General features: G+C 38.5%; 4 protein-coding genes and 1 long non-coding RNA gene across 17 annotated transcripts; 3 read left to right on the plus strand and 2 right to left on the minus strand.

Moving 5' to 3' along the window:
* Positions 1-10,023: 10,023 nt before the first annotated feature.
* On the minus strand, positions 10,024-11,918 carry LOC133266380 (uncharacterized). Its single transcript, XR_009742353.1, has 2 exons — positions 11,860-11,918; positions 10,024-10,277 (listed from the first exon to the last, which is right to left on the minus strand). It is a non-coding gene; the product is annotated as an uncharacterized LOC133266380 (long non-coding RNA).
* A 99-nt stretch (positions 11,919-12,017) lies between these two features.
* ZNF236 (zinc finger protein 236) lies at positions 12,018-86,135 on the plus strand. 11 transcript variants are annotated; one of them, XM_061448931.1, is made up of 33 exons: positions 12,018-12,038; positions 24,413-24,555; positions 25,820-25,984; positions 30,221-30,399; positions 34,024-34,148; positions 37,482-37,654; positions 39,910-40,056; positions 42,580-42,651; positions 46,275-46,478; positions 47,718-47,946; positions 49,659-49,931; positions 51,915-52,118; positions 55,317-55,461; positions 56,586-56,846; positions 57,087-57,337; positions 57,798-57,899; positions 62,935-63,086; positions 64,184-64,290; positions 64,385-64,536; positions 64,646-64,858; positions 65,359-65,635; positions 66,083-66,186; positions 68,419-68,784; positions 69,322-69,467; positions 70,408-70,651; positions 70,957-71,136; positions 72,382-72,534; positions 73,817-74,007; positions 75,653-75,784; positions 78,309-78,506; positions 81,537-81,666; positions 83,727-83,903; positions 84,341-86,135. In XM_061448931.1, exons 2-33 carry the CDS (start codon positions 24,529-24,531, stop codon positions 84,466-84,468), a joined length of 5,607 nt encoding a protein of 1,868 aa, XP_061304915.1. In that variant the 5' UTR covers positions 12,018-12,038; positions 24,413-24,528; the 3' UTR covers positions 84,469-86,135. The 11 variants fall into 11 exon arrangements, 10 of the variants coding, with proteins under 10 accessions (XP_061304915.1, XP_061304909.1, XP_061304908.1 ...); XM_061448925.1 differs by lacking the exon at positions 12,018-12,038 and adding an exon at positions 12,076-12,256 and having other exon boundaries at positions 56,586-56,850; positions 57,091-57,337; XM_061448924.1 differs by lacking the exon at positions 12,018-12,038 and adding an exon at positions 12,076-12,256.
* Positions 86,136-88,043: 1,908 nt separating this feature from the next.
* On the minus strand, positions 88,044-198,935 carry MBP (myelin basic protein). Of its 2 annotated transcripts, XM_061448934.1 has the most exons (9): positions 198,723-198,876; positions 171,479-171,553; positions 142,484-142,574; positions 106,551-106,981; positions 93,359-93,466; positions 92,830-92,865; positions 92,225-92,257; positions 91,123-91,248; positions 88,044-89,819 (listed from the first exon to the last, which is right to left on the minus strand). In XM_061448934.1, exons 2-9 carry the CDS (start codon positions 171,527-171,529, stop codon positions 89,763-89,765), a joined length of 933 nt encoding a protein of 310 aa, XP_061304918.1. In that variant the 5' UTR covers positions 171,530-171,553; positions 198,723-198,876; the 3' UTR covers positions 88,044-89,762. The 2 variants fall into 2 exon arrangements, with proteins under 2 accessions (XP_061304918.1, XP_061304919.1); XM_061448935.1 differs by lacking the exon at positions 92,225-92,257 and having other exon boundaries at positions 198,723-198,935.
* LOC133266675 (basic proline-rich protein-like) lies at positions 198,122-198,706 on the plus strand. Its single transcript, XM_061448139.1, has one exon. The coding sequence runs from the start codon at positions 198,122-198,124 to the stop codon at positions 198,704-198,706; it is 585 nt and encodes a 194-aa protein (XP_061304123.1).
* A 54,267-nt stretch (positions 198,936-253,202) lies between the features above and the next one.
* On the plus strand, positions 253,203-266,813 carry GALR1 (galanin receptor 1). Of its 2 annotated transcripts, XM_061448936.1 has the most exons (3): positions 253,203-254,114; positions 260,647-260,712; positions 264,844-266,813. In XM_061448936.1, exons 1-3 carry the CDS (start codon positions 253,413-253,415, stop codon positions 265,159-265,161), a joined length of 1,086 nt encoding a protein of 361 aa, XP_061304920.1. In that variant the 5' UTR covers positions 253,203-253,412; the 3' UTR covers positions 265,162-266,813. The 2 variants fall into 2 exon arrangements, with proteins under 2 accessions (XP_061304920.1, XP_061304921.1); XM_061448937.1 differs by lacking the exon at positions 260,647-260,712.
* The last annotated feature ends 21,545 nt before the right edge of the window (positions 266,814-288,358 follow it).

Raw genomic sequence — 288,358 nt, forward strand, 5'->3', positions numbered from 1 at the left:
TAAAACTCTTTTTCTGCTAGTTAATCTATTTCTCAAGATACTCAACAACTCTTTCTGCTAGTTAATCTGTTTATCAAGATACTCAACAACTCTTTCTGCTAGTTAATCTGTTTATCAAGATACTCAACAACTCTTTCTGCTAGTTAATCTGTTTATCAAGATACTCAACAACTCTTTTTCTGCTAGTTAATCTGTGTGGTACAGATGTCATGCTTAAAAGCTTTGTAGTTACCCAGGTCTCTTCTCAAAACTTTTCAAAATAAAAATTGCCTCAGATTTTCAACTGTCCTTGGGTACCAAGGCAGCTTAGTGCAAGAAGTTACCACTGTCATCTTTGAGGAGCCATTCAGCTATCTTAGACTTGAATTCCTTTTGAACTCTGGCATCCACCACCCTGTCCTGGCTTTGAGCTTTCTGTTTGCTCCATGTGTTGGTTCTGTAATCACTAATCTCTGTGCAGGTCCTCTGAAGAGTCTCACAAAGAAGACTTTAGATCAGAAACTGCCCTGTTTCTTGAGCAGCAAGCACTGGTACAAGTAACTGATTTAGCTCTTCTGCAATGACCTAAGCCTCTCTTGAGTGCTCTCTTTATACTGTGATTATCATCATGGCCCTTCACAGTCTGGTTTACTTCCTGCTTTAGATATATACGAAGAAAGTTTGTAACTTGTGAATCCTTCTTCTAGATGCCCCTCTAAATTCTTGTTTTGTCTAAATGTGCTTTTACATGTTACCTGCCAGAATTTATGCTTTCTTTTTTAATATAGACATGTTTTTTTGAGGAGTGACTCCTTGCTTTCATGATGCTTGTCACCTGCTCCTTAGCTATGTGTGCTTTCCTTTGCCTTTTCCCTCTCACTTCTTCATCCACAGGGTGTGTTGGCCCTGTGCTTCTAACGTGTTGGTGACCTAAATAAATTCTAGGTGAACTAAGGTGATTCCATTCTTTTGGCTGACCTTTTCAGACAAGGTGCTTCTTTTACACAGTTGCCCTTTTTTGAGAGAACCCAACTGCTGAAGCCGAGCGTGCTACAGCAGCCATGGCAGAGCAAACCTTCAACTGTGCAGCTCTGAGGCAGCCCCTGGGTGCTGCCCTGAACTACCTCACATGCTGCAAACCCTCCTGGGCTCTCCCCAACTAGCCACCCCATGACACAGCTACTCATGGGGATCTCTGTGTTGGTTTAATATAGTATTTGCTCTAGCAGCCACCAAATATTTCACAATGTGCAGCTACATCCCTGGAAGCACTCCGCATATAGTAATGCTCCTTCACACGGATTAACACTCCAGAACCACAAAACAAGTTCTTACATGGCATTGTTTGCTATTACTCAAGTTTTCAAAGTTACTAGACTATGAACATGAATATTCAGATATTTACACTGACCTAGAAAAGGTCAAGCTTAAGTTTAAAACAGAAATATTTTTATCAGAGTTTTCCAAAAAATGAAATGCTTTTCTGCTGGTCAAGGAAGCATAATTGCTTCCTTCCTTACTCTCACCTTCCCTGCAAGCACATACTCACTTCTTTTTGTGCTTTCTCACTGTGGTGTCATTTATATGACTAAATACCTGTGTGTGTGATACAGTATGAAAGACTCCCATCAATGAGAAGGAAAAATACATGCTTGTGAAATTAAAAAAAATCGTTTAGCTATCTATTTAAATAAAATATAGACGAGCACAGGCTATAGTAGCTAAGATATCCCCCCCCCCCTTCCTGATTGAAGATGGAAAACTTTGTATTTTCTACCTCAGGATCAAAGTAAAGTACTTAGTGTAAATTCCTATCTCAGGGTAACTCCTATGAATAGCCTGGCTCTAAATTCTGTAAGCCTGTTTCCATTAAACATTTTTTGGGAAAAAAGAATTCCTGTGCACTTGAGTTGTCAAGCCTCTATGGTCTATGCAGCATCCAGATATCAAGCTTCAGCAATGTGTCCAAATACAAGCAAATGCAATACATTCAAATACAACAAATACAAGTAGTGTTCCAAGTATAAGGATGTATTTTCTTTTTCTACTACATGGTCTCTTCCTTCACATGAAAAGACCAATTTTCCAAATGTAGTCTTCATAGTGAAAAAAAAAATAGGTAAAGTGTCATTTCTATGAACAGAAAACCTTTCTGATCTTCAGGAAAGATCTTTATATGCAGAGGGCAGAACGAAGTCCTGAGCCTGTACTCCTTCTTTCAGTATTTGAAACATGCTTGTCTTCAATACACGTGAAATCACAAACTCACTGTGATATATAGTAACTGGGTATTCTTTACAACAAAATGGATGTAGGAACACATTTGAAATGGCATATCTTGGTCATTACTTGTAAAGACTACTATATATTCCAACAGCATCTGAATACACCAAGAGAAGACCAGAAAAGTTCACGCTTCAAGGATTTTACATTTTCTCAAGAATTAATGAAAGGGTTTTATTTAAAAAACAACTGTGGTCAAGAATGTGGGGAAGCAACAGACCAGTACATTTCTGAATTATGTATGATAGCTGAATTCTCCAAATGTCAGATAAAATTCTTCATAAATTAAAACCAGAAATGCAGCTTCAGAAGATTGTATGAAAAGGGAGGTGTGCTGCCTACCGGGGGCACGGATCAGGGATGTGGCAGAGAGGCTGCCTGCTCTAGTAAGTCCCACGGATTATTACCCACTCCTGGTGATACATGTGGGTGCTAGGGACATAGACAGTAGTAGCCTGGGGAACATAAAGACGGACTACAGAGCCCTGGGGGAGGTGGTTAGGGGCTCTGGAGCTCAGATTGTCTTTTCATCAATTCTCCAGGGTACAGGGGAGGACCTTAAAAAAGCTAGGAGGATTAGCCAGGTTAATAACTGGTTAAAAGGGTGGTGTCATAGTCAGGGGTTTGGGTGTCTTGAACACGGGACCCAAGCTTGTAGGCCAGGTCTAGTGGGGGCTGGTGGAGCTGGTCTGATAGGGAAAGAACAGTTTTGATAGGAGGCTTGCCAGACTGGTCAAGGAGGCTTTAAACTAGATGTGTTGGGGGAGGGGGGCATCATTCCATTCCAACACACCCAGTCAGTTGCCAGAACCTATAATAAATGCTTGGAGCACTGTAGAGATATCCCAGCCGCTCCAGCCAATGAGCCGGCTTCAGTTGGAGCTCGGCTCAGATGCCTCTATACAAATGCCCGTAGCATGGGGAACAAACAAGAGGAATTAGAGATGTGTGCACGTCTATGGGGGTATGATATAATAGGCATCACAGAAACATGGTGGGATGGCTTCTATGACTGGAGTGTTGGAATGGAAGGTTACAGGCTCTTAAGGAAAGACAGGCCTGGCAGGCGGGGAGGGGGAGTTGCCCTTTATGTTAAGGATAGGCTGGAGAGTATGGAACTCTGCCTGGGGACAGGTGAGCAGTCCACAGAGAGTCTGTGGGTCAGGGTTAAAGGGAATATAGCTATGGGAGACATTACTGTGGGGATCTGTTACAGACCGCCTGAGCAAGGAGAACCTGTGGATGAAGCACTCCATAGACAGATAGGAAAAGCCTCACACTCGCAGGCCCTTGTTCTCATGGGTGACTTCAATCACCCTGACATCTGTTGGAAGGACGGTACGGCCCGGCACAAGCAATCCAGGAGGTTCCTCGATTGTGTACAAGACAACTTCCTTCTGCAAGTAATAGAGGAGCCGACAAGGAGAGGTGCCATGCTTGACCTTGTGCTCACCAACCGGGAAGGGCTCATTGGAGATGTGACTCTCCAGGGCAGCCTTGGATGCAGCGATCCTGAGATGCTCGAATTTGAGATCCTCAGGACAGTGAGAAGAGCCTGCAGCAAGCTCACTGCCCTGGACTTCAAAAGAGCAGACTTTGGCCTCTTCAGGAACCCGCTTAGGAAGGTTCCATGGGATACAGCCCTAGAGGGCAGAGGGGCCCAAGACTGTTGGTTGATATTCAAGGATCACCTGCTGCAAGCTCAGGAGTGTTGCATCCCAACCAGAAGGAAGTGCAGCAGGAGGGCCAGGAGACTTCCTTGGATGGATAAGGAGCACCTGAGGAAAATTCAATTGAAAAAAGAGGCTTATAATAAGCGGAAGCAAGGACAGGTGGCATGGGAAGAATACAGGGATGTTGCCCGAGAAGCTAGGGACCAGGTTAGGAAAGCTAAGGCTCAGTTAGAATTAAACTTAGCTAGAGGTATTAAAGATAACAGGAAGGGATTCTACAGGTACATAGCAAATAAAAAACAGACTAGGGAAAATGTAGGCCCCCTCAGGAAGCTCTCGGGAGAACTAGCTACACAGGATTTGGAGAAGGTTGAGGTTCTGAATGACTTCTTTGCTTCGGTCTTCACTGGCAAAGGTTCTGGCCAAACCACCCAAGTCTTGGAAGGCAGATGCAGGGACTGTGAGAATGAAGACCTTGCGCCCACTGTAGGAGAGGATCTGGTTCGAGACCATCTTAAAAATTGGAACATGCACAAGTCCATGGGACCTGATGAGATCCATACATGGGTCCTGAAGGAGCTGGCGAATGAAGTTGTGAAGCCGCTGGCCATCATATTTGAGAAATCATGGCAGTCAGGTGAAGTTCCCAATGACTGGAAAAAGGGAAATATAACCCCCATTTTCAAGAAGGGGAAAACAGATGACCCAGGGAATTACAGACCAGTCAGTGTCACCTCTGTGCCTGGCAAAATCTTGGAGCAGATTCTCCTGGAAGGCATGCTAAGGCACATGAAAATCAACAAGGTGCTTGGTGACAGCCAGCATGGCTTCACTAAAGGGAAATCCTGCCTGACCACCTTGGTGGCCTTCTATGATGGGGCTACAGAACTGGTGGACAGGGGTAGAGCAATTGATGTCATCTACCTGGACTTGTGCAAAGCGTTTGACACTGTCCCACACGACATCCTTGTCTCTAAATTGGAGAGACATCAATTTGATGGATGGACCACTCAGTAGAGAAAGAACTGGCTGGATGGCTGCACACGCAGAGTTGTGGTCAATGGCTCAATGTCCGGCTGGAGACCAGTAACGAGTGGGGTCCCTCAGGGATCGGTGTTGGGACCAGGCTTGTTTAACATCTTCGCCGCTGACATGGACAGTGGGATTGAGTGCGCCCTCAGCAAGTTTGCCGATGACACCAAGCTGTGTGGTTCAGTTGATACGCTGGAGAGAAGGAATGCCATCCAGAGGGACCTTGACATGCTTGTGAGGTGGGCTGATGCCAACCTTATGAGGTTTAACCATGACAAGTGCAAGGTAGGAGCATCTGGGTAGGAGCAATTCCAGCCACAGCTACAGGTTGGGCAGAGAAGAGATTCAGAGCAGCCCTGCGGAGAAAGACTTGGGGGTGTAGGTTGATGAGAAAATGAACATGAGCCAGCAGTGTGCGCTTGCAGCCCAGAAAGCCAACCGTATCCTGGGCTGCATCAAAAGGAGTGTGACCAGCAGGTTGAAGGAGGTGATCCTGCCCCTCTACTCTGCTCTCGTGAGACCTCACCTGGAGTACTGTGTGCAGTTCTGGTGTCCTCAACATAAAAAGGACATGGAACTGTTGGAACAAGTCCAGAGAAGGGCCACGAGGATGATCAGGGGACTGGAGGACCTCCCGTATGAAGACAGGCTGAGAAAGTTGGAGCTGTTGAGCCTGGAGAGAAGGCTGCGTGGAGACCTCATAGCAGCCTTCCAGTATCTGAAGGGGGGCTATAGGGATGCTGGGAAGGGACTCTTCATTAGGGACGGTAGTGATAGGACAAGGGGTAACAGGTTAAAACTTAAACAGGGGAAGTTTAGGTTGGATATAAGGAGGAAGTTCTTTCCTGTTAGGGTGGTGAGGCACTGGAATAGGTTGCCCAGGGAGGTTGTGAATGCTCCATCCCTGGCAGTGTTCAAGGCCAGGCTGGACGAGGCCTTGGGTGATATGATTTAACGTAAGGTGTCCCTGCCCACGGCAGGGGGGTTGGAACTAGATGATCTTAATGTCCTTTCCAACCCTAACGATTCTATGATTCTATGATTCTAAAATATGCAAAAGCTCCACGTTAACATTATGAAGAGATACAGAAAAGTGCAATATGGACAGCAACTCCTCAACAGAGTGGTCTCAGATACAATTTGCATGTAATATAAGAAAAGAACAGAAACAGAAAGAAAAGTCTGCCCAAGAACCCACCCCAACATTAGAAAACATCAAAAAGCAATACAGAGCAGAGAAGACAAGCAAATTACAGTATCACGTAAGACTGCTCATAGTGTACTATGACGAAAAACAGCATGATGTACAGACCTTCTGTTTGGGCTCATACACTTGTAGCAGAAAAAAATTATCATGCCAAAACTTGTAGACAAGGGAAAACGAAAAAGGAGAAGGAAGAGAAGAGGAAGGGAATAAAAAGGCAACATAAAACAGAAAACATAAACCTCAGTCTATCATAAGATATCAAGACGAGGCAGCATACAAACAGGAAATTAAGTGCCAAGTACACAGTAAGGCATCAGTGAAAATAATAGATTATGAAGACTCCTATATTATTCCTTGAGACTAAAGAGCAAAATTTGAACCACAAATAGACAGATTAAAATTATGCAATGCATGATCATAAACCCACAACAATCATGTAATTACCCCAAAGAAGGGACACACAAAGAAAACATACAGAGAAAGCTTAGAGGATGCAATTTCAGACAGTACAGACAACACATGAAGGTCAGCTGGTGGAGCACCTGCACCACAGGGTATACATTACATAAATAGAAGAAAATGGGGGAATGAAATGCAACAGAAAAGACACAGCTCTAGTCACACGGCCTCACAGTGATCATTGTGATAGTAATAACTGTACATTTAGGAAAGCTGCACTAGAAAATTGTGATGCCTGTGGTCAGTTTTCAATGTAGAATGAGCCTTTAAATCCTAGTGCATGAGCCAACCTAGATAACACGGTTTTGTAGGAAACCACAGCAGTCCAATTAGAACTCCAACACCAATAACAAAATTTCTATCCTTCAGAAGATCAGTCTGAGTTAGTGCCGAGGTGGCAGCAGGTGAAAGTCACACAGATGTGAGATATCTAAATTCAGCAGCATGTATTAAAAGAAGCTGTTAAGTCTCAGTATTGTTCTTATTGGATTAGCGGTCATGGTGTCAAGATACGTTGATTTCACCTTTAACACAGCTGCACTATCTCAATATACTACTCACTATGCTGAACCTTCTCTTCAAATACTGAACTGTATATGCAGCCTTATGGCTGCCAATGAGAATTTTATGGATACTATTCAAGTGGCTAACAGTGTATTCATTTACCTTTTCAGTCTTCATTAACCGTTTTTTTTTTTTGTAGTAAGTCTAGATATTAGATTTTTACAAAATATTAGTTTTTCATCAAAATACTATTTTCCACTGGTAGAGCACTTTAAGAAGCAAGTTAGTTGACTGTGATGGAAACCCAAGTCCTTCAGCCACACAAAAGCAAATGAAGAAAGAGTAGGAAGCACCCTTTCTTTAATAAATGAAAAAACCAACAGGGCAAAACAGAAAATATTTTTATTTCCTTGGAAATTAATATGTTAACATTGGAAATCCTTTAGCGAAATCCTTCATGCAAAATGTATACTGCAGTTCCTCCGGTGTATAATTTTAACAATTACTTACATGCTAAATACACACCAAATCTATTTTAGCTTTTGTTCTTACAGTAATATGAGACATGACTGCTGCTTTTATTGACATTTCCACATTACTGCAGGTTCTAGTTCACATTATGTCCTATAAGCATGCAGTTGCTCTTCCTGGTAAAGCTTGTTTCTGTTTGGTAACACGTGTAAATCAGTCCTAAGTGTATTTACTGGTTTGGGTCTACAATAGGCAAATGTGCTGGTATAGCTACTTGAAACACCCTTCTACAGAGGCCCAGCTATACTGTGTACTTCAGCTATTGCGATGGCCTTTATTTCTCACACCTCTGGCTCAACATGTAACTACTTCAGTGTATCACAATTTCCATCATGCTGAGAAAATTGTGATTTTTTTTCTTAAAATGTCATTGCCTAAAGTCAAACCACAACACAAAATTACGCTCATTAGAAGCACGTTTCTTTCAAGTTCACAAGCACTCAGACATGCAAAAGCTAAAGCATGAGAATTCAAAAGGTGCTGTACTTAAATGTCGCAATTTTAAGCAAATTGTGGGGGGATTTATCTAACCTGAAGTACTACACACCTACAGCTTTAAGTGAGGGAAAGCAACATCCTGCCCCAGCTTGGAAAAAATGGACAAAGAGCTGTTACATGACCCAGTTCCTTAAAATAAAAAAAATTAAAACATATATAAAAAGGATAAATTTGAATCATTATTGGAGAGAGAGTAATGGACTCACATTGACTTATATTTCATGCTAGCATCAAAATTTTCAATCACTAGTCTCACTGGTGAGTGCAGTAAATAATTTTATATGCCCCTTTAAAAGGAAAAATAACCCAGGTTGAAGCAGATGCAGTCTGCTCAAATCAAGCAAACCTAAACTGAAGTTAGACAGCTGGCATGGGAACTTTAGTCCGAACAGTTTAAGCGTGGCAAAGCCATAAGTAACTGAAAATAGTTAATCTTACAACGCTAAGGGTCTGACAACTGTAACAGTAAATAGTACCCTACTTAGTAAGCAGCTCTTCTGAAATGGTTCACTGGATTTCATTAGTTTGCCTTAATATTTAGTAGCAGATCTAGTACTACTAGTTGGTAGTAAAACCTAGAATTCAATTTGTTCTGGGGCCTTGTGCTAACCTTACTCTCTATGATGCTGTATTATTCTTCTGTAGATAAAACCCAACTATAACTTCTAATGTTGCATATTTTATGGGCTGACACCATAGCTGCTTTTCTTCCTAGAAATTACTAATATCAGATAAAATTAACGATAGAAAGAGCTAAAGGCCAAACGTCTAGCAGTCTCTGTATTACCTTACAGATTTTATCTCGGGAACAGACCCATGTTTCCTTTGCATGGGCAGCAGAGCATAAGTAATGGCCTGCTAGGCTCTCACCTGAGAAGGCACTGGGTTAAAATGCTAGGTCACGTCCCAAAACTGAGAATTTTCCTGCGTAGAACCTCTAGAGTAATGCCAGAGACTTCAGAAAAAGACTGGAAAAGGTTATTTTATTATGTACAAAACACAACATATTTAAAATATTTTAAAATATTGGCATCTCTGCAAATGTATACAATAAATTCACAAAAAAGTAGAGCAACAGTTTTAGCTATATGTGTGCTGCCTTTCCTCCATGAGTTGCAAAGTGCAGGTGGAAAATATTAAGTCAATTGCATAGACAAAGAAAGAAAATTATACAAAGATTAAACAGTTTCAACAAACTGAAAATGGCTGTAAAATTAAAGCCAGTATTGTAAGCACATGATTTACCACTGGATTTGCTTTTTAATAAAAAGTTACTTTCATATGTTCAACAATCTATTCCCTATAATCTTCATAAACTGTTATTTGTCTCCCATGACTAAAGGCTCCTTGAGGATCCAAAGTAAAGGTGGTATCTTTTCTACTTTTATGTAGATCTAGTGTTGTACAGAATGAGAGCGATGCAGAAGCATTTGAACACTGATAGGCAACAACAAACTAAATTGGAACAGATGAAACATAGACTTTTGCAGCACAAAATTAACCATGACTGTGAACACTGCTGCTAAACACTGAAAGACATGCAGGAAACAATAACCCTGAAAAGCAAAAACAGAAATTAAAGTTGACTTTTGCATTAGACTTGAAAAATGAAGCACAATTTCAGTTAGTACAGACAGAAGTTGCCTGCACATACAATCCTACTTACATTGCTGTCAAGTCTACATTTTAAAACTAAACAAACCTCAAGATTCAAGGTTCTTAACCCTTAAGCAGAACAAACACTTCAGCAAAAAATACAGATAATCCCGATTACAAAGTTAGAACAAAAATCGGGGCAAGTAGTTGAAATAATGAGCTTGTGCAAAGTTCTTCTAGACACCAATTTGGTCGAGGTTCTTTGAGTCCTTTCCCTAGGGTCTAACTGAAATCACATGAACAGCTGTCACCTTCTCTCACGTACTTGGTTGCAGTTCACTGCTGAAAATTAATTTTCAGCACAGAACTAGCCATAACCACCAGAGGCCACTGCTGTTCTTTGGCTTTTCCCTGCCTGTAGCTGGGCTGGAGCGAGTAGTCAGCACACAGCAGCCCCAAGCAAAGGTCACGGCAAGCTTCAGTTCCTCCCGTATTTATGCTCCAGCACTGCACTTCTGCAGAGAAAATTAAATACGGTACACTCTCCACTAGCAGACAGAACAAGAAATTATCTAAATATTGCTTACCCAACCTTAGCCTTCAGGAAGAAATGAAACCTTGCATTCCAAAAAACTGATTTCATTCTTTGATACGATTAAATTTGGTAGCTAAAGGCAAGTTTTTAGACGTAATTAGGTATCTGAAAGGCATTTAACTTACAACTGATGACAAAAATAGCTCCACACATTTGCAACAGAATAAATGAATTAACAAAGTAATAATTAACATTCAACGATGAGAAAACTAGTAAGCAGTGCTTTGCTATTAGTGCTCACAGGTATCAGTGCCCAGCCTGCCCTATTTTTCAGTCACTGATCAGAAGTACGTGATTAATACTATTTGCAGAGGCTACAGAAAGGGACATTAAAGTAATACATATAGTAAACGAGGACAGGGTCATCCAGCTGGCTTAACTACACCCGCATCATATTAAATGTGTTTTAATACAGGCTACTGAAACACAGCAGTTTGAAATAAAGAAACTGGCCAGGTGCTGCCCATATGGGATGGGGGGGAGGAAAAAAGGAGTATCCTGGAAAGCAGTGAGAACGTGAGCACCAGCAATCTGTTTCAGTGGGAAGTGAGTTTTGAATCAATCTTTGGTGAAAAACTAAGCAGCCAAAAAATGAAAAGTAGACTTAGGCAGCATTCTCATAGCAGTTCCCTTTGCACAGAAATACCACCTTTTAAAAAAGGTGTTTAAAAATTAAATTAAAAAAATTAAAGGTACCGAAAGAATATGTAACTCAGAAAGCTTTAGAATCTTAACTAGGTCAAACTATTGAGATAATGAAAAAAAAAATCACCCACCAAAAGCAAGAATTTCATATGAAAAGTTTTATTTAGCAAGAAAGAGGTGTAACAAAACTCTCATTTAGAAGTTGAAGCCCTACGAATTTAGAAGTAACATACAGCAGTGTCTTTGGAGGCAACAAAAGCCACAAAGAGCTGGAAAAAAGCTGTGGATAAAACATCCCCATCTTCGCATGCCCACTTTCCAGAGGGCACACCACCACTGCACGCATTACAGGTGACAGAAATAAGTATTAGGACTTACGATACCCCAAAATTGCTATTAAATAATCCAGTGAGATTTAAAGATTCTTCCTCCCCCAGTATCTCCTCACGCAGCACCCAGTTCAGACAGCAGAGCTCAGCACAGGCTGCAAACCGAACGGTGTTCAAGCAGAAAATCCCACCAGGCCCTGCGGGTACGCGTTCTAGCCGATAACACGTTTCCGGGGGCAGGCTGAGCCCCGTGCCCACGTTACGCACCTCTCAAGCTAACACCAAACTTGAGGGTGCAAAGAAACAGGCAGCGAACCACCGCCCACAGGGAAGCCGCCACAACTTTGTCCGGGACGGTCCCCCCGCTGCTGTGCCCGGGAAGGCAAGCCTCACCCCTCCCGCTGAACCTGCCCCGGAGACCCCACAGCCCCTTCCACGCACACCCACACTCCACCAGGACCCCATGGGGCCTGAGCGGCGCCATCCGCACCCACTCACTGCCGCCCCTCCGCGCATGCACCAACACACCCAAATGTGCCAATCGCCGACCTCAGCTACTCGAAACCCCGCTCACAGCGCATGCGCACCACTCTCCCTACCACCCCTCAACGACGTCTTTGGCGCTGCCGCGCTCCCCCCCCCCCCCCCCCCATTCCCCGGCGTGGAGGCGCGGTGAGTGCGCCTGCGCCGCCCGTTCTTGTGTGCCCGTGAGTGCTCTTCCTGCTCGCTCTTCTCCCCCCCCCCCATCCCCAAACACCTCGCCGCCGCCACGGTGAACCCGTGTGCGCCTGCGCCAGCCCCCCGCCGGGCGCGATCCCACAACGCCGGGCCCCCGGCGGCCCGTGTATGGGGCCGGGTTCGCGCTGTCGTCCCCGCCCCCTTCGTCCCCCTTCACCAACCGCCGCTTCCTCCGTCGTTGCCAAGTGTGTGTGCTGAAAAAGGGGGGGAGGGCCAGGGGGGTGGGGGGAAGGAGGGAGGGGGCAGCCATGCCGAGGGGGCGGCCTCCTAAACCCAGCAGGGAGACTAGCAAGGCCGGCAGCGAGTCAGGTAAAACAGCGCGGCCGGGCTAGCGCGATACGCGCCCGGGGCGGGGGGCGGCGGTGGTGAAAGCGCGGGCGCTGCGAGAAGGCGAGAAGCCTCCGCGGGTTCCGCATATAGTCCCCGGATATGGGGGAGGAAGGCCGGGTCTATTGTGCGAGGGTATAGGCGAGAGGGCGGAGGGAAGGGGAAGCGGCCGGGTCCGGCCCTGCGGAATGATACCGAGCGTGCAGATGCCGTCGCCCCACACGGCGCGCTGGCGCCTGGGCTGCTCGGACAGCTGAGCTTCGCGGCCGAACCGCAGCCTTCTCGGGCAGCGGCGGTATCTGTAATGGCCTCTCACCCGCAGAGGGCGCGGGAGGAGCTGCTGGCGGCGCGGTCGCTGCCTTCGTTGTTTGACTCGCCGTAGGGCGGCGGCAACGCTGGCGCTGGAGGGTTGCTCGGCCTAGGTCAGCGGCCTTGCCTTCCTGTTCTTCACGGCTGCGGGAGCGGGTCCCGGTGCTGGGCTGGCTGGAGCTGGGGAGGGCCGGAGGAAGAGCCCTGGCTGGCCGGCGGCAGGCAGAACAGAACAGGAAGGCTCCAAGTCCTTCCGCTGCTCTTCCCTTCCCACTGCTTCCCTTCCCCGCGGGCCAGATTAATAAGAGCTTCGAATAAAGGGTGATAAACCAGTGAAAATAAAGTGGAACGCTTCTGTCTCTCTTGCTTTCAAGAGGAGGTGGTTTTTTTTTTTTCAGTTTTAAGCTTTAAAACTCGTCTTTGTAGTCGTGTTTTTTGTGAGTATATGTATAAAAACAGAACTGTTTTTCTTCCCCAAACGTGGTCTGTATGGCACTCCAGTTTCAAATTTCTGCCTGCATATAAGTGTCGTTGATGAGAATACTTGAGGGCACGATTTGTTTGATGGGCTTGTTTTGGGTGTTTTTTATTTTTTTGTTAGGCGTTTGTATCTTCGTGGCTCTTTTGTGTAGTTCGTTGCTGCCGATATTATCAGAAATCTGTGAGCAGTGTCTGAGTAAAGCCCACAAACGTTTAACATACTGTGCTTCAGGTAGATTGAATGCTCATCAGTGACTTCTCTTTAGTGGAAGCACATAGCAGTAGATTTTTTTTATTTTTTTCCTACCACACAGAATGGGGAGGGAATTCATAAACCATTCAAATGCTATGGTTATTTCAGTCGTGAAAAGTCAACTGATGAATATTTTTTGTACACATTTAGAATGTCTGGTTTTCTGAATGCTTACAGATGAGCTCTGGCTCTTTGAGAGGAATGTGTAGGTGATTCTTCTGTGGAATACTTTTTGTAGACTTGAAATGTGCTGGCAGGCAAAAAGGAAAAAAAAAGGTGCTGTACTGTTACATGAGTATTGGGAAGTTGGGTAAAATATTTTCTCCAGTAGGAAAAGCCAGATGGGCCACAGTTTTTTACCACAGGTTTTGATTATGTTTTATTTTTTTGTTGAAGCCACTGATCTCAGCTATGGAACACTAAATACATAAAGAAGGACCCAAAGAGCTTTGACTATCACCAGTTTTGGAAACTGAGTGTGGTTTTTTTAAGCTTATTTTAACTAAAATGTCTTCTGAATTCTCTAATAGCTCTTGCAAGGGTACATGTGTGTCATATGCATGTAAGTTCCTGCAATAAAAGCATGATGTATGGTTGAGAAGAAGATCAAAACTGAGGCAAGCTGTCCAGAAAAACTGCCTAGCAGCTATATTCCTTTGGTTTGTAGCTGGACCTTGGTCTTAGATCCTTTCTATGGTAAGAGGCTGACAGGTCTTAGTTTGAGTTTGATCATAGATTGTATTTTTTACATATTGATTTATTTAAAAATAAATATTGATTTATTTAAATAAATATTGATTTATTTAAAAATCAATTGGTAATTTATTAATGAAATTGTTTCATAGAGGTAGTTTGACTGCTGACAACAGTTTAGAATTACAGGGTCTAGGCTACCACAGGTATTCAGAGACTCCAGCAGTCTGCAACTGCAAGTGCTCTGCCCTGTGTAGGCAAATATTGTGGATTCTGGAGTCTTGTGGTTGGTGAGATTTCAGCAGTTTGGGAAAACAGACAAGTCATTGTTGGCAAGCATCTAGTATTTTTCCACGCTTACATGTGGCTAAGGGAAGGTCATGAATGAAGAAGCTCTGGCTGAGCAGGACAGCTTGAGTCTGGAAGATTTGTGTTCTCAGGATATTTGGCTGCTCATCCCATTCACATGCAGGCTGACAGGCTTAGAAAACTGGTTGTGAATTCCGTAAGTTTCACTTTTAAGCAGGAGGAATTTTATTTAGCAAATTGCTTTTTACAAAAACAGATTTCGTATCTCTTGCTCAGGAAATACCACATTTTTAGGTTTTGTTGTTTTTAGTGTGGTGCTCAGAATTCCTACCACCCTGGTACTCTAATGGAAGAGAAGCGTTGCTCTCTGTAGTTGTACAGTCTGTGTATTTATGATAATACAGCTTTGGAAGAAAATAAAGGTGCGTAAGTAATGTGTTGTGCAGCCTCTTCAGACTGCTTTAACCACTCTGCATGTCAAATACTAGAGCATATACTTTGTTCTAGGAAAATTAACTATGTTAAATAAAAGAAATGAACTCTAGGCAGCAATAGTTAAAACAATATCTTGGCCTCAGTGGCTGCTTATTCAAAGAGTGTTTTTACTGCATTGGAGTGTTTCCTCAAAACCATCTTGCAGTTACCTCTTTCTTAACTTAATTGAACTGTCGACCTCTCTGTTAGGCACAGACTGAAGCACAGGAGGTTATAGCTGAGCATGAGGAAGAACTTTTTACTGTGAGGGTGACTGAGCACTGGTGTTGGTAACACAAAATGTGGAATCTTCTTCCATAGAGTTATTCAGACACCATCTATGTGAAGTCTACGGAACTGGCTTTAGGTGCCATCCTTGAGTGCAGGGATTGGACAAGATGACTTCCAGAGGTCTTTTCCAACCTTAACCATACTCTTTGAGGGGGATGAAGTATAGGGTATAATTTTCAAACTTAAAAGAGCTAATTTGGGGTTTTGCTGCTCCTTGATTCTTGCTCTGGCTGCTTAGCAGTGATTGTATAGCAGATCTTTTTACAGAGATGTGGTGTTGGCTCTTGCCTTTCTGAAAATTTCAGGGTGAGAGCTTGAGTATATATGAAGCAAGAATGCATTAGAAAAACTGCTGCTCTATGCAGATGTTTTTGAGGAAGGAAAGGGACAAGCACCTTTTAACATTTAATAGGTTTTAACATGGTAGTAGCATTTAGGTTCTGGCAACATAGCCTCTAACATGAGAAGAAATTTAAAAAAGAATTATTCATGTGTATGGCCTCCAGTTTCCAGTGTGACTGCTGCGATTCTAAGTAATGCACATTCCAGTGTTTGAACTATCAAGAGTTTTAGGCCATGTGAATTTTCTGTGGTCTGTTCTTCATCGTTGCCAACATTCGAGAACCACTGCCTGAGAGGCAGTTCTGTGTACTCTGTTCCCTTAGCAATCTCTATTAGACACTAGAAAGTGATTCCTAATGCTATTGTGCTACTCGGGTAGCACAAAGAAAACACAAAGGGGAGTTTTATTGTGTTTTATTTGTATTGATATAAGTTTTATCATGTGTCTTTCTAAATATAATTATTTTTCTGATTTAAGTTTGGATATCTTAGCAATACTTTCTTAGTAATAATCCCTCAAACTGTTACCTTTGCTTTTAGTTTTACTAACTGACTTTTCATAAAATATTCTTTCTATCCTTTTTTTTAAGATATTAGCATAGTGGCAGATGCTAATTTTAATTATTTTTGGAACTTGGGAGAAGTGCCTGAAAATTGAAAAGAAAAAGCCTTGAAACACACAATCGTTTTGGAAGGCGCAAGATATAATTTTGCTTTGACTTAAGTTTTTAAGAATATGGTAGGCCTCATATTGTGAGGATGTAATTTTGGAAAATCTTACTCAGTGCTTTGCTTTAATTAGAATTTAGCAATGAAGAGCTGCTGTTTAGCTGGAATTGAAATAAATACCAGACTTCTACTGTTCACTTAGATAGCTAACAAAATTAGTGTTTGAAGACATACATCTTGTAGATCCAGAGTAATATTTTGGATGCTTACAGTTATTAGCTACTCTACAAGGGTTTTCTGTAGGTCCTGTGAAAGCTTAGGTGAAAACTTGAGACTTCATCACTGTTTCTTTCTGCTAATTTTGTCCCAGTGAATGCGTAGTTGTTACCATGAGTTGGTAGTCAGTCCTTTATTACTGTTGTTATTTCAGATGTGCAAGAAGGATTTTCCCTGCACCCTTGGCTGTCTTTTCTTCCCCACAGAGAATGTCCTTTCTATGTCTACCAGTGCTACATGTCACTGAATGGCAGCAACATGAAATAAGCTTTTGACTTTTGACAATAAGTTTTGACTTTTACAACTGTTTTATCACTTTCAAATAGCAGACAAGGAATTCTTTGACAGTAAAGTGACATATGAGTGGAGTTTAAACTGAATATTTTGTGCCTTCAGAGGGTGTGAATTTTTTAATGGAATTTACATAAGAAGAGTGGTAAATATTAAATACACAAAGGTAAGAAACACAGAGAAGGAGATGTAGCTTTAAGTCTGCCTCTGCAGAGCTGGCAGCATTTTGTGTGCTATCAGCCCTCTAGTATCACTTAGGTTGTAGGCATATTGAATCAGGGGAAGTCAGTTCTGAGGCTTTACATTCGAATTTTGTGTTATTGAGGAAAAGTGCAACTTGAATTCCCTGGATAAGTCTTCCCTGGATTTATATTATATAGATTATTATTATGTAGTTGTGCACGAGGATTTTAGGTGATGACCTCTGACTGATCAGAATTAGGTGAGTGATGTACAGGCAAGAATGAAGAGGTTGTGGTACTGCTTCTGTGATGTAGGCTAAATTTTCTAAATATGATAGGTTTGGGTAATTCCTTTTTAAAACGCACCAGAGGAGCAACTACTTCAACTTTTGGCTTAGAAAAGATAATCATTAGGCTTTAACAGTGATACTTTTGTTTGGTCATCTCACTGTTCTGCAGTAAAAAAATCAAGGTTCATATATGAGGGGTATGGTGGGTCTTAGTGAGAAGATAGATTTAGATTACATTGGTGTATTTTAATTCTACATTATTTCCTCATTATGCTGGAAATATGCCTTTTCCCCAGTAATCTCTGCAGTTAAGTAAGTTGGGTTGAAGTGTGATAACTTAAGCCCTTGTTCTGTACTTTCTCCACCGCTTTCTGTCAGTTGCAATGGCAGGTCATCATGATTTTATTCTCTATTGCAGTTGTGCTGATACCTTCATACCTCATTTCTATGCATTAAGTGTTTCCAAATATAACTAAACTTCTGTTTGAGTCCTCTTTTGTCTTTTGAGCTTTTCTGCTGTAGTTGGGTTGTGTTCACTCTTGGGGAGAGGCAGGGATACCTTCCACTAGACCAGGTTGCTCAAAAGTCCCATCCAACCTGGCCTTGAACACTTCCAGGAATGGGGCAGCCACAACTTCTCTGGGCAGCCTGTTCCAGTGCCTCACCACCCTTATAGTGCATAATTTCTTTCCTAAGATCTAATCTACCCTCTATCAGTTTAAAGCCATTCTCCCTTATCCTATCACTTGTAAAAAGTGTGAAAAAGTTCCTCTCCAGCTTTTTGGTAGGCCCTCTTTAGGTATTGGAAGGCTGCTATAAGGTTTTCCTGGAGACATGGCAGGGGGGTTGTAGCTATGTGATCCTTAAGGTCCCTTCTAGCCCAAACCATTCTGTGATCATCTAGCAATTTGATTAGGTAATTCTGAAGTTTCTGTTAACGGTGTAGTGTCTGGGTGCAGGTAAGGGTCAAGGTCTCAAGCATGAGACATTCGAATCATGTAGAAACAGCTGGAAGACACTAGCTTGGTATATTCATATGTAGCTGTCAAAAAAGTGTAACTCCTGTTTTAGAATATTGAATAAATATAGTAGTATTTACCTGAATGTGAGATGAAGCTGTATCAGAGTTGGTTAAGGAAATGCCAATTTTCAGTTATCTGTAATAGTTCAGGATGATGTGGATGGTGTACCTATGTAGTAGGTTGACCCTGGCCAGCAATTAAGCACTCTACAGCTACTTGCTCGCTTCCTCCTGCAGTAGGGAGGGAGAGTTGATAAAAAAACCCAATCAAACGAAAACCAACCAACACAGCCCCAACCAAGTGGTGCAAAGGCAACATACATCACCCCTTGCAAGCAGATTGATGCACAGTCAGGCTCTGAGCAAAGACTAACCCCAAAGTTTGTATTGCTCAGCATGATGTTGTGTGGCATGGATTATCACTGTGGTTAATTTGTCAGCTGTCCCCTCCAACCTCTCTCCCACCCTCAGCCAACTTACTGTGGTGGCAGAGTGAGAAACAGAGGTGGCCTTCACACTGTACAAGCACTGTTCAGCAGCAGCTAAAACACTGCTGTATCATCAGCATTGGTTTAGTCTCAAGCTTAACACAGCACCAATACGGGCTGCTATGAAGCAAGTTAACTTCATCTGAGCCAGACCCGGTACATCTGCTCAGCATCTAATTAGCCATTAATTCTGTGTCATGTCAAGGTTCTCTGCTGCCCACAGTGCATCAGGGTGGCTATACAGTTTCTGAACTCTTCTGTGGTCCTGAAAAGAGTGCAGCTGCTTTGTGTTGGCAAATGCTGAGCAATTGGCACCTGGATGTCCATTTCAGCAGTGTGTTCCTTGAAGTTAAATGTCTGGACTGGTACTGCTGTAAATTCCAGATTGAGTATTGACCAAAATGTAATAAAACTACCTTGTGTTACAAGAGCGAATCTTGATTGTTTTCTGGTTTTTGGTTGTTTTTCTTTTTTTTTTGTCTGATACATGGACTGAGAGTTGAGTCCCCTGCCCTTCCCATTAGAAGTTATGAGGAGTGACTGTTAGCTGTTTTTGTGATGACCTAGGTTTAAACTAAGCTGATGCTTTATGATTGCAGAGCTAAAAAAATGTTTTAATGATTTGTTATCATTTGTGTTCTATGACTTCAAGTGTCGTATGAGGAAACATCAATATTGCTATCCCTGTTTTGTTCTCATTGTGTACAGTTCTGGTGTTCTCAACATATAAAGGACATGGGACTGTTGGAACAAGTCCAGAGAAGGGCCACAAGGATGATCAGGGGGCTGGAGCACCTCCCATATGAAGATAGGCTGAGCAAGTTGGGGCTGTTCATCCTGGAGAAGAGAAGGCTGCAGGGAGACCTCAGAGCAGCCTTCCAGTATCTGAAGGGGGGGCTACAAGGATTCTGGGCAAGGACTCTTCATTAGGGACTGTAGCAATAGGAAAAGGGGTAATGGGTTAAAACTTAAACAGAGGAAGTTCTTTACCGTGAGGGTGGTGAGGCACTGGAATGGGTTGCCCAGGGAGGTTGTGAATGCTCCATCCCTGGTGGTGTTCAAGGCCAGGTTGGACAGAGCCTTAGGTGACATGGTTTAGTGGGAGATGTCAGGGGGGTTGGAACTTGGTGATCTTAAGGTCCTTTCCAACCCTAACGATTCTATGTCCTACCGCTTTCTTTCCGCTCATAATTAGTAAATAGGTTTTGATAGGGTCGGACCTTTTCATCTGTAGACTTGACAGCTGCCTTTTAACTTCAGTGAGAAGTTTTCATCCATGCATTCTGCAAGCTTGACTGTTGTATTTTCAGTGCCCTGCAATTGGAGTAGGCTATTAGAGATATAATAAGGCTGTCCTGCATTTACAGCTGGATGACTCCATCTGTGCCTTGTAGAGAGGACTGCAGGCTGCTGCAAGGCATAATGCTGCTTATGTAAGGAAGGAATGGTTTGGGAGTGCTCTAATTCTGTCTTTCTCCTTCCACATTGGGTTGTCATCAGTGGCTTATAGCAGAGAGCACCTGCTTGCTGGCTGAAGGCCTGAGGTTGAGTTTTCATGGAGGTTCTGTCACACAAATCTGTAGCTGACCTGAAGCTTGATTGCTGCTGCTCTGTGAGGGACAGTTGATTTGAAAAGACGTTGAAGGTTGTAACATTAAGAATATTTAAATAAGTCCACCTTTAAACTGAAAATTTATTATCATTGATAGTTACTTTGCAAATCTGATTTTTGGCACTTTGGACAAACTCTTAAGAATACAGACAAAATGTATGTTTGATGGTGCATAATGAGCTAAGTGCTCCCTGTTTAGTTTGATTGTATTGATACTGGACCATCTCTCTCAAACTGTGATAGAATAGGGTTGATCTATGTTGCAACTAGCCACACATGGCTGGTTGTAACATAAACAAAAATAGCACTAAAAAAAGGATACAGCAGCCTTCGCATGGAGTTAATAAATGGCAGTGTTTTAAACTTTGCAGCCGTTCAGTGAGGTTTATAATTTGTTTTAATATGCAGACCTGAAAGAATCACTTATATTTCAGGGGATTTATGTCAGTTACTCTGATACTAATTTTGTGTTTCTGTGTGTATGTTTGTTTATGGATGTCAGTAAGTAGCTTTTCTCTAATAAGAGCTTGCCAGTTTTTCCAGGTGTTTTTGTTAACATTTTATCAATTAATAATTTAATGTAATCTCTAACTAAAACCTTAGCTTCTAATTTTCTGTTGTTGACTTGAATGGCGTTCTGTTAGTTTATTAACAGTAAATGACAGTAAACTTGTGTTTTCATCTGGCCAGCGTATATCTGACAGTAGATTGCTTAATCTGTGTACCTAGTAAATATCTAGTATTTATATTTTTGTGAGAGTATAGGCACCATGTTAGCTATTTATGGTAGTGTTGCTAGTCTGATAAATGATGAATTGTGACCATTGAAAGCAATGTCACATATGTCAGTATTTTTATTTTGTTTCCTTTAGGTATGTCTAGAGTTGATTTCTTAATTAACAAATTTTTCAGTGCATTTAAAAGTGCATGATCCATAGCCCACTGCCAACCTCTTGAACTGGCATCATCTTAATGCTTTTGGGGATTTAAAAATATTGGCCTTTAAGATAGGTTCAGCATTTTGCAGTGTTTGGCTTGTTTCATGATCCAAGCCGATGCATCTAAAAACATTTTTTTTCTCTGATAAAAGATGATTGTACAACTGTGTTTTATTGCTGATTTCCCTGAAATAGGGTAATGCACGTTATTACCTTGACTTGTTATGTTATAGAAGTATCAGTGTAAATAATATCTTCATCTGGTTATTAAGTCTTCTAACAAAAAGCTTTGTCAAACCGATATTTCATCTTTACATTAAAATGAAGATAGACCCAGGGCAAACTTCATGAGTTTGTGACATCTGTTTGAAGTCAAAATACAGCTCACTTTCTGCTTTTTTAATTGACAATGTCTTTCCTGTTTTTCTGTCCTGCCAGTTCCAAACACAAGGTAACAGTTTAGTCCTTGCTGGTATTCAATTGCTTGATTTCAGTAGGGATATTATTACAGTATCACAGTATGCTAGAGATTGGAAGGGGCCTCGAAAGATCATCTAGCCCAATCCCCCTGCCGGAGCAGGAACACCTAGATAATGTTACACAGGAAATTCTGAATACTTTCCTTGTTACTAGAAGAATAAAATAGTAAGTCATTTCCTGTATCTTTCTAATAAAAAGGAGCTATGCAACTCAGAGAAATACCCAGTATTTGGCTGCTAATAGAGGATCAGAGTATTTTAGTGAGAATACAAGTGAAAAAAGATTATAGTCTCATCTTTCCCTTCAGCTATTTCAGACACAGTGTTAATGAGTAAATTAATTTGTGTTTTATTTTAATCTGCATTAGATCGCAGTCCTACTCTCTGAATGAAACAGTTTAACTTTCAGAATTGTTAAAAATCCAAAATGGATGTGGTTTTCTATTCATACTGGCTGTAACTACTTGGAACAGTCTTCAGCCTGGTCTTTCAATACTTGAGTTTTTGAAGATTTATGGAATTAACCTAAACCGATTTGTTGTGCTTTATCCTGAAGGCTTTCTATAGTAGGAGTCCTCTGCCAGGTCAAGCTGGACCTTAAGAGTCCAGTTGCTGATCCTAGGGTCTAGTCGCAACTCCCACAGATCTATCTTTTGCTCTTAAACAGTACGAAAGACCAAAAAAGCGTAAGATTTGGCTTTGGAGATAGTTACAAAGACTTTTCTTTGAAAGAATAATGCTTAAGATGTTACAGATGTAAGCAATTTTATGAGTGTGTGCCTTCTTCAGAGGCCTTCAGGGAGGTGGAAAGTCTTGCAGGCAGCTCAGGGATTATGATCACATATGAACTAGTCTTGAGAAACTCCTGACGCTTCAGTATGGGATGTGATGTGCTCAGCTCCTCATTGCTGAAAGTTTAGGCTAATTTTTATGTTCTTTCCAATGAGATATTTTAAGATTATGCTTTTGTTACCCCTTTCTGTTTATTTTAGTGGTGATCATTTCCTTCTATTTAAAGAAAAACTGAAATACCTTCTTGCTGCATATCTCTGCATCAGGTGGTATGATTTCATTCACTTAAGAGTCAACAAGTTCTGTTTAACATCACAAGGATGTTTGTTTTTTCATTAACATATTGGTAATTTAAACTTCTTTTTGAATTGCAGAAGAAAAATCATAGCCTGTAGGTTAATTAGTATTGCAGTTGATGCAGATATGATACACATTTTAATAAAAATGATATATATAGAAATGTTATTGAACTAAAAAGCAAATAATTTGGTAATATTCAGACACTAGTGAGCACGTGGCTTTTTGTTTCCATTTGTAGAAAAGTTAACACCTTCGATTGTTTCAAAGTTACGCTTCTGCTACTTCAGTTGCTTAGTTTTTGTTTTTTTAGATTGTCTGGTGTCTTTGATCTCAAGAGTGAATATTTAAAGATGATAATCTCTTTGGTGCATGGAGAAAGCTTAAAGACCATTCTGAAGTCATGGGTTGGATCATTCTTCAGTTGTCAGTTTAAAGTGAGAGGTCAGGCATTCATGGGGTTGAACAATTACTCCTTTTACTAGGGGATAGGAAAGCTCCTTGCAGTACATTTTCATATAGCCTGAGTACTGGGGTGAATTGTTTCTCTTTTTCTTGTCATGCCAGTATTTACACTGGGTATATTTGTCATAAGGATGCTTAAAGGACAGTGTCTTGTAATTAAAGCTGTGCTTCTCAGCTTTGGAAGAGATGTGACCACTTCAGGGATGTGATGTTAGCGTCTGCATATATTGTCAATTTACAACTGAGAGTCCTGTAATGCATCCTAAAGGATGGAGTAGGTTCAGTTTATACATATTAAAGATCTGTGATATTTGTGCAAAGTATTTTGATCTAACAGAAAGATGTATAACTACACTCTGCAAAGCAGAAGTTGTGGTCAGGACACAGTGTACTGACTTTTTTTTTTTCTTTGTAAATGGTGTATTTAATGAAACAGGACTTTGAGGTAGGTGCAGTACTGAACAGAAATACTATATGAATCATAATCTTTGGTTTCTCTTGAGGAAATGTAAACAGGATGCTGTGAACTTGTGTTGTTACTTCCTATGCCTAATTCTTACATACATGCTGAGGAGTACTGACCTTCTTAAAGGGAAGCATCAGGCCTATCTGGAAACCAGGTTTCTAGATACTAAAATCAGCATTCCCTTTTTTTGAATCCTTTTGCATTCTGTTGATGCACTTGTTGAGTTGTGGCAGTGTTTGAATGCTGTGCGTATTCTCTTTAGTGTCTTTAATGTGAAGCACAAGTCAATCATTTTTTGTTTTCATTCTGTTGATACTGCTTTGAATGATCTTACCTATTTTAACCCCTCCTGCCAACTGCTTTTCTTAAGGTTTGTCCTACTGTAGTAATACAGTATCTTCTCCAAGTGTAAAATCTGTTTAACTTATTTTTATTAATGTTTTCCTAATAGCCTAAATATTTATAGGACTGAGTTCAGCCATTTGAGCAAGAGGATATAGAAGCTTGCAACTTGTATATCAGAAGTTGTATGATACTGCAGTAAATTATAAGTAAATGAAATGTGAGTTAATGCAAATACTTTGGTGCTTGTTTTGTAGATGATGTTTTGACACCGAATACAGATAACAGTAATTTTCCCTACCAAGTATCTAACTTCCATAAGTGTGAGATTTGTTTGTTGTCTTTTCAAAAAGAGACCCAGTTCCAGCGCCATATGAGGGATCATGAGCAAAATGACAAGGTATGAATTTTAGTAGGTACTAACATAGAAAATAGTATATATTGGTATTCTTGTATACTGACAAGTAAAGCTAACGCAAGATGTTATTTTCAGTTGTTTTTAATCACAGTCACTAATAATTATTACTTGGGGACCTCAGAGTTTTATATTTTATGAAGTTTCTTTTTCATGTTTCCTTTGAGACAGGACCTTACTTTGATACCATTTAGTTATACTGTTGTTTCCTGTTCAGTAATTTTTAATTATAGCAGTTTTCTTTGATTTATAAAATATTCAGGTAGATGGGAAAATGCATGAGTTTCTTTATTGAATTTGCAAGCTGATTCTACACATTAGCAATAGAAAGAAAATAATGCTTATATCGGTTAGGTGGACCCTGTTAGTCTCTTACAGATGATCTCAGTTATGTCAAGCAACCTAATTTAGGGTGTATGAATTAGTGGATTAATGTCATAAGTTTAGTTGCTTAAAAATCAAATTTGGGAAAGACTAGGCTGACTTTGTAAATGAAGCTTTTTGCCACAGGTTTCATCTGTAATCAGAAGCATTTAATTTCTGTTCTTTGCTTCCTATTTCACAAATCTACAACTACATGTGAAGAAAAAACGATTTTATTGCTGCTGTTTGAGGTAGCTGTAGATACAGATTAATTTTTCCTAGGTGTAGGACTTTGAGATGATAGTTTATATATACAAAGAACTAGTTACACAAGTTTCAGTGTTGTAAAGTTGATACACAAACAATGGAAGTTGATATTGTTAAAACCATGCTATTGCACACTTGTCTAAGAGCCTTCATATCTAAAAGCAAAGGAGCTCTTAAAGAATGAAAACTGATCATGCAGATAGCAACTGAAGAGCAGTCAATCCTAGCATAAACTAAGCTCTTCGATGGTTTGATTATTAATTTTGCTTAAGAAGGGTTCATGATCTCAGTTAAAATAGGAAAATGTATTTCTGTCTCTTGCTCATTCTTTTGCTAACTGCAGTCTCCTCAGACAGTCTCAGTTTTGAGTCTCTGCGTTCTTTAATACCTCTGCCTTCCTTCCCCATATGCTCTTGAAATGCTGTGTTTGCACTTCCAGTACAGAAGCAAAGAAGATAAACTAATTCTGCTATTATAAGGGTTCACAATCATATGCAGATACTTGATTTTGCTCTTCTTTTATTTTAAATATTTTGATTTCTGTGGTTTTATGTGTCATCTAGAGTATATGTAACTTATGGGAATATTAATTTTTTCTTGATTTTTGTGGTTTTAACAGCCTCACCGATGTGACCAATGTCCAATGTCATTTAATGTTGAATTCAACTTGACACTTCATAAATGTACTCACAATGGTGAAGATCCTACGTGTCCTGTATGCAACAAGAAATTCTCCAGAGTAGCCAGTCTGAAAGCTCATATAATGCTGCATGAGAAAGAAGAGGTAATTCATTAAAGCTCATAATTTAAATTTTGAAAAGACATGTCATATAGGTAAAGGATAAAGTACAACCGTTATGCTTTAGATTGGAGGATTGAATAAATGGTCTTATTTAGAAAAAATAAAAACTTAGTGGGAAATCTGTTCTAATAATAGTAGCATAAATTAATATACTGAATATAAGCAAGTATTCCCATCCAGTTTTTACTAAGAAAGAGATTCTGTGCACATGTGATAGATGTATCACATGTGAACGTTAAGTAATTAATTACAGATACTTTTAAAGCAATTTCTGTGACATGATGTACTGCATGTAGTAGTCTGGGTAATTATTTTTAATGGCGGATTTCATGGTGAGGCACTCTCACCATCTATTTCTTGCATCATGAAGCTGGTTCCCTCATCTAGAACTCCCACCCCTTTTTTTGAGTGGTTATTTTGCTTGAGAAGACTTCTTGTTCCTTTCCCTCTCATGATTCATTTTCAGTTTTTACAAGGCATTGGTTAAATTCTTAGCCGTTAATGCGTACTAGTATTTTGCACACTTTATATTCATTACTGCATTACTGTAGTTGCCAGAGTTGATAGTACCACCAAAAATACCAAGCTTTCAATCAGGCAATTACCTCTTCCTCCTGTGAAAGCTTTCTTAAAATTGCACTTTGCGCTGGTGAACTGGAGCCAAGTCAAGTATGCACTTTCATTGCCAGACTTTAATCATAACAATTTTATGTTTCTCCATACCAACTGGAGAGAGCTTGCAGCAGTTTTGACCATTAGGTTTGGGATGATAGGCCTGCTTGCATTTTTCCCTGAACCAGGCAGGAAATGCCGTTTGTAGAGAATATATTCCTTCTTTTGTCTTGCTAAGAGTTTACCTTCTATCACATAATAACCAAGATGAGATGAGAGGAGGACTTGAGTACAGTTCTGTTGCATTTTAATTTATTTATAATGATACATAGCTCAATGGGTGTTTATTGAGGAAATTTGATTTATGAGTTGCTAAAACCATGATAATAAGGAAACACCATCAAGAAGGATGCCTAAGAGTGATTTTTTAGTATACATTTCTATGACCAAGTGTTTTTTTTTTCACCCACTTCAGCAAGTATGATTTTGATACTCAGTGCTGATGTCAAGGATAGGTTGTATGATGCATTCCAGTATAAAATTGAGTCTGCAGCTTTAAAGTGTAATTTATAAAAATATGAACACTTTCAACTGCTAACGAACCTGTTCTTATAATGCCCTGTATTTCTGTGATAAACCAGAGATGAATGTAGCAATTCACAGTGAACTGCAGAGATGACTTTCCCCATACATAGGCACCAGGAGAACTGGAATTTGAACTTGAAGGAGAGTGTCTTTACAACAGCAGTTGCTGTCATTAGGATTTTTTTTTATAATGTGCAGGATAAATAGTTATCAATGGAGCATAATTCTCTCCTGTTCGCTGTTCTTACTTTTGCTGTTAGAAGGATAAAAATCTGAAAATAGAGTAAAGATACATACTCACTTGGGGAACATATGTAGCGGTTGAGGGGATTGCTGCACAAAACTGATGTTTAGATAACTTTAGACTTGTTTTGTGCTGCATCAGCCAGGTTTCTATACAGATGATTGCAGAAGGGCAATAACAATAAACTAGGTGGATTGGCTTCTTAGAGCTATCCAGTTAGATTTGAAAAGTATGCCCATCTGCTGAAATGCAGATTTGCGTGATTGATTACTTCTGTGAAAGGTTCTAGAAGGAATTTTTCTGGGCTATTGAAATCAAGCTTGCAAGAGACTTTTCTCCTCATGTTCTTTGGTAATTCGTGATAAACTGCTGTAACAAAAAATTACCACATTTGAAACTCCTAACTTTAAAAAGTCATGAAAACCATACCTTGTTTAAATATGCCCAACCTTGTAGATGATTCTTGATTTTGTCCATTTCCTCCATGAAAACAGACAGTGGTATCTGCTGCTGCTTTTTGGCCTAGTGAGGCAGGAATGCTAAATAAAATTGAAAAAAAAATTGATTGCACTGAAACAGCTAATATGTCTTCTTCCGCCATGAGCATGAGGTTTTTTTGGGCTTTGGGCTTTTCATCTTGAAGAAGATAAAACTGGTGTTTGGTTGATATAAAGCGAAAATTCCATTACTATAAAATCCGGGGGGGGGTGTGGTGTGTGTGTTGCTTTTTGTTTTGTTGTTTGCTTTTTTTAGAATGTTTGCTGTGTATGATTTCTGCTGTCTTATAATTCAGGAGCAATGGTCTTAAAGTGCAAATTAAAATCTTTCACAGATGGTAGGAATCATTGATACTAAACAGGTGAAGATAGTGGGTTCTAAAGTGTTCTTTTAGATACTGCATTTAATAAGATAAAAATAGTTAATACAGGCAGAATTAGTATTTCTGAGTTTGGGAATTTTAAGTATTATACAACAATATGTCAGCCCATCTTGTTTAATGTTGGAATGTGGGTTTAACTATAGTGAGGTTAACAGTGTGCAGTTACTTGTTCTCTGTGTGGCGGTGGATATTTTATTTGCTTGCTTGAGGCAAAAATAATCTGATACTGCCTGTTCTAGAGAGCAGCTATTGTGCTTTATATATTGCTGTGTTTTGGTACAGTTTTTTTGTTTTATTATGACCCTGCTTTCCCACACCAAATTCCACAGTACCAAATAAAAATACATAGACTTCCGTTGTCTGAAATACCTCTTGGGCTATTCTTCCTTTGTGGAAGTAGCTTAGTAGAATGGAATAGAACCTTAATGCCATAGATATGTGTGTCTGAAAAATGCTGAGAAGCGATTGACAAACTCTCAGTTTTGTTGTCCATGAGCTTGGTATAGTATGTGTTGATAACTTTTTCACCATTTGCATGAAAAGATTGTCATAAACCAGATTTGTTGTACAAGAACAATATTTTTCAATCAGAAGTATTCTTACTCGGATTTAAATGTAGATCCCTGAGAAGAAAGTAATATTCATTTATAGTCCCACACTGTAACAAGTCCAGTAATAATGATCTCTAGGTTAGATCAAGCAAGCAAATTTTGGGGTACTGTTTCATTTCATTGGAGTACCTCAGATGTTTTTTATGGTGATATTGCAGAATTTTTGTTTCTTTCAGACTTGTGGAACAAAATCATTGTCAAAGCATTTCAACAATAGTACCACATATCTTTGGTTCTCTTGATTAAAATATTCTTGTCAATATCTTTATTTCAGTGAGCACTTCGGCATTCTTTTTCCTCTTATTAAGGAGGAAAAAAATGGGGGGAGGATAAAAAATTTGCAGTGATAATCACAGTTACTGAAGAATGAACAGAAACAAAAAGTGTCTGAAGTAACTTACACCAGTAAGGAACATGTAACAAATGCATTGCCAAAGAGATGGTGAATATTTTTAGACATTTAATCTTAACTTTTTGTTTAGATTTTGTAAAATAAAGACACACTGAGAAATAAAGCTAATGGTTGTGAAAAGCAAGTGAAGTAGAATAATTGCAGAACTTTGTTTTCATTGGAACAATATTTGACTTTGATTCTTCCTCTAGAGGAATGGAAATGCTTTTGCATCAAACATTTTAAGTATAGCTTCCATTCTAAATGGCATGGAATACTAATGTAACTGGAAAGTGATATATTTAACGCTTCTGTAAAATTAATGGGTTGAAGAGATATCTGTCAAAAGCATTATGTGTCCCTATTTATTTCTGTCATCTTTTCTGTGAAGGTAGTTCAAGAATACTCAGTATTAACTCTGGTGGGATTACTGTTAAAAAGTGACAATCTGTATAATTTAACCAGGAAAGCGTGAAATGTCTGAATCTATAGTTAAGCTAGTTTTGGTTAGAAAGTAGTATTTTTTACAAATGTTCGTAGACCGTAGTGTAATGGCATTGAGATAATTTAGTGTGAGTATCTTGAACTAGCCTTCCAAAGAAATAGGGAATAGCGATTATGGTAGTGAACTACTTACTCGTTGCTGAGCTCCTTCAGAATTCAGTTTCTCTGGAGTTTCTTAAAGCATGAAATATTACGTTAAGCTTGTAATGATTATTGTTCATGATTTATATTATGGGGCTTGAAAGTTTTCTTTTTCTTGTATACTTCTGTTGCTGCTTGCTTCCAGCTGCCAGTGTCCATAGAAGGATATATTCACCTACTTGAACAAAGCTTGTGTGTGCATACTGCTATTTGAGAATCTTTCAAAAAATCTGTCTCTCTTATATTTTAGAACCTTATCTGTTCAGAGTGTGGAGATGAATTTACTTTACAGAGTCAGCTTTCCATACACATGGAAGAACATCGTCAAGAATTGGCAGGCAGTAGGATCCACAGCTGCAAGTCTTGCAAAAAGGAATTTGAAACCTCCTCACAGTTAAAGGAGCATATGAAAACTCACTATAAAATCAGGTGACAATCATGGGATTGTAATAAAACGAGCAGATGTTTTTTGTTTGTTTGAGTTTTTTTTATGATGATAGCTGGGAAAGGCTGGAGCAGCATTTCCAGTCAGCCAAGTGCCATGATCTATGCAGATTGCTTCTTTTCTTTGGTGTGCTGTTATGAAATGGCATTTGTTTTTCAAAACCTTGCTAAAAGCAGGTGCTATTTTTAGAGATTTTTTTGTTTGTTTTTCTTCCCTTCTGCTTTTGTATTTAGGTACCCATACTAAGCGTAATTCCATCTGCTACCTATCTGTAATCGCAGGTTAAGTTTTTCTGATCCAAAATGATATCTAAGTATGTTTATTTGTGATTTTAAAGGCTCTTGGCAGTATGTTGAAGCAAATGTATATTAATTTTGCATACCACTTATTGTAATTGCAGAAGTCCTTGCTTACCTTCTGCAGAGAAATAAGTCATTCCGTGCAGTTTAATCATCTTTTGCAAGTGGTACTCATCACAACGTGCCATGAGTTTCTTGTAAACCTGAAAAAGCACAAAATGGAGGGGAAAAAAAGAGGCCTAATAAATTGTTCTTATTTTTTGTGAATATTTGTTGTGTCCTTTCAGCTTTCTAGTTTACTTTTAGGAAGGTGAAATTTACTTTAAGTTAAAAGAAAGAAAGTTAAAGAAAAAAGAACTTCTATTGCTATTGATTGAGTTTATACATTAAGAAAGGCTAAAGTTTTGACAGGTGATCTCTCTTTTAATCTGTTTATGTAAAAAACAGATGTGAAAAGTGTTGGCTGTTCCCAATTCCTTTCATTAGCAGGTGATACAGGTTGTAAGTCTTAATAATTGTGTTCCAGAAGGTTTAAAAATACATTGGTGTATTTTAACCAGACACTGAGGGTTTGAAGTACCAAGTTATGTTTGTATTGAGTTATATAAATGTGTAATATTACACACAAAAAACATTCATGTTGTGGACATCTGTGTAAGCTAGAATGAACAGATAAAGAATGGAGGAGTGACTATAATATAATATGATGGCTGTGATTTTGAGAGAGTATGATCATAGAATCGTAGAATGGTTTGAGTTGAAAGGGACCTTAAAGCTCGTCTAGTTCCAACCCTCTGCCATGGGCAGGGACACCTCCCACTAGACCGGCTTGCTCAAAGCTCCATCCAACCTGGCCTTGCATGCATTCCACATTCCACATTCTGACATAAATGTGATCTGTGTGCTCCATGATCATTTGTTTATTTTTCTAAACATGGGTTATTTCTGGATTCAGAGCTTCCTTATATGAGATTCACCTTATTCATCAGTTCGGATGTAAAAATATGTTGCATTTGTATTCAATAAACTATTGTCCGTAATGGTGCTTTGCTGTCCATTTGCCAGCAATACCAGTACAACCCATGTATGTGACCCAAGTTAATGAATTGTGCAAGTGTTCCTGCTCCACTTCATCACGAAGTAGCTCAGGCCTTCTGTGTTTCAGCAGAAATTATTTTGAAAGGAAAAATATGGAAATTCTGTTTTTTTTTATTATTTTTTTTACAGTCTTTTGTTATGGCTGAATGTGAAAAGATTAATTGATGAATTATGAAAAGTTAATGTTTGCTCTAACTTGTTTGACTGTATATAGTATGTTTAAAGTTCAGAGACATAAATCAATTTGATTCCTGCTTTTCGGTGTACAATCAGCTTTAGAAACTTTTTGTTATTTCAAATTACGAAGAATGTTGTTCCCTTAGAGTGTTTTTGGCAGAGTGGTTGCCCGTCCTAAAAAGGTATTTTTTCTGTCTCTGAATCATTTGAATGGAAAACTATTATGAAGTTTAAATTTAATATCTACCTTTTGCTAAAAAGAAAATGGTCATTATAACTCTAAGTGATGAAATACTTGAGAAGGTGATCTGATCGTCAAGGGCTGTCTCTACAATGGCCTAAACTGGGTATTATTTCCTTTAATAAAGTGCCTCAGCTATAGTTGAAACATACGTTGTTGCTCATCAAAGGCTGTGTTCTGACAATCAGGCTGATCTAGATCTGTCCTGAGGTGGCAAGAATAGGTTGTAACATCTGTGCTGTTCTATATCTCCTTTTCTTCAATGTTCAGTTGACTTTAGTCTGTATACTTCCGTCAATTTTAGTAGTTACAATTAATATGTAAAAGTAAAATACATTAGTTGCACTCGATGCTCACCCTGTTAGAGTATAACGAAGTTTAAGAATTCATGTATTATTTGAAGTAATTTGAAGGGAAAATGTGCTTTCCTTTAAACATATACTGAATATTGATGTTCTGTTAGTATAGAAATATGCTGCATTTGAGCAGAAGTTTAATGATTTACGCGCAGACTGTTGCTTCGCTGTTGTTTTTCATGCTGTTATACCAACTTGTGTTTCAAGGTGGTGATGTAGTTTGCGCATCTGCTCAACATTAGCTAATTCTTTCAGTTGTTCAAAAAAACACCAAGTATTAAATTTGTGTAATTTCAGTTAGTTTTAAGCAGTACTGACAAGCTGGATTACTGTGTAGGTGTAAATACTTGGGCACTGTGGAAAATGTGGAGTGCTCTAGATACCATATTGGCTTGCCCACTGCCTTCTGGTTTCTGCTTGTTTAGCTGAGTTGTGATGATTTGCAGCTTTTTTTTTAATTCTTTTTTTCAGGCATCAAATCAGTTGTTGTTTTTCCCCATAGCTGTTGATGTTTTTCATCAGGCATTTAATCAGTTTGATCTGTAGAGAAATTAATTTTTAGAATAGATGTAATCTGGTTTTATGTGGAGGTTGATTTATATTTGAGGGGCAGTTGTGAATCATAGAATCACAGAATCAGCTAGGTTAGAAAAGACCTTTTAAGATAATCAAGTCCAACCATTATCCCAGGACTGGCAAGTCCACCATTAAGCCCTGTCACTGAGGACCTCATCTGCATGGTCTTTGAACGCTTCCAGGGACAGTGATTCCACCACTTCCCTGGGAAGCTTGTTCCAACAGCTGATCACCCTTTTGGTGAAGATACTTTTCCTAATATCCAGTCTAAGCATCCCCTAGCCCGAGGCCGTTACCTCTTGTATTTGGGTTGTTAAATTCTTGTCATGGACTAACAAGAACACATTGTCTTCATATTCTAAGGCCAGGTTGGATGAGGCTTTGAGCAGCCTGGTCTAGTGGGAGGTTTCCGTGCTTATGGCAGGGGGGTCGAAACTAGATGATCTTTAAGGTTCCTTCCAACCTAAACCATTATATGAGTCCATGAAAGTCTTGCAATGTTCAGGCAAAAGAAATGGAGTTTCACAGAGTTAAGTTCTCACCAGAATAATAGTTATAAAGTCGCTGTATTCTATTTAGCAGAATTCACAGTGAAAATGTCTCTAGAGAATCTCTAAGATATATTGATTTTTATTACAGAAATAACAAATTCTTGGTGCTCACAGTTACTTAGAAAAGTTCTTTCTGTTCTTTTGGTATCGTTAAAGGGCTTGGTTTTTAACTGTTGCAGATTTTTACTGTATATTGTCATCAAATTTACACTGTATGTTAAGAAATGATGGGGTAAAATAATCATTTCAGAATAGTGTTTAAGATTATTTTATGTAAATTCCCTTTTTTGTTATTGCTTTAAAATGACAGGGTATCAAATACCAGATCTTATAACAGAAACATTGACAGAAGTGGGTTTACCTATTCCTGTCCTCACTGTGGAAAGACGTTCCAGAAACCGAGTCAGTTAACACGTCATGTTAGGATACACACAGGTAAGACTGTGGAAGGAATTATTTTAGTTTGCATTTGTTTTACCAAATTCAGTTAATCTGAGAAATGCTAAGTATTTTTCTCCCTATCTGGGCTTGAAATAGTATTAATACATTTGGCTCATGATGTGCTGTTACCTGTTGGTTAAAAACAACTTCTGTGTAATTCCTTTGCTTAGGAAATATACATGCTCTTAAAATTTCCAAATGAATATCATTAGAAGCAGTTGAAAAAAAATTAAGTACTTTATAGGTTTCAGTTGTTACAGAATGCCAGTTTTGGTACTTAAAGTTTCAATGGGCTCTGAAATTAGAATCTCTAGATAAGGGCCTGTCAGCTACTCTAAATAAGGTCTTATGTACTTTAAGGGAATAGGTTCTAAAATTTACAGTTCACAAAAGAGCAGAAGTACATGAGCACGAACAATACTTTTAACATAGTAGCCTTGTTTTTGTTTCTTGATTGATTTATTTTATTTAAAGTTACTACCATATATATATATTGTGTACCTTAACTGCCATTTTCAGGATGTCCAATGTGAGCATGGGAGGTGGCAAGCCTAGATTGTAATTTTGGTATTTGAAGGAGTTCAGATGACTGTTCAAATTTGTAGAATGAATAGCAAATGGATTTTGCTAAATTACTGTAATAAAAATATGCATGTTTAACCCTAAAGCCATTGAAATAACTGAAAAATGCCAGCCATAAAATAATATAAAAGTCTTTGAAGTGTACCGAGGACTGTGAGAATAGTTCTCATGTTGCAACCAGCTATACATAGTGTAGCAGGATTTTGGCTTTAAACAGAACAAAACCTTCTTCGGAGATGCTCCAGTGATGTGCAGTGTGTATGTGTTTTCCATCTTGTGAATAAATTGTTGTGTAGTTTTTAGCTATTTCAAGTAGTCAGTTTTGTAAATGTGCAATATTGTTTGTGTTAGCAGTCTGTTGTTCAGTGAATCATAGAATCATAGAATAGAATCGTAGAATAGTTACTGTTGGAAAGGACCTTAAGATCATCTAGTTCCAACCCCCCTGCCATGGGTAGTAGTGTGATGAATTGCCAAGAATGACTTTGTTTACCAAGGAAGAAAAAAAATTCCATTGCATGACTGTTTCTTAAGAATCTTTAGTTTTATAGATCCAGTTATAGAACAGTAACACAAGAGGTCACCATTGTACCTGCTTTAAAACTTGCCTCAAAGTAAAATCTCAAAGAAGTAATTGAAACTTAAGTTTCTTATTTTAGAGTCTTGTTGCTATTTGATACATTGTTTTAGCTTGTTCTAGTCAGAATTAAAGAAACAGATCATGGTTACTTGAGGACACTTTTCTAAAGCTCAAAAAGTTCAAGGGCATTTATAATTATTTTGAAGAATAAAAAGACATCTGTCTATTGGAAACCAGAGACAAAATGTAGTCTCTATCTGCACATGATGGTAGGTCATTTTAAGTTCTAAGTAGCTAGTGAATACTCATTTAAGTTGTGAGGCATGTTATTACTCTGTATCTGCAGACAATATGTCTGGCATCTTATTGCTTGAGGTACTGTAAAATATGTAGGAATGAAGAACTCTGCTTTAAAGAATTTAGAATACTTAAGTCTGTAATTGTTAAAAGAGCATGTCAGTGCTACACGTACATTACATTAGTGTCTTAATTGCCATACTTTTTGCACATAGCTATTAATTTCAAGCACTTACACCCTTTGGGGAAAAATTAAGTCTCAGGGATTGCAAATCCTTTATTAATAATTAAGTAATGAACTCCCCTTTCCCCTCCCAAATCTGTATGTTATAAAGTTATACTTGAGAACTAGAGAAATTCCACATTTCCACAGTAGAATTATAATTTTATAATTTTATAATGACATTTACTTAGGCAAACTTTACCTGAAGCAATTCTTCTATGTGTCCACCAGAAGCTATTAGTGGAAGCTAAGCTTTTTACCTGTGAAAGCCCAGTAGGGATTTTGACACTTTATTTCAAGAAGGTTTGAACCAGTGTTTTGTATTTAAATCTGTAATTAAAAATATACTGTTCATGCCTGCAGACCTTAAAGCATCTTCAAAAGCCATAAGCAACAGAACAGAAAATCAGAGTTGACGCTATATGCTTGTTATCTGTTTCAAAAAGCAGCTGCTTTTATTTAAAACAATGTGAATTTAATTAAGAATTAATAATCTTATACTTGATGTAATTACAGCTATGTAATTAGATGTCATAAAAATATTCATTAAAAGTGCTTTAGTGTGCATAATATTTACCACATGCTAGTACTTACTGGTATAGCAGACATAATGTACAGCATGCTGATAGCGGTTTTGCTACAGAAATGTGCAAAAGCAAGTATTTTCCAGGTCCTGGAGTTAATCACACCTAAACTATTTCACTAAGGAAAAAAGGACTACTGAGTTCACAGTAGTAAATTAACACATGGTTGTGAGAAATGAGCTTCGTTCTTTGTGTGCTTAAAATATATTTTTGTAATATATTTATGCAGTTCTATTATGTTTTATAACCTAAAATTTCTTTGTGGAATTTTTCATACTTAGTCTGTTAATGTACAGAGAAGTCGTAAGTGTGCACAGCACTGAGAACACCAAATCAGGAAATAGTGGCAGCATTCCTGTAACAATATAGCCTAGTTGTTCTTTAATGTTTAGTAGCAATATGAACATTCAGAGTTTTAAAGTTATTTTCTGAGTAGGGCTCTACAGTGTTTTTTTATAAGAAAAAAAATTATTGCAAATTTTCCATAGGAAGTTGTAACGAATGAATGGCTGTTTCCTGGGGAGTGGGAACCATAGGCCATCTTTTCCAGTGTTGCTGTAAGACTTTTTAATTTTAGACTAAATAAAATGTTAAATTTTTGACAGTTATTTAGTACTGTCCATTTCACCCCCTGGTCCTCCATGTTTCCAAGCAATTTGATGAGATTTGATGTAAAAGAATGACATATGTGGGTTTGTTTTTTCTTCTCTGTTTTCCTTTTCCTCCAGTGGTTTTGGATAGCAACTTCTGAGATCTTCCAAACCACAAGTTGACTGAAGTGATCCTAAATAATCGTTTCATACAGATTTAATTTGTTTCATCAATTTTAACAGATAATTGTCAGCTAAGTCATAAGACTGTTTCACAAAGCTTCATCAGAGTAGATGCTGACATTGGTGGTTGAGGTACAAAACACCCAATAACATATGTTTCTGAGTTTGTATGTGTGTACTTGCAGGTAACTGTATGAAATATTCTAGCTGATACAATTTTTAATTTAGATACAGGTGACTGCTGATATTTACTTAAAGCACCTTACCGCATATCCTTTTTCCTCTCAGGTGAAAGACCTTTCAAATGCTGTGAATGTGGAAAAGCCTTTAACCAGAAGGGGGCATTGCAGACCCATATGATCAAGCACACTGGCGAAAAACCCCACGCTTGTGCCTTTTGTCCTGCAGCCTTTTCTCAGAAAGGCAATCTTCAGTCACACATACAGAGAGTTCATTCAGAGGTAAATACAATTATTCATAAAGCGGTTGGTGCTAATATACTTCTTATGTCATTTTCAGTATTTAAATTGTCCTATTTTCTGTTCCTATTGCTCTCTGGTGCTTTCTGTAGCCAGTATGGATTTACTGCTATAGTATAGATTCTAGTTTGTTGGTTTTACCTGCAAGCTTTCCTAAAATAGCTCAATCTGAATAAATGTGTATTTAGGATAGCTAATTTGCCATTGTCTTTTCAGTACATTGATAGATTAAGAAATGATTAGTGGGTGTAGGTATATAAAAACGTATGTGTCAGTCTTGGGAGAATGAGGGCTAGAATCAGATGAAAGTAAGGCAAAAGCAGCAAAGCAGCAAATGGTGAAAAATTTCAAGGCCAAACAGCAAACCAGTAACTCCATCATAGAGCACCCTTGCAATTTGTCTTTGAAGTACATATCTTGCAGCCTTTTTCAGAGGTTTTTCAGTTACAGGAAGAAAATTACAAAGTAAGATAAAAAACATTGTTGTCTCAGACCTCTTTATGCTGTTTTTTTCTTCTTTGTGAGAGACAGTTTTTAAGATTCAAAAGGTGCTGCTGTGATAATGTAATACAATCTTCTGAGCAACAGTGGCTATGTAACTTTGTTCATTAATTTCCTTGATGACTTCAGTGATCTGTGCTTGGAAATAACCATAGAAAGAGACCTAGTTTTGATTTGGAAGGTTTGAAGTGATAGAGGCAGTGTTTTGTTTGGTTTTTTTTTTTACCTGCATGCAGAATATCATCGCTGCTCTCACTTTTTCCCCTAAGTCTGAAATTTGCTTTCTTGTTTTCCATTTTTGTGTTATGCCAATAAGTCTTATTTATTGGATTCTTTTATTAAGGATCCTTCTAGTGTGTTAGTTCCTTAATTTTAGGACATGTCTTATTAGTATGTCTTAGTGGTTTGCATTATGCTCAGTTCTATTAAGTCATATGTTTGCATTTCATATAGCTTTGTGAGACTAGTCTTCTATCACAATGTGTAGTAGCTTTTGCTACATAAATTAACCAACATTAATGATTTGCATTGATTTTTTTCAATATTATAAGATTGTTGGAGAGCAAGCAAAAAATATTTTCGCTTTTTTCTCTGTTACTGTTATTAAAAACAAAAAGCCGTGGGATAGGGGGCTTTAAATAAATGCTACTTCTTGATCACATCCTGTGCTGTGTTTTATGTTCCTAAGCCTGCATTTTAGTTACTGCTTTGGGTCATTTGTTGATTTTTTTTTTTTTTTTAATTATTTTTTTTCTTAAATTTATTTATTTTTTATTTCTTTCTTGCTGTGTTACTGTTTCCTTCAAGACTGCATGCACAACTCTTAATTCTTCATTTTTTCCTGAGGCAGTCACAAAATAACATTACAGGTGATGATGAAGTTGATTCTCACTTTGTGTATTAGTGTTTAGCTGTACCATTTTTTTATTAGCTGATATCTTTTTCTGTAAGTCTTGTTACCAGTTTAAACTGCTGTCAGAAAATAAAAAAACTGTACCATACTGCAAGCAATGCAGCATGTTTTCCTTAGCTTTGTATTTTCTGTGTATTGAAAGTACTGCGATGGATCTTATTGCTATGTGATAGACTGAGGATGAGAGGCAAGTGAGGATGGTTGGAATCTGCAAATTTAGCTGCTTTAGCTGTCTCAACAGGTTGTCTCAGAAGTCCAAACCAGGTTGCTGCCAATTGCTGTGTGTTCAAATTCAATTCTCTGTGTTGTTTTTTTTGACCCAAGAAATTTATTTTATTTTTTTATTGGAAATTTGTAGAAAAATACTTTTGCAAAAGCAAACAAGAGAAAGCCAAACTTTGAAGAGCAACTCTCTGCACTTTTCATCTTCCTATTTCCAGACTTCCATTTTTATTACGTATGATGCTTTGCTTTCAGGCACATCTTAAATGATAAAGTTACATTTCAGTTTTGTTTCGAAGTGTGTAACAACAGGAAATTGTAAGGAGGGAAAAGTTTGAGGCCTCGTTTGCCAGGTGGATTGTTTTGTTCTCTGGTGCTTCCTAATGTTGAGAAGTGGTAATAGAAAATGACGGTCATGCACGTAGATTACAGTGGACTTGATGCATGAGAGATAGCAAACTAATTCCATAACTGGATATCAGAAACTATTTTAGTTCTTATAATCCCATAATATATTTATTATATGGATAAATAAAGAAAACCATAATATTTGGTAGGTGTAGGGAAAGTTTACTCGATTTTTTTGTTTGTTTTATTGAAGGTGAAGAATGGGCCTACGTACAACTGTAGAGAATGCAGCTGTATCTTCAAAAGCTTGGGTAGTTTAAATACACATATCAGCAAGATGCACATGGGTGGTCCACAGAATTCTGTGAGTGCTTCAACAGATGTATCTCATGTTACAGCGGTAAGCATTGCTTGCTATAGTTTGAAAATGCCTTTAAGAGTTTTTAATTAGGTCTATATCTCAATTCCAACAATTCTTCTGATAGGTTAGAACTGAAAGACCTGTCGCTGTCTTTCATCTTTTTAAAGTTTTGTGTAATTTCTGGAATTGATGGGTGTGATTAAATATTGGCAGAATGTAAATTGGCTAAGCATATGCAAGAAAGGATTTGCTGTTTGAGAGTTTGGTTAAAAAAATAAAAAATTAATTCTGTGACTAAGTGAAATATAATTCTGGTGCTTACAGGCTGTGTAGGGAGGAAAGGTTTCTTCCTCAGATAACAGAAATGATTGGGAAGTTTTACTGAACAATTAAATTTAGAACTTATTCAAATTCAGATTTAGAACTACGCAAATGAACTAATTTTCAGAAATCAGTTGTTTATACAATTCTAGTCAGTGGGAACACATAATGGTTTCTTCTTCTGACTATTTCTGATAACTTGTTTTAAACGTTGGCTTCTTATTTGACAGATCATAAAGGAAAAAGCTTTCTTGGAAACACCGAATGTTTTTCTTTCTTTACCAAGATAACAGAAGGAGCTAAAATTCAGAAAACACTTCTGGTTTCATAAGACTGATTTATTTTTTGAGCCAGTGCATAATTAATATATCATACTACTTCCTTTTCTTTGAATAGAGCTACCTTTTCTATCTTTATTCAACTCCATTTTGCAAAATTTCCAGTTTCTGTGCTTTAATAATGTTCAGTGGATTACAAGTAATATCAGACTTTGAAGAGGAGGGTTAAAATTTAAAGTTTCAACTTCATTTTTCAGCTGTATTATGGTAAAAACAAGTGTCTGTTTTTTTATAAGGCAGATGCTGTTTGTTTCTTCTGGTTAATTAAAAAAAAAACACTAATGTGTCCTGTGTGCTTGCAGGAGCATACAGTCTGCATCTTTTTGTACATTTCTACATTCCCAAGCCTAATCTTAAAAGCAGGATGGAAAAGAATTCCTTCATACTACTTCATGTTTGCTTACCCTGGCCAGCTCTATTTTTCTTGGATTGTTTTGTTTAAATATTTGGCATTTGCATTGTTTATTGGCATTACAGCGGTGACTTGTTATGAACTTTGCTGCATGCATACTTCTCTACTTGCATCAGAGGGGAAAAGTAAAGAATACCTCCCTATACTAGTATAAGCAAAATGGAAGGAAAAAATAATCTTTCTAAAAACATAGGCTAAGAAGTTGAACAAGGAAGAACAAAGATAATAACTGGCATGCCAATTGCCTGTTAGAATCATAGAATCACAGAATAGTTAGGGTTGGAAAGGACCTTAAGGTCATCTAGTTCCAACCCCCCTGCCATGGGCAGGAACACCTCACACTAAACCATCTCACCAAAGGCTCTGTCCAGCCTGGCCTTGAATACCACCAGGGATGGAGCATTCACAACCTCCCTGAGCAACCCACTCCACTGCCTCACCACCCTCACGGTAAAGAATTTCCTCCTTATATCCAACCTAAACTTCCCCTGTTTAAGTTTTAACCCGTTACCCCTTGTCCTATCACTGCAGTCCCTAATGAAGAGTCCCTCCCCAGCATCCCTATAGGCCCCCTTCAGATACTGGAAGGCTGCTATTAAGTCTCCACGCAGCCTTCTCTTCTCCAGGCTGAACAGCCCCAACTTTCTCAGCCAGTCTTCATATGGGAGGTGCTCCAGTCCCTGATCATCCTCGTGGCCCTCCTCTGGACTTGTTCCAACAGTTCCATGTCCTTTTTATGTTGAGGACACCAGAATTGCACACAACGCTCCAAGTGAGGTCTCAGGAGAGCAGAGTAGAGGGGCAGGATCACCTCCTTTGACCTGCTGGTCACACTCCTTTTGATGCAGCCCAGGATACGGTTGGCTTTCTGATCTGCAAGCGCACACTGCCTGCTCATGTTCATTTTCTCATCGACCAGCACCCCCAAGTCCTTCTCTGCAGGGCTGCTCTGAACCTCTTCTTTGCCCAACCTGTAGCTGTGCCTGGGATTGCTACGACCCAGGTGTTGGACTATTAAGAGGATTATGCTTTTCATTTTTAATTTTAGATCTGAAACTGCAGGTATTTAGTGATTTTTATTGCTATAGAAAGATGGTGCTTTTTTAGATTAGCACTGGCGTTCTCAGATGAGAACTGACTTCTTCATTCTGCTCAAAACTTGCAGATCTGCTTTAACAACAAATCTCAGTATGATAATTCTCTTCTGAAGTTTAAGGTCAGACTCTGCTGTTCCTTGCTATGTACTTGCGGATAAACAATGAGTATGCCCTTAATAAATATACTTTGCAAAGGCTGAAGTCTCCTGAAGTGCTGTGCTACCAAAGAATGTATTCTTTTGTTATACATGAATACATCTTTCTCTCCCTAGTCTCCATACTGTGGGAAAATGAACTGTGCTACTTTTTTATGTGATATTAGCCATGTTTTTCTTTTTTATTTTTTTTTGTGTGTGTGCGGAAAAAAGAAAACTTTCTTTTCATTTCTTTGTAGGATTCTGTCACCCAATCTTTAGCAACATCCCCCGCTAATCTTTTGCAACCTGTTGATAACAAATGGAAGAATGTAAGTGTAGAGGTTTTGTCATATTTTGTCAAGCCTAAAAGTGGGAGAAACTTTTTAAACTTTGATTTAACATGGTGAAAAAGTATATGCAACAGTCTTTTGTGATAAGTTGATCAGCTGATACATGGAAGGCAAGCTTCTTGGTGAAGGCAGCTGGTTATTTAGCAATGGAACAGATCTTGAATAGATTGTATTCCCTCTTTTGTTATACACTCATGCTTTTGCATATAATTCTGTTCATTAGCTCTTGAAAGTGGAGTCAAATGCCTTCCTGCATAAAAAGACCACAGGAGAGTAGCACTCTTAAAAATACTGGATTATTCTGCTCTGACTTCAATTCACATTGATAGCATAGTTTGGGTGGAGAGTGAAAGAGCTGTTTTCATGCTGCTTGAGATGGTTGGAATTGAGGCAGCACTGGAATCGTGGGGCTCAGGAAGAACCCTGGAGCCAAGGAAGTATGATGCAGGGGTTACTTTTTGGGACCCTGTAGCAAGCAGTCTTGATGTACAGGCAGGTCTTTATGTGCCAGTCACAGTGAGAGCAGTAGTGTGTTTTGTTGCAGCTATGTAGCATGTTGTTTGTTAGCTGCAGGTTGGAGCATGGTATATTAGTGACAGTCTAACTTCACCTGCATTCCACCTTTCACAACATCAGCCACTGATACTCTTCTTGTGTACTAGAATTCACAAAACCAAGGACTCAGAAATCTGGCAGTGTTGCTTTAAAGTCACCATAACCAGTCTATCCACTTTCTTTATATCTTGACTCTGAATTCATTGTTCAAGGACCAGTTAACTTAGAGATAGACAGAACTGATATGACCTAATTAATTGCTAATATTTTCTGTATTATATAAATAAATAGTTATACTATGTTGCTTATTAAATTTTTAAAAATACTAAAACCAGCCGTTCTTCAGAAGCAGTTTATTTTAAGCAGGTTTTCATTTTTTCATTTTTTTAACAAGTTGAAATAGTTTTCTGTTGCTAAAGAGTGCTATGAGAAGTGATGCCTATTTCTTTTGGGGGGGGAGCTGTGTGTGTGTCTGTGAAAGCACATGTCTGAAAAGAAGTTAATCATTAACTTAGGGTATACTTAAAGTATACTGGAGTAAATGTAACATATATTCCTAAATAATGAAGCTTTAGAAAATTACGATCTTCATATACTTGTGCCAAGTTCATGTTCTAGAAAGAGAGGAGCTTGCCTAGAATGCAGTCTGTCAATTCATATTGATCTCTTAGAAATCACTCTTTTAAAAGAAGTATGATTTAATACTTAAGTATATTGAATATTATTTAAGTTCAAGTTTTGCATTTCTCATTTGACTTTGTTTTGTGTGTGGTAGTTTGTATTCAAAAGCTGTCCAGTAAATCGAGTTTCATAGAGGAGCTGATGACCTACTTGTTTCTCAGGAGTCAAGAGGATGGGTTTTTTTGTTTCTTTGGGGTTGGTTGGTTGGTTGGTAGGTGCTTGTTTTGTTTTGTTTATTTGTTTTGGGGTTTTTTTTGTTTTGTTTCATTGAATCTGAATATTGAAATGAGTCTCCTGCATCAGTGTGTCATATTGTGTGGCTCCAATTTGGAGCAACAGATCCCATTACCCACTGTTCCTGCATTCTTGCTGACCAATTGAGAGAAATGCTTTAGTTCCATCTGTAGTAGTAGTGTCTTCAAAAATGTTTCTTCTCCAGAGCATGACTTAGTAACTGCTAAGCCACCAAGCAGTTTAAGTCTGACCCTTTACAGAGTCAGTGTCAGCTTAGGTGTGGTGGATTTAAGAACCCAACCATGCTTTGCTAGTCTAGCACTTAGAGCAGAAACCTGAACTCTCTCCTTCCACTTGCTAGGGTACCTTCTATTTTTACAATAGTAACTATATACTGTAACCCATATGGCAATCTAGTGGAAAAGGAAATATGGCATCACATCAAAACTAATGCAGACAGGCCTCCATGCTAAGGTGAATCAGCAGCAATTTTGTTACATGTTTTCAGATATTCCTCCTTTGATGTACTGTCTGCTTGTTTCCATGCCTTCAGATGCACATCCTGCTTGTTGATGTGGAGTTGCTGTTTGTCTGTTGAGCAGTTCCTTAATTAACAGGTTTTTTCCTCCTGCTAAATGCTGGAAGAATTTTGCAGATTTCTAGTGTAGGCTTCTCACTCCACTAAAGAGCTTTTGTATCAGGAAAATGAATGATCTCTATCAAGAGCTGTTACACTCTTTAGCAAAACCCTTTGCTTCATTTCCTGTTTACTGCAATGAAAATGCCATATAGTGTATTTTATTTTGTAAACCACATATTGAAATGTTTATAGCACTTTTGCAAAATTGGATTCTGAAGAAGTGGAGTCTTTCCATCTGTCATGCTGGTGAGGTGAAAAAAGATGAAGTAATGGTTAAATTGGCAAAATAGCAAGTGCTATTTCACGTGCGTGCAAGAGAAATGAGATAAGGGTTTGTTTTAGATCATCTCAGGAGAAGGCATTAACACTATTTCATCAAATTTGCAGGACCTAACTAAGTTAAGCTAATTTTTCTTAACCATCTCGAATATGGTGACAGTGTCATTTTTAACTGTCCAGTGTAATTTATCAGTATAGGACAATCTCAGGGGAGTTTTCTGATTGGAAGAAATATCATGTACATGAAGTCTAAGAGTATTCCTGGTTAAAAACTACCTGAAAGAAGATAGTGTTTTATATATATATGTGCATGCTTGGAAGTGATTATTTTTGGAAGAGAGAAATGAATATTAGAAGCAAATATACAGTGTGCTCTAAGGAAAAGAATTATGGGGCTAGCCATTACATATTTTTGTTTTGTGCAGTAAAATAAATTATTGAAAGTATTTGTTTCAGTAATGGCATACTTATGCAGTCTATTTGTTATAAGAAAAAGAAATTTATGAATGACGGAGAACAGAAAGAGTCTGTATGTTTGCTTTTAAAAAGAAGTACCGAGGATTTTTGTCACTTTTTCGTTTCTTCATAATTGTTACTAAGGTAGCCTCAGATAAAATTATCAAATCAAAGATTACGAAATTTGGCTGTTAGACTTCAAGGTGATTTTAGTATTTTGACACAGCTCCATGTATATTTAAAGTTTTAGAGTATAAAGAAATTCATCCAAAGCTAAGAGATTTAGAGGGCTGAAAGTTGATGGGAAAAAGTTAATGGTTTGTTCTGAAAATTTTTGATGTAACAAGACAAGAACAATACAAAAAAATCTCAACTAATAGAAGGTTATTTTCGTAAATGACTTGCTTTAGTTAAATGTGAACTTTAAAAGGACAACTGTGCCAGTGCCATTTATTTGTTTTGTAATTACTTTTCATGTGACCTCTACATGTGGAATTGAGTATTCCCTCTATTTTCTAAACTGATTGAAGGTTCAGTAGTTACGGTAAATGTAATTCAAGCTGTAAGTTTACAGTTTTGTAGCTTGGGAAGAACTCCAGAAAAGGGGTATACAGAAGCAGTTCTTGAGTAAGTAAGTAAACAGCTCTGTATAATTCTTATGTCTTAGTCAAGTGGACATCCTTGTAGAGATGAGGAAGCTGAACAGTTCTTACATCCTTTTCATCTTCCTTTACAAATGTACCACTGTATATTACAGGCCACACATTTTCGGTCTCCACTTCTTCAACAGCCAGAAAACCAGGTTTCTTCAGCTACTGCTCACCAGGGTCAGCAGGCTGTAACTGATGTCATCCAGCAGCTCCTTGAGTTATCAGAACCAGGTCCTGTAGAAAATAACCAACCTCAACAACCTGGTCAGCAGCTCAACATTGCAGTGGGAATCAATAGAGATATTTTGCAGGTAAGAGCTCTGCGTGAGAACAGCTTTCCATTTCAGTGGATTCCTTCTTGTTTTTGTTTTAGTCAAATTTGTTCTCAGTATGTTCAATTATAGCATTCCTTCTACATTTTTAAATGGTTTATCAGTCAAGAAAGACTTGTAAAGATCTACTGAAAGGGTATGGAACACACCAAGGTATCTTTGTACAATATTACAGAAGCAAGGTTATAAATACTGATCATATGACCCAGAAGAAAGCTTTAAGCGTACATACCCATACAATGACATTTCATTGATTCCTTTGGCTTTCTTTTTTTGTTGCCTAGAAGCATTTTCTGGCTTGTCCTTAGATTAGGCCATGCTTAAAACTTGATGACGTTTAAAAGGGAAAAAATAAATATTTTTATCTGGTTAAAAAATGAGAATGTATACGGGGCCTTTATCCTGTTCTAATTAATAAGGGTTATTTGAATATTTCCTATTTGTGCAAGAAAATTACTTCCCGGCTTGACCAGTGATCTTGTAACCATTATGCTGTTCTAGATACTGGCAGTAGGAGATGCTTTGTAACAGAAGAGGTGCAACTGCCTGTGCTTGTAGTGCAGCCTCCATAGAGGCATAGGATAGAACAAAAACTTCTTTAGTATTGGTGGTAGCCAGCTAACTTTAAGCAATTTCTTCATCTCTGGTCTTCTAAGTACCATTTAAATTTCTTTTTGGAAGACCTGAAAGTTACATGTAACTATGTGTATGAGTTCTCTAATGTCTGGAAAGTAATGTGTGGTTGCAGCGAATTGCAGCATGAAATGTAACTATTATCTTGATAGATTTTTTTTTTTTTTTTTAAATTGGCCTTTGAGGTTGGTTCTTGAAGTTTTTGTATAAGCATTTAATCACTGATCGTATGGATGGGCTTCAAATTTGACATTTGTGCAGAACTGTTCTGTCATCTAGTAGGCAGAAGAGATAGCTGTATGTTCCTGGGAAATTCTTGATTCTATAGAAATAATTGGCATTTTTCTGAAAGGCAGATGTTGGAACATGTACTAGTGCAGGAAATCCAACTTAAAATCTCACAATCGGAAGTCAGTGTTGTGTAAGAATGTTTTTGCAATTTTGAAATCAGCTGATATTTTGAGAGGTTGAGACATTTAATTCTTCATTTATAGTTGTGATATATCTTATAAATATTTGCTTGAGAAACATTGTGACAATAGTGAAATGTTTCTTTCTTAACCTAGAAGTATTTTGTTCTTTTAGCAAGCTTTAGAAAACAGTGGGTTGTCTTCAATTCCCGTCTCTGCACATTCTACTGACTGCAGCCAAACTAAGACTCCTGGGGCACAGGATCAGAACCCAGATGTCCAGACACTTTCAAATCATCAGGCTGACTCTAATAATGCAGAACAAGATAAGGAGCAAGAGAGTACAGATAAATTGGATAAAAAAGAGAAAAAGTTTATTAAGAAGAAGTCATCATTTTTACCTGGTAATGTTGCCACTGCCTGCTGCTCTTTGTGCTGTAGGGTCTGTAGTATGTGTGGGTGTGTTGATGGCTTTATAAAGGAATTTCCCAAAACGTATTGTGGATGAGTTAGAAATTTCATTTACTCTTGTCTAAACCATTGTATTTGTGGAAGTTGTGATCAATAGGATTTAAAATTTTCACTGTACTGGTGCAAAACCATGTCAGAATGGCATTAAGTGAAGTTATGCTGTCAAATCTTCTAGATTTAAACCAGTGGAATTTATGGAAAAGGACAAAAAAGAATATTAATCTTTTTGCTTTTTTTCCCATCATCCTTCTCTGAGGATTGGGATTTTATGGTGTGTCCCATAGCAGAGTTCTTGGAAGCACTACTCTTCCTCTTTGGAAGTGAGGCTTTACAGAGGCAGAAGTGCAGTACTGCTGCAATCATGCAGATTGTCACTGAACTAGGCCATGTCAGGAAGGATGAAGGTTGGCATTATGTATAGTACTTCATGTCACCTACGTTGGGAATCACAGTGCTGATTTATTACATATTAATATTGCACCTCCATACTCTGTTGTGGGTATGCAAGCCTGGATTTTGTCTCCATGTGCATAAATGCAACTTTAGTTAGCATTAAGGTTGCTAGAAGGTTTGTTCCAAACATAGCCATCATACCTTAATGGCTGGCCTGGTGGAGACAGTGCTAAAATAAGCAGTCGTTGAGCTCTGTCGGTAGTATCTTCATAGCTACACTGTTGTTACTTTTTTTCTGTACAAGGGAGGCAGAAATTGATCCAAAATTGAAAACTCATCCAGCATAACTGTGCTAAAACTCAACATTAACTTTTTCCTCTGGTAATAGTAACTACTTTGTTCCATGTGTGTAACAATAACAACTGTTTAATTCTGACTGCAAATGAAAATAGAAGATTTCTACAGTACAGTGAAACACAGCCACCTTTATTTTTTGATAAAATAACTTAATCAGCATATTGATATAGTTTACAGAAAAAACCCACTATATGAACCTATCTAAATGAATGAATAGATGATATTGACCAACATACATAAATAAAAAACCCTGATAGGATTTAGAAGATTCTTTTGTCATTTTTGCCCAGAATAAAACCTTTGGATCATAACTTCTGTGAGAAAGTAGCGTTAAATTGTAAATCTTTCTGAAAAAAAATTTCTCCTATAAAAATTTAGAAAATGTAATTAAAGTCTGAATTTGCAGAAGAAAGGCCCATATAAACTATCTGCCTAATTTAAATAAGTGTTTAGCACTTAAAGTAATTCAGTGTGGTTATGATTAGGGATTTAGATTCATTGTTGCATAATTGTGTGTTAATACTGTATTTATAAGATATCTAGTATATTGCATTGCAACTACGTTCTGTATTTCTAAGTGGCGTAAAAATTACGTTCTGTGGAGTCAGACATTTCTTAGCTTTATTTCCTTTTTTCCTTCTTTCTATTCTGTAGTATGAAAATGTTTCAATTTCAACAGGGTTCTCTTGGGCTTTATTGTTGTCATTCCAGTCCATCCCTATTTTTGTGAAGCATCTGATAGAGAAGTTAATTTTTGACAAAGTGTGTTGTAATGGCATCTATTTCACAAAATGTTTTTGTGATTTGATTGGTTTGCATAATACCAGTGTGGTGGAATTTCTGGGGAACTGCTGAAATGCTTAAACCACATTTATTTTGATGTTCCTTATTTTAGGTTCTATACGTGAAGAAAATGGAGTAAGGTGGCATGTTTGTCCATATTGCTCTAAAGAATTTAAAAAACCAAGTGATCTAGTGCGCCACATTCGCATTCATACCCATGAGAAGCCTTTCAAGTGTCCCCAGTGTTTCCGCGCCTTTGCTGTTAAGAGTACTCTCACAGCACATATAAAAACACATACTGGCATTAAGGCTTTCAAGTGCCAATTTTGTATGAAATGCTTTTCCACCTCAGGGAGTTTAAAAGTTCACATTCGTCTACACACAGGTAAGGCCTCAAAATTGCATTTGTATTTTCTGTAATGTGAGTGAAACCTTGAATGGAAAAAGATAATTGAAGTGCTTAAATTGTAGAGATGTCTACCCTGTCATATTATATCTGTCAGGGAATTAACCTGTTTTAATTTCTTACATAATGAACTTAATTTTTGTTATATCTTTCTAGTTTTTCATGGCTTTGGAACTTTGGGCTCTTAAAAAAGCCATGGACATTTAGTTCTCTGATTATGAGTCAGCTGTTGCTCCTTTTGAATATCACTATTCTGAGTGTGCTTTCTAAAGAGTCGTACTCTCAGAATTTGAATTCCGATTTTACTGACCCCCAGTCATCTTTTGTATTTACTCTGCATCATTTCTTCCTGCCCCTCTCCCAGACTTTTTGATAATTTCACTGTAGCACCTGGGACTATTTGTTTACCTCCTGTTTTGCCTTCAATAATAAGCTGTTGCTTCATGGTTTTGCCAGCTTACCTGTTTTCAGTATCTTACACTGCATTTTGTAAAACGCCTTTGTTTGGTTTGTCCTTTATTGCACCATATATGATATCTTCCATATCTGTCTTTCTGTGGCTGAACTTCTCTCCTCTACATAGAGAAAAATGAATTTTCCACTCTTGGTGGACTACCCAGTTGTTTTCCACTTCTCATTCTTTGTTCTTGGAGGTCAGTCAGCTTTCAGCAAGATAAGCTTGTAAATGTGCTTCTCTTTCCTTTCATTCCTGTTTATGTATTTATATGTTCTGCAGAAGTGTCATTCACTGGCTATGTGCCTTTATGGTTTAAAGTCAGATGCCTTTAATCCATGAAATAGGATTTGATTCATCTGCAGAAAGTTTTTCACTTTTTTTTTTTTTTGTAAAACAATATTTTTTTTCAGTTACTTCAGAGTCACCCTTACTCTATTTAAGAAGCCAGACTCGTACAAAGTGGCAAAAGCACTAGGTGCCTTGAAAAATACAGTGTGTTTACAGAACTCTACCATGTAGTTAGGCATCATTCAGCGCAATTGTTCTTGCTGTCGGAGATGTTTGCTTCTTTCTCTGTCTGGAAGATTAGATTTACTGGGTCAGATTCGAAATTCATCTAGCCCACTGTGCTCTCTCTGATGGCAGCATGTGGAAAAGGGGATGCCTACAGTAATGCTTCTTAGCAGTGTATGCTAATCTTTGGGTTGAGGGCTTTGTGAAGCAGGTTGTACCTCTGCAGTCGGCAGCACGTTGTAGATTTTTGTTCTGAAGACCATAGCTAATTGGATTTGAACCCATGTGAACCTGACATAATGAATTGAAATGTTGAGCTACGTGTTGAGTAAAGTATTGTATGGTGTTTTAGCTACTGTACTGTGAAGACTGGTTCATTTTTATTTCTTGTGCGTTTTTTCCACCTGTGATTTTATAGCACTTTCTTCATAACACTCAGTCGTGTTTCCTAGCCTTATAAGTCCAAGATTTCCCCTTCAGGAGAAGCTGAAAGTTTGTCAGCTTTGCCTCTCTCTGTAACAAGTTCTTCAGTATCCTTGCCACGGAGAAATTTCTACTGGGTTTTGCATTGCAAAAGTATTTCATAAATAATTCCTATTGGCATGCTTTCTATTATGTATCATTTGTCTATGTGTTTGATGCTTTTTTCTCACAGTTTTTTTAACGGTCTGTTTTGGAAGGACATTTGCTCTGCTATCTGCAATTCTTAGGTTAGCTTTTGGATCCCTTTGAAAATTGCTGTCACTTTTGCATCATCCAGTTTCCTGATAGCAGGCTTGCTTAAAGTGATGTGTTACAACCAGTTAGTACTTCAGCAATTCCATACTTAATTTTGATTGGATTTTATAGATCTATTTTGAAAATCTGTTTAACAATAAGCACCCTGACAGAAAACGAAGAAAATGCAGGCTAGATAACATGTATTCCAAAATGACATTTCTATGACAGCGGAAATAAAGTCACAAACTAATTTTTTTTTTAATCTTTTGCAGGTGTTAGGCCTTTTGCTTGTCCTCACTGTGACAAAAAGTTCAGAACATCAGGCCACCGGAAAACTCACATTGCTTCACATTTTAAACATACTGAACTAAGAAAGCTGCGACATCAACGTAAACCGGCAAAAGTTCGAGTAGGAAAGACGAATGCTCCAGTACCAGACATACCTTTACAAGAGCCCATACTCATAACTGATTTAGGTAAAGAGCGAGTAAATCCATGCTCTCTTGAAATTTAGATTTAACTGGAAAATACAGGGTTAATTATCAGTTTAATCAGAGCTTACTCAGAAAGATGCACTTTGAAATAAGTCATTGGAAAAAAATCAGGCTTCATAAAACTGCCATATTTTATAGTTTGCTTGCACTAGTATTATTGAGAAGAGTCTTTCTTTTTTTATTTACAGAGAAATTGTATAATCCTTGCCAGAAGAAAAGAGTGCATTTTTATATTCCATTAGGAGAGGAGTTGAATTGGACTGTTGTTACAGAAGAGATGCCAGTTCATGACCTAGATTGTTCTTAAGATTATCGTTTATTCAGATTACATATATTAATGAGTCAGTGCATTATATGATTTTAGTGTATTTGTTACAATTGACTTCAACTGGATTAGTGGTAATAGTTCAAAAGAGAGCAGAGTAATTCTGGAATATGCTATAGAAAAGTCATGCAGTTATTTTAATTCTGTTGTAGAGTAATTGTTATAACATTACATAAAATCATGTTTTGAAGAAGGTGAGTTGTGCAGCCTAATCAAGACAATATGCATTCTTGTCCAGTAGAGGTCAGCGTAGTGGGCAAGGCATTTCCTCTTCATTATAATTTGACCCTGCCTTCTGTTTTGTGTAGTCATCTTAATATAGTAGAATGTTATATTGGTAATATCTTTATGTTATATTGATGAAAGCTTTCACTCCTTAAAGATCCTTTTTCTTTCACTGCTTCCAAGAATTACTGTATGCAAGAGAAGTGGTTATTTTGGTATCAGGTATATGAAACTTGAATTTTCAGAATAGCAACAAAACTTAGCCAAAAGCTTCAGAAATTTGGATCACACAATGTTTCTTTCTTGAGTAAACCCTGGAAACAGTCCTGTTTCTTGATTTTAAAGAAAAGGCGTTCCAATACAATTGAAATCTGTGCAGTGAATTTCTGGGTTTTGGGAAAAAAAAAACCAAAAATTTAAAAAGAAATACTGTAAAAGTTGTTTCCTGCAGGTACTGATAGCACATGAACTCTGCTGATACTGGAATGTTTAATGTGAAAATAAGAAGTTCCACCATTTGCCTAGAAGGTGTCATGTTTTTCCAACCCACAGACAATATTTCCATGGTTCCCAGGAAAGAAATCTTGTTTATCTTAGGCTAGTGCTAGAAACTAGCATTGTTGATCTATTATAGTGTTAATCTTTGAATGTCAGCTTTGAGGAAAACAAGTTGATACGTATTTGGCTTTTAAAAAAAAAGTTGAAATTATTCTAAAAGCCTATTAAAAAGTCTGCAGAATGGTACAATGTTTGTTTCATTTTATTGCATTAGTTGATGTTATTCATTGACTAGAAAATGCAAAATTTTATTGTAATTTTTCTAGCATCCTGTGGTTCTAAAGATGGAACTGATAGGAGGAAGACTACCTTTTTGTTGAATGTTCCGCTTGGAACTGTTTTACCGATTTGCTATATCGAGTGTAGAGCCACCTTTAACTATTCTAACAGTTCAGAAAAATGTTTCATTTATCCGAGTTGAGCAGGTTGAGTAAATAAATTGGAAGTGTTTTATTAGGATTTTTTTATTTCTGTTCCATTATGTATGTTGTGCAGGATTTCTGCAGTGCTTCTGCAGACCAGAGCCACTGTAACCTGGGATATGCTCACAAGTTAGCTGTCTTGTATTCTAAAAGTTAACTGAATTACTCTGCTTTTATATGATCAAAAATAACTTGATAGCAAATATTTGTCATATGGAGTGTCTTGTCTTCTGATTTGGAGGCTTTGTGTCATCTCCTGTATGCCTCTATTAATTATCATCACAGAAGAGTGCCAGAAGGAATTCAGAAAGTAGGGTTGTGGGTTTGGTAGTGGTTTGTTGTTTGCTTTTTTTTTTTTGTTTTTTTTGTTGTTGTTGGGTTTTTTTTTGTGTTGATTTTTTTTGTGTGTTTTTGGGTTTTTTTTTTGGGGGGGGGGTGTGTTCTTTTTTTTTGTGTGTGGTTTTTTTTTTTTATTTGTTTTAGGAGCAAATATTTTTACTAGACCAACAGAAGTTGGGGAAGATGAAGGAAGTTTTGGCATATATGTGTTTTTATATATATGTAAAAAGTACATATATACACATAAACTTTTTAAAGTCTGGGGCAGATAAACTTGTTCTTTTTTCATTGTTGCCATCTCTTCTCAAAATTGAGAGAATTTTCTCTTCTTGTCTTCTGCTTTTTTCAGTTACACTTGGAAGTCAGTAGAAATGCTTTGGGCATTCCTTTCTGGATATGAAACCTAGCATGCTAGATGAAGTGGCCTGAAAAAGGGAGAGAGAGCATAAAAGGAAAAACTTAGGGCCATAAGGGATCTTTTGTGTGTTTGTTGAGATTTTGCATCACTCCTTTAGCCTTGTGTATTAGTATTGAGATGAGTAGTTTTTAGTTCACAGATGTATGAATGATGAGTTTGTTTACTTGAGAAATCTGTTCCTGTTCCCATTCTGTCATGGTGCTTGAGATGATGCCCTTCTGCTGCTTCTGAGACAGCATACTCTTGCATTAGCAGTGAAGTGTTTAGTAGCAGGAACTTTTAACTGATTTTCCACATCTACACTTGAATGACTTCAGGATATAATAATAATGAGTTTTTGGAGGTGCCCAGAGAATTAGCAAGACTGACTGATTAGCCAAAGTTGATTATGTACAAATACAATAAATTTTCATTGATTTTATTTTATTTTTTTAGCCTTAAAGGCAGATATATGTATCATGGTGTTTTGTACTTATCACAAAATGTATATTAAATATTTGTCAAATTATAATGTATATCAATGATACGTTGACCAAATGTTGTTTGGTTCAGGTGGAAGTTGATAGCGTGAAAAACTATTTGGTTAGCAATGAATTTGTAACTGTCAGCGTTAAAAAAAGTTAATGCCGGTTTTGGACATATATGAGACTTAATGTAATGAGGTGGACCTGTGGATGAAAGAGCTATCACTAAAATAGATACCATGTACAATACAGTATATAGAATACTAAATACGTCCACGCATAATTTTAAGTGCTGAAAACGTGCTCATTTTTTTCATATTCTTCCATACGAAAAGTTCAGTCACTTTTTTCAAATTCAGCTCTTCAGACTCCTGAAACTTTGGAATAAATTTACTAATTTTTCCTTTTTGTGTGTGCTTTTGTGTGCAGGTCTTATCCAGCCAATCCCAAGGAATAGCCAGTTCTTCCAAAATTATTTTAACAATAATTTTGTGAATGATGGAGACAGACCATACAAATGTTTTTATTGCCAACGAGCCTATAAAAAATCTTGCCATCTTAAACAACACATCAGGTAAAATAAATGCAAAGAACAAAGGAAATATATGTAATAGATTTATGGAAATGTATGAAATTTGTATAGTTTCCACTGAAAAGACTTTTTTTTTTTTACCATTGTTTAAATAGTGAATCGGTGATAATTGATTTTTCTGGTAAAATTGGAGGAGAGTTTGGATTAATTCATTTTGATGTGCAGTCCTAGCAGTACAAGTGCTTACTTCCACAGATGTATATTGGTAGCAAAACAGATATCTGTCATACTTCTTTATTATGGCATTTGATGTGGTGGTCATAGCCTTCTAAGGCCACTGTAATCGTAAACCACCCCTAATTTTTCCCAATTTTATTAAAACTTGTTTCCTTTATCTTCCATTTCACATTGCCTTCCTCTGAGCTCTCATGTCTGGGATGCTACAGTTGTAACCCTTAAAATTCTCATTGCACAGTGCACAATTTTCTAACCTGTCCTTGAGTCTGTTTTATATCTCTCTATAGTCTGAAAGGGAAATTAGCACCTCTGGAAGGAAGGGTATAGTGAGTGGGACATGTTGATAAAGAGTTTACCCACTTTAATATTGCTTTCATGGTCTGAAAGACTGGTTGTACTGTGCCTTGTTCAGGGGGTGTTCAGGATGTTTTCCCAAAAACTTTGCTACTAACTGTAGTAGTAGTAGTAGTAGTAAATAATATGAGGAGGACTGTATTTTTTTTTCCCTCAAAATTTTGTGGACATTCTTTTAGCTAAACTGAAGAAAATACATGTGAATGATAATACACTAGCCTGAAGACATAGTATATTATCTGGTGTGGAAAAAACCACCCCAAATGTTTTAATTAGGGCAGAGTAGGATCAGAAAAGGAGATTGGACTGTAGAACATAATTAAAACTGTCAGACAGCATTGCTTTGGACATGCTTCTGACTAGCATCACAGCCCTGCTAGTGGTGATATGCAGGTTGTTTATAATTTATTAAAGCTTTAATTTCTGAATTTTCTTAACTGAGGATTTTTCTGTCTGTACAGCAGTCATCTTAATTTGGTTTATTTTGCTCATTTTAAAGTCAGTAAAATAGTCTTTTAATAACTTCATAATTCAAACAGTTAAATCTACTTTAACTTCTGCTTTCTCTTAATAAGGTCACATACTGGTGAAAAGCCATTTAAGTGCTCTCAGTGTGGAAGAGGTTTTGTATCAGCTGGAGTTCTGAAAGCACATATTAGAACACACACTGGATTGAAAGCTTTTAAGTGTCTTATATGCAACGGGGCCTTCACTACTGGTGGTAGCCTCAGGCGACATATGGGGATCCATAATGACCTGCGACCATACATGTGTCCATATTGTCAAAAAACATTCAAAACATCACTGAACTGTAAAAAACACATGAAGACTCATAGGTATGTTTACAATTTTTATGGGAATCCTTCAGTGTATTTCAGCACTCTTTCCTTAAAAAGACTTGGAATTCCTCTGTAGCAAGTGCTGATAATTGAGTAAGGATGTTTATGGGTACCAAACACTTAGGTAGCTCTGAATGTAGAGTAAATTATGGTGTAAAATAGAAATTTATTCATGTAAATAGTTAGGATAACTGTCTTAACTGAAGCCATAAAAAGACCTTATATTTTTTTTTGCAGATACGAACTTGCACAGCAACTTCAGCAACAGGAGCAGTCTGCCTCTATAGATGATTCTACAGTAGATCAGCAGAGCATTCATGTTTCTACACAGATGCAAGTGGAGATTGAAAGTGATGAGCTACAGCAGTCAGAAGCTGTTGCAACAGATCAGCAGGCTATTTTAGAGTTAGACCAACAGCCAGTAGTAGGCACTGAAGAAACAGCACTAGAGCAGCAATTGGCTGATCAGCCTTTAGGACAGGATGAGGGTGAGTATTTGAAATGCTAAAGGTTTATAATGAGGTAGTTTACAAGTTCTCAAAAAACAAGTTCTCAGATTAACCTCACTTCGTAAGTTTCAATACAGTGCAAGGAAACAGTTGGGAAAATGAGTAAAAACTACCTACGTAAACTATATTGTACAATTTCTTTCATTGGTGTTTGTTTACTCTTAAGAATTGTTAAGACTGTTGAAGGTTTGCACCATTTAGCGTGTAATGAGTTGATAATTACTACAGAGGAATAGAAATAAAGCCTACAATAAGCAAAGATTTAAATACCTATTCAGCTAACTTAAGATTATTTTTTAATGCAGTAAAATTCAAATGACTCTTAAAATGTAGGTTTTTTTGAGAACAACTGAATTGTGCAGTTAATGACATATTTTTTTGTGTGATAATTTTTCCTTCTTTTTTTTTTTCTTTCCTCCTCTTTGTTTCCCCATTTCAGATAGATTTGTGACATCCCAGCATGCTTTACAGGAAAACATCACTCAGTTTGAACAGCAAGCTATAACACAGCAGCCATTTGATCAACAGGGCTTATCACAAGGTTAGTAATAAATAAAGGTTTTTAAAGTGATTTTTGTAAATTAGACTTTACAGCATAGCTATCAAAACATTTGGAAAGTGGGCATCCACAGTCTAACTGCAATGCAGAGAACTTGCAAAAACTGTTCCTTAAATTAGTTTTTAAATTATATTTTGTAGAATATCTTGAATACTTAAATAGATTTTGCTCTTATGAGATTGTTTATTCATTACAAAATAGGGTTTACAGTTATTTGATGTAGGCATTTCATATTCTTTCCTTAACTGTGTTTGAAATTTCTGTGGCAGTAGGCAGTTTGCACAACTTTCCACCTAAGTATACATGCTTATAATCTGAGATGATCAGAAACACAGTCTCAAGATTTGATTGAGTAGCTGTTGGGATTCATTGTGGAAAAAAAAGTATAATCGTGTAGAGTTACGTAAAAAAAAAAACCATGCTTTCACCTAAGTGCAGCAGTTTCCTTTTGTATTTTGTAATGCTACATGAGTAAGGAATTACGATGTTGTAAACATTTGGAAATTTGTCTCCCCTGCAAAATACTGAAAAACGTGTAAGGCTTATGTAGCTTGCAGAGAATGAAGAAATGACTGTTTCTTTTGCTTTTCAGAGATGGCTTTCTTGAGTTGTTTGATATGAAGCTACTAGTGGGGTTTGTTGTTGGGTTTCTGGGGGCTTGGGGATGACGACAAGGCAAGGAAGGGGGCTTTGTTCAAGGGTGTTTCTGTTTCTCACTGTCTGACTAGTTGAATGGCTTTCTCCTTGTTTCTGACTCAAGCAAATAGGTCCATGTTTGTGTAACTGATTAACCAGTAACTGGTGTTCCATCTACTTAAACTTCTCTGTTCTTAATTTCATTCCCTTTTTATATGTGTCGGGTTTTTTGTAAAAACATAATTGGCTGTGGTAAGTTGCAAGACACTGAAGGAATGGTATAATTTGCTGCTGATTCTAATTCTCTAAGTTGTGTTGCTTTTTATGTAACTGAGCTAGAAAAAATAAAAGTCTGTGCCTATATTAAACAAGACTGAACCTGATCCTGTTAAATCCCTATGGATTGCTTTAATTGGTTAGCTTTTACAGTTTTCCAAATGAATCAGAAGAGAGTACAGGAAAAAAGGAAGTGCAGTTTTTCACTCTCTCTTAAGGGTGGGTTGTGGGTTTTGTTGGATTTTTATGGTCCTTTGAATTTGAAAATCTGGTATGTAAACCTTGTTTTGTTATCTTATTTAGACTTCAGTTTCTATGTATGGCTATTTCTCCATTAAGTAATTATTGAATACTGGTTGATTTCTTGGGAAGGGAGGAGACTCTTCTAGATCTCACTAAACAATTCTTTCATCATCAGAATCTAGGCTGATTGTTGATACATTCTAAAATCGGTACAGAGAATCAGAGCATTTGCGGTGTGTGGTTTTGTTTTTTAAAGTCTCATTTGTATAAGATGTCTCCTGTTCTACTTGGAATCTCATCCACAGATTCCCAACTCTTTGAAGTTTCCTTGAAGATCCTGGAGCCCTTCAAAATTTTTGAATTTCAGGTAGGTAAGCATTTGCGCGGATGCATGCGTTAAATTGGTCGACCCTCTCCCTATGTCTGCATCTGTGCTTCATGCTCCTTATTTCTTTTTCCTATCAGCTAGGCAGAACATTGAAGCTTAAAACACTGTCTTTTTTATCCTTGGTATTTTTAGGCTGTATTCTTGTTAAAATATTTTGACTCAGTGTTTATTAATAAAACAATGTAGGAGTTTTAGAAAAATCTTCAGTAGGTTTTTTTATTTTTCTTCTTTTTTTAAGAAGAAAAAAAAAAAGTCTTTTGATTTCTGACAGGTGAGGCTGATCTCTAGATCTGCACAGACCTGTCAGAATTTTGTTTATTCTTTCAGGTTTGTTTGTAGTACTTCTACAGGATTTCTGGTTTGTTAAGATAGATTTTCTTCTCAATATGTCCAGACTTGTAAAGAAGTACAGATATTGTGGAGGTGCTGCTGTATCATAATCTATTACTCATTTGAGCTAGATTTGAAAACTGAAAAAGGGAACTTATGTTCTTTGTAGTTTACATATTCAGGTGTCTTCATTTGAAGACCTTTTAGTGAAGTCAGAACAAACAAATGGGCCTTTTATCAGAAATTGTCTTTGGATTATTGAATATCATCTGTCAACAAATATGTTTTTATATAGATTGTCTTCCTTCTAGAGTCTCCCTGTAAGCGTGGTTGAATGTTAATAATTAGTATTGATAGGAAAATGGTCTTGAAAAACTGTAAGAAATCCAAATACTGTTATTCTCTAGCCCATACAAATATACCCTTGCCATCAGACTGATGATTTTTTTTTCTCCTAAGAAGTTGAGCTGCAGTCTGAGGACTTGAAATTCCAGTTCTTTCAGTGACTAGTAATGCATTGATTCAGCTGTGTCTAAAAGTTGCCTAGGAAGCAAACCTGCAGAAAGTTGAACTGCTAGTGACTGACCTTCACTGGGATGCGTGTGGATACGTTTCTAATGTTAGAATTCAGTGATGTGTCAGTAAAGACTTCCAAGTTTGTCCAAACTATGATACAGCATTTGCTATGAGCAGCCGTACTGTTTTCTCATTCTCATGTTCCAAGACATATCTTTCCACTAGTAAACTGATCTGCAGAGTAATCTAATTTTTTTTATTATGCTTTGTTAATGTAGAAGAGAATAGGTTGGGTGTTGTCCTAAAGGCAAGGAAAAACAAGCAATGCAATAACTGTACTGAAATAACACAAAATCCAGTTCCAAGTTTATGGGACTTTGTAGTAAAAGACTCCCCTACAGAGTTTAAGATGCTCTCTGTTCTTTGAAAGTTAACCAAGAGCTTCTGAGAAACAGTATATAATGTGGTCAAGGCCAGGTTGGACAGAGCCTTGGGTGATACAGTTTAGTGTGAAGTGTCCTTGCCCATGGCAGGGAGTTTGGAACTAGGTGATCTAAAGGTCCTTTCCAACCCCAACTATTCTGTGATTCTATGAAAACAAGCAGAAAATAAAGGTACTGAAATTTATTTTTATCTCTCTCAGACTAAATGTCTGGTTTTTGGTGTTTGGTTTGGGTTTTTTCAATGCTGTACTGCAGAAATAGCATGCTGGTACTAAATGCTTTTAGCATACTCAAAATTGTCAGATCATTTTAAAATTTGAGTGGAAATTGACCTTCATACTAGGTATTGAGCAAAATGGGGGAGCATCGTGTACATGCTTCTGACGGTGTTGGTTTATATTTATTCCAGAACTACTTTTAGAAGTAGTATTTCTTTTTTCAATTTATCCCAAATACCTCTAAATTCAGAATTTTTCTTCCAAGCTTTTTGTTTCATGAACCTGGGAAATTTTTCAGGATGTCAATAATTGCTTTTATTGAAACACAGTGAAGTGAAACAGGTCATGGTACAGTAACTTTGTTTTTCCTCCTTAGCTAGTAAAAAATACTTAAGAGTTGAAAAATGTCTATTTTTTAGATAGCTGTTTCTTTGTGCATTTAATGGTTATGGCCCTTTTTTTATGTAGGCAGTATCACTTCCTGCTTTAGTTTCTTGAGGCTTGTTTTTTTGTATTCTCATCAAGTGTAGTGGAAATACCATTATTCCATAAAGATGCTTTAAAAATACATTTGGAAACAGAAATTAGCAGCCCTCTTACACAGTAAAGCTTTGCATCACTATTCTTCAGGCTACTTTTTTGATTTTGTCATTTCGCTAAGAGTAATTGAGGTGCAAGGTTTAATTTGATGAAACTTCTTGTAATCTTGGTAGTTCTAGGAGACAAAATGATACATAAGTTGCAGCATTAGGGTAAATTACAACCTGACTCATAGTGCTTTCAAAATTTATTTACGTTTGTTGGTTTTCATTCTGTGCTGTAAGCAAGAGCATACAAGTAGGGTTTTTCCTGTATCAGTAACAGTATTTTTCTGCTGTGGAAAGTGTCTTTTGGGAAAATTTGTGCCTAAACTTAACGCATCCCAGTTTTTTATATACTGTAATTCAGAATACTCTTTAAGCGTTGTTTTTTGGCCTTTGATGCTGTGATCATCTGATATGGGTTTGTTTCTACCCTGATTTCATAATCTTCATCCTTTTTGTCCACTAAAGGCAAACTGCACAGAAATAGTAAAATTGCTGCCCTTACCTTAATTACTCATGGGTTAATTTTTTTTTTTTTTTAAAAAACATTGGCTTATTTCTTTAATTTTTTTTTTTTAATAGAAGTATTAGGGCTTAGAGGGGTTGATAAAAGGGCATCTCTGATAGCATTAAAAACCCCTGCAATTTGAGCTATACTTTTGTGGCTCTGAATCATTAATACTATCATTTCATTCATTCATTCATTTAGAAAAAGAGGTGATTAAGATCTGGTATTTTAGAAAAACAAAACCAAATAAACATTTCAGGTCTTAGTACTGGAAATGTGAATAAAAATATGATTATTTTTTACTTTGCAGTTTGCCTTTGAGAGGATCTACTTTACTATTATCTAAAGAGTGGGAATTTGTGGAGGAGATCCAAAGTAGGAGAAAATGGGGTTACTTTATCAGAAACTGGAGTTCTCCTATTGGGTCATCTCCTCCACTCACCCGCCATCCTCCCCACTGAGCTTTGCATCCATGTGATCGGCTTTCAGTGTAGTTAAGGGAGCGTGGTACCAACGTGGATAAAGGGAGATGGGTCAACCTGTTTGACACATGCATGCTTACGTACAAGAAATTCAAAATTTCAATGGCTCTAAGGTAATTGTGGCACCCCGAAGAAACTTCAAACAGTGTTTTTCTGTGGAGGAGATTTTCCAATAGAATTCCAGCTAATGGTAAGTAACCCTATTATGCATATTATGTAGATGCCAGAAACATTTGCGTATTTTGACACTCAACAGTGAAGAGTATAAAATAAGTATTACTGTATGGTAATACTACATAATCTGTTTCGAAGGTAGTCTTCAAAAATATGTGGTGTTATTCAAAGTCCAATTCAGTATGTTTTCCAGGTTTCTAACTTTTTGATTTCTGGCAGGTTTTACAGTGAATGATAGCTACAATCAACAGACTCAATTTCCAGCTGTACAGCAGCTGCAGGATTCAAGCACACTTGAATCTCAGGCTCTTTCAACGAGTTATCATCCACCAGCCCTTCTTCAGGTTCCGAATACAGACACTATTAACGTAGTAAGTACTGCTAGAAGGCAGAATTCTGTGTTCAGTGATGAGTTTCTTTGAACTATTTCATTAGTAATTAGGCAAACTTAAAAGTCAGAAAAGTTTTGTGATTTCTTTTCTAGGTTGCTTAACTGGAAAATCAAAGGGTGGGTGGAGGAAAAGTGACCTTGCTACTTGTTTCTGAAAAAATGAGCTGTATGTTTTGATGCTCTAGCCTCAAAAAAGGATATAGCACTATGAAGTTGGAATGGAAGTCTAAAACTAAGAGAAGGACTTAATGTTATAAAAGAATTTTACATTATTGCACTATATTCTGTCCTAATTATTGAATTCCTATGGATATAGATATGATCATGCAATAAACATGAAAATGTGTAGGGTTCAATCATAGAGCTTGCATATTGCAGTTTATGGTATTCTGTTGTCATTTTCACCTGGTTAAATTTGTAGAAGAGCTTAATTGCTAAAAATACAGGTTAAATACAACTTTTTATGATGGTAGCAGTACCTAGCATGATGAACATCTGTAGTAATGATCTGAATGAATTACTCTCCCTTCATGCTTGCTTGTAAAGGGCAGATGTCAGTGAGAGAACTGAGGTGGATTTTAGGATCTGGAAGAGCCTACAGGCTTTGGGGTTTTCTTCAAATCTTAAAACATGCTGTCATTTGGAAGGATTGTTCTGTCATGTTTTTTGCTTAAAAGAAGAATCTGTTAAAAAAATAGTGAAGTCTGTCAGCAACACTGTGCATTTTTATATGTAGTGAGGGGCTCTGTACCATTTAAAATGACTGATGTTAAATTTAACCCCTCAACCACTAGAAAATCTGCAAGACTTGAGACATGATTTTGTCTAGATTCACAGTGAGGTGTAAGTGTGGCATTTTGTCTGTGTCTTCCAATTCAGCAGATGCACATTTTGCTGCTTTCCTTCTCACTGTGAAGGAGTGAGATACCGTATCACACTCTTCATTTTTTTACAGAAAAGTATGAAAGCATAAATTTGATTACTTGTGTTGACTGTAAGTGCTACAATTTTTATTTGTCTATTTATGTGACTTTTAGTATTGTGTTACTGCAATTTACTTGAGGATTTGCTTTCTAGACTACCCGCTTGATACAAGATCAGGCATCACAAGAAGAACTCGATTTGCACACCCAAAGGCCCCATTTTCTTGAGGATAATGAGGATCAAAGCAAGCGTTCATATAGGTTTGTTACACTTTTAGGTTCTGTCACAGAATTTCTTGAATATTTTATGGGTAGTAATTATATGCAACTAATGAAAACAATTTTCTTCTAATAGATGTGAGTATTGCAGCAAGGGTTTTAAGAAATCCAGCCATTTGAAACAACATGTACGATCACATACTGGTGAGAAACCTTATAAATGCCAACTCTGTGGCCGTGGCTTTGTGTCCTCAGGAGTTCTTAAGTCACATGAGAAGACCCATACAGGTAACAGAGTATACCAGCTCCGTATTAGCCTTTCACATTTGGGTTTTGTGTATGTCCTGTATAAGTAAACTTAAATGGCATGCTACTTATTTGTTTCTGTTACTTCAAGGAGTTAAAGCATTCAGCTGTAGCATTTGCAATACCTCCTTCACAACTAATGGCAGCCTTACCAGGCACATGGCAACTCACATGAGCATGAAGCCTTACAAGTGCCCATTCTGTGATGAAAGCTTTCGAACAACTGTTCACTGCAAAAAACATATGAAAAAACATCAGGCAGTCTCCTCAGCTGTAGCAGCAGCTACAGAAACAGGAGGGGGAGGTAAATTATTTCATTTTTACTTTTACAGTCCTTACTACATAACAAGTACAGATGTTTCAGTGGATTATGTGAATGCTGTAACAGTAATGTTAAAAATTAGCCTTCCAGCATGGGTAATGTCTAATATCCAGAGCCACTGAAATTGTTCAGTTATCTAAATTGTTTAAAGAAATCAGTTTTCCAGGAGTCTGTCCAGTGTATTCAAGGTATTGTACATTAAATTATTATTTTAGTGTGTCACGAAAGTAGAGCATTTTTTGTCCTCAGTTACTTACACCTGTGTTTAATTACTGTAATTAATAAGAATGATAAATCCAGCTTTTTTTAAAAGAAGTGCAGACATGAGGAGTTAGACCTCTGAAAGAGATTTGAGCCCAAGCACGTAATGTTGCGCCCACGTGTTTATTATTAAACCCTTCTATTTTTGTCATTTCAGCTGACAGATTAAACTAAACGGACATGTACTGTTTTGTTTTAGATTTGGTTTTTTTTTTCAATAGTTGCATGTGAAGATGATGATGAAAACTCTGAAAGAACGTCCAGAAAATCTCGTCCTGGTGTCATAACTTTCACAGAAGAAGAAACAGCAGAACTGGCGAAGATTAGGCCTCGAGAAACTGCCACTGTCTCAGAAAAAGTTCTTGTCCAGTCTGCTGCAGAGAAAGACAGAATTAGTGAGATCAAAGATAAGCAAGCAGAACTGGAAGCCGAGCCCAAATACGCCAACTGTTGTAGTTATTGCCCGAAGAGCTTTAAAAAACCCAGTGATTTAGTCAGGTAAGCAATGGAGAAGTTTGGTGTGTTTTCAGTTTTCTAAATCGTTTACCAATAACTTAGCAGTAACAGTTTCATGTGACTTTTTTATGCTTAAGCTTAAGTTTGACTTTTATCGAAATACACTTTTTCAGAATGTGTCATACCATTGTCAAAATATTACATATTCTGGATATGACTAAACCAGCCTTCTCATGTTTCTTTTCATGCAGTATTAAAATGATTATTATGAAGATCAATTATTTTTTCTTGCTAGAGGACTTGCATGCAAAAACATGTAAGAATGAGTTTGAAAAAAGGCAAATGCCTGAGCCATCATCTTTATTAGTTCTGCTGAATGTAATGTTAATATAAGTATTCAATTCTAAAATTAGTAAGATACAAAATCAATTTTCTACAAGCTGACATAAAAGTAGAAATTCACATATAAATGTATTCTGGAATTATTAGGCATGTTCGTATCCATACTGGAGAGAAGCCATATAAGTGTGAAGAATGTGGGAAGAGTTTCACTGTAAAATCCACTCTGGATTGTCATGTTAAGACTCACACAGGTCAGTAAGATTTTGGATGTCTTTGCTTAGGAACTGGTTACTTTCTTGACCAGCTGTTTTAACTAAAGTTTTTCAAGGAATGCTATGTTTCACTATGATCTGGGAAATGGCACTATGAATGGCAGTGCTAGGTGGAATTCAGTACTTTTGTTGTCATTAAATGAATTGTCTTACGATATTGAATAAACCATATTATTACAGCCTTCTGCATTGGTAGGGTTACAAAGCAGTCATAGTCTTAGGTCATGGAAAAACTGCGTGTGTATCTATCGAATATTTTAATTTCAGATCTGCTGTAGCACTTCAGTGGTGATTTTCCTGAACAAGAGGGTGGAGTTGGAGGAATTTAAAAATTTTTAAATATTACTATTTGTGCTGCTAAATAAATTGAAAAATGAGAGTACAAAAATGAAAGTATCTGGCTATTTGAATCATGCAAGCTGAATATAAACCAAGTTTCTGTAATATTTAAGTTTTTACAGTAGTTTCTTTGTATTGTTGAGAGAGGTCCAATTATAGTAGTAGTATTTTTCAAGCCCAGTTTTCTGTAAATTGAAAACAAACTCTTTAAATCTTTAATACTTGTTTTCTTCTTACCATTGAACTTCTGTAATAAATTTCAGTAAACCAATCCTGAACTAATTAGTTTCTAGAACAGCCTACAGTTTTGCTGTGGTGCATTATAAGGTTTTTAAAAAAAATGCAAAAATGTTAGTTTTTAATGCTGTAATTTGTAATTATTTTGAGCATGGAAGCTTCCTCTCCAATTCAGTAGTTTTGTGCTTTCTACTGTTGTTTAGTAAGAAATGCTACTCTTGTGATTTATACCAATTGTCTGTATAATTTAATATCTTGTCTTAAACAGTAGTAGATGGTAAGGATAATTCATTGAACACAGCAGGGATTTGATCATGTTCCGCCACGTTCAGGCAGCTTGCAAGTTGTGGGACTCTCAACTAGAAATTGTACATTTTTGCTTACTACCTTTAATGGAATATTTTATATTACTTCTACCCAGTCATTTTCTGAACCTAGAAAAACAAAGTAAAACTAAGTGGCTTCCAGCAGATCCAGCAGTAACAAATTCCTTGGTTCAAATTTACTTTTCAGTGTGCCGTTTGATGAGTTTGTTCCTAAGTTCGTTTGAGAAATAATGGGAAATTGTTCCCAGGTTTTCAAGCTTTTTACGATTTTGCAAACTTTTTAATAATATAAAACAGAGCTTTGTAAATTAATATTTCAATGTCTTTAACAGTTTTTTCCAACCTGTTGTAAAGCCTCTCTTCCACATTGTGTATTACAATTTTGACTAGGTTGGGTCTTCACTCAAGTGCTTAAAGAACTCCCTTGCTGACTTCCAGCCTTGTGAAAATTGTCCATATAATCCTACTTTTTGTTTTCAGTCTTGTAACTATTTTTCTTTATATCATTAAAGGACTCGTTTGTTTCATCCTGTAACAGCAGTTTTTCACATAAAACCGGTATAAAGCTCCAAAAAGTCTTGTCAGTGAAAATCTGCTCTCCTTCAAAGAGCTGTCATGCATTTGTGAAGTGTAATTTTCACTACAAAGCTACATTTGATCATGTGGGGGTTTGGGTTTTTTTTTGGGTTGGTTTTTTTTCCCATTTTCTTTCATAATTGGGCCATCTTATGTCGGATGAACATGAAGTTTAACTGGTTTCAATTTCTCCATTTGAGCCTGTATTGCTTTCCAGAAGGGTGTTTTAATCTGTGGGCAACACCTACAACTAATTATCTCAGTTACAAATTTTACTTATTTTCTACCTGTAATCCATTAATACTAGTCAGTATTGAGGTAAAGGTTGAAGCAGAAGTACATTGCTGCTACAATTAAAAAGGAAAAGCTAAGGAGAAACCAAATGCTGAAGAGGTCAAGATAAAAATTGAATTCTCCAGTTTCCTGAGCTGTGTACTTGGAACAACTTGATTAGTCAGGAAGCTGAGGTGATGAGGAGGGCAGGTGACCAAATAAGATTCTGCATGAAAGTTTTAACAGCATTTTGATTTTTAGACATAGGAAGAAATTAAGATACTCTTAATTGAGATCCTTAATTTGAAAGGCAATCTAAATTATTAAGGAAAAGGCAAGTTACTTCAAATTTCTTCCATTCAAATTAGTTCAGAATCTGTATTTTTTGAAACTGTTGGTACAATGCTATTGATTTTTAGAGATTTTATCACTTACCTTTCTGTTTTTGAAACTTTTCCAGGCCAGAAGCTCTTCAGTTGTCATGTATGCAGTAATTCTTTTTCTACAAAAGGGAGTCTAAAAGTACACATGCGTCTGCATACAGGAGCAAAGCCCTTCAAATGTCCCCACTGTGATTTACGGTTTCGTACTTCAGGGCGCAGAAAAACCCACATACAGTGCCATTATAAACCAGAGGCAAAGAAAGTTAGGAAGCCTGTTGCACGTACTTCAGCTGAGGGACTACAACCAGTCAATCTTCTTAATTCATCCTCAACAGACCCTAACGTTTTCATCATGAATAACTCCGTTTTGACCAATCAGTTTGATCAAAATTTGCTTCAACAAGGACTTGTGGGCCAGGCTATTTTGCCTGCTTCAGTGTCAGGTAAAAATGGATGACTTTTTGTTGGTGGTGTTGAGATCAAGTACTGAACATTGCTTTTAATTAGAGTTCAGAAAATTATGCCAAACGCTGCTTGTCAAACAGGTAAGATATACACTGAATTCATGATTTGATGCATGGTGGTGACACAAACAGAAATGTATTCGTTTAAGAATGAAGGAAAAATGCGTGCAGTTCACTTGAAAAGATCTCTTCAGTTCTGCAGTGATGTTAACACTGTGGAAGGGAAGAAAATACCGACAATAAGTAGCTGGAGTACTGGTGTTGCACTGCTCTGGAATTCAGCTACTCTGGAGTGGTTCTTGTTTTGTAAGCGCTTAAATAGTAATTCTTAAATTACTTAGAATTTATGAAGCTTTAAAATAGGCAATCATCTACTTCAGAGTATTTTTCTTGGCATAAATAAATATGTGTGTGTATAGCTTTTATATTGATTTAACTTGTAAAAATAAACAAGCTAAAAGAGGCAGTTAGTAATGATATAGAAAAACATTATAATGTAACTGTTTTCTTTGGTAGCTGGAGGTGACTTAACTGTGTCCTTGACAGATGGTAGCTTGGCCACTCTTGAAGGAATACAGTTACAACTTGCTGCTAATCTGGTTGGACAAAATGTGCAAATTTCTGGAATAGATGCCACCAGTATTAACAACATAACATTACAGGTAGGTTGCTCACAGTTTCTTGCTTTTAATTTTATAGAATCACCTTGAGGGTTGAAGGAAATCTTAAAGAGCATACATAATTCTGGAAGACTCTCTTTGAGTGAGGCATGCAGGAATACCATGTTAGAAGACCTAAAGAATAGCTGCACAAGTGGGGTTTTTTTTCCATTTGGTTTCTTTCTTTTTCATTTTTTCAGGTTCTCTCTTTTTTTTTTTTTTCCATACCCCTCTGGGATTTTGGCAGATTGCTTTAAAAATCTCTATTTTTTTAATTCTAATTGCATTTTGTCTTTTCACTTCAAAAGCAGTTTAGGCTCCCCAGCACACCCCAAAAAGAAACCTCCCCTGAAAACAATCAAACCCAAATTATTGCACAGAATGTTCTTTTTCTTAGCATCAGACACCCGCTTTATTTGGCAAGCGCTTATAAGCTTTTAATATTTGGATTTACAATTTAAATTCCTATTGAGCTTGTAAAATGAATGACAGAAAAAGGTGAGATAATTACACCTAAAATCTTGTATTTGAAATGATATGAAAGAATGATTTTCAGTGAGTTAGTTGTGCTCCATGTCTTTTCACTTCCAAAGACCTGAAGACAGTGATAAGCTTACGTGCAGAAATAAAAAAGTACAGAATGTCAGCAGTGTACCTGGTGCCAAGCATGCTCACATGTAACTGGGATTATGGTTTTCCAAACGTTTTGCTGAGGGAAGGGAGGGAAGAATCTAAGGTGCTTACATAGTGACTTTGGAGAGTGGCTATATATGGACTCTTGAAAAATAATTTAAGTTTAAAATAGCTAAATAAAAACTCTAAATATTACATGTACGTACTCTATATGCAATAAATATGAGTTCTGGATTTATGTTAAGGATATTCCCTTAATCTGTAGTATCTCTTAACTTCAGATTGATCAGATTGAAAACTTGCTTTCCAGATCGATCCAAGTATTCTACAGCAGACGTTACAGCAGAGTAATTTACTTGCTCAACAGCTAACTGGAGATCCCAATATGGCTCCGCAGAATTCCTCTCTCCAGGCAGCAGAGAATACAGTGCCAGCTAACGTGGTTATTCAGCCTTTATCAGGCCTGTCTTTGCAGCCCACAGTAACATCATCTGCTAACATGACAATAGGATCCCTATCTGAGCAAGAGTCTGTGCTGACAACCAGTGCTAGTGGTAAGCAGTGTCACTAACTGTACTGGGCTTTGGATTTCTTAGTTTTACTTATGGTATTACCCACAGTGAGAAATTCAACACAATCTTTTTTCTGAAGATCTTAAATTGTTTTCATATCCAATTTGTTCCTTTGCAGGTTATTCTTTAGAGTACAAGTCCTAGCATCTTTCCTTGGCTTCTTTTGTGTTTCATTGTGGTTTAGAAAATAATGCATGAATTGCTTTAAAAAATCATGTTTATTGTGATGACAGAATCTTCATGGTCTGTTTTTGTTGTTTTGTTGTCTTCTACCCACTTACACTTAGGTGCACAAGACATCTCTCAAGTCATGACTTCACAGGGTATGGTATCATCTTCAAATGGACAACATGAGATAATGTTGACCATAAATAATTCCAGTTTGAGTCAAGTTCTAGCTCATGCTTCAGGTTCAACTACTACAAGCTCATCAGGAAGTCCTCAAGAAATCACTCTTACAATATCTGGTTGGTATTTTAAGGTATCTTTAATGGTACTAGATCTGTATTTTATAAGGTAGCTATACAGTAGTATTTGAGCATATTTTCACAGTCCACAGCTTTCTCATGGTGTGGGATTTTTTTTTTTTTAATATTCATCAGCTTTAAAAGGTACTCCTTAAATTTGCTCTTGAAAACCAAATATATTTGCTTTGAGGATATGTTTGATTGGTTCCCTATTTATTCATGGCTTAGTGCCAACAGATACTTATCTTAATGGCAAAGCCCGTATAACCAGTTCTTACCTCACTGCTGTGCTCCCCTGGGGTAGTGCAATTCCTGAGTGGTACTAGGGCAGGAACAAGCAGGCAGGCACTGGGGATGAGTTTGATCAGTTTTCTTTAAATGCTGTGGAACCATGTTCTGATCTTTCAGATGTTCTGATCACAGATGTTCTGATCTTTCTTTGAAGTGTAGCTCACACCTTATAATATGTAGCTAATATTTCAGGTGTCTCTGAATGAGTTCTGACTTTCTTCCTGCCTCCAAGACACTGAGCCTCTATATACTATAAATACCTATTTCTCCCAAAGACGGTTTGTATTTTGTATCATAACACTTCTTTAATAGATCCAGTATAATATTTAATGATTTTATCTGTGTTTTACTTTTTAAAATTTCTTTTCCTTTTTTGCTTTTCTTTTCTCTTCTTCTGTTTTCTGTAATGCATTTAGTGTTTTTAAGTGTAATGACAATAATACCAGTGTTAAGGTGCAGGGTCTCCCACTTAGGTTTTTGTGCTTGCTAATAGATGCTCATTATTCTAAGAAAAATGGAGCATAGGTTTCAGTTTCTGTATGTTCTGTGCTTGTTGACTGTCCCACAAAATGAACACCATATGTAAAGTGATGTTTTTACAAAACAGGACATGTTCAATGCAATTAATTATCCATATATTAGTTAAAAAGCCCTCTCGTATTTCAGCCATTAGCTTTTATTTTGCTAGAGTTTTATGGTTTCATGAAGTTGGTGTCTTGAAACTAGATAAGTAAGGTCAGTATTTGTCTAAATATTAATAATTTCAGGTATTTCTCTACATGCTAGTATCTAGATATGCATAATCACATCTGTATTAAAAATATGAACCTCTGCATAAAAATCTGCATGTTTTGTACTTTTATTATTTTATGATCATTTCTTTTATAATTCTCAGTACAGTATCAGGATAACATTGAGACATTTCCAGTTATAATAGGACTAATTTGTATTCAGGCCAAGATCTTATTCAGCATAATTCTGGAAGCAGTGATCTGAATAGTGGCTTAAGGCTGACAGCGCCAACCATCAACAGCCAGACAACAGGTGCTACATTAACTATAAGCAATGACCAGCTTCTTTCTCAGGGCACATCACTAAATACTCCAGGTATGCATACAGTGATTTTTCTAATTAATAATAATTAAAAAAAAAAAATACTAGACCAGGTAAGTAAATGGTATAATCTTGCATATTACAGTTCAGGAATTGCATGGTTTTGTGTATTTTCTTACTAGTTTTAACTTGTTATGCCAATTTAAATGAACTTTACTCCACATAAGAAGATGAAAATAAGAAGGCCTCTCTAAAAATCCGTACTTTGAGGCAGTTACAGAAATATTGAAGGACTATTTCTGTAAATCGGAGGATGAAGAAATCATACATTTGTTGCAGACAGATGATAAAATGTCCTTTATATCAAATTTCCTCTGGTAATAAAATTTTAAGATTTTAAATATGAAATTCTACCTATATCTGCTGAATATGCACGCAGACACGTGTGTACATACATAATTGTTCATACTTCCACCCAGTGCAGCAGATTGCATTGGTTACACTGATTGGTTGCAGCAGGTTGCGCTAATACGATCTTATTACTGATACGGGAATATATTTTCCCTGTCTTCCTTAGTCTGTCTCCTTTCATAGCTTGCTTTAGCGCTCATATACCTCTATAAAACAAATCTGCTTTAATGTCATACTGGGGGAAGCCGATGCCAGAGTATCCTGTAAGATCTGAAGGTTAAAGCATGCTCTTGTGTAATGAATTAGTAAAAACTGACAGTGGTATCGTGCCTCCGTATTATTTTCTTATCAGGCTTATTTTAGATTTGAGAGCCATGAGGCCTCTAGTCATGTGTTGGAGAATCTGTAATAAACTATTATACACTTGTTATAATCACACTGTTATGAAATACCTATTGATAATAAACTGGCTTTTTTTGCTCTTATGGGTTATCAGCCATGTTGCAAGGGTAGGGGTGTGACTGTTGGGTTACAGTTACCAAATTTTGGGTTTACTGCCATGAGTAAAAGTGTGTTTCTGCAAGTGTGAGAATTCTGCAAGTGTTCAGACTACAGAAATTTGTAACCTCAGACTTCTTTGGGTGTCTTTTCAGCAATGAACAATTTTCCATGTGCCATGTTACAAAGTTACTGTTTTGCAGTATGATGTCCATCAAGCTACATTTAGATGTAATTTTTCTGATTTTATCATCTCACAATTTTTAATGCATGATTAGCTGTTTAACTGATTTGCTTCTAAAAAAAGAAAGGCCTAGCAAATGAGAAATAGAAATTAACTTCAATTAAAGTAAGCTTGCAGCTAAGACTTTAGGTACGTAATAGATCCTACTTTTTTTCTTATTTTACTACTTTGCATATATTCCAGAGCTTAATACAACAGGTGGAGCAAACCTTCCTTCAGCAACACCCATATCTCAGTCTACGGTTTCTACTCAGAATTTGGTAATGTCTTCATCAGGAGTTGGAGGAGATGGTAGTGTTACCTTAACTCTTGCTGACACTCAGGGAATGTTGTCAGGTGGTCTTGATGCAGTTACACTTAATATCACTTCACAGGTAAGAAAAGTTTTTCTGACTTGACAGATAAACTAATGTCACTGGCTTGGCTTACAGGGCAGGAATCAGAGATTTTGCTTAGAACATAAATTTGTCCTGTAAACACACACTGTTTGAAGATTCAGTTTAACTTTCCTTCTTTCTGCCAACAGTGTGTGCACACTGGCGTATACAAGCATAAACTATTTAAACAGAAATACAGGTAAATTTAGGAGGTTTCTGTTTTTACAATGATCAGGTAGGTTCTACTGTTTCAGACGTTGTTTGAGATCAGTTTTAGTGATAAACTAAACTGTGTTGTACTTCATCATTGCTATTCAGAAATACAGCTAAATATTCCTAATCTTTTTATTGTTTAATATGGTAAATTTTTGTTTTCCTTCTTGTGAACATGATAGTTGAAGAGCAGGTGCAACAGTTCCTTTCAAAACAAATAACAGGACAGAATCTAAATTGAATCGACTGTCTTTAAAAAAAGGCAGTGTTACAGGAAATTTTATGAGAATAGTGCCATATGGACTGTCATCTCCCCACTAGCTTTAGCATTGGTTTTATTTTTGCCATAATTAAAGATTGTTTTTGGTGTCATCAAGAGCCAAAGACATGTTGGTAAATAGAATGTATAGAATGGGGAGGAAAAAAACCCAAACAGATCCAAACAGTAAATAATATTTAAAGACTAGAAAGTGAAAATTTAGGTCGTTGTGTGTTTGGCATTTTGGTGTAGATTTTACATCTGAAAACTTGGGCTGTTTCTTCTACTTTCTTGGCTTAACTAGATTTAGCTTGATTTTTACTTACTTTTTGACCTGAATTAAAATGTGTAAATGTATGTAAATAAAGGACTATTTATCAGGCATAGGGTGTGATTAAACCTTGAGAAGCAAAGTCAGTGAGGATGGTTATATGCTTCCTTCTGCAATTTTGCTCTGGGGAAGGGAAGGAAAGACTTCTTAAATGTTCTTATGACACATTTGTGATTTCTGGCATCACAAAGTAACAAAGCAACATGTGGTTTCGTTTTGGACTTTGTAATAATTTAAGCGATTACATTTGGCAGTGTTGATGTTTATTAATAAGACACTATGCCTAATGTTAAAGCATGCATAAATAAAAATTAAACGTTTTGGGCACTACGCAAACACAGTCTGTTGCAGGAAATTTGGTGGCACATAAAGGTACTGTGGAAATTGAAGAGTCTTCAACAGTAATGCAGAGATAGAAGTAGTAGTATGGTACATTTAAAGTAGTAATTTTCTATCTTACTTTCATGTGGTTTTGAAGTAGGTATAATTAAGAGATTTTTAAAAAGGAAAATATTGTGGGAAGATCACTCAGGAAAGAGGATGTCAGTTGAAGAGACAAAGACAAGGGAATGCTGAAACATTTATGCACGTTTATGCATGGCTGAGTGTCTGCTCTTATGTACTTGCAGCAGTTGTTGTGCTCTAAATTGCTAGACTTAAAATGAAAGGAGAAAAGGAGAGAAAACAGTAGCATTTATTCAGATAGGGTTCTGGAATGGTCTTGTTCAAAAAAATGAAGTACTTTTGAGGTATAAAAATAATTTACATGACTACAGTTAGCTGTTTAAGCATAGTTATTCTACTTTCTTTGTTTTTTTTTTCCCTGCCCTCTTTGACAGGGTCAACAGTTCCCTGCTATACTCACAGATTCCAGTCTCGCTAGCCAAAGTGGGTCAGGCTCACAGCAAGTCATACTGGTGAGCCATACATCCCATTCAACATCTGCAAACTCTGATGAAATAACGTATCAGGTAGATAAAACATATTTCTGTACATTTTGTGGGTAAAGGGCATTATTTAATCAAAATATTGTAATGATTCCTCTATATTCTGAAGCAGGAAGGTTGATATCATTCCCCAGAAGGAGTATTAGGAAGAGGTTCATTGTGACTTCCTAGTCACCCAGTTTCTAAGTTTTGAGTTGAAAACACGTTTTCACATACCAAAAAGAAATGCAATTAATAATGTGTTTCTTCCTACAAATTATATGACCATGCTCTCAACACAGACTGCTCCAGAAATTTCCAGGTAAGTTTGTAATTGGGTAACAAAAAATTGACAAAGTTGAGAGCTGTAGGAAAAATAGCACCTATTGCCACACCTTTTCCGTTCTATTTTTTTGTAACCAATTTGTTTTAATAGTGGTGCAGTATAAAGTCTTTTCAACTTCTTACATATTTGAATTTCAGTAGGAACTTTGACATATGTCATATGGTATTAATATTAGAAAAAGTAGTTCAGACTTCTCTTCTTGAAGGCAAAATGAGTGTTTTTCAACCAACCTGGTAATGCAAGCTCTAAAATCAGAAAAATGCGAGAGGCGCATGGTGAACCCATGACTAAGTGAAGAGGTGGTGGACTGGACTGGCAAGCAGAGGGCAAAATGTGGGCAAGTTGTGCTGATATGGGCACTAGAAACCTCAAAAATGATAAGGACTGAAGGAAGGCAGCATGCCTCGGGTGTATGTATGTAAATAAAGCTGCTGAGACAAGAACATGCTAGAAGAAACACTCTTGGAAAAATTGTTACAACCGTGTGTGCCTCTGAAGTGCTAATACGCTGCTGCATGCAGCATGGAGAACAGACTGGAGGAATTAGATACCTGCATGCAGCTGCAGGGCTGTAATGTCATTGGAATCAGAGAGAGAAGGTGCTACAGCTCATACAACTGAAGTGCTGCCATGGCTAGATTCAAGATCTTTAGGAAGGACAGAGTGGCAACATGGCAGTGGGAATAACAGGAGTTCTGCCTGGATGGTGAATCAACTGAGACCTTATGGGTAAGGATTGGCAAGCAGACCAATGTGGATGACACTGCCTTGAACACTTACTAACTGCTACAGATTGCCTGATCAGGAGGAAGTAAAAGATGAGGCTTTCATCTTGGTCTTGGGCAACCTGCCCTGGCTGACTGTTTTTGAGTAGAAGAGTTGAACTAGATGATCTCAGGAGATCCCTCCAACCTACAGAAACCTGTGATTTGTAGTCCCTGGTCCTAATGGGTTACTTCAACCTGCCTAAGATCTGCTGGAAGGGCAACAAGCAAGGCACAAGGAATCTAGATTTCTAGACTGTATAGATGATAACTTCCTGATACAGATGCCTGAGAAGCCAAGAAATAGAAGTAGTATTCTGGACTTGATAATTGCAAGCAAGGAAGAACTGATTGGAAATGTGAACATCAGAGATGTCCTTTCTCTCTGGAGTTCAGCATCCTGAGGGAAGGAAATAAGGCAAATAGCAGGATGACAGCCCTGGCCATCAGGAGAGCAAACTGCAGTGTGTTCAGGGAGCTGCTGGTATGGGTTGACTTTGGCTGGACACCAGATAGTTGCCCAAAATGCTCTGTCACTCACCTCTTCAGCTGGACAGGGGAGACAAAATATAGCAAGTTGTTTCTGGGTTGAGGTAAGGACAGGGGAGAGGCCATGGGAAGGCAATAGAGCAAATAATCCTGGAATTCATTTCCAAACATGAGGAACAAGAAGGTGATTAGGAGTATTCAGCAGAGATTTCTGGAGGGAAATTGGGTTTAACTGACCTGAGAGCCTTCCATGATGAGATGACTGGCTTGGTGGAGAAGGAGAGCAGTTAGTGTGGTTTATCTTTACTTCAGAAAGGCTTTTGATTTTGTCTCCCATAATCTTCTTGTAGGCAAGCTGGGGTTCTTTTGTATCTATAAAATTCAAGGAATTTAATGTTATTTTATTTGAAGAAAGTGAAATTTCTCCAAATGCTCCTCATTTATAAAAATACAGCACAACCCCATCCAAATTATATCAACTTTTTGTTGTGTTTCAGTACTTCTGGAGCTTTAGGTAGGTAACTCGGAGTTTTACTTTCTTAAGTCCCTAATGAAGAAAGTAAATGAATAGAAAATACTCTTCTTTGTAAAATCAGACATACATTTTTTTTTTTCCTGAAATGTTTTTGTCTTAGGCTTTTTTTTTGTGAGAGATGTGAGAATTATCTGAAATCATCCAGAATATGAAACAATATAGGGAAATACTGATATGAGCACATTGTATTTATAATGCATAAATTAATTTGACTGTAGTTGGTATAATCTTTGTTTTCTTAATATATGTATGTGTCATTCTTAAGAGCAGTGAAATACAAGTTCATATTTGCATACACTTTATTTAATTTGTGTTGCTAAGTTGCTTTAAGTACTTTACAAAAAAAGGTCTTGTTGAGGTAGATTTTGAAAAATAAACCACTATTGTGGGTATGCCTATGAAATTATTTGATAGTGTGTTTGTGAATTGTTACAGGTGACAGAGGTTTCTCCTAATGTGACTAAAAGCAGCCAAACGGAAAAAGAAGGTCGTGTGCACCAGTGTTTTGAGTGTAGTCAAACTTTCTCTTCAGCCACCATGTTGATGCAGCATAGTAAAGAGGTTCATGGCAAGGAAAGGATACATGTTTGCCATGTCTGCAATAAAGCCTTTAAGCGAGCAACACATCTCAAGGTATTTGGCAATAACAGTTAATTGTTCTGTTAAATCCTTTGTTTTGGACTTTTTGTGATATTAATGAAAGGTACCTGTTTCCCTTTACCTTTCCTTTTACAGTGTGAGAGATGTGCATCTGAGAGAGGAAGTCTTAAGTAGTAACGTATACACAGAGAACTCTCTCTTGGAGTGCGGAGAGGATTTGAATGCATATATTGATTACAGAATGAAAAATGTGAATGCCTGTTGTGGAAGTAATAGTGCCTGAAAAATTTCCACTTACTTTATTTGCATATGTATCTCATCAATGCTAATCGTGATTTCCAGATAAGCTGTTGGAATCATAGGAAGTTATACACTTTGCGCTATATCATTTGATTTTTAGATGCTCTCTTGGATATCTGCAGAGGGAGCATTTGTTTTAAAAGATCCTTATGTTATTGCTGTTGTCTGCTGATATTTTATATGTAGTTTTCTTTAGATTCTGAACAACCTGATCCTTCCAAGTCTTAAAAAAAAAATTAGTGGTGTCTTTAAATTTTTAATTAGGTTATGGAATGCTCCTGTTAGGAATATTCAGCTCTACTAGACAAGTGCTATGTCCAGGCCAGTGTCCTATCTCTGAGAGATTCTAAAAGGCAGTGATTTGAAGAAGTGCTTTACGAAAAGAGGAAACATAACTTCCCCAAAATTTTGCCAGCTTCCCAGAATTTATAGCAGGAAATTTCTGGAGACAGAGGTAATGTCTTAGTATTAAGTAGCTCTTAGGAGAGCTTTTCAATAGATTTCCTTTCACTTTAGTATCATATTTTAAGGAAATATACTTTGTGAAGTTCACCCCCTTGGAGTGATTATGTGTGTCGACCAGACTGTTGGTCCTTTGGGGAAACTCATAAAATGTGGTGCTGTGAAACTGTTAGCCTATGGTTTAGGCTAATTTTCCAGAAAAAAAAAAAACAAACCAACAAGAAAAAAAAAACCAAACCAACATGGAAACAACAAAAAATAAAAATTAAAAAAAAATCCAGTATTGATACTTGTTTTTCTTAAGTAATGAAAACAAAACCAAAATCAATCTCTCTTCCATTTGTTTCCTTAGAACTTGCTGGTGTTATATTTTTTTCATATTTAAACCTTCTGTTACATACTGGTCCCAGGTTAAAGATATGACAAGGTAAATTCCTACTCTGGTATTGCCCTTGGGTTATTATTGTTGTTTTGTCATGTAGACAGTGGTGAAGTTGCAATAAGATGTCCATGGGCAATCAAAAGAAACCTTGGGACGACTGGTCAAGGGTTAATAGGGAGAGTTTTGATTCTCCAGGGCTTGATGGTGGTAATGAAAGGGTTGAGTGTTTATTGGTAAGAATCAGGGGTAAGGCCAACAATGCAGATTCTGTTCCAGACCACCCAACCAGGATGAAGAGGCAGACAAAATATGCTGTAAGAGGCTGAGAGTAGTCTTACAGTCACTAGCCCTTATTCTTGTGGGGGGCTTCAACTTGCCAGATGTCTGCTGGATACAATACAGCAGAGAAAACAGTCTAAGGAGGCTCCTGGAGTGGGTGAAACATAACTTCCTGACATGGCTGGTGAGTGAGCCAGCTAGGGAAGGTGCCCGTTGGACATGTTCTTTGCAAACAGAGAAGGAGTTGTGGGTGATGTGATCATTCGAGGCTGTCTTGGGCATAGTGAGCATGAAATGATAGAAGTTTTGATTCTTGGGAACAGAGAGCTTTGGCTAGAACTCAGGAGAAAAGAAAAAAGAGCATATGACCTTTGGGTGAAGGGGCAGGCAACTCAGGAGGACTACAAGGCTATTGCGAAGACAGGATTGGATAACAAAATGATGCCTTTGACACAGTTCCCCACAACATTCTCCTGGAGAAACTGGCTGCTCATGGCTTGGACGGGGGTACTGTTCACTGGGTAACAAATTGGTTGTGTGGTTGTGTCCAAAATGTGGTGAATGGAGCTAAGTCCAGTTGGTGGCCAGTCACAAGTGGTGTTCCCCATTGCTCTGTATTGGGGCCAGTTCTGTTTAATATCTTTGTCAATGATTGGAGTGAGGGGATCAAGTCCACCCTCAGCAAGTTTGCAGATGACACCAAGTTGGGTGGGAGTTTGCTTATAGGAGGACTCTAAGAGGGATCTGAACAGGCTAAATCCATGGGCGGAGGCCAATTGTATGAGGTTCAGCAAGGCTTAGTGCTGGGTTCTGCACTTGTGCCACAGCAACCCCATGCAATGCTACAGGCTTGGGGAGAAGTGGCTGGAAAGCTGCCTACAGAAAAGAACCTGTTGGTCGACAGCAGCTGAACATGAGCAGCAGTGTGCCAGGTGGCCAAGAAGGCCAACAGCATCCTGGCTTGTATGAGAAATAGTGTGGCCAGCAGGACTAGGGGAGTGATCACCCACTGTACTCAGCACTGGTGAGGCCACACCTTGAATCCTGTGTTCAGTTCTGGGCCCCTTGTTACAAGAAGGACACTGAAGTGCTAGAGCAGGTCCAGAGAAGGGCAACGAAGCTGTTGAAGGGTCTAGAGTACAAGTCTTATGAGGACCAGCCAAGGAAACTGGGGTTGTTTACCTGGAGAGGAGGCTAAGGGAAGACCTTATGGCTCTCTAGAGCTACCTGAAAAGAGGTAATGAGATGGGTGTTGGTCTCTTCTCCTAGGTAGCAAGCAATAGGACAAGAGGAAATGGCCTCAAGTAGCACCAGAGGAGGTTTAGTTTGGCTATTAGGAAAAAATTATTTATGGAAAGGGCTATCAACAAAGTATTTCAAGAGCTCTGGGTTGGTTGTGCTGGTTTTTTTTTGCTTCAGATAACTAGTGAAAGGGACTAATGTATGCAAAACAAGCAATGCGTACAGTTATTGACAGGGATTTTCAGAAATGAAAAGATACTGATGCATCAGCATTACAAAGAGTTGATACACAAAAACCAATCTCTTACTTAAAAGAAAAATAAAAAAAAAAGTAGGGTTTCATCTTCTTCCAGCTTTCTAAAACAGTCTGAAATGTATTTTTTTCTGTACTGGCTTAGGAACACATGCAAACCCATCAGGCTGGACCTTCACTGAGTTCCCAGAAGCCTAGAGTGTTTAAGTGTGATACTTGTGAAAAAGCTTTTGCTAAGCCAAGTCAGCTGGAGAGACATAGTCGCATTCACACAGGTAATGCCAAAAATTATTTTTATCTCACAAGATGTTCTCATGAACATGTGGGCATTATGTTTGGAGTCCTTGCACTTGGTTTCAGGTAACTGCATTCAGATACCAGTATTTAGATTAAGCTTAAAAAAAAAAGTGAATTTCTAACCCAAAGAGTTTAGAAACTGAAATAAGGAACAGCAGATTTGAAATCTCAGAGACTGATGTTTTGTTCAGAGCCAGAACTTTCTGCTTCACTAAGCTTCTTCATACTCTGGGACTAGCAGTACTGCAACGGTGATGTGAATGCATAAGCTTGTATCTAAAAGTTTGTCAGTCTTTGAAACAGATAAATAAAAGCATATTTTAATGTATTATTTAAAGTGGTGTAAAGACTCTGGATATGATCATCTTCAAGCATCGTAAAATGTGCAAATGAGTGGGTGTGCTCAATGATGTTAAATAAGTGACAGTCTTGACTACCGATGCCGACTGCTGTAGGCAGTGCTTCATTGTCATTGAACTACTTAGTTCATCTGTTTCTAATGACAGTGCTTTTAATTTGTTGTGTTCTTTTCTGCTTAATTATTTTAAACTGTTACTCTATAAAATAGATGTCTAGGGAGCACACATTTTTGATAGAAGTGCTTTTCAGGTTGCAGCTTCTGCCCTGCTATAAGCTGAAAGCTGTACATAGGATGGTCCAACTGCATTCACCTTCTGTATCTTAAGGACAGATGCCCAAAAACTGTTATAAAACTGGATTTAGCAAGGATTGTATTACTGTTGCCTGATGTTGTTGAAACAGAAAGTCAATCCACATGATAGTTATTCTTCCAGAAGAGAATGTTCTTCTAAAAGTCTCTTAAGACCGAAAGAGTGAAAATGTGCTGTACAGATGTTTTTGGAGCGGTGCTCTTACATAAACTATGATTGGAAAGGCTAATGTAAACCTAAGCTGATGTGCTTTCCTGAAGGTATGATCCTTGTGTAGGAGAAAGTACTTGTGATTTCTTTCCTGATTAAACCTTTTGAATGACTTCTAATGGGCAGTACCTACTGACTCAGCGGCCAGAAGGAAAACACGTTATTTTTCTGAATAGCTTTAAATATCTTGTACATTTGGGTTTATCAGTGAAGAGCAGTTTGGAGAAGTATTGCCAAAATTAGATGGAAGTAGGTGCTTCCAGTTCTACCGGAAAGACACGTGGTAATCCATTACACAACAGCAGAAAGGCTGTTCATCTTAACAGGAAAACCTGAAGTCAGAAGTAACTGAGGAAAATTAGATTTCACTTCAAACTTGTGAAATCATTGTTAACAAAAATAGAAAGAACACTTTTGTGCTTCTAAGGGCCTTTTTCTGAGAAGCTGGATTTAACATGGGAACTACAGTGTATTTGTAAGTTCTGAAAGTGCTTTTAGAAGTCCTTAATGACATATACCAATGTGTCTTCTGTTGATGTCAGAGGTTGTGGTGTTGAGTGTTAAAGCAAAGGTCTGGTTTTGCCAAGTAGATCTTTTAAATATTTTTATAATGAATATGTTCTTGAATTTCTGTTTAAAAACAGTGTGCTTGACAGGTTTGGAGTAATATGCCTGCTGTGGTAAGGTGTGGGAATCACTAGTAGCTATTGGCATAGTAGGTCCCATGTAGAAATACCGGAACTTTTTTTAACACATTTGACTTTCTGGTTTCTTACAAGCATCAGCTTTGTTAATTCTATAATATGGCTTTATTTACATTATTCTAAATTATGTAAAAAGGTGATGGTTCCATTGAGTACAGAAAAGTCAAACTGGTAAACTGATTTTTTTTTGCTCATCTATTAAATAATTGACTTGGATAATAAATTGGGTAGGAAAGATAACCATATCAGTGGTTTAGGATTTACATAAATATTCTGACACTTAATTTGGGTTGTCTTGCTGACAGTATGAAGCCATAGTACTTTGAAAAAGTATCAAGGAGAAGGATCATGTCTACTTAATTTCTAGGTCATCTTGATAGTTTTTACTGAATTCTGAACTGTATTTTTATGTTGAAATGAGAAATCATTAAAGCAGTTTTTCTTTCTTATCAGGGGAGCGGCCATTTCAGTGTACGCTATGTGAAAAGGCTTTTAACCAGAAGAGTGCTCTTCAGGTCCACATGAAAAAGCACACAGGAGAGAGGCCTTATAAATGTGATTACTGTGCAATGGGATTTACACAGAAAAGCAATATGAAACTACATATGAAACGGGCTCATGGTTACACTGGTATGTAGCACAATGATAGTAATGGTGAATTCAGAAAGCCATGTGCTTTCCTAGGAAAGCACAAAACACTTCCTGTAAGTTACTGAGGAACTGGGCATTAATAGCCAGAGACCAGAATTGGTAAGCTGATAGTGGCACATGCAACCCAAAAGCAGGTTGAAATAGAGATTGGTTACTGCTTATGGTTTGTTGTTTTATATGTGGAGTTCTGTAGTGCAGAAATACAAAGTTCAGACACTATTATAGAAAAACAGCCAATTATATTAAGGGGTTTTAAATTATTTTTCAGAGAGCCTCTAATGAATTTATAGAATCTGAAGTAGTTGTAGAACACCTTTCCCAGCATGATTCCTTTGTTCCCAAGTGCTGTATTTGTAATATTCTTATACTATACATCGAATCAAACCGACTTGTCTTTTCATCTTGTACTTTGGTAGGTCCTGTACAAGAGCCTGCTAGTCATCCAGAACAAGAAGGAGAAGATATTAGTCGTGCTCTGAATTTAGAAGAGGTGGTACCAGAATCTTCAAATGAATGGCAGAGTATAGGCAATGTTTTTCGATGACACCTTAAAATTTGACAGCTAAAAACGTTTCTGGGACTCAAATTTCTCTGAACAAGTTTTCAGAAAAGTCAAAGGCGGATTTTACAGTTAAAGCTTCAAACATTGAAAATGTTAACAATAGAATAATATATTAGGTTTTTGTAATTATTTACAAAAAAAAAATACTTTAAAGAATCATTCTTTTTTTTAAGCTTGTAGATGAATACCGGGAAAACATCATTTAATCTGTGCTAAGTCGTCTGTGAATCAGTGAACTCAGGTAATACTGTATACAGTTTCATCTTCTAATTCACAGCCAGTATATCTATTTGAAAAATAAACTGGAACTTCATATCAGAATAGAATTACTCCCTTTTTTAAAGGAGGTGAAGAACAACTTTGTGGGAATACCATGAAACTGTTGGTCAGCTTTCTTATTTTTTATGTGCTTGAAGAAATAATTGAGGTTGGAGACAAAGTGTTACAGAGAAAATGCATGCAGTATAAAATAGGATGGTTTGTGTTTGGGTTTTTTTTTTTTTAGGCACAAGAAAATGCTGTACTTCTGGTTTAAGTTTTTTGTTGGCTTTTTTTTTAGTATGTTTTGAGAATTTGTTGAAGAAAATAAAATGCCATGAACTTACGGCTTTTCTTGAGTTCAGCTCTCGAGAAGGGAGCATGTGCATTTCCATTCCAACCGCAAAGGCAGTTAGTTGTTAGTATTCATGTGAAAAGTCTGAGCATAAAACTCGGCAATACTTATTTAAAGAGAATCCAAACTAGAAGATGTTCCAATGAAAGCCTCTTCTCTTTTTGTTTGCTGTAATGGTACATATCTCAGTATCTGTGGAAAACACAGCCATATACTAAATCGGGGAAATAAACATACAGTTTAGTGTTAGCAGTGAGAAAGTTAGATGCACACCAGGTCACCTGTGTTATACAATATTCCCTGGTGCCGTAAACAGTTATAATTTTAAATCTGTAAATTCCTCATTAATTTCTTTGTGAAATTTAGAAATATGTTACTTTGTTGTTGTATAAGTCATTGTTTCAGCAAACCTACCTAGCTGACTTAAGTCATGCTTTGAAAGGTGCCACTTGTTAAGTATATTCATAACAAAGAAACACTGGAGTAAAAAACATAGTCATCTTTTAGACATTCCAAAGACAGAAGCTCTTCTCTTATTTTTACCTTGTTCTTTTGAATTTTATTTATATGTTACATATATATAGAGATATATATATATGTGTGCTTGTATATGTATATATATATTTAAATTTATATGAGCCTCTGTGTGGCTGATCAGTATATTTTGTAAATACTAATCCCAGTTGCAGGAAGTTCATGTTTTCAGTTTGCCACAAGTACTTCTATATCAGTGGTGGATTTGTTGTACTATAATACGGAGCTGGATTTTAATTTACCTTATGAAAGATAATTGTTCTCAGATCCAAAAAGCCCTTTGCTGTAAATATTGTCTATACTTTGTCTATGATATAAACCACTTATTTCAGATTGCTGAAGCAAGAAATCACTGTTGGTTTTGATAAGGCGTCTCTTAATTCTTTTGTTAACTTTTTGGCATATGTATATAAGTAATATAGTTGGTGACATGGAAATAACACTTTTGTTATGTGTAATATTTAATTCAAACCCATGATAAATAATACTACTTTTTTCCAAATTCTGTTTCGTGTATTGTTTTTTAGCATTTGATTCTGGATTCTACAAAATCCTAAAAATTCCATTCACCAGAAGTGCGTCTCTCAACTTCCAGCAGTCCCTTTCCTTCCAGACAGCCTGTTAGTGTTTTAGCAGCTTAAGAATTGAATATTTTACATTTTGCAATATTTCACAGTTGTCTTGAGCACATACTGGCCCCATGGCATAGCACCCTGTTTATCTGTAATAATACAGTAAATGTGTTGCATGGACCATGTATAAAAGCTTTTCCCTGTTCTTTTAGAAAATACTGTATAAATGCACAGCAAAGTTTGTTGCAGTTGATTTGCTGCGTAGGGGATGACACTTTCAGGAGGTTGACAGAAGATTATTTCCAACTGGTCATATGCAGATGGAAGTCTTCCTTTGTAATGGGACTGTGATTCCTGAATCCTTGAAAGCACTCAGTCTGTTCTATCAGCAATTGTTTTGCCAGCAGGTAAAAGCTGGTAGTGGCTGACTATGTGCTAAAAGCAGATCTCATGAGTAAAAAGATGCTGTTTTCAAATGGTCACTTCTCAAAGTACTATATCTTGGTTGGAGGCAACAAGTGTGTGGTTTAGGTCTTGGAAGTATTAAGTAAGCAGTGTGAGTTATGGAGTCAGCTAACATGTTTCTCTCGTTCAGTTTGATTCTCCAGCACTTGGGCATCCTGTCAGTTACAGTAAATAGATTTTTTTAAAAAACTTCTTTGTAACATGGTGTTTGGTTTGCTTCCCTGCATCCTCCTACCCCATGAACATCAGTAATTCACTCTTGAGAATCCTGACAGAGAGATTTCAATCTTGGTAAGAGTTTTTCAAAGCAGTATTAATCTGTTGATGGTTCAGTACAAATACAGACACTGTAACCAATATGTTGATATTTTCAAAAGCAATGTTGAAGTAGGTGCAGAAAGACCTATGCTAAGGCATGTTTGAAGAGTCATGTGGTATAGTGGGTAAGTGAATCATGCATAGGAATGCCTCTCCTCTTTCTGGTTTGATGCAGTAGTAGACTTACTCTAGCCTCAGGCTTTTTGGCTTGTGTCTGCTCAAGCATTTCTTTTGGTTTATGTCTGTTCCTTCACAAGAAATGACATACTCCCAGTAACGGTTGTGCATTCAGGAAAGATCCTTTGCTTACAAATCCAGTAGCCATTTAAACTGCTGCTTTTCAGCAGCTTTTCAGTGAAAGCACTGGTGAGTAATTATAAGAATAAATTTCAGTCTAAGTTTTAATCTCTTTTAAGACACGCATGTTGGTAAAATTATGCTTTAAAGTACCATACCTTTTCTTCTATAGGAAGTAAATCCTAAAAAGCCGATTCCAGCCTCTGGAAAAGATGACTGAGGGAAAGCAGAATGATAAAGGCATGGAAAAGCCTTGGATAAGTTCTGTACTTCTATAGTGTGGTATTTAGAAAGATGTATTTCTCAATATTTTCATCTTAAGTATTCTTTCCTATTTTTGATGGCTGCTTTAAAAAACAACTTGATTTTTACATACCCTGTTCTATGAAGATGCTTCATGCTATACTTGTTTATAAAGGGTGGGATTGGTATACCGTAGGCATTTTATGCCTTGTTTGGTTTTTAGCTGCCACTCCACAGACACTGGCCTCCCATAAATCCTGTGTCAGTTGTCAGTGTTGTGGGCCGTGCTAAGTCACCAGTAATGTCACTAGCCGTCTGTGTGCAGGCAACTGGGTTGTGGGTCCCAAAGTGTTCTTTTCTAGTATCTGAAAATCATTCATAAATTGAGGAAAAAAAAAAAACCAACAACAAAAAACAGCTACAGAACTTCATCAATGGAGGATAAAAAACCCCAAAACACTGCAGAATTTCATATATGTGATCTCCCCTGTTACAGAAGACAGAACTCGTCCAAGTTTCATTTCAAGTTGATTACTTTATTTCAATAATGAATATTTTTAAAAGCTGTGTTCCTATAAGAACAATACGTATTCAAATTAAATCAACTATTGCATTGTAGAGTATACATCTGGATGAAGCTACAATAGAAAAATACACATAGCAACCAATGTAGGTAATAGAAGATGTAATAAGTCTGTGTATGCTTAATAATTTTGGTGGTTTTGTTTTCTTTAGTCTCTATGTATTTTCTATCCTCTTGTCTTCCATTGCTTCATATTAATGGACACTGATTTAAACCTACAATAGATTTAGATGTGAAATGTAATTAATGTACGCATTCATAGGTAACTTTTACTGGGCACCTATTAGGAATGCAGTTTCAACCTGGGAAGCGTTAAATGTAGTCTACAATGCATAGGCTAAAACTAAAAAAAATAAAATAATTAATCAGACACTTAGATGACAGCTTGAAGAAGTGAGAAGTTTAAGTAATAAAACAGTGCAATTCAGAAGAGCCTTTTATTTCCCTAAGTGTGGTTGGAAATACCATTGCCACACATTCATTTTAGTAAGTTGTGAACAAGTAATATCTAAATCTAACTCAGCTATAATTTATTTCTATAAGGCAACTACAATACCACAGTTAAATGTTCACAGTAGTTTACTATGAGTTTGCTTTGGTGCACTGCCCTTAACAGGCATCCAGATGTTCACAGCCAAAAGGTAAGCCAGGCAAACATGACACTGCTGAGAAAGATACGAGATTCTAACGTGAGATGTGCAGGACTATCTGAGATACCAATACTGAAGGGCTCTCTTTCAGAAATTAGACCTACTTGTTTATATGTTTACTTATTTATTGTGCTGCAAAGTTTATGCTGTTACAGCAGCATTTGTCTGAAGCACCAGCGACGTCCAGTGGTCACTTGCGCAATCTTAGATGTTTCTTCTCTGGGAATATCCCTTATTTCTTAACATTAGTCTAACTCAAATTTGAAATCCTCTTTCTCTCCCTCATCTGCTCTTAATTCTAATGGTTTGGATGCAATGAGCAATTCATGGTATGGAAAGAATTTCCTTATTACTGTTGCTCCGCATCTTATTGATTCTGCAACATCTGCCCCCTCCCACACTTCACATACCTTGAACTCCCAATGTTTGGTAAACCTTTCCATGACTGCCTAATCCTGTTATAAAAATAAATTATTCTGTGAGTGAGAGAAGGAAGATTAAAACACAACAAAAACCAAATCAAAAAAAGTGTTTGGATAAACAGTCCTTACAACTTCTGCACATGGTGGATTTTTGTAACAGCAGTGTCTCAGAAATTCATTAACAGCAGTGCTCAATATTCAAGACATTAACTCTTTATTTGTAATTCTGATGTTCACTAAAATGAAATCAGAAGACTTGAGCTCAAATTAGGTGCTTGGGAGAAATAAATGAAGTCCAGCATACAGTTAGGGCATCCTGGAGAAGAATGAGTAGTCAGAGATCTTGTTACTTCACATAAAATAAGGAAAACATCTAGTAAAGCTACTCTTTGTGTTCCTTTCATTCAACTGTTGGTCAGGGATTGCCAATAAAAGTTTGTATAATCATCTACTGCATGCAGAACCTAACTGGCATTAAGTAACGGATTGCATCTATCTAGGTAATTGTTGCAGTTATTAATTTTAAGGCAGTTACATTATGAAGCAGAGTACATGATCCTTGGATGGCATCTTAGAGCTTCAGCGCCTAGCAACTGGTGAACCAGACCGGGATCCAGGTCGGGACCCAGAGCCTCCCTGTGGAGGGAATAACAGAGTTAATTGAAAAGTATTGTGTATTTGGGACTATAAGTTAAAAACACCCATGAATCTGTAGTAGGAAAAAATATTGAATATTACCTAATGAAAATGGCTTGCAGTGGCCTCTGGTGTATTGCTAAATATTGCTAGGATTTTCACTTCAAAGAGATAATTGGGTTTTGCATACTTTCACTTAGGATTAATTTACTAAATGTCTCATACAGGGCTGGACAGTCTCTCATGAGTTATTTGTAGGTGCATGTTTTTATTCAGGCCTTCCTAATGAAAGCAACTTACTTGCTTAGGCATCTTGGAAGTTTATTTTTTTAAGGGTACCCATGAACTGTGTGTATACTTGATAAAAAACCCCACCAAAACCAAACCCTCCAGACCCTGCATATGAGTTATGAGAGTCTCACATCTGAAAAAATTGAAATGTAATGATTTTATTCTGTAATATTTATTAGGGTAAATTGTCAATGCGATTATATCGGCGTGAGTCTTGTATGGAAAGGTTGGATGCAAATACAGGAAAAAAAACTAGAAAAGAGAGCTGAAACCTGGCCTATTTTTACAAGCAATAAGAAAGCATCAAACTAGAAAAAAACCTCAAACTTGTGACAATTCATGTATCTGCAACTGAGAAAAGCCCTAGAGCATTTTTACAGCAAAGATGGTCCAAGCTGAAATGACTGAATTCCCTGGTCTTTTGATTTATTAGCTGTGCTGGTGGGGCTGTGCCATGACTCAAAATCTTGAACTGAACTGGCCAAATGTTTATTTTTTGCATGACAGTTTTCTAACTTGCATATGTGGTGTCAAAACTCATTGTAATGCCATATTACAGGAGTTCTCCCAACTAGGGTGGGAACAACCAGAGACTGTTCAAGTTGAAACTGCATCTCAACCAAATACGTGTCCAACATACTACCATTCTGCAGCTTATCAATTTGCTTTCATTTTCACTATTCTGAATAATCTAACAGCAGCAGCAAGCTGTGTCACTTCATTCATCTGTGTTCCAGGTCATTTGGGAGCTGAGTAACAACGCAGATCCTTGCACAGGTCTTTGTGGGGCTTTGTGGACTTGCCTTCTTTCCTGATGGTAACTGATTGTGTACTTTTACCTTTTTTCCTATCATGTAAATAGTTACTAGACCCATGAGATAACCGTCTGATTTATCCAAGCAAATCTGGTTCTTTCAGAAGCTTTAAGGAAATGTGGTGGTTTCAAACATGGCAGGATCTGGAAAGGTTTGGCCTGGTTTGGTACTTCAGTGTAAGTTCAATTGTACTTTACCAGTTTAAAGATTCTGGAAAGAGTGCCCTGGCCCTCATGATAGGATCCCTTATGTCCCTTGTGAGCAGACTTATGCTCATAGAATTTTCCGCTTCCTCCATATCCTGGCTTGTGTCCTTCACCACCCTGCAAAGAAAGATTTTCATGTATATTGCAAATTATTGCATTCCAGTTACCCTATGTACACTGTAATATTTTTTGATCACTGAAATGAATTAAACAAGAAATCTAATGTTAGATCAAAGTAATCTTCGATATAATGAGCAAGGTTGAAGGAAAATATTAGGAAATTATTTGAATATACTCAAATCTGAGGGAAGCACCAATCTGTAAAAGACAGTAATCGAAAAAGGATACTCAGAAGGTTACCCTGCATGACAAAACTTAAAATGTTTCAGTTTCGCAAGTTCTAAGGTAATAAGCACGTCAACTAATTTGTGCACTTCTGATAATGAAAGGAATGCTTAATGGCTTGAAGGCTTTAATGTTTTGTCTGAAAATGCAGGTAATTTATATGTCCATCCCATATAAAATCAAACCTGTGGTAGAGAAGTAGAATGTCATTAGTTGTGAGATAACTGTGGGAAGAACTTGTCTAATAACTGTTCAGGCTGATCCTTTCTTACTGGAAGTGGTTGCAAGGAAAGGTGGAACAAAGTACTTGAATTAGTGACAGTGTTAGATTTGCTGACTTTACTGTGTAAGAGCAATTCCATCTGTGGAATAAGCGCCCATCTCATCCTAGCCTCCCCTCCCATTTTTGTCCTTCCCAGGAAAATTAAAATGCAGCAGATGATAAGTCTTCCAGGAGTCTTTAAGGGAGTAGAGCTTTGCCATGCAGTGGATTTTGCTCCCTTTGTGCTAAAGCAAAAGAAATTATCGCTGCAAGGCTGTCAAGTTGCTGGGTAAGAGCAAGCAACAAAATTACCATCATAAAAGTGCTGTGGGAGGAGGAAGGAAAGTGGAACGGGAAGAAGCAAAATAGCGAAATTGAGACAAAACAAAATTATCACGTTGCTGCAGCAGCTTGAGGCAATGGAGCAAGATATGCTTTGGCCTGGTAAATAAAATGGCTGTTACTGAAAGCATGTTTGTCACCTACCCAGCTAAATCTGGTGAGGGATAATCCTCTTCCCTGCACATGCAAGAAATAGAAACAATGACATGATGATCACTATGGAACATACCATCTGGGTGTACCGTACACAGATGATGAAAATGCAGTAAAAATAATGAAGTGCTGGCCATATAAAGAGGCAAGAGCTGAAAACAACAATCTGTACAGTCATTCCATGAAACACAAAAGGTAATATTCTTTGTTATAATTACAAGAACTGACTAGCCATGGTTTGTCAGTGTTACGTACTTTAGAGGCCAGCTGAGCTTAGTAAATAGAGGGACAGTTCCTGGTGGGTGAGGCTTGTTTGAGAGCATTACCTATTACTAGTTTATTATAAAGCAACCACAGCATAAACAAAATGAAACTCACTGAGAGTGACTTTGGTTTGTCTTGTAGCAAGTCAGGAAGTGCACGAGGAAGAGAACCATGGCTTTTCTGTCTTAGTCCCTTGCTTTAAATATTCCCAATAATAATTCCAGATTTTTCCTTAGTACCATCAAAGAAAACTAATTAGTCTATCAGCTGAATTGGTATACATTAGCCCACTAAAGACCTTGGACATTGCATGAGCCCCTTAAAATGCTTACCTTTGCTTGCATTGGGGGAGGTGTACGGGGTGAGACCTAAAAACCAACACAGAAATGTTGTAAAACCAAGGAAAAATAAATGTAGGGAATCATTGAGCCTTTTGAATTATTATCTGTGAGTTAGCAGGATTAAGTGCTAAGTAATTGCACTGAGAAGCTCCTCTGCTGTCCTAGGCTTTGCTTAGAATACACTGGATTTTTGCCTATTATTTTTAAACAGAAAGCATTTCTTAATGCAGCCAGTGCTGAAGACAAAGGGACAAAACCTGTTAATGGTGAAGCTGTATAATGGTAATGGTGGTTGAAATTTGATTATGCCGGAGAGCGTTCACCCACTGCCTTGTAGCTTTTCAGTATTGTTTGTGTTTCCAGGTAAAAAATATTTTTTTGTGTTAGAACAGCCTGATGAGCTTAAAGGCACAATTCACAAGACTAAAATAATGGTTAATGGCTGGGGAGTATTTGGTTAGTGATGGATCCTAAAGAATATAGTTCATTTTAGTGCATAACAAGAAGAGAGAAGACTTACAATGTTCTTGAAGAAGTGGACTACAGGGTTGTCATCACCAGGCCGGCCATGCTGAGATCTCTGGGGGATGGACCCTACATGGTGGCTGGCCCTGGCTGCATGTATATCCTGAAAAGCACAATAAGCGTATCGCTGGGTCAGCTAGGAAGGAGGGATAATCGGTGACTATATAAAAAGAAGAGTCACTTTCACCAGGAATGAAGAGAAAAAGGCTACAGAGATAGATTGCAACTTAAAAGTTGTCAGTGCTCAGAAGGAAGCAGTGCTCGGTATTTTAATGCAATGGTAAATGCAGAGTATGTATATGGACATATGTTGTGCGTATATATATATGTATATGTATATGTATGAGGGTGTACCATGTTTTTCAAGTTACAGCCCTGTGTGGAATGAAACCTGTTACTGGAAAGTTCTGCTAGCAGAAGCCTTGTAGTTTTCCTCCTTTCATAAGTGGGATCATAGAATATAATTTTAGAAATGAAACCTGAAATGGAGAAAAAATGACATTGGGTCATTCTCCATGTAAGGGCAGAAATAAATGGATCGTGTATCATTTCTCAGTTCCCAAAGACTACAGAACACTGATGAACTGCAAGAGCAACGTCATTTTTAGAATAAGGGAATTAAATAAGGCTGACAATACTGTTTTCAGTAGGGCTTCCTGAGCACTACAGAAAGAAGTCCAGTAAGTGAAGGTAAAATAAATAACAAAAATTATAAGGAGTGAATACCTTGACTGGTACTTAGAGCATGATGTACCTGTTGCAGTGAAAAGAGTGTCATACAGCGTCCAGAGAGCAGTAACTACACTGAATTTTTGACAAAGTTCTTTTTAAAACTGTTAGGTGTGACTGACCTGGTTACAGACATCTGCCCATCATTATGAATGTAGAGGCACAAGGCTTCACGTTCACTGCCACGTTTTTGAAGTACTCAGTGCAGAAGAGAGAATGTAGAAGAGAATGGCAGTAACAAAAGTGCTGCAGTGGTTCTCTTAGCGTAATGAACTCCCTGAGAGTACAATGATGTTATCAGCATTATATAGATACTAAATTAATTGGCCTCTGAAGATGAGATGGAAATCCATAGTGAGACAGGAGCTCACATAAGCACTTTCCTAATAGTACAAACTGAATGAACGTTTGACTGTAGAGCAGGATGAATAGTTATCTAAAACGTACTTCACTTTCATCACATACAGAAAAACATTGATCAACTTGCCAGGGTTGATCTTGCCAAGCTTGGTCTTATTGTTGGACTCCTGAGTAGTTTGGCGATTTTTGACAAGTTAATGTCTATAGCACAGGCTTTCAAAGATTTGAAGAGTCTTTTTGCACTCAAGTCTCGTGACAGCAATAGCTTTCAAAATGACCTCAACGGCCTCCAACTCTTACTACTGAAAATGGCTGTACAGAGATCTACATGTTTTAAGTCTCTCAAATAAAAGCTTGTATGAAACAATCTAGTGTTAGCTGCTCAAAGCTGCTTCACAGAAGTTTTATTTTCAAGTGCGTAAAGTCAGGTCTTGTGATTTTATATGAATTAAATGAATTTATAGTATATTGAATCCAGAATGAGTCACAAGTATCCATCTTCATGAGTGGCCGTGTAAGTTACATGATTCTGAAGAGAAATGAAGTTCAGATATATTGTTTACAAGATCAGTTTCCTTAGGAAAAAAATTGAGCCAATGCAGCTAAGTTCAACCCATATTGGAGCTGATACAACTCTGTCCCAGATTGTCAACTCCTGGTGGAGGAGGCTCAGACCTCAAAGGTAGAGTATTGTCAACTGAAACCAGCTGCTACGTATCAGCATCAGTATTTTGCATTCTGCTGATACGTAAAGATTTACCACTTAAAAAGCAGGAGTTTATGAATTTTATTGGGTCTGTGAAATTTCCATAGTGTCACGCAGCCAGTCCTGCTTATACCTCTGCAGCAGGTTCTGCTTTGTCACTAGTTCCAGTGTTGACAAAGTTGTCTCTGCTGCTGTTGTTAGGAGGGAGCCAGGAAGGTATCGGCCCACGTTCAGAGCAAGTTACTTCAGCCATGCCTTTGTCTTTTAATCTTCAAATGAAGCACTGCTTTGCCTCTGAAAAAGGCAGTGACTGCCTTGTCTTTAACATAAACAACATGATAAGTACGGTGGTGTTGGAGATCTGAATGTCTGTTACTAGCAGCAGGAACTGGGTCACCATCTAATTGTAAAACTGTTAATGGGTGCAAAGCAGAAAACTTCACAATCAGTTTTGACTGCAGGTAGGGTGCAGCTCTGTGGTGGGCTGTGGATTGCCAGCAGGCACAGGGAAAAGCTGCCGTAAGTTTTTTACCCTCTAGGTGAGTATGGATTTCCTGAATCGAGCATTCTGATCAATTACCAGTGCTACTGATTTTGCTTATCAAAAAGGTTATCATGCAGTGAAGACAAAGTTTCTTCTGTCTCTGGTGCCAAATGTCAGCATAGTCTCTTAGTGGGCCCCCACTGGAAGCATTTGAGGCAGCAGCAAGTCTGAAGCCATTTTTAATGATGGTGCTGTGTGAGTTCAATAGTGTGTGTTTCCTGGTGATACAAATAAAGCATTTTCCTTTCAGAGTATCATCAGCAAATTTTATCCATGGTCAGATCTTCAGTGTTATTCTCAATTTGTGGCATTGCCAGGCTTTCCTTCAATTTATCATCGGAATCACTCTCACCTGTAATTTGTTCTTTCAATTCTTTGATTCCTAGGGGCAACGAGCAAAATCCCCTGGGGTTTTTCTGAGAGTGCTCATACGCATGATTTCTGAGAATCACTTCCCTCAGAAGGGTAATAATTGATATCTGTAGATGTTACAAGTCAAATCATAGAATAGTTAGGGTTGGAAAGGACCTTAAGATCATCTAGTTCCAAGCCCCTGCCATGGGCAGGGACACTTCACACTAAACCATATCACCCAAGGCTTTGAGTCAGGCAATTCTTTGTGGAATGAAAGAGAAAACATTTATCCTGCTGGGATGGGCTACTAGGGTGGTGTTTTGTAATGGAACTTTTTTGATTAAGCTCATCCAGTTGTCATAGCATGCTTCATTAATACAGTCAGAAGTTCACCATTTATCCTTAAACATGCTTTAAATGCTGGGTCTGCAATAATATCCTTATTAAAACCCAATAGAAATACAGCAGAGCAGGCATGTTTTAGGAACAGGGAGATTTACTTGCGTCTTTGGGTTCCTGGTCCCTGCTGCCCAGAAGCTACAGCGAGCTTTCCCTACACCTCTTGCAACCTTGTCATGAATTTCAGTCCTAAGAGCATTGCCAATAAAAAGCAACCTCGCTGTCAATATCTGTGTATTATGAAATGTACTTGCGGAGTAGAATCCTGAATTTAGAGCCGTTGGGTGCTGTTTGTGAAGTTCAAAGCAGTGGTGCCCCTGTTTGTGCCCTTAAAGAAGTAGTTCTAGAGTAAGTGAATAAAAACCAGAGAGCACCTTCTGTTCCCTATGTCTGAGGTTCCCTGCTAAGTCAACTCTACTGTACATTCAGAAAAGCCAAAAAAGGAAAGATCCCTCCAGCTGAATAATTGTAATTATTAGAAAATGTTTGCCAATGCTGGAACTTTAAGCAGTATCTGTGAGATCTGATGACGCAGGTGCAGTTTGCAACTTCACTTGCAGTTTTAAGGATTAATAATGGAAATAAGAACATTCTTAATAATGGATGTAAAACACCCACAGTTATCCTGTAATGGGGAGTGATTCAATACTGGAACGCTTTGCAGCTCCTGGGAAGTTGCATTATTTACCGTGCCGCCTACCTTATTGATTAAGACAAAAGAAAGAGAGTAACTGTCAATGTAGTACAGGTATTTTATCATGGTTATAAATTGACAGTGCGTTCCCTGTGTTAGCCACACACTCTCACATCAAACTAATTCAATTTACTGGCACAACCTGTATTAATATCTTGAGAGAACTGTTCGGAAAAATAAGATGCCGCTTCTCTAACACGGTGACAAGAATCCATACGTGACTTGATATGTGCTCCATTTTAGGGTTTGTGCAAGATGATTATTACATCTCCAGTCGAGGTGAAGATGCCTGAATGTGTGCTCCCCAGTGTCCCACCACAGCAGGCCTGACCATGTCTCCTGGTTGGTTCTGTGGCCCTGAACCACAGTAAAGGGTCATTACTGTCTGCACTGCAACTCCCCAGGAGGCTGGAGAAGAGGATCCCGTGGGCTTTCGTAAGTGGAGCAGGCACATCTGGGTTGTACATTTGGATACCAGGTTTGATAATCCAGGTTTGTGATCATCCACATACGTGACTTGAGATGTGGTAGGATGTGGAGGATTAAATTCATATTCATGTAAACGCAATTGCAGTTACGTATTCTTCGTGTCCCACTTGACTTTGTTTTCTGATGAAAAATACGTGGTTGAGCAGTAATAGACATTTTTAATGACCTTTCTTACGTAACAGCAAAATCCAAATACACATGGAATCTGGAAATCACTGATCTAAAATGCAGTCAAACCAACTAAGGGGTTTTGATATTTGTAAGACCAAAAACCACTGCTGTTTTCTTGGGCTCACTGGGTTTCATGGCCTTCATCAGTGGGTTGTTGTCACAGGATACCTAATGAGGCGCTGTGCGTGAATTTAGAAAACCTACAAACCCCGCAACTTTCAGATTCATATAGATACGGGCAGTATCCATATTTAGATACTGCCTTAGAAAACCCAACTGTTCCCCAACATACAGGATGTGATGCTTAACCCCCACTAAAAAATTTGCAGCCGTACTGGTAGACTAAAATTAGCCTTAATGCTAGTTGAGCATAATGAATAAGTGATGAATGCTGTTCATGCTGGTTTGTGGGAAGAGGGAATGAAAGAGCACCAAGCAATTCTAAGCCATTTACTTACTTAGGTAATTTTGTGTTAGTCCTTGAAATGGGCTCTGAATCCAAACTCTTACACGTAAGGAAATTCCTACTTGGCTTTGAATTTCTGTAGTTAGCACCATTTCAAAGCAGTATTCCAAACAGGAATGAAGACTCATCCCTTCAGTGAATATATAAGCTTAGTTTTGTTAAACAAGAGGAAATTTACTCTGTACAGTTTGCCTAAAGCACTTGCAGGAAATATGCCAGGTGCTTATATACAGAAATTGCTTCCTCTTGGGTTTCAAAGGTGCTTTGTACGCAGGGGTTTGTGCTCCCGGGCATAGCTGATGCTGCGTTAGAGCCTCCCAGTGCCATTACCTGATGTCTTATCAGGAGGTGATAGAATATAGAGCATGTGTAACGTGAGGATATATTTTTCCATGCTTATTCTAGCAGTAAAATACCCACTGTGAACATGCACTGTTAAACCAGGCTGCATTATCCTGGTGTCATTGCTTCCATCCTCATTCACATACAACCCAAGTACCGATTTGCTTTTCGTGATGGTGTTTGTTCCAGGCTGTCCACAACTTCCTGATCTGTTATTAAAAGCGATAGGAATGCTGATATCCTGCCCACGTGCCAGTCTGATGGTGACATTGCAATCAATTAGCTAATTCAGCAGGCTTTTCTAATCACTTTAGAAAGGATGAACCACGCATCCTTGTAATGGCATCATTAATTTTTACTAATGTGAAAATTAAGACAGACATTAAATTACTTGCTCAGTTACAGAGAATTGGTTGGGAGATGAAGAGTCCAGGAGATTCTGCCTTTCCGTGTTGTGCTGAGATCGTTAATATAATCTTTGTCTAGAAATAGGCGATGAACAGAAAGAGGAAGAAATCTTAGCAGAAAGATGGGAATAAAAAGCACTGGGGAAAGACTACAGTTGACTGAGAAGTGAGAAATGCAGTGTAGATGAGCAAACAGATGGCTTGATGAAGGAAACAATGGAGAACACTGGCCATCAAGAGAGGGAGGTGCTAATTGATATCCAGAACCACATTCCTCCATCATCCTCTTACTCCTTAGTGCCTCAGTGATTATGGTTCACAAATTCCAAGGTGGGAGGAAAGAATTACAGGGGAAAAAAAGAAGAATCAGGACAGTGGTTCAGAATAATAGTTCTGTGATGGGTCCTGAGTGAGAGACTAGTGGCATCATACCATCTTACTGTTTTTCTCCATGTCCAATTTATTCCACTGTTGTGACACTCGATAAATGGTTTCAGAAACAAAACCTGATGCTTTTATTTACCTTTACTTTTCTGAAGCATTTTTTTTTTGCCTAGCATTAGTCATTTTATTCAAATATTCTTCATGATAAGATGTTCTTTATCTGTCCGCTTGGACATAGCCTTTGATGCATATTCAGTATTGTCCTCTGTGCTGGTTTATCAAATTGGTATCGGTGACATGGATTAAACCTTGTTGAAGTGATCCCACCATAGAAACTCAGTGCAAGGTTTTGGTTTTTGAGGGCTGTTTTTTTTAATTTGTTTTGCCAATGATCACTCCTGCAAAAAGGAGATTTTGGCTAGCAAGTATTTCACAGGAGTTTCCAGGGTTGCTTCTGTTACCAACAAACTTCACAGCCTTTAGGGACTTCACGTGGCCAAGATAGGGAAAACACCAGAGATCAGTATTGACAATGATAAATGTCTACTGGTGAGACTGGATTTGGTGGAGATGCATCTGTTGGTGCTGCTACAACAAAAGAACATAATATTGTGGGTATGGCTATTGGTAAGAAAGCAGAACCTTGCAGAAATTTTAACAAGGACTGTTGCCCAGTATTTTCGTATACTGAAGAAGCTCACAGAGTAAGCAAGATGATCATTATTTGGAGAACAGAGCTATAAATACCGAGGATACACTATGGCTTTACAGCTGCTGACCAGAAATAGGAGAAGAATGTTACTACATCCTTAATTTCCTGAAATACACATTTCTTCTCTCTGGTTGCACAAACAAGTATTTTATGAAGGGACTGGCCTGATTCTGTTTCTTTTCTGCCCTTAATAGGTAAAAAAATGACAGGCTAAACTCTTGTACAGGTGTTAAAATTACTATTGCCTACATCAGCACAACTTACTTAAGTGGCAAGTGTAATAGTAAGGAGAGTTTACTATTCTGAAACTTAGACATGGCATGGTTTAATAGCTTCCTTCTTTGAAATGAATACTCAAAGGTAAAATTATTATTTCAAATAATGTAGCCAGTGTGAAAGTTGAGGGGAGATGAACCAAGGTGATGGCAAAAGGTGAAACAGAGCTAAGCCTCATCTTGGGTCTGCAGCAGTAATTCAGTGTTTTACCAACACTTTTTAAATTGCTTTGTAAGAAATTCAGTAAAAGCACCTGAAAATGGCAGCAGGTACTGGTTTTGTGTAGCTGAGAAATGAAACCAAGTGACTTTAGAGTGAACTGAGTAACTGAACGTGTCTGTTCAACTGGAGACCATTTCGGGAACAAAGTGAAAGCTTTTGCATCAGTACACAAACTGAAATACAACGCTTGCTAATGGAACATGATGATGGAGGTACAAAAGCAAGAGGGGGGGAGAGCTATTCACAGTTGCCTCAATTTTCTTTTGGGCAGTGTTTGCCATTGTTCTGCAGATAGTTTGAGATTGCACAAAGTCATTAATTTTGGCATTGCAGGATGGAAAGTGCTAAGGATAACGCATTTCATTTGAAAGATGAATTTACCCCATTATAACAGATTTCAATATGAAGCAATTTCTGATTTATAAACTTGGTTCATCTGCAGAGAAGTAAACATGATGAGAAAAACTTAATGTTAGGTAGGAAAAACCCTCATGCTCCATGTTGAATGCATCCATTTGACCTTCTGCATGTGAGTTCTGGGATTCCTGCCTGCCCCTCCCACTTGTTTAAACAAACATCCCTGGGTCTATCACAGTAAAATTAGATCCAGGCCTTATCCTCAACCAGGCTGTGGGGCTGTGCACTTGAAGGAAACCAGGAATCACTGCAGAATGGCCAAGACCCATTCCCCCCATAAGACCTCAAAGCTGCCACCACGGCTACTTCCACAGCTATGACTCCCCCCTGCCTTGCTATGTTGGGGCCCAAGCAAAGTGTAGAAGCAAGCCTGGACCCTCCCCAGGCACTTGGAAGAATCCTTGGAGCTGTCCTTCAGAGCAGCACACAATTAGATCCCTCTTAAGCAGAGCATTATTATTTCTGTATCTTACTGGTAGATAGAAGGATCTAGAAAGAGTCTAGCAAAGACTGAACTGGAAGATACTGTTAGAAGTGTAATGAAAAGGGGAAATATTTTGCTTAGACTGGTTAGCATGATCTCTGAATTACTTCAGTTGATTAGTCAGTTGATTATTTTAGCCTGAACAGTGGCAGTTCTGATACCCAAATTCATTTCTAGGTCATTCATCATTCATTACTACCTGCCACAAAAGAAAGAGGCCAGATTCAGTTCCCATTATCATAAAGCAAGAACACTGGATTTAGCAGCTTCAGTTCTTTAGAACCTAGTCATTTCCTTATGGAAGGCAAGCTTTAGCTTTCTTCACTTCTGCCCAACACACTGTTTTAAATGAATCTTTGTAGGACATACAGCCCCTTTTAGTCACCTGCAAAGTTTGTTGCCACTTCTGTTAATGGATTAAAAAAACACTTAAATTAAATCATTAGTACACCAGTTTTGTGATGTAAACAGTTTAATGAATACATGAAGCACACATAAAGCAAAAGATTAAACAGAATTATTGTTACAACCACCATGAACTCTATAAAAATCTTTTACAAGCATTTGCTTGCACAGCAGGTCTTACAGAACAGTAGATCTTGAGCACTGCCATTCCCTGAAACTAAGACTTGGAAATAGGAATCACAGTTATTTACTTGGATCGCATCATACACTAGTCAGACTAGCACTGATTTCACTACGTTGCAGTCTCCATGGTGCTGTAGTAGACATGAGAGCTCCACAAGAAATTTTAATAGAGAGGGAGTGCAAAAATATAAAATATGCCTGGATATTCTGAGGAATGTGTCTGTCCATGTCATTATATAAAACCATGGTTCTAAGCTCTTTGCCTGTGCATGTTTATCTCAGTCCTTTTTGTGGATCCCTGTTACAACAACTGCTTAACTCTGGGGCAGGTTTGCAACTGCCATTTCCCAGATGCTGATCCTAAACCTTGGTTCCGCTCAACACAAGAAGAACATCAGCCCAGTACCCCTTGTACCTCCTATCTGTCTTTACAGAGGGGGAGCCCCATGTCTGCCTTCTGTATTCCTTGCCCCCACACACATATAGGACTAGGGTTGGAAACAACCTTAAGATCATCTAGTTCTAACATCCCTGCCACGGGCAGGGACACCTTCCACTAGACCACGTTGCTCAAAGCCCCATCCAACTTGGCCTTGAACACTGCTATGGATGGGGTATTCACCACTTTGGGCAACCTGTTCCAGTGCCTCACCACCATCACAGTGAAGGACTTCTTCCTTATATCTAATCTCATCTCCCCTCTTTAAGTCGGAACCCATTACCCCTTGTCCTGTCGCTACAGTCCCTGATGAAGATGTATGTATCAGGAAGGAAACATGGGAGCAAGGCTTCATACAGGCAACAGGAGAACATTACAAGATTGCATACAAAACCAAAGCAAAATGTAAAAGAAAAAATGATTTAATTTTTCAGCTAAGTCCGTTCTGAGCCTCTGTTTTACAGTCACAATATTTTGGTTTGTTGCAAGGGGGCCACAAATGGAGTTTAAAGTTTAGTATGTTAATGCACAATGTTAAACCAGGACAGAAAAGTTCTTGTTTCACAATCCAAACTTTAGTAGGAAAAAAAAACCAGAAATAAATCATAATTCCAAAAGCATAAACAACTGTGTCAAAGAACCAAACCAGCGCTCTTTACATACTCAAGTTGAATACAGGCTAATATTGAAGAGGCACAAGAAGGATTCAATCATTTTAACAAACTTGCTTATGTGCTTTACAAATGTTTAGATAAATACTCTGTAAGGATTAAAAAGGTAATAATTTATAGTTACATGACTGTCTGTCTCACATGCTTGCTGAGATGTCTGCACCACAGTTTCTTTCCATCACCTGTTTAAGTTCCTTAATACAAATAAATTTAAGCTGTGCACAACAGAAGTTTTGTTTGGAATAGTCTACCTTAAAAAACTTGCTTACAAGTACAAAATTCAGGCTGTTTTTGATTGAGTTTGTTATCTAAAATCTTGCTGGGGTTGGGGAACAATGGTGAATGTATCTGCTGCCCCTTAAAGGAGGAGAAGGAGTATTTCTGTACATTCCAGTTTTTCTATTTTTATTTGCTCCCATGCACTCAACTTCAGAATTCCAGAGTAAGGGAGAACCTGCTCCACGGGAGAAAAGGAGGCCATGAAACAGTCCCCGCTTTGTTCCTACCCCACCTTTCCATACACAACAGTGAGTATTATTCATTAATGTGCTTTTCAGTTTGGATGCAAGATGGAAATGCCTCCACAAAGAATTTATAATGTGTTTTGCTTGAATGTCAGCCCTAAATCTGTACAAAGAGCAAGTGTTGTCGTTGCATTCCAGTGCTTGCTGGTGTGGGTAGTTGAGCTACACGCTCCCACTGGGGCATGGGCTGGCTGGGAAAGGGAGATTGCAAGAAAGGCAGCTGCAGAACTGCTTTGAAAAGCTTCAAAAATTAATCAGAAACAAGTGCAAGCAAATAAACAGTGCAGCTCTATCAACTTTTCAATTTCAAGCCTTTGAAATTCATCCTTTAAGGTGCTTTTCATGGTATCTTATTTACCAAAGACATGTTTACCTAGTGGAGTCTGAAAAGCTGCCAAGGGACTTGATTCTATTTCAGCTCATCCAAGCACACCTTCATCATTTGTTGGTGCTCTGACACTACAAAATTCAGCAAGTGACAACTACTTAAGCTTTAAGCACAAATAAACACTATAAGCCATCTACATTTCCTCTGTGTACACACACGCATAAATAAATGACACCATGAGCCTTCCTTGATACAAGAAACCAAAAGGCATAGATTCAAAGGTTGAATAAATAAGCATCTAAACAACCACCCATGCCACTTGCTCAATATTTTCTGCACCGAAACCTCCTACAACTGAGCTTTCTTGGGCATGGTTTTATCAATATTATCATTGTGTGAATAGTGCCAGAGATGCTTTGGCACTGGAAGTCTGAAGGGGACTGACTTTTGCCAAGGTAATAGAACTCCGTGCTTCCAGCTGAGATCTGCAAGTCAGGACTTTAACACTGCATGCAGCTGTCCTTACAAAAAGCCCCCAGCATTATAAATACTTCTGCTAGGCACAAAATGTTGGAATTGTCCATAATTCTGTACTGTTTTGCAGACATTTAACTGCTTCGAAACAGCAGTTTACTGAAGAGCAACAGAGATACGAGACATGATATCCTGTGCTCCCATCCATAACTACATAGAGATCTGCAGAGAATCACAGCAATCGTTCACGCCAAAGGATAAAATACAGAATCTGTGCAACTTGCAGCCGTTTCCTAGTCCTCACTACTAAAAAGGGAGCTGGTTGGTTTGTTTTATTGCTAAGTAAGGATGTACATACCTCTGTATAGCCTGTGCAGAATCTAAGTTTTTGGTATTGTTCCCCTTTTGTTCTACATTGCATGTACTATTTTTCATCGAGTAACACAGTATATGAATAAAAGAGCAAGAGCTGAGCTAGCCAACCGGGTTTCGGAAAAAAGCAGTGCTGGGAACAGTCTCTGGTATTTGTACTATAGTAAGAAAAGTGGTTTTCTTCCTTCTCACAGCAACTGCTTGCTGCACGTATGAACATTACATACCTACAGGAACAACTGCCCAACTGCTAAATCTTTGTCATGAGTTTGTAGATGTGAGGAAACAAAAAGACCAACACACATCTTGCTTAGTGCTGGCTGCCCATGCGAGAGGCTTCTGTTTTGAAGTTTCTAGAGTATTTTTCCTCCAGTGGTCTATACATTACACCAACTCTTTGGGGAATGGCTATTATACATGGTGCTTCCAAGTGCAGAGCTGTGAAGTAACACTGACAGTCTGCAGCTGTTGTATGATCACAAGTCAGTTTTAAACCACGGAGTAGTATGTACCATGTCCCCGTGCAACACTCTGAGACAGCCAGTGTGGGAAAGCTGCATGTGCTTGCTCATCCCAGCAAGTACTGCAGGTTACAACTATTGAGCAGACAGCAAAGGTTGTCAAATTGGGCCCAGCCAGCAACTATGAGCATTGCTTTTTGCAACACACAACTTGAGCAACTGCATCAAACAATATATTCATCTAAAATAAAGGTTTTACAGCCCTACAGTAGCTCCATTCAAATGCTTATGTAGTGTGTGAGCACACAAACACAAGACACCACTTACTTATCATTTACATGGCAAAGGGTGCAGTGAAACTATCTTAAAACTTTGCCGCTCAAACAACAGTGAACTAACACAACATCTGCATAACGGATCAGAGGAGGCATGTAATCCTGGAAATGGGAAGAATTCAGGAATTAACCTTTCATCAACTCCTAATGAAGGAATGGTTTGTTGCACAACTTCTAATCTGAAATGCTTGGAATATAAACCTTCCCTTCTCACCAGAACAGAGCTGAACAGCTGCTCAACAGTCCAGCAGCATAGCTGGACTGTTTTGTACACCCAGGATTCAGGATAGTTACCTGCCAAGATACCTCCTCAGCAATACTATCATCTGACCTTACAACATGGTCTTGAGCAAGCAGGCTGAGAATCTGGCCACAGTTCTTGTTGGTTTTCTAACATCTATTTCCAAGTCTGTCCCTCAGTTAGTGCCAAGCTATCTAGAGATTGTCTAGTTGCATTTAGTGCTCTCACCCAGCAAATATATAAGAACAACACATAAAAGCAGACTGAAGTTTCTCTAAATGGCACAGCATACAAATGCATACAATGCACCACGTTAAGTGTTCATTAAAATGCCCCTCAGTAATGTTTCTAGAGCCACCTGGATTTCTAATACTCCTTGTTCTACACAGAGTATCTTCTCTTGTTTCCCAGATCTATGCTTTTTTGTTGTTGTTTTCAATTTAAAGCCAAGCATTACATTACAAATGTGCAAGTATCATCTTGCTGGCTAACTCAACTCTTGCATTATAGCAGTTACACCTTCCTGTAGTCCCACCCTTCCTGTTTAACTGTACTTTGTTTTGCTGTAGCTGTGAGTTCTCTATTCCTCAGAGCTCACCTTGCCCGAGCCCCGCCGGGGAACGTGTCTTTCACCTCCAAAGAATCTGCCCAGCGAGTCAAGTAGACCCGAGTCTCTGTGCCTTGGAGATCCATGTCTAGCATGGTCTGTAAAGCTCGCAGATGCCATTTTTGATCCGTGTCGGAAAGAGGAGCGTTTTTGCGAAGCCATCAAATCCGAATTCTCTGAAGCTGCTGCACTGTCCTCTTGGATGGTCTGTAGCTCGTCTGACTCCGAGGGCCGATCTTTGAAGGTGTTGTCTTCTCTTCCTGGGGCATCTCGGGAAAAGAGGCGGATCAAATGGGGGCGACCAGTCGTGTCAGCTGGGTTGGCCTCAGGCCAGGCATTCTTCGGGTCTGCTGTGCCTTTGGAGTCTGTCACCGCTGGGCTCTTCGTGGAGGTCCCATTGTTCTGGTTCACATCTGCCTCTCCTGCAAACAACAAGGATGAGATATGAATACAGGCCTGTGAAAAACAGCCCTGGAACAATGCTGCTTTCTTTGCCTTGCCTTGAGATGCTCATTTCATACAAAACCCGTAATATGTGCAGTTGTAATGAAACTATGTTCTCTACCAGCCTTTTAGAACATTAAGCTATCTTGGAACTGAAATCAGGATGATGTTCTCACACAAAATTTGCTGTGCTTCTAGGTGGGTTTTTTTTTAATAACGCAACACATCCTGTTAAATAGATCAATAGGTTCTTCAAGGCACAGCTGAAACTGACTGACTTTATGTGGAAAGCTCACCAAGGAGGAGGCTTTCAGTGAATAAGAATTCCCGTACTTTCCCTTGAGGGCTGCAACTCTAAAAGGTGCTGGTTTCCTCCAAACAGCAAACAATAAAATTTCAAGTGACATGGATGGCCTGTGCCTTCCCAAGTGCACATTCCTTCTCCATGATGTCAGAGCTTTTGTACCTGAAGGTTTTTTTCCCCATTTAGAATCCCTCCCTGTAACTTCAATACTGATGACACAAGCGTAATGAAGGGAGGTTTTTTCCTCTGTTTAAATTGTCCTCGCTTCAAAAAGGCAGAGAACACAAAGCTGCAATTTCTGCTTGGCCTCCCATGCCAGGTTTTCTCCATGTATGACCCTGGCACTCAGCACACAATGTTCCTGTGCTGATGCTGAAGACCTAGAGCAAAACTGTCCAATTTGCATTCCGTGCTCTTGAGAAGTGACAGAAACATTCAGCAGAAACTGGTGAGCTTTCGGCCAAGGAAGTGCCGGGACAGACCCCTGTGGTGTAAGTGAAACGCCTGCTGCCTTCTCCACAGCCGTGTTCTGATGCACGCAGTAAAACATCTAAAAAGAATCAGCTGCAGCACACTTAACCCTTAACCTGTAGTAGCTGCTTCTATCAGTGACAGAAAGATTGATGGAGGGTTTTATAGCCTATGCCATTATTCCTACAGGGACCTATGCCCACTGAGGAGCATGTCTGATCTCCAAGGCACACCAACAGAAAATTAGTAGGTCACTGCTTGAGAAGCAACCTTCACAGCAGAGACCTCCCACACACTCACTCTGTCAAAAGGGCTTTTGGGCTTAACGGGGCTCAATATCTGAAATGGAAGTTACAGTTAGAGGTTACCTTTAGGGTCTTCTAATTACCTCAGTTCATCCCCATTTGATTTGGTCCTTGTTGCCATGGGAGGGTCAGGATCTGGCAGATATTGTTAGGTTTTCAAAGTCCTCTGGGCTCAAGTACTTTGCTGATTCACCAGAGCAATTTTAGACTTGACACAGTCATTCCATAGCATTTCACCCACCCACAGGGCACTAAAGAAACCTTTTCTCAGGCTGAGAATAATTCTGAAATAACTTCATGGATAACGACACAAGACAGTAATGCTGGAGATACCGGTACTTAGAATTAGGTCACAATTAGTTGTGATCACTCTGCTACAGTTTTTCATACACAAATGGGCAGTTTTACTGTGCAACTTTTTGTGTCTTCTGTGAAAACTACCTAGAAAATGTTGGGGAACTTCAAGAAAATTTTCTCTGGTTAAAACATCTCAGAGTATTTATCAGGAATACAATTTTTTAAGCAATGCTAATTATCACTGAAGACCTCATTGGGGGGGGGGGGGGGGAAGGAATATATTTGCTGGCAACTTTGGGATTTGGGTTTTCCTGAAGAGATACTTTCAAACCTATTAGAAAGTACTGAAAGTCCCCAAATGATTTTCTTAATTGAATGAAAGAGAAAGCAGCTAACATGGATACATGACACATCCTAAAACTACAAAACCTTTTAAATAGCTCTAAGCCTAGATTCTATACCATAATACAAATCCATTCAAGGACAGAAAAAGAAAAGCAAACAAAAGAGCTATTGTATTTAATTAAATGCATTAACAAAACACCAGAGCATCTGCATACTAATATTTTTTACAACAGTTGATCTTTGTGTAACTGAATACGGGTATTGGTAAGCAACAAAGAAGGGTATTTGTGCCACAAAAGTAGCTTCTCCCAGTGCATAACGCAGTGAGCTATAAAGTATAAATCTTTCTGTATCCCTCATTTCAGTAGTGAAAGCACACATTTAAGTTTTCCTGTAGATTTTCTGCCTGCTTAAGTCTTCTCCAATATTTAAAAATGTGTAACAGAACTATTGTTAATGTTTGAGCTAACTAATCAAAGTCTCCAAGTGCATTTGGAAAGACAGATCACTTTAATAATGTCTTAAGGATATCCAGGATTCATGCAGCATGTAAACATAGGCTTATTTATTCATTTAACACCAAGTATTTTTTACATATATATGTATGTATGTATATCAATACACACATAAACACACAGAGATTTCTCTACTGTAAGGGTGGTGAGGCACTGGCACAGGTTGCCCAGAGAAGGTGTGGCTACCCCATCACTGGCAGTGTTCAAGGCCAGGTTGGGGCATTGAACAACCTGGTCTAGTGGAAGGTGTCCCTACCCATGGCAGTGGTTAGAACTAGATGATCTTTAAGGTCCCTTCCAACCCAAACCATTCTGTGATTCTATGATTCTTCTACTACATTATAAATGTATTATAAATGTATATAAATGTATTAAAATAAAGATGAAGATCTCATTAAAACAGAGTGCCCTTCCTGTGCCCTATCACTTGTACAAGAGAAAGCTGCCTAGAGAGAAAGAAGTCTTCAGGATATAAATCATTGTGAAATGGCTTAAAGACCAAGTATAGCAGAATGCACTGCCACAGGCATCACCAGAAGGCTATTAAAGTGTTGACTATTTATATTTCATTGAGTAAAGTCATTGCGAGCTGTGCAAGTGTGAGCACAAGAAAAGCACATCCTCGCATTAGCCCAAAAGCAGCAGGAGGAAATCAGATGCCAGGCAGGGATTTGACACTCCAGGAGCAGCCAAGGTGCACTCTGGAAAGCGCTGCCACCTTTCTACGGTGCCTTGCTCTGTGCAGCTCTGGAGCCTGCTGCTGGCATGATTTTCCCTGTTAAATGTTGGTCAGAATGAACAAAGCCATTTGTTCCTTGTACACACAGTGACTCCCAACATGAAGGGATACAGATGGACCAAAAAATTCGGAACAATCTGTAAATGGAACAAAATTGAAATTCCAAAGGTGCTTTCAATGAAACAATATTAAATTCAACCCCCCATTGCCTCTTAACATGAGTTAGGCCACATACAAGTATTTTCAAACCCACTGTGCTGTAATGCTTGGTTTGACATTAACAGTTTAGCCCATTTCTTGAGAATCAAACTAACACTTTTGCATAAGCCTTTAATCAGCTGGGGCCTCTCAGCCCTGTGGTTCAAACAGCACCTACTGTCAAGAACGTGGAAACCTGTTCTATGCAAAGAACAATCTCTGATGTATTGGATACAAATACCCTTCTCGAGGGTCACTTGGTAGAGCTGCTCTATGACAGTCCCTTCTTGTGTATATAGAGAAGTCTGTAGCCTTATTCCATACAGAGAACAACCTGGAAAGAGGCTGTTAAGCAAACAGTTTTAATGTGTTAAGTTTAAAAAAAGAATTACAAGTTTTTCATCTCCTCCCACTCCTTTCCAGTCATGCTTTCTTGCAAATACTTGTAATTCCTTTCACATTCTTACTGCTGCTCCCTCTGCAAATGCTGTAAAATAAATGAATAAAATGAAGCTGATAAAAGCTGAACCATATTCCCCTACTTTGGCTTCCCAAGAGAGACTTAGTTCAACAGCCACAGCATACTGCAAATATTGATTGCAATAATACATGACAGCAGCTGAAGTATTTGTAAGAAATCTTAATGATTAAGTATTATTTACTCATTACAAACACCAGAAAGTACATTAATCACATTTATAACACCAAATATTTAATATATTTAATCATAACTACACATTTCTGTGGCTGATTACTAACTTCCTTTTTCCCAGTCTTCTTCTCTCAGGGTATGAAGATGAAAATTATCTCACTTAAGCTAAAATGAAAAGTTGATTCAAAGGTCCCTAAAGCTAAGTCATGTATATTCATAAAGCGGTGCCCTTCAGTGTATGAAATAAAATATGTATTTGTCCGTTGCTACTTTTTTGTCCTACCTCTTCTGTAAGACAACTGGGTAGTTAAATATAATGCAGTACAGTTCTTAATTCTGAGTCAACGATATTTCAGTGTATTTACTGCAACGTTGGTAATAAAATATGAAGTAAAACATCTGGAATTTTGTACTGGCTTACCTGGTTTTCATCACCCGAACAACAAAAGGTTACACCAAAAAAATTCTCAGCTTTGCAACACCTAAGGTTTCAAAATCTTCAGTAAGCCACAGCAGAACGGCAGATGTGTAATGTATTAGTAATAGCCTGCCTTGCATTATTTAAGAGGCTGAAAACCACTGTTCTGCCATGCATGGCTTTCAGTAACATTTGTGGTAATATCAGGACATTTGAAAGAATGAAAAAGAAAAAGCACATCCATCATCATTACACATGAGCTGCACTTGAGGATGTCCGGGTTCCAAGTGTGTGATAACTGCTTCCCAACATTTTGATTTACTTTTTTATGCAGTTAAGTTCTCCAGGAAGAGGACCTTGAGGAATTGTCTCGTAGGAAGTATTCAAAAACCGAAGCGTTAAAAAAAACATGTATATGAGGCCTTTAGTGACATGGTGTACTGGTGCACTTGGCAGTTCTGGGATAACAGTTGGACCTGACAATCTTAGAGGCCTTTTCCAACCAAGTTGATTCTGTAAGTCTATGAAGTATATCATGAGGCACTGCTGGGAGCCCTAATTCAATTGTCTTTGGATGCTGTCATGAAGTCACACTCACAATTTTTCCTGCACTATCACACCTTGCTTCCAACAAACATTCTTGAGTAGAGAGGAACAATGGAGCTTTGGATGTACATGTAGATGGGGAGTCTGAACACACAGCAGCAATTGCACACTGCGACCTCTTACAGGAGCCAGGATCAAATGAAAATCAGGCCAATTTTACACTTTATTGCCTTGGAAAAAGGATCTCACTATTTGGTGCTCAGCTGTATCGAGTATCAAAGAAGAGTGTGGCAAAACCTGTTCATCCGGCAGACCAGTGCAGGTCATCTGTCAGAAGCAGCAAGGCCAGTCCAGCCTGCCAGCTGCAGCACTACTGCTGCATGGCTCAACATGCAGCAGAAGCACTAACTAATCATAATGAAAGGAGAAGAGGGGGTCAGAATGGGTGCAAACCAGTGAACTGACATGGAGAAACATTCAGCAAACAAGACTAAAGATCTTCTGGTCATTTGCTGAATGGCTTTAGAAAGTAAAGGGGTTATGCAACCAAAATGCTTGAGGTGGTTTCCACTCTCTCCCTTGGGCACCAATGAGAGGGTATGCCCCAGCTCCTGGTTTGGACTTTTACTGCAGCACAGCTTGCAGTAGAAAGGGGTGTCTACAGCCATTAGGCTTTGCTACAGAAATATCTGGGGAGAGGAAGGAAAGAACTGTGTTTGCATTGTTAAACCTGAACTGCAAAGCTTGATGTTATTACCTCATTATGCTAAGACGCTGCAGACAAAAAATGGCTCTCAGCCTAACTTCACTAATCTGGTTAGAAGGCAGTATGCCATCAGGCATTTCACTTCACAAATCTAATTACTGGGTTTGTCTGATGCTTGTCAAACTGTTGGAAATCAATTTTGAACAAATATTTCTGGTCGCAATGGATAGCATGCAGCGTAATTGTGAAACAAACAGTTGGTCATAGCTCTGAACACAGCTAGAACTATCTGCTGGTACACTTAGCCTTTCCCCAAACATTTTTCCCATTTGCTAGCAGAATGAGTGCAGAGAGAAAGGCCGCTGTGTCTCATAACATAGATTCACGTGCATTTTTAACATTCCTACTGCAGTTATCAAAGATCACTTCCATTACAGCTCACTCTCCTCCCTCCCTCCTTACCAAAGCTCATCACTTTCAGGGAAAAAAATCCACCCAAACACAGATCTTTTTTATGCTCTCAGAGTAACTGAAGGAAAAATATTTGTCTGTACAAGAAATTCATTTTTTCCTATGGATTAATCAAGCTGTAGACCAAACCTGCACAAAAATGAGAAGCTATCTGCTAAGCATAACATGTGCTCCTTTGACTCTCCCTCCCTCACTGCATACATTCGACATTATGGAGCATATGTGGCTCTTACCAGAAAAGAATGAAAGGTTGTGAGGGTGCTTCCATTCCATTGAAGAGCTCAGTGCACTTCTACTTTGAGCTGAAGCAGTAAGAATATGATTTTCTTTAAAATAAACCTTAATACCAAATATTGGAAAACCCCACCTGGCCCAGTGTAGTCTCATAAATACCTTTTACTACAAAGTTGTATTTATTTCTATTGAACTAAGTTGAATAAAAGACCAGATTTAGTTCTGTACTACATCTTGGGTTGGTAACAATCACTGGCTAAGCCTGCTGAAACGTACTGCTGGCAATGCCACAGCAGGTTTTTAGATCTGACATTTAGACTGCATTGCTGTGGCCAGGTGAATGCAAATTCCACTTAAAATTTTAAAAAACCAGCCCAACAAATGCTGCTTTCCCTTGACCCCTGATACCTTGTGGAACACCAGTTCTTAGATGCAGGCAGCATTTTCCCGAGAGCTATTGCTGGACTGAAAACCAACAGGTCAAATAGTATCTATGAATGACTAGACCCTGGCTAATGCCGAAGTCTTGGCACAATTCCATTCAGACTCATGAAAGATGTCATCTCTCCAAGCCCTCCGTGGCCCTCTCCCACTGAGGAAGCAGAGCCTGGCCTTGCAGCAGAGCCGTCATGAAAACACAAGAAGGTTTCGATGGAGAGAAGGGAAGTGCATCCTACTACAGAAATACCCGTCTTTGCAGGTTTAGCAGGAGGAGTGACACGTGTCTGCATTATTTACGCTCGTATTTTGAAGTAAATAAATGCTGCATTCACTCAGGTAGAATAGGAATATGTACTTTTTAGCATACAACTACGCTGTAGGAAAAAATGAAAATTGCATGGGAAAATGACAATTCCTTCAGATACTAATTACTACAGTGCAACTCTTCTCACTTAATTTCTGATACTAAGCTAAAATGTATTGCAGATCTGCTGGAAAAAAACCCTCATATATCTCACATACTTTGGCATCAATTTACACGTCGCTGTTTTACTAGGTAAGAGACGCAGTAAAATCTCTCAGAATGACTAGCACCCTACTTGCCAAGGGACCAGTCAATGAAAAACTTGCTGTCTGCCAAAGGTGACTGTAACACCAGTGCTGTTCCTCTGACATTGCGATAAATAAACCTTCCAAACAGTTTGTTTGCTGTTCCCTCAGCGTACCAGACTTGATGCTGCAGCTTAAAACCACAGGTCCAACAGACTTTTTTCTTAAACCTACTCTGAAAGACACCCCAGACTCAACATGCAAGAAATGTACTGGGAGGCCCAAGTAACACATTGTCTGTCACTGCACCAAGTTTAAATTTCCTCCTTTTCCTCTGTTCTAATGGGGTTTTATAGCACAGACTGTATATGTATTTCTGCAACTCAGTGATGCATCTTTATAAAAAATTAACAGTTACTCCTAACTTCTGAGCTCTTGCAGAAAAGTCTTCTACTGAGCCATCTGCTGCCTTTGCGTTGTCCCGCTACATGTAAAGAAAGCCACCTATTTGGGAATACATGGCCCAAAACGTGGCAAAAAGAAGACAGCTCTGGACTTTGTTATTTGCTCCATGGGTTTGTGTGACGGTGCTGTATGCTTATGAGCATGCTGGGGTAAAGAAATATGCAAGAGGCTGCAGAAAAGTTAAAAATATCCCCTGCAGGAAAACAATTTTCACTCTCAAGATTGTAACTGAAACCATTCCACCTGATTGCACAAACTGCCCTGCATTCTGCACGGTTTTACAGAGCTGGCCACTTGGTTATCATGCTACTGATTCACAATGAAGAGCTGAAACAAAGCCCACACGGTGGCCTACCATTGCAGAGGAATGCAGCAGTGTAGGCCTGGCTCACAACCTCTCCCTCTTGTTTTCCAGAACTTCTGGCATTGCCTCCATTTGCTGAGGGTTACAAAGGAGAGTACAGAAATCAAAAAAGCCTGTGGTTAAAACCAGTGGGACTTGCTATGGCAGAAATTTGGAATCTATGAGAAGCATGTGGCAACTCTCCATACAGCCCGCAGAGAGTTTTTTAAGAACTCAACCAAAGAATTTTATCCACCCACCAGTTTCAAAGAAAAACGTTCTTTTGTGTGACTAGAACATACAGGTTTGTTTTAATCTGGAGTATCTCACGAGGGATCCACCCACAGCAAAGTGAGCTGGGGCATCGTTTGTAATGAACAATTTCATGTACTTAAAGAAGAAAATTTGTATCACCTGGTTGATCCATCACCATTTGCCTTTAAAAATAGTGCAACTGACTGTTATTAAACAAACAGTGCCTGATTATTCATCTTTTCTCCCATATTTAAGCCCAAATTATCATTAGGTTGCAAAACTGGTACATATCCTGCCCCCCCCCCCCCCCCCCCCAAGTAACGGCACAATAGAATGACTAGTACTTACAGCAGCTTTCACCACTTCTACCATCTTGTATTTTCCACATCAGTTAGGTTTTTCTGAAAAATAATCTATTCCTGTCAGTGCAACTGAATATGCCATATTACAGTTAAGATTTCTTTCGTAACACCATAGAGAAACGGGGCCTTAAAATCAGCAGAAAAAATATGACGGTGAAGTAACTGAGCTGAAGACAGTGACTGAACCAAAGGCAGTTGCTAAGAGCATGATAAGGAGCACAAAAAACCCAACTGTAAGGTACTTTCTGTTAAAACCCATCACTTGGCCTCTCCAAAAGGGTTCTTGAGAACAGTGCCGTTTTTTCCTGACCAGGGTTTAAGTGGCTGATGGTAGTTTATTATTTACAAAGTATAAGCTGAAGAGTAAAATACAGTTAACCAAATACACTAACCTTAAGAAACATATATTGTGACCACAGGGAAGCTACATTACAGCAAACCCCCGTTTATATGAACTTCATTTTAGGCCCACAGAATACTGCTCATGTGTGTTAAGTTTTCCCCAAGGTAACCACTTACACCTAACAAAACACTTAAGAGTAATGAATACAGACTGAAGTACTGTATATGCCTTCATATGTTAAGAGAGACTATGAATGCCTGTAACTCCCCCCAAAATAATGCACTGATTCAATGCTTTGGGGACATCAAAGTTTGATTTCCAAGATAGCTGTGACAGACCAGGGAAAAAGTAAACTACACAAACGTAGCAGGCCTAGAGAGAGCAGCACACAGTGCAGGCTAGGTATTTGGTAGCTGTTAATTACCTGAGGATGCTGTAATTGATACACTTGAAATTCTCATGCGTCCTTAAGATGTACACCACTGTATCTCTGGCTTTCCCTATTAATGTGTCCTGAACTTACGTTTTAATAGCCCACTTGATCTCAGGGAGTCACTGTCATTATAGAATTTGTGATGAAGGGAGTTACTTTGATAGCTTTTCAGCAGAACTCTTCTTCCCAGAAAATTCCAAGATCCATGACAGTCCTAGAAACAACACATCTGGAGTACAAAGTACGTATGTGCTAACACTTCTGAAAATACCCGGGCACAAATAAACCACTTCTAGACCATTTGCCACTGTGCTGCACTCTTCCACATGCTTTACAAAGCTGAAGATCTGGCTCTACAGAAGTTGACAAAAAATACTCAAAAAAAGCTAAGAAGGGGCTGTAGGGATGCTCAAGGCTGCCTGAACTGCAGATCACTGCAGTCAGTACAAGTCCACAGCTATTAGACACTGCATCTGTCTGACATTGTCTTCACTTCGGAATTAATTTTCACCTTACATCTGTGGTGCAAGTCAGAGGAGCAATTGCTTGATCAGTGTCTGCCAACAGACAGACTCTTACCCTCTTATCCAGCCTTATGTGTCACCACAGGTTCATCCAGTTTTGGAAGTTTGTCCTTTCTGCACAGAAAATAGTTCATTTCTCATCCTTCCCAGGGGAATTTAAATGTCTGTGCTATCACAAAGATCATATGTTGCTCTCTCCTCCATGTCCTAATTACAAATAGGTTTCTCCCCATTTCATTTTACAAGCTCATCTATACAGGTAGTACGTGACAGGAAAACAAAACATTTCTTTGATATAAGCTAAAGGAGGGGGCAAAATCACAAGATTTCCAAAGTAGCCTTGGCCGTTGGTACCACCTGCACAGCATGAAACCTCACATTTTTAAAAGACTTATTTGCATGGTGTTTGCTAGACCGAGAGCAAATGCGTTCTGCCTGTACATCAATTCCAAGTCATCTTGTTTGCCATGCACCTGAGCCCAGCTGAAAGTTGTGCAGCTTCTGTAAGGCACAAGGAATAATCAGTTCAACCAGATGAGACCCTGACAACTAGATGAAGCTTAGCACAGTGCTAACACGGCTTCCCTTCGGCAGCAAAATACAGGGCAGTCAAGCTCCAAGTCCCACAGTGTGCCTAAACTGGGCAGAAGTGTGGTGCATAGACTTATTGCAGGTTCTTTCCATGAATTAATTTCCAGCACACAGCATGGGCAATCACTGACTTCTCAGTACTCTTCTGCTAGAAGATTAAAAGATGAGCTTAGCACAGAGGTAGTCATCTTTCACTATTCTTACACCTTTAAGTGCAGCTCAGCTACTTTTCTTTGCTAGAATTATTTGTAAATCTAGTGCATGACTGAATTTTACACTGAAGTCTATCAGTAAGTACAGCATACTTGTATAACATACTATTTATATCCAAATTTTACAAATCTTTTTCCATACTAACTCAAACCAGAAGAATTATAATTCCCTACTCCTCTTGCCTTCCCATATTCATTTCTGCTTATTTCAAGGTCTGGGTAGTAGATACTTTTTAAAGAAGTCTTCAGTTCTCAACTCGGCTTGCAGAAATGGTACCCACTTTTCACCTTACCACAGTACCTTGTCCCGATATCAAACTTCCCTCCATATATACAGAGAGAAGCTTCAATCTCTTCTCTCTTATGCCAATATATTCCAGACCAACACAGATGAATATAAAGGTCACGGGCTGTCACAGACTAATCCTTCTACTAAGCATTCAACAGTCTTCAGTACAGCAGTTGATTTAATTTACCTCACTTCTTTCGCCTTATCTTACTGTTTTGCCTAAAACTTGTAAAATACAATCTTTAAAACCAGTTTCCCATTGCTGAATTCCCACATATAAACACACACACAATGAAAATTTCCTTTAGCAAATTAAACCTCTCCAACCTGCAACAAGTGCTAAAGGTTTCAACAGTCAACTTCAGAGTCTTAGTCCTGTATTTCCCCACCACATATTATAGCAATGAATGTACAGAGACCAGTTTATATATACGCATTACAACAGACTGAGGCAAGCATAGCATCGAAAGAAGCATTTATTGTGCTTACCACCATGTTTACTGTGGTAAGTGGCAGTGATGGTAGTGTTAATTAGCATTCCCATCGATGCACCCAGAAGAAACTGCCAAATGAAAACAAAACTCCTGGTGGAATTATTAAAGCACATTCACAGGGAACCAGTTTGTTTAAATCAATGTGATATTAGAAGAAATAAATCTCAAGAAAAAAATCTGAATCCTGCAGTAGATACAGGATTTTTGGTCGGCAAAAGCACAAGGTAATGGGTCCTAGCAACGCATCCAGGGAGCACAACAAACCCTGTGGCACTGCAGAAATACCAGCCTCTATGAAAAACTAAGAAACCTTACGCAATTCATCTCCTTAATTAAAGACATATATCTAGTCGTTCCATTGGATTCTAGCTGAGGTACAGTATGCTCTTAGTCAGAAAAAAAAATCCAGGAAATAATTAGGAAACCCTAAAGCTGTTAAAGTAAAATTAAACACACAACAAAGGTCTATTTCTGCCTCTGAGCTAACCATCTGTCAGAACAGCTTTGTAGATTCCTGCTTTTAGTACCTGACCTCAGCTATTCTAGGTCTTGAGAAATTCCATCCCACTCTCCATCATGACAAACCACGTTATATAGTTCTAAATACATAATAAACCTGCTCTCATCTAGACTAGACCACATTAGACATATTTTCTGTGCACCAACAAATCACTGAGATTAGATTATAAATAATAAGACACTTGTGAGCTGTACCATAGTTCTAAATGTGACTCAATGCTATACGAAGAACAATGGTGACAAACTGTATAAAACCGCGGCAGTGATCGATGGTACTTTACACAATATCTGCTTTTCAGTAGCAGCAATCTAAGAGTGAAAAACTGCTTGCACAGTACCAAGCCTTGTACCAGTTCGTGGGAGTTACTGCTATTAAAAACAGAAGAAAGAAAAATGAATTCACAAACTTTATTTTGCTGTTTTGAGTATGTATAAAGTCACTTTTTATGCGACAAAGAAAAACCACTCAGTAAAAAGAGCTATTAGTTCTGAACACTAAAATGATAGCATGATCTAGCTACACATGACCTGAAATCTTTTAACAGGCAAGAAATGCTATAAGCATGATTTTCCAAGTGCAATTTGGGTATGTTTCAATCCACCCAGCAAGTAGGAGAATGAGTAAACCCACCACTTCTAGAATAATTTATGAAGAGCCTGAGAGCAATTCAATAGGTTGCACCACAAGGAATATCACAGGACAAGACTTGTAGACAAAAGTCATTCCTGGCTATCCCAACTGAAGACACAACCCCAGGAAGGCAGGCAATACCGTGCCTGCCTTTTGCTGAAACAGACTGCTCCACTCGCACCCCAGGCCAGCAGAAGTCATGTCACAGCCCCCAGCACCATGCTCATCCCAGCCAATAAACCTAGCTGATGCCTGGAATGGGCTTGGCGCTGCACTACCCTGGGATTCGCAACCTCCAGCAGGAAATTCCTCAGGTGCAGCAGACCTGTACCCACCTACAATGGGCTGAACAATCAGTAGTTCTAAACCATGTGCCATCTGAACTCCCACAACAAGAAAGATACTTGAGTTCATGCCTGTGTGTGCAGGAGCGCTATGAGAATGCCATGTGCCTTGCTGAAATAAACACAGACAACAACTCTGCCTTGACTTGCATGGAGACCTCATAGCATCCTTCCAGTATCTGAAGGGGGGCTATAGGGATGCTGGGGAGGGACTCTTCATTAGGGACTGTAGTGACAGGACAAGGGGTAACGGGTTAAAACTTAAACAGGGGAAGTTTAGATTGGATATAAGGAGGAAATTCTTTCCTGTTAGGGTGGTGAGGCAGTGGAACGTGTTGCCCAGGGAGGTTGTGAATGCTCCATCCCTGGTGGTGCTCAAGGCCAGGTTGGATGAAGCCTTGGGTGGCATGGTTTAGTGTGAGGTGTCCCTGCCTATGGCAGGGGGGCTGGAACTAGATGATCTTAAGGTCCTTTACAACCCTCACTATTCTATGATTCTATAATTCTATGACTTTCTCAGCAGGAAGTTTTGTTTCTCTACCTCCTAGGAAGCTGTGCAGACAACTCATGAAAGGTAAACAATGCTCCCTAGACAGAAATTATCTATGGTAATCTTATCTCTGAAAATAAAAGGTCATTCATTTCCCAGGTAAACGCTTTAACAACATCTCTGTAGCCAGAAATTATGACTGTTCGGCAAAATATGAACTCTTTCCTACCCACAGTCTACACTATCTCAAAAAGTCATTTAGCATCCTTTTGAAATACATAAATTATGCAATCTATTTATAACTTTAAACCTATTTATAACCTTTGCAATCTGGTTCAGTTCTCAATTTAGGATGTAGTCCATCGTAGGGAATCACAGACTCTGGTTATCCTGAAAAAACAGGATGACCAGTGCAGCCCACCAAGGGCTAGACTACAGTCTGTAGAAGCCAAATGTGCTGAAGGATGTAGCAGGATATCTCTAGATTTGTGTTAATGGCTTACTGAGGGTCTCTTCTTCCCCCCTTCCCCCCCCCCCCCCCCCGAAAGCCTGAACTGGAATCAAGAGAGAATGGTATAATAAGAGGCAATTAAAAAAAAAATAATTTTAAAAAATTAAAAGAAGAGCTGCCCCTGGTCCTGCTCTGCTCCCCTTGTTTCGGTACCTGAGGTGCCTGCCCTGCCTGCCTTGCTGTCACCCTGGGCATTGGGCAGACCTCTCCCACTGCTCCCCGACAGCCTGAAAGCATCAAAATGCAAGAAGCAGATGCATTCGAGTCCTTTTTTATTCTCTCTGGCCTTCAAAAAACACTTGAAAGAAAATTAATCCACGCTCAATCTGATAGTGTAAGAAAACCACAAGGTTCCACCTTGTTTCCATCTGCAATGTCAATGTGAAAACTGCCTCTAGTATGCACTGAATTATCCTACCTACCTCAGTAAAATGAGATGCTGAGAGGAGGGGTTAAAACTCAAGGGTACCCCTTCCAGCAGCAAAGCCCACTGAGGATAAGTACTGTCTGAGAAACAGAAAGCAACAACCCAAGACACATTTTATAGTAAAAAGAAAAAAAAGGAAAATAAATAATTCGTAATTAGGACAAAACCTTGCACTTGTAAAAGCCTCTGGCTCTGCCTCCTTGCCTTTCAGGCATAAAGAGGTAGTCACTGAAAAAAAACAAATCCCCTCCTCCCTACCTGCATCTCCTCCTGACAGTTCTATGATGTTCAATAAGACAGGTCTATCAAGCAACAAAGAAAACAGGCAAGAAGTAGTATTCGGAACAGAAGAACATCCACCCCATTTCTGAATTCCCTATTTTCTATTCCAAAAAGGAAAATATTTTTCTTACACCTGAAAGCAATAAAATTAAGGCCCTTATTCTTTGCAGTTGGCTGACACAACTTGATTGAAATCACCAGTTGTCAAATTATCCTACACTTCTACTGATGGTACAAGAAGTGTGTTTTAATCCATACAGAAAATGAGAAAAAAACAGAATAAATTGATTCGGAGATGGATAAATGCCATTATCTGGGTATTATATTCTGTTTCATATAAATCTAATTTATGAGTTGCTGCAGGTTGACTAGATGATTGCAAGTTGAAGTCATGCTGGTTACATCTTTTTTCATTGCCAGGTCTGCCACACGTAATGAAAGGCTTCAAGCTTCCTGAATACAGTAAAAGTGAAATGAAAGGGTAGTTCACATTTGGAATTTTATGGGGTTAGCAAAGTGCCATCTACCATCACTACCACCAACCAGAATAAAAACTGCATCATCTTCAGCCGCTCTGCTGCTTGCACTGCAGTAGAGTCTGGTATTTAAGTCACCAAGAACCACTTGTGCTCATGCGAGTGGCAGGATTCACAACATCCAGCCTGGTTCACAGGCACTTTAACATCACTGGATAGAAGTACAACTTTGTACATACAAGATGTATCATGGATATAACCATGAATCTCAACTCTCCTGAGCCATGCTGTGAAAAACACATTTGCACCTGTAGAGCTGTAAGTCAGCACAGAGATGAGACCTATTTTATGTTACAAAAGTATTAAGTTTTGTAAGCAGAAGCCTTTTTCCACCATTACCCTGCATACACACATACACAAATTTGATGTAATTAGCAAGTGCCAGCCTACCTGCTGCCTGAATAAAGGCAATTCCCTTAATAAACATAAACTCCAATCAAACAGATAAATGTCAGCAAAAGGAAAGGGGGAATGTAATCCAGCGCAGACACACCACATCCTTGAGGAACACATCAGGTTACCTTCTGCAGTGAAGCTTCTCACAGTGGGCATACACAGCAGCATCTACGCAAACATGAGCATTAATAACTGAGGAGTACCAGCAGCATTAAGCCTCCAGAAGAGTTAGTTAACTTAGTTCAAATATACCTTGGATGAAGAACAGGAATCAAAATGAGTAAAAAAAAATATATACATATTTTAAAGGGTGATTGCAAGAAGAAATTTATTCAAAGAGACTGTCTTTTCATGATCTGTAACACCAACTGAAATACAGCAAGAGGCTCTGCTTCTGAGAACCATTAACAGTCAATGAATACGACTGCACTTGAATGCCGACTGGAGAGATGCCAGTGATGCCAACGATACCCCAGAAGCAGCTACGGCAACATCTTTTCCTCCTTTACAGAAAGACTGTTTGCCCAACAGGATCTGTAAAAAGTCTTATAAAATAACGGAGTGAAATTTTTTTACCTCTGACCCCAGCATACACGTCAGGGACTATGTGCTTCATCTCTCTTACAGTAATTACACAGTATGATGATTCAGAACTAAGCTGATCTGTGCTTGGGAAACATTCATGTTGTTGTCCAAGCGTTCCAAAGTCTTTCCTACATCTATTTCATAGAAATTAAAACAAAGATCAAGGCTAGTAATCACTGAAAATCACTTAAGAATTAGGAGGCCAATGGCCTGGCTGTAGAATAACAGTCTGTCCTTTTGTTTGCTCACACAGGGTGTATTTGGGTTACATGGTTGTGCCTGTGCTACGTGGCAGGGAGTGAACTCTGATGTGCTATGTCACTCAGCCTGCACATTAAGGTTTCTTTGATGTGGGAACATGGACACAGAGGTGTGGAACAGGGGAATGAAGGGACTGCATGCAGACAAATATAAATACGGAGAAGCAGGACCCAGCCCCAAGAGAGAACTGGAAAATGTTCCTGGGGTTCTGCAGTTTAGAGGGATCCTTTTGTATCTCGTTATTCCTCAACTTCAAAGGGAGGGAGAAACACTTCTTTGTTTTAATGGTGCACATATAAAATAAATCATTCACTGAGAAAGAATTTCAAAGTACAGAAAGAAATATTTAGATTCCAGGATCAGTTATGTGCTTGATCAGCCAACTTTTCTATCCTACTTAGGATATGAACACTCTGGTATTGTATCTGTCCAAAGCAGAGCAATGAGCCAAGTACTCAAAGCTTTCCACCCATGAATGTGGCCTATACAAGACACATGCCTTGAATTTCAGACCAAGACCCAGCTGTAGAAGAAGGAAACATCCCATTCTCCTATCAGCTGAAATCTTCTCTCCATGTCTATAAGAATTCTTCTGCTTCCCTTCTCTTCTTGCCCCATGCAGGCATAATAAATCAACCACTGTGTCTCTTCTTTCAGCATACAATAGGATATATTCACCCAGAGCAATTTAAAAATGAGTGGTCTCCAAAAGTGAAATTAAGTATTTGTATTGCGTAGTTACTGCCTTAAAACACCTCCCTCTTTGGAGGGGGCTTTTGCATGTCTTTCATCAAATTGCTTTTATAGGCAAACACCGATAACTGTTAGCAAGCAAACTTTCAGCCTTGTGACTAGTACGGCCAGGTTGTTTTGGCAGTGAAGTCTAATGGAAATCAAAAGCAAACAAGCCAGATGTATAACCACTCTACCCTGGAAACGGGCTTTGTTTGAAATGGGTTGTGTATGGAGGAGCTGGCAATAAAGCGGCGGCTGTCAAGTTCTGCTGTTGAACTATTATTGCTAACTTAACCAACCATTCCAAGCAGACTGGAAAGTGCTCAAGGAAAAACAAGAAAAAACCCCAAGTAGTGGCAAACGATCAAATGAGCCCTTAGCCAAGTGAAATTGCATGTTACAGACAGCTGCTGTTTAAGGGTCTATGTCCATTTAACCATCTCACTTGACTGTCCCCAGTATCTTTCTTAAGATACACAGAGCTAGGGGCTCTACTACCAGCAAAACTGGAAATGTGTTGTCAGTATTTCACCTGTCAGATTAGAGCTCATATGCAGTCTGGCATCAGTTATTTTGACCTTCAAGTTTTCCAAAGAAAACCCTGTACAAACTCTCAAATGTCAACAGTTATTTCACATCTCCAAGTTTCCAGAACATGGTACTGACATAGTGATCATTACTAACGCTTGCATGGTCTGGATTTTTCTAGTCCTTCCCTTCCATTTACAATTTTATCCTTTGAGACTAATCTGTGAATATGAAAATTATTTAGGATATACTGAAGAGCTCACCTCTGTTCTTGGTTGTCTTTGTTATTTACAACACCGACAGGTCATGATCTTTCTGATATTTTTCCCAGAGTATTTAAAAATTCCCTTTGGGTATTTCAGAAAATCCATCCACAACATAGAAAATGCCTGCTTAACAATTTTACATCTGCTTTTTATTTTGTACAAGTTTCATTCTCTAGCACATAGGGTAATGTGCTGTTGATTTATCATACATTTTCATATGCCTTTGTTTTTTTTTTTTAATGTTTTAAATCTGAAGCAAGATACTAACACACAGGACTCAAAATGATTAAGGAAAAAAAGGTAGATTCAGACAATAAAACTTCTTGTCTATGTGATAAAAAACTCTCACAGCAGGACACCAGGAAAACTGGCTGTGGTATATACCCTCTGCAAGGTAAGACAAATCAGAACAATTTTCCCATCTCTTCCTTGGGACCACAGTTATGCAGCATTTTGTTGCTAATTAACCACTTGCTTTTGGATTTACTATAAGATGTGTTTGCTCCATCAGGAGAAAATAAGATTGAGAAGGGAGAAATGTGTGGGGCTTTTACTCGGCAAGGATCATAAAGCACAGTTTGTAATAGGCTCTTCAGCATGTGATTAGTAAACCCATTAACAGTGGTGCAAAACTTACTTTGTGGTCTCTAAAATTTCTGAGTCAAAACCTGAGAATTCAGTGTCCAAGTGTCCTACAGGAGTAGGCCTGTAAGTTGAATAAATATAACACTGATAGAAAGAAAAGAATATATGACAATGCATAAAGAATACCAAATCAAGTATCAAATTTACACACTCCCATTGCCAGCCTCTGGCACTCCAACAATGCAAACTCTAAAAAATGATGTGTTTCCCAAACAACATTGCAGCCAACGATCATGGTCTATTCTACTGGGATGAGCTTGTAGAAGGAGAATATTACCAGGCTGTCCTACAGCATCAATGGTATTGTTTGTGTGAATGGTCCCTGTTAAAGACAACTTTGTTAGTGACCTGCTTTAAAGTAAAGCAGAGTTTTACATCAAAACTTTAAAGTTGGGCAGAGTAATTCATCCCAAAGAGAGCACACTAAAATCTTGAATTCTCTGAAATGGTGCCTCAAACTGAGAATGCAGAGAGCATAATTATTTGCAAGGAAAAAACAAGCGTAAAAACATCTTAAGCTCAAAGCCACTCCTACCTACTTGACATCATGTACTTCTAACATAAAAATTGGTTTATTCTTCATAGTAACCCATAATAAACTACTAAACTTCTACTGCAAGAGACTCTGCTTTGATAAAACCTAGACTTCAGTTTTCTTTTTAAGCAAAGTAACACAGGAAATTCACAGCAATTACTTTTCTTTGAAGAAACGTTTAATCTTTATACAGTTGAACAAAGATCTTGTTAAATGAAGTGGCTCTTTAAAGAGTAGGCTACAAATGTCTCCATCTATTTCATACAAATGAAGCTGGAAGCACCTGTCAGCCTGATTTGGCTGGATTAACAGGACTAAGGGACTCTGAAGCGGAGCAGGACATAATACAGAATAAAGCAGACAGCAGATGATATTGGGTTTTTCTGACCTAGTAAGGGCAAAAGGATAGGTGACAAACAAGATGCTTTACAACTACTATCAGAGCAAAAATGTCTCTCAAAGTAGTAGCATCAGTAGGAAGAGCTAGTGAGGACAGATTCCAGACACAACAACAGGTCATATTTGTAATCTAAGACTGAAATGTATTCCCTTTCCTAAAAAGTTCAGACAAACCTGAAGCATAGATAAAAGGTATAAATACAGAAGTAAAAATGTGTTTCTTGGTCTGAAGATGGTAAACTGGCACCATCAATCTAATTAGCAGGGAGAAAGGGGGAGGCAGTAAAACTCTAACAAAAGGAGTACCAATATGAAGTATTGGAACCCATTTCAGTGGCTGAGAACTAACAATTTTGTTAAGGTTATACTCTTTTTTAAAAAAGATTTTAATAGGGTGTGGACAGTGGACAAAAAAAAACAAACAAATAATGTAAGCACCTGATCTGAATTTTAAAGGAATACAATTTACCATCCTCTACTTTCATTATTGAGAAAGAAAAGATTAGGCAACATGAACATCTAAAACCACAGAATATACTTACATTTATTTATTCTACTACAGAACAGTAGTGGAATACTACTGCCTAACTGCGCAACACTTGTGCATCACAGAAATAAGCGTTTGTATACACATACACAACATCAGAAAATCTTGGCATTTTTCTTGGTTTTCAGATTTAAAAAATTCAAACCCAGTATGAACTGATGCACTTAACATTTTCAGAAATTCTTAGGTTAGCCAATTCCTTTGCCTTTCAAACACACATTCAACCAGCATATATTCGCTAAAAGGTTTATTGCATGCTTAGGAGACTGACAGCAAGGCAGTACGACTTTCTTAAAGCTTCAGCTTTTCAGGGATACCATGTGTTTGCTAAAACCATTTAATAACAGTTCTGTTAATAACCACAAAACCAAAATAACTTCTATTAGCAGTGACTGCAGTGGCCCAATCACTGTAAGTTAAAATCTGTTGCAGTGTACCAGGGATTTTGGTTTATGAAATCTACTTCAGGATGCAAACTCTTCAGTGGCATTTTTATAGAAGTATCTTTTTTCCCACTGGCATAATTTTACTTAAAAATTGCTGCTATTTAAGCAACTACAAATAAAGCCCATCTGTATAGTAAGCAGATTAGAGATTTAGTTCTCTACTATTTGTAAAACAAATGAACCATTCAGTGATGACAGTATTTTAAGTTCTGGAAAAGTGTGACCAACTTGTAACAGCATTTACCTGGAGTCGTACTTGTCATTTATCTTGCTCTTTGGAAAGACAGTATACGTCTGTTGATTCTGACTCAATGTTGATTCTGACTTAGGCCTCAAATCTGGTTAAAGACTCCCTGACTACAATGACTTCCATCAGAAGAACAGTATAATCTGCTAGAAGAAACTCTTCAGAGGAACTTTCTTTTTCAAGGACATCCTGTTGCAGAAGATGTCTCAAATCTTGACTTGAATTTGTTACTACAGCAGAAGGGCCACAACAGCCTCGATCAGTGCTATTAACCCACGTCATCTCACCAATATTTACTTGTGCAAAGTTGGAATATTCACTAGCACATGCCTTGCAGTGTCTCACACACTGCATATACCCTGTCAGTTTACTACAAATAAGGAAGGCATTTGTCTTTTTAAAAATCAAGAAGAAAAAATCTAAATAACATTTCATTTGACCTTTCACATATGAACTTTTTTTTTCCCCTTTTTTCTGATGTTAGGGATACAAGAAGAGAGATGGACTAGCTAATACTCTGTAGTACGGTTGTAGTAACAACCAGACTAATAATCAAGAAGCTTGTCAGAAAGAGAACCTGGAGTGTCTGTGGGTAGAGTAGCTGCTAGAAAGCAGCTGAGGTAGATTATACTCCTGTCAGTAAAGGAGGATCATCATCAGGAGGAGAAAGTAATGAAGAAAAGGAATGGATGAATGCAAATGCAACTAAAGAAGGGAAGAAGAGCATAGGGGAAAGTCAGGTGGTAAGCCAAAAGCAGACAACAGCAGTAAAATAGCATAGTCACACACTGGTAACAAGTCACACTAAATAGGAAAAAGACTAGGCTGGAGAAATGACCCAGAGCATAAGAAAAAAAACAGTCAGTGGTAGTACAGGTTCTTTTTACACCAGGGGGATTTTTAAACTGATTAATTCAAAGCAGGCAGGCCAGAAAAGGGACTGAAAAAACCCAAGCACCAGGCAGGTAACCTTATTTACAAAAATCTGTGTGAGAATACACAAATAATCTTGAACACTTGTATTCATATGCAGCAGCCTATTCCACTAATAGCAGAGACCTGGCAACAGATCACGCTGCATTCCTTGACTGCTGAAGTGTTTCAATTTGAGAATGTAACAACAAGGTAACATACAAACTCTGACTTTCCTCCTCAGAAAGCATGGCAACCAGAGATCCTATTGTGCTTTGTTGCTGCATAATTGTTAAAGAAATGCTTTCCGATGCCCTGTGAGAGGGGGTACTATCTCGAAAGCTCAAAGGGATTGTTCATTTGATCACTAAGCACAGTATTATTCTAACCACTCATGCACGCAGAGAATGCCTCTATTCTTATGTTCCCCTGAGAGTTGAGATCATCTGAGATATGTTGGCTATCACATATATAAAGGCTGAGGTAGAACTGCTGGCAGGACGTTTTAAGGGAAGGATTTTCACAAACATGGAGTTTCTCCTCCACATTTCTGGACAACAGTTGAACTGACTGACCACTGGGCTAATTTAGAACATGCAAATATAAAAGCAAATCTTTACAAGCTTTACAAATCTTTACAGGCAACTTTAAGAATGGTAAAAGATACAGAAGTATTTCTAATTCCAGACTCACGTCTCTTCCCCAAGGCTGAAAGTGAATTTGATCCAAGGCTCTCAGCATAAGCAAATACTAACACAAAATCAGAGAAAAAAACACCGTAACAACCAAACAAAACCACAAACCCCCCACAAATAACAAACAAACCCACCAAAGCAGGCCCACTCCAACACAGAAGGAAAACCCCTACACTCACCCCCCACCAAAGACAATGCGATTAGCAAAGAACAAGGTTACTCGATGCTGTCCTGTCCTACCATCTCCTAAGAGTATGTGAGTTTTTATTTCTGACCTCTTCTTTTACAATATTCGAGTCACTCAGATATTCTTGTGATGCACTTTAATGATTCTTCAGTTGCCTTGTTGAAAACATTAATTTGCCTACCAGTAATCTCAAAAATTAAATGCCTAGCCTCTTACCCATGCATATATTAATTAAAAACAAAAAATCACCTCTAATTCATGCCACTTTAGCACACGTAGCATATAGGCAAGAACTCAAATCAGTATTACGTCCTAAAATCTACAGACTAGTGCACTTTTCCAACTTAGGCTTGAGAGAGACAAGGAAATTGCCTATACAGCGTGCACAATACTATTCTCTGCATTAACACAATAATCACACAGACCTTACTATGAATTAAAGATGCATGTACAGCCCACAAAAGGGCATAAATAAGCTGTATCAACTTCCTCCACTTAATCTGAGGTCTACAGTTTTTCTTCCCTTCTGTGGAAAAGATGGCTTATTAGCATGACTCCTTATTTCTGTGTGTGAATAATATCCTTAAAATAAATGCACAATTGTAACCACGATTTTTTTAAGGAAGTCTGAAGGATTCTAAAACCCTATACTTCATGCAAATAAAATGCAATTTTCAGAAAGTTCCACCACCAAGAAATGTTAGGATATTTCACTCAGCTGCAAATGTCATTATTTTGCCCAGATATTTTTAATTCTAGCATTGTAAGTAAAAAAAAATAAACAAATTACACCTTCACACATTCTGACTGAGAACCTTGAAATCAACCCCCTTTTTAGTCTCTACTTAAAAAAGAAAAACCACCTAAGTGAAATCATCATAAGGGATCAAATATTTGTTCTTCCCTCATAAAATCTGTTAAAGGGGTTATATTTTTATTTAAATCGGACCAATTGAGTTATGAATCTGACCCTTAAAATACAAGTCTTTATGCTGCAGTGCTGCATCACAACGATGTCAACATAAGCAAGCTACTATAGGTGGTGGAGAAAATGCTCTAATTTTTAAATAGGGAGCTATTTCCAACTAGCTCATATTCAGCCTTTTCCCACATTTTATTCCTGATAAACAACACAATTAATATACTCCAAATAACACAATGAGTGGACTAGAAAAGTCAGGTATTTGTGTATGTCAGCAGGGCTTTATTACAAAGAGGTCGGGAGTCATGATGACTAACCAAAGCACTGTGCAATTTTGAGTAACATGCTGATTTTAAGACATTCAATTCCATCTTCTTGTGAAGGCAGCAATTTTTCTTATTATCTTTTTATTGGAATCTTGAAAATAACTTGGAAGAACATTAAAACTCAGGAATCCTATAACAGTTACCGTAACTTTAAGTAGAGCTAAAAAAGGTCCTTTTTTCACATGAGAACTGAGAAAAATGCACTAGAAAAGGTCTCATATTTTCACTGCAGGAGATATTTGTATCCAGCACATATGTTAAACAAAAAAAAGAACCAAACATGGGTGGGAGGAGTGTAACTTAGAAACTAGGATGACATTTGTCACCCCTTATAATTACTTAGGGGTGAAATAAAATTTACACGTCCATATAAAAAGATTGTTAATGAGAAGAGCTAGAAAGAGAAATAATTTAAATGCTTGCCTTCATGGAGCAGTCACTGGCAGAGCTATATTGGTACAGGTGTGACATTTCAGCTCTCTGTCCAGAACAGAAATGGTATGCAGAGAAGATGCTAATGAAGCACCCATCTACACAGAATAATTGTGGTATTGTGATTCTGATACAGAGTTTTCCCAAGCAGAACAGGCTTTAACATAAAATTGCAGTTTTATCTGCAAAAACTACAGCAATTTGGCTCTTGTTAGAGAGCAACAAAATGCTTGGTGCAAAAGTAGTCTGACTGAAAGTACTTACTTTGAGAAACAGTAATGAGATGTAATGGGTGCAGAGCAACTTTGTTACAGTATTCCCATTCTGTTTATAGATCAATAGTCCTCAATCAGGTACTTTTGCAGTATGAAGAGTAACTGAAATAATGCTAGAAATGAGTCTGTATTTGGATTATGGTACTTCAATAATAGAGGAAAAACCTCATATGCTCCATGAAAAATAATAAGAACAGTTAAAAAGGAAAAATAAAATCCCAAGCACATAAGCATTTAAAAGTCTCACCTCCTGGACTTCTCAATTCCAGAAAATCCTGTTAATTAGATTCAATCCCACTTATCACTTCAACTCACATACTAAAATCAGGCCACATAATACAAGTTACTACAGTCAGGTGAGCGCTGATTCTGGAACAGAAGCCAGATTTATTGTTGCTGGCATATGGAAGCAGAGGTTAACAGTTCTCTGCTGGAGCCCAGAACAGAATTCATTACGGAAAAAGGGGAAATCAGTTATTTTTCCCAATCTTCTGACTCTCACCTTAAACCCAGACCCACCAAAATATCAATGTCAAAATCTGGATAGTGTTTCAAAGTGTAGTGTAAAAGCACATTACTAATTCTGCTGAAACCTAAGAAAGTTCCTCTATTAGTTCCATTTATCATTGTCACTTTGTAGACTGTGCAGTTCACACTGATGTTGCCCAGGCACTTATCCCTTACAGCAAGGGCAGAGTAATTTGGTGGACAAAGAAGAAGAAAGCTTTAATTTTTCAGGGGTCTTGGCATTTTTTGATTGAGGGTTTTCTTTCAGCATGGATCTTGAAACAAATTTGCTTTCAGGTCTTTGTAACAGATTTATGTATTTTGAAATGGAACAGCAAAATTATTTAAGAAATTTTGGCACATAAACTGAAATAAGTAAACTTTCAGAATTTATATTTAATGCCAAGTAAGAGATTCAGACTGAAATTAGGCTTGTTGTATAACAGGCATCCACACAGCTTCAGTTTTCCATTTCATCCTATTTTGTAATAGATTTCCTGTGTTGACAAATGCAGAGGATACTACAGCTATAAAATCTGCAGACCAAACAAGAGCTTCTTGTGGTCATTTTAAAGGATGCCCAGTTTATATACAAGACTGAAGATAACACACAAAACAGGGGCAAGAAAGAAAGTTAGAAGTTCAGAGAATTCCACCACTGATCTGGCAAAGTCCTGTTCATGCCATAACCTTACCTTACAAAAATGAAATATTACAACATTTTAGACGTGATCAATAGGTGGAGCAAAAGGAGGCAAAAACATACGTCTAGAACTAATCCTGCCTGAAAAGGTTTTGCAAACAGTTTGCTCTGCTCATGACAGTGAATGTCAGAACTGTGTTTTGCATTTAAAACTTAGCCCTTCAGCTCAGGGATAAAATTCTCTACCTCTCCATTTGATTCTGCATTGCAAGACATCTACAGACAAGAAAATGGAAATGCTTCAGACAGTTTCTGCCTGAAGCTGCCTCAGTGGCGTGTGGGATGCCTGATGCAAAAGATAGCTTCCTCAAGCCTGTGAGCTGAGCCAAGGACTTCCTGTACCACAGACCTAAGATCAGCATCTTTCTTGATAGAAAACTTGGGCATCACATAGGTCTGTTAAAATCAGTAGAGCTACTGTGCTCTAGTAGGAGGTCCTGTGTAGATAAATCTAGGCAAGTAGAGTCACCACATCCTGATAAACATTCAGGGAAGGCCACTTATTTCAAGGAAGGAATACTTAAGTGTTACGTATATATTTTAGAGGTATCAATATTTTCATCTTGTCTCCACTGAGTTTAGTAAAACCCAGTCTATTTACGGTAAGGCTGCGTGGAGGCTTAGTTAAGGGTCTAAAACCCACCACTTTTGTTTCAAGAGTGTAGTCAATCACTTTTCCACAAGAAAAGGTTCAAAAGAAAAACCTATTATAGATCTTCCAGAACAGAAATCAGAACTCTTGTGAATTTCTTTTATCTGTAGCCCATTTCTATTGAGATAAACAGAGATTTGGAAGTATTTTTGCAACAACATCCATAGATGTGTTTGTTTAAACACAGAGTTAAACCTTTAAAATGATTTCTGCTGCGATCCTCCTTGTCAGCACTACCAGGGACACTGATAGCTTTCCATGGTTAATATTGCGCACAGCAGAAATTTTAAGTTGCTACAGCAAGGATCAAAAAGGAAAAAAGAAAAAAAGACATCACAGTGAATGACAGTTAATAGAAATCACTGAGACTAATTTAAAATTCCTGTTTTGATTGAGATATTTCACATCCAGTAGAAAAATGGTTCCTTCTAATTAAGTGGGAATATTAAAAAGCCTAGACAAAGCCAAGTTTTTCATTGGCAACAGGGAAGGGAACCATAGGGAAGGCTCTAAAGAGGGAGCCTGCTCTGAACAGCACTGAAAATAAAGAGCAGCATTATCATGGCTGTTCTCTGCTCCTTGCAAGGCTTGTAAGCGACTGCAGTCTTGTCACCACCAGGATGTTTTTGTACAAGTACCAGTGTGTGCACACCAATAAATACTAGTCCTTTTCACTTCTATTTTCCTCATCGAAAATAGATACCTCAGATGTGAATTTCTGCTCTGTGCCTCCTTGGTAGCACTTAAAGGGACACTGTCACACCCATAAAACTGAACTATTGCACAAGCTATGTATTTGAAGGAGTTAACCCAAACAACCGTTGGCCTTCTTGAACAAATGTGTAACAGAAAGCCATAGCTTCAAGTGTGGCTTGGATTTGCTGCATGACATGGCACTGAAGCCCTGGAGTTTCACAGAGCTCCAGGGTGCAGAGATGGGAGTGCCATGGGGAAGCTGACATGCCAAGTCCTGCAAATTTTCATTCACTCATTCAGAAGCTCTGCATTCCTTCTTGCAGCACCATTAGATTCATTTTCAGTCTTCAGGACACAGCTGCAAAAGTCATTTGTGCTGAAGCACAATTTAGATTAACTCAGCATAGAAATAAAAATATTTTGTCAGGGTCACCACCAGAGCAATGTGTGTGGTGTTTGCCATACGCTGACATTCTCTACTGTCATAATTCTTTCACGGTGCACTTAGTGCTTGGCTCTCTCCTTCCAGAGATACACCCATCACATACCAAGTCTGGTTTTATTGCAGAAGAACTGCTGCTGGACAAGAGGATGCAGTTACAAGGACTTTCTTGACACCTTTTCACGCTCTTCAGACAACAACTGGAACATAAGAAGATCCACAGCTCTTTTCATACTCCAGCCCAGCCATTTAATGCTGAAAGACAGGCTGATGGATTTTTTATTTTTAAGCTCTTTATAGTTCTGCCAAAGTAAACAGAACTACTTGGAATACTGCTGATGAATGAGGCTAAAATGGGGGCATAAGTGGGAAATACAACCAAGAAATCCAAGCCAGAATTTCTTAAGCCAATCTGATTCTGACAAGGAATTAAAATTTCACCTGATTGGTAGCATATTGGATGGTAAGCACCAATTTAATACTGACTCACTGTGTTTATGAGGGAAGGCTTTTACCTCTGTATCCCCTTTTCTTCCTGGTTTCTGTCTTCTGCATTCAGGTAAGTAAAAATCTGGGTTAGGATCTCTCTCTTATGATGTGTGCTATAAACAACTGAATGGAGACCGATAAAACAGAGGTAATTAGGTGGGTTAAACCATCAGCAAAGGGCTTCTTTTTAACCAGGATAACTGACCACTGAGGAGAATCCACTGGGTTTATACAATTCTTTCAATAGGACATTATTTCAGCTGAAATCATGCATTATGGATTTGGTCCAGGAATTACCCAAATTCCATAATTCTGATTATGCAGAAAGCCAAAGTAGGGGACTTTCACTTCTTTTTTTTTTCTTTTAAGCCACAAAAGGCTTATCAATCTCAGCTGGCATTTCTGTATTCTCCTAATAGCTTGCACTAAACCTCATTCTGGTTCTTTTCTAGCCAGCGCATTAAGAAGTGAGTCACATCATAATAAAACTTTAATGACAACATCTGTTTCAGCAAACATGACAGAAGCGTTCCTGGCCCACGGAGGACTGTTCTGCTTCTTCACTCAAACAAGACTTGAGCATTTATTCAGTCTTGGCAAAACTGGAAATAGGGCAACAGCAACAGATACTTTCCCCAAAATAAAGATCTTTCAGAAGCACTTCTAATTTAAAGATAAAACCCTGCCTTAGCCAAACTGCGTGGTACAGAAAAAATCAGTGACAACAGTAAGGACTCTGTTTCTTCTGTGCAAACAGAATATTTCCTTGGGCTGCAGCCTGCTAACAGGACAAAGATGACAAAATAAGCTGGGAAAGGAGTAACTTGTTTTCATGGCTAGCTAATTAGCCAAAGGCTAATATCACCACCCAGCAACATGTGACATTAGACCACCCTTAGCCATCCTCACTTTTACAATCAGCTACAATGTGTGCTTTGGATAACAATAGGATAGCAAATGCCTATTGTGTTTCCCCCCATCTCCCACACTGACTGACTCTTACTGATTAAACGAGGAAAAAAAAAAAAAAAAAAAATCAGCAGATCCTGTACACTGTATAGCAAGCATTAAAATAGTGAATAAGTCATTTCTTATACTGCCACTGTACTGATTAATTACAGCAAGCACAGGCCTCTAGCCCTGCCCTGCCCTGGTAAAAATGCAGCAGGCAGCACATGATCAGGCTCATGTCTATGCTAACAAATCTAGTAACAACTCCAGTCCCTATGGGAGAAGGAAAACCCAAACCTCTGTTACACACACAGCTTGCATGTGGTACAGACAAGAAAAAAAGAAAAATTATACCACATCAAACTTGTTAAAATGAAAGGAATATATAAGGAATATATAAGGAAGATATAAGTTCTTTAATGTAACGGTGGTGAGGCACTGGAATGGGTTGCCCAAGGAAGCTGTGAATGCTCCATCCCTGGCAGTGTTCAAGGCCAGGTTGGACAGAGCCTTGGGTGACATGATTTAGTGTGAGGTGTCCCTGTCCATGGCAGGGGGTTTGGAACTAGATGATCTTAAGGTCCTGTCCAACCCTAACTGTTACATGATTCTATATCAACTAGGTAGACGTCCAAGAACTACTGTTACTGTTTAAAGCACCAGAAACCTGCCAGGAAAAAAAAAAAGTTATTGCTATTGTTAAAGAAAATCCGTAAAAATGAGCCATAATCAAAGAAAACACAGAATTAACATTAAAAAAATTGCTAATATCTCTATGTCAGAAAAAGCTTCAGACCCTAAAATAACAAAAAATCCCACCAGTTGGCCAACTGCTGCCTCTGAAATCCTGTGGGTCTCAGTTCTCCAGACTTCAGCTTATCTTGTCCCTATGTAAACTACATATTGTTTGGAAAAAGCATTTTATGATAAAATACATGAAAAAGCAAAAGCTGCGAGCAGTACATCTGAGATCCAACAACTGCACAAAAAATGCCAAGCATTTTTTTTATTAAAATGTAAACCTATTCTTCCCATCTCAAAAAACTAATCCAGTCTTCTTGTCATTTTGATAAACCAGTGGTCTCTGGCTGGAAGCAGACAGGCCAAGTCTTGCAGGAAATTGGGAAAAGGAGGAGATGGTGAAGGAAAGTGGATATATGTTAATAGTTAGAAAAACAGAATCATTACTTAGCTTATCATGAAAAATTACAGGAGGCTAAATTCCCCCATTTACCTCTCATGCAAGAGGGAATAACTACACTGTGGTAATAACATTCATTTTAAGACAATTTGCTGTCTCACCAGATTCATTATTTTGTGTAAATTTGCCATTATTTTGCATTAAAGTAATAGGTTGTGTTCCACAGTCGATTGTGTTTACAAGGAGAGAAGCCTCCCAGTAAGGTCACTGAACTGCAATAACCCTCAGCTTTTAGCAAAAGCCTGACTGGACCCCATCACCTCCTGATAAAGTCATTGCGGAGCCAAAAGCTGCTAAATGCCTTCCAGCTCCTTCTTTCATATTCTGCCTCCACCCTTTTTTAAACACAAATCAAAAAGAAAAAATTGATGGAGAGTGGAATCCATATAGATGTAACACACAGTGACACATATTCCTATGTTAACTTGTGAGAGATCAACACTGACTATTATTTCAGGAGAATGGGTTCATATATCATCATTAAATCCCCAACTGAACAAAAAACCCCAAGAACTGGTATCCAATACACAGCATCCAAAAATTCCTAGGTGTGGACAATGGGACTGCAGCAACTGCAGCTACCCTTTCCTTACCATGTTAACAGAGGCCAACAGTGAGCATGACTACGTTTGTCAAACTATTACAGATGGAAATCTCATTGAGACAGTATTTCTTCAACCTGTGTGGGATTATACAACTATCCACAGGACATTCTGCGTAGCACACAGCAGCACACGTCAGCATAAGCAATGAATTGCAGGGCTGCTGTCGAATTGTGCTGAATATACAGTTTCTAGTTACATCTCTGAGCTCTGCACACAAAGATACCTCCTGATGTACCAAGTGCTGCAATTAGAAATGGCAGAATGACGGACTGATGGATGGTGCTGTGTTGTGTCACTTTGCCATACATACCTTACCTCTTGCCCAGTGAAAGAAAAGAAAAACCTCCACAATTCTGATATTTTTTCTTTCCTCTATAAGATTCACTTTCCCTTTTATACAAAAAAAAAAAAAACAAAAAACAAACCACCCCAAAAAACCCCAAAACCCAAACACAAACAAAAACCACCAAACCCAAAAAACAACAAAACCCAACACCCCACAGTACAGCTACAGCCACACAGCACATATCGCTGGAAAGCATTAAGCCATGAAGAACTGCAGCCACATGCACAGATACAATTCAGACCTGATCTACTAAATAGATCTTCCTTCTTGAGAAGATCATAACTTACTGTATCTTGAAAAGTTAGTACACTTTGATTTTGAATTGCTATCAAAAAAGGGAATATGCTTATTCAACCCTATGAGGGTGGGAAGTATCAATAAAAATCTTCATTTATCCTTTTTCCAAGTTAATGCAATATGGGACCAAACGAAGGTACAATCCTCCCAGCAGCCAGGATGACAGGAATTTTGCCACCTTGCTTGTGCCTCACAGATGTAGAGCAGTGATGGATCTAATAAACTTCTGGAAATGATCTCTGGAAGTAACACCAGCAGCCACCTCCTGATCCATTTCTTTAAACACACAGCACTTTACTCAGCAATTGTCTTCTCTCACTTGGACTGAGATGTCATTCATGATCCTTTTCTGACTACATACTGGTTGCAACAGAGACCATGTTGACTACGTGCAAGTTCAACAGAAGATTGTAGCAAGCAAGACATTCTAGTTCCACATCACAGATGCATATTCAGTATATATCAGACAACAGAACTCTGTTGGGTGTCACAAGAAAATCCTTTCAAAAGACAAACAAAACTAACTCTTGTTAATTCAGAAATTCATAGTTATAAATACCATTACTGTGCAGACTAGATTTCTCTCTCATATTGTTACCCTTCTGCTCCATTTATCCACTCTATCCTCTTGTATAAAAAGTTCATGACCTTTGAGAATTACCTCTCTGAAACACAAGGCATACCTGATTTGTTTGTTTCATAAAGCCACTGATACAACTTGCCTTCGTTGTTCGTAAGGACATTTCAGCTATACTATTTTTACTATTCAGTGTGAAAATAAACACAAATGCAAAAAGACCCTCCAGAATGGTAATTCTCAAATCCAAATCATATGAAGAAGAAAAGTAAGACATTAATGTTCACTCACCAGTGGCCCTCCACTGTAGTGGATCAGTCTTTGCTTCTATATACAAAGAATGCTGTTGGGTCTATCAGACTTGAAGGAGATATCCATACTTGGCTCCTTAGCACAATAACATTTTCTATCAGCAAGAACATGCTTGCCTCCAAAACTGTACCCAACTGATAGGGTAGTGTGCAGGCACCACACTTACTCTGGGAGCAAGTATTTTGAAAATAAAAAAATACGCTGTATTCAAACAGCACAGCTTCCTCAGGTATCTTCTGTATAACACCTCGGATACCTTCTGTGTAACAATCTCTGACAACTGCACCTATTCCATGCTGTTCACAGTACAGGAAGTTTCCTTGTCCTAAAGGATCATACTGTCACCTGGTCCAAGACAATACACTAACCTTGGAGAGGGGGGAAACCAGAGCAAAAGAAGAGATTTCTGTCTCCTCTGCTGAAGAGCCTTTGCCCTGGCAGTCCAGGCACTCCAGTGGCTCCAGGGACTGGCAGTTGCTGCCACCGGGTGGCTCAGGAAAGAGGGACAGCCAAGGCTGTCAGGGGGACCGGACCTCCCCAGGCACCCACTGCACACCCATGCACCAGGACAGAAAGAGTAGGCAGCAATCAAGGGGTGCTGCCGCCTGCTCTGAAGGGGGCTCATTGGCTACATCAGGCAGCAATAAACTTCTCTGCTGCCTGGGCTAACCTTTCTGTAGGGGGTGGCACTGTCCAGAGAAAGCTGGGGAGAGTGACCTCCGTGAAAGAGAAGACAAGAGTTCTGTGTGAACAGGGGAGGCTGTGCTGCACCAGCTCAGAGAATGAGGGCTATTTAAAATTCTTCAGAAGAGGGATCTGAGTGGAAGCTGAAGCTATAAATTAACCAAGTGCTGGTGCATTCTTGACACTCATTATAATTAGCATCAATGTGGAAAAGAAACCAAAAAGAAATGACGGACAGCTTGACATAGATTAAGCCAGAGGAAGAGTAACCGAGAAGGGTCTGCAACCTAATCATTTAAGTCACAAGAGAAAAAATAACTCGCCTATGGAAAACTGATTTCTCCCCTGAGATGGATTTAAACATCTTAAGAAATTGCCCAGAACTGCAGGGAAAGGTAGGTATTTACAACAGTGTAATTCTCAGACTTATGAAAGTTGTGTCTGCCAAAATTTTCTCCCCAACTCTCAGGGAGTCTCATGCTGAAGTAGTTTCATTTGCACCTTCAATCCACTTTGATGTCCTCACTTGAGCAGGGTGAAAAGATTACAGACTCCATTTGAACTGTATTTTCTCCTCCCCCCCCCCCCCCCCGCCTCAATTTTGATATAATCTTAAAAACAAACTTTCATTTGTAACATGTTAAAAGGGTTGATATAAGTTTGGTTTTGGAGTTGGAAAGACATTTTCCTCCTTGTGGTGCCAAGTTATCAAATGTTGATCATTGGCTTATCTTGGATAAAAAGTACAGTTCACAGATCTGGAACACGGAAATACTTAATCTGTTAGTAAATCATTAGCTTTAAAGAACAGATAGTACACTGTATGTTGACCTTAAATCGTAAAAGAATTCCTAGTGAGGATACGGAACACTGGATGGCGAGTTTAAGCCTACCAACAGTCAACTTCATGGTGTATCATTTCCATTTTTAAGTTCACAGTCCCCATATGGACCACAGGATTGACTAACCACTGGTTTAGCTCACTGGGAGATGGTGCTAGTGATCAGAATAGACATAAGGTTTAAAAGCCTTCTTTGGCCTCCCCTGTGCTGTGAGAGAGGCAGATGAAGATCTTTTTGCTTTGCTGTCTCTATCCTTCCCACTGAAAGAAAACCAGAGATCTGAGTTGAGAAAGATTAGTTTGAGATGCACATTACACAGTGCCACAGGGCTCTATAACCACTAACACTGGATCGACTGTGAGTAGCTGGTGGAGCAGATATGGAGGAAATGAGGTAATAGCTTCACCACTGAATTAATAAAGTTGAAAACGAGTTCTTAAGTCCACTTATGGATTCTTCAGACACTGGCATTCTGTGATCAGCGCTGGAAGCATTCATACCAGGAATACACACTCATATGCCAATCACACTACATTATCTCACTGAGGAAAGCCGATTTTAAACAAAACCATTTTAAATGGTCACAGAATTGTTTCCATGTAGAGTAAGAAAGACTTAATTATTCATGCTCCATTCTTTTTTGTACCTCAAAAGAAAAAATTCCTTAGTATATTAAAAAATATTTGACTCATCCGAAAGTTTTCAAGCTAGTCAGACTTAATAAAATCCACATGACTTCTGCAGATTTTGAGTTTCCACTCCAGAACATAATGGAGCTAAATATTACACCCACTGATAATCTTCCAGCCTTGCTTTCACCTCTTCTGCATTAATGCTAGACTACTGCTTTTTTATTGAAGTCCTATTAGCATAAAATCAACATAAAGTTGGAATAATAAGGTTTCCCTGTCTCTTTTCCAAATCTTAATGCAGAAGAAAAGGCAAACCAGTTTTGAGATCAAGTAATAAAACTACCAGCAAAACCTACAGGGAAAGCAGAGAGGGATTCACTGAAAACCACCAAGAGGAGCTCATCTAAAAATCTAGGCCTTGAAGTATCCTCAAAGGTCACCTAGTCTATTCTTCTGCCACAAGCTGGACTACATTACATCAGTTTAGCCAGTTACTTGTCTAATCTGTTTTTAAAGGCCTACAATAATAAATCTCCACACTTTCCAGATGATCCCACTGTTTTAATATTTCTTTTCGGATTTCCCTTCCCAGCATTTATTCAAATCTTTTTTTTGTACAAGTGAATTTAAAGAACTCACTGCTTGTTCTATCCATCGTGGACAAACAAAAGTTTATTTTCCCTCTTTCTTCATACATCTTTAATTTTGTTGAACACTTGGATTCAGCCTTTCTTCTCTGTGATAATGAACTGCAAAACTTTCTACAGATAGTATTAGTTTCAGATCTTTGGTCCCTCTGTACTTTCTACTTAGTCCTTTCCCCACCTTTTCAGGTCTCTGTGGAACTGCACAGCCCACACTCAAATGCTATACACAAACATTAAGTAGATCACAAGGATTTTGTGGGAATTTTCTTTTCTCAACTTACAGATCAGATAATGTTTTGCAGCTGAGTTAACTCACCAAATACTTCGTTATCCTCTGAAGACTGCTGCGTTAGTCTGGCTGCTTTTGGACTCTCTTTAGCTGATTCCTCCACCTTGGTTTCAGCATTCTGTAAAGCAAGCGTTGCTTCAGATTAGGTCTTTTATAGTTATCAACCAGAAATATTCTTCAAACTTCTTAAATATGCACACATTATGTTCTTCATGAATACGGAATCATTAACACAGAGGGTCCTCGTATCTTTACTACATATATGTAGTTTTACAAAATACTGAAGGAAAATACTTTCAGAGACAGAGTTGTGGGGGTTTGGTTTTTTGTGTTTTTTTGAGTCCGTTTAACTACAGGACATAAAATTGAGGGTTAGAGAAGACATCTAAGTAAGAGAAAGATCTTAAAAACCATGACAGACTTGTAAGTTTCCACCTTTCCTCCTCATATTTCATTTTCTTTCTATTGGCATCTTCCGTTGTTGACTTAGTGAACCAAGAGATCAGGAGATACTGCACAAATATTTCTCCTTGCAGAGCAAAGGTAAGTGAGCTAGAGAGAGCTTAGGAGCAACCACCTTCAAGTCTTTAACACCAACTCATGCACTTAACTGTTTAAAGCGCAGTTATCTATTTCTGAAACAAATCTGTCAGTTAGCTACCTGGTGTTAGACTGGGCCGAAAGATAATACAACAGTTTCAGCACATAAACTGACAAAAGTCAAAGCATTTCCTTCTTTAGCTAGAAAAGACTGAAGAAAATATAACCTCTGAAACACTGAATTTTTAATATTTATATTGCTAATAAAGAAAAAATAACTCATGTTTTACTTTGGTACTCAAGAGAAACGTACATGAAAGCTTTCAGCAATGCAGACAGTAAACTGCATATGCGGTCAGCTACTGAGCAATGGATATGAAGTGGCTGATGCATTAAATATTATTGGAAAGAATGGACTACAAGTTGAAGAAGGAAAAAAGACAAATGTAGTTAGTATGCCTATGTTTTTTACAGGACAGATACTGCTCTATTCAAGTAGACAGTCCTTCAGAAGGCTTTGTGTGGAATTTTGGAGAAATCACTTCTGTACAATTTAAAAAGTCTGACTTAGTTTAGAAAATGCTGCTATACAATATGTCCATCAAAACTACTGGTTCTGCCCTCAGAAACATAGCAGTATACTTCCAAACCATAAGCTGTCTCTTATTTCCCTTACTAATAACCATATATAAGAAGGCAGGTAGATTAAGTCTGTCCACCTCCCTATAGAACACAGGAGTACAAACACAGGGCATGTAAACTCAAGAGACTTTTAAGCAAGACAGCAAGCTTCGTCGGGAAAAAATGAAAGAAAAATTTAGGAAGCCTACTGGTGTCACACAGCAGCAAACAAGAATTAAAGAAAACAGAACAGGAAAGAAGGAGAAACTGTGCTTCAGAGGAACAAACACCTGCATGAGAGAAAGGATTCTGCTGTTCCTCATGCTTTTGGGTAAAAGCTGAAAATCTGTGAACTGCTGCAAGGCATCAAGAGCAGTAGCAACAAAACACTACCCAACAGATACTCAGTGGTGTCTATGAAACGAGTTGCCACTCCAAGTTCTTACTAGAGAGATATCTGCACTTCTTACTTTAAAAATACAGTTTTGGCAGTGTCAAGGAAATTAGAAAGACTGAACCATAAGAGATTTCGGTTTGAGTTAAATCACTGGGAAGAACTACACAGCAGCTGTGCTCTCTGCTCCACAGGTAAGACACAATGTTGGTGTTGACAGGTACCAGCTCCAAGACATTGACAGGAAAGTTGTGCGATATATCAACCTAAAACAAGACAGCTCATGGCTGGATGTAAATCCACTTGGCATGGCTTCTCACAAAATACAAACTTTTAAAAGATTTCTTTTGCTTTATTATTTGCACTAAAAAATTTACACGACACATTGTAACTGGCATTCCTAATATTCGTATTACCGAAAACAATACAAGAAAAATCACTGCAAAAGAACAGTCAATGGTCCAGATGTTCTAAAACTAATACTAATAATACAAATCAGCATTTTAAAAGACAAGATTTAGCCTGCTGCTTAATTATTTTTTCTAGTGCCCTAAAAAATTCTTATGCGTCTCTATCCTTTCAATAAATTAACAGAAAATGTGAAAACACATTACCCTTTCACTGCCTGAGCTGTGCCAGGAGGGATTCTTCACCTACAGTTATAAAGTGCTTATGGTTGGTTATAAAATAAAAGTGGCTTGTACATAACACAGTAAACGTAATTCTGTCTAGCTCTTACTTTCAGGCTGTGCACTCAGAGCAATTTTGGAAGTGATGCACAAAATAGGTTTATTTTATAGTATCAGTTCCCCAGAACTACAAATTACACCTGATTTTAGCAGGAAATATATATTACTTAGGCCTAAATTCACAAAACCTCTCTCTCTCTCTCCAGAAAGCATCTCCTCAACCACCACAAAAACAAGCGTTAAACTGGAACTCAAGCAGCTATGTCGCCAAGAAAATACAAGACTTGGAATGGAAAGTTGTACTCTGGGGTATCCAAGCCAGCTTTTTAACTATCTTGCCATTTTTGCATACTAGTAAGGAAGAGCTTGTTTCTTTTCCTTTAACCACAAAGCTTTTACTCAATGACTTCAGAAAAGTTAAAACTGCTCTTCAGAAAACCATCATTCAGAAGTGTTATATCTAAAAAGAGAATTAAAGAAATCCAATGTGAAGCAGAGATTTGTATTGTCTGTGCTCTCATTCCTGCCCTTTACAATTTACTCTGTTTTCTAATTATGTAGCTAGAATGTTTATCTCCATCTCAATGGCACAAATGAAAACAGACTGCAATTGCAATTTCCTTTCCCCCCACACCCCCGAAAAGTCATAGCACAGCCATTTCTCCAGCTCCTTCTCTCATTCTCATTCACTCCCTGCACTTAAGTCCTCAACATCTAGCAGAAATGGAGGGGACAGAGGGTGACAGACACACACAGGGTAAAATACTTTATTCTTCCTCTATGCTGCAGCTAGGAAATTAATATAAAAAAACCAGACACCACCTCAAAAGACAGACAAGAGTTTCTAGTGGATAAAATCAGATTTGACTGGCAATAAATGTCCATTTTGGAATAACAGGAAAAGGGTAAATTGCTGCAGGCAGCAGCAATCTTGATAATCTAAACTGTATCCATAGCAGGAGATCACGCAACACCAGATCTGGCTGAAGAACTCTGCAAAACATGCCTCACCTTCCACTTCTGCACTGACACTCACCTAAATTCTATCATGCAAGGCTACCTTTTATCTATTATTCACAACTCGTGTATGATGTTCAAGTTACAGTATAACTTCAGGACATTGCATGTTATCTCTTCTCAGATCTAACTGATCTTCCACAAGGTTCCAGGGGGAAAAAAAAATAAGAAAAATCTTTAAATCATGGATATGTGTTCCTTCAAAAATATGACAGTAACATGACTGAGAGCCATGTAAGTCTGTCAAATGCATAAACGTTTCTCTAAATACCAAATACTGCTTCAATTGGCAGGACAGGCTGTAAGTCATACTTAACAATAACCATTTCCTTTTCACTTCCGTATTCTGCATCTGCAAATTAAGCACCTACAATGCTGTTTTCATGAAAACTGGAGATGTTCCTTGCTATTTTCTTCTCATAGACCTCCATCAGCTTCAAAGTTTTTATCTCTTGTTCACTGTAAGGAATTTTACACACACAGCTTAACTCAAACAGATGAGATGCTGTGAACAACCCTTATTAGCAGCAACAATTCATGCAATGGCAGTCAACCCTCTTTGGATGAGCAGGTACCTCTTGTACCTGCATTACTTTGTTCAAACATCTTTCTAAACTCACTTGTTAATTCTTCTTAACTGGAGATTTTCCAAGCCTATTAATACAGAAACCCATACACATACTAGCAAGCACCAGGCTTCTTGCACAGAACATAAATGGCGAATTTTAACAATGCCATACTGGCTAATTCCTACTCCCAGGCAAGACTATTACCATCATTCAGAACAGGGTTATGCCAGACTGAAACTGGGCTCATGTTATCTCTACAGCTTCAAGCTCTTGAAAATGCTATGTTAGTTCATTCTTTCATTCCCATCAGTTATGAAAAGGATTCAATTTTTCCCATCAATTTTCAGACAAATAAAATAACTTTTAAATAGCAAGCTAATCGCAATCATTATATCTGTTTTTCAGGTATACCTCACATTCTCAGTTTAATTTTCACTTACACAGATTCAGCTTCTAAAACGCAACACTCAAAATATCATCCACTCCATAACTTCTATATAGAGTAATTATTATGTTCCTGTGCATGTGTCAAAATTTTACTTAAGGCAAAAGAATGGCTAAAAAAAATAAATGATAGAGTGATGGAAAGAGAGAGGCCTGGAGTTTTCCAAGGATAGTTTTCTGCTCCTCTCAGCATCAATGGTACAGTTGCTGCTAATGTCACTGACAGATAATTTCAAAAGAAGTTTCAAACAAAAGGATCTCATCACTAACCCCCAAGGCAAGCAAAGGTCCTTTGAAAAATGGTTGCGATGCCTCAAACATAATATCCAGGTCTTTGAAGAAAAGCATTCAATCTATTTTAAAACCTTAAGACACTGAGGAATTGCAGTAAAAAAACACTGAATTCCAACTCAAAAATTTGCTACATTCCCCATTATAAGTTCCACACTATTTTGTTACATACTTCCCTCCATTTATGAAGGGCACTTTAAAACTGTTCTTGTTTGTGGAGAAGTTCTTAAATACTGGGTTAATACACAGGACATCTTGCCTTTATAGCAATTCTGTTTCATTTTGAGAAAAGATTTCTGACCACAGTGGGGTTTACGTGTTTTATAACTGAACCAAAATATCTTCAGCTCAGAACATAACACAAAGACAACCAATGGTTCCAGCATATGCCACTAATCAGCTTTTACTAGTCCATAACTTACTCTCACAATGCTGAGGAGGGAGGTTCAAGCATTCAACAGGTAGGAAACAAGTGATTATGTTACTGTGTCCATACCACTGGCAGAGGTTAATTGTATTTGGGAGCAAGGTGCCAAAATGACAGAGTTCATTTGGGAAACAAAACAAAATAAAAACCAGGACAGACAACCATGTGTAAGAATCAAGAATCATGAACTGAAAAAAAACCCAAACAAATCAACAAACCCAAATTCATGTACCCTATACACAGGGGCAGAGGGAGAGGAAGAGCCATGTGAGTGAGGAGTTATCTGCAGGTACTCTTAGGACACTGCCAGAATCTTGAATTCTCATAAAACAGCAAGGAATTTGCAAAACAAGACACAAAAATATGCTGCAGGTCAACATTTTCAACTTGAAGCTAGAATCCTGCCATGTGTTGTTCACTCTGTTCACATTAATCCTGAAACTGTACACAAGAAACCTGAATATGAATCACATAAAATTCAGACAAGTATGGACAGAGCCATGACTTGCTATTTCCTCTACCAATCCCACCCTACAGAGCACAGCAACCACCATATCAGCTGTACAAAGCAGGGCAGCGGCACACACAATACAAATCTGTGAAGATCAATGTAAGGATCTAAAATCGCACTTGGGAACACAGTGAGTTTTGACAGCCTCCAGAACACCTGACCTGAAACTAATGTTATTAAAGCACATGTGCTCCCTCCTTTAAACCCAGACAGCTCTTCTATAGTGTCACTGCAAACAGCATCTGGCAGGCATACTGTTGGATGCAACTCTTGTCCTCATGAATCGAACAGGAACTGTGACAACACTTGATGAGCGAAACCAAATATAGTCACTTTGGACATCAACATCAAATCTCTTTTACAAAAGGTGTGGAAATAGATTTTCAGCATAACCTGAAGAGTGATAGCTATCAATAGTGGTGCTTTCACAGTCTGCTCATTGCCTTTATCCTATCTAGACTGTTTGCTAATTTACTTTCCTTTGAGCACTCATTTAGCCACATGCTGAACAAGTATAAACATTTCACTTTTTTTTTCTTATTTATTTTAAGAAAAGGATATGGTTTATGTCATAAAAACAACACTGATGCTGCAGCCTTGACTCTCAGTGCATTTCCTTAAGGGCTTCATAAATAGATTGAACAACGGCAGTACCCAACCCCAGCAGACTAGCAATTTTCAAATGCATCACCTAAGGTCTTTCTGAAGGGTAATGAGTGTATTAAAGTAATCCTGCTTCCTTCTGCTAATGAAACCATGCTATATTCTAGCATACTGATAAAATCTGAAAAGAATTCATATAGATATCTGATGATATCTAAACATCTGAATACTTGATCTATGCTAAGACACAGCAGAGATGCAAAAACTAGCAACTAGTTACAGAATAATGGAACAAAGGGGGAAAATGGGGAAAAAAACAAAAACAGTGACCAATAAAAAAAGTGAAAAAATAATCCACTGGTCAGGGAGAGAGTACTGCAAGTATCCTGGACTTCTTTTAGGCAAAAATTCCTTTTCAACCTTGTACACTGAACTTCTAATATCACAGGTTTGGGTTTGTTTTGAATTAATTTAAATGAATAAAATGCAAAACACTTGCCACTGCTCAAATAACTAGAGATCCTCAGCCTTGAATTCTCCTGGGGGGGCTATACAGGACTGTCTGTGGCAGTAAACCTGTTGACTTGCCCCTTGTTGATTTTAACCATAAGAGAGGTAAATGAGATGGCAGTTCTCTATGGGGAGCACAGTGCAGTGGTACAGCATGGCACTCAGCAGCACTACAAACATGCCTCAAAGCAACACAGTGAGGATTTCTGCAGGGTGCACAGCCCCATGTGTGCACTTCTATAAAGCAGCACTGAAAAGCAAAAGAAGCAAAGGCACTGAGAGAGTACTTCAAACACTTCCCTGTGGGCAACATAGAATAGCTGGCCACAAAGGAGCATGTTTTGGAGACTTCACCATTCCAAACCATGATCTAGTGCAGAAGTTACCTGATGTCGTGATACTCAGAGGAGAGACTACAGCCCTTTCCCAGACTCCCACCAACCACTGGCTGTATGACGCTGCATCTGCCTGCTGCTTATGGAGGCTTACAAACAAACAAAATCACACAGACCCATACTCCCCTAATCCCCCCCACAAAACCCAACCAAACAAAAAAAACCCAACCAAACAAAAAAATCCCACCAAACAATGTCTAAATCTGCTTCATCACATTAAGGGATGCCTGCAGTGGCCAAGGAACAAAAAGATATTTAGTGTTGTAGAGTAAAACCCCTAAATATTCAGTTAAATATTATTTTCTTCATTCCATTACCTAGAAGGTAATGAGTAAAATATGTTATAAAATGAAAGTTACTACAGAGCATCTCAGAAATATTCACTGGAAAAATGTCATGCCTAAGAATGATACAATACCATTAGCAATAAACCAACCTCCACCTTATCAGCAACAAGACATCGTTTCTGGGCTCCCTGCTGTGAAAACCTTCTGGCTTTTGCAGTACTCCGAGTGACAGTGGACAGGTATTTTTGACAAAAACCCAACACAGCTGACATCCTGCTTCTGCAGCCAGCATTACCTTTGTTAAGAGAAAACAGGTAAGGTTTCCCTTCTCAATATAAATTGTTGACCCTGCAGGCCTGTAGAAGCAAAGTGGAACTCACGTGACTGTGTGGGCTACAAAGAGCTGAAACACAAGTGGGACAACAAAACATACAGAGAAGAGACCCAGCACCTGACATGACAGCTCTGCCCAGTTCCTCCACAGCAAACCAGACTGCAGGGAAGGCAGAATTTCACTTCTGGTATTTTATTCTTAATTCCATCACATGCAAAAATGAGTCCTTCAGCGTGCAAAATAAATACACCAGCATATATGTCTGGGCTGTTTCTATAGGTGGCTGAAAACTGACTTTTCTTAATAACAGAAGTATTTTTTTTTTAGTGCTTGCTCTATGTTAAAAGAGTACCACCAAAAAAAAAAGAAAAAAAAAAAAGGCTAAAAAGGGTAGACAACTATAAGGGACTTTCTCACCATTCTACTCCCAGTCATGCATTAGGCTAATCCAAATTCCCTTTTTGTTTAACGAGTAGGAAACACACCCTGAACGGATTGCCACTGTGCATCAAGAATGGACTTTCAACTTCCTGCATTCGATTTTCACTTGAAACTTTTTGCTCATGAGGAAACAAAGATCACAAGCTGCTATGTAAAAGCACTTTATTTCTAAAATTATATCCCTGCAACTCCCTAAAATCTACCAAAATACTTAAAGCACTTAAAAAGCAAAATTCACACTCACTTGCCAAGAATTAAAAGATTAAATTTAACACAGAGCAGTTAATTTTGGAAGATAATTTTTCCAACACACTGATTCAGAAGGAAGACCATGTTCACTTGGGAGTCTCTAGCCTTGTGAAGCGTATTTCCAGGCCAAAACTAAGAAAAATTTTACACACAAAATGCCCAATATTAAAAAATATTACATTTACCTGCAAGACCTGTAGGAAATTTTGACCACAGTGCTGACCAATGCATTTGTTTCTGTACCACGATATGAGAAAATTATCAAACTATTAGGAAATCTTGTACAAAATCGGGGGGGGGGGGGAAGATGTCTTAGTCTTTGAAAAGCAGCATCGTATTTTAACCCAGACATTTGAGCTCCTCATTAACATGCATTTTCCATGGCCCCAGCCTTGCCTCATACCCTAAGCATCTGTCCTTCCCCTTCATCATCCCCTCAAGCTGGGCTGCTCCCAACACTTGTTGGGCCCTCAAGGAGCTGGACAATGGGTGGGAGAAGGGCTACAAGTAATCTTTCTTAACAATGGGAGGGGAGCGACTGGGAGAGAACTGAACCAGATTGGCTCTCCAATCCAACCCACCACACAGATTCCCCCCGGTTTTAATGGGAGAAACAAGGTTTGCCATGTAACATTTGCTTGAAGGGGAAGCTGCCACAAACTCACCACCAGTCATGAAGCATGAAACTTTCATATAAATACTCCCATTTATCCACCCAAGACAGAAAATTGCCATCTATGTAACAGCATGACAAGAGTGTTACTACATCTGTGTTTGTTTTAAATAGACCAATATTAAATTGACTTGGCCAGGCAGATTCAGTCTTTTCTGCATAGTTCTCGATACCCAAAGAGGGTTTACAACAAATGTGGTTGTAAATGCCAAATGCCTGCTGTCAACATCAGTTGTGCAACCAGTTGTTGACTTCCATCATCCATCCACTTCTCAAGCCCTACACCCCTACCACAAGGATCAAGAAGAAAACCCTTGGCCTCTATGCCCTTGTTCCTCAATCCCTGAGCCGTATAACCATGCTTGATAGGCATGCTATGTTAGTTTTTAGAACAATATTAAGTGACCTCAGCATGCTTAAAAAACAAAAGTTCCCTCCCTGGCCATACCTCACCAAAGACATTAAAAGAAGGTTCTTGGAAATGTTAGTCCCCTTTGCAAATCTTGAACTAAACCAGATTAAAAAAAAATAAACTATTGAGCTCTCCCACTTTTCTAACAACAAAATATGTTGTTAAGAACTTGGTTTTAAGAACTTGGATTTAAACCCATTCATCATTAACTATTTCTTAAAAGAAGATATACAGGCAGACTGTACTCCAAAATAACAGCCAGCATAAGTAGATTTTTAGAATAATTATGTCAGCATTCATTGTGTTTTTCTTTGACATAGAAGCAAAGTCAGATTTATGGCAGCAGTTACATGAATACAGTACTGCAAAAAATTACAAAGGAAAGCCGTAACATAAAGTACCATCTTTCCCTGCCCCAGTAAATCAGAAAGCTGCAACGCAGTAAAATGAAATGTTTCACCAATAACGGCTCCTGCAAAACACGTCCATACTTTTGTAGCATAAAAGATTTCCCCCTCCTTCAAAGGAATCCAGTAAATACAGACTCAACCATATTTCTCTGGAACTACTAAGCCACATTTTAAAACACAATTTTATTATGACTTTGTCCATTTACTCTCAGCAATTTCAATTCTCACACAAGACAATTAGAAGAAACCAACAGAAAACTCTATGCTAAATTTTAACATGAAAAAAATCACAGCAGGAACACCACCTTTTCAGAAAGCCACAGTACCATCCCAGGGATTTGCTCACCTCATGACCAACAATGGGCTGAAATTTGGCTGGCTTTCCTTTCAGCAGGCTACTGTAAATCTTTCAAGTATAATGCAAATGCTGATAGTAGATAGTCATCAATGATACATAAAAAAAATTACTTACTAGAGCACAAATACCTCAAACATACAGAAATACCTTCATGCTTAGAATAAAAGGCCATCCTAGACTTTTTTTTAAGACAGTGATTTCAGAACACTTCTTATAATCAACTTGTGCTTGTCTTCAAATGCCTTGAGCAAAATCACAAGGACCCCTTTCTCACCATAGTTACCTTACCAACCACAAAATGCAAAATGTAAAGATTTAACTGATTTCTGCAATATTCTAGCAGTCAGTCATTCTCCAAAAAACTGTCTAAACTGAACCACAAAGACTGTTATAAAATACACAATAAATAACACAAACCAATATACCGAATTAACACTACAGCAATACAACACAAGCCAGGAGAATCTCAAAAAGTTATCCAAAAATAATGCACTCAAATAAGGAAAAAATTCCACGGCAATGTCTGTAACACAGATAGAAACTGCTCCCATTCACCACTTGCTTTGACTTCTGCATCTGTTATCAAGAACAGATGAGCAGACCCTTACTGGGATGATAGTTTCCCTTTCATAATGGTCACATGCACTAAAAAAGATCATGGTTCTTTATTAGCATTTTCAGAGAGAAGGCAATTTAAAAATCATTAGGAAGCCAATTCCTCTTCAGACATCATATACACTCTCTCCAGCCTTCAGCAAGTACCCATTCAGTATGCACACAGATCACTCACTATGCAAGAATGCTAAGGACACAGGAAATCTGACATTACATAAAAATTGGTATTTTCTTCTTTGATGGCTTCTCCAGAAGCAATTTTGTGGCACTGCTAATACTGAGAACTGCAATTCCAAAGACTCCAAGCAAGAGGCTCTCACCATTAAAGCCTGCCTCTTTTTTCACAAAGGTGATGGCCTTCAAAGAGAAATTTTGTCAGCCACCTTTGTGTAACAGCCTTCATGTTGATGATTTGTGTAAAAACAGATACTTCTTCCCCTTATTTTGCTCCTTATTCTGTTATTTTGTTTTCTAAAATCAAAACAAGAGAACAATGCTTTCCTCCATGCTTTAAGTCAACACAGAGGCACTCTCACAAAAACTGCTGCGCAGAGCTACAATTGCACCAATATGATCAGAAGAAAAATGGACCATTGTAACACATGGACAAAGCTAGCAAGCTGAAATACTAACCTGCATGATCAGCGGCTGAACTTTCCCATCTCAGAAGGGAATAACAAAGTCTCAGAGGCAAAACATCTTGGAATAAATTATATAAATGTTGTTTACCCAAAAATGTACAGAAAGATGACATTTTAACTGTTTATTTTCAGGGAACTGTTCAGCCTGTGTTTAAAATGTCTAAATTGGCATTCAAAGTGTACTGACCACTGTGAAGGGGAAAACAACATCAACAGAAAAACCCCAAACCCTGAAGAGCTACTGTTGTTAATGAATGGCAGAGGCTGATTTCATTAGCTGCCCTTATAACTGGTATATGAATGTCCTCTAAAGCAAGAAGGAAGCTACAAGAAAACAGAGGATGCATTGTTTCATTCAGCAGCAGTAGTATCAGAATGTTTATGCAACTGGGAGATAAATGCACTTCAATAATCACATATTTTAAACCCAATGAGAGCACCTGATATCACTGGGGCTTCTAATCCTTGTAAAGGCCATAATTCAGAGCCTGACCTCACCAAGTTCTGGCTACCAACCAGGCCTCGAAGTGGTTTGCTATACTAGTTCCACTGCCACCTTGAGATTTTGGTGCCCTCCTCTGGAAGCACACTACACTCCATAATGCAGCCCAGGCTGTAATATGAAGATATGGATACTTACATTTGATCAACTGCAATCTGATTAACGTTTATGCAAATGTTGGCAGAGTGACATGGCTAGTTTCTAAGATATCTTGGTGATTTCACAGGCAACAAGCATAGGTAAAATGCTGCATTTTTTCCTCATGTATCAAGAATGTAAAACAGTCCTAACTTTCAGAAATAGTCACCTATTCCTGAAACTATTAACTATTGTTCTTTAACTATTGTTCTGTACCACAACAAGCCAGTGGTAAGACAAACCTTGAAATAATGAGGAAATGACTCACTTGGATCTCACACTTAGTGCTTCTTCAGTCCCAGGTGACACCTAATTCATCAGCAAATGCAAACACTATTATTCACCTGGAAATAGGGGAGGTTTTCCTGTAGAACTAAATGCTTCCATTTACATACACCATGGTAAAAAAAGAGAAAAAAATAAAGTAAAAGACTGCAATCACAAAGCATTTAGCAAAAGTGTCTTCAGTCATCCAATATGATACCTGTTCTGTAATATAAATGTTTCACGGCTGTTCTCATACCTTTTGAAAAGTATGAACAGATAACCTATCACTGGTGTCATCTGCACCAGATCTCCAAGAGCACTTTTTGTTTTGTTACTGTATTTAAAATGGAACAGTTCAGAGGGAGAGTATTGTTTTAAACAATTGTAGCTACCATTTTCCAAGCATATAAAGTCAAACAAAGAAACCAAACCTGAGAAAGACCATTTTCTCCGCTACCAACATAAAGAAGTACCAGAAGTGATGACAATGAAAGACTCATGTGCATGTACAGACAGGAGGAACGGTAATACCGGAAATACAAACTGTGAGCAGCCACCTTATCACACAGTGAGCCAAAAGCAAATAGAAACTGACATTTAAAAAGATGATTTAGTTTACCAGAGTTTGATTCATTACTGTGGTTCTAGTAAAAACCCTACACACCTTCAGGAAAAGAAATGTATCATGGCAGAGACAAAGACTTCCCTGTATCATGTTGAAATTTGAGAGTCACAGGTTAAAAAAAAAAAAAATAAATGAAGTGATTTAAATAACTGCTACTTTTCCACCGTCTAGTCATCATCTGTGCAAGCCCCAAGGTCTGTAGGGAAGAATGAAGCATTACCAGCTAGCTTTCCATTCATAGCCTGGGTCTGTCTCAAACTTCAGGCAGTAAAAAATGTTGTCTTCTGCAGCTTCCACATTTTCCTTCATTGCCTAATTTTTAGAACTTTCATCTTTTTATCTATTTAAAAACAAACAAACCCCCACAAAATACACCCCCCTAAAAGAGCCAACCAGCCAACCAACCACCTTAGCACAGCCAGCGAGAATTGCCTTTCTTCTGTGACCCCTCCACACTACCCCTGTACTGTTGTTGAGTTACCATATAGAGGCTGGCATTAATTTGCCAGGTCTTTGCGAATCTGTGACCAGTGTCCATCTTTCTAGCTAGATTTCAGGCAAGCAAGGATCATTATCCAACTAGAAAGTGCACTTCACGCCTCTTCCCTCTTCCTCTTATTTTTATCTTGAAAGAAAAAGTCTTCATCTCCAGTCAATTATCCCAAAGTGCAATACTTTATTGAAGTATAAAAGACTACTGAAGGTAAAGTACATTCCGTGCTCAAAAGAAACCTCTGTGTCTACAGTGTAGGAGTGATAATCCATTGGCAAAGTGAGAGATATACTTAATATATAGCATGTCAAATGTTTGCCCATTTTTATCTTTTTATTAAAGGCAGATGACCTAACAGTTTTAACAGAAATGGTTCACCATGGAGAGAAAGTGCATGGGAACAGCCTACACAGATTTACCAAGTACAAATGGTATGTGACCAACCTGATAGCCTCCAGTGATGAAACGACTGGTTCTGTGTAGGAGGGGAGAAGCATAATGTCATATCCCCTATCTTTAGCATGGTCTGTGACACAGCCTGCCTCAGTCTGCCACTCTACCCCTACAATCAAACTGAGAAGAGAAAGTTTGGGTAGATGGAATAAAAGGGGGTGGGTGACGGCTTGGACCACGTGGCTCAGAGGATTGTGATCAACAGCACAAAGTCCAGCTGGCAGTCAGGCAGTAGCTGTATCCCTTAGGAATCAACACTAAGGCAAATATAATTTCATGTCTTATTAAAGACCCAGGTGAGACTGGGGGACTGTTCAGTAAGTACACTGAAAAGCAGAGCTGCTATTCAGAGAGAACTTGACAGGCTACAGAAATAAACTGACAAGAATCTCATGAAGTTCAATAAAAGGAAAGCGGTGCATCTGAAATGGGATAACTCTATTCACTAGGTTTCACTGGGAGCCAACTGGCCAGAAAGTGGCTTTGCAGAAAAGGATTCACTTTTTGCATCCATGTTAGTTAAGTTAATATAAATGTTTGTTTACAGGTGTTTCAAAATGATAAGCAGCCCCTGAAGTACATAGGAAAGGCAGGTACTATTAGCAAAAAGCTTAACCCCATTTCTCCTGAACTTGGAGATTTGAGAGGAAAAAGACACACGAGTCCCTATGGAACAACAAGAAAAAGGCTTGGAAGGACAGATATGTACCCGTTTTTTGTGCTGACAATTTTTCTCTCCTTGTTCTGCTTTGCTGCTTCTATAGACAAAGATACTTAGCTTGGACTCAGTACTTGTCACCAGAGATGACAGCTTCCTAAGGGAAAAGCTGTGGCTAATACACCATTTTAAAACCATTTGAACAGTCACAGATGGTCACAGAGAGTTACAGAAAAACAGGGGCCTGAGTAATGAAGAACTCAGGACCAGTTTCTCCCCAGAGGAAAAGGTTTCTGTTTTCAAAACCCAAATGGGTGGACTGTACGAGAGACTATAAAAAATCCTCAGATACTACGCTGTCTCAAACAGAGACAAAAATGCAGTCAGACAGTACTTCAGATTTATAACCCATTCAAAATGTCAAGAGACTCTACAATGCCAGGAACAAAAAATAAAATAAAATAAAAAACATCAAAAAAAAAAACCCAAGTATCAACATACAGAGCTTTTCCAGGTTTGGCTTTGGTTTGAGTTTTTTTCATAAACCACCCATAACAAGGAAAAAGAAAAAAATTAAAAATCAATTGCCATGAGTGAACAGATGAAGTGAATTTTGCAAAGTTTACAAGTTACAATACTATTTACATGAGAGCGGCAATGTTGGCTACTGAAGAGCACAGGTAGATAATATGAGGTCAACTCCCACCTATGATACATTTGTCAGTGATTAGGAAATAACATTCCTGGATTCAGCTAAAGCAATGTTATAAAAATCCAAGAAACTAACAACTAAATATGCCTGATAAATATTTATGCCACGTTTATAAAACAACTGTGGTTACTTACCAACATTTATTTTGAACATGTTTTACGTACACTGACATGATATAATTAATAAAAGAACCTCACTAAGTTCTACATAGTCCATGATAAGCAAATCATACAGCCTAATAAGCTCATGTTACTTTCCACTGCAATAATTACTCATATACACACATCTTCCAAGTATTTAGAGACAAAAAGCAGCTTTGTAACAGAGAAATGAGTTAAAACCTGCACAACTTGTGACAGCTCATTTTCATCACATACAAAGGTCTCCAGCTCAAAGCACGTATGTTATACTAGGTATAATTTAAAGGACACTCCATCTCAAGGCTAGGCACATAGCCCTTCCAAAGTAACATTCCTTGAAAAAGAATCGTTAGGAAAAGAACAAAAAACAAAGCAAACAATAAAAAAAAAAACCACCTTTATAACCTCTGTGCAAAATTAGAAGTAAGCACAGTTACCAGAGAAGACACAGCGCAAGGCAAACTTCTCCTTGTATTATCAACACCCAAATCTACCCCCGTGTCACAACAGTCTTTGTTTGCCATTCAGCCTTCTTCCCCCGGAAGGAAGATACACACCTTTTTATCTACTGTTAGATACAAATATAAATACTAATACACACGCAAATACATCAAGGTCCATAATTATGGTGTGGTACGGAGAGGATGAGGTAGAAGGGAAAAACTGGGTTTCATCTGCCGTCCCCAAGACCAGGCTGCCGAGAGATTCCAGCTCTTCAAACTACACTCCTCATATTTTTCCCAAGGTTTTGCTCACACATAGCCCACAGCAAATCCCGTTACATTCATGTGCAAAATCTGTTAATGCACTACATGGCTGGCAATGTTAAGTGCACAGGCATCATGCAGTCTGCATTTCCCTCAGCAACTGTTACTTAGTAACCCCTCTGCACATAAATAGAATTTCACATTACCACATATGTGTTGTGAAGGCTAAAATCCATGCCTCAATTCTGTAGGCAAGCAGGAACTAAAGGAGTCACGCAGGAAACCTCATATCAAACTCGCACCAGCTAACATTCAACTGCTTCTCTAGGCAGAGAATTCAACTGGAGAGGGAAAAACCGTGCATGAACAAGGAGGCATTTCCTCTACTTTTCTCTTGCCAGTATTTTAATCATAAAAAAGGAGCACATACAACTTCGAAGAAGTCTATCTCAGACAGACTTTTTGGTATTATCCATATACTGTGGAGTGGAGACTTCAGATATAAGCACAACAGACTTTGCAAAGCTCTTCACCTTCTCCTCTAGAGGTAGTATAATCCACTAGCTATGCAACTTCTACCTAGAATTAGCACTGTCAGAGCCACTGTCAAAACATTACTTAAAAAAGACATGCAAAACAGATCCAAGGCTGGCTGAAGAAAACAGGTGGAGTATGATGTACGCACAACACCACTACATCACACTACCACCACGGCCGCCACCACCACCACCAGAACAACAAATAATAAATAAAATTCATCAACTCTAAATACAAAAACTTAAATAGCTGTTTTATATTAATTCATATATTTAATGATTCCCATATACAGGCTACTTAAATTAACTGACAGCCTATGCAAGCTGCTTGAGTAACTATCAACATGGAACTTCAGGATCACTTTAGATCAAGAGATTGACTTTTTTGGATTGAACAAAATAAGTGGCCGGCTGGAAACACCTAGGCATCTTTTAAATTCAATTCCCTACCATTGCAAAGGAAATATTACCATTACTCTGGTTTGTCCCATTCTTTACCGCTAGCATTCCAAGGTTTTAACTCCTAAAATGATTTATTGTAACGGGTGGATTGTCTTGACACAAAAGCAACTGAGTTACATATATCGCATTTCATGAACAAATACATTCATATGAAGCAGTTACACATAAACTACAGTTGCAGTTATTACACCGGGTGATTAAGTATGAGCATGTAGATAAGCAGACGCACTTCATCGGCAATTCTATTAGCCAGTTTACAACCTCTTGCAGCCTAGCACATCTCCTTAAATGCGGCATTCAAGTAATAATTTCCAATCTCCTCCTAACAATGAAAAATAATTACCCTAAAAAAGGATTCCAGAGACTCTAGCAAACCAAATTACTCTTTCCCTCAAAATTCCTCAACCACAAGTCTTGTCCTGTAATGGGCAACTCAACAGATACAGAAGTTCTCCTTGCAAAATCCCAGAGAACCAATCCTTCAAACTATGGATTCCGACTTTAGTTTTTTCTTCAGCATAGCATAACCATACCTCAATACTAATGATGTTGCAACAAGCAAGACGTCCTAACTCAGACCAAGAAGCCTTTACTCCTGTTAAGCGTCAAGGCAATTTTTTTCTTTTCAGGGAACAACAATCAGCTAGGAACCATTTAAAGGTTTGAAACTAACCACACTATATATTGTGACTAAAAGAAGGCCAGATGCTCAGAAATGTCCCTGAGCCCCAATTTTCTTAAAGCCACAAGACCCAAGTTGGCAGCACAGCAGCACAATGGAGAACTGAGCAAGAGACCTGGCCAAATCTAACTCCGTGATTGGGGCAATTAACTGGCCATCAGGCTCTCTGCAGGAAGAAAGCAGCTCTGCACCTGCTCTGCCAGCCCACACTTCCTAGCCTAATTGGTTAAAGCAAGCTGATCAGGGCAAAAACCAGAATAACTTGTCAACTGCTGAGACCAGAGCTCAGACACTGGGATCAAAGCCAAGGCCCCCTGCTCCTGGTGGAGCCATCTCCCTTGTGGGCCATCTCTAAACACATTCAGGGGGTCTCCTGTCCTTACACACAAGCAGCAAAAGGCTGAACTGGACTTGATCAATGATAGGTAATTTAGTTGATGCAAAGTCTGTGTGTCAAGCCCCATAAGCTTCCAAAACACCACAAACCTTTTACTGTCCCATAATCAGGTGACTCAACAGCTGCAACATGGTGTTATTACAGCATTAATTGCATTATAAACTCTTTCTGCAAAATCTGAGAGTAGCATCTGATGCCTGAAAGATCTCAGCATTCCTTTTCAAAGGCAGACATAGCACACGTTCCCCTGGCTGTTTGTATAGTTGGAGCTAAAGGTCACTGGCCAGAACACTGAGACAATCTGCTATTAGACCCCAGGGCTCCCCATCCCACCTGAATGCATCCAGTGATAGACACCTTCTGCCTTCCTTTCCCCAAATCTCCATAAATTTTTCTATTTTTAGATGGTTTTACTGATCCTTTATAGGGCCCATATAGCATAGCATAACATAATAATGATAAAATAATAAACAACAGACAAAGTGCCAAAGGAAAGGAAAAGGCTGCAACAGGCAGAAGAGGTACATTGAAGAAATTCCAGAATGGAGTTATGTCTCCTCTCCTCCTGAGAGGGCTGAAGGGAAGTAAAACACAAGCACTGAGGTCAAAACAAGAGGAAAAAGAATTAAATAGATATTACATCTATTTTTTCTACTTACAAATACCTTTATTATAAAGCAAGAAATGAGCTGAAGGAAATGTAAAATAAAATTTTTAGTAAGAATTATATTTTTGAAAAAAACTAAGTTGCAGGAAAAAAGCAATTTGTCAAGTAGATGAACCTGCAAGAAACCTAAAGCTAAATGTTCAGGTTCACATTGCTAGTGAAAAAGGAGAAAAGGGAAATCAAGGCCTCTGCTTATGTAGTGCTGGGCCTCCTGGTCCATGTGGTATGCAAGGACTTCCAGGTACTCAAGGAAAGAAAGGGCATATGGGATACCCTGGAAGATATGGAGAAAAGGGTGACCCAAGCTTGTCTGGTGCAATGGGGTCATCCAGGCTCCTTGGGCCACCTGGCTCTGCTGGGTTTCCTGGACAACCTGCCTACTCAGGCATATAGGGGGATCCAGGAGAAAAAGGCCCCCCAGGTCCTCCAAGAGCTGTTGAAACTCCACTGCTTCCTATAAAAGGTCCACAAGGAGACCCTGGATTTCTGGGTCCTGCTAGTGAGACAGGGTTAGTTGGACCTCCTGGAGCTCAGCTCTTCAAAGATAAAGGGGCAGCGAGAAGGGGGCCTGATGCCATTGTCAACACTGTCAACAGCTACAAATAAACATCATCATCTAAGCCAATCTGAATCTCCAAACACAGATCTGATTCAGAAAGAGAGGATGAGCACCACACTGTAGGAAAGAACCTCTTTGCATCAGCAAGTATCCTGCAGCATAAAGCAAGTTATTTCTTTCAGCAAACTAAGTTTTATTCTTATTATGTACAGCTTGTGATCTCAAATCTCATCTCATGTAACCAAGCTCCAGAAGGAACATCAATCATCCCAAACACACTGAGTTTTCTGTGTAGCAGTGCACCAGAGACAAAACAGTTGTTACTTTACGCAGCGGGTTTTACCTACTGTGGGCTTTGAAGCCTTTCCTAGAACATTATGATGTATTTATCTATATTAGTACTTTGGATTTGTTAAGTGTATTACAAACATATTTAGCTTTTTTAATCAACACACAGTATAAGTACTGAAATCTCTTTAATATACTTCACGAGATGTAAACATTCCTCAACTGTTACAGGCACAGACTTAAGATTCTCAGAGTCTCACATTCACCAACCTTTCATCTGCCAAGCCTCAGAAAAACAGGATTGTCTGGAATTTCAGACACTGGGTTTAAAAAAAAATATATAAAAAAGAAAGACTGTGGTTATTAAGGCTTTATCACTGCACACCGTAAGGCCAGTTTCATCTGCAGTAGAAAGCTCTGCCTCAACATGAAGAAAACATTTAGCCTGTAGCCCAGAGGGAAGATAGCCAGGCTCCCCAGGGTGGAAGGCTACTGGTCTTGCCTTTTGAAACTCATATAGTGAGCACATTTGCAGCCCTATAGGGACATGAATAGAGTATCTACACTTGAAGATACGGTTGCATTTATATATACTTCTAAATATACACGTGTAATTTTTTATATATGGACACATGCACAGATATATACACAGGCACACAAGAAACTGAGGTGGGATTTAGAGTTTTTGCACACAATTTCACTTCACACTGAAAAATTTCAGCCATGTTTCCCCAAAAGAACTCAACAGCAATTCTCTGTTTTCTCCATAAAACAAATCTTTACAGGTACAAGGTAGAAAACCAAGAAAGCAACACAACCTTATGACAAAACAGTATATAAATATTTATGATAGTTGGTCATAAAAGTAACAGGAGATGGTTCTGATTTTCAGCTTTCAAGTATTTGCAATGGCAGTAGTGGACTGCTTTGTAAAGCAATGTAGTGTCATAGGCTGGGATAGCCACTGAAAGTTGTATGTCTAAATAGGGAGAGAGAGCTGGATGGAGAGCAAATTTTTCAAGCGGAGATGTGTTGTCAAAAAAGTGCAAACTTTCTCTTTTCTTCTACAGTGTTCCCATCTTCCTGACCAGACTGCCTGTTAGCTGGCTATCTCTTCACTGCTTCTAAGCAAGCAACTGAACTGTCAGCTCTTAAGTATTGTTTCCAATGCCTCAGAAAAATCAAAACATGGCACTGAATTTAGATGGCATCAGAGATGGAAATGCTGGCAGAAAGTAGTGTGCAGGAAGAAACCGTGTGTAAGAGGCTGTAGAAGGAAGATAAAGGAAGCAGCTAGATATGCAAGTCAGTTATGACCACAAAACGAAACAACAACAACAAAAAAAAATAAATCACTCGGATCTCAACATACCAGTCTTGGATAGTGCCTTGTAACCAATATGCTTCTAGTATACTGCGATTTGCATAACTCACCTGAAAACCTCAGCACTACCAGACAGTGCATCCAATCCCAAAGCTCTTACACAGAATGGGAATAACCAAGGACTCCAAAATTAGGCCTTTTCTGTGGCTTTCTGGCTGCACAAGGTTCATGAGCAAGCCTAGAGCCCTTACGCCTCCTGTAAGTTCATCTTTCAGTTCCAGCTAAGTCCAGCTACACCAACATAAATGTCACTCTGTGCCACTGTGACAAAGCCACAAGACTTCCATTATTGCCTCTTCTTGATTCTAACTAACGCTCAGAAGTCCCCTTAATTACCCAGGGAATATGGCATGCATTTTGTGGCCTCCAGCTCTAGGCAAATCTTGATATTTTCATGGCCACGTCCACGGGATGCTACACTGAAAGATCAGATTGTTTTTAAGAGTGAATCTTATCTCAGAAATCAAAAATAACGTCGTATTTCTCTGCTTAAAAGTTTTTCAATTTCCTCTTGCAAAAAACCTTTTTTTCCTCTTCCGTAAATGCTACCTAAGTATTTCCATCAACTTAAAGCAGAGGGCATGAGAAAGTTAAGTAAAAAGGAAAAAAATTCCATGACATTTTAGTTCAAAGTGGAAAAATCAGTTTATGAACTGCAGCAGCAGATGAGTTAAACTTACTCAGTGTTTAAATAACTGTAATTAAGTAAGAAATTCAGCTTCTGAAGTGCAAAAGGAAGCCACTGCTAAACTGATACTTGGTCTGCAGAAGCCCTGTGTCTTTTCAGATGTCCATTTCACAATTGCTGAGTTCAGAAATGAGAACAAAATTCAACCCGCCTTAGTGATATGGAGCTCCTTCCTCATAGCAGAACATTTTGCATCAGGTCTGAACAGAGCTGGGGTATTGGTTTTGTACCAATGCCAAGTGTAAAACCGCATCTTACAAGTAGTTACACTGATGTATCTGCACAGTCAGTTACACTACCAGAAATGCAAATATGCTGGAGCAGTGTTTTATTTTTCTTCTGTTTCACGCTACTCTTCCCAGCTGCTGCCCAGGATCAAAGACAACTAGCATTAGTGGAAAAGGATGAGGACAAACTTCAAAATGCATTTTTTTGCAGGTTTAATACTTTGTGCTAGAGGAGAGATTTACCAGTCACCCTCTTAGATACTGGAGATTCTGCTGTAGTTTGGCCCAGGTACCCAAAGGTAAAGCTTGTCAATCTCTCTAATAAAGAGAATGCACTTACCACAACCCATTTTACAGCTATACCTGCATTCTAAAGTAATACATCACTGCAAAAGTTTTTTTTAGGCTCTTCTCAAACATAATGGAAATTCTAGTTTGTTACTTTGACCTATCTGACCCAATTTCAGAGCAGGTGGTAGAATATCGTCACATACTGATCTACGACCACTACAACACGGGAGGTACAAAAGGGTTATGTGACAAAGGAAGATACTGCTCTTTTTCAGGCTCTCCACATCACTTACTGCTTCCTCAAGATTAAAAACATAAACAACTTTTTTTTTCTGGTGTGAAGATGCTGAAGCACTGACCAACATGTTCTCAGGCTGAAGTATGGGCTGACTTATTAAAATAATTTCAGCAACTGTTAACAGTTCACAGAGAGTTCACAAAGAATGGGTGGTGTATTACACCTCTTTTCTTCCAACTCATACCCAATTTAAGTGGTACTTTCATTTAACTTATTTCACAGTACATTTATCTACTTCTATATCAAAGCTAACAAGAAGGGAACTATAAGAAACTATACCACAATAGCATGGCATCTGAAGCACAAGACCTTAAAAAGCACAGAGTGTACTTCCCTCTTTTTCTAGTCAGTTCTGCAGAATAAGGGTGGGAGAACAAAGCCTAAGACCCTACCTCCTCCCCAGCCAAAACCACAGCGACTGCACCTCTTCCTTTTGCACTCATGCAAGCTCAAACAGCTTGAGACCTAAATCAAAAAACACTGTTACTTGTGTGCACAACAGAAAAACATGCTCTCTACTTATGAAGGTAATGGTTATGCGAAATATTTAGTCGCATTTCCATTGAAACACGGATCTAGTTACATACTGCCAAGATTATACAATTTAGGCAACTCTTTAAACACTAGTAGCAGGCATTCTGGCAGGGATCAGAACTCGCTCCTCACTTGTATCTGCCCTGTGTCCGACCTTTAGGTCTTCCACCAACTGCTCTGCACAGTAGAGCACTGCATCAGTGTCCTTCACATACGCACAGCAAAGGGAAAGGTGGAAGTGTAGAAGTATCAGCTCTGATCCAGTGACAGTTTCTGTTCCACACAGACTTACAATGAGGTTACTGTATTTTAGACATTAGAAACATAAAACATTATAACTAGAACTGACCCTTCAGTGCCTGAAGAATTTAATGAACAGTCAAGTATTCAAACACATGACTTCAATTTAGACACATAAACTGTTCCCTTAAACTTTACAGGAGCTGCTTGCCTACTTAAACTTGGACTTGCAATACCATACTGAATGATGGTCTTCAGGTTAATTTTTGAGGACAGATGTCATAACTACTGCATACTTTGCATTCTCAGACATTTCAACCGAAAAGTCATTTCGTTTTGTTATGGTATCATCTTTCTACCTGAAGCACATTAGTGCCAGAAGGCTCCACCTGAAGTCTCCAAGCACTAGTACTAGTACAGAATGATACTGCATCTGTTCCAACAAGCAATCCAGTTAGACAGTACTACGGTTAAGAAATTAAACAGAAGGACAGAGCAAGCACAAAAGGATATATACTCAATGCCAACTGTAGGTCAATGGCAGAATTTAACCAAAGAAACATATGTCAAATTGAACTAGTTTTGCTTAACCTGACAGCCCAGAACTTCCCTTCACACCCTGGAAGAGGGATTTGCCTCTTCCAAAAGCAGTACTTCCTTGTACCAGAAACTGGCTTAACCAGGAACTGGTTGGTCATGAGAATTTCTACAGGGTGCAACCTGTAAAACTGACTGGTGAAAATGTGCATCAAATCTCACAGCAAACATTGGCAGTTTTAACATCTTAAAAGTATTTCTCTCTGCTTTGCCTTCAAAAAGGTATTGGTTTGAGAGGGAGTGTTATAATCAATATATCAAATCACAAAAAATACGCCCCTATAGCACCTGCGCTCTTTATTGTTTTACAGTAACCCTGAGATCACACAGTTGTACTAGAAAATAAAAACTGTTATACAGCTTTGATGGGGGAAAAAGTGGAAAGGCTGCACTCTGATTAATTTATGCATGGTAGTAAGACTATTTATTTAAACGTAATTAAAAAAAATATCAAATGCCATGTTTGTTTTTAGGCTTGTTTTGTTTTTGTTTTTTTTTTTTTTTAACAGAAAAGCATATCCCAGATTTCAAAATCCACATAATCTGTATGTTACGTATTTTTCAACCTGTAAGTATTGAAAAATAAACTTTGGTGTTACAAAAGTAACACTTCAGAGCAATTAACAAAGCAAATAAAAATCACTTCATCTTTGGGTTTTTTCCTTTCTTGATACTTTATGATACATACCAAAGGGAAGCACCTGTAAAAACCACACATATGGCTCAGGCCTGTAAGAAACCTCAACCATGAGAGGTAGGGCACCAGATGAGATTAGTGTGAAAACTCTTGGCTTGCAGATCATTGAGCATCTATGAAGTGAACAATACAACAACTGTGCCAGCCATCTTCAGAATTTCAACTCTCTCTCATCAGTGAGAGCCAGAAAACTTTTTGCCAACATTACCAGGAGTAATGCTGTCCAGGGTGCAAATTCCTTAACATTAACAAAATGATTGGGGAAAAAAGAGGAGGGAAAATAGCATCTCCTCAGAAGCAGCACAGAAACCTTCTGATTTATTCATGAGTGGTCACGCTAGCAATTTACCTTGAACTAATTACGCTCAGCTCTCCTTAAAACACTGAGAACCTGTCAGTTTATTATCAGATCGACAGCTGCAAAACACATTATAAAATGGGCAATTAAAAGCAAATTTTTTCATAAGTTTACAACATAGCAAGACTTGGTCACTGTTAACAGATAGCTTTTAGTTCAAACAAAACACTAAATTGTAGACTGAGTGTCTTATGATCACTACATCTGTTTTCAGTTTTGGCCTGTGAGAAAGCAACATACTGTGGCAATTACATTTCCCAAAGTTTTCAATTAGGTACCAGAAGTAGCAACTAGATTTTATTCCTTGGTTCCTTGGTGTTTATTTTCAGCACACCCCAAATACGTCAAGGTCATGAAATAGGTAGTTGATTCAGTATTTCCAATAATCTAACATGTTCCAGGCCTGTGTAAATTTCTTGAGCAATCCCTTGGCATGGCAGAACCATGGATTTTGATCTTTTACTATAGGTCACAAGCCTGGGTTCCAGCTCCCACAGTACTATCTGACCTGAGACACATGAAAACCAGGCTCCAAGGACTCAGTGCATTTGGTAGTTGCTGTGGAATAGATGGGACAATGCCAGAAACCTTCCTTCCAACTCCATCATCCTAAACAATCAATGAAGTTAAGGGCCAGTTTTGACAGGTACCAAGAAGGCTCAAAGATTTTGGGATGGCAATATATGTGCTGTACAGAATTCTCAGAGACAATAAAAATGGAGAGCAGCAGACAACTGTGCTGTTGTAATACTTAAAATCAGCATTAGTCATTACAAAAGAGCACATGGCACCTCATAGCTTAATGATGCCAAATTCACACAGAACAACTACAACCCTAAAAAAAAAAAAGAAAAAAGAAAAAAGGCCAATAAAACTTTAGTCCATCTACTCCATATACTCCTCTACATTCAGCTCTCGGAGAACTGTTATGTTCTCTGAGAACTTTAAGAAAAACAAGGCGTGAAAACCCATTCTTTTCATTATCATTGCTCTTAGATACATTCATTTCAGTTTAAACCCAAGTATTAACACTAAGAAACTTAAACAAAATAAGTACTTGCACATTTACTAATGCATCAAGTAGACTGCAAAGTCTATTATAATCCAAAGTAAAAAGAAAGAAGATGAATAGCTGGGTTCACTGAATAGTTTTTATGCATCTTACAAAACCATAAAACTATTAAAAAAATGCAGATCCATTAAATACAAGAGAAAAATCTGACTAAAATGGAGTATGCTATTGTTCTGCATAAAACATGAGAGTTTTGTAAATAGTTTTACATTATTTAGGTCAAATAGACCAACTGCTTTGCAAAGCATTCAATTAATTTCACAGTACCTCATTATTTATTAAATACTCGCTGTAGCTTGGCACACTTACAAATCAAGAAAAGGGCAATATTCTGAAAGAAGTAGTGCAGCATAGGAAACCATTTTTTTGTCTTCTGTAAATTTCTCAATTTGAAAGCATCTTGGTGTCACGTTAGACATTTGATTAAATAATTACTTTCCAGATCATTATTTCTAAGTTTGTAATTCAAGTACTCACGTTTGCTCAAAGAAAAGCAAAGCCAGATGCCAACTAAAAAAAAAAAACAAAAACCACAAAACCCAACAAAACCCAACAAACTAAACCCAACCCATAGTAATTGCTGTATCACAGGACACTTACTGAACAACCAAGAATTATGATTGCTACAGTTTGGCAACAGTCTCTCTAATGTCACATGAAACAGCTGCCTGGAGAACTTGCCTATCAGTTCAGGAGCCAGTATGGCATTTGAGACTCAAATTTGACATCACACGTTCAGTTCTTCGGTACTATATTTTTGGGAAAGGAAAAAGAGCCTGAAGTTAAAAGTAACAAATTTCAGAATGACCCATAATGAGATGGTAGCCTCTTTCATTGAAGTTCTGTTGCTAAGAGCAAGGAGAGGCATTTCCACTGTAGTCTCTGCAAGCCTTCAGTAATTGTTTCCCATACCACTCTAGAAGCCTGGTGGGAAAATACTTCTTATTTAGAGCTATATTTAACAGCAACAATTAAAAAAACCCAAGAAGCTATTTTAACCAAAAAAGAAATTAGATCAAAAAAAAAGAAAAAGGAAAAAAGTATGACGTGGTTATCACTTTCACTGAGAACTTCAATGATGCCTGTAAGAACTAAATCAAGACTGACATTACATGGAATGCATAGCTGCACCTTAACCATGCATTTCCTGCTTTTAAATCTGTGGCCTTATTTCTTGTGACATGATTACTGTCTTACGTGCATAAAGGGAAATTTTGTAAAACATTGCCTATTTTAAAGTTTAGGAGTTTGGTGGTTTAGGGTTTTGTTACTCTAGAAGGATGAGTGAGGGACAGAAGATATTTTAGGTAAATGAACATTATTTTGATTGGAGAATCAAGTATTTGCCATTAACTAATTAGGAAAAGAAGGAATTGAAAAATACTGCAGCAATCCATTTCCTTGTAGACATGTCTCACACACAAAGCGCAACACTCACAGCCACCTGACTCTTGCTCACAACTGCTTGCACTTATGGTATAGGCTTATTCAGTTGGAAGAATCTTTTCCTTTTTGAGGGCACATGTGCCCCACATCTCACTCACCTGCTACCCAGATGCATCAGACACAGGTAATCTCAGAGCAGGAGAAAAGTTATGATTTTCTAGCCAAATGTCTTCAAAAACCAAAGATGGGGATATATGGCACAAACAGACCATCGAGTTCCATAACCTGCAGTATCTCACACCCTTGGTCAGAAAGGGTCAAAATAGTTAGCTAAGTACATCTGTTTGATGCATTTGACTTTGCTGGATCTGCACAACAGTTTTCTAGAGAGGAGGTCTACAAAACTGGTCATTACAAGACCACAACTTGGGACTCCTACTTTTCTTTGTTCTGGAACTGAAACTTTGGGCCACAAAACTATTTTGCAAAATACTGCACAAACACAAACCAAAAAACATACGTACCCAGTTGTCCTCACTTCCTCCTGGTTTTGCCCTATTCCTTCCAGCTTGCTTATGTATCTTCCAGAAGGAGATGGAAGGACTAACAACTGTATGAATTCTAGTTTGTATACCTTTTGGGGATAGCTGCTTGCCTGTCACAGCAATGCAAACTACCCCCATTCCTCCAGACAAAAGCATAGAACTACCTGTTTACAACATCTGTCCAATGCAAAAGGCAAAGCTTTGTACAGTGTAGGCTCAGACTGTAAACTTACTTGTGGGTGGGGATGGGTGGAGGGAAGTTAGCAATAGCTAGCAACAAGAAGCACATTTTTTTATAGACATAGATATACACACACAAAGATGCCTTTTTTAAAAATATGTGTGAATTCTTTTCCGGTACAATGTAGAAAACAAATAAACAAGATATTATCACAAGGCAAACAGATTTAACACTATGTGCAAAATACACAACAGTGTCAGCAGAGGCTAAGAAAACAAGTACTAACTTTTAATTAACATTTTAACATTTTGTCCCTTTTTTTCCTGGGGATGAAATTTTTAAAGCTGTATCTCCACAGACTGAGTATCTTTTCTTTTGGAATTCTCTTATGTGCTTCTCTCATTTTACATGTTTCTATATAGCTTCTTTCCTACGGATAAAGCCAATGACTGCCCAAATGGAGAGCTGTCAACATGTAGAATACAATTAGATCACTGGCTCTTTAAAAAATTTTGACAGTATTACACGTCTAAGGCTCATTTAATTCATTTCTACCATAGCTGAGAAACATTCCTTCTGACGCAGGAAAACACCACATCCCTCATTAATCCAGCACAGAAAAATCCTGGTCTGGCCACATCTCATAGGAACTTTTTTTTTTAAAAAAAGGTAGTCATTTTACAGTGACAACTCCAAAACAGTAATGGTGAAAGTGATCTGGTAAATACACTGCTGTACTAAAAAAAATATGTATTTCATAACACACATTTCTAAAGTGGCCTTGCCTCTACAGTTTTCTGCACTTACCTTGGTTGACTTGTCAGCACTATGTTCTCGTTTTCCTACGTGGTTCCCCATGATGGATCACCAGAACTTCAAATTCTGAAAAGATAAAACCAATACAGCATTTTTGAAGCCAATACATTTGTACTGAAATACAAATTAATTTTTCATCTGACACAGAACAAAGAGACTGTTCCCATAAAATAAGCATTTTTACAGTCCAAGGTAAGAGGTATGAAAGATCCTAAGGGAAAAAAAAAAAAAGCTTATCTGGTCTATTTTGCAAATCTAAACAATACTAGAAAGCTTTCCTTCTTAGAAAATAAAACAAAAATAGCCCCACATATACAGAGCAGGAAAAATAAAGCATTTATTGTGAAATATGCACATAAACCAAGACCAGATGAGACATCAGGTAGAGGCTATGTCTTTTGATATTACATTTATAATAAAAGTGTAATATATATCAAATGATCTGTAACTATGAATTCCCATAAAAGATCAAATTCTTTCACATTTGCCATTATAAAAACAGAAGTTACTGCAAGAAAGCACCACACTAAACTGCTAACAATTTGCTGTGGAGGTGAGAATGGATCTGTTCCTTACAGCCCATACTTTTCCTGACAAGTAAGAAAGGAATGCCAGCTCTTTGAATTTTCTGGCTCATCCTGTTGTAGCTCAGCCTTAACAGAGTTTATGTAGGTTAAACCACAACACTTGAATTTCAGCTTTTTAGAGTATACACGTGGTTCCTCTACATATTTCTTCTCATAGAAGCATGTGTTTGTAGAGGTTCTTACATACCACTGCTGCTTTCAGCCAACCTGAATGCAGTGCAAGGTCACATTTGAAGTCTTGAAACTTAAAACTCTATGCAAAAGATGAAACTCAATTGGACTTTTTCCTCTCGGAATTCTGAACTTTCAGTAATAAAGGTCAGTTTCTTCTGCTAACAGTAACGCTTCATTATTCATATATAAGCAGAGCTATATACCATAAAACCTTATCATCAGAAATCCTGGCACAAGGCTCTCGTTATCAGTGTTGTTATTTCCACCGTGATCTTATGAAAAGGCTTGGGAGAAAAGGACAAGGCCTTTGCTATGATACAAAAGAGATTAATAGATTTATTTCCCCCTCCTGTGCTAATAAATTTTCAAATTAGTTCGGTTCTGCAGTGCTCATTTGACTATTTGCTCTAAAATCAAAATGCCACATATTGCTGTATCTGATTAAATAATTTCTCACAAATACCCACTTGAAAGGTCTCACAAAGGAAAAAGTTATAGAACATCCAAACTCAGTAAATGCAGTCAAGGTAGAGTTTATTAGGAATTTGGAAACAGATATTTAGTTTTAAACAGCACTATGTATTCCATAAAACATTAAAAGAAAAAGCCCTAGCCTTTCAAATTTTGAAACCAGCAGAACCAATTCACATTTTTTGTGAAACAATGAACATTTTCAAGGAAAAATAAAAAAAATCATATACACTGGGTTTCAGAGCTGAAATATCTCAAACTGGCCTTTACCCTTCAAGTTAAGAGCAGGAGTTCACTCTCATCACTTACTTCACAACATAAGGAAAATATAGTGGAATACAAAACTGTAAGAAATGTTTGCAGCGGAATACAAAGGCATAATGTTCCAAGTGTTAATCTTCCAGTCCTTTATCAAAAGATTAACTGAACTTGATCTGTAACACACACACGTTTAAGCAAACGGATTATGGAGCTGAGATGGGACTTGCAAACCAGAACTCTGATCAGCATCCTCCTGCCTCCCCTTAGTCTCCCTGGTGTCTTTGAAGTAATGCTCCAGCAGTGACCACCCTGTCGCATGAAATGCTAAGCACTGCAGAGTCGTAGTCCTGCAATGCCAAGTTAGAAAAAGATGGCAGATGCAGATGAGCTGTACTGTGAAACTAAGCCAGATAGATATTTAAAAATCGTTTGTTGCCCAGTGAAAAGAAAAGCCATAAAAACTTCCATGCTGCCACACCACAGATGCCTGACAATGATAATGTCAGTTTTCTGCTCGAGAGTCTGCACAAAGCAAGCAAACAGAACAAAAACCGAGCAAACGGAGGAGTGTAGGAAACAGCTGATCAATGCACTCCCTGATTCCCATGTGTGTAATTCCTTCCACAAGATGCTAAAAATTACACACAGAAAGGAATGAAAGAGTAAAAAAAAAAAAAAGGCTTGGAGAAATGAAAATGCATAGTACAATTAGAAGTTTGGGAGTGTGTTTCGAGAGTACACCTAAGTCTGGGTTGAGTGTTACATTTCTCTATAGAGAAAATCTGAAAACTAACAACATTAGTTAAGTTTTTAAATTTGCACTTCTACTTCCTTTATTGTTTTGAATGCATCAGAGGGACAGCATGTGGTCTAAATTCACATGATCAACCCCTTCTTATTCTCACCAGAAACTAACACTAATATGATTAAATTTTACTTCATCCTTTTTACACATAAACGAATGCAGATGTTTAAACTCAAGATAAGTTAGCTTAACGAATTTATAACAATACCTAATGTAGAGAAAAGGCTACTTTTTAGCCAAAAGGCTAAAGCAACCAGATGGTAGCAAGAGTATCCTAGAAGTTACAGAATTCTTCATGCTACCTATTCAATGGAGAAAACTCTTAAGTAATCCTTTGGGGAAAAAAAGGCTTCCAAAAAATCTGACATAAATTAGGAAAGGAAATATATAGTTCCAACTGTTCTGTAGTTATCTGATCAGGAAGCAAAACCATACATACATACATGCCTTGTAAACATGAAAATCATTTACAGCAACAAAAAAAACTAAGTTTTCAATTTAGCCTCAAGCAGAAGTCTGCTTTATTTGGTTAAAAACTGAGTACATCAGTAATTTTCACTTCAGGATACAAGTACACCCTGAAGCATTAAGACCTGAACACCGATTTGGGTTCTTACTGTCAGGAGGAGACCACACTGCACAGTTTCTACCTGTGTCAATCTTTATGCAATGAGTTGAGTCACTGATTGCAACAGGATTACTCATTCTACGATCTTCGCAGGAACTTGCAGCTAATTATTCAAAAAATCAGAGCTGGAACAAGATTTGTGTTTTCTTTTTAGTCACCTTCACAACACACAGGTTGCCAGACTAAGCAGCTCTGTAGAAAGGAAAGCAGCAGCTTCCTGCACTTACTAACAAATGTCAGTCAACTGATCAACATTCTTGTTTGCAGAGGAATCTGTACATGCCTTAGCACTGATAAACAGCCACAGGACAGTCATGAAGCTCCAGAACAATGCAAAACCAGAAGTCCTGTAGAAATGCAGTAACCTTCTTTGAATCTACCATGAATCACATCTAACAATAAGCTGCCAAAATAGGCCTGAGCACGAGACTGAGTTTATGACTGCAACAGCATTTTCCCAAAACCTTCCTGGAGAAACCCTGCAAGTTTTGTAATTCCTGTGAGATGAAAGATTTGGCACGAGTTTAAGTCACGGAATGAGAGGGGACACTGCAGGTCTGCAGCAATCGGAGTACATCACCAGCTCCCCTATAAAACTCTCCATGAAGGCTGTATGTTTCAATTAAAACTGAGAGGCTCAGGAAAAAATGGGCCATGTGAGCAAACTGATTTAATATGACTAGAAGTTCAAAACATTTCAACTACCCAACAAGTCTATTGGGTGCAGTGAGTGAATTACAGCAGGAAGCCATGAACTGCTGCTGCAGACATTGCCAGCAGAGTCACCCAGCCACCTCAGTACTACGCCACAACCACGTACTGAGCTGAATCAGCTCTGCTGCCAAGACCCAGTCCATGACTGATACAAAAATAACTTCAGCTATCCAGCCTGCCTCCAGTAATTCCAAAACCAGCCCTGGGATTTTGCCTGGGGTAATAAAATAAAGTGTATCCTCTCATCAATTTATCTTCTTATGGAGTCAGTCTAACAGGTAACCTGATGGAAGCCTACACCAAGCTGCTTTCCTGCTCTCCTCATAATAGGAAGCCATATTCCACCTAGCAACAACTACAGAAATGCAACTGCCTTACCTGAGAAGAGAAAATTCTCCTCCCTCTCTGCCAAATACAAAATAAAAAGAAAACTGAAACAAATACAAAAAATGACAGGAAAACTATGAATCCTGTACGTCACAGACCCATAAAAATACACATGTTGGAATCATGTAACTTATTTCTCTTCATCTGAACACTTGATTAAAAACAGGAGCTTATGCATCATGTATCATCATACCACATTTTTTCTAGCCCATTAAAATTAAATGGGTATTTGTAGTTAAGAAGAGGTTCTAATGATCCTCCCATACACATATGCTGTCTGATAAAGGACTTTAAGTTATGATTTAGAATTTTCACTGAAAGGCGGAAAAATACTTTTCTAAACTTTCTGAACGTACCAAGAAATGCAGTGGTATCACTTTCTGCAGGCTATGCTGTTTAAAGTGCAAAACAGCATTTTCTTACTCATGGGAACCTGAGAAAAGTTCACTCTTTGTGATCATCAGACTCCCTTTAGAACGTTCTTCCCCTGTAATAGCTCATAGAACATTGTAGGTTTTGTATATACAAATATTTGTAAATACAAATTATAAACTTCAGTTCAGGAGCTGGTTTACAGTGACAGGTCACCAACTGTAATTCAAGAGTTACAAGAGGCTATAAGCCAATGTATCTGGAGAACCTTTATTGAACATTAATGGTTACTTCATATTAAACTACATAAACTACTAAATGTAAATCACACGATGCTGCAAATGGTCTGTTAAATATGATCCTTGAAGAGTAATTTAGTTACATGAAATAAGCGTTCAATCTTACGTCTTCCCACACACTTAACTATGACTCAACAGAACTACACATAATAATAAAGGTATGCAAGTACTTACATATTTACAAGTATCAGAACATAATTATTGCCTTGTCTAGGAATACGTATTCACCACAGACTGATGTTCTCAGATAATAGCGCAGAGCTACAACTCTATAGATACATTTAGCAAGTGCTCCTTGCCTTACTCACACATGTGAAGGGTAACCATAGAACATAAAAATATGAGGCATTTACTTAAAAATTCCTGCTAAATAAGTGACTATTCTCATCCAAGTAAATATTACATTTTAGTTACTACATCCAGATCTTATTAGACAAAATAAAAAAGTGTAATTACTTTTAGGAAATGTGCAAGATCTCTCTGATTTCAGCACCCCTCTAATGTATATTCTTAATTACAAACCCAGCAAAACAACATGCAAAAGATTTTTTCTTCTACTGTCAGGTCCAGGTTACGTAGCTTCTTGGGAAGCAACCACCTTATTTCCAGCACTGGCTCCCAGCTAGATGGAAAACTTTTGAGTGGGAATTTTCGGACGCTCCTTCATCCCTCTTTCGAAACAAACTGAGACACTCAGTATGCCTCATCTGTCCCTTGGGAATTCCCTCATCATGGTAACCTAGTACTCCAGTGCACCAAGAAAGAAAACCTCCAGCAGGCACAGGCGAGTGTGACCTGCAGCTAATTCCACCAGCAGCCAGAGTCAGCTGCTTCAGACTCGGATGCGAGCAGCTACAGAACAGAAATAACCTGCTCCACAGGCAAACTTATTCCTAGGAATCCTACCCTCTTAATTCAAGTGTTAAATTATTTCATAAAATATAGTGCCTTACATCCTTTACAAGTTTCACTGTTATTTAATGCAGATTTAGTTTTTCGTTATCTGTGAAGGTGTGCAATCCTTGCTAGATCAAACCTTATTTCACTTTTGACTTCCACAATGATATTTCTCTGAGGACCCCTTCCTGAAAGAAAAATACATTATTCCAGGCACATTTCTGTCATGAATTATCTAAACCAGTATTTCAGTGCTGACCATAATATTTAAATGAGAGAAGTCACCAGGAGCTTAATACCAAAAGGTATTTAATCTTGCTTGTGCAGTGCCTTGCTCTTGTCCTGCTCTTCCCGGTCTATTTAGACATTAATTTCCATGCTTACATACAACTGTACGTGCCTTAGCACCACTCCTTGGGGTGATGGGCCAAGTTCTGCCACGCTGTTTATCTGAGAAAGTACTCCCCAGTGTATTGAGCACAGTTGCTCAATAATTGACACACTCCTTGCATATTATAGTAAAGGACACCAAAATTATTTTTCACTACAATTTTGTGCAAACAGTACAACACAGAAGGGCTACACCACTGGGATAAAATATACTCTGGGAAAGAATGCTTTGCAAGGCAAGCCATTTCCTAAAATTGCCATAGGGTAAGCATAACAGACAGGACGCAATGTTTAACATCTTTTCTGACTGCTTTAATCACAATTGTCCTCTGTTGATTGCCAAGAAGAAGGATATTGCATATTATCTTTTGAAAAGCATATGATTTTCAGGAATCTCACCTCAGTATAGCTAAGGGTATTTCAAACTTGATTACAGACAACAGTCTGTAAAAAAATATACTCAAATTGCCACACCACATATATTATTTTCTGTAGTTTATGTTTCTCTTGCTTTTCTCCTCTTTCTTCCTTCAACCTACTCCACTCTCTGCTGTAACACCATCAATCTCATCCACCCATTAAGATACAATTTTAAACCAAATTGTCTTAATAGAGCTTTTGACCTTCCCTTCATGAAGGGAAAAATGCTCACATAACATCACTTAGCACACTGATACTCTGTCAGTGATTATAAACAAATTTATATAGCATTAGCTACATGTTTACTCTCTGTCTTCAAAACACTGTTAGGGGAGCCCTGGGAACTGTATGTCAATCCATTTGCAGGGTCATAAGGAAATTCCCTTAATCACCTCCACTTTAAAAGATAGGACAGTGCATTTGACAGGGAAGGTGGGCACCAGCCCAAAGACCTGGGGCAAGGTACAGGATCCCAGCATATCCACATTATTCCTTCTGGCTGCTACACTTTTACCACAGCATCTTCACCTCGGGCTTGACAAATCATGGATCTCCTCACTGCCCTCCATGCCTGTGCCAAGATATGTATGTCTCACAGCTATTCCCAGTCCAGAGAACAGAGTACAGCACGCATGCCTAACACACGCATCCCTTCAACGTATACCAAAAAGGAAACATTGCCCTCCTATGAAATTAAGTTTAATTTGGCTATTTTTGTATCAGTCATTAATATCAATGGGTTCATTTAATTTGCTACATAGTGTCTTTTATACACACCACTACAACAACACAGGCTGATTTCCCCTTCACCCCCCCCCCCACACACACACTGGAGGACTGCTTAGGTCTGCATGGCATACAAAACCTAGGACCAAGAACCAATTTTTCCCAACCCTCTAAAAAGGATCAGACACATAATCATGGGTGATTTTTTTCCAGCACCTGTGTGCTCCAGAGACAAAGTAATTTGACATTGACATTGCATAAATTCTCTAAGGAAAAAAAAAAAGGGGGGGGGGGGAGAATGCTATAGAGAGAACGGCTGAGAACAGAAACACAACATAACCTCACTCTATAAATTGTAAAGATATGCATTAGACTCTTATAACCACCACTTTCCACTATCATTGCTTCTAAAGTACCATATTTCCTTTAGCGGTACACTTCTGCAGCTGTGGACTTCACCTCTCGGTCTCAATGAGTCGACAACTAGAAGGTATAGACTTGTCCTGAATGCTAAAATATTTGTTAAAAAGATAAACCAGCATACAAGAATATACAAGTGCAGTATCAACCAATAAAATGAAAAAAAGAATTAAATCCAAACTCAAATCACAGAAAATTTCAGGCCAAAGTAATAATCTTACCAGTACCAGCAAGGAAAAAGCACAGCACAATCAAGACACTGTACATACAAGTACCATTATTTGTTAATTGGAGATGTTCAGCTTTTGAGATTAAGGTGCTCTGAAATCAGACAAGACCTAACAGCTGTTTTCCCATAAAAATAAAAATATACCATGAGAACAAAAAACAACATATATTTAAAGACTCACGGTTTTTCCTGTTCACAGCTTAGAAAAACAAGTTCTCTCCAAATGGTGAAGGGTATGGTCTCCCTTTTAAAGTGAGGTAGGCCACCTAGGCTTCCCAGTGAACAGAGCCACTTTGATGATCACTGTTTCATTAACACACTGCAGAGACTGATGACAAAATGCACACCTGCAGCTCTAAAAGCATATGAATCAAAGGCACTGTATGCTGGCTCTTATCTTCTCATATTCAACTGACTGACAGACGGGACAAGAAGATGATTCACCCTCTCCAGACACCGTTAACTTCACTGTGAGAAAACACTGAACCACTAAATCCTTCTCAATTAAATACCTCAAGGAAAATTTAAAAGTAAATAAAGAAAAAGGAAAAAGCCTCTCTTTCTGCCTTTTCCCCCTTTCTGTTCTGACTTCACATATAATCTTACCTATACTGTAAATGTACCAACCAAGAGATGGATTTCCTGTACATGCTCCTTTGTTACACTGACATAAATACTGGTATTACAAAAAAGATGCAACTTTCACTGTACTCCAAGTTGACGCCCTCTTGGCTCAAACTAGTATTGCGAAGTCATGTCCCTTCCCACAAACACACTGCCAAGGAAATACAAACTCCAATCATCCTTTTCTGACATGAAAAAAAATGCACCCTTAACTATATACTTGCATTTCTCACTTTTTGTGCATTATGTTTCTCATTTTTTTACTACTTTGATTTCCTGAGGGTTCATGCATGAGAATATGTTCTAAAAGCAATTTCCAAAGTAATTTGATGGAGACTTAGTCCTTGGTATTTTCATTTGTGAGTCTGCTTAAGACATATAACAAGGTTCAAGGTTCATGTGACAGCTTTCCAACAGGTTACTATTATCTGCAGCCCACTAGCACAAACACAAACAATACAGTTCTATGGCTTGAAATGGTTTCCTATGCAAGTTGCAAGTGACACCTCATCAAACTTTAGGATTTGTAAATTTCTCTGCTTCTAAATCAATAAATAAATTTAAGACCAAAGTGACTTACAAAGCAGTAGAGAAGTATTTTTTCTGTGCTTGTGAATGCTTACATGGAAACACAGATATTATCACATCCGTTTGGGATTTTCTCTGGAAATGATTCAATGGTTTGCTTTCCCTTCCAAACAGAGAATGCAAAATTACTTTTTGCCAAGGATAACTGTGTGCCTGAGAAACAAATAAATAAATCTATCTCCTTTTCAAATTGAGTTTTAATCCAGGCATTTTGGGCTTTAGTTGTTTATGTCAGAGGCTCAGCACATTACAGTCACTAAGCTGTGAGCTGCTGCACTTGGAATTTTAAATAGTTAATGAGTAACAGCAGCAACTCTGGCACTGAAATCTGCATGAGAAACCACTTAAGTCTTTACATCATCCCGATACAATTATTGCACTTTTATGCTTCTTCAAATATGCTTTCAAGTACTCATGCCTCATACCTAGCATTGTTTTATTTTATCTAAATCTTAAATTTCATGTACTATTGTTGCTTTCCAATCCTTTAACCAGGCAACGTACAAAGATAGTACAGAAATAGTCACTACCAAATTACTATTGAAAAGAATGACAGACACAGGGCAAAATTTCTACTTGAACATCAGAATGTATGAAGTGTACAAGATTATTCCCCCTTCTTCATTAAAAAGAAAACAGACTGCTTATTTCATGTTAAAAGGAAGACAAAAAGACCACGACATGCCAAACACTCATTTCTTCAGCATAGTTTTCCAATACAGATCACTATTTACATCACATTCAGCGCACAAAAAAATGAAAAGATAATAAAATCTGGCACCTCATCAAAATAATGGCATAAGAAAATGTGTTTTAGTAAAAAAATTAGCACTGTATTCGCTTTCAAAGATGCTTACAAAAATATACCTAAAATCCACTATATGATTCAAAGTTAAGAAGCTTATATATAATATTCGCAGCTCCCATTACAAGAATGTCTTGTTCTTGAACAAGCTGCACTTGTAAACTATTTTACTTTGTTAACTGAATGTTTTCAAAAGAAGAAAACATTTCAAATACCACTGTTAAATCTTGACAGGCTCCACAGCCTTCAAGCAAGAGAAGCAAGCGGGGGGTTCTCATTCCAGACAGTATGCAAAGACAACAAAGAAGTTACTTCCCTAAAGGTCTTGCAACATAAGTATACAAAACACATGAGTAGGAGGTAAACCCTTCTCCCATATGAGAGATATAGAATAGAGACAGAGATTAGTTAAGGGCATTGCATGAAAAATTACTTACGACCAGCTTATGAGCAGCTTAGGGAGACATTAGAAACTTAAATCCAGATCTGTAATTCCAAAACCTCATTCTCAGCTACTACATAATGCTGGAGGTTGTAATCACAACAGATACATCCTTTCTTATTTTAAAAGTGCTTCATAGACTTCAAGTTCTGCAGTCATAGGAAAACAACACTCCAGCCACGATGACACGGACGAGCAGTTTCACATGATTTTACACCAGAATCCCATCAATGTACAATGAGGTTATTGCTCTGCCATCCTAGGTCTTAATTCAGCAGACTTTGTCTCAGACCCTGAAAATGCTAACTGTCAGGCTCACGCTTATCACAAGACAGAGTGGAAACCACCATAATAACCCCCTCTCTGCCTTTTTTTCTTTACAACAGCTACAGCAGGAGGTCACCCACACCATTAGATAATAAGCTTGTGATTAACATACACAGGATGTGGGAAACCAGGGATCATTTTAGAAGATACTTAGGGGAAAGATCAGTCTGTCTGACTTGATCACAGGGTAACTGAATCACCAATGTGATCTGGCAGGGGAAAATTTAAAACACCAGACAGACAGACCTACCTTGTATCATGAGGGAGTATTTCAGTCAAGATAGGGAAGAAGTAATGTCATCATACAAGCCTCTAGCATAACCTCAGCTGAATACAAGGTACAATTCTGGTCAGCCATATTTAACAACATGAATTTTTTACTAGAACAGATGTGAAGACTATGAAAGCAGTCAAAGCCTGTTACACAGAGAAAATACTAAAAGCCTATGACATGTCAAGCCTAAGCAAAGCAAAGGTAAATAAGTGTTAGAAGAGGATAAAATACATGCTGCCCACATATAAATCTAAGCTGAGAGTCAAGGTGTTTCTAAACATCAGAAGAGCAGGGCTCTGGAAGAATCAGAGGAGAGTACAAAACCTAGCCGTGTTCAAAACAGAAAGCAAGAGTCTGATCACTGTATTTCAGAGACTGTGTGAATGGAGTGGTTGTAGCAGAACAGCCCAAAATGACACAGGTGACTCCTTTTGTTTGAGGATATTCTAGTCCACAGTTCTAGACAGTGTACCTGGGGCATTGCACAGTAGAGGAAGGAGCAGAAAGGGACTACCTTTTGCTGAACCTGTTCACATACTGACAACTGGCTTTTAAAAAAAGGTAAAATAATCAAAACTTCAGACAACATAAAAATCACAAACCCATCAGCATCCTGGAAAGGGAGAGCAAAAATGGAAAGTGCCAGCTTTTAGCCAGCTGGGTTGCACCGGAGTATAGGATACTGGACAAATAGACTTTATGCCCCACTCCGAGTTTATTGATGAATTCCTGCTCATCCATTTTATCCTGTAAGTGATCAGTATAAATACAGAAAAGCTGTAACTCTCTCTGCACAGATACACCTACTGAAGAAAGGGACCATCACTCCTGCCCTACAGCCTCTACCTCTTCCTTTGCAGCCTGCTCCTTAAAGTGGGAAACACAGTCTGAACCCCTTGGGGAAGAAACTGAGCTGATCTCCATGCCAAACACAACATAGCAGTCTTGGCTAACCAGCTCTTCAACAAGTCTGTGGGTATCTCCCCTCAGGAAAGGGTTGCGAGACACATACAATGCTTATCTCTGGCCCTCACAGCTCTGGGAACAGGATCAGCTGCGTAACATGCTTTGTTTGGACAGATACTGACTTTAAGGAGCCTTCCACTCAGCTTGGGGGCTATGTTGGATAATAATCTGAGATATTTAATTCTCAGCACGAAACAGACTGGGTGCTTTATACAAGGCTCTTCAAAACACTCTAACCCTCATTTCCCAAATCATTTACAAACTGACTAGTCTTTTCATTAACACTCCTCCAAGATTATATTCCAAAATAGTCCCTAAATTCCCTTGCTCAAGCACCCTGTGGTAAACACTCCACCACGAGAAGTCAGTAACAAATAATATTTCTATGGTCAATGACTGAAACTTTGTATCACATATATATAACAAACTCTCAGCAACAGACATCTCAAACCTGTGTATCATATCACTGATTCAATTGTTCAAGGTGCCTCTTATCCCAATCCTTAAAGGAGTTTAAAGCTTTGAGAAAATAAGATACCATGTTGCTGGTTTAGCTGAATTCTCTACTTTCCCACCTCAAACAACACCTCTACCCAACCTGTTTACTATCAACTCTTAATTCACCTTTAGCATTCTCAAGCAACAGTTCACAGCAATAAAAGTGCAGTCATGAATACAGTTTACTTTCTGAAGTACAGATTACACCATAACTGAAAAAAAACCCTGTCATTTAACACTGACATATCTACAAGTGAAAACAATAGGTCTTTTGTTTAATGTAGCATCTTGCTTAAACCAGCTTTTATTGAGATTATGGGATCAATCAGTTTGCAAGCAACTAAGTTATACTGAGAGCTTTTAACTGTTCTGCAACTCTTTTTTTTTTTTTTTTAGTGGAAATCTAGCTGTTCTAAGTTAGTGGTTTTAATCAGTTTGAGATACTGTAACTGGGGCCTTTCACTCTCAAATAAACTGACAATGACCCATTTAAAGTGCCAGGCCTTTATGCCAACATTGCCAAGCTGTGGTCCCTAATCTAATTAGTAAACCCATTTCCAGTTTAGTATTAATTAATTAATGTGAATGTACAAAACAAAACCAAAGCAATGCTGGGGGGGGGGGGGGGGGGATGGGGGACGGGACAGACACACAGGGACACAACACATAAAATATTCCCCCATTTATTATCCTGAAGCACACAATATTCACTGAGAAAAAAAAACACCCTGATCAAAACCACAGCCACACCCCCAAACCACAGGCTTCGTGGTCCCTGGCAAGGATGTTTAAAAACATAAGATAAAAGCACTTTGTATGTATGTACTAAAAGCAGACTTCATATGTTAAGTGAAAAGCAGTTACCAACAGAACAGTTTTTTCTTTGTCTTGTTTGTGTTTTGGTTTTTGTTTTTAACATAACTACGTGTAATCATTTCAGCAGTTTGGATATGTCAGAGTTGACCTGTATTGACTCTTAAATTCAATTAGTAATGCTCATAAATTTCAGTTAGTAAAGCTCATAAATACAGCTTATTGTGGCAGCTGAATCATATTCTGAAGCACTTAAAATTACACTATACATGGACTGTCTGCTAAAATGGAGATTTGCAAGTGATACCACAAATGCTCAAAGGCCACATGTGGAAAAGGTATAAGCAGAGAATAACAGAATCAGATGCAAAGTGATGCACAGATTGGTAAAAGAATGGTATCACAACATAGCAGAAACAAGGGTGCCTAACGATTTTGGCACCAATTACCATTTTTCTTATTTTGCATCATAACACTCCTGCAATACCAGTTTCTTGCTCATCACTTGTTTACCCCCTTGCACACTGCAGCCTGTCCTTACCCAAACACAATCCTGAAGATATAATTTTTCACAAAGGAGACAGTTTTTTCATACCTTATATTATAAATAAGGTATTGCAAGCAGAAGGAAATCTCTCTTCACCAGAAACATGCTATGGATGTCCCATAGCAATGCTGCTCAGCATTCTGTTAGTCTGAACTCCAATTTCATGCCTCCATATCCCCTGAACATTTTTATTTTCCCTTTCATGTGAACTGGTACCACTTTTGTCACTTGCCTATTTCAGTTCCTTCGTTATGAATTTCTGCTAAGACAGCAATCATGAGAAACTCTTTGATGAGGAGCTGGACTTGTTCTCTCTGACAGGGGTTGAAGTGAAATAATTTAAGTGTATCTTTTAGTTTCATCTAATAATAGCTAAATTTTCAGGAACTTTAGTGATACCGGACCTCAAAAATTGGTATTCTGTGTAAAGCTGGACCATTAAATCATAAACCATTATTATAAAAAAATGGTCTCATAAGAGTGGTAAATTTTAGTTACAACAAAGATGAAAATCTGTTCAGTAATTTCAAAGTTCTTGACCAAATACAAGAAAGAACCATTTCAAACATTTCTGAATCGCAGCAACCTTTAAATAGAGAATACTCAAAATGCTTAAAACAGTAAATGACAGGCAACTTATTCAACTGACACTACAGAAGGAATTTTTATACAAACAGAATGTAATTACAAGCTGGAATTGAATCAACTAAGTCACTGTCTCCCTCAAAAGGAAAATCATCACATGATGATTCAATCCCATAAAAAGATATATGCAGAATAACTATTTTATCTATTTATTATCTATTTAAAATAAGTGTGATAACAAACACTAAAGTCTTAAAATCATCTTGCATTCATTTGGTCTTACTTATTTGGGTGGCCTTTTCTTACACAATCAAGCTCACTGAAGACAATCACATTGTTTTCCATTAGGAAGACACTGCAAAAGCAGCTTTCATGCTTGCATGTGCCATTATCATTACTGTAATGCAAGCCTCATTATGAAATTATTTAATTGCTCTCTTTCCAAAGCTGTGGATTTTGCTCCCAGGTTAAAGTACAGAGCTGGCTGATTGTGAAATACCTTTAATCATTTGGTCACCTTCAAATGTAATATTCTACCAATGTTATATCTGCATGTTACTCTCTTATTTGCAGGCATCAATCTACTGAACTGAAGGGAAATGTGATTTTACATTTCACAAATAATTAAAGCATAAAAACAGATTCCCAAAATGTAAGACATTGACATTAAATATAAAAGAACTTATGCATCTTAAACTTACTATGCAGGTACTATTTACCTTCTAGCATCTGACTTTTCCCCTGAATGCATTTTTCAGTCTCAAATAAAAAAAAAAAAATCGTCAATATCATTTTGGGGTACACGTAAGATTGAGTTAAAATACTGAGAATGACTTGCAAGCTAATGTATTAAAGTCTTACTGCAATTAAACACTATTGAAAGCATTAAAATCGTGAGTTAATTACACATGCCATTCAAAACATTATGAAAGCTGTATTTCTGATTCATTCACTGCAGAGAGGATTGTTACTAGAACATTTCTAAACTGGAAAATGTAACTCTTACAATTAGTTCTGCTACTGGTCCTGGATAAATGTTTCGTTAAACATATTTACAACCTTACTCCCAAGAGGTTTTTCAGATCCTAAATAATTATGCAATGAATAAAAATTAATACCTAAACCATAATGTATTAGTTCTGTACAAGAAACTAAGGACAACTATCATCACATGACAAAATTATTTTGATACATGATGGACTACACAGAATACTCATTGTTCGTCAGTAACAGAAAAAGTCGGAAACTTAAACATCTGTACCAGTAAGGCATAGAGCGCAAATTAGAAGACCCAAGAAACACTAAATTCTCCACTAACTCATTGTGAACTTGGTGCTCAGGTTAAATTTATCTGCTTCTTATCACATGCAAATCAAGCAAGTCTCAGTTTTACTGTGGGTCTTACTGCATTTGAGGGTTGATGATGTCTTCCAAAAATTATGAGTAATAAGGGAATATCAGTGGTGGTTAGAAGAAAAAAAGACACCACATGACTGGAAAAGTTTTAACAACAAACTCCCTTCTCTCCCCAAACACACAAGAAACCCCACCCACATCACAACCAACCACCAAAATAAAAAAGCTTTAAATGCATATAAGGATGCAAATGAAGTTTTTTGACATACCCTCTCATTGGCACCTGCAGATACATTTCTTATTATTATCAAGCTAATATCAAAATTATGGCCAGAAATCAACACAAAAGAGAAAAAAAAGCCCAATGGCTACAAGCAGATCACCAATACAATTATCAAACCAATATAATTATTAAAGATACTGTCACTTTTGCTGCCACCTTCCTTTCTTGCAAACTGCTCAGGAAGCCAGAATCACTCTAGGAGCAGCATCACATTCCTAAGAAGCCTGTTCCTCAAGGTCACATGAGGTCCCAACTCATTCATGACCACATTCCCAAGATCCAGGTGCTCCATTCTGTGACCAACATGTACTTAATCACCTACAGATGGGCAACAACTGGGCATCTAGAGAAGAGCAGGAAAGAGATTATGCACAAGTTGCCACATCTGAGGGATCACTGGGGAAGAAAGCCTCACAGTCTTACCTACTTTCATTGTTTGTTAGTCTATCTACTCCCACAGTATGTTCAGACATATGCCCACCTGAATGTCATTTCAGGGCACATGAAGGAGAAGCTGGTGATTTGGAATCCCCAGCATGGATTTATCAAGGCTAAATCATGCATGATCAATGTGATTGCTCCCTCTCATAAAATGATGGGATTTGTGGATGAAAAGAGATCAGTGGTATCACCTACCTGAATTTTAGCAAGTCTCAACAATGTCTCCCACAGATCTTTGCACCTAATGTAAGTTACAATCTAGATAACAAAAACTTTGTCTCTATCTAGGCTTGAACAGTAGCTGTTAATGGTTCATAATCTGCCCATAACCTGGTTACAAGCGGCTAGGTTAGGGACCGCATCCCATTTAATCTCTTTAACAGCAACCTGGCAGAGCGTACAGTACATTCAGTAAGCCTGCAAACAACACCAGGCTTCGGGGTGCAGCTGATAGACTGAAAGGTAAGGTTGCCATTCAGAATGACTTAAATATGGCTGACAGAAACATCATGAGAGCACAGCCTGAACGCCAACTGGTGAATAGCTCTGCTGAAAACAACCTGGGAGCCCTGAAAGATGGTAGGCAAGACATTAATCAGCAGCCCACCCAGCAGCAATGGGAGCTAGCAGCATCCTGGGCAACAGAAGCACAGCCAGCAGACTAAGGGAAGCAATTGTTCTGCTTCATGTATGATCTACTGGTCTGGTATCTGGGCTACTGAGTCTAGTTTTGGATCCCCACTATGAAGCACCAGCCACCTGGAGCAAGTTCAGTGAAAAGCCACAAAGACACCTGACGGCTGGAGCACCTGCCCTGCGAGGAGAGGCTGAAGACACTGGGGTTGTTCAGCCTGGAAAAAGCTTTGAGGCACCCAACAGCAAATTTCCAATATTAGTAAATTACTAAAAAAGTGCAGCCAGGCTTTTTACCAAGGTGCATGGGGGCAGAACAAGTCAACAGAAACCAGGGAAGCTACAAATTTTTATTAGATATGGGGAAAAAAATCATATGAGGGTAGTCAAGCATCGGAACAGGTGCCCTGAAACATAGTGGAATCCCTGTCCTTGGAGCTTTTAAAGACACAACTAAACAAAGCCCTATGCTGCTTGTTCTGATCTAATGAGTCATGACACTGCTTTGGGCAGAAGGATGGACTGGAGACCTTAGAGTCTCTTCCAACATTAATGAGTCTACAAATACATATTCGAATTGTGTACATATGCACATTTAGGCTCAATGTCCAGGAAGACAAGAGAAACTTCAGGCATACTCAAAAAACGCTGTAAAAATTACCTATGTACATGCAGTACACTAACTGCCTAAACAATTCTCTGAATTGTATGCACTTATGCGGATCAAAAGAATTGCATATGCATGTATTTATTTCATCATGTGACTGAGAAGGGCCCAACAGAACATGTCCTTCAAAAGCCTCTACAAAGTTAGTTGACTTACTGAGCCAGGAAAACTGAACAACCTTAACCACAATTAATCCTAATTGACTTTTTAGCACTGCAGCTGTGAGGGTGGAAGCCACCAAAACCAAAAGCTAATTATAATTAGGAAGAGACTACAGGTACAGCATACACTTCATGGCTAATACAGCAGTCCCTAATGCAGTTAAAGAATTCTGAATACAATGCTACTCAATGCTGTACCAGGTAATTCCATTAAGTCAAGGAGCATACTTCCGTTGTTGCTATATGCTGTTTGCGGCTTCACTAAGGCCTAATAGTCAGACAAAATATTACTCAGAAATGAAACCCGCAAACCGTTTACAATAAAAGGACCATCAGTTTGCAAACCAGTTTTCATTACTTCTTTCTCCGGCTTTCCAGGGTCACAAAGAATTATTACTTGTGGCTACAATCCAGCCTTTAGTTGGAACCAAATTTCTTTCTACAGGGCTTTCATGAATAGAAAAGGTTGTAGCATTCAGGAGTTGGAATTAAGGGTGAAAAAAAAAAACCCAACCCAAAACAAAAATCCAGGCCAAATAACCACATACAAACACCACACACAAACCTTTTTACCACAGGAGGAGGAGAAGAATAGAGTATTTCACAACTCTACAAGTCAGCCAAAATTTAAGATGAATTTTTCAATTCCAACAGTCCTGCTTTCAGTTGAAGAGCAGCTACTAAAATTCAACACTTTTTCCTTGTGAGGCTGTTATAGGTTCTTTCCCACTTGACAAGAGTATCTTTCTGAAAAACAACAACAAAAAAGCCAAACTACTGCCTACCCTCCAGGTGAACAGTGCTGAGTCAGACGACACTGATGAAAGCTGTGCAGGTCTATACTTACCTCTTTTCCACAAACAAGTCAGGGCAAAGTTATAGTACAGACAAAAGATCATGAAAAAACAAGCTAGGGAGTTTCTATTTGTAGAAGCCACACGCTTTTTCTAGTTAAGATGTCCCTCAATACAGTAATTCCACCATTTGCGGAAAGAGTCTAAGAGTAAAAGGCCCAACAAGAGCCAAAGTAAAAAATAACTGGAATTATTTTCAAGTCAGTCCCAATTATTTAAGCACATATATTAAGTTAAAAAACAATTATGAATAAAACATCACTGTTTTGTTTTCTTTGCACTCTCACAAGAGGAGAGTTAACACCAAGGCTACCCAAGAAATGTGAAAAGGTTCTACTTACCTCTGCTACCACCAATTTTGCTACTATATGAAGCACACCAGCCAACCATTTCCACAAGAATGCACCACTGTCTTTTGGTTAACCTTTCAGGCATTGTGTTTTCTTCCTTTGAACTTAAGCAATGGAGGGATGAAAATGTCTGGAATCAAATTGCTGACCATTTCATTAAAGAGCCAAACTAAGATGGGTAACCTGACAGTGAATTTTAGTACTTTAGGGGATTATGGGTTTTGTTCCTATTTTAGCTCTCTAGAATGGTGTGAGCTGTCAAAACACTACAAATGCAACACAACGGTCAGAAAGCTTGCTATTATAATGATTCTTTATGGATAAAGCTTCGAGAGATGTCAATCTCCATAGTTACTGCTTTGCTTTGTTTTACCAGTATTTTATTACATAGTGTATCTACTGAAAACATTGGTCGGTTATTTCCTTTGGTTTGGCTTCAGCTTTGCTGCTATTGTTTTCACTGTAACAGGTTGTTTCTGGACAAAAAGTTGTACAGCTGTCCTTCACACAAAAAAAACACCGATGCACAAATGCGTCCTAACTCCTTCTGTACCTTTTTAACACTCAAAGGGACAAGTGTATGATTTTACTGTAATCACTGCAAACTCTGCCTATGTTAGCTTTTCAAATTATATTCCACACTACTTTTCAGCCAGATAATTAACAAGGTTTGACAAGAGAGTTTAACTGAAGGACTGATTTCGGTTTAGAATCAGAAGAGGGATGCTGACATCTGGGAAATAACGACAGAGAAAGGCAAGCGAAAAGCATTACAACACATTACACAACATCATAAAGCAATGTTTTGATATTAACCATGAGATGTTGTGGATTTAACTGTGATCCCAGAAGCTGATGAATCTCTTCCGAGACGAGCTGAGAGTCTAGGTTACTCAAGGAATTTGTCATGAAATCCAGGAACTCCTCCTGGAAGTGGGTACTCTGGAAAGCCAACAGAAGTTCTAAATATATCTATTATTAAATATATTAGTCAGAAGAAAATAGCTGTGAGCTAACACTCAGCTTTAAGACTTTAAGGCACAGAGGACAATAGCAGCTGTCACTGGGATCTGCAGAATTGCTGCATTAAAAACAAAAACCACAAAAAAAACAAAACAAAAAAAACAAACCAAAAACACAAAACAAAAGTCTAGGCTGTACCTTCACCAAGACACTAACGCAGCCTATACAAAGCCTGAGGAATGAGCAAGATTTGGTCAGTGGTAGTGGGCAAGGTGAAAAAGATACTGTTAGGTTGGCGAGAAAGAAGATTTGAGGAGGCAGCAAAAGACTATCTCTACCACTTAATGCACCCAACCAGTATCACCAACCTGAAGCCACTCTACCTTACTTCAGTTTGTCTGAAATCTATCAAGGAAAACTAGGAATGTAAATACATGGAAAATACAATCTTACTGTGACAGTTTTATTAGTGAAATACCTTGTGCCCAAAGGTGAACCTACCTCATGGTCGGCTTCTTACCACCATACCACACTTTCATAGAATCATAGAATAATTAGGGTTGGAAAGGACCTTAAGATCATCAAGTTCCAACCCCCCTGCCATGGGCAGGGACACCTCACACTAAACCGTATCACCCAAGGCCTCATCCAACCTGGTCTTGAACACTGCCAGGGATGGAGCAGTCACAACCTCCCTGGGCAACCTATTCCAGTGCCTCACCACCATGCCCAGAAAGAGCTGTCAAGAGATCCCTAGACACAACAGAAGAAACAGGTTCTACACTGCAGATACATATAAATATACTGCTTACACACTATGCTCTGAAACACCTTTGGATACCCAGAATATGCAGTTGCCTTCTAAACCAGAAGATATCATGGCCTAATTTATAACAAAAAACTCCTCCAAAAAACGGGAAGGGCACTGACAACTATAGAACAACCATCTTTCAGGGTTTTCTGAATCTCTGGAGGACAAATATATTCCCCTTGAGATAACATGATGATGTTGCACTTCACAAGTCCAAGATCAAACCTAATCCATTGCACGTAACCATTATTTTTCATGGGCTTGCAATGCATTCACAAGATCACAATCAAGAAAACACTCAAAAATGCAACCAGGTGTGATGAACATATCAATACCTTTAATAACAACATTCCCTGTCCTGTATTCTTGAAAAATCTCTTTCAGAAGGTCGAGGATTAAAAGCAAACATTAAGACTACACTACACACTGCTAAGCTGCTTTTTTCAAGTGTCTGAATTCCAAAGATAGCTATAACCTGTCCAACTGCATTGTTTTACCTGAATTTTGTGACTCATAAGTAAGAAGTAGCGTAAGAACCAACATATTTTCACTTGTAATCCAGAGATTTCAACTCTTTAGCAAAAGCCAAAGATAATGCACCAGGTAAATACATAAAAAAAACATTACATGCCTGAATTAATTTCAGGAATATATTTTGGTATGCATTTGCTTTGATTTTCCTTTCCCTCTCACTTCCAAACCATAACATATGCTAGATTCTCTCAGTTCTTAACTTCATTAATCTTGAAAGGCTTGAATTTAAACATTCCCAAATGTTCAAGCTTTCCCAAAAGCTTAAGAAACTAGGTATTAAGAATTGCAATTATACACTAAGAAACTTTCCAAGTGCTGGAACAAAATAAAGCAAAAAAAAAGTAAGATTTAAAAACCATCTTCCCTTCCAATGTGCAAAACCAATCTTAGCACAGCTGATACATTGAGTAAAAACTGTTGAAATTTATAAATTATTAATGTAAAAATCATTATTGTACCTTCAGTCATAGTCTACTAAAAAAGATAAAGTCTGATTTAATCAATCTTTTCAGATCTATTGCTTTGCTTGTTTCTCCCCTTTGAAAGGCCTTACAAAAGCTTGGGGAGGAAAAAAAAAAAAGCAATAGTGAAGTAAAGATTTAGAAAACTAACTTCCCTACTGAGTTATTTCAAAATCATTTCAGGACAGAAGAAAAAAACATGGCTGGAAATTTCCATGTTATTTCTTGGTTTTCTCTCACGTGCCCTTTGCGTGGGCTTTCCTGGGACATGTCCAACATTTACAGCTATTCCAAGCAACAGAGCTGGGATTTCACAGTTACTGCAACTGATGCAAGAAGCCTCGTAGGAATTATCTCACTTTATATTAACCAATTATTTTTAACTGAGCATTTAAGACGCATAAAGCTTTTTTTTCCAAATATGAGAAACCCAGAATGTTAAAATCTAAACAATGTTGTCAGGAACTGTTTAAGTACCTACTACTTAGAATTTCTTTAGGCACAAGAAATTATTCATAATTGTTTCTGAATCCTTTAAAGGAAATATCAGGTATGTCAAGCACTACAGAAAAGTTAACCCGGGATGACCAAGCTTTTACAGAAGGGTCAGTCTATGCAAACCTCTCAAAAAAAAAACTGAGATGACAACGAGTGGTATCTCCTGAACATCAAAGAAAATTTCTTCAAAAAAAAGGCAACCCCTCCACCCTCCCCAGAAAAACAACAAAAAAAAAAAAAATTCCCCAAACAAGCAAAAACAAACCACACAACAAAAAACAACCAAAAGCCAAATGCTGAAAACAGCTGGCAAAAACATGAGTACAATCTGTACTTCAGAAAAGTCAATAAAATCGTTAATCATCTATATGACTTAACATCAAAGTTATTACTGCTATACCTAAAAGCCTATGTGACAAAAGGATTAAACCAGGATTACATTTGATATTTGTACGGTGATTAGATGGTAAGAGAGAGTAATTTCTTCATGTGCTACTAACACATGAAAATAACCAGAGAAACAAATACAGAAAATCCACAGTGACTTGAACAAAATTATTAAGTAAAGAAAATCTAAACCTGAGTGTGACACAGGCTTTATTTAACCTCACTGATTATGCAAGATTAGACACTATAATTGTCCTGCTAGGGGAGAGCCACCAATGAAGTTTCATGCAACTCTTTCCAACCACAGCTAATTCGATGGTGCTTAACATAACTAAGAACATTTATGAAACCCCTAGAGAACCAGATTTCAACTGTGTCATTTTAATTAATGACCTACTAGGCATCACCATACCATACTCCTTCAGCTCAAACGCAGCACTTGCAAGTTGCCTCATCAGGCTGAGAACAACCTGCCTGCAGAATGATTAGCACAGCAAGACTCAGGACTACAACCAAAGGCTACAGTAATACAGCTCTAATCTCCACAGAAGTCAGACGCTGCCTTTGGCAACTGGATCGGTCTCTTGGAGACCAACTTGTTTATTTTATATTGATTATCTAATTAAGTCCAAATTAAGCAGTTTGTGCTTAATTTCTTCGTGCCCCAGAAAACAGGTGTTAACACAAACAATATGCAAATAAAGTACTGGAGCCTAGTCTTACGTCTTTGAAACTCCAGTTTGTACAAGTTATTTGAGCATCCAAGCTCTAAAGCATGTATCCTTTTCATTCTTCCTCCACTGGTTGCTAATATATATATATATATATATATATATATATATATATATATATATATATATATATATATATATAAAAAGGCTTCTTCAGAAATTATAGCATCCTGCTGATTTTTTCTTGAAAGCACCTAACAATTCTGGACAACTGTAATGGCTTTTCCCTTTCCATCTTCAACATAGTGTTTAAGAAAAAAAACACAACAAAGTAACAAAAAAGAGAAGACCTGTTTTATAAAAGACTATGAGCCAGCTCTGTTCAAAACCGCAGCTAAAAGTTCCTCACCTATTGCTGTTCATCACTTGTACCCTTCATTTAAATAAGCTCCTCACCACAGAAAACACGGCCCACAGCTTCAACGTGACATCTTGCCTGAGAAGAAAAATTATTCAGGTAATTAAACACCACAGGACTGGGCACTTCACCAATGATACAGAAGACCGTGCTATCCTTTAATCCATGACAGAGCTTACACTTTAAAGCTGTATGCAAGACCAGAGACTTAGACTGCAAACTTTCCAGCCTTCTCCCGCATTAAATACTGGTTATGCTCTCAGCACTGTAGTCAAAGAATGCTAGATTTCATTCACATTAGCCAGTATACTGTGTGAACTATCAAAAATTGTTATATTACCCTGTAAATTAAAACAATTCAGCTCTGGTAAGTAAAAAATTGAACCGAACTGCCCAGGTTCTAATATATGAGCACTCATCTATTTCCACGGCACTTCCTTTTGGCAGGTAAAAGGTTAACATAAAATGGGTAGCACAGATCATTTTGAACACTTCTGCTACTTACACGACAAGTTGAGATGTAGATTTCAGTTTAATCTGCCTTCTCCAACAGTTTAAACTCCAAGTGTTTCTTTAGTCATAACAATCCTGTAGCAAAGTAACTAGAGCCTAAACTTTAATGATGTGCCCTATTTGATGGAATAAATAGCTGAAGTGGCTATTTAAACCATATGGGTAATTTACATCAAGTACTGAGTAAAAACATCACAAAAAAATAAACAGGAAGTTTGTGCATATGCAGCAGTACTAAGACTAAAGCATCAATTTTCAAAATTCTGTGTTTGTCCAGGCAACACCAAAAGAACACCAGGACTCCCCTAGGACGGGACGCTCTCTTGCCCCATCCTGCCACTACCATTCCACGTACCTTTATTTGTAATCCATCACACTCATCTCCAACTCTCAGATCAGGAAAGAACTGGAAGCATGTCCCAGTTATGCTATGGATTCATAGGGTGACCAATATCAAGTCTTGGCTGTTGCCGTGCATTGAAAACAGCCATAATCCTTCTCTGTGTGTGCAGGATCTTTGGAGCCCATGATTTTCAGAATTCTGATAAGCTTGTCTTTAAAAAGGATTTAAGGCCTTAGCTGACTGGTATCATATGGGAGCAGACTATAAGGAATAAAGCCCAACATAAGAAAGATTTTGTCATGAAAATTTCCATGAAAGCACAAAATTAAGCAAATAAAACCACAAAACTATTTTTAGAGTAACATGCTGCAATTTCTATCATAGAATAAAGGGTCTGTGGTGGGCCAAAATTTATCACTACAATAATTGCTAAGTGGCTATCTTTATTTTAGACGGATTATCGCAGAGCCTAATGTATGGACACGGCTTGGAAAATTAATATCCATTAATGCAACTTCTATGCACAGGCCTTTGCAAACTTAGAAACTGCCTTTTAACCATGTTATTAGTGATTGATAATGTCTGTAAAACGCTCCATCAGGTTACCTGTTTGCTCAGAGGCCTGTTATCTTACTAGGAGACTACATGGCTTCAAAAATTACTATATAGAATCCAGCAAATAAAAAAATAAACCCCAAACTTGGTATCTGTCAAGCACAAAGGCAACACTTGTACCCAAGGGAATCCTTGAGCCCCAGCTGCCTGGAGAGAGTATTCTGGAGAAGCACCACTGCAAGCTTTCCCCATCATGGTCATCTCCTGGCACCTTCTCCTGGCTGCTGCCAGTAGAAGTTTCAGTGTACCGTGGTACAGCACTTTTAATGTTCTCGTAGGTGCTCTTTACAGTAACTCAGAATGCATACAGGCAGACACTATGTAAAAACCTAAAGTATATAATCTGAGATGGTTGAGCATTTTGACAGATTCATACCGGTTACCACTAACTGCTCTAAGACCATTTAAAGACCTTAGAGAACTGTTTCCTATTCCACCACCAACAGTAACCAAACCATTAACACAAAAGGAGACTGTTCTCTTACTCTGTTATTATTTACCTTGACTGACAGGGAGAAAGCACTTCATCATCCTTCCAGCCAGGTTATTTCAAGCCTTCAAGCAATCATCCCACAATCTACATCTTAACTTGTCTGCATCTGTGAACCAGCAGTACTCCATAGACACAAAATTATGCTTATTATTTATCTCAGCATGTTAATCAGTAGGTATTACAGAAATAAAACAGTACAATACACATGCTGTCACTCCTGATCACCTGAGACTCGATTTTGGTCCCTCTGAAAAGAGGGAAAACTTCAGTTTCTCTATAAGAAAGCCTTTAATTTCACAGTTTCTTCACATTTATTTTAAATCAACATCACTCCAAACGCAGCATCTGATACACTGAAGGACAAATGTGATGCCCGCAGGAAACACCACCATGACTGACCTACTTCAAACTACAAAAATACGTGTTTACTTTCTTCCCAGGACCAATTATGCAGCGATTCTCAGAAAGTGCCCAGAAGCACACGAAGAAACCGGACCTGCAGCCTTCCCCTTCACTGCAGCCCACCGCACACCGAGTTACTTTAAACACTGCTAAACCCTCCACGGAAACCGCACAGCCGGTGGCTGACAAGCACCAAAGGTACGGCAGCTTCAAACCAAACCAAGCCAGTGACAGAAGAGAAAGTGGTGGTCCCAACCGGGGACCAGGGGCTGCTGACAGGAGCCGGGGGGGGCCTCAGCCAGCTCCCGCCGCACCTCACACTTCCCTCACAGGAACTTCAAGGAAAACCCCTGGTAAGAGCCAGCGAGTGCCCGGGCAAGGGAAAGGCGACCAGTCGGTGGGATGGCGGCCGGGACAGCACCTGTCCCGCTCCCCCAGCTGCCCGCCAGCGCTGTAAGGTTAAAACGGAAGAAGAAAACGATAAAAAAGGAGAAGTCGACCGTTTCTGTTTGAAGCCCCGGGCACAGCCATATGAAACCGGAAGCCCACGGTACCGACTTCGGGCCTCCCGCTGCCGGCCGGGGCGCGGCGATCTGTGCCACCCGCGCACCAATCCCCCCCACGCTCGCCCAGTTATGTAACGAGCGGCACTGGCCCCCTCAGCCCTCCGCGGCGGCGGCGAGGAGACCCGTGCCTGCCTTCCCCTCCGCTCCCCGCCGATGGCCTGCCCGCAGGTACCTGTCCCGCAAGAGGAATCGCGGGAAAGAGGGAGCCCAAGGGCTACCTCCCGCCACCCTCCCGCCCGTGCCACCTGCTCCAGGTGTCATGCAGCACCGCCCGCCCTCCGCCGAGCCCCCTGCAGCTACCCCGCCAAGGAGGGGAGACGCGGGGCACCCACGGCGAAGAGGAAGAAGAGAAGTAGAAGCGCTTCCCCCCCCCCCCTCAACCCCCCCTCCCCGGGTGAACCCTCGCTCTACCGCCTCCTCCCCGGAACACAACAACAAACACGGCGGAGCGGGAAAGTCCCCGCAGGCGGTGGGGGCACCTCGCCGGCCCCCTAGCCGACCCCTCTCCGCTCCCCGCCCCGAAGCCGCACGTAACGAAAATAATAAATAAACAAATCACAACGCACCCCTCGTGTCCTCCTGGGCTGCGGCGCTCCGGGGCCCACATGCAGCGGGGACAACCGAGGTGCGGGAGGGCAGCAAGCCCCCCCGTCCCGGCCACCCACCGGGAGGGGCAGGGATGGAGCCGGGAGGGTGGGAGAAACCACACTGCGCTCCGGAGCCACACAACCGAATTTCCTCCGCCAGCCGGCGAGCGAGGCGCTTCCCCCGCTCGGTGCCGGCGCTCTGCGGTTTGTTCTCTTTCTTCTGCCTGCCCCCGACCCTCCCCTTCAAAGTACGGCGGCTACCTCGCGGCGCTGGCCTCCGGTACCTGTGCGGGAGGTGCTCCCTAGCGGCTCCGGCCGCAACCAGGAAGAAGCGGCGAGCAGGACGGGACCCCACCCGGGGCGAGGTGGGAACGGGAGCCCATTATCATGCGCGGGGCGGGCACCGCTGTCCCGCCAGGTGAAGAGGCTGGGGGGGATTGCCCCACTAGGAGCTGAGTTCGCTACAGCGAGGCGAGTGCAGGCAACGTGCCTGCCGTGCCCGCCAAGCTGCTCGACGCCCTCCCGGGCCTCCCCGCTGCGGGCCGGTAACTTGTCCCCCTGGTTCGGCCTAGTGGAGCTTTAGTAAACCTGAGTCCGGGAGGGGAGGAACCAAAGCTACCTGCAAGTTTAGATTCAAAGTCATGCGGCCGCAACAGCGAGCGGGGCACTTTGTGCTCTGCCCTGTCCGAATCACCGGGAACAACTCATCGGTTCAACGGCAATGGCACTCCAATTAGATGGGGCTTCCGGAAGCTACGTGACTCGGTGAGGCTGGAGCGTGAGGGCAGGCAAGCTTCGACCACCTCTGTGGGATGAAGCCTTCACAGCATGAGCTGTGAGGGTGGGCTGTTTGGAGTTCAGAGGGAAAGGTTAGGGTTGAAAGGGACCGTAAAGTTCATCTAGTTCCAACTCCCTGCCTTGGGCAGGGACACGTGCCACTAGACCACGTTGCTCAAAGCACCATCAAACCTGGCCTTGAACACTTGCAGGGGTGGGAGATCCGCAACTTCTCTGGGCAACCTGTGCAGTGTCTCATAGTCTCCTTCATTTGCAGGGCAGTCCACTTTTATGAATGTTTTGGTAGAATAATATTTGTTTCCATTTTGTGTGAAAACAAAAATGTAGGAAGTGAATTTATTTACAGTTGCTTTTTTTAAGAAGTCACTTTATTTGGGAGGTTCATTGGCAATTAGTGTATTTATTTATTGCACTTTCTCAAGTGCATCATGTTTAAAATTCAACAGATGGAGAGTTCTTAAGTCAGTTACCCACTAATTCCTCAATATGTAAATCTTATTTGGGTTGCTGTTCATCTTTGAAGATGGAGGAGGTTTTAGAAAAAATATTTTGGGTCAGATTATGAATTCTGGTGTCTTACGGATAAAGAGTTATTAGAATGAATATTTCCATTGTATGAAAGGAACATCCTTCCAGTAGTTCCTTACAGTGGAAAGTGAGAAGTTTGCAGTGTTGGTCTCTATGACAAGTCTGAAGACTACCATACAGTATACTAAAGCCTGCAGATAAACCACTGGAGTGTCAGTTACAAAAGGTCACAGAAGGAAGGAAGGATTCCAGAGGAAAGGAATAGATGAAATACAACCATTATGAACAATCCAAAGTCTAGGAATTTTATATTAATAATACAGAAAATACTGCTTAGAATCACTCTCTTTCCTCACCCTCCTTCATTGGCAAAAAGTTACTGCTTTCTTCCCTTGGAAACTTGAGGAGCATTTTAAATGAGTGTGATAGCTAACCTTTATGGGTAGCTTTACTTTTAAATGGTAACTTTGTTAAAAAGCATAGTAAAAAGCCAACGCTTGTCAACTTTAAAAGACAACAGTCAGTTTCAGTCTGCAGGTGGTCATCTCTGTCTTTTTTGCATAAAATCTCAGGGAAAATTAGATCCAAATTCTCTCACTGACTGCACTCTCAGAAAGCAGATGCATAAATCACAGTGGAGTCTAGAACTTCAGTCTTGCATACTTTCGTATTACATGTACCTTTGAGCTAGAAAAATGATCCTGCACGTATTGGGTTCTGTATTTACGCGTGAACATACCTTTGCATACAGATGTGCATACAGAAATAATGCATTTTAATATATATGCACATAAATACCTGTGTGTATTTGTGTCTGCATGCAATTCGGCGCTGTTACTCTGTTGAGGCTTAAAGGTGTATAAAGGTGTGAGGAAAAGACATAACTGCAGGATGTGGATTGTCATACGGTCTGTGGAAAAAAGATTGAAAAAATACCGCATTTATACAGCAGTGTTAAATGGCATAGCTGCATCAGTTTGGAGCTTCCCTCATTGCTCCAGGATTTTTATATATAGGCAGATGTCAGTGTGCTTATTTACATATACTCATTAAACTTCTGTAAAAATGCTAGAATCACTGGACAGCACTGGTAGCTAGAAACATTAACATTCTGGTTTGTCCCTTATAATTCTGCTACTAATGAATGCCAGCTCCTGGAAACCCTGCACAGAGAAGGCAGGTGTGTATGTTCAACGGCAGTGTGTCTGAATCTTGCAAGCCAGTATCGTTTCTTCTTCTGCTTCCTGTTGCATGGAGAAAGGAAATATGTCATCTTCTTTTTAAAATGCTCCACACACACAGTTTGACCCCAGCTCTTTTGGGCCACTGTAAAGAGCTCTACCTGAATAAAGGACACTATGAAAACAAGTGACACAGGGAAATTAATCTTGGTATTTTTTTACAATTAAGTGTCCAGCAAAACGTTGTTTGAGTGCAAGTCAGAGAATGGGATAACAGAAAAGAGAATTTGCATGCTATTTCGTATGCACTTTTGTACTAGAATTGGCCATTTATTATTATTAATGAGAAACAATTGACCTCCTTGGCCAATAGGTTAGACTTATTAGGGAAACTGTAGTTTGGGTATGAAAGCTGCATAATGGATAACCAGACCAATGTCATATAAACTCAAAGAAGGATTTCATTAAAATTCACAGGATGCTATTGAATTAAGAGGAAAGAACAGCTAGCCACTTTCAAGAACTGAAAATGGTAAATGGCAAATTGCGGTAATAAGGAACCATCATTGAGACAGTGGTGATTGCTGATGCAAAGTTAATGATACCAAGCCCTATATGCAGAGGGAACAGTCTAGACCCAATTATGAACTCATTTGATTTTTTTCATGAATGGACCTTCAGTGAACTCCAGATGATAACACTTTCATTTAAGTCTTAGAATTGTCTTAATTATAAAGGTTTATGAGGTTGCTGTATTTCATAAAACCTTTTATGATGTGTATTTCATAAACCCTTTGGATATATATGAGTAGTTGAAAATAACAAGACAATGCTTACCGTACTTTTATAAGGAGAATCCGAACAAGTTCTTGATACCTTTTTTTTTCATGAGAAGACTTTGATACAAGAGCATCATCTCAGCACATTCTTGTTTGAGTAATCTCAGACTGTTTATGCAGGCAAACAGAACACAATTATCAACAGATGCTGAGATCTAGAAACAAACTGGGAGCTATGTGTTAATAATTGACTAACCCCAAAGTTAGAGTTGGTTGCTGAGAATTTTCTGTATGGTCATGGTGGCTAAGCTTAGGAAGACCTTAGAAAAATGGTTCAAAATATGTCCTTCTTCAGCAAATACCCGTGAAAGGAGCAATGAAAAAGCCACTGTTTCTGAAGCTTTTGGGTCTTCAAAAAATTACATTTTTGTTTTCTAAATGAACCGTGAGAACTGAGGAGGGTTCTGCAGACAAGGGGACAGACCCTCTTCAGAAATCTTGCCATAACTCATAGTTTCTTACCAACCATGGGTATTTAGGCAGATGACCTCACCGTAAATATGCATTGGAAAGAAAATCTTTCTCATGGTCAATGAGTATTCCCTACTGGATGAAGACAGCAGTTGAGTGAATGACAGTTTAACAGATATTGACAGCCCTTGTTATATCCTTGTCTGAATGAGAAGGTAGCCATTTACAGAAATACCACCATTTAAAGATTTGAGTGATATTACTTTTTAGAGCAGAAAAAAACAATGATAAAATAGGAATTTTTGTTCTGAATTGTTTCCCTAAATATTTTATCTTCAAATTCTAAATGATTTTTCGTGAAATTAATGTTATTTTTGAAGATACTCTTTTATCATAAATAAATAAAATAGTTAATATTAAGATAATTAATTATGAAACAGTTCTTCCCTGTGAGAGTGGTGAGGCACTGGCACAGGTTGCCCAGAGAAGCTGTTGTTGCTCCATCCCTGGCAGTGTTCAAGGCCAGGTTGGATGGGGCTTTGAGCAACCTGGTCAACCCAAACCATTCTATGATTCTATGATTTTTATGACACCACCAGTATCCTGTTTGCTGAAAAAGATCAAAAAATTGTTATAGTAGCACAGGACTGTGAAGATGAACATAGCAAAATTTCAAACTTGTTTTCTCCATTTTGTAGTTTTTTGTCTCTGTCTAATTGTTGCCTCTGACTACCCTTTTTTCTGTAAAACTGATCATCTCACAGGATAATTCAAATAGATCTCATGTATTGCTGCAGTATCGGTTAGAAAAGCCCTATAATAAAAGGAGGTTTTACTCTTGTGTTTCTTTTAACATGAACATTCCAGCTGATGGAACAGTTAGTAAAAAATATTTGATGTGTTTAAATGCTATTAAGCACATTACCATGTTTCTGGTTTTCACTAGCACTTAACCAGTAGAGAAAGATGGTCAATCTGTGTGGTTAATTTTCAAGTGAACGAATGGAAAACAAGCCTGTATATAAATACCTCTTCACTTACTTATACAAATCAAAGTGCCTGACCAATTTGGTGGCCTTCTATGATGGAGCTACGGAACTGATGGACAGGGGTAGAGCAGTTGATGTCATCTACCTGGACTTGTGCAAAGCGTTCAACACTGTCCCACACAACATCCTTGTCTCTAAATTGGAGAGACATCAATTTGATGGATGGACCACTCAGTGGATAAAGAGCTGGCTGGATGGTCGCACACGCAGAGTTGTGGTCAATGGCTCAATGTCCAGCTGGAGACCAGTAACGAGTGGTGTCCGTCAGGGGTTGGTGCTGAGACCGGTCTTGTTTAACATCTTCGTCGCTGACATGGACAGTGGGATTGAGTGCGCCCTCAGCAAGTTTGCCGATGACACCAAGCTGTGTGGTTCGGTTGATAATGCTGGAGGGAAGGAATGCCATGCAGAGGGACCTTGGCACGCTTGTGAGGTGGGCTGATGCCAACCTCATGAGGTTTAACCATGTCAAGTGCAAGGTCCTACACAAGGGTTGGAGCAATCCCAGGCACAGCTACAGGTTGGGCAGAGAAGAGATTCAGAGCAGCCCTGCGGAGAAGGACTTGGGGGTGTTGGTTGATGAGAAATTGAACATGAGCAGGCAGTGTGCGCTCGCAGCCCAGAAAGCCAACTGCATCCTAGGCTGCATCAAAAGGAGAGTGACCAGCAGGTCAAAGGAGGTGATCCTGCCCCTCTGCTCTGCTCTCCTGAGACCTCACTTGGAGTGTTGTGTGCAGTTCTGGTGTCCTCAACATAAAAAGGACATGGAACTGTTGGAACAAGTCCAGAGGAGGGCCACGAGGATGATCAGGGGACTGGAGCACCTCCTGTATGAAGACAGGCTGAGAAAGTTGGGGCTGTTCAGCCTGGAGAAGAGAAGGCTGTGTGGAGACCTCATAGCAGCCTTCCAGTATCTGAAGGGGGCCTCCAAGGATGCTGGGGAGAGAGTCCTCATTAGGGACTGTAATGATAGGACAAGGTGTAATGGGTGAAAACTTAAACAGGGGAAGTTTAGATTGAATATAAGGAGGAAATTCTTTCCTGTTAGAGTGGTGAGGCACTGGAATGGGTTGCCCAGAGAAGCTGTGAATGCTCCATCCCTGGTGGTGTTCAAGGCCAGGTTGGACAGAGCCTTGGGTGACACGGTTTAGTGTGAGGTGTCCCTGCCCACGGCAGGGGGGTTGGAACTAGATGATCTTAAGGTCCTTTCCAACCCTAAGTGTTCTATGATTCTATGATTCTGTTCTCACTAATTACTTAAAGATGCATGGAAACACACATATATGCATATAATACATGCATATCCCTTGTTTCTTAGGCCATTCTAAGAATGTGGTAAAAGCTTCTGTGGGCATATGGGAAACTAACCTGAAGAGGGACAGAAATGGCTATATCCAGTGCTATTGAACATCTGTTCTACTCATTTTTACCTTTCCACTTACTACAGCTTGGCTCTTACATTGCGTGTTGCTCAGAACTGGGACTTCTCTTTAGGGTGACTGACAGCACTTCCTCTATTTCAGTATAAGCATTTTTAAAATAGCAATCCTCGCTCTGCTCAGTGTCAGAGGAAGTCTGTTTGTCTGTGTCTCCATTTGCAATACCTATTTTCTCAATCCAACACCTGCAGTGCATGAAAGCGCTGGTTTATTTCTGATGCCAGTTTATGGGAGCCGTTTGGAGAAATCATCTTTATTCCAGAGATTCAACAGCCCTAACTGCTTATCAGGCCGAACCTGGAAACAAATGTTACATGTGGGGCTGTCCAGGTGGAAGTCCTTTTACTTTTCCTCATGAAAAAAAGGCAGAAGAATGCTCTTTCTCAGTTAAAAAAAAAAAAAAAAAAGAAAAAAAAGAAAATTTACAAGTCCCCAAGTGAAAGTTTCCAAAAAGGGTAACAGGAAAAAAACAGATTTAGAACATAAAGATGGAATTAGTGTACTTACCAAAGAGAATGATTGCCTGGCACCCACAAATAAATAACTCATTTATTATTCTTTACATAATCATGCTGACGTTTGAACTTACAAATTCATTTTATAGATGTATTTAAATATGTGATATAAAATAATGGCAATAGAATTTTGTTTCTTACAGTGTAATTGTTGAGATGAAAATCTGCAAAGGCGAAGATTTGTATTACATGCAATTTGTGATCACCTAGCTCTTGAATTCATTTGAAACTAAATCACAAAATGCAGATCAAATACGATATGTCTTTACAAGAGAATCTAATGTGTGCTCAGATCAGTTTTATGCTAAGTAAAGCATATTCTTTAAATCTGAAACATGATAGCCATCATTATGTTTTCCGCTGTTGTTAAAGAGGGAAGAAGCTATAGTCACTGTGTGGGCAGACATCTACAAAGCTCTGCTTTATTGCTATTCAACGCGTTTCCAACGAGAGGAAGTCAACCAGTCTCACACATAAAACATACTCCAGAATGCCTGAATACAGCTGTGACAATATCAGCGCAGAAAAAACAGAAGACATTTCTAATAACTGAACTGGGGCCTTCCCCTTCTCACTGTTTCCTTTCCTATTACAGAATCACATTTTACAGCTCGGTTTCAGCTATGTAGGATAGGAAATCATGCCATTTTCTGTTTTCTCTAAACTATTTCGTAGTCTAGAGGGATTTGAAAACAAGCAGTTTTCTATACATGTAAAGTGCACGAATATAGGGCATGTCCTTCTTGCGCTGACTTCTCTTTTCCCCACTGGGAAATACTTTTCTCTTTCATACATGGCAGTGTGCTAACCACTCTTATCTTTTCTTTCAGTCTGAGCAGATTAAATAGCTGTTGCAATGTAAATAAGAAGGAATTCTATCAACTGTGCTTACAGTGCTTGTTAATAAAACGCACATAACTTTGGTCTGACTTTAGCTAGAATCATTGATGTGTAACATTCCCTCCCCCAAATTCTACATTTGCAAAAGGATTAAATTAACAAATTGAAGGTGAACAACAAAAGGTTATTGTTTGCACCTGTAAAGTTTGGTTTTAGAAAGGAGGCTACAGTGCCCTTGCAGGGTATAGCATCACTATAATGTAACAGGCCCACAAAGCTCAGATATCAGAGTCATTTTTAAAGATGAGCATGACAGGATCTCCGTTTGTGCCAGAGAATGTCTATTCTCGGTGATTACATCTGACTAACAGGTATGTGTTGACTTATGCTGTGGACTGAGCAAATAGTCAAGTAGAGAGGCTCCCAGTAGCAGCTCATCATTACAGTGTGTGGCGTACTGCATTGACTACTACTAGACTTTACCCCACGTTCAGAGGTGGTGGATAGGAGGGAAAGTCAAACCTCAATCAGAAGGTGCTTCAGGTTTATATGCCTAACAAATTTAACCATAATAGAAGACTGATATTTGGACTGACTATAAAAAAGGCTGTGAAAAAAAAAATGATGGAGAAGTCTAAATCTGTTAAAACAGATAAATACAGTTCTGATATTGTCTTAATGAACAATGACCGATTGAATAACATTGTCTTCAATTCCCTTGTTATTATTTCTGTGATGTTTTTCCACACACTAATCTTCAGGAGACCTTCTTTACAGGCACAGTGCATCAAGACTCAACTTTGCAAAGCTACAGCCTCCAAAGTTCATATGATACAGGACTATCCTGGAAGTTTTAGAGGGTGTTGAGCAGGTTAATTGCTATCTTGGTTCCACAGTCAATACTGAAAACCTCACGTCAACTCTGGAGTTGATTATGCTAAGCTTTCTGGTTTCTGACCAAAACAAATGCAGGGTATGATAGGACAATGCTATTAGATATTCATTGTAACCTGGTAGATCTAAATTCTAACAAATAACCCTGTGGATTTTTAGACATACACTGCAAAACCTAAGTTTGCCTGTTTGTTTTTACATGGAGAAAGCAACTTTCTGTACAATGATAGTATAAGAAATAGCTCAAACAGTGTTTTGGAGGAACAATACCTCAAGCAGTGTTTTAGAGAAGACGATAACCCAGATAAAATGTTTTCCCAAATAATTGAAATTTGGCACAATTGTAAGTGGCCGCAGCTGAGTCTTCCAAGCAATACTTCCAGGTGAATCTATGATCTTTTTTGTTGGTAGTTATTAGGTATTTCACAATGTATTTGATACAAATTTCTTGTAAAAAAGTGTGTGCAGTCTAGAAACAGGAGTAAATATGTCCATTTCCCAAAATACACTAATGCATGGATTTTAAGAGATTCTGTCATTACTGCCATAATGCAAACCATACAGCTTCTTTGTGTTTATTTGTTTTAAATATTAAAACTGCCTCTTGGAGGAAAAAGAATAGGCAGCTTAGAGATAGCACATTCCACATTTCTGGTAAGTTATGTGGTAGCACACCACATTCCTGTTAAGTTTTTCCATTCAAGATAAGCTCTAGTTACTGGTATGAAACTTCATTCTCATTAACACAGTTACACTGAAAAAAAATTTATAAACTGGAAATTAAAAAGGAAGGTGAAAATAAAAAGATCACTTAAAAAAGAGAAGATAACATCACACACACAAAAGAAAAAAAAAGAGAGAAGGAAAACATGACCTTCTTTTGAGGGGAAAAAAAAAACCAACCAAACCCACCAAAAAAACCCCCAGCAAAACATTATTCAGAGAGAACTCAGGCTTGAGTAGGTAACAGAATATAAAGGACCTAGTATCTATTCTATGGAATGAAAATATGCTTAAGCGTAATTTCCAGTGAAAATAATTCACAGCTCAGACTTCACTGATTCTGTGGGAGAAATAATTAATTGCCAATTATTAATTGGATTTGTCTGTCAGATGACTTGTATCTGATTTTTAGCTACTGTTGACAAATAAACTAATTTTAAATCTTACTTATGACTGGCTAGCTTTACTGTTTATATAAGAATACTTCAACATTATATGACTAATGAACAGTTATGACTTGATCAGTCAAAGAGTGACTGTATTTGTTGGCACAAGTTTGTTTCAAGGAAGAAACCCTGAAGTTTTCTATACTGCAAACTGAGTAAGAAGAGCTATGCTTGTGAAGGTTCACTTTTTTTAATCAGCCAGTTACATGAGATGTTTTTTTTCTACATACAAGCTACTACCATTCACACATGTCTGCTGCTTCATGTAATGGTCATTGGCACAAGTATATAAATAGGGATTTTTGAGAGTATGATTTTAAAATGAGCTCTTCAGTCCATATTAAAATACCTGAATAAATGACCTGATTTGCAGTAGTGGTGCACTTCAGCAACAGCCAGTGTGATATTGGTGGGCATTATTGAATGCTTAGAGGCTAAAGGAGGATTTGGGACTCAGATGCATTTCAACAGGGACACACCCCACAGTTGTTTGTTTGGATTCCTTCCTGTTTAATATGGGCTAGATGAAAAGGATGCCCATAAAATGGGTTGAAGATGCTAATTGAGAAAGGACAGCAGTAACTGATGAAAAGATGGAAATTTAAATCTTGGAGAAATTAAATAAACTTTAAACCTTTCCTGGGTAATGCCTTTAGTAAAGGGAAAACAGAGGTATTAATGTCAATGGAGAATAGGCAGCAGTACCGTAAGAAATGACTGGGGTTTACAAGTATGCCATTAACTTCATTATACAGGGTTAGGGGGTGAATCTGTAACTCTTCCAGTGTATAAACGATTGTTTTAATCAGAAAAATAAGGGCAGAAAGAAGGTAGTTTCATTTGTAGCAAATGAGTTTAGAGATGGGGAGCACTAAGTAAAAGCACAAGGTTAACTACCAGAATGAGCTCCTATGGCCTTTGTCATGTTCTGTCTGCGGCAGCATGGAGGTACAATCAGGGATCTCTCTTTGGGTTGCTTCTTCTTGCTCATGTGGTTCTCAGACCCTGACATCTGCTCTGGTGATGGCATACATTTCATTAAAGTCACACATGTCATCTTTTTTGGTAGTCCAAAATATCCTAATGAGGACTGATCAAAAGGCAAGATGGTGCTCACTAAGTTAAGGAGTGCAACAGCTGTGGCAGATTTATGGCGGCAACAAGTGGCCCAAATAGCTGGCAGAGTTTTCATAAAATCAAGTATTGGGAAGAATTCTTTTTCTTAAATTTCTTATGCGAGTCTAGGGTAGGGGTTTAGCAATGCTAGCTAAAAGCACTATTTGTCAGACCAAGTATCTTTTTTTCTGCCATTTTTTTTTATCCATAGAACTGATTTTTGAGGATTTTTTTTTTTCCTTAAAACTGGTAATCAAAATGAGATGAAGGCTAATTATTGGAAGAAAAATGTTGTGCACAGTCATGTTGTCTCTGTCTCAGTACTGCTTGTAGCTAAAACAAGAATGTTTGTGTATGTAAATGACTGCCATTAAGCAAGGGGGTGACAGCAATGCTGAAGAGGCAAAACTATCTGCTTAAATATTGCATAAGTGACTAGGTACTGCCTTTGAGTAGTATTTTAGAAGAATGCCCTTTTTTAAAAATTAAGAAAATACTAAATATACGCCATTGTTGTACAGCTTACACAGCTGTGGAAAGACTGAAATCTGATGCATTACCAAGAGAGATGATGTGAACTGGAAACTTGACATTTCAAAAGGAAAAAATACTTAGAATGGAAAACAGAAAAAAAAAAACACAAAAGCTAGTTACTTGTCTGCACAAAACTGAATTTCCAAGAATAAACAAAGCAAATGGAGACCAAACAGATCAAGATGGTTTTGTGAATGCTTTTTAAACTTAGTATAGGCCCCCCCAGTGGGAAACAGCCAAATTCAGTGAATAAATGAGCTTAGAATTAAAATGAGTATATTCATAAATTGTAGTATATTTTAATAATTTCAATGAAATAGTGAAACCTTAGAGTTTCAGCCCAGAGCATTCAGTTCTGTGTACACGTTCGGAAGTCTTTATAAATTAATAAGCCTATGAAGGCCGACTTGTAATTACATAGTGGTGGATGTAAATTACTGGAAAAATTAATCAGAGCTGAACAGCTGCCAGTAGCTGAAACTATCTCAGTAAAAATGCAAGCATGAGAAGATTTTTGTGGACCAGGCTTATCTGTGGTTCAGCCTTAACCCAAGCAAGTCTTTGTTAGAAAATAGCCCTGTTGCAGTGATCCTTATTATGTTAACATTACATATATTTTTTCAGATTATCTTTTTCCTTCACATGTTATATCTTTCATCAGATTTTGGGTTTGGTACAAGAGTGATTGAAGGCATGACTACGCTTCTCTTCCACAATTTTCCATTAAGCTCCTTGAAAACCTGGAAGAAATCAGTAAATCCTTACAGGTTAACAACATAAAAATAATTTTTCCACACATATTTTAAAAAATACTCAAATTAATGAATGCAGTAATAAATTGCTAAAATAATTTTTAAATAGCCATTTAAATGTGATAGGCAAAAAAAAAATAATTTATTCACTACACCTGGAAATGAGCATGATTTACTGTTCTATTTTGAACTTTGTTCAAGGAGAAGTTTTTTGAAAGTACTACTGTAAATTAGCATGTACTGAAGTCACCAGCCTGTCCAGAATAGCAGAAGATAAGTTGCATTTTTTTATTAGTAATATAGCTGGTGCATAATTTTTACATCAGGTGTCAGCATCTCACAGCACGAGAAAATGATGTGTTCAGAAAGGACATATTACAGAATGAGGAATATTAAAGTGTTCTACTGTAGAAAGACTATTAAGGGAGAATGTGATTTTGGTGACAATCACCCATCAATCCAAGTTAAATCAGGTACATATTTAATACCACAAGTCTCTTAGACTGAACAACTTTTCACTTTACAGGATTTAATTTTACAGGTAACATACATTTCACCCCCCAAAATCTCATGCAGCTAACATTCTTGGAGAGCTGAACTTCAGCAAAATGAAGGTAGGCATATAGTATGAAGTGGAAAGCTATGAAGCCAGTTATTTTCTTAGTGAGTATATAACCCACTACAACTGACACAAACCCTAAGAGGGGAAGGTAGAGATGACTGTGATATTATCTGTGCCTTCAGTTCTCCCCATAAACATCTGCAGAGCTCTCTCTTTATCCTCCTTCCAGTTGCTTTAATACCTTCAATTGCAATAATGCATATGTTAAAAAAAATGAAAACGCAAAAGAACACCTACCCCCTCCGCAAGTAAAAACACCCACCCACAGCATGACTGTGGTTAAGCTCTTGCTGTACTGAAATAACTGCCAGGCAAGCTGACCGATAGTATTTGCCTCTTTATACTCCTTCCCATCTGCCTGTGTCCATCTGCTGTCTTGTCTATGATTTAAAGTCTTTGTAATAGTCACCATATTTTACTTTCATGTTGGAAAAAGCATGTAGCACAAAAAGGCCTTGGGTTCACCAGACATTAATATACATTATTACAGCCAGTACACTTTTATTACAGATTATAGCCTGTTTTGGTTTGGGTTTTCTTGCTTTTGACTACGTCAGTTTCTCATGCTGTGGAATTGTAGTTCATGAAGATCTGTGAAGAATTCTATGCTACCCACATTTTTAATGAAAGTACCTACCTCCTGTTGGCTTAGCACAAACTAAGGGATCCAATGCAATCTTATTTGCAGCTAGATCAGGAAAAAAGTGCCTGTTTTAATAATGAGCATACATTTAGTTCATGGCTATTAGTTAGCTCCAGGTTTTCCCATCAAATGGGATAGAAATTGCTTAAGTTACCATTTGCAAATCTTATGCATGTCTTTAAAATGTAATAATGTATTGCCAGTGAACATAAGAAGTATTTGTAGAATAAGTTTCCACACTTGCTTTATTGAAACTAAACTGCAAAAATTAAAGGATCTCTTTTAGGATTAGGCTTCTCTTGCTGATCCTGAAGGCTGAACAAGCCAGGCAGAATCTGTCCAGCCTCACTGGAAAGCTTCTGTTTGGCTCTGCCCATGCTGAGTGCTGGGAGTTTCACTGAAAAGCATCTCACTTTTCCACTAGGAAGCATCGGGGGGGGGGGGGGGGGGGGGGAAGTGCTTTTGATGGGTGTTCCACTTGCAAAGAACAGCTTGCCGAATGTCATCTTGCACTTAGATTTGCTGAAGCTGCCTATTCAAAGCAGTATGCAACTGTGATCCTTAACTCTTAAATCTGGGCTGATGCAGTCAGTCCCTTTCCCTTAAGTTAATGAGCAGATCTATGGCAATTTTAATGTTAGCTTAATCAGACTGTAAGCTCTTCAGGGAGGGGCACTGAGTTTTCTGTGATGTGTGGTATTCAGCCTGCTGTCAGAGATTTAATTCAAGATGATAACAGTTACAAAAAAAAATGGAAACCATTTTATTAAGTAGAAAAAAATGTTTTAATGATAACTTCTGTCATAAGTTCCCTGTTGAAAGTGAAATATTAAGTGAAAATAAAACATGTCAAGCATCAAGTAGTATTTATGTATACTTTGCATGTCTCACTAAGCACTCTATTAATGAATTCTTTTGTTTCTTCAAGAATAGGATAATACCAATTTTCACATTCTCCATTATTTCCCATGCAAACTACTAAATTTGGAAGAAAATTATGATTGTCAGTTTCTATTTCTGTATATCCATGTCTCGAATATTAGATCAACAAGTAAATAAATAAATAATTCTGAGTTATCCAATAATACCGTGAATTAGTGACACAGTGCATTGTTACTGCATGCCTGTACTTGGAAAAAGAATCTCACTATAGGAATAGATCCTGTAACTTCTTAATGTTGTGTGGAGTACTTTATTCTTTTTACAAGCACTCTCTATTAAAAACCACTGACATTAGTTGCAAGGTTATTTGCTATATGAGGTGTCAGGATAGGTGAATTTGCCTTTTGTACAATGATCTGTTATGTCAAGAGCTTTTCGTACATGAATATACTGCTCAAGAGAGGTGCTGGACTAATGCATCTATAAAACTGACGTCTGTCTGCATGATTAGAAAAGTATCTAATATAGATGCACTGCCACCTGCCTTTTTCCACAGGAACTCTCACAGTCATTTCAAGGCTATATGAGTTAGGTCTTCAGCTTGCATGGCCCAATTCAGTGTCTAGCTTCTCCTGAGACTGATAATAAGCTTTTCAGCTGTCATAACAGGGTGCGGATTGAACTACTCCAAAAAGAAGTAAAAATAGCAGATATTACATTTCTCCAGGACAAGAGATAGAAGGTTTTATTTTAATAAATTCTGGATTTTATTTTTATTTGAGAAGACTTGTAATTTTCCTTTTGCTCTTGAAAAATTAGTCTCATTGAGAAAAAACTCCAGATATTTTCCTTGTTTTTTTCCCTACCATTATGTTACGAGAAAAAGGCTGTCATTGGGAAATAAATGCAGATGATTTGGGAAAGGATAATGTGATAATCATGATGCTTCACAAAAGGTTGATGCACAGCCATTAGCACCTGACATGCCCATTAGCTATATTGATGCAGAAAATCAATTTTCTGTATTATGAAATTGTTTTCTCTCTTCCAGATCCCGGAAATTACTAAATTTGATCTCTGTACAAAGTAAGATTAAAAGATAGCAATAGAATGGTGTAAATATTGCCAGTACTTTCTGAGTGCATTCAATCAAGTTAAACACCAACACATGAATTTTTCCATATTTCTCTCTGTGTGTATATTGTGTCCCCATGAAGAGAAAGATGTTGTTGGTCAAGGCTTCCTGTCATAAGTGTTTGGGACAAGTATCTCAAGGAGTCAAGAAGACTGAAGTGCAAGTAATTTGTATAGCTACCCATTTTTGAGGCAGCATATGTACTACAGGAGAGATCTTTCAGGATAGTGAATTAGTGAAGAGGGCTCTTTAAGCTTTGTCCAAGCCCTTGCACAGAGGCAGTTAACAAACCAAGCCACTGATCAAAACTCTTTCTTCAGTACTGGGAAAGCTCATGCATATACAGTGGATTGTCCAGCAGTGACAGGAGAAAATTAAAATTTGCATTCAGCCACTCACACTGTCAGGGGCTTAATTCTTCCAGGAGTTGTGCTTCAGGTGGAGAACTTCACTTCCCAAAAAATTAAAGATTGCCCAGAAGACAGCATCTTCTGGAGCTCAGGCTGAGGGATTTTAACTTCTGGAGGATGGAAAGAAGGTGCAAGATCTGAAAGGCAGATCTACAAGATTTCTAGCCATCTTTACTTCTTATCCATCTTTACCGCTTACAGCAGCTCCGCTGGGATTCAGTCACTTACTCTGAGCTAGATATCAAAAGGAACATGGCCAGCAGGTCAACAGAGCTAATTCTTCCCCTCTACTCTGCTCTCATGAGACCTTACCTGCAGTATTACATTCAGCTCTGGGGCCCTCAGCACAAGAGGGACATGGACCTGTTTGAGTGAGCCCAGAAGGGGGCCCACGAAGATGATCAGAGGGCTGGAGCACCTCTCCTATGAAGACAGGCTGAGAGAGTTGGGCTTGTTCAGCCTGGAGAAGAGAAGGCTCTGGGGTGACCTTAGAGCAGCCTTCCAGTACCTAGAGGGTCCAACAAGAAATCTGGATAGAGACTTTTAAAAGGCAACGTAGGGATAAGAAAAGAAGGAATGGACATAAACTGAAAGAGGGTAAATTTAGATTAGACATTAGAAGTTCTTTATTCTGAGGGTGGTGAGGCACTGGCACAGGTTCCCCAGAGATGTTGTAGATGCCCCATCCCTGGCAGTGTTCAAGAGCAGGCTGCACGGGCTTTGAGCAATCCGGTCTACTGGAAAGTGTCCCTGTCCATAGCAGGGGGGTTGGAACTGGGTGATCCTTAAGGTTCCTTCCAACCTAAACTATTAGGAAGAGGAGTAGGCGGACATGTAAAATTCTGTAAAGATGTACTGTGAAGGTGTTTCACTGTTGGAAGCTAAAATAACCTGTAATGGTCAAGATGTCAGGTGGAGGCTACTGAGAAGAGGCAATCTGAGACAGTAAAGGAAGACCCAGGCCCTGAATTATATCTTCTCAAAACAGACAAATTATTATATAAATGAGGGAGAAAGACTTCTCTTACACAACCTTGCTTTAAGTACACAAGACAAGGTTTCCCTTCTCTTTTTGCATAAACATCTGGATTAGCTTGGGGTTATTTTTTGTAATGATCTGTAGCTGTGCTGGTTTGGGATATTGTGAATAAATGCTTGTATTTGCATTCTACTATAACTGAGCATGCGTGGGGTTTAATGCAACTGGAAGAGCATGGCATTGCTCACTTTAAACAAACCTAACACTGGGTTATCTCAAACTCTGCCTTCTTAATGCATAGTCTTATAGTCAGAGGGGAACAGAATAGGCTGCATTTCAGTCACACTAATCAGATGGCGGGTTCACAACACAGACATTTGGAAAGAGTCATGGTTAAATGTGAGGCTTGCAGGGAAAATGTCAGTATCATTATTGGTTTCCATGCATTAAAGGCTGAAAGAATCTTTTAATAAAATAGAACAAAGCCACATGCTCCACAAGCTGCTCAGTAACTTTGGGGTGAAAACTATGTAGGAGATAAGGCACAAACGTTTCATCAACTAGTAAGCCTACAATATCTTCTTCAAATGCATCAGGCTGTTTCCAAAAGCTTTACAATGCATTACTCTTGCTTCCCCCAGGGGTTTTCTATTCTTTGAACAGTGGAATGATATGAATTCCAAAGGCAGGAGATTTTGTGAAGGGAAAAGATTTTTCATTCAAAATCAAAATGTGAAAATTGCTGTATTTAGCTGACAATTTAGACCTCTCATTTGTCTGTATTATGAGAGTCTATAATCTGGAATTGCTCTTCCATCTTCTTACTCTGTCTTTACCTCTGTTCCTCTCTAAAAGCATAGGCTTTCGTATAGGCCTCTGATGCACAGAAACAAAAAGAAAAGACTTTTTGTTTAATGCTTCTATGTTCTGCAGTCATTTATAAAAACAAAATAATCATTATTTAAGTTAATTTGTTGTCTCCAGCTATATATTTGTTATTGTAATTTTAATTATTGGTATTACAACATTGCTTTCAAGACCCTGCCAAGATTATATTTGCTTGTCACATCAGCAAAGTCAAAAACCACAGGAAGAGTCGTTCTACTGAAGAAAAACTTGCATAGGTGGACAAGACAAATGAAGAGATAAATGGATGCAGAGACAGATGAAATTGCTTGCATAAATCCACAAAGCTTATCTGTGACCGTGCCTGCAGAAAACCTGGATCTTACTGAAACAAAACTGTCAGATCTAGCAGTCCTTCAAGCTTGGAAAAAATTTTGTCATGCATCTGATATCCACAGTTAATGATCAGAAATCAAAGTCCTACACAGAAGCTGTCAGTGGAAAAATTAAAACCATGAAACAACCCATGTTTGTCAGTCTCATTTGTTGTATTAAACTGCTTCTCCATTCTTTACTAGTTCCCTTCAGCGTAGTGATATCTGTCCCCAGATCTTGAAAACCTAATATGCTGTACAAGAATGAGCTTACAGACAGAATCATCTGTGAAACAGATGACTCACTATAAGCAGGTTGTTCCTGGGGGACATGGTCCCTGGTGAAGGGAAAGCATCATGGATTACATAATCCCCAAGTGATGCCCCAGATCAGGAGCTAAGCACTGTGGCCCACTCTGGCTGAAGAGTAACAAGAAACATGAGCGAATCTGTGTGGGTAGAGAACATGAGTCATTCTTCATAAATATAGAAAAATTAACCAAGAGAGTTCCTAGATTTCCCATATATTATGTGAAGCTACATCACCTGAAACATCCATTTCTGAGGCAGAAATCCCTACGTGTTTAGCATACATTGCATATGGCTGATACTTTGTATGAACAAAGCAAATAATGAAATCAAACAAATTATCAAAAAATTGTTCCTTATTTTAAGTGCAATGTAATAGGGATAGAGCAAAGATGTTTTGCATCAAAAAGCAGCCAAAACCTAGCATCTTTCTTAGTATGTGGCTTGCACATCTATGAAGATGGAGGAATAAAAGGCATGGAGCTTCCATCAATAATAGAATATTAGCTTGCTCCGTTCTTTACACCTTGTGAAATACAATATACTGAATTCCTGCATGTTTATAATATGAAGAACTCGAGCCTACTAGTGGAGAGCAATTATTGAGAAATGTGATGGAATTGCTTTCTCAAAATTCAAAACCTGCTGCTAGAAGAGTGGGGGGAATGGTACAGAAATAAATGATAGACAAGATCCATTGCAGGTTTGTTTTTTTTAAATAAATTTACCTCACAGGAATTGTACATTCTCTGCTGTCTGGCACACAACATCTGGTTTTAGTCTTCAAAGCAGATCAATAGGAAAAAATATCCTGTTAGGTGGATATGCATAATTTTTAATTTTGTCTTTTCTTTTTATAGGTAACACACTACTGTTACTGAATTCAAGGGCATCCAACTGTGGCAGGTTACCAAAGCTGTAGCCAAACCTCCTGGAACAACTTGGAAACAAATTGTCACCCTAACACTTTAAGAAGCTTGTCCAATAGTTTGTTTTGAAGCATGTGATGACCATGCTGAGAGTCACAATCAGCTCTGGTAACTTCAGAATTCCTCTTAAATGTGTGATAACAAGTTCAGCCTTCACCACTCTCTGGAGACTAGCTAACAGTGAAATACTGGACATCTAAAAAGTCAACTCATTAATCAAACTGAAATCAATATAAGACACCATGGAGCACAGAAGAGGCAGAGCTGAAGAACGCTCACCTTGTCTCAGTTATTTACACTTCTGTGCTGTTACTTGTAACACAGTGCACTGGTGCACAAGGAAGCATGGTCAACCCTAAAGAAGACTACCTGTGCCAACAGAAATGTCACATACCAAATCTATTCTTCTGGAAGCTCACCCTTGAGTTAACATATTCCTTTCACTCCAGTATAGAGTTATTCTAAAAGCAGGTTCTTCTGCAGTATTAAAAGACATAATATTATCCTGCCACAGGCCCCACCTTTCTGTCTCAGCTCTGCCATTGTGGCTTGGCAATGTGTTCCCATCTCTTCAATGGGGTTATCTGTAGTTGAACATCTGCTACAATGCAAATACTTTCTTAGTCTTCTTTATACCCATAACGTTTTCCTCATGGTGGGGAAGAAACTGAAACAATACATTTTAACAGCAATGTCATGGGCCAATGCCATGAGGCACCACCAGCCAGTAAGTGTCAGTGTCTGGCCCTGGAAAAATAGCATGAGAACTCAGGCTGCTCTTGCTGAACAGAGGGGAGGGTATGTATTTTCTGAGGCTTTTGGTACGACAGAGAAAGAAAATGAGACAGTATGAAACTCAGTTCTCCCCATCTAAAATCCTTTCTTGCTTGCTTGCAATACTGTGAAACATTGAAGGGGAAGGATGGAGAGAAAACACTAACTGTAATGGACAGCAGGTAGAGAAAGGACCTTGAATAATATACCACAGCACAAAATGTTCTACCCCTCCTGCCTCAAACAAGAAGAGCAAAATCCCTTCCAAATGAAATGATGTTAAGGTGAATACCATCCAGGCTGATCAGCTGTCTTGTCCTTGGATAAAAGAATATTACTCAGCAGAGGACATTTCATTCTTCCTCTTATGTTTTTTTCATTAACCAAGCATACTCCTGATTCTCATTAATTATATATGTCTCCAGATACTTGCTGGTAGTCACAGTCACTCAGAAATGAGCAATATGAGAACAGAATATTAATAACTGTGTCATAAGCTGCTCTCGCCAAAGTGCATTTAAATTAATGGATCTAAGAAATGATTTATTTTCTAATGAGACTCATTAAACATGAGATTAAATTTTAGCAACATCTGATAAGGCGTAACAGTCAGTGGTTTCAAAGCCTAAGCAGCAGTTTGAACAGTTACTCTCTAAGGTAAAAAAAAAAAGTCGTTAAACTAAGTATTTTACAAACAAGTTAAAACTACAGGTTAAACTGATAGAGGTTCTTGTATTGGGGTTACCAATTACAATATATTTAAAAGTGAACTTAGAGAAAATGAAAGAAATGAATGTATGGAAAAAATATAACACCTTTGTCTCGAAGAACTTATAATCTAAATAGCTGATAGAAAGGCACAAAATGGGTGATACAAGCAAGCAAACAAAAGCAAGTGAAAGGCAACTGTATTTACCATATCCTTTGGACTCCAATCATTCATTATGCAGCTGAAAAGTGAAACTCTGTGCGTTAAAATAGTATTTAACAACAATGGAAACACAGACATAGAAAGCTTAGGTGAGGGAGAAGTCAGTGGCAGTCAACATAAACTGAATGAAAGAATGGCTGAACAGAGCAAAGTCTCTAGCTAGCTGCTAATACCTTTTTTGCGTTTATCTGGCAGCTGTAATAAGGGAAATAACAAAGGAAGAGAATACAATCGCTCACCACCCACCGACCAATACCCAGCCCAACCAGATCAGTGATCTAGCCCTTCCAGGTAGCTGCCCCCAGTTTATATACTGGGCATGGCGTGCTGTGGTATGGAACACCTCTTTGGTCAGTTTGGGTCAGGTGTCCTGTCTCTGCTTCCTCCCAACTTCCCCTCCTCCCTGGCAGAGCATCAGACTCAGAAAGTCCTTGGTTAGACTAAACATTACTGAGCAGCAACTAAAAACATCGGTGTTATCAGTGCTGTTCCCAGGCTGAAAGTCAAAAACACAACATTGCACCAGCTACTAAGAAGGAGAAAAATGACTGCTACTGCTGAACCCAGGACAGTATCCACCCCTTATTCCATACCATTCACGTCATACTCAGATCCCACATTTTTCAATGCACCATCACTCTTGTCTCATATATATGTGTGTACATATATATATATATACGCACACACACACAAAGAGAGAGATGTCATTCCTTAGTGCATGGAACAATCCCTATAAAGCTGCTGAGTTTATCTGGTCCATGATGTTGGGCTCCATCTCTTGTAACAGTCTTTCAGAGCAGGAAAGACTGTGAGCACTTTTGGATTGTTGCCTGCTGATGACACTGCGGAACTCGTCTGGTCACTGCTGAGCTCGTCTGGTTTTGTTTGAGTTCATTCTTTGTCAGGATGATGGTTAGAGGGAAGTCAGGGCCAATCACTGGTGACCTGGAGACATCTAGTTGGTGGGCTATAAAACTGCTACATAGCAGGCAACAGCATACAGGTGAGTTCATTGGCTGTTTACCCCTAAAATCAAATCCCCTTGAGGTATACCTCGCATTTCCCCATCTTCCTGCATTACCCACCAAGTATACCCGTGTCCCTGAGCAAAAGCAATCCCACAAGTGGGTTTACCTTTACCTGAAGCAGGAATAACCCAGACTGTCTTCCCCAGCAAATGCTTTATGTGCACCACAGGAACTTTGTCCCCCTGTACAACATGTAAAGTTCTGACTGGGCTGGGCCAGCCCTGTTGGCAGATCCTCTGGTGTTGACCAACCAGGTGGCTTTTGGTAAATGTGTATCACAATGTTTGAAAGTCCCACCACCCATTGCTCTCAGTGTACCCATTATACCATTCGATTTCCCCAGATGCTGGTACGTGATAGGGGATGTGATATACCCACTCAATGCCATGCTCTTTGGCCCAAGTGTCTATAAGGTTATTCCGGAAATGAGTCCAACTGTCTGACTCAGTTCTCTCTGGGGTGCCGTGTCGCCACAAAATCTGTTTCTCAAGGCCCAGGATGGTGTCCCGAGCAGTGGCATGGGGCACAGCGTATGTTTCCAGCCACCCGGTGGTTGCTTCCACCATGGTAAGCACTTGGCACTTGCCTTGGCGGGTTGGTGGCAGTGTGATATAGTCAGTCTGCCAGGCCTCCCCATATTTATACTTCAACCATCGTCCTCCATACCAAAGAGGCTTTAACCCCTTAGCTTGTTTAATTGCAGCACATGTTTCACACTCATGAATAACCTGGGCAATAGTGTCCATTGTTAAGTCCACCCCTCGATCACGGGCCCATCTATATGTTGCATCTCTGCCCTGATGGCCTGTAGTGTCATGGGCCCACCGGGCCAAAAATAATTCACCCTTATGTTGCCAATCCAAGTCCATCTGAGCCACTTCAATCTTAGCCGCTTTATCCACTTGTTGGTTGTTCTGGTGTTCCTCAGTGGCCCGACTCTTGGGTACATGGGCATCTACATGACGTACCTTCACCACCAGGTTCTGCACCTGGGCAGAAATATCATGCGACAGTGCAGCAGCCCAGATGGGTTTACCTCTGCGATGCCAGTTGCTCTGCTTCCATTGCTGCAACCACCCCCACAGGGCATTTGTCACCATCCATTATATATCTCCCAAAGTATAGATGTGATGATCACACTGGGAACTTTCTGTGCAGCAGGCTCTAAACATAGCAGATTTTAACAGCCACATAACTTTTTGTGTTCTTGCCACCTGTGTAAACATTCCATTTCTGCATTCAAAATCCAACCCCAATCTTCAATACACACATCTTTAAGAAAGTTTCACAGTTCAGAAAATAACATCTTGGTGCATATAAGATTTTTAATGTTTCAAAAACCAGTAATAAAAAAAGTCCTTGGCTTTAGTTCGGCTACAGAGGCAAGAGTCTTTTTACGGAGGCAAGAGTCTATTTACTTACCAAGATTTAGAGGGCCACAAAGATGATAATGAGCCTTTCCTGAACAGAGACAGCCATTATAAATTGAAATCTTCCATTTTTCACTATTTTGGCTACACTACTATAAGAATATGAGGAATAATTCCATCTGGGTCTCACCTTCAGTTTTGCACTGAGGTAACTAGAGCCATGACAATAGTACACTGCGATGAACAGACACAAGCTGTTTTTCTTAGGAGAAATATAAGCTATTAATGTTGATACTTAAGAATCCTAACAAATTTAACAATCTTTAACACACTTAATCCTATGCAAATTTGTGAGTATGAACAGTCTTCTAATGGAACAATTATGACTTAATCTAGAAGAACTTCCATATGGGACATCGCAGCTAGAGCACAGCTTGAAATCAGATCCAGAGATCTTGGCTGTCATTTTGTAGTACATTAAATAGCACATTGATCTTTCCTTCTGAACCATTAATGAGGCCCAGCTTCCTCTGCCCACACCGAGGCAGAATCTTTAATCTGACTTAATTGTTAACAAAAGTGAGAGTCAGTACATTCATTATCCTTAACGTCAGTCATTTTCCCAGAGCAGGAAACTAAGAAAAACACAGCAAAAAGGAGGACCCTCTGGACCGAAGAGCCCAGAGACATCTTGGTCTTTCCTGCAACAGCTGATTTAGGCATGAATTGTAAAGACAATACCATTTTGCTACAATAATCTTTAGCAATTGTTTTGTGTCAGAGTTACACCTTAGGGAGACTGTAGTTTTTCTCTTAGGCATCTGTGTTCCATTAGCACATGTAACTCCAAAAGGTTTGGATAATTCCTGTGAAAGGTTGAGAAAGCCAAAAAAGGAAGAGAACACAAGTGGAAACCTCACAAGTCTCTATGGTCTGTCAAGCAAGTAAATTTGTTTCATGAATCCTCTGTTTCATGATTAAAACTGATGGGCAATATTATTCTGCTACATCAGTAGTGTAATTTTAAATGTCTGCAATGGCAAATGACATAAAAAGGGTTAGTTTGTAATGCTATTAAGTACTGCTGTCATACTAGGTCTCTGAATTCTCCTAGCACTCTCTGTGCTGCCCTAAGTAACCATCTCTGTGCCATCTAGTATCAGCATGCCTTTCCTGGACCTGGTTTTCCATCTAACACCCACTGAACCCTTTCTCCAAAGGTTTAAACTGTTCTAAGATATTTGGTGGCATATGAAGACAAAAAAAAACATCAGTTCCACAAAACATTAAAATGCTATTACACATGTACTATGCTGAAAGGTGCACCTGAACTTAACACTGATGATGGTGCTGACCTTCCTGAGTAAAAGAAAGCAAACTAGCAGCCAATACAGGTATTATTAAACTCTCTTCCTCATAAATTTTCCATCTTGTGCTGATGCTCATGCACTATCCTTGGCATTGCATTGCAGGGCCAGGAAAACTGACATTGCTGTGGCAATTCGTCAGTGTCATGCAGATGGCATGGATTCAAACAAAAAAGTAAATTGCATAAAGCATGGAAACATACCATGCATTGCTAATACATTAGACTTACAGGACAGTTCAGTTACATGTTACATGAAGATCTTCAGCATAAATTTCTCCAAAGCTAGGTAATTATTTCTTAGCTTTTAACAATTTCAAATAATTGAATATATATTTTCCTTTGTCTTTGCATTGCATAAGTCTACTTAATTTATAGCAAATACGACAACATAGAAATAAGAGGAATTTTGCCTACAAACTGATGACAAATGTTTGTGATGTTGTCAGGTTGTCGGTGGTTTTAGTTTTGATCTATGCAAAGCTTACAATGGTCATTGCTGTCACATCTGAATGGCAAAGTATAGTGTTAAAATTCACAATAGGAAATGGTTTAAAACAAAGAATGAATAAAGGAGACATTACTGATGTTTTAGGATCTGAGCAATTTTACAAAATTGCTTTACATAAATTTGTTTCAGAATTCAGCTGACATTTAAATCCTAAGAGCAATACTCACAGTGATTTCTGAATTTGAACAGAAAAAAAAACATGATCTTGTTATTTCAGATAACAGTTTTATTTTATGTACATTTTTACACATCTGTTAGTAACTTAGCAATTCACACTGCATTTGATTTACAGTTTCTTCCATTTTATGCAATTAACTAGCCAGGAATTAACGCAGTGTTTTAGTACAGAACTTGACCAAAGAAAAAAAAACAACCCAGAGGTCTGATGTTGCAAATAACTTATTTTAGGTTCATTATATTTTTATTATTATATAAAAATATAAAAAATATTTGGAAGCCGTTATTCTTGTCCATATTCTGAGCAGGAACTGTGCTGAAATGCAGGTGACAGCACAAGATAGAGAAGCAGAAAAGACCAAGTTTGAAGAAATGTTAGCAGGAAGAAGGAAAAGAGAAAAAAATTGGAAAAATTCTAAAATACTGCAAAGTTGTTAAACTTTCCTGTAACATTTATGAACCTTCCTCTACCTTTTACATCTTCTTGTAGGAGCAGTATTAGATGATGTGAAAGAAGTTATTTTATGACTGCTGAGTAAGAAAATGTGAACTTTTCAGTTTCTACCATGTTACAAGAGCTTCAGTACCTCTTACCCTGTAACGTCTGTTAAATTTAGATTCAACTTTTTAACCCCAAGTCAGGATGAAATTGCAGCTCCCACTCTAAGTACATAGCCTGTACACTGATTTCCTAAATCTGAAGTGCAGTTCATCTTAACGTTTATTTACAAACAAAGCTCTCCTTATTCCACAAGACTGTTTACACTGCTGAAATACGTGACAAGATTGCTGTAACTGCAGTCATGCACATAAAGGATAGCAGTCATGCACATAAAGCATAGCAGTCACAAACTGGCTTTATGACAGTTATAGTTTGAATATATTAATGATTAAATCAGTCTATGGCACAAAATTTACAAGATCTTGGGACCTTAAATAAAACACAGTACAAACCCAGACAAATACTTGATCAGACAAGTGAAGTAGCAGAGTCCTTTTTTTTCACAGGATGAACTTTTACTTTTGTCAAAAGTCAGAGAACAGCTATCTAACAAATACAGGTCAAATGATGTTACCTCAAAGCAGTACATTCACATTTTCTAATGAGTATTGTACTGTTTCATGTTCATTATCTGTATCTGGCAGCCTCTGAATTTAGAAGACCTGTCTACACTTGAATTATGGGTGTGAATATACAGAATAGGATTTGTAAATTGAATCTAGTCAAACATCCAGGTCTGGTATATTTTATAATTGCATCTCAAATAAACCAACATTTTCTTCCACCAATGTTCTCTTGCAACTAGCATAGAAGAAAAATGTCATTTAAATCATCAGAACTGAAGCATGTTTAGAGTTCTTCACTGGTGTAGCACATCTACTTTTCATGTTTTCAAGTTTTAGCCATTAAATCCAATTAGAAAAGCATATCCCCAGTGATAAATAGGTTTTAAAAAAACTAATCAGAGAAACTAAGAAAATAGTTTGGCTTCCATGTTTATTACTCATCTTCCCATTGAATGTAGAAAGAGTTCTTTCACCTCTAAAACGTAAGACACAAACATCTGAACTTTTTGCTTTTTAGCTGAGGGAAATGCTTCTTTCCCTAGAACTGTGCTAATCACTGGCCTGACCAGCATCCATTTTGTTCATAAAGGAATGTTTAGAGAATTGACTAATAACTCTTTTACAGGCTCTGAAAGTATCAGAAAGTGCATTTCTTTATACTATTGCCTACAGGGAATCACTTATTGAGAAACCACGTTTTAGTATGCACCTTTACTCAGCAGTTTATTCAGAAATAGCAGCTTATCTGACTACTTACCTGCTTTAATCTTTTACTTCCATAATCTTTTATTTTAGCTATTATAGTAATAGGCTCGTGGATCTATTAGCCAGTAAGTACAAAAGGCCTCCTCCTCCAAAAGAAATACTAAGTTCAGCAGCACATCGATGTGATTTCTTTTCTTAAACTGGTGCATGTGTACATCTTCCATTTGTAAGCAAAGACTCTGATTTAACTGTTGCACTAACAGTGGCTCCAGATCATGCATGACGCTACATAAAAGGAGCCTGAATAATGAATCCAGCCTAACTCTGAACTTGAAAGCACAGCTCCAATTTACAGCAAAACAAAACTTACACTCTTCCCAACCTTATTCTAATTCACAGCTCACCTCACAAATCCAGCCACAATACTAACCACACTTCACCCAGACCTCTCCTCCTACATATCCAGCCCTGCTGCTCCCAATTTCAAGACCTCACCCTTCCCCAGGTGAATATAATTTTGGTTTGCTACTACTCCCCCACAAGCCTCCACACCTCTTTATTAAATCTTTTCTGGTTTAGGTTGTTTGTTTGTTGGGAACACTCCAGCACTGATCTCCTTAGGCTGCTTTGACAAAGGCCAAGAGGCAGAGGTAGCCAGGAAAGTCTAGAGGCTCCTTGCTTTCTCAAGCGCATCCCACCATCAGCTTTCCACAACAATCCTATTGTACTGCTCAGGCATACTCAACTTTTCCCTCTCTGTGGTCTTCAATTATCCCTCACATAAAGATCCACTTGTTGCTGGACTAGTGCCCTTCTTTCCTTCCATACTGCACCTCAAAGACCAGCCATCACAAATCACCCCTCCTACAATAACATTCCATAGCAACAAATTCCTGAATGAAAATTTTCCCTAAGAGGCCAATTAAACCCTATAGGGAAACAAAACCATCCTAGCTTCACAACAGCCCAAACACTCCAATGGTTGGGGCAAAGTTAACATGAATGCGTGGTGCAAATTTATTGGTCTGTTTTAAAGCAGAATTGGGTATAAAAGTTTTCAAGCGCATACCCTGGAGATTGACATGGTGTATTACTGTGTAATCAGTGCTCTATTCCTGATAACATAACTGTATAGCAAATACTTTGTGATGGGGAAAGCTAGAATTGTTGTCTTCCTACTCATTTAGTAAAATGAGAATGTAAACAAATCACTTGATGTGCAGAAGCAGGATGAAAACTAGCATCTTGCCAAGGGCACCAGAAGAGGAATTTTATACTCACCAGTCCCTACTTTTCTTTCACGACAAAAATCTCATGTTTTTTACAACAGGAGAAGGAAAATGGAGTCCTGGCCACAAAGCTCCACCAGATATGAGAGTGGAGAAGAAGGGGTGAGGCTGAGCATTGACTGAGACAGTGGTGACACACTAATGAAACACTGGTGGGAGTGGAAGAAAAACAACCATGAATCTGAGCATCTCTGCTTACAAGGCTCCAAATTTTGAAGAACTGTATTGAGAATCATAAAAGAAAAGAAGAGACCTGGATAGTAGGATAAGGACAGTCACCATATACACAAGGTAGCAGAGGAAACTAGCGGCTGACTGTCCCTGCTGACGCACCTTGGTGTGTCCTCCTGATGGGCCACCATGTTTCCCACCCAAATCACATCGCAGTTCTTGCCAGCAGCTTGCTGATACATCTACTTTACCCCAGCGTAAACTTTGTTTACCTCACTTAAACCTTGTTGCTGCCCCTTCAGTGGCATCTTGGTGCTTCAGCCCAAGTGTTTCCCACTCTAGCCCCAGGATCACCTCAGGGCTGGCCCTCAGCCCCAGTGGGCAGCCCAGAGCATACATCTGCCTCTCCATAGACATGGGGTGTTTCCTACATCAGGCCCAATCCAGCTGTGCCAGCGTGGGACCCTGAGGGAGGAGGCAGTCCCCCTCAAGGGCCTGAAGCACCTTTCCTCAGAGTTTCTGCCATTTTCATTGTTCCTTGTAGCTGCACAGTAGGTGCATTGGCTGATCGGCACCACGTGGTGTTGAAACTGGACCATTTCTCTGAGATTTGGCTTGGTTTCTTCATAATATCATTGACAACAGTACGCTTCCTACTCTTGCATTGATGTACTGTGAATTACGAGGATGAAAAGATGTGTGCACTTAGTAAGCACGCTACAGGAGGGAATTGGATGTAGGCACCATCCCCTAACTTAGCTCTCTTGATTTCTTACCCTCTTAGGTATAACTGGTATACACAGAAAATTAAAACAGTTTTTCAGCAAGGCAATGAAAAAATATTCCCATCAACCACTTTAACAGAAGAAAAGAATGATATTCCACCAGAGGCTAGTTAGAGTGTCATCCCTGGCAGCTCTAACACGTTTTGACTGGTGAAGGTCTCAGCAGAAAACAATAGCAGATTTGTGCACAAGTGCAAATCTGTGCATGCGTAAAACAACTGATATTTCAGTGAGCAGCATAGCGCAAAAGAAGAGCAGTGCATGTTATTCCTAATAGTAACATAATAATACTTAGAGGACAAGATGACTTAGATGTTACATTTTGGAAAACAGAAAATGTAGACATTACCTTGTAAAAGACCTTGTAATTTTCTGCTACATGCCCCTGTTTGCAATAAGGCTGAATTGTCACATGCTTATCTTTGAAAGCTTGGGGATAGCCAAAAAAATTCCCTACTGAGGAATACTGTGCAGGTGGACAAGTGCATGAAAGATCATGATGCATTTAACCAGTGGTTAAATATAGACGTATATGTATATAAAAATAAATGGAAACTACAGGTTGGTAGTTTCTTCTCTTTAAATTGTAAAGGAACTGGGGACTTTTGAAAGCACTAGAGTATCAGAAACTTTTATACTGTCAGATACTAATAACATTCTTCCCATATTCATGAGCCATTAGATTTCAGGCAGAAGAAATAGTGCAGTTGCAGTGCACATGGGATTTATTAGAGAAACGGTTCAAGGACTGTGGCAGCAGCAGGAGCAATAATGGGAAGTTCATATTGTGCCAATTATTTTATTATCTGTTATTGAAGAAGACTTAGTAACAGTAAGAGACACTCTGTTTATATCACCTTGTGAATGAGGTATATCACCTGCAGCTGGCAGGAAGAATTTGCCCTTTCATTAGGAACAGGCTGAAAGTTCTCAGGTAAAAAAGTTCTGCTTAACAGTTCTACTGTTCTACTCTGTGGGCTATGCCGGAGTTGTTCGCTATGGCTGCAGGGTACCCAGGAGCATTCAGTGCACAAGCCTTCAATGTAACCAGGGCAGATTTGCTTTCATTAAATAACACTCTGTCTTTCCTGGTAGTAAAACAGATATACAAAGCAAATACTAATAAACTGTGTTGCAAATGTTCGAGGAAAATCACTGGAAAATGAGTATTTATTGGAAGAGAAATTAATCATCACTATTTGTCTTTATGTCTGGTACATGCACGTGACTTCTGCAGAATAAACCTGCATGCGTCATGTCAGATGCTGAAAGTTTCTTTCCCCTGCCTGTTTGATATTTCCAATCTCATGTGGTACAGACCTACGGCTTGATCCACCTCCTGTGACATCCGTGGAGCTAGGTAAGAGCCTCACTTGCAACTGGTACAGGTTATTTTAAACAGCGTAAAAATGATCTGCATCGTAGCTTAAATTACTTTGGTAAGGCACCAAATACTTGTTAACTTGAATAAAATTATGTGAGCTGTCATCATGGTACTTTAGAGCTTCCCCTCCAAAGAAATACTCTGGGTTTATGCTTTAGTACAAGCAGTAGAGTCACATTAAACAGAGAACATGTTGTTCTTTTCTTTGATGATATACTCTAAAAATGGATGTTAGCCTTTGTGCTTCTCTCAAACAAAGCTCAGTATGTGGAGAAAGCTTGGCGTCTTTTCTTGGAAATGGACTAAATTGCAGTAGCAATAGCAACCTTAGTTCAGCCTTGCACCATGGTGCCAGAATGCTAAGCAAATAGAAATACTGTGTAGGAAAAGATGCATAAGAAGAAGAACATAAACAGTTTGGCATTATAAATGATGACACTGTGTACTTGTCAAATAAGAGGGGTAACAGCCTTGCCTTCAGCAGAGTTGCAGAGCCATGCCACACTCAAAGTCTGCTGTGCTGCACCACATCCTTAGCCTGATAGCTGAGGGGAAGGCATCAAACAGTGCTCCGCTGTAAATCATGCATAGCAATCAAGCTGGTAAGCAAAGCTTCTCCAAGCAGATTTTGACAGAACTTGCCACTTCAATTAAGCCTTTTTCTGCAAAAAGTGACACCAATTTCAGCAAAATTTCCCACAAACAAGAAGAAAATTACAAATGGTGCTTCATTGAATGAAAGTCTATTTCCTTTATGAAACTTGAGAAAACATAGCAAAATAAATTTTGTGTTCGGATTATTTGATGCTGACAGTTTACTCTTGTCAGTACTCCTAGTTGGAATATATTGCCAACAGCTGCCTGCTTGATAAAATAAGTGGCTCTGTGTGAGCAGCAATCTGGGAGCAGGTAAACTGATCCCCACAATATGACACCAAGAGGAGAGGGGAAGATACTTTGATAATTCTGACCCAAGACCCCACAATACTCAGTGGGACCACTTACTTGGAGTTCAGCAGAACTTTGAAGGAGCCAAGATTCTAAAGTACATAGACATTAATAAGTGTAACTAATGTTTTCTCAGTGGTTATGTATTCTTCTCAAGCGCCCACTTCGAAGATCATAAAAGAAAGTCAAGTACTTTGTTAGAAAATATCCTTTCCAATTGCTTGGTCCTCGAATCACTCACCTCCACACAAGCATACTAAGAGCTGTCACAAAGACCCGGTATAGCAGGCAGGCAGCCACAAGTGTTTCAGATACAGTAGATTAATAAAATCTCAGGCATTGTAGATCTGTTGTGTTTTCAACTCCTTTGTTTGCTATTGGAATAAACAGGAATTTTTAGGCTTAGTTTCCAGAACCTAAAATCCTGTGCTGGACTGCTGGGTTGTTGTTTTCTTTTGTGCTGAGCAACCTGTGTATGCAAAACCCTTGAGCCACTTGCTAAAAAAAAAAAAAAAAAAAAAAAAAAAAAATTAACTTTAAAAAACGAAGATAAAACTTTCAGAACAAATAAGCAGCCTCGTGCATGTGCTATTTAAGAAGAAAGCTGATAACCTGCTTTTGCAGGTTCTCTGAGGAATTAAACCCCTGGTACCACAGTTTTCTGTTGTGGACACAAAACCCTAGGTGTATTAGCAAGAACTTTGGATTTGAATTTCAAATTAAAAGTTCCTCTTTTTCAGTCTGAGGGAAATATACTGATTTTAAGATAAATTCTGTCTGAGGAGAGAAGGCAGCCCACTAAGGAGCGCAAGGGATCAGATAAGCATGTTAATAATGCAATTATTAAAATCCAGCGAACAATACAAAGTGAGCGAAATGATTACCAAGAGGAGAACAAGCTGATGTTGGTATTTTGCAGCCACAACTGCTGATGATATAATTCATGTTAAATTCTTTAAACTGGAAATTGCAGAGACAATTTCAATGTGAGTCCTAAAAATCTTAACTCTTTACAACATGAGAAGATGATGTACTGAGAAAGAACGTCATCAAAATACCATCTTCAGTCCAGTTTTGCTCTCAGATGGGTAGGTGAAAGACAACTGGACTGGTGGTGCCAGAAGGCAGCAGCATTACGAAGAAGAAATAAGGGTAGTGATTTCTGCAAATTGCTATTGAAACTTCTGAATTCTTGACCAGAAAATTACACATCTGCCCACAAGGCTTCAGTTAGTGAATTGTTACTGCAGTAAACACTGGTACTAGACATGCAGGTAGCATTGTGCACACACAGAAACATTTTGCCTGAATATAGAAAATGCAGAATAATGCTTCATGAATGGTTTTCAGATTACTGCCAACAGCTGTAAAACAAGACACAAGGGAGATGTAAACACATTTCAACAGCTTTGTACTCTCTGTGAGGTGAAAGCTGGGATAAATTGAGGCTATCTTCCAGTTATACTTCCTGCTTGAGGAAATCTCACGAATTCTCTTCTTTAAAGCATGAATAGTTATAACTAACAGTAAGCCTTGACTTCCAGTTTCGTTGTTTTTTTTTGTTGTTTGCTTTTTTCTTCAACATTGTTTTTACCTGAAAAAAATATGCTAACGCATTATACAAAAGAGAGACGCACTGCGTAATTTCAGAAAAAAATCCCTGGGTTAAAAAGAGCACTCGAAATTATGAAGTTATGCTTTCATTACAAATGGAAGTTTGTACTTTTGACAATGAATTGAAGACTATCCATAGTTTCTCTTGCTAAGGAAATATCACTGAGTTACATTGACTTTTTTTTTCTTCCCATGTCTTTCTGCTATTAGACATTAGATACAATGGATATAACTAACAAAACATATATATCCTCCCAGATAAAGAGATTTTTAGAGTTTTTAAAACACATCTCTCACTGTTTAAGGCAGCAGGATTACAAAATTCTCATATTATTTTTTTTATATTCAAGAAAGTCCAAAGAAACCTCTGGGAACTCCACAGAGCTCTCTCTTGTTTTTTAACTAGTCCTGGTGAGGAAAGGGGTGGGGGGGAATAAAGGGAGGATAAGTATTTGGAAATAGAGGATTCTACTGTAAATTTCAATATGATTCTAATCGGCTTTGGGTGGTTGGGACCAGTTAGATGCATATCTGAAGGAAAAAAAGCAAACAATGAAGACCATTTACACAAAGAAGCATCAGTCTCTCCCCATATGCTTATATATGCACATTTATAGATTACATACATATAAAAAAAAATGTTGCGAAATACCTCATAAAATTGGATAAAGTACACACGGAGCCAACAGGTTTAGCACAGACAAGTGATTCTATTAGCCAAGTGGAAGAGGTTCATGTGCCGATGTCTTTTGAGTAGTGCTCTTCATGTTTCCAAAGAAATATGTTTATCAGATTTATCAGGACAGATCATAGTTAAAACCAAAATTGAGGATATAAAGTCTGATCTCAAATTTTCAACATCTCTCAAAAATAACATTTTCAAAACTTCAGAACAAGATTCACTGTCACTTTTGTGGGTAGTGATAGAATTACTGGCAATTCAGTCTCACCTGGATCCCCCTTGTCACATCCACCTCTTTAATTTGAAGAACTTTGTCCCAGAACATTTTACAGAAACCGGTGATGTCATTTGCTTATTTTTGATGAGACTCCAGCTGCAAGCACAGAAGGCTCCAGCAGTTTTTCAGTGCTAGAAATAAAGATAATTTCTTGTGCACATAAACAGCAGTATAGAGGCATTTTTAGCATTTCAGCTCTGCCATATAATGCGTTTCCTTGACTGAGTATTCATGAAGACCATTGCTACCATTGACACATATTAAAAATATCAGTTAATGTGGAATTCAAGAAGCTTGTTTTGTCTGTTTAAACCAAAAGTAATAGACTGACAATTCTTTAAATACAATTTGGAATAAAAACCATGTAAGGTATCAGAGAAGCAAAATGTAAAATTATGCTATTGCTGATTTTAACACGGATTTGATTAAATCCTAATTCCTTGGCTTTAAAACATGAAGTGTTGACTCTTCAGTGGACTCTTTCCTGTTCTCTCAAAGAATTGAACAAGTACAAAATTATAGAATATTTTAGGTTGAAAAAGACCTTTAAGATCATCAAGTCCAGCCATTAAACTGACACTGCCAAGTCCACCACTAAACTGTCCCTAAATGCAGCACAAGCCTTCTCAACCTATGGCACATAACCTGGAAGGTGGTTGATAAAGAACTTTGTAGCCGAAGTACTGGAGTCAGTAGTTTATAGCTGCTATTAAGAAATGGTTTAAAATCTTTTTTAAAGAGGTTACCCAGCTTGTATGGTAACATTTTGTTGATCAAGGTTTATCAGTGTAGTTCAGCATTGCTTATTGAACTGTGCTGTGGTTGAACACAGGACTTCCTCTTCCTTCCAGAAAGATTCCCAAGAGAATGCATAATCTGCATTCTCCAGGATGAGCTTCCCCTCACTCCTTCCTGAGCTGTCTTTGCAAGACAATGCACAAACCCAGTCACCCATTGTTCTTTTGTGGGTTATGGGCCAATGTAGTCAACCTGCGTAAAGAGAGGAGTACATGTATTTGGAACACAAGATACATTAATTTAACCTGACATCTATTAGGAAGCATACAATTACATGAACACTATTTTTTTGAGAGTGTGAGAATGAAAATGGTTTTCATAAAACAGAAGTTGTTTATCAGCAAAAATATCAAGTTCCTTGGGACAGCTTAGAAACAAATATGTATTGAAGAAATAAAAAAGTAGAGAAGAGCTAAACTTCTTGGAGGAAGTTTTGCCCTTTTTTTAGTGCTTTACTGGAAGTGAGATATCTGTGAGATATCTTCCACATATTTTGGTATGGCTCTGATAGGATTGACTGAAAAACTGAAAAGACCATTCATTTATACACTGACAGCACATAACTGAGTTCTCACAATTACAAAAACGAGTTATTATTTGGTTTTGGTATTTTACAGTTACTCTCTAGAAATAAATTTTGCTGGTAAATCAAGCAAAAAGACTAATCTCAAAGATAGCTCTGTTAATTTGCAGACATCACATTACAGGAGGCAAACACACAGAGCAAGGAAGCAGTCTGGAATCTATCCATGTAATACACTCTAATTATAACTTGTGTGTCATCTTTCCAATAGTCTGTGTGTTTACAAGAAACTGTCACTGACTTTTGACATATGTGAGAGCAATTGGGTTTTTTAACTTATGGGAACTCGAGAGTGTCTTTTCTATTTATATTTTCACTTCTCTGCATGGTGCGTACCGTCATTTGCTGTACAGCTCTAATATGGGTGAGTAGTCTAGGTTTTTTTGGTAGTCAGGAGAGATATTTGACCTCTGGAGGCCATTTTAGAGTACTTAAATTCATCTTTGTCTGTTGTTTACGTATGGAGCTTAGATTCCCTAGTAAAGGCACATAAATCAGGTAATTTCCCAGCTTTAAAAAAATGCTGCATCATTAAAATTTCAATAGTGTATATTGATCTCATAAGTAAATGCAGATATTGGTCAGAATTTGCTTTTAACCTTTTCTGTTGAAGTGTCAGCAGGAGCTTTTAAGCAGCTTTACCTAGTCACAGGTAAAGTGAATATACTAGTGAAAGTGAATATACTAAATAAATACTAATAAAGTGAATATACTAAATAAATACTAAATAAAGTGAATATACTAAAGTGAAAAATACTAGTCACCTAGTATTTTTAATGACTGATCCATATAAACCAAAGAGAATGAGTGACAGAACTTAGCCTTCAATACCACCATTCATATAAATTACTGGGAATTTTTTTATATGTGTCTTAAAAATATTTGCTTTTCTAATCCATTTTACCCATTAGACAGACTCACATGAGTAATGAGGTGATGTACAAGGAATGGCATCCTTTGCTATTGATTCTGCCCTTCGTTCAGATCCAAAGGATAGCTATCATGGGTCAGAATTTAAATTCCTTGAAAAGGAAAGTAAACATGATGGGAGAATTTGGAAGACTCATATGAAGGAGAATTCATATTCTGAATTTTTAAAACTAAAGTCAAAATACGGAATAGCTTTATTAATTAATAGGAATATTACATAGGTGATGTTTAACTTGTTCAGAAGCTGCCAAGTAAGGTAGGTACTCAGTGAAATTTTCATTTAGTGATTGAGTTCTGGGTAGGAGTCTTGGCAAAGCAGACAGACCTCTACGGTTGTTGGTTCCTCAGGTTTATTTTTAAAAGCTTTTTATACATAACTTTGATTTTGTACTGTCTAGCATCTTATTCACTTTTTTCTATCATTCCGCTTAATGTGATCTGAAACATTTCCATTTCCTGGACTGAAAAATAAGGGCACATGGGTGCACACACGCACACACACTCATAAACACCAGAAACGCTCCCCATTCCCAAAACACTAGTGAGGAAAATAAACTGATGAAACCAGAAGTTTCAAAGTTTAGGTAGAGAATCACAGAACTGATTTGACACATCATTTTTAGATTCTTTAACTGTTCTCTAAGATTAAAAGCACCTTTTTATCGAATCAACATTCTCTGAGAAACATGAACTAAGCAAAAGTCAAATAAAATTGGATGTTTTCAAAGAAGTAGCATTTCAATAATAATGAAGAAATTCCTGCCACTCAATGACACTGAGAAGACTGTATCTTATCTTTTCACAGGAATTGACTGCAATGCACTGACCTAGAAGGTCTTTTTTAGACCTGAATTTCTTTATATGTCTGACAAAGAAATTAATTTGAATAATTTTCAGTTCTGTTCACTATTTCTAAACATCTTTACAGCTTTGGTAGGATGTGTGTAAAGGAAAGAGGGAAAATATTGTGCATTATTTTAAAAACCAGACCCACAGCTGCAGCTGATTATTAATTTTCAGAGAAAAAGTAAGCTTATTGCAAGCCATTATGAGTTTGAAGTAAACAGTATCTCAGTTTATTGCTATATCTCTGTTTTATGTAATTACTAAAATTCTATATGAAAGGCCCTGACTTTTAATAACTCATTATGTGAGTCTAGCAATGCAAGAAGCTAAACATCATTATTTCCCACTGAGATGTATTTCTTTAGCACAGACCCTTAGGCGAATTTCAGGGATGATTAATAGGGGGACTCAGGCAAGCACTACTCAAATCTGTTTTTCTTATGAATTCCTTTCTAAACACCACTTCAAATTCTGAAGATTACTGTGATGAAACTGTTTTTATTATGAAAGACTAGAATGGGCTAAGATGACTATTATTATTATTTTTGACATGTCAAGTAACAGTGCCATCAACTGAGTAAGGATGCAAGTTACAAATTATGCTTCTTTATTTTTCAAATTTCATTTCACTATTTCTCATTACTCTCAGTGAAGGAGATACCACAGCAGATCCGCTGCCAAGTGTAATGATCATTGCCCCAAACAAACCTATTCAGGAGGGATACCCAGGCTAATGAAATGTCAGCTGTAAACAACTGCTGCTTAAGGGACTGAGTTAATACTTGTTCACAAGCACAGCAACAAAACCTGTTGCAATTATTCTCAGTATAAAACATACATTTATCCTAAAGGACCTAACTTTGGCCCAAATTCAACAAATTATTTAACCTGTGATTCAGACTAATTACTGCTCTAAACCAAAATTATTTTCATCCTGCCTTCAGGCAGCAGTTTCATTTTGGCTGTATTATGGAACCAAGTAGACAACACAAAGGGAGGTGGTCAGTCAAACCCAACTCCAATTAAACTAGAGTTTCAAAATCTACAATACACACATTTCCAGCGGTTTTACCTTAGCCCCACTTCAGTTTGGTTGAGGCACTGAATATATATCAGCTGATGCAGGACATGGTACATACTTTGGTGCATATCTCATCCCCAGCTCAGCTTCAGCAGGAAGGCAGCCCTCGGTCTCACCCTGAGTGGAGAGAACTGAAGTACAGGAACAAGGGTCAGCTGGGGATTTGCCTCATAAACACACTCCTGATCAAAATTAATATGCTAATATAAGTACAGCCTAAGTGAACCCCTGGATTTCCTTCCATTTCCCTTACTTCAGGTATATTTTACATCCCTCACTCGTTAATAAGAATTTAGGCAGAAATTATTGGGAGTAAATCTTCAGAGCCTAATTTTTGCAGGCTTAAATCCGTGGCTGAACTGTGCCCATAACTTCAGGGCAAATAAAGTTATCCAAATAGCTTATCCAAAGCTATCTGGATTCATTACATTCTACTACAGGGATTCTTCTTTGCACATAATTCTTCATCCAGTTTCTCATCTCATTTAAACTCACTGGTTTGCCCTTCCAACAGCATAGATCCTCATTGTCGTTCAAAAGAATATTAGCCTTTAAAACAAATATAAAAGACAATGTGCAGGGATTTTAAAAATTCTGTATGGACCTGTAAATTCTGCTCAAGTTAGTGTCTTTAAGGTCTGGTGGAGTTGAAACTAATTCTTTCTTAGTGTGTGTCTGTGAGAGAAATTTAACTCAGCAAATTTGAATCCAGATATCTCAGAGCAAAATATGATTCCATAGTATGGCCATCATGGAAAGAAAGCAATTTTTAGTGCTTAAAAAATATGTTTAGAAGTATGAGAAGTCATTCAGTTATTGTCTGCCTTTGCATTTATGGTGAAAAATAAGAGACCTTACCCCATGTTGATTGATGATTATTAATCGAGCAATGTCATTTATCCTTCAAGTATTTTTGTACTGCCCTCAACCTGACAGAGTTCAGTATCGTTTAGCTTTGCTTTATCTGAAAATTCACTCATGTTCTTAGATGGAAATGCACGGAATCGAGAGATGGCCAAAGTAAGAGACATTAATTGTGGGGCATTTATTAGACTATTAGTGTTAATTCCAATCAATTTTGATTAAGAAAGGTTTTGAAACTGTTTTATTTTTTTGCATAGATTGTGATGAGAATTGATGTTTCTAACACGAATTTTAGTGCCCAGTTTGGTATTTAATTCAGTAGATTTTCATTGCTCTGAAAGTATTTTTTGACTCACCACCTAAAACTATTTGAGGTGCTGTCAAGTTTTACATTAACTACAGTATTATGGTAATTTCCATGATACCTTGTATTTTTGTGTATTTAGTGTATAGCCTTGACAAGATCCACAATGTTCAGGTGGAATGTAGGCATATGGATGCTACTTTTGAAACAACAGATGTCTAATGAACTAACCTGTGGACCAGGGCTAGTCCTGACTCCTTAGTGTGAACTTCTACATATGTGCCCCACAGGCAAAGCAGAGTTTAGATCTTTATGAACTGCTATTATATCTCAGCCAGTCACTCATGTGAAAGCCGGTGGGTTCTTCAAATGGAAGGGATCTTGTTCTGAAAGCATGTGGATTTGATCCTGACCATAATGATTTTAAGTGAAGAATACAAAGTGTGGATGTCACTGTGACTGCTGTTGGACCTCTTAGCTTGGCTTCTCATGCCTCTAGTATTGCAGCTCTCTCAGCAGATTTCATCTGCTGCTGTTACAGTTCTTACTCCGGCCTGCTCATACATCCCTGCATTACACCAAATAATTAAAACCAGTAAAGTGTTAAATATCATGGTAGGATCAATAATTTTAAGCAACTTCCCTTGTCTTTTTAGAGTTCTTGCTCCTTTATCCTCAGATTTAATGATGCCTTTGAAATCATAACCAAGTATGCTTCTTTACCAACATAAACATAATGAGTAATCAGTGATTAGAAAAAACTTTATCCCAGAGAAGCAGTGTAGCAATGTTATTTAAATAAGTAAAGGAAATCACTGAAGAAACAGGTGTTTATAGAAAAATTACTTTAAAATTAGATTTTTTTCAGCAAATTACATCTCATTACACTATGTCTTTCTTGGTCAACGTTTTGAGTTTGAGCATAAAGATGGCAGCTCATATATTAAAATCAGTGACTGCAAAGCCATCAGCTTTATCAGTCCTACAAAACATCATCCCTCTCTAGTATTATTTAGGCTTATTAACAGAAAATGTGGAAACCATGACAAACCAAGTTTTGCATTTGATTCTTTCAAGCAGCTTGATGGAAAATTTTCCATTTGACTTCACTATTGCAGAATCAACTAACTTTTCTTTTTTCAGTGCCAATGGCTTATTTATACTGGCAATACCACCTGTATAGACCTTACAAAAAGGATTCAGGATAACTGATACACTGGAAATCACCCCATGAAATAAAATTCTGACCATTTTCCCTGAAAATTACTTGTGGGGTACTATTTCTTTCCTTACATCTATATTTTCTATTGTTTTTATGGTACTTGAATTAAAATTTAACTGAAGTTCAGCGTACTGCCGTTTCATGTTTCTGTCAGAAGATCTTAATGAAATGTCACAAGATTGCGTCATTAAAGGGGTTTGCATTGGATTGAATCTGTAAATCAACCCTAAAGTTTCCCTGTGCTGAAAGATTTTCTGGCAATGGGTGCACAGCCATCACCAGTGAGTTGTTCCACCGTCTCTCTTGCTTCTGGTTACATTTCTATGCTCTGCTTTTTTCTCATTTTTTGTTTTTTTTTCCTCTCTGGCAGGTCATAATGTCATATGCAGTGCAGACGACTAATGTTCACTGCGTAAGAAATGACCTCACCCCAATCTTTGCTGTGAAGTGGGCCATAATGCTCTTGCTCTTCCAATCATGAAAGGCAACAAGTGCTCTTTTATAAATCTTCCCAAGAAGGCAAGAAATCTACTTCCAGTGGTTTAAATGTCATTAGTGATAAAAGTGTACTGATTGAAAGGGAACTGTTATATTTTTTGATAGCAACAGCATGCTATTTATAGCAAATTATCCAGAAGGAAAGGAAAAAGAGAATTAAAACCTTTTGATGTTAAGACCTGGTAATTTAGCTTTAGACCAGGGAATGCTTTCACAAAATGTCTTCCAAAGCTTTGGTGGTACTACCACTTCAGCACATGATTATTTGTTCTGCTATTTCTACAGAAATCAGAAAGATATCCTATGATATTCCTATCTATAGGAGCTACATAGCTAGCTATATGTACAATTTTTCCACATGACTGAGTATCAACTGAGTATTTTCATTTCCTTTAAACATAAGAAGTAATTATGTATTGTTTCCTCATAGACACTTGCCAAAACATTAGGATTATTAACAGTAATTTAACCTTGAAGGATTTTTTTCTGGTTTAGCACAAATAAAACCCATGAGAGTTTTTAGAACTGCTGATAAAAGGCAATTGTTTAGGAAGAACAAATAGCTGCATGTCTGAGTTGGAGCTCAGGGTTTCTATTCTTACTAACTCACTCTCCTTTACTTTGTGGGAAGAAAACTATTCTTTGTGCAGTTGTTTTTTGAGAAATGATAACCCACAAATATGAGCTGGGAGCTGAATACACAGCTCACTTCACCTGTTGCTATCAGGTCCAGAAAGGAAAACTAAATTGTGGCTGTTTTCTGCATTAGGTATTCATATGTCTCTGGCCAGCAATGTATCTGTGCAACTGAAAAACTCCCTGGGAGTAATTTAGTAATAGCAAGGGAGGGGGGGAGGAATTCTGACTATTTCCTCAGTATAGCATTAAAAACTGAGTCAACATCTCTCAGACCTAGCCTTCCAGCTGTAAGCCTTTTTCCAGCTGGTTTCTGGTGTAGCTGGTTTCTTTTTCTGACTTACGAATATACCTAAACAAAGCTGAAGAATCAGTCCAGTCTGCCCTGTTTAGAAAGACAATATAATATATTATACAGAATCTTGCAGGGGATAGTTCTAATATGCAAAATAGGCTGGCTTTTTCCTTCTGTCCTCCTGTTTGAAAGTCCAGTCAGGAGCAAAGACTGCAAACAAAAGGAATTCCTACTATTCACTCCTGCTTTTTACCGAAAGTGTAGAAACTCAAACCACAGAGAAACATTCAGTTGTGCTCCCATGCCACTCTGCCATTCCCCAGGACTGGATCTTGTCACATTGTGAAACAACTTATGAATCAGAGAGGCTGTACCATAACACAGAGAGCAGAAGGTTTAGCAAACAGATCTGTTTCTTTCCCGCAATTTTCAAGGCTTGTTTTAGCATGTTAGTCTTTATTCAGTACCTACTGTCCCTCGGGGAATTGCTGAAGAGGCACTATCACACAGGTAACACTGTGTATTGTACCTTTACTGTGTTTTTTCAGGGGATAAGGTATAAACATTCAATCAGATGTTGGGAAATGAAGATATGGTATCACATAAAAAGCCAATTTTTTGCCTCTGAAACAAGTGCAATTCTGCTGATAAATTGCAGTCACATTTCCCATATCATGTAATCACTGTGACTTTAATGGAGTTCAGCAACTGAGTAGCAGTCAAACTGCAAGCACATCCACTCATAAACCATTGAATGCTCTTACAGGGTATTTTCACTGGATTAGCTGCAACTATAATTAAAATAGTACTTTACCTGATGTTAAAGTGGATTATATTACAATTCTTGAAGCAATTATCTCAAATACCTATATTATTGCATGAGTTATCATGTGATTAAAAGATTATTCAATGCCACATCCAGGCTGCAACCCTGATTGACACAAGAAAAATAAATGCATTTTTATTATACCTTCTACAATTAATGATAATAAGGTAAGGAAGTTAAAGATTTCTTATTTTCCTGAAAAGTATTTGAAGTGGATGAAGTAGAAAACCTTGATTCAATTTATACTGTATAAAAATAAAGGGTAGCATTAATCTTACCAGAAAGTGCTAAAACTCAACTTGCTGGAAAGTGAACCCATACCCTTACACAGGAGAATCTGGATATGCTGCCAGTGACATTGCTGAATTCTTTACACCATCATCTCAAGAAACCAGCTCTTAAAAGGAACTTACATTTCAATTATAATCCCATGTTTAATCTATTACTATGAGAAAAAGGCTAATAAAATTATGGTGGATCACTGCCATTTACATTTAGAAATGTAATTCCTTTATTACACATGCCGATCATAACTGTTTTCAAAATATACACGCCCTCACACACTTATGAAACTTAAGATTTCAGCTTTAAAATTTAGTCCAGGTGTTTGGTTTAAGTGCTTCCAAAAGCCAAATTATTTTTCTCCTTGTTCTGGTAAACATTTCAATATTAGCAGTCATTTAAAATTGCCCCAAACTTTACATGCATGTGACCTCAGCAAAATAAAGCAGCCTCTGCCTCCCCTTTCAGCTAGAGAAGTTCATAAACGAGTAGGCCTTCAGTAATGTAGTAGGCTCTCAGTAGTAGAAGTAAACTTCTACTAATAATGTATTTTCAGCAGTTCACAAAGCGCATAGTAAAATCAAATAACGTTTTGTTTTGGTTTAGCCAAGAATTTTAGAAGACAGTTTTATCTATATATTCCAGCATGTATTTGCCTTTCTCGTAATAGCATCATGTTGCTTAGTCATGGCCCAGCTTAAAATCCATATGATCCTGAGATCTTTTTCTAGAGCATTGCTACCTCACCTGTTGTTCCTCACCTGGGTGTTTGTAGGTGCTACCTTGCCATCTAAGTGGCATCAGTGCTCAGTTTTTCTCAGACCCTTTTGATTTCTAAGCCTGCTCTTGAATGTATTGACAATAGTGGTGTCTGCAAATTCACTGAGTGTAGTCTTTATTCTCCAGTCCAGATAAATACTGAAATTACTGAAAAGGACATGGCTGACCTAAAACTTTTTTTGGTTACTGCATTTGATACGTTAGTTTTGACATCGGACTGTTGTTAAACTGGGAAACTATTCAGAGAGATGTTTTCACCTATGTATGTTGTAATTTCATTTCTGCAGGTATTCTACCTTAGTCTCTCCAGTTACCACTGTGATATCAAAAGGATACTACTAGTACCAAATGAAGAAAACATATTTTTGAGTTTTCAATCTAATGTCTTTACTTTGTTGTATATGTTGAATTAAAGGCAGCCCTGATGAGAAGTCAGAGAAATTTATCAGTTTTCAAAAGGCATCACTTTAGCTGCTGTGTAATGAAGCACCACTAACTATTCAATTAGAAAAAGAAAATAAATGTATTGATGTGATTTAAAGAAATGAGGATGTATCATTTCGTCTTCATTACCCTCTCTGGAATTTCAGTCAGGAAACCGTTCAGCCATACGGATTTCATTACTGAAATCAATGGAAATATCACTTTGTGTAACAGCACCTTACACAGGAACAAACCGGCAAGATTAGCTTTCCTTTCTTATACTTTTTTTTTTAACGCTATTTTTGCTTTGTCACTTTCTGCCATTCACTCTCTCTGCAGACTCACCCGGCTCCCTCTGGTGGTTACCTACCAAAAACATTGCTTCGCTTCAGGCCCCATGCTCCCCCTGAAATAAAAGGCTGATTTCATCGGCATTTCTTGCTCTAATAATAATTAAGAAACTATAAATTTATTTACGTTAAGGCTCTTTGTAGCCTACTGTTGTGCAGTCTAGATCTTAATATGTTTTCTAAGCTAAGAATATTTGAAAAATCAATTAGGATTTTTGTTTTCCCTCAAGATTTTAGGGGTTTGGAAAGTGGGAAATGGATGATACAACTAACCAGTAGGTTAATATCCCATAATATCCGTGTCAATGGTCTAAATAGAACATCTAAATCCATTATTTCAGTTAAGTAATTTTTAGTATCTCTCTTTACTCAAAATCCTCTTATACTCTGGATGTGTTTCTCTCAGTGGAAGTCTCTTCTACCCCAGGTGTAGATACAGATTTTCTCCTATTGGCAGGGATATTGAAAATTAGCATAGGAGAATTTCTGGCTGAAATCTCAGTAGATGAAGCCCTCGTTTGAGCTGATAGGCAGCCAATTTTAATATTACTGATTATTTTTAAATGATTTTTTATAATCTTTTTTCCATAATGAATATCCTAACAAGTCATCTCAAAAGGCACAAGAAAAAGAAGCTATCTATTTTTAAATTAAGGTATCAGTATTAATAGTCAGTATTAATAAAGTCTACTTTACCTGCATCACACTTGCAGATGAACAGAATAAGACTAGATAATTTCTCACTGAGGTCAAGCTTCTGACACTTTTTGCCTCTTTAGAGCTTCCTGTGGTTAAAATACATGTATTTCATGTCCAAGAAACAGCTAAGTGCAGAGATGATGAAAAATAGATGGATGGATGGATGGATGGATGGATGGACGGATGGAGGGAGGGAGGGAGGGATGGATGGATAGATAGATAGAACAGGTAAATAGATTCATTTACATTGCACACATATATACTTGGCACCTACTTCATGGCAGCGGCTGTATGAAAAAGCTGGAAAGCACAGTACCTGATGATGACTGCTCATTTATAGGAAATGCCAACATGAGTTGATCAAATGCCAAGAAATTTACGTGTTCTAGACTGAAACATGAACGTAATTCTTGGAAAAGCATTCTTGAGGCTATAATTGGCCTTGAAGTGCGGCTGCTAGTGATACAGGATTAAAAAAAAGGTTGATATTAAAATGTTCAAAGCTGTTCATAGTCTGTTATTGAGCTCTTGACTGAGCTCTTGACTGAGCTCTTGACTGAGCTCTTAAAATATCCACATTCTTGTTAAGCCATTCTCACACATTTCACAGCAGTTTGCCTTCAATACAAAGAAGCTACCTGATGTTGAAATATCCAGAACAAAAACAATGGTCTCAAGTAAATTCTGATTTTGTTAGAATAAACCTGTGGCTAGTTCAATACACCACTGCTGGCGACCCATCACTGTGCAGGCATACAATTTGCTGATGTACATACAGTCCCCCTTTCTGATGTTTATGATAGTCAAGGTTGTGTGCATGAGCACAAAACTGCTTTACTGAAAGAAAGTTATGAATTTAATTTCACTGACCTCATGTCTATATACAATGCTCTCAGAGAATTTCTGCTTCATTTATAGTCCTTAACAATGGTACACTGTTCTCTACTTTCCACACATATAGCCAAACTGTTGCAGAAAACAGGTAATGTATTAAACAAATTTTGACATTAAATATTTCTGGTTTAGAAGTGACTAATAAAGTAAAAAATAAACTATTTACATGACTCATATAAGTCAGTGTAAGCAGCCATGAGTTAGTTTCGTATTGATTTGAGTCAAGTCTATATTAGGTCATGCAGTTTTTGAACTTGATTAGCAATTGTTAAGTAGCTGAGAGAAATGAGAATTTGCTGATTTGTTTTCAATAAGTTAACATAACAAAAAATTCAATCATTGAAATTTTCCTTCGGAATTTTTACAAGGAAATAAGTATTATAGGAGCCTAGAGCAAATTTATCCTAAGACAGTAGAAATACACACCCGTTCTCTTCTATCATTTATGTGTAATACCATACCTCTGAGCCATACATTTTTCTACATACAGTGCTGCAAAGAACTTGTATGACTGCAAACATCTTGCTCTTAGAAAATATTGCAGTACAAAATAATAAGGAAAATGCACTAATCACATGAAAACAAATCCCTGAAGTAATTTAGTTTCATTAACATCAATTTGGATAAACTCTGCTGAAGATTTAGACAACACAACTCTGGGCTCTTTGCAGAAGAAGTATCTTTGATCTACTGGTTTGTTTTTTTTTTTTTACATTGAGAAAATCAGAACAGTTAATTCTATCTCCAGAAATCAGTTGATAGATACAACTGATAGTGGTCTTGACTAGTACATGATATTTTGTGTAAGAATAGCAAAAGAGCGTATTTCATGAATAAAATCATCTTTTCATGACTGAAACAGTTTAATGAACATCAGCATGTTCTCATGAAGATAAAAGGATCTACAGATTAAATCTGTATGCATCTGTTTTGGAGTGAAATACCTCAAAAATAATACCATGAAGGGTGTTGATGACTGGAAGTGGCCACAGCTTCTCTTGCTCCATGATAGGTCTGGTAACACACAGGCCCAGGCTGTATGCAGGACTGACAGTTAGAGTGGGACACCTAAAGACAAACTATGCATACTCCACCATTGCATCTACTTTCAGTGCTTCTTTAGGACAGCTTGTGTAATCCTTTAGATTCACTGAAAATTATCATTGTAACTCAATGTGCGTTGCTATTTTCTTTCCAGGAGGACAGGCACAGGCAATCTTTGTATTCTGAATCAAACTTTTTCCCTCAACTCCCACTGCCAAGTGGACACTTGTGAATCTGAACTGCCTCCAGCCAGGGCTGCAAGGCTTCAAATATTAAAATGTGCCTGCAAGAGGAAAGAGAATAAACTGTTTTCCATATCCACAGTTCAGAAAGGAGCATGCTTAAATTGCTGCATCAGAAACGTAAAGTCAATAGCAAACAGCTTTCTGATTGTAAATGACAGCTGAGCACTAAACCAGAGTGTCTGGGAAAGTGGTGAGGTTTTCATCTGTGGCATTTTTTAACAATAAAAAGTCATTTATGAAGATTGGTTATATATAATGAATCATTCTTCTCTCTGATTTCTGTTTGCCTTCTGAGACGCAGAGAAATTAGACTAGAATATCTTCCAGCAGAACCCTCTTTCATGGTGCTCTGCATGTACCCAGAGAGCCTTGGGTCATGAGGGAAGGTAAGACAACCTCACCTATATTTTTGGTAAACATCAAATAAACTCTGAGTAATAACATCTCACATGAACTCTCAGAACAATGAAAACCAGAATTGGTCTAATGATCTGGACTCTGAACCCTCTGGACCCTGTCCCAGAGCAAATTAAAACACTGTACATCTGTACCAGAATCAATAAGCCCCAACTCAGGTAGCTACCAAAATCAATAAAGAAAAGTCTGGCTCAAACAAAATCAAGCTTAAGCTGCCTCCATCCACTGCAATAAAAAGTTTAACTATTTACCTGAAAGCAAAACCAGTCTCTATCAGAAAAGAAGACGAGAATTAGAACAAAGATTCTCCAAAACCCAGACAGTTGACAGCAGCACTGACAGCTTCTGCAAAGCCTATGTAAACTATGAAATGATTTTTTTCTGTGTTGAATTTGTCATTTCGAGCTCTATATTTTAATGTCCTTTCCTCAAATTCTGACACAAAGTCATAACGGTAGAAAAGTGATGGGCAGCATACAAACCTGTAAAAGAAAATAGCCTTCTTGTCATCCCTGGGAGTTCATAACTGAATTCTATCAGTCCATTTAATGGGAAGATAGGAAATACGTTTTGTTTCTCTTCCTGCCTCACAATTTATATGATGACTGTCTGCCATATAAAGTTAATAGAAATAGAGAACTAGCAGTTTTTTGTCTACAAAAGGCTTGGTTTTCTTTACTGTATCTGTCAAAGCTATGTAGGCGTAGTTGTAGCATTTTCCTTGAAACTATAAATCTCTGCTTACATAGCCACCCATATACCAAATTTCAGTATTCCAAGAATAATCAAAATCACATGATTTACACAGTTTTTGGACATGATACATGCAGAAAAATGGCAAACCCCTAATGTATATTTTTTTCTTTCATAGTTGTATTTGGAGCCAACTCCAGGCTCCTCAACAATGTGGACAAATTGGGTTTTGCTTCCCTTGCATACATAAGACTCGGTCAAACCAAATCCAGGATGTTGCTGACACAGAAGCCCTTTCTAAGCAGCTATGGAAAGCCTGAGAAAGCCAAAGTTGCTGATCCACTTGGATGCTGTCATTGAAGTTGCTGTCACCAGGGTGGAGAGGAGAGGAGCAGCACCAGCCGCTGCTGGGAAGGTCGCCCCATCTATCCTCTGCTGGCTGCTGTCTTCCTACCCACCCTCTTTCTTTGTCCAAAGAACGGCCCTGGTGACCAAGGTGTCCCAAGCTATGCAGTGTAGCCCTGGCCTGTTTACTTCCATCAGCTTGTTCACTCCCTTTGGCAACCGCTTTCTTATTTCAGCCTGGATCTGACCCCAGCCAAAGCAGCCTGCAAACTCTCCCTGGCTGCTTTACCAGCAGTGAACACCTGCTTTGGCAGCAGTCGTGCTTTCCAAGTTACCTCTTTTTACTGTGATCTCTTCCAGCATAGGTAACTTCAATGTTTCCCACGTCTGAGATATGTTCTCTAGCTTGCATTTGATTTTTTCCTGTATAGAAACATGAAGATCATTTTACAGGACTTAACCCTTTCTATTCTTGCTCTACTACCTCAAACCAGTCAGATGCCCATTTTATGAGGCTGCTTGAAAGTAGACTAAGTGTTCATTTAAATGACTTCTACAGGAGCTGTACCCATGACTTGGATGCCCACTGCACTCTCCTGAGTTTTATAAGACCTGCTCTACTGTGCTATATTGTATTACAAGCATTCGTCAAAGTACTCTTGATTCTGTTATGTCAAGGAAGATCAGGTATGGATGCTCTCTGGTTTAAATCAAACACAGCTGTGTCTTTATGCACAGGCAAGAGGCTTTTGCAGTCAACATTTAAAAGCATCCCATGGGTAATTGTCACAAAACAAGGAAAACAAACCAAGGATTCTTTTTCAACAACTTTAAGGCAAGAGCATGTTGCTAGGCCATGGTTATTAGCTTTTGTTATTTTTACCGAGATTGATGGGCATTGAATAAAGTATGGATACATTCTTTCATATAGAATTTCTAAGTCATATTATTAGAATACTAATTTAAAGCACTTAATTGTAATATGAAGTACTGATGGGATTTTGGAAACTATAGCTTCGAATTTAGTTCTCTGCTTTTGACTGCCTGCCCTTCAAAGGCCATTTTAGAACTGATTTCTAAGAACTGGAATAGAGAACTAGGAGAAAAATAGTCAACATAAACTGTGATGGAATGACAATGGCTCTAAAATGAACAGGGGCAGATGTTCTTTCTAAATGTCAGCAAGTAGCAATAAGCTTAAGTTTCTTAGTGACAACTCTCTGCTACAGAAATCTGAATGTAGTGACAACTGTGACCTCAGGGTTACCTTATTCCCAAGAATATAGATAGAAGGGGGGATTAATGCTTATAGATACTTGACTTTTCCATACTAATAACTTTTAGAAGGTGAATCAAAGGTGGGTTAATTCAGCTTTTCAATGAGATTTAAAGTTCACATCTGACTTTATAATGTAAATTTCTATTCAAGGAACTTGTCATAAAGAAAAATAATGGGGTATGGTTGACGTGACTATTGTGTCTGATCTTCTTTCACAAATAAAAAGAGTTGGTCTTCAAAATAAGCCTATTTTCAGCCTCGTGTTTTATAAACAAAACATGATCAAAACTGGAGAATATTTTTGCAGTGAAGAAAACTGGTCAATCACCTCAGGGCTGTCAAAAGATTTCTAAAATGTTCAGGGCTACTCATATGCTTTAATATAAGTACACTTCAAATTGTTTCTCCGTACTGACACTGGGTACATTTTAGAGGCTTGAACCTCAACTCCAGCTTGATCTTCACTACAGGAATAATGAAACACATCTTTGAAGAAGTTGTATGTCCTATTATACACATTTAATTTCTGTAGAATGATCCAATGTGTACAGGCATACAGCTATGTACATGTTTGTATAACTGGCCTCTGATTTTTGTGCCTCAACTATTCAGGCTATTCTAAAAATGAAAAGTGGGACTGTGGCTAAAAAGTGGAGGAAATCTGTAATGATGTACAGTTTGTATATTGTTTTTGAGGTGCTAAGTACATGCTCATTTTAAAGTACAAATGCATTTTACTGACTGTATTTTGATTATATGTTTGTTATATATGTTACATAGTCACAAACTTTAATAGTAATGAATATTTTAAATCAATTTGTCATATTGTTAAATGATTTCTCTTTCCTGAAAAAAAAATGTACCACTCTAAGTCAATTATTCTCATTATTAGAACCTCATTAAAAAAAGGTATGTGACCATTGGAGTGAGCAGAAGCAAGGACATCCTTGTAATGTTTTTTCTCTGCAATATCTTCCAGATTAAGCTACTGAGGAGTAAACATGTAGGTCTAGACTAAAGAGGGTACTTCGGTTCTCAGCTCCTTCATAGATCTTTTCTATTTTTCCCATTGTTCGTTATGGAAAATTATGTAGGCAAAATACTTTGTTGGGGGTAATAACATCTGATAAAGGCAACTGTGGAATCTGCCCACAGACAGGAGAAGATTGCATTTAACTTCCCGCTCTTCCTGAAGATCATAGGCTATTTTAGTTTTGACAAAAGTAGATCTTTTCATGTCAAAAGATGTTTGGGAATAGACTCAAAAAACTAGAGTCAAGGAATGTGTGAGGCACATGCTTAAGAGATAAATATCTTTTACTTTTTTTTTTACTGTTTTTTTTTTCTCATACTTTTTCAAGTAATTAATGTATCTAATTATATAACTATTTGCACTGAATTCATAACAACTTTTCCATTGGAACTTTCTATTGCACAAAGATTTTACTCAGTCTAGATAACAAGTCAACACTTGTTTGTTCAAGGCAATCTTAACAGGAATCATGAGTGCTGTCTATGTGGGAATTTTCCTTTACTGACGCAAAAGCTGAAGCCTGTAGGCCTGGTAGAAAAGCTGCAATATGGTTGCATTCTGTTTTTTATCTCTAATGCTCAGGGGTAGTCTTATAAGAACTCTATACAATACATACATACCAGAAAAGCTTGAACTGCAAAACCATCTAAATATCTAAATGAAATTAATAGAGCCAAGGCTCCCATCCAGCTCATAAATGTGATCTTCAGGTTGCTTTTCCTTAAAACTGATTTAGGTTTTGCACCTACTTTTCCTGCCCACTTGTCTGTAAAACAGTCTGCTATTCTTTGGTCACTATTCAGGCTATAATGTTGAAAAGTTAGTATTTCCAAAGAAAACAGAGGCATGAGCTATGAGAACTAATGCAGCATTTCAGGTAGAGAGCTGTGATCAATGCAACATTAGTATTAACTGCAGCAAGCTAGGGTTGAACTCCTGATACCCTAGGAAAGAGTGATGTCTGGCAACGAGACAGGATTCAAATGCAAAACGTCAGTGGCATTCAAAAATATTACTTGTATCTCATCATATGAAGGAATTCACAGTGGCAAGCACAGGCATTGGCAACACTGAGGAAATCTGTGGAGACTTCCACTCATTTTCACAATGTTCTGAGTGCTTCCAAAAAGTCCGAAACATCTGGTACATTCTAGAAATATTTAACATTGTCCATTCTCAAATCCCTTACATAAGTAGACACTAGTAGATTTGCATGGCAATCAAACTCCTCAAGAAAATGATGAGGTATACATGTAAGAAAAAAAACACACCATAAGTATTGTAGGAATCTTTATTAGTGTACTTTTTCTTAATAACTGAGTTACAACAGACATGGCAAATAGACCAATCCAAATAAAAGTTTCTCTGATCTATAGAAACCAAACTGTGCTGTTCCATCATGTGTTCCTTTGGACGTAATGGTCCAGGCCATATATAAGTCCAATTAAAATCCAGATCTGTACAAGTCCATCGCTCTTTAATCCGCTGATATGCAGCTGCTCAGATGCCTCAATGTAAGTAGCAAAAAGAAGGGTACAAAAGCCCTGTCAAACTGTGGACTGTAGAGCAAGCAAAGGCTTCAGCAGCACATTGGAGCAGCTCTGTCTGTCCCACTGCTCCCCCAGGAGCATTGAACTCTTGAGCAAGCAGGCCGTGATGCGAGGAAGCTGTACCTCTGCCAGCCCAGGCCTCTAGCTGTGTGTCCAGTGAGGCTCCGTACTAGAGGAGCTTTTCAGCATCAGCTGTCAAGACCCCCAGATCCCCCCCAGATGCCTTCAAGATTTCAAGATCCCTAGAGAAAAGATATAAAATGTAACATAACCAGCGGTAGCTCACCTACTGGCAACTGAAACAAATGGTTAAGAAACCTGGGCAAACTTGTTTAATTCACAAGGTCCATGTGCCTGTGTGAAAATTTGCATGCTCTCGCATCCATATGCTAGAGGAACTTTTCTATTTCATGCAGTCCTGCAAAGCTTAGCTTTTCAGAAGCTGTCATTCCAGCACTGGTAAGAACTGCCTCCGTGGGGATGGAGGCAGGCGGTAGGGTTTGAGGACACGGCTTTTATAACCGGAGCCTGACAAGTGGCCAGGCTTTCTTTTCTGCTTTTTTTTTTCTAGAGTTAGCAACAACGTCTGCCACCTTTTGTCTTGTGAGCTTCTGCGCTGCACGGAACGAGTAATACAAACCTGTGAAGGGATGAAAATAGTCAGCGTAGGCGGTGCTTAGTCCGGACTCACTCTTGCTGCCGGCTACCTGTTGAGGTGGGTTTAAGCAGGCGCTGAACTATTCCTGTCTCTCCAAGAGAGTTCATTTAAGCCGAGCTGGACCTGCCTAGCGCCACTACGGCCGTGCTGGAAGCCGCAACTTCTGAGCCTCCCTAGGCAAAAAGCATACGGAAGTTTTTTGAGGTGAGGACGGGAGCCAGGGCTGCTCGGCTCCGCTCCACGCCGCTCTGCTCTCTGCCCGGGCTCCGGCTGTCGCGCCGGTGGGCAGCCCGGCGGAGCAATTGCAAGATAAACCGAGGAGAAAGCGGAAAGGAGGGAGGAAAAAGAAGGCGAGGAAAAATCCCCCAGCCCTCCTTTCCCCAAGGAGAGGCCCCCGGGGCTCTCAGTCTCCTGGCCTAAGAGGCGGCCGCTGGCGACGAGGCTCGGCCGCTCCGCGGGGCTGGAGCAGCGGGAGTTGCGCGGCCGCGGGCGGAGCGCCGCCCCTGGCGGAGGAAGCTCTCGGGGAGGCTGGGGGTTCCGCGGCCAGCCGGGCGCTGCACAGAGCCAGCTGCCTGCCAGGGGCAACGGGGCTGCGGCGTTGCCTCTGCGCCCGTGTAAGCCGCGGGGCATCTTGCCCGGCGGCACCCGCCGCTTTCCCTTCCTCCCCATCCCCTGCCTTTCTCTCTCCCTCTTTTCCTCCCCGGCACCTCCCGGCCCTGGTGGGGGGCCGCCGCCCCTGGCTGGCCGCGGGAAGGGTGCCGGGACGCGGCAGCCCCCTTTATTCCCCCGCGGAAACTTTGGCCGTCGCGGAAGGGGGAGGATGGAGCTAGGGGAGGCCGTGGCGTCCCCCCTTAACTGGTCCCGAGATGAGGCAGAGCCGCCCCGCGGGGAGTTCAACCTCTCCGGGCTGCCAGTGACAGAGGGGAAGCCCCTCTTCGGCATCGGCATCGAGAACTTCATCACCTTGATCGTCTTTGTGTTGATCTTTGCCATGGGGGTGCTGGGCAACTCGCTGGTGATCACGGTGTTGGCAAGGAGCAAGCCAGGCAAACGCCGCAGCACTACCAACATCTTCATACTCAACCTGAGCATCGCTGACCTGGCCTACCTGCTCTTCTGCATCCCCTTCCAGTCCACAGTCTACGTGCTCCCTACCTGGGTGCTGGGTGCCTTCGTCTGCAAGTTCATCCACTACTTCTTCACCGTCTCCATGCTGGTGAGCATCTTCACGCTCTCGGCCATGTCGGTGGACCGCTATGTGGCCATCGTGCACTCTCGACGCTCCTCAGCCTTGCGTGTTTCTCGCAACGCACTGCTGGGTGTGGGGCTCATCTGGGCGCTCTCCTTCGCCATGGCCTCCCCTGTGGCTCACCACCAGCACCTCTTCCACCGCGAGGCCTCCAACCAGACTTTTTGCTGGGAGCAGTGGCCCAACCCACGCTACAAGAAGGTCTATGTGGTTTGCATGTTTGTCTTCGGATATCTGCTCCCGCTGCTGCTCATCTCCTTCTGTTATGCCAAGGTGGGGCAAAACAGGTAGAGGTGAAGGGTATGTAAAAGGAAAGGGGGGGGGGGGGGCACACACAATGGTGGTGGGTGTCCATGAGCTGTGGGTCCGTCTCCGGTCACATGGAGGGACATGGCACTGTTGGGAGGTGGCAGGGCAGAGGTGAGTCTGTGGTGCAAAGGGAGAGTGTAGGTTTTACAGCTGAGGGATGACTGGAGCAGGGGGACACGTGTATAGCACAGACATCTCAGGACAGGGATTGCACAGGCTAGGAGGGGGGATGTTCTGGCAATTACTGGGGTCCCTCTGGCAGACATCCTTGTTGCAAATCACTGAGAAGCTGCAGCGCTGTGCTGCTTTCTCTGTCAACACAGCTCTCCTATTTTCTTGCAGTGCCATATGAGTTTAACTCAGATAAAGTACAGCAGAGCAACAAGTTGTTCAGTCTTCAGGTGAAGCACTGCAGTTCCTTAAAATGCAGTGCACTTAAAAATGACACAAATCCAACAGTTGGGTCTGATCCAGTGAATGTGTTCAGATCAAAAGATGAATACCACTGCCTGGTCCCTGTGAGCCTTGCCTTGTCCCAGTTGAAGTGCGAGTGAGATTTACCTCTGACTTCAACAAGGGCAAGGTGATGCTCTGGAGCAGTGCATGGGGACACAGGTATAAAAAAGCATAAGTAAGGGTGCCCTAATAAGGGTATTTAAGGACTTTTTTTCTCAGACAAACTGTCATAGTTTTCTGTGAATATTAATTGCAGCCTTCAGCATACGGTCCACTGCTTTCTGCTGCACAGGAGCTGGAGCTACAGCTGCTCTCTGCTGGGTTAGGCAAACATCCTCCTGTTGCTGTGCCAGCAGCCTTCAGGAGCAGGATTCCTCTTGAGGCAGTAAGTTACATTTGAGAGGACAGGTCTGCTCCTGCAATTAAAGACTGGTGGTATTGAAAAGTCAGTTCTTTATTTGACAAGTTAAATAGATGTAATTTAAACATATAATTTGATGTTCAGTTTGATATACATTTCATGTAAATATTTAATATTCATATTTCTATCTACATCAGCTTAATTGTGATGTGCAAATTAAGGCTAGAGTGGCATCCAACTCTGCTAAAACCAAGTTATGCAGAACTCAAAGAACAACATTTCTTAATTACTATTTGTAATGAAAAAGTCTGACTTGGTAAATGGAGAAGAAATACATGCTTTCATACGTAAACTTGAGTTCTGTTTTCCCTGGGTGAATACACTGATGCTTCATCTACAGTGCTGAATATGACTGAGCTGTGAGAGGGATGAAACTTGCTGTAGCCACAGATTATCAGTTTTAAGAAAAGATTACCTGTTTCAGGGAAAATGCTATGGAACGTGACCAAATGGAGTTTTTCATCTATTAAGAATTATTATAGTTTTCAAAGCCAAAGCATCTTCAGTTTCAACATAAAGTGCCAGCCTTCAAAGTCTAATTATATTACAGGAGACTGAAAACTAGCCTTTCAAAATTACAAGAGTCCTGAATAGTAGAGGGGGAAAAACTGAAATAGACTTAAACAAGATACAAGCATAGTAAACATAACACACCATCTTGTTACAAAGCACCACTACAGAAGTAGATCACTTAATATTAGTCTGAATACAAAACAAAACAAAACAAAAACCCCACAAAACCCCACATCAACAAAGCAACTCTGTGGAATATATGCCCAGAACAAGTTCATAAAATCAACGCTGCTGAAAGTTACAATTAAAATCTTGTGTTTAAGTTATTGCCAGGCTAAGATCTTGCTCTTGCTTGGTGATGTGTTTTGAGCCTGTGTCAGGCTGGAAGATCCAACCCGTAGGGGATGAGTTTTAGGAGATACGCAGAAGATACCTGGTATTCTCATCAGTGTCAATGAAGCTGAAAAATGCCATGACTTGTACATGGCTGTTGGAGGTATTGTACCTTGTGGCATAAATACTCATTCCTGTCCTCACTAGGAGCCACTGGCAAATCTCCAACTAGAGTGTTTTGGCACATGGGGCAAGGTCAGGGGAAATTAAGGATCGTTAATTGAAAATCGGAGCTGAAGTTTTCAGTTTGTCAAAGCCTCAGACTCACAGGTCTCAAGCGAAGTGATCACTGCAGCCTCTTGCTGGTGTCACTGAAGTACTGTGAAGTACAAGTATTTGGGCTTCTGAATGCATGCAGGGTTACTGCTGTGTAATAGCCTTAGAAGTATTATAGAAATAAATGCATTAGTTTCTAATGGACTTCACTGGCTTTCATGAACTGTGGATTAGCTAAATGATGCAATATTCTGACACACTAGATTAAGACAAAGGAGACTCATTTCTCTATTTGAATATATTGCCTTTTTCAGACTCCTTTAAGGCAGTTCTGTTTCTTTTATAAGGAAATTGCAATTGAACTTTCAGTTTTGAAAGTCTCATTCTTTAGGCACTCTAATATGGAGCTGAGTTCTTTCTCTCAATCTCTATCAAATTATGTTAGAAGAGATTTGTGTTTTCCCCAGTGGATATCAATACTGTTATTGCCTACGGAAGTGCTGACATAGTGCTAGATATTTGGAAACAGAGTCCCCCCATAAAATCAGAAATGGAAATCTCACATGACATGCTCTTAACGCAGAGATTTATGAGATCGTGCTCTGTGTCCTGTGTGTATAGCTATCCATTTCCTGTCTCCCACAAATAACTTCTGTTGAGTTTCAACCAAATTTGGCAGAGGAGTGAAAATATCAGAAAGAATGATATTTCCTTAGTTTTGTGAAAACAGGAGTCAGTGAAGAAGGTGGAAAGTCTGCATCATCCTCTTTCCTTTAAGGAGAGTCAGTTTGCACTCAACTGTTAAATATCAGACAAGCCATAGGGAGAAGATGTCTGATGTAGCATCTGCTCATGGAAGACACACACCTTCTTGGGAGCACACAGTCAAGAGATCACAAATCCATAGCAGACCAGCTTTTGTTAGGTCACAGAACTACTCTTGAAAGGAACTTACTACTCCACCCAGAGGAGCAGTGATTATATAGTTATTAGCTGAGTTACAGTGCTGTATTTTCTTAATACTGACTTTTTGCGTGTGTTTTATAACACTGCTACATTTGCCCACTGAGGTGCTCTCGAAGGGCAAAGTGATAAATACTTCTCAGTGAGCATCTGCCAGGGTAGTACAATGTGACAGCTGAGTTTGGGTGCTTCTGCTTTTGAATACCTGGTGATAAGGATTTATAGGCTTGGTTAAAAGTAAATTGTAAAAAGTAGGAGCCTCAACATAAAATACAAACGTACGTGGTTTTTGGCTTAAGATATTTTATTTTAAATTTTGCTGAGCAATGAGGGAAAACTTAACTAAACCATATTAGCAGTACTATTGAATGAAAGAGGGTAAAGGATCTGTTGTGACGATAGAAGCATTGCTTTCAAGAATGGATTGCAGGCAATGGCACTTGAATTTAAATCAGGTTCATACTGTAAAATATGGTTCAGAATGTAATGCTGACATTATGGCTCTGTTAAAAAAGCAGTTCATTCTTATTAGATAATGACCTTGGGCAGGCTTTCCAGCTGCATGATTTTCAATGGCTGATAATGAAGGTGTAGTCATTGGAATTATACCCAGACAGACAGGAAATACGCTTTGCAACAGTGTAGACTTCAGACTTCTACAGTATTTGGCAGATTTACATGAATAGGCACTGATAACAATCTATTTTTTTCTCTGTCCTATATTGGAAAAATCCTTCTCTCAACTTGATTTGTTCATAGTTGTGTATGACAGTCTGGACCGGACTGAAATGTCATATGCTTCTGTGATCCTGAAAATCTTACACCCTCTTTCACATCAGGATAACTTTCTTCCCACAGCAGCCCACTCTCATCTCCAGAAAACAGGAAAGCTATTCCTTCCCCAAGAGCCAGATAAGATCTGCAATTGACAGGTACATGAAAGCTGGAGTTAGAAAAGTTTCACGTAAAGGGTGAATTTTTCCACAGAGCTGAGTTTTTGGAAAATATAACAGGTTGTTGAGAACAGGTTGTGACCTGTTGTTTAGCAAGGTGGGTATTTCATTATATGAATTAAAAATGCACACGCAAATGTAGTGGGGGATATCTTGAAATACTTTCTTTAGAGAAACAACCTGAGGCAAATTAAGAGGCACTTGTAGAATACTTGCTTATTCAGGTGAAGCAACAGTAGCTGTTAGAGATACAATTGATTATTCATTGGCCCAGAGAAGAGGTAATTTGAAAAGGACAGTGAGGTGTCTTTGATTTCCCTTGTAGTGTTTGTGCATAAACATGGCTCTTAATATCCCTCCACAGGGTTATGTGTAGGTCTCTGAGTGCTCTTTGACTGTTGTTGATAGGTAATTAAATTCTGCCTATTTCTCTTCCTGCTGGTTTGCATACCATCTGGTACACTATCATGCAGAGCCAGCATGTTTTCACTGGAGAGAAACATGTATACAATCTGAAAGAGGGGAAATTGAGAAGGATTCATTGGAAGGTTATCCTCTAAATCTTCAGTAGGCACCCCCCTCCCACCCCTCAGATACCCAGTTTAACAGTTTCATCTACTGCATCTTTCTTTGGACTGCAGAGAGATATAATGCAAAGATGTTTGTTAAAAATTTCGGATCAAAAGATAAAAATATTTATGATTGTGAGAGAAGATTTTGCAGTTCTAATTCTGGGAAGTGTTTATCTGACTTTAGTTTTCACAGTAGAGTACAGTACATTCTGCGCATGGCAGGAGATTGGATTCACAGAGGCCCAGTAGAAGCAGCACATCATTGTAAGTTATGTCAAATAGCAGTGATGGGAAGTGAACTTCACTGTATTTCTCCCATGCTCTTCTATGTTTTACATATTTCACCCATGAACTAAGCAGTACACAGTGACAGCAGGTGAATAGAGAGTGTGTGAGCTAATGGGTCATCTCTCTGGTCTTCTGCTGGACCTCAGGGGCTCTTATGTCCTTTCTTTCTCATCTGCTCCTGGAGAAGAAAGAAAGGCTGAAGCCAAAACAGGCTTTTCTCAGAGAAACCCCATTTATTTTTCTCCTGCCTTTCCTGAACTCAGGTCAGTCTTGATAGCAGCCTGGCCACTGTTTCAGAATAGGGAGTACCTGCAGGGCTAAGTCATTCACACACAAACATGTTAGTGCACAGGTACGAACTGCACTTCCAATGTTAAGTGGCTACAAGTATTTTTTATTTTTATTTTTGTTCCTGGTTTCTGTTGTTTCATTGTTCACTGGTAACTAAGAGTAGATACTTGAAAAGTGCAATCCACTGATTATGGTTATTTACAAATAACTATCATTTCTTTTAATTCATTATGTAAGTTTCTAAGATTCAAATCCAGAGTGAGTTCAAGTCTGTAGGTCATCATGTCTGGTGCTTATCCTGGTAGTGGTTAGCTGTGTATTCTAAAGAAAACAGGGAAAATATCCCTTGATAATGTAAGACAATTTGAATTTATACACTTTTTCCCACCTCAAGAAGTCTCTTTATAAGCCCTAAAGTTTAGTGTTATATTCCTTAAAAAAATCCTTTTTATGTTGGATGATCTTACCTATTAGATTGTTCTCAGTTCATCTTAAAGATATGTAATGTGCAACCTAACATCATCATCTAATTGAGCTCTACACCTCAGCACTCTTTCTATTCCTCTGATTTTAATTAAAATCTCGAGTTTAATTCAGCATCTCTTTTTTTTTATTCAGTTCTGTATGGTTTACAACTTGTTAAACACATTCAGCTGAAGAGATATTCCCCGCCCCCCATGCCTACAAATCATGCCATATGAATATATTAGATTCGTTTAATACCGATTGCAGGTAAATTAGGGTGTGCGCTTGTATATGACCACTATCCAAAATCTTATGTATAAATCATTATGTTAAAATTTGGACCCTACTCTTGGATGATGAGCCTTTTGGAGATATATTTAAAAAAAATTACTTGTGAAAGGCGCGTGACAAGTATCACCAAATTCTTGATAAAGGTTATGCCTCATTTGAGATACATTTTAGTATAAATTATTTCTGAAAGCCTAAGCTTCTTTCAAAGATCAAATAGCACCAACGGCCTGATTGTATTAACCAAACATCCATCTGAAGAAAGCAAATTATGCAGGTGACTCAGAAAAGCTCTGACTAAAAACATACACTTTTTATGTTACATGCAGTAAAGGTCGCTCTAAATTAAGCATTGACATTTTCATGGAAGAATGATTGTTAATTCTAGGTGTATGACAGGTTTCTGTTCGTTGCCTTGTTCATTTGTAATATATATTTGTTACATAGTATATCTGAATTTTTATAGAAGAATTCAGTTGTTGCCTGCTTCATATTTGTTGTTTCCCACAGATGGAGATACTTAATTCCTTTGGATTTTGTATTGTGCACTTTTGAAATGTGTAAATTGAATCAGAGAAGTTTGTAAGCGACTCATCAGTACCGGAGAGCCTACCCTAAAATACATGGGTTTGAATTTAGAAAGCGCTGTAATACAACATATAAATTAATCTTTTCAGGTTCTTAATCATCTGCATAAGAAGTTGAGAAACATGTCAAAGAAGTCAGAAGCATCCAAGAAAAAGGTAGATTGCTTTCATTACCATTATGTATTTGTTTGGTTTATGTCTAAGCTAATTTTAGTATCATATTACTTGTTGCAAAGATGTAATGAAGGAATTGAAGTATTTAATGATGTATTCAGCATCTCTCTGAATTTAGCAGGATTGGAATATTTTCTAATCTGAGTTTTCCATCTCAGTACATTAAGTCACTACCTAAGATCCCCATATTCTGAACTTCAGAGCATCTGAAATTCACACATGAATAGACAACCTGTCTGTAATACTAAATTGGGGTTTTTTTTGCCTCACAGGCATTTCCCCCTAACTTGTAAATATTTTCTTTTTTTTTTTAAATTGTTTTTTAAACTAGTTGAATCATTTATGAATCATAGAATCACAGAATGGTTAGAGTTGAAAAGGACCTTAAAATCATCTAGTTCCAACCCCCCTCAGACTAAACCATCTCACCCAAGGCTCTGTCCAACCTGGCCTTGAACACCGCCAGGGATGGAGCATTCACAGCTTCCTTGGGCAACCCATTCCAGTGCCTCACCACCCTGACAGTAAAGAACTTCTTCTTTTAAATGAGGTTTATTTTCTTTGTGATAGAAGTCTAATAAGAGAGTTTCAATCATTCTTCAATTCTGTTGATTTTCCACAAAACCATTCTTTTCTGCTATGTTCAAGGCATTAGTTATGTACTGTTACAAGTAGAATGGGGAAAGGTCTTTAAAGCAGAATATAAGCTTTGTGATTTAGAACAATATTTGATGTGTTTATATATTGAATTTGTCAGTTACTATAACACAGTTCTGATTTTTTATCAGATTTGACCAAAGTAATGATTTGACTAACTTCTCAGTTTATGAATGCAGAGCCAGAAAAAACCCTTAGGCTATAGCTTTTCATTTGATCTGTTCACTATTACCGTATGGGCATGCAGGCTGTCTCCAATGGAAATGAGATATACATGGGCTCAACAGGGAATAAGTAATCTATTATTTATGCATTCCCTATTTTATTGAAAAATATCCTAGTCAATAAACTTTAATACCTAGAATTAAAACAACTGTTGTCCTGATTCTGTAAATTACTTGACATATATACTTTTACACTTCATGTCATCAAGGCCAAAAGGTCATTTTCAAAGGTGTTCTGCACGTTGCCATCTCTACTCTCATCTAAATTATTCTCAAACTGGAAATAATCTCTGCATTTACTCTAAACACTAACTCTTAAAAATTGCAAGTAAAAATCAGATCTGGCTAGGAACTCGTTTCATAGCTTCAGGGAAAAGCATTATGTATATGCCCAAGACTGCTTGGATGTATTAATGTTCAGAAACCAAAGGGGAAAAAAAATAAAGGGGAGCCCAAACTTTTTTTTGCCATAGCAAATACATTTTTCATAGAATCACAGAATGGTTAGGGTTGGAAAGGACCTTTAGATCATCTAGTTCCATCCCCCCTGCCATAGGCAGGGACACCTCACACTAAACCATCTCACCCAAGGCTCTGTCCAACCTGGCCTTGAACACTGCCAGGGATGGAGCATTCACAGCTTCCTGGGCAACCCATTCCAGTGCCTCACCACCCTTACAGTAAAGAACTTCTTCCTTATATCCAATTTAAACTTTCCCTGTGTAAGTTTTAACCTGTTACCGCTTGCCCTGTCACTACAGTCCCTAATGAAGAGTCCTCCCCCGGCATCCTTGTGGGCCCCCTTCAGATACTGGAAGGCTGCTATGAGGTCTCCACGCAGCCTTCTCTTCTCCAGGCTGAACAGCCCCAACTTTCTCAGCCTGTCTTCATACAGGAGATGCTCCAGTCCCCTCATCATCCTCGTGGCCTCCTCCGGACTTGTTCCAACAGTTCCATGTCCTTTTTATGTTGAGGACACCAGAACTGCACACAGTACTCCAGGTGAGGTCTCACGAGAGCAGAGCAGAGGGACAGGATCACCTCCTTCGACCTACAGCCTAACTCATGCTTTTTTAAGGCAACTGTTTTCATTAGTGTGCTCTCTCTGGTTACTGTATCTTTCTTCTTTTTCTTCTACAGTTTTGTTAGAAATGCATTTCAGGCTTAATTATACATTTATAGCGTTATTCAAAACTTTATGGAAATTTCAGTAGCAGAATCTTAAAAGTAATGTGCTGTATGTGTGAAAAAAAGTTAGTGAAGAATACGAATGTGCCTAAATGCTATTTGTCATGCTTTTTGGTCACAAAGCATCAATATTTAACATCATGTATTTCAGGTGGGTTTTCATGTGCTAATGAAACACCCTAAGGAAGCTCCCATTAGGTAAACAAGAGCTTCCCTTTAGTGTTACTTTGGTTGCAAGCCATAGTGATGATTTTGGAAAGGTAAACTCTGAAGTTAGGATTAGGAGGACTAATGGGATATAACAGATGTTTTGAGGTTCCCTAATACAAAATTGTTTATTCTGCAGATATGAAAAACCTTAAATAGTTACAAGAGGCACATGGTCAACCTCTGTTTTGAGGTGCATCTGTATAGTCTTTTGAAAGCGATTTTCCTGGTATATTTTGAATTTTGAACACACTGAAGTAATATACCCCTTTTGAAGTAATTGTGGAAATGGTATCCAGCAATATGTTTTCAGTTGGAATATTAACACATTTAAAGGATCAGAGAAGGAATTGCTCTTAATTTGTACTTCCTTGTTAGCACATATTCTCCTGATGAGACCTGAAAGAGATAATATGTGTGTGGCTGTCTGATAGTGGCAACTGACTTAAACTCCACAGGGCTAAGCAGGTGAATGGCTTGTGGAAACAGGTGAATCCTTGAGACTAAACAAATTATATTTTAATACCGATACAATGTCCTTTGTTTCTGTTGTGAGATTTTACTAGCCAACAACGTTACTTTGACCTGTTAGCAGTGAAATCACCCTTTATATTTTTCTGTAAGTTTCTGTAAATTCAGCCATGTTCTATTTAATAGGTCAGTCTGAATTATTATATATAATCAATTAAGGAAGTAAAGACCAAGTTCAATAAGCTAACAAAAAGACTAGATAATCTGTGTGCTAAAGTACTTATCACTCTGGCCACTGGTTTACTTTTGCCTGTGGAGAAGAGCCTAGGTTATCTGAAAAATTATTTTGTAACTTGTTAATATAGCAATGATAATGGTCCATAACATTATGTGCTTTTGGAATTAATAGTAGGCTTTTACTGGGAGAGTGACTTAATTGAAAGAGATACTTGTTGAAGAAGTAGATATTAATTAGTTGAGCAACTGCAAAGCAGTAATTGCTGTTTCTGAAATAAGTGAAAGCTAAAGAAAGCAATGGACAGTCAAACTCCACTGTGCCCTGGCAGAATACCTTCAGCACCAGAAAGATCTGTGCTGACTGATGGTGTAGTTGTCTGGATGGATCTAATGAACTTGATGGGACTCTCATAAACAATGAGAGTGGAGTCAGGAGGCATCACTGAGGATATTTTGTGTTCCCCTTTTCAGATTTTGGTGCTTGGTGGTGACCTTTGATTTCCGGATTGGTTTTGACAGTTGATGATTACCAATGTGTGAAATTTCAAGCTCCTTACTTTTCTTTCTTTTTTTTCCCTAGTTGCATCCCAAAATGTTGTTGCATGATTCCCCCCCATGAAAATTTTACATTTAAAGGAGAGACTTTCAAAAAGCACCTTCTCTTTTTGCAGACACTTGAGCAAAGTGTTCGTCTGACTGCTCTAAGCTCTACCACTATCTGCCATCACGTATAATAGATCTCTCTTGAAATTATGGTCAGAAATCCTTGCATACCATACTCAAATATAGATCATTAGATCTGGATGAGATTTCCCAAAGACCCATATTATCATTATTTTACATCAAGCTTATGCTTTTGTCTAAGGAATCAGGTACATAATTCTTTTACTTTCAAGCAAAGCTATATATGCCTTTTACTATGGCATTTTCAGGGCTAAAGTTCTTCTTGCAGTAGTCGCTATCCAGACTAAAGTCCATATAGGCAATGGAGTAAAATCAGTAATAAATAGTCCACAGTGTGTTCTTTCTCAGCATCTCCCCATGCCCCTCAGTAATGGTTCTGAAGCAGGTTTAAAGTGGATTCTTCAAGTGCTCATCAGACATCTGTGTTTTCCTTTCCCTGTCTCAGACAGCACAGACTGTGTTGGTGGTGGTAGTGGTTTTTGGCATCTCCTGGCTGCCGCATCACGTGATTCATCTCTGGGCTGAATTTGGAGTTTTCCCACTGACTCAAGCCTCCTTTCTCTTCAGAGTAACAGCACACTGCCTGGCTTACAGCAATTCTTCTGTGAACCCGATTATATATGCATTTCTCTCTGAAAATTTTAGGAAGGCCTACAAACAAGTCTTCAAATGCCAGATAGGTAACGAGTCACCTCTGAATGATGCCAAGGAAAATAGAAGTCGAATAGATACACCACCGTCTACCAACTGTACACATGTGTGAACTTTGAAAAGTCATAAAATGTTGGCTTCTCACTTGTGTGAACCAGACACCTAGAAAACAAAGCACAATGAGCTTTATCCTGGGTTTATCTTGATGAAGCTAATTGGTATTTAATGGACTGAAGTTGCATTTGTAGCAAAAGTTTGTGAAACTGGTATGAAAGAAAGATCCTTTGCATCTTAGCTTTGTCAAATGAAGCTGTTGGACCTTTAAAAGATACTTGAGAAAAAATGTTGGAGATATGTGTGTGTCTAAGCACAGGTGTGTAAACGTTCTAATATACAAGAAGGAAATGTTGACATGGACAAGTAACTTTCTGACATCTTACTCCATCGAAGTGAAGAGATGGCTAAATTTTCTGTCTTACAGATACTAAATACTTTAGTATTATGATTTCAGAGAGGAAAACTCTTGTTCTCTCTTCAGATTGTTTTGACAATGCCTCTTCACTTTTTAATGTAAACATGGGCTCTGATTCAGAGTTGAAATAACCTGTGTACAACTCGAGGCAATTATCTTAGAGAGGAAACACCAATTATACCTGTTTAGCTGTCTTTTTAATGTAACATACTGAGTAATGATGGAGTTCTTTCCACTTCGTACAGCTGCCTTTTGTGTATGCTGTGTAAGGTTTTGTTTATGGCCTGTATGTAGTTGTACCAAAATGAGGATCTATGTCTATCTGAGGGAAGGTATTCTTCGTGTGTTGCATGTGTGTGTATGTTTTGTTAACTTTATAGACTTTGAGGTGGAGGTAAGGTTTTAAATGTGCAATATATACATATATTTTAAAATATTATGTTGTATAAAGTGACTCTGGGCAATGCTTAAATGTTCAGAAACAGTATTACCTTAAAAATTGTAGCAGGGGCTTGGTATCGTGTAGCTCTAAATTGGAAAAACTCAGAAAGATTCATTTAAATCAATACAGAATACATAAGGTAAATGGCCCAATTCTGCAAATTCTTCAATAGGATGAGTAGTTTCAGCAATTTTATAAAAGTACTTAATATGTCTTTATGTGGTAAGCCACTGAAGAAATATTGGAAAGGCACTCAGTCCATTCAGAACCTTACTGTTAGCTGGAATGAGATATGGTTTTACCTTTTTAAGTTGAGTACATAAAGTTGAAGAAACCTCCAGACATCCACTCAAGGCAGGGATATCCTCAGAGTAGGACTGCTTCCTTATTTAGGGAAGTTTTGAAAATTTCTAAGGATGGAGATTCAACAGGTTTTGGGGGAACTTGTCCCAGTGCCTAATCACTCACACTAAACATTTTTTTCTTATCCCAGCTGGGATTTCCCTTGATTGTGACTTGTTGCCTTCTGTCCTTTTTTACTGTGTACTTAAGTCTTCTCTCTAACAAATATGTAATTTAAGATGGCAGTTAAATTTCACCCAACAGTCTCTTCTTAAACAATGCGTCACTGTCTGTCTCTCCTCATCTCTCGTGATCCAGCTCCCTAGCCAAATTAGTGGCCTTCCACTGCCCTTTCTCCAGCATACCATCCCTCTTGTGATCTTGGGAGCTCAAAACTGAACAGAGTGTTCCAGAAGTGTCCTCACAAGCACTGAGTAGGCTAATCGCTTCAGAGTGTTGGAAGCACATCAACTATGGGGGGGTTAGCTCACATGAAAATGTCTATGTTTCTATGAAAATGTCTATGTTTCTATGAAAATGTCAAGTGTTGTCTGCTTGGAATCAGTAAAATATTATCAAAGTCATGCTATTGCATGCATGGTGTCTGGTTCATTCTTTCAGACACAGTCTGATGATATTGCTAAGAACACAAAATACATGAAAAAATAAAACCACCTCAATTGGAGAAGGAGGATTTATCTGCGCAGGAAACCATTTTTGGGGTTAGGATTGAGGTTAGGAAACAGAACAGTGTTGAACAGCCTATAAGCTTTCAGATCCTCGGCGCTCACTAATCACTCAAATTATTAAAGCACTATCAGACTTCAGGTGAATTTTTAACATATTAGGCTCTTCCACAGCTTTGAAACTTGTATTTTTCCTTTAAAAAATGTTTGTGGTTTTATTGCTTTGAATAAAAAATTACAATGTAAATATGTAAGCGTATAAAGTTAGCGTGCTGAGTTTATGGTTTCATCTGGAACAGACTTTTTTCCCTTAATTTTACATGGTTTTAAACCCAGGAGTCTGACAGTAAAGGAGCTACATCTGTTTGAAGTTTTAATCTGCAGCACCAACTAGTTAGAATAGCCCCACCGGATTCCTTGTGAGTATTACTGAAACTTCCACCTCACTTCTCAAAGAGACCTTAAGAAGCAGTTGACACTCCAAGGCTGAATTTCCTGCCTAAAACACTCTTTTGTTCATCAGTGACTCCAGTGTGACTTTGATATGCTCAACTGTGACCCAGAGGTTGCGACTGTAAAAGCAGTGTTAACGTACTCTGTGAACTGTGTCTAGCCCTTGAGCAGCTGGACGGTCAGGCAGGAACTTGTCATGCCACAGAAATGGCTAATTTGGGCAGAAAATTGGGGAATGGGTGCTAATGATGCTGTACAATTGCAAGTTCTGATCCCATTGGCAGGGATTGTTCTGATGGAGGACAAAGCAAAAGTCTCACCTCGCTTACATGCCTGGTACGTTTTGTTTGGGTTTTTCTACATCTTTTAAACCAGAAAGGTTAATTTCAGGATACATGTAGTAAGGGGGGAGGTGAGTGGGGACACAGAGAGAGAGAGAAATAGTATTTCTCTGGGTAGGGTGGAATTTTCCACTCATAAATGAATAAGCCCACTGAATTTCACACTGTCTTGTGAATTTGAAAATATGAATCTGTACAGAACAAAATAGGTAACAGGAATTGTAAATCAAATTCCTCTCAAACTAATGCACGGTATATGTGTGTAATTAAGCAAATACTTAAATTTCTCTGAAATGTCTTTAAAATGATATTTCTCACAAATAGAAAGAACTGGAGAACCCCAACATTTGGGGTGTACATTGAAATACATGTGTATTTCTTTCATAAACTCCCTAAAATTTCATTGAATGTACACTGCCAAAATGCTGCCTCTTGGTCCTGCTGCACGAGAAGTCTAAAACGTACAATGCACTTTCAATATTGATTATAGAAGTAGTGTATCCTATCAGATAAGTAGTAGGAGTTCTTCAGTCCATCTTAAAACCGTGTCTTATTAGGGAAATGTAGAGGTCTGCCTTTTTTATAGTTTTCTCTGCAGAGTGGATGAGAGACCTGTGGAGAAGGAGGCAGGCTCTGGAAAGGAGCTGTCCATCTTCTGGGGCTGTACTAAGACATTGCAGCAGTTTTCTAGCCAGTTTTGCATTTTGTATGTTGTTTTCTGGGTTTTACCACTTTTGCCTTAAAATGATGCAGAAATCTCATTAAAACACTGTGTCAGTGGAACTTTGAAATTGTAAAGATTAATGTTTAAAGAGGCGGAGACATTATTCTGTCAGGGTTCTTTATGTAATGTCAGCTCGGCCTGCTTATAGGTAGGTGTTCGAGGTATGATACTAAAGGTTATAGCAGTGCTCTTCTTCAACTAACTGTACCTAAAATACATTTCTAAGATATGTGTGGATGCAGATGAACACTGTACACTGCTATGCATAAATCAGATCTAAGGTCCATAGCCAAAATGGAAAACATTAAATGGCACTTAATCAACATACTGTTCATCACCTGCATGAAAAATGATGGACCTTTCTCACCTATATGTTCAGCTGTGCTAATTTCACAGGTAATTGTGTCACCCTTTTAATTAGTTTTGAAGAAAATAATATTTTTTGTTGAAAGCAAAGCTCATGTTTAATGTCTGCTTCTAAGTGAGTCACTTAACTACAGAGTTTTCAAAAGCATGTACTAAATACTTATGATATGTAGTAATTTAAACTTTCAGAATCATCTGAAATTTCTATCTTGTACCAGAAAATGTAGAATTTCCTAACATTTTTTATATGTCTAAGGTAGGTAACAAGATCACATGCTATAATCAATTACAAAGATACGAGCAAACTGGCTGAAATTATCTGTAAAAGATGATGACTGCGTAAATAGCTAATTTTAATTTCCCATCTGCAATTTTAATATTCTTTCAAAATTTTGTTTGATGAAATTAATTGGATATGGGATTATTTACTGTTTTTTCTGAAGTCTTTTTCTAAATTTAAACATTGAAAAAACATATTTTGAAAACCATGTAATTTTAGCAAGATAGATAAGACATTTTAATGACATGTTTTAAGTTATGGTCCTTTGACCTTTGTATTCACTTTCACTCAGTATGCGTACTTCACTCTTACTTAAAAATCTTGCTTTTTCCCAGAATCTGCATTTTTGAAGTAATGTCACTATTTCCAAGAGATAAATATTAAGCTTTGTATGATGTTGCAGTGAAGTAAATTTTGTAGGGAAAGTGAGGGATCTTTTTACAAGATAATGTTGTGAATACATTATTTCAGACATCGTTATCTTCATGGTTGCTTCACAGTACGTGTCACATTGAACCTAATGATATTTATGGTATTTTGGAAAAGAATAAAGCAGCGAAAAGAATAGCTGTTAGCTTACAGAGCTCGTGTTAGTGTTATGTATTCAGTACGTGTACAAATGTTGAAGAAATTCTGTGTTTGTTTCAATGTGTAATGAATGTAAAGTAACATGCAGTTGTTTTAAGATGTACTGTACTTTCCATGATGATGTTTTTTCCAAGTGATGTTTTCAATAGGTCTGTACTATCTCTGCTTGTCTCTATGAAATACAAACTGCTTTTCTTACAAATGTTTATGTAAGAACAAGTGGTGCCCTCAGGAAAACTTCCAGAAATAATAGTGTACCTAAAACTCAAAAGACTTTGAGAGGTAGGTGTCATTATGGGTTGAAAATACCTTTCTGAAAATTTAGGCGATATAAAAAAATATTGTCATTTTCAACTACTTAAGTGCAGGAGCTTGATCCTCCTTTCATTCATGCTGGTAAAAGTCAATTGAAATTGATGGAATTCACTGATACTTCTTATTCAAATGCAGTTTAAATCTCTGTAATTTACATGCTGCTTAAGAGACATACAAACAGAGCCAGATCCATGTGTCTGAATATGAAGAGAAACAAAGCTCTCCAGTGATGTGAAATTCAAACCTATTTTATGAAAACGTATAAGTGGCTCCACTTTTGGAAGGAGGCAATCACATCAGTGCATATTTGTGTGTAGATTTGCATTAACATTGAGCCTATTAACTGGGCTATTTCAAGGCAGTAAAAATAGTGAGATGAGCAGAATACAATCAGTTCTACAGCTAATGAAATGTACTTTTAAAAACAAAAGTAAATGCTAAGGCATGGATTTAAAATTGTGTGGACTTTAATCCATCAACTTTACTGCACAGTTCTTAAACAATCATTTGTACATGCATACATACTTGACATTTATAGATCGGTGCATCTTGGCCAGATACATTTACTGGATGCAAACTGAGGTCTTGTTTTATAGAAATATTTACTTAAGTGCAGCATTCTCGCCATGGAAAGCTTTGCACCATTTCCATTTCATGGTTATTTTATTCCCTCATCTAAGCATATTTAAAATTTGCTGAGAAAAGTCAAATCTCTCATTTACTAATAAATCATCTGAGCTGCATAGATGTTTCTAGCAAAACCTGTAGAGAATTTATCAACTTGGTTAAATTTAATATTCAGATTCAGAAAGAAAACACAAAATTCTTGCTGATGGCATGTAGATGTGACACTTCTAGATGAGGTGATTGCATGACAGTGTTCCTTTACATTGAATTTCATACAAGCAAACGCAGTTTTTATAGAATAAAATGAAAAGTCATACATTCAGGAACAAAAAACATGAGGGAAACGTTAAGAATTTATTATTGTACTGGAAAACGACGATTCTGAAATTGTCAGTTAACATAACCTCCAACTCAATGTCAATTAAAGCACTTGCATACCTACTGCCTGGAATCATGAATTCAAAACACAGGGTTGTGTCACTGGAATCAACACTGCAAATGGGGGCCTTTCACAGAGACATTTCCTAGATGTTCTTAAAAAAAACCCAACACCCAACCTGAAAACTGTTAGGAGTTCACTATAGAGGGTGTGGTGGGTTACCCCTGGCTGGTGCAGGTGCCCACCAAAGCTACTCTGTCACTCCTGGAAGGGGGGAGAAAATATAGATAAAGGGTGGTGGGTCAAGGTAAGAACGGGGAGAGATCACTCACCAGTTACTGTCATGAGCAAAACAGACTTGACTTTGGAGAAAAATGAGTTTAATTTGCTATAAGTAAAATCAGAGTAGGATAATGAGAAATAAAAATTAAATCTTAAAAAACTTTCTACCCACCCCTCCTTTCTTCCCAGCCAGAATTCTCTTCCTCCTCTGCCCCAGCGGCACAGTGAGGCAGGAATGGAGGTTGTAGTCAGTCCATCATGTTTTTTCTGCCATGGTTTGAACCACGGGCTGCAGGGGAATCTCTGCTCTGGTACCTGCATCACCTCCTGCCCTCCTGCACTGACCTGAGTGTCTGCAGGGCTGTTGCTCTTGCATGTTCTCACTCCTCCCTCTGGCTGAACTTGCTCCTGTACAGAAACTTTTTCTCCTCCCTAAATCTATTACACGAGAGGTGCTGCCACTGTTGCTTGGCCTTGGCCAGTGGTGGGTCTGTCTTGGATCCAGCTGGCATTGGCTCTATTGGACACAGGGGAACCTTCTGGAAGCTTCTCACATAAGTCACCCCTGTATCTCTGCCCTGCCATGCAAACTCAATATGGTTAAGTGGCCTAATTACATCACATAGTTCTGTACCCACATAAGCACAGAAAACCTGTTGCTATGCCTCGCTTAAATGAATGAATGAGTTCACGAGATCCTGTAAAATGAAATTAAGCTATAGGTTAAATCTGTAAATGATGCAGAAATCCTTTCATTAAGCCATGAGTATAAATAAACCTAGAATGCTTAATGAAGAAATGCAATGTATTTATCTTGCTTCAAATCACATTTGGGTATTTCTCAAAAGTACATGTGGTAGCAACTTCTGTGAGGAAAAATACGTGGCTTATGTTAAAGAGTATTTAGACCTGATGATAACAATGGCTCCTTCTGCCTTTAGTTTATTAGAATTCTTACTCAGATTTCTGTCATTAATAGTATGAAAGCTGTGCAGATATGAAGAAAAAACATCACCAAGGTGAGCTATTATTCAGTCTGCAGGTGATCATCTGAAGGTGTATATAGAATAACTCCACAGGTGGGCTACATCGTAAGAAGATCTCACTAATAATTCTGCTTCCCAGGTTGCCTACCTGCCATGTAAGGCTTCTTATGGGGTTGTAAGGTGGGAAAGCTGATGTGAATGTGGGCTCTGTTCAAGACTTCCAAGAATTCCCTAATGAAGTATATACAGAGCAGGGGTTTGTGCTACAAGAGCCTGCTTTGTACTTTGTAAGTAAACAGCCCAACCGGAATCTTGAGCATCAAGGAATCCATTTCTGTACTTTCAACCCTGAAATCTGTTATCCTGTGACATCACAGCAGTCACAGGGAGCATCTCTCTCCTGCGCATTGTCTGCCACCTGCCACCTTAAGTGAAATTCGTCTTGTTCTAGATGTTAAAATAAGTTAAGCCCACAGTTCTATATCTGTAAAGACAAAGTGTGTTGCTATAGATTCAAGGGTGTTCTGATAATATGGCCTCATACACTAAATGAAGAGTGGGACCTAATTTTTAACATCAAAGTAGGAGAAGGAAGGGTAGGATGAGAGGGAGTAAATGGTGAAGACCATCAATATTTGTGAATGGAATGTATTTAGGGCTCCAACTTTCAACCTCTGCAAAGGTAATACTTTGTAGTTTGTAGGCAACTTGTCACTATAAGGAAAGAGCAGAATCTTCTGGACTTGGGTTATTATTTTTTACATATATATATCTCTCCATGTCTATAATAAGCCTTTCAGAATCATATTTCTATTACAGTGTCCCTTGTTGTTCTACAGAGTTGTCCTGAGATGTATTCAGCTGTTCTCACATTCATATGAAGGTTTAAATATTCTTTTTAACTCTTGTGATGATCTTAAAATAAAAAGGCTTAATTTACCTCCAGTTCTGAAGACACCTGACTGCAAGGCACAGTTTATGTAGAAATCACTATTAAGCATCCAGGGAAATAACTCAGTAACACTTGAAATGAGTCTCAGGTGAAAATGAGACACAACTCAAATATGACTTAATTTTTGCTTAATTTGGATTATTACAGCTGATGTTCATGTGTTCCACTGTTTGGAAAGAATACTTACACCAGATCCGATGCTGGAAAAATCCTTACTCAAAAAGTAATGCAGAACTATACATGAATATGGACAGAAAATATTGTCCTGATAAAGGGTTTAAGACCATTTTGCTATGGATGAAATATAAGGATGTTTTGTAATCAGAGAAACCTCGTTAACATAATTTTGCCACATCCAGAAGTTTTCTGTATTGTCAAATGAAATTGAATCTTATATTTAAATTGTTTATTCAATAGTTTTCATTAATATATGAAGGCAAGAGTTTGTATATTGTCTTTTTACAGGACAGCAATATTACTGATGGTTTAGTTGAGTACAAATAGAAGTAAATGGATTTTCCTACTTGAACCTTAAGTTATTTATCCACTCTTAAATATACTATTCAGTGACCTTTCCCTCTTTTCATTGCAAAATACTGATTTTTGTGTGATTTCAAGTGAAATCACTTCCATTAGTATAAAAGAACATGGTAGTAAAATGGCTGCTTCATGGCTGATAGAAAGGAAATTATTGTAGGAGGAGCTATGCTGTGCGCATTGTGTTTTTTTTTAAATTTGGCTTAAACTTTTTTAATTGTAATCCTTTTCTTTTATGTATGAATGCTATTTGCTGTGTTTAATTCTGCCTGTCTAAAAAGAGATGGAAACAGAACATATTATTTGCTTAGTGACTCAGATTTCTAGAAAAGTGTGTATTAATCAAATGAAAGCTCATAGCGCTGAATGCCAGTTCATGTCCTTCTTTTCTGACCTGTAAACAAACCCCCACTCATTACTGAAAAATACACTTCCTTTAAATTACTTTTATCCCACCAACAATTATTGCACATGAGAGAGAAAGGAGAAGGGGATTATTTTAAAAATGTATTTCTAAAGCCAAGAACTGCATTACACATCATTCCAAGAGGCAAGAGGGTAAATGAGTAAAATGAAAGTAAGGGTGAAACTGATCTATTACTGCTGCATATTTATGTAAATGACTAAGTCAAATGCAACCCTTGTTTTCATTAGAAGAAACAATGAAAGCTTTCTGTGACCAAAGTCTATTATATTATCATTCTAGTTGTGTTCTAATATACTTCACCTGAGCAAAATCATAGAATCACTGAATGGTCTGGGTTGTAAGGGGCCTTAAAGATCATCTAATTCCAACCCCCCTGCCATGAGCAGGGACACCTCCCATAAGATCAGGTTTCTCTAAAACTCATTCAAAGTAATGACATGTAGGTACCAGAATCAGCTCCTGAATCAAGGTTAGAAGCAGAGGTAGAGATTTAGCTGGAAGGGCATTGCTGGAATTGATTCTGTGTGAGAAGAGGCATGGGCTGAAACCCTGAAGGAAAGCAAAAGATAAAACCATAAATATGTAACAATAAAAGATTTTGAAAGAAATAAGATACTGGGGGTGCCAACTGCCACTGAGCAGTTAGAAAGTTCTCCAGCATGCAGTTTTTTGGGGTGGATTGCCATATGATTTAGGAGGTCAGTAAACTTTCCTCGTATGCTGTAAAAAAAGAGGAAAATCTGCTGCTGAGCTTTTGATGTCATGAAATCTGACCTTCATATCAGGAAAGCTGCAATGACTATCAGTATGAGACTCAACCCCATTTGCTATCTCTTTAACAATACAAAATTGAGGTCTTAAATTCCTCCCTCAAAGTCCATGGAATTCCTACTGCTAAAAAATAAAAATAAAAAAAAAGAATAAAAGCTTGATCTAATTTGTCATAGGTCATGGGTTCATGTAATAATGATACATTCAGAAGTATCTAGATGATGTGTGAACATCCCATTCCATTGTTTAATACACGCTGCATATAGCATAGTTAATTCTAAAAAAAGAGCTGAAGTGATGAAAAAAAACCCACAGAAAACCTTGCATGTTGGCATCAGTAATTCAGTTAAGGAATTAGAGAATAGCCTTTTAGAGCGGCAACCAACCCATATTAATCAGACTTTTTAGTCTAACTGCAGAAAGCCGGGGATATTTGTTCTTTCCTCCCTGATTTCTACTTTTATGTTAGTATTCTTTCAGGTTTTACTTTGTCCTTCCCTTCTTTTCCCTTTTTCATATTTTTATTTAAAAAAAATCCAAATCACAGTTCTACAGGTATATTCGTATTGTACTAGAAGCATACTTTTACAGTGGGTGTTAATAGTAGCAAACCAGCCACATTTGATTGTGTCTATTCCTAAATATTGCTGAAGAGGTTACCATCGTTAACACTGTGTAAGCAAGTGACACTATCAGTTTATCCAAATGTAAGCGACCAGCCTAATTCAAATAAAGTTTCCACAGAGACATCAAACAGATGTCACCAGAACATCTAATTTTGCAAGCATCATCATCTGATTAGGAGCTCTGAGACATTCTGTTCCATTAAACCAGGAACAGGCGGGCTGGAGTAGGTGTCTAAAACATTATGTAGCTATGTGTGTCTGTTTACTGTACTTGGTCATGCGTAACCCTCACTGGTTTTTAGTTTGAAGTTAATTGTGTTACGAGGTTTTGCCTCTAAGAGCTTTGTGACTGCAGCTGCAAGATTGCTTTGGGTAGATCACTGAAAGTACCTGCTGCATTTTGAAAGCTTATTTTGGTATAGATTTCATCAGAGTTTCTCCCTTTGTTATTGTTTTGCATCTTAACTTCTTATTGTTTGTAGACATCTGCTTTTATTGATGTTAGAGATAGCATTCTTTGTAGTGCAGATCTTCTAATACAGCAGCTGTGAGGGACTTCTGTCAGTGAGTGATCTCCCACAGTCACCTGATGGAGGGCAGTGCTTCGTCACTCCCATTACTTTTGGCATGCCTTGAAAATTTTTGGGGTGCCTTGAATTATTTTTTTCCTGTACAAGTTTAGCTCATTGCACATCCTAAACAGTGTGTCTAATACATTCTGTTATTTTATTGGAGTAGTGCCCCTGAAACCCAGAAACAGGTTTCCACAGTACTTAATGCTGTCCTTTCAGAGGATAAAAAAAACATGTTCTCCCAAACTCTTCCTAAATCAGCACGGGCAAAGCTAAGAAAGTTGGGGTAAAAGATAACGGAAAAGATTAGCAGTACAACTGTTATTTCATACTTTAGTAAGTCATTTTGTGGTTTTGCCAAATGCAGGTATTTATTCGTTTGCTAAGCCAATTGTTCACATTTGTGAGCTCAGGAGCTAAGTGAGAATCAGAGCACACTGGAGTGAATGGGAAACTTCTGTGGTAGTTTAGAAGTGATGGCAGATGATGATTTACCTGTGCAGCAGGTAAGGCAGATGAGAGGATCTAGCATGTCTTCGTTCTAGTAATGAAACTTTAGGCAAAAATTTGGGTTTGTTCTGTTCTTTTCCCATTTCCCCTCTGCCAAACATTGCTTTCAAATTTGCTTACCTCTGCAGTGGCTGCACTATGGAACAACTATCTGCCTGATCTTTTCTCACTCATTATCTGTTTTCCCACTAAGTCTGCCCACTTCCATTTTCTGCATACAAAGCACCTGTGCCTCCATTCTGTACAAAGACAGAAGTGAAAAGTGAAAACAGGAGTATTAATTAGACCTTTTATTAGTTATCTCAGTATTTACCTTTGAATCTGATGAAATACTCTACAGAATTTTAGCCTTATTTAAAAGAAATAAGCTTTGGTAGTTGATCCATAGAAACTTTGCTGGTTGTTTAATCCAGAAACACACAATAATATTTTATAGAGGACTGACATCCCTAATTAGCTGCTAGTAATGCCAAATTTGGCCTTATGGGCAACAGCACAAGATCACTCTTTCTGAAAGTCATTACATTCCTTAGAGCCATTACTCAAAGGAATTTCAGCTGAAAGATTTACTGGCTCAGAGTCCCCCCTGAGAGCTGGATAGCCAGGGAGTATTCAAGGTACTCCATATTCAGCTGAAGCCTGAAAAATGGAGCAGTATGTTGCCAGTTTCCTCCATCTACATAAATTAATTTTAATGAGGTGGGTTTTAATGAGGTGATCCAGAGGATTTCTAGTTTTATCATTATAGTTCTCTTCCTCTCTTCAGTGAACAGATAATAGGAAATGTGTGTTCTTTGAAACCTGTATTTATTTGAGACTATTCAAACATCTGCATCTCCAGCTCTGATTTGATTTGATTAGAGTAGAAAGGCATGTGTTTGAAGAATGAAGTATCTCTGTGGTGAAAACATCCATTCAGTGTGGAAAAAATATCTATGGCTTTCTAAGAATTCTGTGGCCCACATGTGTGTTTCCTGAGATTTAGTGTGAAACCCTTGAAGAGTTAAATTAAACAGACCTTTTCCTTCTTAAATAGCCAGAAGGGAAAATCAGCAGGGAAATCTGCTTTGTGTCACCTGCTGGGTACAGACCCCTCCTGTGTGCCTGGGGTGGGCAACTGCAGCAGCTTCAACAGTCACTCATGGTCAGTCAGGATCATAGGGATGGGGCCAGACTCAAGCTGGGCTGTGCCATGGGCAGGCCTGGTTCAAGAGGGCCCATGGCCAGGTAGGGCAGGGAGCTGGGGACAGGCCATGCTCCAGCGTCACTGGGGCAGGGACTAATGGCCTCAAGGTCCTGGGCTGTGGGCAGTTGAGGAGAAGCCTGGTGGGCGAGCAGAGACAGGCAGGGCTGTGGATGCTCTTGGGACCCTGAGATAAATCAGTGGCATTTTTATTTACAAACTCATCAACACTTTAACCATAAGATGGAGCTGGTAATTAACTTTTACTAATGATACTGACAACTGGACAACTTTGGAGGAATGTCATATAAACCGTGTGCAACGGTGACAGAACAGGTAAGTGTCATGTACCCAGACACATTTATTCTGGATGAAATTTCCAAATATTCTTTGTCTATTAGGAACTGAGAAATAATGTTTAGTGAGTTGAATATATGTCAAGACTGTATTTTCTATATAGCTGTGGTTTAAACCCAGTCAGGCAACTTGTTCACTCACACCCCCCCCCCCTTCTTTCCCTCCCCCTACTCCCGGAGGGACGGAGAGGAGAATTGAAAAGAATGCAACTCCCACGGGTTGAGATAAGAACAGTTTAGTAACTAAGGTATAACACAAATCACTACTGCTACCACCAATGATAATAATGATAAAGGAAATAACAAGGGAAGAGAATACAACACCTCAGCACCAGCTGACCAATAACTTGCCCCCCAAGCCCGACCAAGCTCCGACCGATACCTCCTCCAACCCTGCAGTCTCCCAGCCCTTTTGGCTAACTCCCAGTTACCTCCTGGGCATGACGTGCTGTGGTATGGAATACCTCTTTGGTCAGTTTGGGTCAGGTGTCCTGTCTCTGCTTCCTCCCGGCTTCCCCTCCTCCCTGGCAGAGCATGAGGCTCACAAAGTCCTTGGCCAAACCAAAACATCGCTATCAGCTCTGTTCCCAGGCCAAAAGTCAAAACACAGCACTGCACCAGCTACCAAGAAGGAGAAACATGACTGCTACTGCTGAACCCAGGACAACAGGCCATAGGAGATAATAGTCAAAATATGCTGTATTGTACAAGGTAGCATTTCCCATGTAGTCCATAAATATAGGGATACTGTAAAATTATGTCTGTTTTTGCAATGTACAAAACTATATCACTATTCATTACATCACTTTAAGGGCACATTTCTTAGGAAAGTATTTGCTTAGTCATGTTTGCAATATTATTGTTTGTTACCTAGCCGGAGCATAGGAAGCAATAAAAGGTTAATGACAGGATTATGGATTATTCTACTTTTATCAGTTTGGGTAAGAAATAATAAGATTATTAATAGAGCTAGAGCTCTAGATAGCCAGTAGGTTGCTATGTATCCAATTTTTCTACTATGGTGCAAGTATAATCATTTGGGCTTCATAACATGTCATTTTCATCTGCGATGATGACTTACACATTATGTGGAAACACATTTTCAGTTGTGTTTTTATGCAGCGGCAATATTAATTTCTTTTGCTCTGCAGATATATTTTATCATGAATTTTGGTTGCACCTGGAACAAGGTATTTGGAATATTGTGTGTTATTGTAAGCATAAAATAGGTATAAACAAAGCCAGCTGACAAGGTAGCTATGGGATCTGATGACAAAATCTGGTGTTAGGCTCATAGCCCAAGATCAGAAAGGCCACACCCTCATCGTACAAAACACTGATATAGATGCATTTTGTTGACTGCTTCAAAAAAAGTTGTCAATTATTATTAGAAAGCTTTGCCCTGGGTAAGGTTCTCCAAACTTTGTAAAACACACATAAAAGTATAAGCTGACATAAGCTCTATATTGTGTACTCTAGAATTTCAACAGATATGCAGTTGGATGTTCACATCTCGCAGGAATCAAACTTGTGTTGCTGAGAGACTGAATGGTGCCCAGAGGCAAATGTAACAGTCAAGCAACCAGGGAGTGCTGTAATAGGATATATAAAACAGAAATATTGCCTCTTCAAACAAAAAAAAATCTCACAGCAAAAAAGACCTTTGCAAATTCTGGTGATAGGAATGGGAACCTAAGACAACACGATCTAATAAAAAATAGTTAAGTAAAAGACTGGCTAAAGCTCACATGCTTTGCACACCAAAACTATTGAAAGTTTCTCCTCCTGGTTGCTCCAACAACATGACAATTCACAAAAAGGTTCCAAATTATGTGAGATTAAACTCTTCTATAAATTACATACTTAAGGCATAATGATGCCTTAGGCTTGTATAACATTTTATATTTGCTTCATGCTAATGCCAGTTCTAGTGACTTCAAATGTTCTATGGGTAATGTACGATGGGACAAAATGGTGCATTTTCAGTTAGGTAGCCAGCTTTCATGCTTTGCTTTTTTGCATTGAATGTTTCCATGCCTCTATCCAAGATAACAGCTATTACCTTCCAAACCCACAGTGAACACTTAAGAAAAAACTCCACCACTACAGCACTAATTTTAAAAACAAATAATGGTAAATCCTAACTAGAAATATCAGATTTTAAAATCTATTTAACTGCAAAGTCTGAGTATGTGGTTCATTCCCCAGTTCTTGATGTTGAAATTTTGATATTTGAAACTGTGTTTGTTTTGGCAGAGCTCCTTGTTTTCCTGCTTTCCTTTTCAAGATGACAGTAGAACCAAGCGTTTTTTATTATTCTATTGTATGAGAGTGAGAGCTTCTTGCAAAGAAATGAGCAGCTCTATTTACTATTAGACTGTTACTATCAATCTACAGTTATTAATAGGTAGGTGAGTACCAGCATTTTAATAATGACTGAAGTTGTGCATTTGATATTAGAATCAGCATACAATATTATTTTGATTGAATGCAGTTTTCATTACTGTGTACAGTTAGAAAAGCTAATGCTAATTAGAGATTAATGCATTTTAAGATCAGACGGGAACTATCATTTTCTTTTGACAAGTCTCCTTTATGACACCAGTTGTAGACTTTCATCCACCTCAGCCACAGGTTTCTCAAGTAAAGGGCAGGAATGGAAGAGGAGCAGAAAGTTTGCACGTTAGCACTGATGGGTGTAGTTGTATGCCCAGGTGGTGTAAGGTGGTTGCAGTTATATGCTGATGATTTAAACTGGGATTGCATCCATGTGTTCATCTGTTGAGATCAATAACTTTGTATTCGAGTGAAACCAATCTTTGAGAAAGGACATCTTACCCTGATCTGAAGAAATCAAATGACCAGCCTTTGTCTGAAGAAATCAAAGGATGTACTATCCAACTCCTCCTTGCTAGTTTGTGTATTTCTGGTTTCAAGGTGTTTTCTGCCTGTTTTACCTTCGATTCTTTTTTTGCAGTTCTCTTCCAGTTGAAGAACCTCTGAGAAGATAGCAGTGACTTGCTCTGAAGCAAGAATGAGGACACTGTCAACTGTGATCAAGTGATCTTGAAATTTCAGACAGATTGTAGGTAAAAGTAACTGTTACTGTTGAGTAAATTGTTTGTTTTAGGAAATCTAAACCAGAAGCACTTTCTATATCAGATTCTACTTCAAATTTATGTAGTGATAATGGAACAGGCTCACAGCTGCTGTAAATCTGCATGCTACCATTGATGTTGATAACATCTCTCCAGTTTATGCCTCTTGTAAATCTTCTCCAGGGATTATTTGTCTGAACAAACTGAGAAACTAGGAAAGAAAATATAAATACTCTTTACCAGAAAGATATGTGAAGTAGGAAAAAAAGCATGTACAGCACAGAAAATATCTTGTACTTCCTATAAAGTTCAAATCTTTTTTGAAAAGGCCTTTCTCAGATCTTTTATTCATTCTTAGAATGGCAAGTGTTGGCAATTGCAGAAAAGTGTGTGATAAGTGAATGCATGGATGTGCTAACTGCAGAAGGGAATAAAAAATGAGCCTTTCAGGGAGAAACAGATGGATTTACAGCCACACCAAAAAGATGGTAGGTATGAATTTTTATGATTACCAATACATTATGGAAGGGGAGGATTTACTTTTCAGAACTCTTTATAGGTGCATAAACATTTCATTTTAGCCTTTGCTGGCTAGGTTCTTTCTCACTCAGTCAAAACTATAACGAGAGGTTTATGGCCACCTTAAACTAGCATATCATTAATCAGATTCTTCAGGAGCTCTAGCATATAGGTACCTGAATGCAATTTGTGCCAGTAGAAATATGGGGTGATGCTAGACAGAGAGTTAGCACTTGCAGGCAGGAGATACAGACTGGTTTTTTTGGCAGCTGTGCCTGCTCTATGTAGTAAAGCAGTTTGGGAAATTACAGCTTTTCATGAGATTTCAGAGATGTCTTAGAAATGCCTGCTAGGAAGGGCAATGATTAACAGTAAATCTTTCTAGCTTATGACAGGTTTTTTTTCTACTGTCCTTATGTGTGTTAGGTACAAAATATTATCTAAACCTTATTCCTCCCAAGGGACTGCTTTGCTTCTATCCTCCACCTTCAAAATTCTGAAAGAAAATAAGCCGCCTCATTCCCATTTAACTCCAGCAACAATCAGTTCTATGCCATCTCTCTGCCCTGTCCTCTGTACTGCAGAAAGGGCAATTTACACCCATTTCAAATCCATTTCCATCTAGGCAATCCAGTGCCTTTACTATATTCAGACCAACAATTCCTTAGCATTCAGCAAGAGTGTATCCAGCCTGTTTTTGCATTTATTCATGTCTGCAAAATGATGTAAAGGTCTAGCACAATCTTTCTTCTTTCCTGTGGGCAAGCTGTCAGTATACTGATGATCGTAGTCAGTAGTTTGGTTTGTTAGGTTATGCTGACAGACTGTAAATATTCATATCTTGCTTCTATATCAGATGAGAAAAAAAGTACTTGCATCAAGTGTACTGCAAGTGCAAGAAATAGTATGCTGCTGGTGTAGGTATGTGACGTTAATCACCTCATGGGAAGTGCTTCAGGCAGGTATGTTTTCTGAAAATGGTAATGTTGCATTTCTCCATTATTTATTATTCTGTTGGAAAAGGCCTTATTTTCCCTTTCCTTTCTGCCTGCTGTTTATCCGGGCTTTGAACAACACAGTAGCTTAGCTATTGAGTTATTTGACTAAAGGAAGTGCTAACTTTGACAAACATGGACAAAACCATGGTAGAGGATGTTTTTAATGTTTTCTTCAAAGGAGCAAACATCAGAGACATATACTAAAAATGTGGATAAGTGTAAAGATGGAGTGCACTTTGTGGCTGGCTGGAGGTGTTGAAGAGGCTGGTTAGTCATAGCTGGTTGGTGCTCTGTGAGAATGAAATTTGCCTTCTGCAAAGTCTTGCCTTAGAGTGCACAGGGACTGTTTAACCATCTTTTCACTCACCATGGAAAGTTCACTAAATAAATTTATGTTATTCCCAAATTCTGCTTGGATCTTGTCACAATCCAGATAAGAAACCCAGACAAAAATGTAGAAACTATGTATGTACTAACTAGTCTCAGAACTTGAGATACATCCTAAAGCACATTGCAAAAAGTCTCTCACCTGAATACTATGAGTTTACTTATTCCAGATTTCCAAAGAAAAAATGTCCACCAGGACATTTCACCTCTCCATCCCTTGCCAGTCACAGTCCTAATTTTGAACAATATATACTCAATGAAATACAGAACAGTTTCATTTACACTGGAAATTAAATATTCTTTCAGAGCCTATTAAAACTGAAATGACAATTTATTAAGTGTTTTGCAGTTGAGTTAAAGCAAGAATTTTCTGGTAATTTACCAATAATAAATACTAATTCTTAAGTTTTAAAGGGAATATAACTGCTAAACTAGAGCCTGTCTCTGTTGAAACCAAACTGTATTGAAGTTTTGCAGTGTTTATGAGTAGCAACTAGGACAAGATGTAAAGATCCCTAAATCAGTGTATTCATTACATCTAATATAATCTGAATTTTAATAGATTTAAATGCATACTATTGATAGCTTATATTTTTCTAGTTTGTGTCATGTATTTTTATATTACTAAAAAAGAATTTTGAAATATTAGTATGACATTTAATGGACTTTCAATTTTGATTAAAAATTCAACATTTATATAAATTTATTTATATAAATGATAGTAACTGCATATGAGTTCCAACCTCCTGCCATGAACAGGGACGCCTTCCACTAGACCAGGTTGCTCAAAGCCCCATCCAGGCTGGCCTTGAACACTGCCAGGGATGGGGCATCCACAGCTTCTCTGGGCAACCTGTGCCAGTGCCTCACCACCCTCACAGTGAAGAATTTCTTCCTAATGTCTAATCTAAATCTCCCCCCTGTCAGTTTTCAACCATTCCCCATTGTTCCGTCACTACACTCCCTAGTAAAAAGACTGTCTCCAGCTTTCTTGTAGGCCCACTTCAAGTATTGTAAGTCTTCTCTAAGCTTGTTACAAATGATCAGAAGGCTGAACCACCTCTCCTATGAGGAAAGGCTAAGACAGCTGGGCAAGAAGACAAGGCTCCAGGGAGACCCTACAATAGCAGCCTTCCAATACATAAGCGGGGACCTCTAAGAAAGGTAGAGAGAGACTTTTTACCAGGTCCTGTAGTGACAGGCAGAGGATAATGAGTTGAAACTAAAAGAGGGTAGATTTAGATCAGATATGAGGAAGAAATTTTTTACAATGAGGGTGGTGAGACAGTGAAACAGGTTGCCCAGTAAGGCTGTGGATGCCCCATCCCTGGGAAGTGTTCAAGGTTGGATGAGGCTCTGAGCAACCTAATGCAGAGAAAGATGCCCCTGTCCATGGCAGGGAGTGTTGGACTAGATGATCTTTAAATGTAGTTTCCAACCTTTCTATATTTCTATGTTGCGCCATTTTGTACATTTTAGGGATTTTAATATAGAGATATAAGATCACAAAAGAATAATTATTTAAATTGTTTTGCCATTTGTGGCTTTAAATAATCATCTACATTTACCCTTGAGTGCATATTTTGTGTACTTAATTTGTTTTCAATCCTGTGTTGCCAGAAGCTAAGATACTACTGTGCCATTGCTGGACTTTTCTGAGGTTGACATGCTTTCTTGTTTTTCAGACAGGAAACGGGTTAATAGCATCGCACTGTTATCAGTAGCTTGATGCATGCCTCTTTTCTACTAGGAAAGAAGCAGTGCCTTCTTGCCTGTTTCTAGACTGCAGGCTTTTAACTTGAAATCTTTTTCCCTGTTTCTGATTTTTCATTCTTGCTCGCTCACTCTCTCTCAGGCTCTCTCTTTCTCTCCCCCAGCTCACTGTCACACTGTCTTTGTTTTTACATAATCTGGAAGGGATTTTTGTTTTCTCACCCCCTGGAAAGTTTGTGCCTGAAAGGTTTTGCAGTACCTGACATTATGTTTGGGTAATTGAATTTTTTGTTTCTTTTATAATCTCATGTTTAACCCAAATATAATATGCTGTATCTTGGAGCACAGTGGAGATGTGCTAAATAAATAGATGTGTACCTACTTCATGTATTTTATACATATAGTTGATATATTTTCTATCTCTCTTCCTGTTTATTTAAACTCATTGAAGGTATATTGAAGATTATTAAGCATTCAGGAATGGCTGAAGTGCCATAGTAGTTGCAGAAGTGGTGCAAGAAGCACAGGGGTGCTCAAAGTAGTTAACAAACACTCAAGACCAATACCTTGTAATGATCAAACTCTGCCTTTGTCTGGGTTTCAGAAACAACCGGGGATAAATAAATTACATTAATGTATTCAGGAGCACAAATCCTCTAGAGTAAATGTCAAAGCAATTGTAAACCACAGCATCTTTAAAATTAACAGCTAGTACAAAAAAGCATGTGTCTGATGCTTGGAAGACCAGTTGATTGCTTTTCAGACATAGATCTGGGGGGAAGAATGTGAATCTTTAAATGTCACTTGGGGAGGGGCAGAATGGTACGAAAACCTGAGGAAAGTCGCACATGAAGCTGAAGAGTTCTTCAGTGTGTATTTTGAGATCTTGACAGATGTACTTATGATTAAGTTTAGCTGTAAAAAAATTAAATGTCATCGCTGTTTTACTAACATGAGACAATAAAATGTCATTAACTTGCAAGTAACTGCATTTCTTATCAAACTGCCAAGAGGATAACAATCTTGTCTAGTTTCAATAGAAATTATATATGTAAAGGCAGAAGTTTTAACTTTGCTCCTATGGAACGCAACAAAAAATAAATCTGAAGTTCAATCCTCTAAATTTACTGTCAATAAGTGCCTGCTCATAAAACACTTATTAGGAATTAAGTGTGTGTTTAAATAGTTTGTTACATAGTGTCAGAGCTATATTGAAATACACAAGGTGAATGTCTACACTATAATTTGCAAAGGTCTGAAATAACTTCAGAAGGAGTTTCAAGTAAGATAGTCCTACAAAATAGTGGCAGCCTGGACATATAAGCTGTTTCTATGGCTTGGCCAAGGCTGAGGTCTATACTGTGCTATAATTATTTTAGCTATGCTGGAAATCTAAAATAGTGGGGGTTTCTTTTAATATAGATATGAACCACTGCTTTTTATTGTTAACATAGCGAGCACTGGACTCTAGTAGTAATGGACATTTCTATTAGTTCAGTAAGGCTGAGGAGAGTAAAGACCTAGTAAAGGTGTTTGCAAGCCAAATGCTTTCTTAAAATGGGAAAGATATTTCTGAATTAGTATGCATTGTTTAATACTTTGAACATGCAAATAGGTTTATTAAACTATCTGGATACATGTGAAAGGGTAGTATTGTGCAGAGATGAACTGGAATCTGTCAGTCTCCTGCCTTCCTTTAAAATAGTTATGTAAGATGGATTTGAAGAGGACTTTGTCCACAGAGATAAATGTTGCTTTTATGATAACAGAGGGGGCAGGAAAGGTATTGAGTTTGTCAGCTTGCCTGACATGCACAATAATGAAAACCTAGAAAATACAAGAGGGAAGAAAAATATATGCTCTCAGTCTTTCATATTTCACAGCTGAGAAAGAAAATCCTACTTTTTAGAAATATAAGTACTTACATTTGGCTACTGATTAAATGAAGCAAAATGTCTACACAATGATCAATTTTATCTGTGAAAGATCTGAGATTTTAAAAACTAACATTTCATCAGATTCTTGATTGTAATTTCTTTTTCCACTGTGGTGCACTGCTTAAAACAGCCTGAATTAGTAGCAGCTGTGGGAGATGGTGAGAAGCTTGCAAAGTCTTACCTGACCATTCGTAAGCTTTTTAATTAGCCAGAACAATTGTCAAATTCTTGCCTGTCAGAACAGTTGAAAGACTTCCCTAGTAGTATCTTGATCAATATAATGCACTGGTTTTGGAGAGGTGTTTGCGTCTGTGGGTTGGGCCAACAAATGCCACAGCAGCAACAGCAGCTAAGGTGAGGTTGAAAAACTGTTCTTTGTGAGACCAAAAGGCAACTTTATCCCTGTATCCTGTTTTTGACAGTGTCCAAAAGTGAATGCTTAAGAACCTGGACAGTTTATGTGGTAATGCATTCTGATAGTCTTGCATCCTTGCCCTTTTTTCAGCTCGGGGACTTGAGAATTGGATGGGGTTTCCATGAATTTTGTAAGACACAATTATTTTTCCTTCACTGTATTTGTCCAGACTGAAAAAGCTACTGAATCTTCAAGTCAGTCTTTAGCCCTCTAGAGACCGTAAATTTCAGATTACCAGAAACAGGGACAGTAAAGCAGAGATACCTTGCTCTCTTATTCTCCAAAACAATAAGGAAGCACAAAACTCAATGTGCACTATAGCACTGCAGACTTGATAAAATTCAAGGGGTACTCAAAAGCTACAAGGGTGGTCCTGTATCATGGATCTGTGTACATGGAGCTGCAGGGTTTCTTCATCTTCAAGTAATACAGTGCATAGCTGGGCATGACAAGTGAAGCAGAAAGCCCTTGATATAGTTTATTTTATAGAGGCAATCTAGAAGCTGCTGTCAGTGAGTCCTGAGCTGAAGAGTGTCAGTGGAAAGCTGCTCTGTTCTTGTTATTTCAGAGGTCTGTGGAATGAGAACTGCTAGAAAGTATTGTACTGTGCCAAAGAAAAAGACAGTGACCTTTGCTGAAAAACACCTTACAGAAAAGGTTGTTTACAGTCCTTAGCATCTTCTCCTCTGTCCCTGACTTTTCTATGCACTCCTGAATCATAACAAACTTTGCTATTATATAAAGCCCCCAATGTGTCGACTTGCTGAACTTCCTAGCCTTCAAATTTCTGCTGAGCCCTGCTCCTTTCCTGAGTCATTTGCCCTGTTCTTCTGACTGCTGCTCTGCTTCTCGGGTAACTCTTATTTTCCATATTTTCCCTCCACTCTACCCCACAACTGCTAAAGTCACAGGGAGGTTTTTAACAGTTTTCTGCTAAAAGACTGGCTTAAGTGCAGTTCCAGCTGCAGTAAGAAAAAGTACATGTGTTAATTGTTCGGTTTCCATGGTACCAAAGACTTCAGCCT

This window comes from Pezoporus flaviventris, unplaced genomic scaffold (assembly GCF_033815535.1).
Source record: "Pezoporus flaviventris isolate CSIRO_AGI_PZ_B2104156 unplaced genomic scaffold, CSIRO_AGI_Pfla_v1 ptg000007l, whole genome shotgun sequence".
Classification (NCBI taxonomy): domain Eukaryota; kingdom Metazoa; phylum Chordata; class Aves; order Psittaciformes; family Psittacidae; genus Pezoporus; species Pezoporus flaviventris.

What these genes read in the sequence shown, in the direction of transcription:
- MBP (XM_061448934.1), bottom strand. Translation starts at nt 171,529, where the DNA reads ATGGGGAACCACGTAGGAAAACGAGAACATAGTGCTGACAAGTCAACC. An exon ending in GTGCTGACAAGTCAACCAAG is followed by an intron (nt 142,575 to 171,478) that starts GTAAGTGCAGAA and finishes CTTGCTTTACAG; the next exon opens with AATGCTGAAACCAAGGTGGA. An exon ending in CTCCCCCAATGCAAGCAAAG is followed by an intron (nt 92,258 to 92,829) that starts GTAAGCATTTTA and finishes TTGCATGTGCAG; the next exon opens with GGAAGAGGATTATCCCTCAC.
- LOC133266675 (XM_061448139.1), top strand. Translation starts at nt 198,122, where the DNA reads ATGAAACCGGAAGCCCACGGTACCGACTTCGGGCCTCCCGCTGCCGGC.
- GALR1 (XM_061448936.1), top strand. Translation starts at nt 253,413, where the DNA reads ATGGAGCTAGGGGAGGCCGTGGCGTCCCCCCTTAACTGGTCCCGAGAT. An exon ending in TCTCCTTCTGTTATGCCAAG is followed by an intron (nt 254,115 to 260,646) that starts GTGGGGCAAAAC and finishes TAATCTTTTCAG; the next exon opens with GTTCTTAATCATCTGCATAA. An exon ending in CAGAAGCATCCAAGAAAAAG is followed by an intron (nt 260,713 to 264,843) that starts GTAGATTGCTTT and finishes TCCCTGTCTCAG; the next exon opens with ACAGCACAGACTGTGTTGGT.
- ZNF236 (XM_061448925.1), top strand. Translation starts at nt 12,178, where the DNA reads ATGGGGCCGGGTTCGCGCTGTCGTCCCCGCCCCCTTCGTCCCCCTTCA. An exon ending in TGCTGCATGAGAAAGAAGAG is followed by an intron (nt 25,985 to 30,220) that starts GTAATTCATTAA and finishes CTTATATTTTAG; the next exon opens with AACCTTATCTGTTCAGAGTG. An exon ending in TACAGAGAGTTCATTCAGAG is followed by an intron (nt 37,655 to 39,909) that starts GTAAATACAATT and finishes GTTTTATTGAAG; the next exon opens with GTGAAGAATGGGCCTACGTA.